The sequence below is a fragment of the Fistularia commersonii genome, chromosome 1 (genome assembly GCF_037954325.1).
Source record: "Fistularia commersonii isolate RoL2024-O1a breed Wild chromosome 1, RoL_Fcom_v1.0, whole genome shotgun sequence".
In the NCBI taxonomy this organism is placed as follows: Eukaryota; Metazoa; Chordata; class Actinopteri; order Syngnathiformes; family Fistulariidae; genus Fistularia; species Fistularia commersonii.
This window is the reverse complement of record NC_141284.1, coordinates 21,643,328-21,926,873: the sequence shown is the minus strand read 5'-3', so window position 1 is coordinate 21,926,873 and position 283,546 is coordinate 21,643,328. Positions and strand designations below refer to the sequence as shown.

At 40.8% G+C, this 283,546-nt stretch overlaps 2 protein-coding genes across 10 annotated transcripts; both read left to right on the top strand.

Moving 5' to 3' along the window:
* The first annotated feature begins 40,714 nt into the window (after window positions 1–40,714).
* pacrg (PARK2 co-regulated) lies at window positions 40,715–199,764 on the top strand. The gene is made up of 5 exons (XM_086154719.1): window positions 40,715–40,927; window positions 64,151–64,285; window positions 122,498–122,669; window positions 129,621–129,770; window positions 198,962–199,764. Exons 1-5 carry the CDS (start codon window positions 40,856–40,858, stop codon window positions 199,120–199,122), a joined length of 690 nt encoding a protein of 229 aa, XP_086010845.1. The 5' UTR covers window positions 40,715–40,855; the 3' UTR covers window positions 199,123–199,764.
* A 10,269-nt stretch (window positions 199,765–210,033) lies between these two features.
* Window positions 210,034–278,345, top strand: qkia (QKI, KH domain containing, RNA binding a). 9 transcript variants are annotated; one of them, XM_086154703.1, is made up of 8 exons: window positions 210,034–210,462; window positions 233,537–233,679; window positions 245,834–245,950; window positions 253,436–253,579; window positions 270,140–270,227; window positions 271,595–271,870; window positions 273,951–274,025; window positions 275,925–278,345. In XM_086154703.1, exons 1-8 carry the CDS (start codon window positions 210,318–210,320, stop codon window positions 275,939–275,941), a joined length of 1,005 nt encoding a protein of 334 aa, XP_086010829.1. In that variant the 5' UTR covers window positions 210,034–210,317; the 3' UTR covers window positions 275,942–278,345. The 9 variants fall into 9 exon arrangements, with proteins under 9 accessions (XP_086010829.1, XP_086010818.1, XP_086010777.1 ...); XM_086154692.1 differs by having other exon boundaries at window positions 271,571–271,870; XM_086154651.1 differs by having other exon boundaries at window positions 271,571–272,011.
* The last annotated feature ends 5,201 nt before the right edge of the window (window positions 278,346–283,546 follow it).

Below are 283,546 nucleotides of genomic sequence, written 5' to 3'. Positions count from 1 at the left end.
ATACTCCAACGAACTGCCACAGAGACACACAGAAACACTTTCAAAAACAATCCGAACTTGAAGAAAAAGGCTGTTAAATAACAAAACAATTGCTCGACTGTGAGAAAAAATAGATAAAAATTTGCCCGAGTTTATTTGTTGCATTGATTACTTATGCTGTTTTATTTACATTGCGGATCTATTCATTCAAAACATCTTAAAATCCTGAAACTCAAGTCCAGTTGCCACAGAAATATTCATTCAATCAGAATGCAGATTCAAATACTAAATATTCAATGGACCCAAGATATTGTTGAAATATTAACTACCAGATGATGATGTACAATTCACAACATACTTCCTAAATATGCGTTTCATGTTGTTATTCTATTCTCACACTTGGTTCAGCCCAGCGATGTGAAGGATCCTTTGGAAATCCATAATTATTCGGCCCAACTTCACTGGAAACTCATAAGACCATATTAAAACACCTGCTTATTTGTATTTGAACCATTCAAAATGTTTTGTCATTTCTCCTGCGGCACAATGTGCTCCGATTCCGGGTTACATCAGATTCGCCTCACACAGTATATGTAATGCCATTTCCTTTCTGGATGAAATGGCAGATAACACTGTTTTGTTAAAAATGTCTCATTTTCCGCCTCAGGCTATTAACTAGCCACTCGCTCACCGCTGAGTCTGCACAGAGCACCCTTTGTAACCGGTCAGAAACATCGTCGGCTTTGAATATTTGACCACGATGATCCTATTTAGCTCCGTTATCGGTTCCTGTTTGATCACACTTGACACGAGCGATTGATTTTACAACTGTATCTGCAACGTGTCCGAGGCTCCCAAAGTTGATGTCTGACGGTTTATTTTTAGCGGTTGCAGGGGTTTGAAAAATCAAGGCAAATATGTGCATACTAAGCAAGGTAAGGAAAGAAAGATAATAATGCCGAAAGCTGTTTTCCTCCTTTTCTAATCAGCAGGCAAATGCAACAGCCAATTATAGCCACGTTCGCCACAATCACATCCCGCAGAAGCAATCTGGATAAGCTCATCGTGGTCAGGAAGAGTATATTTTAAAGAACCTTGCTCAGAGAACTGTTAGCTTTACGCACCCTATCACTGAAAACACATCAACTTCCCAGACACCCCATCACAGTGATATCCTTTATTTCTCTCCGCCTCCCTCACCCAGTTACCTTCCCTCCAATCTCTGCCTCTCCCTTTCCTCAGAGCACAAACACCGTCACCCTCACACTCTCATCATCTTCACATACACACACACACACACACACACACGCAAACACACAAGCACACGATACTCATTACTGCCATTCTCTTCGTCCAGGAGGTGGAAGTTATAGGTTTTTATTTCCATCACCCCTGTGCTTTGCCAGCTATCGGCCTCTTCTAAGATAATACCCATTTATCCCACAGGTGTTTACACAAGTGATTCGGGTTAAGTGACTCGGTGAGACGGATGGCAGACAGAAGCTTTCTTTTATTCAAACAAAATTGGATTCATCAACCAAGAGCTAATGGTTGCATTCAGGCTGTTGACTACACTCCATCTGACACATTAGCGGGTGTTTGCCGGGTATTTATCCATGCGTTTGCTTACAACTTTGCTGGAATAGATGGCTGAACCCCAGGATCTTTGTCTGGGGGAGGCCTCTGGAAGGTTTCTCATTGCTTTGTGGTATCAGTGTTGAGGATCCATATAGCCTGAAGGCGTGACATCTCTGCAGCTCCCAAAGCTCTGGCCGGCTACTCATCACAAACTACAGCAATTTATAGACACCTATTTGCTGTACTAACACAGAGGCTTTTTTATTTTCCCACCTCTTTGCATGAGCTGCTTTTTGTGTGGTGCTTTGCTGAAGAAATTGATGAATAGGTGCAGCTCCAAGGTCATCGTAATGGATTATTTTATGTTAGCTACCCAAAGAGTCGCAAACATATTTTATTGCCCTTTTTTTTTTTTTTTTATCCTTGTTCCTTAATTAATCTTTCACTCTCGGAACCCCAGGCCTGACTCAATTTCAGCCAAAATGCCCCAGCACTGCTTCATGATAACCTGTGATTAAAATGGAAGGGTAATCACTCTCCCTCACAATCAGTCTGTTCAACAGGAGGTCAGAATAAACAGGGAAAGAGAGCCGGTGTGTGTGTGTGTGTGTGTGTGTTAGTTTATATGTGATGGATATGAGTGGAGGCATCAAGGCATGATGTGAAGCTAAATTGAAAGCCCTTTTTGGTCTATTACGCTTCTGTGCCATTCCAGCCGTCCCTTCATCTTTTTGTGAGATATGAGCGTGGCACAGAGGCAGAATGATGAAATATTCTAATCAGCGTTTACAATACAATGTTGTGTTGGAAAAGTCAAGCAAAAAGAAATATAGAGTATAATTAGCACCTGTTCTAAACCAGGATAAGCTTTATTTTGCGCTAATGCAAGCTGTCGGTGAGAGCAGTGACATACCCTGTTGTTTGCCAGTGTTTTTCGTGCTTGAACAACGAAGCACTCGTGAGATATCGATCCCGGGGTTTGAATTAACGAAGGTTTTGAGATGTTTTCTATTACTTTTACCTCTAATTTCACGTAGCTGCACACAAGCAGGTCAGCCTGAAGTCGATTTTCCCAAATTCCCTATTTGACCTGAACGTTGTAAACGCAAATAACTTAACCGGCTTAATTCAGCTAACATCCTATTTGCTTCAGTCTAATCCCACAGCACACCAGACAACCAAAACTACTGACATTATCTTCTCAGCCTCGGCTTCAGGTGGTGTTTTTGATCTATCGGTGAAGCAGGGCATTAGTGTTGAACACTAAAGCATGTAATCTGTTTGTCTGGGGCAATTTGTGACAACATTACGGGGAAACAAATGTTTGGTGCACATTTCGCCTTCCGTGTCTGGCATTTTTCATCTGTTTTGATTCGTTTTGAAGTTTGAACTTTTAAGCTGTACTGCTATGTTGTTTGCGACAGCTATCACGCATCACTTATAAGTGTACCTTGTTGTGATTTCTGCACGATATTTGTTCCTTCCTCTTGATTTGAATGACGGTGCAGGGGACAGTTTGCTACTCTTTTAATAAAAAGCCTGTTTTGCTGGTAGCAGAGGTGTCACAACCGGGGCTGAAGACCCTCCCCTGCATAAACTCACTTCCTGACATGTTGTGCTCTGTCTGTTCCACAAGCCAACAAAAGATAAATAGATCCATTTGAAAGTAACAGGGAGGGGCATCTAGAAGATTTTTGAATCTTTTGGTTTTACTCCTCAACCTGTCACCTAATCTAATGGATGTTGGATGTTAAATCATTTCATCTGAGAGCTCATGCATTGAAATTACTTTTTGCAGGACAACAAAAGGTTGGACGTGTGTGTGTGTGTGTTTGTGTGTGTGTGTGTGTGTGTGTGTGTGTGTGTCTGTGTCTGTCTGTCTGTCTGTTTTCAAGCCTTGTCTCTGATTTATAAGGCATTTAAAAGGTTTGAAGAACCAAAACAACTTAAAGGTTTCAAGCAAAAATCAGCAGATATCAGCTAAAAGTCTATAGATTTAGAAAGTGGAAGAGGATTCTTTATTAACTTTATTTTTGCGTGTCTTAGCATTTGTTTCCTCAGTAAAAATCTGGATAAGTGGTTGAATCCTCCAAAACTGGCTGCTTTTGCACACCTGATCTTCAGGAGTAGTTAGAGCTGCACTGCTCAGTTTATCACCGAGAATTCACTGCAGACAAGCTACCAAGACAGTGTTAATTTAGCTTGTGCGTGTGTGTGTGTGTGTGTGTGTGTGTGTGTGTGTGTGTGTGTGTGTGTCAAAAGAAGTAGACCCAGTCAGTCTAATATTTATACTGCAGATAAAGATGATGACATATTGTTTGTTTGTCTTTGTGTGTTGACCTGTGTGTGTGTGTGTATGTCTGTTAGTGTGTGTGTGTGTGTGAGAGGGCACAGCGGCCCCGGATGCGTTTGCACACGTGTTGGGATGCACGTGTGTTTCGGTAATGGTTTACATAAGGGGATCAATATAATTGAAAGCATGAATCACACTGCCTTTTAATCGCTCTCTCCTCAGCCAATTTCTAGACGGACACGTAGATAAGTAGATATTGATGTCACAGCTCAACCATAAATCCTGCTCATAATTCATGGCAGTGGAAAAGGCCGACCCTCCATCGACTGCCGTGACAATAGTCTCTCACTGTTTTTTAGCCAACGGGTAATTACCACTTCCCTATCTTCTCGTTTTTTTTTTTTTTTTGACAACTCAGATGAACTTACTCTAATGTTTTGAAGCTCATGTCTACAATTTGATGTAAAAACTTTTGGTTTTATGAAAGAATTACCGTGAGCTATTAGGATCCCTCTGTCCTGTCGATAGACAGCAATGCACATGGGCCGTTAAAAGGATAGGATACTTGTGTTCACCGACCCACAAACCTGGTCAGAAAGACAGTTAACAGGACTTCCAGATTGCTGTATATCAGCTGTAATGGTTCCGGCGGTCTCAGCGGTCCAGGATTATAATTCGGTCCAATTCTTATGTCTAATTATTGCATTGTCCTTGATCGTAATGGTGTTGGGCTTTGGAGGTCTCACACGCACATTGTGAACAGCTTGTTGAAAAGGAGGAGACGTTTCCTGAAAAAGGCCGGAAGTCTTCAATAAAATATCGCAGACGTTAACACCTCACGCTGTACAATCCTCCCCCTGTTCCTTTGTAACAGTTTCAGGACATTTTAGTTGCATTAGTTGAGCATGGGGGCACATTTGCGAGGATGCGTCGTCTCAGAAAAACGCCGCAATTCGAAGATGTGAAAAGCCTCTCTTTATCCATTTCTATTGAAGGGAGGGAACAAAATGTTTGGCTTAGAAACTGTTATCAAACTGTGATACAAGGTAGGAAACATTCAATGATTATATTATCGTCCTGACGTCACTTACTATTGTTACACTTACGTTGGTCTGTTCTTTTGACTTGGTTTTAACCATCTGTGGGGGAAAAACACACACAAATATGGAATCAGCCTTTAATTTATTCACCCATCTGCCATTGTGAGCTTTCAAAGCTAAAGCCGAGTCTTTTCTATTCATTCATTCATTCATTCATTCATTCATTCATTCATTCATTCATTTAAATGCTTGGTGAGCTCTTAAGGACCTGCCAGGTCTTTAGAAATATAAACATAATGCTGAATGTGAGTTGTCTGAGCAGTGATCAGGCTTGTTAACAGTAATTGTGTAAGCACAGTTTACCACAATCAATGTAACGTGTTGTTTTTCCTTATTTGTGTAACTTTAGGAACCACGATTCACATTAAATTGGGAATCCATCTAACAATGTGAGCGGCACAATGTAGATGCCATGAGGAGCCCTCTTTGGATTTTTGGAACCGGACAGTTACACGACTCAATGGTGGTTGATATTCATGATGCCCGAGCCATTTGCCCACGGTCTGTGCCAGCGATGATACATCCACCAGTTACGAAAATTTATGGGCATGTTTGGAGACCACGGAGACTCATTATAATATCAAGGGGAACCAGAAGACTAAGTGTGTGACTGCCGTCATTTTTGAAATATCTCTCCTGCTTCCCCCCTCCCCGGCACATACACAATTTGGCCCGAGTATACAATCACAGCGCGGTGAGAGGACAAAGCTAGTCAAAATAACACACACTTCAATCACATTTGCGAAAAAACACTCTGCTTGGCATTATGTCTATGTGATTGCAGGTATACTGTATGCAATCAGTGCTACTGTTGTACCTTTACATACTGTAAAAAAAAAAAAAAGATTGGCACAGCAACAATGGACCCGTGAAAATAGAAAAAGTCCTCATTAAACATTTGTTGTTGTCCGTATTTTCCACAAAGCCGGCATCCGATGAAATGTATACTTCAATGGCCTGTTCATAAAAAACAATGCGCAAACATCAAATCATGATGCTGTGCCATCGAAATTAACCATAAAACTGTGGAGTATCCGCATAAAGTGGGTATTTCCGTCTTCCAGTCCACAGGGGCTGGACCCTGTCATGCTGTGCTTGAATAGCTGCCAGGCTGTCTGTTTGTCTTCTACGTGCGTATATGATCGAGTAAAGGTATGTGATTTGCATGATGTGCGGCGGAAAGATCCCTGTGCGGTGGTACAGATGCGTGTTTGCTTGTGTCCCTGCTGCTATAATTGTTATAAGACTAACAGCAAGGTTTCAGCATCTCCTTGTGTTCCTGTCTTTGACTTACCGCGCCTGCCATTTTGATCATAAAGGTGAACTGCGGGTGTATTTACTTGAGCATGAGAAATGCCTCGTGTGTGGGTGTGTCTGTGTGTATGTGCATGCCAACGGATGCAAAAGCACTGGAAGCAGAGTACTGTTATGGACAGACCAGAGAATTAAGGCCTTAAAAGGGTGTATCTTATTCTCCGGGATATTAGCCTTTTTTCTGTGTTTTGTCTACTGTCTAATGTTAGATGCACGGTCAATAGTTAATTAAAGCCTGATATAGGAGAAGTGCCCTTAGACTGCAGGGGTGCAGCCCCTCACTCATTTATGTCAATGGACATCAAGCATTATTCTCCTCTGCCTGTTTTAAATTGTATTAATGTATTTCTTCCACATGTTTATATATATATATTTTTTTTTTTTGATTTTTTTATTTTAACTTTCAAATTTTAACTTTTTAACGTCTATTTTTTCATTGAATTGATGTTGCACTTAACGAGAGAAGCTGTGAAGTTTCTGCTCAATTTAAATTCACATACCTTCATGATTGAAAAGACATAAAGGCACAAGGCAACATTTTTATACAACAAAGGACACACAGAATTACAAAAATCCTTTAAAAAAAACATGAACCCGACAAGTAATACACGAGAAGGCAATTCATGTATTTTATACGAGAAAACTAATTAAAATCAACATTGAAATATTTGTCTCCAGTTTAATGTCAAAATCAGCTGTCAGGTCTGCGGAGGACAGGTTTAATCTGTGGAACTTCACATTGTCAAAATCTCGAGCCGGGAGATTGACAAGCAAACCTTCCCTTCCCTCTGCATATGAGGCGTCAGGCTGCAACGGTTGACTCCAATATGATGATAATCAAAAAAATATATACCTTACAGGCATAATGCCAGGAAAGAAGTGGCTACCAAAGGAGCAGGACGACATTTAATCTGATACTGCATCACATTTGCAAAAGCGCAAATGGAAAAAATGGGACAATCAGGTTGGAGGAGAGGAGGGGGAGTGAGACCTGTGAACCTGATGCTGTGACCTTGAGTGCTCTCTGTATTCCAATACCATGGAGGCTGCTGAGCTGTCCAGTAGGATGGAGCGTGTTTTATCCACAGCTGAGTGGATACAGAGAGTCTTTCGGAGCACGAAGCCTGATTTGACTTCTGGGCATCAAATCAATGCTGGAGATGAAGGTTGATGTGAAGCTTTTTAAAAAGGAGATTCAGTATTTATTAGCTTTTGCAATCCCCAGCATTTCACTTGTGGCATTTAAAAACGTAAGTCCCCCTACCAGCCAGTTTTCCGTTGGTCAAATTGTGGTAGCGGCAGCACGGCGGTGCAGCGGTTAGCGCTTCCTCCTCAAGACGTTTCTGTGATGGTTGTATGTCTCCATATGTGACCCCCTGATCAATTGGCCGCTGGTTCAGGGTGAACTCCTCTGCTGCGACCTTGAGTGCAGGAGAAGCCGTGTGGATAATGAATGAATAAACGTCCTGGCCGCACACATTCACAGCACTGTTGGTCTGATGGTGCTAACGGCTATGTCTTTCACTGATTCCTCCGGCCCTTTTTTTTCCTAAAGTTTTGGCCAAGTTTTCTACACATCGATAGATAGTCTCCATTTCACACTGACAGAAAAATCGCAAGAAATCAAAAGGACGGCTGTTGGACTCATTAACTCATCGCCATTGCGGGGCGCTATAACACCCTGGAGCCCGGTGTCGACTAGTTTTGTACCGGTCCAGGAGATCAGACGGATTTTTGACCAAAACTGTTCAATGATTTATGGATGATCGATTCAGAAGTAGTTTCTTTTTCTTCGTTTTCATGTAGCTGGTTGTATTTTGCTATCTGAGAAATCAAACGATGGGTGACGTGATTTTTAGCTGATGTTTCAACCCTGGAAGCAGCATTCCGGATCGGTCATAGCTGTGTGATGGCTCCGTCAGACAGACTAGGAGACAGAGCACGACAATAAATCTATCGGCTGCAGATAAAGGCACCGGTTTCTCCAGCACATGCTGTGACATCAAGTCTATGATCTCTCTGATATTTTTTAGGCGGTACTGGAAAAAGGGGATTTTCTCATGTGACAAGTGAAATTCAGGTCTGAAGTGACGGATGGCATGAAGGTTTTCAAGTTTGATTTCTGCTATTAAGTGTCAAACTCCAAAAGTTTCAGGGCCAACCTGTAACTGCTTTATTGAATTCACTTTAATGGGAATTCAACTGTGCCATAATTGGTTACAAAGTTATACGCTACAGATTTTTTTGACGAAATGCCGGGAGCATTTCAAGGACTCTGCATGTTGTAACACCAGATGCACTATTAGAATCCGTGTCATAAAGCTATACTTTTCTTAACTGCGGTACTCGGATCTGTTTCCGACCAACATAAATTCAGTCTCTCTATAAAGTCATCACAGTAAATCACACAAAATGTCGAAAGCTCCCCGCCATCAATCTTGTGTAAAAGATACGGTATCACGTTCGTCTGCCTGTATGAAGAATCCCGGATAGAGGTTGTCATCCGCCTACATTTCCATTTAAATTCCCCTTTTTTACCTGTCCGCAATACTGTGTTGAACACAAAAAGTAATGCAAACATCTGTGATTACTCCCAAAGAGCCGACCTACTGTTTTGCCGCATTTGTGTTATCGGGCCGTATCTCAGTCGGTTTGTTTGGAACCACTCCAGCACACAACCATGCAAAACCTTTCTTTTAGGAATGCCTATTTAATACTGTAAATAGACGTGCCGAGGAAGTGAATCGCAGTGAGCGCAACGCCTTATTCGGATAAACACAAACACAATGACGAGCCGGCAGCCCAATAAAACGGTCAATGTCTTCAATTATACCTTTGGTTTTCCTGCGGAGATGCGTCACGATGCCCGCTGTAAAACAAAGGTTCATCAAATGGTTCAATTCCTTTATCTTGACAAGTTTTCTCTGATTGTTTTTTTTCTTCTTCCACTGTTCCCAGCGCCCTCCCTCCTGTGCTCAAGTTTATTTATCTACGGCGCTTGGAAAGGCCTCGTGGGAAATAACAGCAATTAGACCTCTGGCTGTGAGATCCTTTGATATTTACTTTTGATGATCTGCCCTCTATATGTACTTTGTTTGATCTCCTCGCAGCCTGCTGCCCGCCGCGGTTTGATGGAAATTAAACTGTTGTTTGCCTTTTTGGAATCTAGAAGAAGAATGCCTTTTTTTTTTTTTTTTCATCGTTTTTTTTTTTTTTTATTCCTGATGGACAGCGGACTTGTTTCCGACCGCGGGTCAAGCCTTCTTGGCCTTTCCTTTCTGCTGCCCACCCGAGCAGATCCCCTTCCGGCGAAGAACAAACGCCTTTCGTCCGACGATCTATTTTACATTTGTTTTAATTGGCTTTATTTAAATAGCTCTGAGCAATAATTAGCTTGCGTTGTGTTGCAGTTGCTTCTGCCGCAACCAGCATCCACCACGGTGCTCTGCCAAAACTGCATTAAAGGAAAGACTTGTTCTTCCTCCCTTCCTCGTTTCTTCTCCCTCCAGAGGGCGTACCCCTTGGTCGCTCGCAAGACAACAAACAACCCACTGTGGGACAGGTGCATAATTAAAGAGTACAAATAGACAAAGTCTAAGGAAAACACATTTGAGTAGGGAGAGGGAAAAAACAGACCCAAATGCGGGGAGGGAGATTCTGAGAGTGGAAGGACGAGAGAGGAGCGGAGGCAGGGGGAAGCTGGGGTTTCCAGGGCAAATTCAAGATGGTGTTTGAAGTTCACCAAGGTTTCTCTGCTTTATTGTCTCTCTTAATGAGCTTTTTATGTTCTTGTGTATTTGCCACACCGTGTGACGCTTGCTGAACGTCTCCTTCATCGCCTCCTGATGGATCTGTTCTTTTTGATCCGGCTATTCACTGCTGCATGTTAATTTAATTCCAAGCATCTGGTTAGTGAAAAGGACTAATTAACAGAGAGAGCGAGAACATCAGGTCGGGGCCCACCTCTCCCTTCCGCCCCGGTTTCTCCACCCGCTCTTGCTTTCGTCCCTTAGGCAGTGATTATGGTGCTTTTTGGAATCATGTCTTGGCTGCGCTCAGCCTTCTAGTTCCTGATTTTCCAGGACGTGATATTTACAGATATACCAATTTGCGAGAAGCAACACGAGGTTAGTTGCATTGAAATGCATTTAAAAAAAACAAGGGTCTGCACTATCATGAAAATTAAACTGATGTTCCTGGCAGAATAACATTCGAAATCCCCCCCGGGCCCATTCCTGTTCGTAGAAAAACAAGCGCGAGAGCGAATTCGGATTGGCGAGGTGAGTCAGCTCCTGAAGGGAAGAGAAGCCTCTGTAACTCCAAAGAAACACACTAAAAGTTTGCTTTCAAAGATTCCGTGTGATTACAAACGCTGTTCTCTCGAAGCCAGGAGCCGCTCCCTGAGCATGATTTCCAACGAAATAGCGCCTGTAAGGATGCAGCCAGCTGGGTGTTGATTTGGTGCCCATGGACTTTAAAATTAAAGCCTGCGCTGTGCTCGGAGCGTTCCGACTCCTGACAGAAACTGACGTGCAGGCACTTCTATCGCGCACGTGGAGTGGACCCGACACAATTTTCAGTTCGTTACGAAGAAGAGGGGAAACCAACTGTGGCTACGCGTGTCCTCCAACCTCGACTGGGGGTGAAAAACGAATATCGATTCGTCCATTTGTTGTCCAAGCTCATCGGAAGAGCAAACACACTCTCGGTTTCTGCGGCCCCTGCAATGATTTGCCGCTGGACGTTCCCGCTATCGCTTACTTTTCTATGATGGAAGGCATCTCGCAATCACGACTGATATGGCATAACTTATTGTCGACCGATATTTTGCTCCCGGTCAGGATGTCTAAGAGTCGCTGAACTTCTGACCTCAGTTTTATCAGCATAAAATCAGCATTGAGTACATTAGCTGCAGTCCGTCCTCTCCACCTCCAGGAGGCCTTGAAACGTAATAGCCTGAGCCGAACAATAACACACAGCTGTGCAATATGTCAAGAATTCGCTAAATGGATGTGATGTTTTAATGAGGAGCAAAGAGATGCCATCGAGGTAAAGGTGATGAGGGGAAGCACAAATGCTCCCTTACCTTGGAGGAGGACACGACTCATTTAACTGCGGCATAATGGAGGCCGGCACTCACGCCGTCTCCGGGTAGTCCCCAACCATCGGTCCCCGACCGGGGGACCGGTGGTTGTCTGATGTCTGTTGGGGAGATGAAGAGTGATGGCAGAGGAAGATGAATCAGAAGACAACATGGAGGAGCTTTAAGGCCCCATTTCATTTAGTCCTCCGGTCACAAGGGGAAGTGGTGACTGACAGTAGAGGTGACTTGGCTGTCTGCTCGGCTGATTGCAGCACTGACTGACTCTCTCTCTCCTGCTGCGCTTCTCTTTCCATCTACGTCTCTTGCACTTCTTTCTCTGGCTTACTGCCCTTTTCTCTCTTCTCATCCTCCTCAAACCCTCCTCTTCTCTCTCTCTCTCTCTCTCTCTCTCTCTCTCTCTCTCTCTCTCTCACTCTCCAGTGGGTATCTGTCATCTAGGAGGAATGTTTTGTTTTAAGAATAAACGGCGAGTGAATAACAAAAAAAAAAAAAAGGAAAGAAAAACAAAAAAACAAAAAAACAAAACCCATTCCCTGTCTCGTCTTTGACATTGCTTGGATAGAGCGCAGACTTCCCGGTGTTATTTCTTCAAATAGTTCAAGGCTGCACTGCTGTATTCTGGCAGTGATACGGTTGCTGTTGGAATGACATCTGAGGGTGGATTTCCACAAGTTAGCTCCAACCGCAGGCTGAGGATGGACTGCGTTATCCTCCACGGCAGGCGGGAAGCATAGCAGCTTGGCTCGAACGCGCCATTGGAGACGCATTAGCAAAAGTATTTCTCTGATTTCATTTTTTTTTCTTTAAATCACAAGTAGTAGTTTAACAGTGCACCTTGGCTTCAGTGTGAAGCAGTCCCTGCCATACTCGCAATTTCCCCCCAGGGGTCAAATTAAGTTCTTTGAATTTTAATTTGAATATCATGGTTCACCTTTTGCCGTCACACTGTATTGTGGTATATTTAATTCTTTTAAATCTAATTTTATACTGCAGATTTTTTGCTATGCCATCGGTGTTTGCGGTATATAAATATTTTTATATTATTATTCTCATTATTATTATTAATATTTCATATTTCAATTGTTATATTCTGGTAAAATAAGTATTTTCTATTGATGGCGACCAACCAGAGCCTGTTTACTTGGCTCTCATTGGCTCAGCAACTGTACCATCATTCTCTGCATCTCCTGTGCACAGCATGCATTCAGCATCTCGCCTCATCCAATTCACATCAACGTGCAATTGCTACCTGTTACTAGTGTTACCCTGCCGTGTTTTTTGTGTGAATAAAATTTTTTATTTACTTATATATATATATATATAATAAATATAAACATATATAAAATAAATATAAATACATAAATATATATATAATAGAATAAGAATATGGTCGCTACTTTACCGATTTTCACTTATTGCTGCCAGTCTTGTAATATAACCCCAATGATAAATGAGACTGCTGTCTTGTGATTCAACGATTTGATGATATGCATGTACCTAAAAATACTCAAATCGTGTTCACTGCTTTGTATTGCGAGGGAGGAACAAAATATGGTTGAATGGTGTCCTGTCTCTGTGTAACATCCGTGTGAGAAGGCGAATAGTTGCATCTCTATATGTAGCCCAGAGACCCATCCGGGGTGAACCCTGCTTCCCGCCCCATGACAGTTGGGACGGGCCGATGACCCTCCGACACGACTCTGAACGCAGGATGCGGTGCAGATGATGGATTCCACCTCGAATCGGAAATCGATTTATGACTTTATTTCTGAAAAAATAGTTGAAATATGATTAAAAAAAAATCAAAACGGGTTTTCAAACAAAGAGGTGGTTTTTCGAGTGCTTTGGATTTAAATTTCCGGATGAATGAAAACTATGACTCTCCAAATGTCTTCTCTGAATGTGGCGTGGGGCGAGTATTCACTTCAAACACTTTGTACTACATCTTTGCTGGGGTGTCTCAGCGGGTCGTGAACGGCTTTGTGTTCTGGAAGTACTTTGCAGTGCAGTTATTTCCATTTTTACTGTGGTTGAAGAACCCACACCAAACATTCATTCGCTCATTTTCTAAACTGCGGGGAGATTATAAGATTTAAACTTTATCAAATGAAATCTCTTGTCATCACGTGAAAGTATATCACACATTCATAAAATCATTACATGAACATCACAACTGTCTTGAAACACTAAATTCCTGCGCTCAGACAGGACGTCTGGAGTGCTTGTGATGAAGGTCAGCTGTTATTCTGAGTAGTTTGCAAGATTTGAAATTGGAAGGGAAAGAAAGAAATCCCATCCAAGTAGTAAATCAGAATGGCGCACGGAGGCTTAAACTGTAAAAACAGCCCATTAAATGCTTTCCACGCCCACCTGAGCTGAGAGTCACCGCACCAGAAGGAGCGAAAGGGTTTGACAGGATCCATCCAAAAGCGCTTGCTTTTTTTTATTTTTTTTATTTTTAAAGCCCTGTCCTCATAAAATGGATGATTAAAATGTTTTTGTGCAATGAGATGTAACATCACTTAGGAAGCCGGGAAACGTTTTGATATCGTCAAAACAACTCACCTTAGCCAGCAGTCTATCTTCTAAATGGCTAATAAAAGAGGCATTTGTAGCGTTTGATTTGGTTTATTGAGGAGAAATTGAGAAACATTAAGCCTTTTTTTTTTTTTTTCCTTTGGTAAACAAAACATAAGCAGGGCCCTCAGAAGGCTGGAACAGGGGGCAGACTGGGAGAATAGGGGGACGGGAGGAGCATAAACAAGCCGGGTCTGGCTGAGTGAGCAAGCTAATTAACTTGAAAAACTATAAACATGTAAATTGCAATTTGCTACCGTGAGAATCTAATTAAAGCCACTGGAATGTTAAGGACCAAATTGAATTTGCTTAAGAATGAGAAGAAATATATGATATTGCCATATTGTCATGTACCGATTGCTGACAGTGGCTTCTCTCGCAGCTGTAGACACAGAGAGAGAGAGGGAGAGGAGGAGATAGTGCAGGTGCAAACCAAGCAAAACATACAGACAGCGAGAATGGAGGCGGTGTTTATTTTTTCGAGGTATCGTTTCAAGATTTCTTTCTCGTTTATCGGCCTGATTTTCAAGGAACGTCACGTCAACGATAACCTTGGGATGACCTCTAGATTCACACACACACACACACACACACACACACACACGCGACGTCGCAGCGGTTAGTGCTCTGTGAATGGTTGTATCGCTGGCATTAGCAAGTCTTAGAGAGACACAACAATTCACACATCATATGGATTGAATGGTCATATGTCTATGTGGTGTGTGAATGAGGCAGTGGTGGTGTGTCTTTTATAAGACGTGAATGAGAGGGTAAATGGCTGTCTCTATATGATTGACCGGCAGCAGAATGACAGCTGTGATAAACATCTAGCATCCCTGCAACCCCCAGTGCAGGATAAGCAGTTTAGATAGTGAATGAATGAATGAATGAATGAATGACCTCTAAATATTTCATAAAAGTAATTCCGTAATTGAAATTTCATTGAGATTTTTTTCATGCAGTCATAATCACTACATTGCCAGTTGTTTATTTAGAACATATTCACAACTCTTTTAGCTATTTGACAGATATAACACATACTGTAAACATCTAGCCGTGGTCTGCCGGCTACTCACTGAACAAATGTGTGTGTATCGTCATGACCAGATGACAACACATCGTCTCCACAAGGAGAGCGAGCGGAGCCAAACAGCCATCTTTGACACCGCACCGGTAACACAATGCCCGATAAAATTAGAAATAACTGAGACAGATCTGCGCATGCGCTCATGGTCCTCAGCGACTCTGCAGTTACTAATTGTGTTTGCTTAATTGATGCAGTGTTTGCATGATGCTTTGGTGTAATTGTCGTGCATGCAAAATTATTTCATTTTGTCTTTTTGTATCGTGTCCTGCGGGTATGTGATTATTAGCGTTCACTGGCATGTTGGTGTGGGTGTGAGCGCGCAGGTGTGACTTTGTTGGAGTGTGTGTGGTTGTGAGCAGGTAAATACAGATACAACCTTCGTGCATCTTTGTTGAAGAGCCAAGCTTCTTGTTTTTGAATGCCGCTCGATTTCTCAATCCAAGTCTGGAGGTGTATGAAAATAGGAAACCCTAGAGGGAGAAGTGGGCTAGCTACAACACACACTTTAATTTTTATCTCATTCTGTTTTTATTTTATGGTTGCACAGCTCTGAATATTTAAGCGATCATTATACAAGACGGGCGCAGGAAGGCTGAGGATTGTACGTTTTTTACGGAGGTAATAAACAATAATCGCATTCTTGCCCGACAAACAGATCAGGCCGGCTGAGAACTCTGGCTTTCTCCGGGGTTGATGTTAAATTCAACAAGCTAATGAGCAGGATTCTGCTGCGACAGAAAGGTGAGGTTTTTGTGGCTTTGCATAAATTCTCGTCTCTAAAGCTCCCCCATTGACGCTCCTTATTCTCTGCCGATGTGTGAAACAGGATCTATCTGCCGATGAAATGTGTTTAGCCGCTCGAGAAAAAATGTTTCACTCCCTCCCAAATGAAACACCACTTTATTCTCAGTTGTGCTTCGAGGGGTAGATTTAATTTCATTTGGAGTGGATTCCAGAGAGCAAATGTGGCTGATAAGAAAGAGAGCTCTGATGGACAAATTTACAAGCGGCAATAAATACTTAATTTTCTCCCCTCTCTCCATTTTCTGGCTCCTCTCACTCTTCCCCTCCAACGTCTCGGTGTACGGCAGCAGTTTGTTAGCCCAGTAAAAGTTTTATATGCGCACACGAGACGCATGGTCTGTCTGTTGCTGGCATGAGTTACGAGCCGCAGTAAACAAACTTGAAAACGCGGATAAATAGACTGAATCGGGATGGCAGCTCCAATAATGCATTAACAAGACTGGCTTGGCTGCCACGTGAACAGAGTGTTGGGATGCGAGCGAGCAATCGGTCGGGAGAGCTCACTTCTCGCTTTCGGTCTCAGCTGGCTCCTCATTTTAGGTATAAACAAATATTCTTTTAAATGATTTCTTTACCCTGACAGTTGGGACTGAAAGTTTGCAGTTGTTTTCAGATGTAGAGCCTGACTTTTCTTCATTCCTATCATGGACCATAACAACCCCAGATGCAGTTTCACATCATTACACTAATTGATTACAATACTGATGTGACCTGAAAATATATCAAGATTAACCTGATCATTGATTAGGCGTCCATTGAAGAGAAATATAAATTCCCTAAAAATATTCCAAAGGATGGGAATATTGAAATAGATATTTTGAACAAAATAAATGGAAATTTCTGACATTTGATGAAAAATCTGGACCAGAATAATGCAATATTCCTTCAGCATTTTGAAAAAAATAAAATAAAATATTGAATGGAACATAAAATGACTGTCTGGATCTAAATTCATTGATTGAGATCATCTCTTTGTTTTATCACACATATACAGCATTAGTCATCCATCCATGCATCATCTGCCACAGTCTATCCCAGCTGTCGAGACAGGTTACATCTTGGACTGGTGGCCAGTCAATGGCTGTTTGCAATCGCACAGAGAGGTCCACTTGTCGGAATCGAACAAGGGTCGCAAGCCACAGCGCCACATTTTAGAAAGGATTTGTACCTGAGTGTTGATCTCTAGTCCGAGTTGGTGCACACACAAACACAAACACACACTAAAATACACAATGGTTAGATGAGAATGTTAGAAACATTAATAAAAATCTAATTAAGACACTCATATTTTTCTCCACCTCAAGCTGTTCCACCTGGGACAATTTTTTCATTGGGTCGACAGCGTCACTCAAAATTCATGTATTCACTGCTTGAGGACAAAACAAACAACCTATTAATGAGAAATCATTCTGACTAGCCCAGAAAGTTTGTCATGTGTAATGTGACAACAGAAAGTCTGTTGGTGAGGAAACTGGGTCTTTCGTGTGTGTATGTGTGTGCGTGTGTGCGTGTGTGTGTGTGTGTGTGTGTGTGTGTGTGTGTGTGTGTGTGTGTGTGTGTGTGTGTGTGTGTGTGTATGTGTGTGTGTGTGCGTGCGTGTTTGTGCGTGTTTGTGCAAACACACACACACAAGGGTGGGGGCTTGGGTTGAAGTGGGTATGAAAAGAGGGTGTGTGGAAAAAAAATGATGGCTTCTCCTGGAGCAACAAGGCCATTAAACCATGTATTTATTGCTCCCCACATATCATTTTAATTTACATTTATGGGGTCATTGATATCTGTTTAACATATATTGATGCATCGCCGGTTTGTGTTTCATATTGCCGGGCTCATTTCCTTTTATTTGACCTCCATGTGCCTTTTGGTTGTTCCTCGCGACGAATCAGAATAAATATTTAAGTGCATTTGTTTTGCCCCCTGCTGTTTTCAGAAGAAGCACACTTTTACTGTTTCCATAAATGTACTTTATAATACATATATTTATTCTGATGTGACAGGGATGTATCACATTGCACGGAAGGTGATTAACCTGACTTTCACTGTAAATTGCATTAAAACATGTTCTATTAATCGCTTCTTCTGACTGGTGTTCTGACATTTTTCATCACTCTTTAAGATTTGGTGTTTTGCAGCATAACAAATCCAGAGCACGGCAGAGAATCCTTCGCCTATTTGTTTCTGTTTTTTCTGTTAAAGAGCTGGTCTTTAATGCTCACATTGACAAATTTGATCTAGTTTTGTGGCTGAGCCATTAAGTTGAACAAACACATACGGAAGCCTTTGAAAGAACACACAGAACAGAGAGGACTGTGAGTCAGATGAAGCTGCCTCTGCAAAATCTCTTTGTTTGTACTGCAGGGCATCAGGCTCCATGCAGCCCGCCTGTCGCGGCGGAGCCCGAGCCGGCCCTCTCTGCCTCCCTCTCTGCTCGCAGGAACACCAAACAGCGTCTTGGTACAGAAGGACACATCGAGGTGGCAGCTCCGCTTGGCTGGCCAGGCATAGCCGGAACAGGAAAGAAAGATTACCTCCCAGAGGGTCTCTGTGGGTGGGACTGTGTGTGAGTGCATGCATATGTGTGTGTGACATCCCTCTTCCAATTAGGAGCGCGTTCACCTCTTCGCCACCGGGGTCACTGGAACATTGTTTTTCCTTTGGAAAAACTGCTTCGTCTCTGCACAGCTTCTAAACTTTGGAGGCAAACACATGGCAGATGGTATCGCAGTATGTTAAATACTTGTCAGTATTTTATGAGTAGAGGTGTGTCAGTTAGCAGCGGCTCAGAGAACAAAAGCCCTGATGCGAGAGGTACTGTATTAAGGAGATTTGCAAACCACTGAAAATACTGTCGCATTTTCCCCCGGTTTTAAACGGATTTTATCAAGCCTAATTACTTATATAGCATTTTTAATACAAAAGGCCAATCCCCTTTGAGTGTGGTTGAAGCAGAGTAATTAAAGCAGTGCAAGTGCATAAAAAAATCAATAAAAACAGAATAATAGGTGCCATAAAAGGAAATACATAAAATACTGTAAAACATTGTCACTTCCCCTCCAGGACCGACCAGGGGTCTGAATTCGGGGGCAGTAGGGAAAAGGGCTTTGTCGTAAAACACATTTTGACAACAGAACAGACATCTGGTCTCAGTCATTCAAGTCAAAGCCATTGGTTGAAGAGCAAAATATGGCTCCGCTCACTGTTCATTCTCTTTTGCTTATTTTCTATAATTGTCTCACACCACAAACCTTTTATAGCCAAACATTACCTGCCTAATTACCCCCGATTCCCCATCAGCCCCTTTTAAAATTTTCTATAAATACTTGGCTCTGTTTCCGCATCATCTGTTGCACCATGTGGAACCAGCCTTCCAGCCTGTCTGCTCTTGTTTTTTTTTCATCATTTCTGACTACCTACCTGTTGCTCCTTGATCAAACTGATCATTTACCTCATGTGCTTTGCCTTTGAGGCACAGTTTCGTGAAATCTCGATGAGATTTTCAGGACGTATTCATCTTAAAAGCCTTTTGGGTTTTTTTTTTGGAAACCCAATTTAATGCAAAGACAAGTGCAGGGCAACGGTGGGCATGTACCGCGCAGTACTTTCTCTTTCATGGGGGATAATCGCTATTCTTTGGATGACTGTCGCTTTCAAGGCCCCTGGAGGCAAGATATCATGCTACCAACTAGATTTCCATGATCCTGAATGTACACGGACGAGAAGCATGTAGACAAACAGACAGAGAGGCAGAAAAACAGGCAGACAGACAGGACATGTATCCGGAGAGTGGTATTCTGTGAGGATTGATAGACTCCATATCGTGGGCTAATGATCTCCCCAGGGTGCAGGGGAGAAACGATGAAACCAGTCTGCATGACACTGTCACACTCCCTATGTCACGCTGCCACCTTCATCTCTCAGTCTTTTCTTTCCCTCTCTCTCTGTCACTTTCTGTCTTCCTCTCATCTTCTCTTTGTCTCTTCCTGGGGGAAATGCATTGATTCACCTTTGTTTGTACTGTCACCCACACATATTCAACTGTCACAGAGGAACGGCATCGCAAAACTGATGGAGCTGATTTAGAGCAAGAGGCATGTGCTGTCCCCGTTTTGCAAAAAATAAAACTCCACAATGTTCATTCTCATTTAGCTTAATCTGCCACAAAATGCCAGAAATGTTGGCAGGAGGTGCTTAAAAGCCACTGGAAAGATGGCTGGGAACAGAAAAGGAAGATGACTGTATGGCAGGCGTTGAAGGCACAGCTGTGAAAAAGAAAAATCAATTTAAAACCGATTGACTTACAGTTGTGGCGTTGATGAATTCATTCACTTGAGATGCCAGGACAAGGCTGAGATATGGCAATGGGGGAAGAAAATCACAAATGTCTATCTAGGTTTTATGATGAAATTTGGTACAAATGTATAAAGAGCAAACACTTTGGAATGCGTTCCATATTGCGCATTCAAAGATATATGAGTTCAATGTAACAAAAGAAGAACAGGTTGAGATAAAAATATCTTTATCCCTGTGCCACGGCATCATCTCTCCAGTTCTTCACTTGTGTCTCACGCATCTGCCCTCCTCTGGTGCTGAAAAGAAATAATCTCCCTTTGTTGCCGATGTCAAGCCATTTTCATTTCATTTCCACCATTCTTGAGAGAGAAACCCTTTGTAGTTTAGGCGAAGTTTTTTTCTCAGCCTCACCTCCTTGCACCTCTCTTCAGTTCTCAATCAAATGTACACAGCCGGGTCTTCGTTTTGATTACTTTTCTGCCTTCTTATTGTTGACTTTCTGTTTTTTTTTTTTTTTTTTTTTTAGAGTGATGCTGAGGGGGAGAGATGTGATAGGTGAGCCACAGCTGGTGAATGGACTGCGAAGGGGTTAGAAGTTGCCTGAACTATGTGTTGGTTCACTTTGAAATAGCTCATACTCATCAGCCTGAATTCCAGCGCTATTTCAGCCGTATCCAGACTACGCCAGAGTGTGGGCAGAGAGCAACTCTTCAAGTGATCTGAGCACCTGGGCTTCACACATCACACACAGACCTCCCACTTCATAAGGACCGTTCAATTTCTTTATTATTGTTTTTACAGCACCTATGTTTTCACGCTTATGGAAGGTGACATACAATATAACAAAATCTGTATATTTTTTAATTTCTTCCTCAGTGAATTGGCTTTCTAGAATGTTGAGGAGGAAAAATATTTTCTATTTCTTTTTCAAAGTGCTTTCTTAGATTTCTCTTGATTTGCAAATTGTTGTTTCAGCGCAGTTTTACATGTTGCACAGGTGCATGGCCAATCCACATTTCAAGGCAAGGAGCAGGGACTATATTTATGAAACTCTCAGATAAGATTAAGGTGAAATCTCAAGGCAAGAAATCTCAAATGTGTTGTTGTGTGCACGTCCACGAGCCGAACATCCACACTTCAAACATTTTAATAGCTTTTCCGGCTCATTTATCTTGCAAAAACAGTGATAAAAAGGAAGTGGTGGGAAAGAAACCACAACAAGCAAATGAAATGATGGTCAGAAAAGTTAAGAGGTGGAGCAATACTGTGGTTTGCGCCTCAGTACCAACACAAACATGGCCACCACACTTAACGCTTTCACACTTAGTGGTTTGAAAGAGCTTTACACTAGTTTGCATTCACCCATTCACACACACTTACACATGGATTGCGGCAGAGCGACCATGCCAGCCGCTAACCGGCCCATCGGGAGCATCTTGGGGTTCGGTGTCTTGCCCAAGGTCACTTCGGCATACAGACAGAGAATCAAGTGCGGGAATCAAACCACCAACCCAGCTGCAGTAGTGCTAGCACTATATTCAACGTTTTCATTGTTTCACATGTTGAATGATAAAACAAACAAGGAACAACAACAGTTTGAAATCTCAGTCAAGACCAACCAAAAAAGCTCCAGAAATAGTTTAAAATCAGAGTGCAGCTGCGATTGTAATATTTGGACCACCATCTGATTCAGTGCTGACAGCATTACACTCCAACCAGACACTCACCACTAAACTGGATTATAAGGACAGAGGTTTATAATGCTCTTCGATTACCGCTTGAAAGTTATTTTCCGACATTTGTCTTCTGACCCGCAGCCAAGAACTCCGAGGACACGGGATCCAGGTGTGGAGGTAAGCACAATTTCATCTCTTCCAGCTCTTGAGATTGAAGTGCCCATTCTTCGGTCTTAAATAGTGTTTACATGTCTCCATTCAAGTCTAAACTGCCAACTTTGTTACATTAACAGAAGCCCTCCAAGTGAAAAACAACTTGTTGAAAGTGGAAAAAGAAAACAACTCCCTCGGAAAAGAACTGAATTCGAGGTGGGTGGTTACCTACCCCGACCACTCTTCTTCTGATCTGGCATTGCAAGTTATTTTTCCTTTTCTATTTGTTGTTGTAATTTATTGTCCAAAGCCAATGCTAATTAGACATTCCTGCCAGAAGCAACTGCCAGGATCACATTATGCATATATGCCCTTTGAATTTTCTGCTTATGGTACTGTAGGTATCCTGATTGCAGGACCTTTCCACCTGCTGACTGGTATAAACCAAGATTGGGCTTGCCTATAAAAACAAAAGAGCAATTTTATGTGGCGCTTCAGGAGACTGAAATACCCTCTTTGCCGAGACTAGCTCCATCCTGCTCGGTGACTTGTGGCAAAATGAATGACAACGGGCAACATCTCTTTCAGGTCTGTGCATACTACAACTCATAAAACACAAACTCATACTTTCAGGCTAAACAACAGCACAAAGACCATCATAATGAGCAACAGCAACCTTAGAGGTGTCCTTCAAACCTTCAGCTATCACTGTGCTGACTGTGATACGGATCATGCATTACATTACATTACATGACAGTCATTTGGCAGACGCTTTTATCCTATGCGACTTACAAAATGCGCTTGTAGGCCACAAGCAGCTCCTAGTGTAGATAACAGCAAAACATTTGATCAAGATACAGCTCCCAAAACTGCCCCAACTCTGCTCTGCTTGGCGTTATTGTTGGGCTTTGCGGGACGCCATCTAAAAAAGGCACTCAGACCATCTCCCCAAATCACTGGCCCGCTGAAATCAGCCACAGGGTGGATTCAGGGTCTATCCTTTCAGTAAAGATCTGAAGATCTGGGGCCTGTTCAACAGGAGACTGCTCCAGAAGAAGCACGGAGAGCAAACAAAGTTTTCTTAGCTTTCATTGACATGACCGATGCGTTTTACCATGTATGTGAGTAGGAGTGTCCATCCATCCTTCCATCTTCCCCCCGCTTAGGAGTCGGGTCGTGGGGGCAGCAGCTGGAGCAGTGAAGCCCAGACCTCCCTCTCCCCTGCTACATGGTCCAGCTCCTGTGGGGAAGAGCAATGCTATCTCCACTGGCTTGGACACGTTCAGTGGTTGGATGATGGAAGAATTCCCGAGCACATCCTTTATTTTGAACTTGCATTTGGCAAAAGATTTACTGCCTGACCTCAGCTTTGCTGTAAAGACACCTGCAAGCGAGACCTCAAGTCCTTCAACATCAATCTTGCCACCTGGGAAGATGCCACCCAGCACCAAACCCGGTGGCAATGAGCACTCTGCAGTGGAGTGCACATACATGAAGCCTTCCTCACCTGCCCAACACCACAAAACCAAGAGAGCACAGAGAAAGCAACAGCAACGACATTGGGACACAACTCATCCACTCTGTCTGAGCAAACCTTCTCTCGTGAAACCTGTGGCCTTGTCTGCCTCTCATGGATTAAACTCCACAGTAGGCATTCTGCTATATCCTGATCTCCAAGCACAAGGATTCCATGGTCTTTCGAGCATGCGATGCCGATGCATCACCATCACGGAAACAAAAACAAGATTGCAGGCTTTTTTAACTCTACCTTAAGGGGTACACAACAACACATAAAGCAAATGTGCAAGTACTTCATATATCCAGCACTCAAGTAGGTGCGTTTTCATATGATAGCTGGCATACAAAATGATTAATTTTGTGACAATAACATGATAAAAAATAACTTTCTGCAGCCATAAACAAATGGGAAACCCCACATAAACTTAAATCATACATGCAAAAGTGTGAACGTTAGTCCCTGCAGTCGATTGCCAGAGAATTTGGTTAGAATACATATGATCCATATGAAAAAATCGTTCTATACTCAAAGTACAAAATATCTACAGCTACATTTCTGTTCCTATAACGACATATGTCTACATCTCTAATGCTTATCTATCCATGGGCACCAGGAGGTTAAGTGCGCCACAGAATTAGGCGAGCGGGAAGTTAGAAAGATTGTGGGGTTCCGCTGGCTAGAGGAAGCTACCTCCCATATGGAGTTGTTGTATTTTGTCAACAGGTTTAACAACCGCAACCTCCTGAATGCAACAACTTTGTTGCGATGTGATCCGCTTTCCTTCAGCTCAACAAATATACTCACTTATTCGGTTGTTTTCCGTTGGAGGACATACCATTACAAATCTCTTGGGAAAAATAACATTGATTGAAAGGCCAGAGGGCTGTGACTCACTTACACAGCAGATTCATCTTAGCAACTTAATTTTGACTCTCCACAGCATGTTGTCTTGTTTGAGCCAAAACACTAATGGAATTTTTGAGTGCCTCGAACATTTTTGTCTCACTTGATGTTCTGTACTGCCGGGGAAAATAACAATAAATAATTTCTGTTCAAAAAAGGGGTTTATAAGAACCGTAACATCCATTACATTTTAGCCTTCATAAGCACTATTGAACAAACAATATCTTTTTTTTTTAATTGTTGAACCACAATAATCATTCCACCTCTTAACTGCAGCAATTTTTCTGCGTTTGTCGATCAATATCAGTTCACTCAGTTTCCAACATGTTCACATTCTCCCTGGCTTATTAAATCTACGTCTAATAAATCTCCATTTTTGTGCTGTCATCAGCCTTTGAGGCCAATAAATTGCTGAAGCAAATGAAAGCAATTTCATTATTACATCACTGGCAGTATCTCCTTCCAGTAAGTTCTCTCCATAAAACTATGAGATATCAGAACTCCATGGGTCTCTATATTTATACTTGATTTGGCTAATGGCTCAGGAAAAAAAAAACAAAAAAAAAACAATGGAGAGGATCTATCCTGCAGGTGAGATATCCCGTCTTAATAACTAATTTACTCTAATCGCTCATTTCTTTACAGCGTCATACGAGAAGCCGCTTCAAGCAATGATGGATCATGTAGATTTGTCTTATTTGCAAAGAGATGCACAATTTACATAGGTGTGAGGTTTTCAGGGCATAAAAGTAAACACGTGTAACCGTGCGATGGGATGTTACTGCATCTGTGACTGATTTATGTGTTGTAGGCGTATCATAGTATGTTTCACCGTCAGTGGATAAAATGGATAAAACGTATTCAGCTTCGTATTTGCACCCAGACCACAGACATTACTTTTGAATTAACTTCCCATGAGGACTTCTGATCAAGATGAGTCGTCCGTTCCAGAGGGGGGAAGACCAAACGCCCCCACCACCCCCGCCCCAGAAAGCATGCACCTACAAACACATTGGTCAATTTGTACAACTATTGTAGCTATTACTGAAGCTGGTTTTCACATAGAGAGGTGCCCACACACACACACACACACACACACACACACACACACAAATAATTACAGGTGGTTTCACTCGGTGAACTGGTGAGTGAGCAATGCACATCCCACCGCATTGCCCCAAACCACCATGTCTGCCTGAGCCACTTTGTTCAATGGATGGAAGGTCACACTGTGTGGTCTGTGCTGGATGAGACCATTATATTTAAAACGCAGCAGGGTGTTTTGACACAATGGGGACACTCCATTCTTTTGTTCTAATTTTCACTCCCCCTCTGGTTTTGACATAAGCATTCTAGTCATTGCCGTGTGTGTGTGATGACACCTGCTCCTTTTTCTCAGTTTATTTCCCACCCCTTACCAGTCTTTTAATATCTCCCCCCTCCAATCTTTGTGGATCACATCCTTTCAGACACCATTTTCCATGCTGGCTCTGGGTATCCCCACTGCAGAGAACTCTGCTGGTTTCATCTTGGTATGGTAACTGTGTGCTAATATTGCCTGCTTATACCCATTGGGTGCGATAATGGCAGTCATCACTCACTGATGTATCACAAAAACTGACATTTTGCCCCTCTTGTGCTGACAAACAGTGTATAACTCCCTCTGAGTTGTCATTCCCTTTTTGTTTATACTTCAATTTTTTCTCTCTGACTGTTTCTTTGTCATTTATGTCTCCCGCTCCGTTGTCACCCAACCCTCAGCTTTGTCAGCTGCCGTACAATAAAACAAGGGTCGGGACCCTTGTAAATGCCACAGTAAAAATGGAGACGAAGCTTTGTTTTTTTTAGAGCATTCCGACCGATCGTTTTACTCATGAGTGAGTTTTTTAAACAAGTAATGAGCCCTAAATGCATTCATGTTTTGGGGTCATTGAAACTGCAATAACAAGCTGGCCTCCTGGGAAATCTTATGCAATTCTGACTGTACAGAGGGCAGCAATTTGAGTTGCCTTCATATTTGTTTTGCTTTTTACAGCTAAACATATAAGAAGAGAGATTCAAAGTCCAATTCAAATCTAATAAAACTCTGAGTGTGACTGTATCTGAGTAACACAGCGAAGATTTGGAGAGATTTCCCCAACATAGTAATAAAAACTCTAAAAAACACAGAATGATGTCCGCCTGGGAAACCCGGTAACAACGCCATGAAAATGTGTACATTTAGCAGATTTGATGAAAAATTAGCGTTTCTGCTTGGATCCTGAAATTATAACATTGACTCTTTTTTATCTTTTCCTTTGTGCTTAACCAAAATCCAAAGGGAAATTTCCATCTCTTCATCGGCAGCCTGACTATGTTCGTTGGCACAAGGATGGAGGTACGTGCAAACATCATTCTGTTACAGGGTGCAGATTAAGAACACGCTGGCCAGAAAGCGAATGAAATAGCCGAATTGCCGACATCATGTATCTCGCATCCCATTGGTGTTTATCACAAAATGAGATGATGTAATATATTGCATATAAAGGGCGCAGTGGTTAGCGGTTTGGCCTCACAGCGCAAAGGACCTGGTTCAATTCCGACAAGGAATTACATACATCTTACATCCATCCATTCCATCCATCTTCCCCCACTTATCCAGAGTCAGGTTGCGGGGCAGCAGCTGTAGCAGTAGCTGCTGCTCCCCCCGCCACATGGTCCAGCTCCTCTGGAGACATAGTCTCTCCAGCGTGTCCTCCCCGTGGTCTCCTCCCAGATGGACATGCCCGGAATACCTGGGAGGCGTCCAGGAGGCATCCTGACCAGATGCCCGAGCCACCTCATCTGACTTCTCTCTATGTAGAGGAGCAGATGCTATACTCCGAGCTCCTCCTGGATGACCGAACTTCTCACCCTATCTCAAAGGGAGATAGGGTGTCTCCTGCAGACATCTCATTTTGGCCGCTGGTATCCACGATCTCGTTTCTTCTGTCACTACCCACAGCTCGTGACCATAGGTGAGAGTGGGAACGTAAAATTAACCAGTAAATTGAGACCGGTACAGAGTCCGCATCACAGCAGACGCCATCCTCCCCTCACTCGTGAACATCACCCCTACATACTTAAACTCCTCCACTTGGGGCAGGACCTTTCCCTGACCTGGAGTGGGCATTCCACCTGTTTCCAGTTGAGCACCATGGTCTCGGATTTGGAGGTGCTGATCCTCATCCTGCCCACTTCACACTTGGCCGTGTGAACTGCTCTAGTCACCTCACCAGGGAGGCCGAGGAGTGTGTTCCCCCTATAGTTGAAGCACTGCTTCCGATCCCCTCAGTCAAGCGTCACTGTCCTCTACATGCACACATCCTCGACATGCACCCATCCACCCCCGGGGCGCCAGTACTGAAGAGCTTTTTGACTGCTACAGCAACTTCAGCCCTTGATAATCGGTGTATCTGCTACAGACTCCCCGCAGATCTGCTTCCTCATTGGAAGGGGGATACTTCTGAGTCTCAGAAGTATACTCAGAAGTATCCCTGTCGTTGATCAACAACTTCTCAAATTGAGGTCAGCAGTGCCTTGCTCCCACTGTGCACAGTGTTGGCAGAGCATCGCTTCCCCCTCCTGAGCTGCTGGATGGTGGACCAGACGCCCGCCGGAAGTCCTTGACGCCCACCGGAGGTCATTCTCCATGGTCTCCCTGGACTATTCCCATGTCTATGTTTTTGCCCCAGCAACCACAAAAGCCACTGGAGCCCGACGGGCCAGAAAGGCCCGAGAGGACTCTGTCTTCACTTTGACGGCATCTCTCACTGTTGGGGTCCACCAGGGGGTTCGAGGGTTGCCGCCTCGACAGGTGCCGGCCGCCTCACGGCCACTGCTCCTGTCTGCCAACTCAACAATGGAAGCATGGAACATGGCCCATTCGGACTCGATGTCCCCCGCCTCCCTCGAGACATGGTTATAGCTCTGCTGGTGGCGGGAGTTGAAACCCCTACTGACAGGGGACTGCAAGACATTCTCAGCAGACTCACATTACGTTTGGGTCTGCCAGGTCTGTCCGGCATCCCTCCCCACCATCAGAGCCAGCTCACCACCAGGTGGTGATCAGTTGACAGCGACACCCCTCTCTTCACCTGAGTGTCCAGGACATGGGCCACAAGTCTGACAACATGACCACAAGGCCGATCAAAGAACTGCAGCCCAAGGTGTGCTGGTGCCAAGTGCACATATGGACATCTTTATGCCTGAACATGGTGTTTGTTACGGACAATCCGTGACGAGCACAGAAGTCCAATAACAAGACACCACCTGGGTTCAGATCGGGGTGGGGGGGTTGTTCCTCCCAATTTCGCCCTTCCAAGTCGCACTGTCATTGCCCATATGAGCATTGAAGTCTCCCAATGGGATGAGGGAGTCCCTGGTAGGAGCGCTCTCCAGCAGCCCCTCTAGGGAATCCAAGAAGGGTGGGTAAACTGAACTGTTGTTGGATCTGACCAGTCTGAACCCGTCCCCCCACCGGAAGGCGAGGGGAGGCTACCATCTCGTCCACCGGGTTGTCCATGGACTACTCTTATATGCCTCATTAAAGTTATGGAAATACTAAGAATCAATAGCTAAAATTACTCCTACTCTATCTGGCACATTTAGACTGAAAAGTGAATGAATATTTTGTTGGAAATGCGTGATACTACATACAGACATATGATTAATGAACATCTGGGTTCATGAGAGATGACTCACTGCCCCAACCCCTGCTATAATGTCTGAATCTAATCAGAATCGAAGCCAACTCGAACTGGATTGTTTGAAATCGCTTTATGTGTCTTTTATGGATCTGGATATGCATTCAGCTTGGAAAAGCTCCTTTCTAATAAAAGAGAAATCACAGGTCTCAGTTGCCAGCCCACAGGATAAAACCACTCAGCCCAACATATCTTCTTTACCAGCTACCTATTACTTTGGTTGATCATGAATGAATGCATTATCTAATGACCGTGGATGTTCAAATTCATCCGTTCAGTTTCGCTAACCTTAAAAACTCAAAAGCGTGTATAGAGATATAGAGAAGGATACACAGCAACAGCATAAAAAAGAAAAAGAAAATAATATAATGAGTGTGTTCTGCAAGGGAAGCCTCCAGTGAGAACCATGTTAAAGAGGTGTGAGACTACAATATGTTTCCCCCTCAATTAGAGAGACTAAGGTATCTGGCGCTTCTGCTTTCCTCACACAAGAATGAATAGACGACGTGTATTTCTGTAATTGTTGTGACTGAGATCGCAGCCTGGAGGTGAGCTCAGCGAAGCACCAGACGGACCGGTCCATTCCGCCTGAGCTAGAGCAGACAGTTATTCACTTATTTATTCATTTTCTTTTAGAAATGTGTTTATTTACCGCTCTTATTTGACATCAAACAAGAAACAATGACTCCTTCATGCTATGGATCCCAAAGGAATTGATGAAAAGTAAAGAAGTTTCTCCTGAAAACAGAACCCTCAATAATTAATTAATTCAGTATCTACACTGCCTATCCGGCACATACAGGGTCGTGGGGGTGTGGAGCCTATCCCGGCTGTCACTGGATGAGAGGTAGCATTCACCCTGGACCAGTCGATCATATATTGTCACATTTAGGGATATACAACCGTTCATCCTCGAATTCACATGTCTGGGCAATCTCAAGTTTCCAAAGAACCTCCTGCAAGTTTTTGGACTGCGGGGGGTAAACCCAAGCAGACACAGACAGAATAGGAGATCCCACACAGTAAGGCCCCCTGTGGGAATCAAACCGGGGACCTTCTTGCTGTGAGGCGATAGCGCTAACCGCCCTCCCTCAATAATGCCTTTTGAAAATTGCAAATCCAAGTTCCCCATTACCTCCTCGTTTTCCTGTGAAACTTTGCAGCATAATTAAAGTTTTCTGTCAGTAAAGTGCACCGTTTCCTGCAACTGTTTGAGGACGAAGGTTTGATTGCTACATCGCTTCAGAATCGGGTTGGCATGTTGTTAAAGCATGCTGTAATGTGTGTAGTGAGACTCCGAAACATTTAGATGTTTGCACGGACTAGCTGCTAATTAAATCAAATCACCAGCACAGTTAAATGTGTGTATATCCTTTCCATAGTTCAGAGTGAGGCAGGAGAAAGTCTGTGACGTTCTTTGTCCCGAATTCTCCAAACAGCCCCAGGGCACATTTAAATCATACATGGTCTACCCTCCAAATAATTTCAGAGTTTACCCTGTTAACCTGAAAGTGAGCAATTACCATTTTGGCGGTGGCGAATCTGCATCAGCATAACAGTGTGCTCTTCACGAAAGGCAAAAAATTAGCACAGTAAACACATGTCTGTCACTAAATGCCATGTTCCATTGTGACATCATGCACTTACCCTTTCCCATCAACCCAAGCCATCCAGAAGTGGAATCGCCTGCCCTTTAAAATCCCTGTCTCCAGGGTAACGGATGCAGTAACTCTTGCACCTGTTAAGTACTGAACAGAGACAGCAGATGATTCACCTGCAGCCAGACAGTAATCACCTCTATTCATAGAGTAATAGCCTCCCATGGCTCAAGACCTGCAGCATTGCGGTGGGTGGGTGTTGGGTAATAATGAATGGAAAAAGCACATTGTAGTGGTTAAGCAAACACTTGAAAATCAGTGCTAATTCTACTCAGACACACACACTATTTAGCTGTATTCATCCGCGGCCGCATACATAAAGATGCGCCGATACGTCTGCAATATCAGGACTGATCGGACGAGCGTGCTGGCAGGAGTTCAATATTTATGCGATGAGGTTTGGGGGATGCCAGGAGGGCTGCTGCGGGTCACAGATCTGCAGCCCAACAATCCCAGCGATGGTGGCAACAGCAAGAAAACTCCGCCTGGCTGCAGGGTCAGGGCACCAGGGACTACGGGTGTTCTCCCCTCGAATGTGACAAATACAATGTGACATCTCAGTGCATGCTCGAGAACATCAACCCCTTCCGCTCATCGTCGTGCACAATTTTTGCCTCATTTTTTCTCCAGCGCACAACACCCTCGCAGACAGGAGCCGACGCATAAATACTTCCTCAAAAAAGGGACACCAAAAGACCCTCAACCAGAAAAACGCATTTACTCATTCTTGCGTGAACGGGCACGCACACACATTGACTCCGTTGTTCCTATGGCTGTCATCAAAAGCAGCCACTCTGCCGTTCGGGCCTCAGATTTCTCTTTTCCTTCAGTTCACTCCTCCTCTGCTCTGTGGCGCCTTCCAGTCATTCCACATCATCCCACCTCTCTGACACCTATCCTACTACCGAGCAGTTAAGTGCATTTGCAGACCTTTTCAGATTGGCTGTCATATATATTTCAAAGCACATTTCAAAGCACATTCAGACAGGCTGAATGCACTTTCACTGAGAGGCCATACAGAGCATGACGTGCTGTACTCAGCTTTTGAGTCATTTTTTTTGTTTTTAAGTAAGACATTTTGGAACGTCTTGTGCTTGTCCTCGCTTAAGCATTCAAGTGCCTTCGCAGTGCTCACGGAGGGTCAGTGAAATATTTGGCGTGTCATTTGTAGTCTCACAGCAAAAAGCCAGCTATCGGAAAAATTATTGGTTTTCCTGTCATCGCTCCATCCTTAAATTTGCTTTACGGCTGTGCATACGTTTAAAAATATACAGGACTACACATACAAACACATGTACACACACACACATGTACGCACACACACACACACACACATACACTCACACATACACTCCACACACTCAATATATATATATAAAGCACTATTTTCTTTGATGGTATGGTAAATTTTACCTGCACATCTGTTCAACCTTCCAACCCCCACTTGGGATCCAAGAATGCTGCAAAGTGTTAATAATACTTAATGTTAAGCTCCATCTGTTTCCAGTGCCCAACATGAATACCAATATTGCTGGCAAACATTGCAATTAATGCAGCCAAGATGTCAGTTATGTTCGAAAGGCAGGGTTTGAGCATCCAAGAAATTAGAGGCGGAGAAGACTTTTCAGTTCCTGTGTGTGCGTGCACATGCTAGATGGTGTGTCCTTGTGAGGGTCTTCTCCAGTTACCCCTCTTTCTATACCTCTGTCTGTCCATATGTGATAGGAACCTTGGTATCACCCTTACTTGGAGGCTCTTCTTCTAAATGTAAAGTGTTTTTTAATGCATGCTCTCCCTGTGTCTGAATGTTTCTTGCACATAGCAGCAAAGCATCTGTCAGGTGAATGAAGAAACAAGCTTTCATAGGAAAACAAATTGCTTTTACCCACACTTACACAATTTTAAAGCTGCAAGGATTTTTCCTTTGCATTTGTGTGTGAAAAACAGGTGACTGGATTTCAAAAGTTTCATTAAAAAAAGATACAACCAGCAACAGATGTTCATATGGTGTGTATTACCTCCAGGCTATGACTAATGTGGCTAAATTTGCAAATGTAATTTATGGGCGAAAAGTTTTATTATCCAGACTAGCGTAAAGATTCTTATCTAATAGTTTGTTGTCAAAAATTAGACCTCTTCATTATGATAATTGCAAGCGGGGAAAACAACACATTTTAATCTTATAATCTAGAGCATCTGCGGATAGCTTGAGAAAACTCAACAATTTATTATTGTCACAAAAGTTATAATGATGCAGATATTTCAGTCCTCATATTATTGCTTATTGTTTGATCCTGTGCTCTGAATCTAATAATAGATGCATGAGAAAGCTAGCCTTATTTCAGTCACAGCCCTGAATCAGGTCAGAAAGTGTGAAGGGACTGCTCCTGCTGATTAGTTACTCAGACCCGATCAAGGTTTTCTTGATTATATATCACATCAACAAGCACGCACACACCCACGGACAACATGTTTGGGAACCTGAAAATGGAAAGATAGTTGTTAGTTTTGAAATGACAGGATTCCAGTCAGTATTAGTTTGTTGAGACTTGCAGGGGCACACAGAAAAATTACTTAACACAACATTCCTGTGCCATTTATTTGCAGATTTTTTTTGTCAGAGAAAACACCCTATTTACCCGCAGTACAAAACCTGATGTGTTTTGTGAGATGCCGATTGAGTTTTTCATACGCAATTTTTATTTAATTAACGAATCATTCGATTTCAAATAAAAACATTAAAAAATGTTGACTATGAGCTATGTTGAAATTCTTCAGGTTTGTCATCTGATGCTGTAGCTATGAAATAAGTTGGGAGGCTCTGAAAGTTTTTTTTTTTCTCTCAATTGCTTGATTTGGTTTCAAAATTGGTGTCCTTTTGAAAAAAAATGACCTCTGAAATAACCCTCTAAAAGACATTTCACTTGTCTCTACGGTTCTCTTTCACTTTTATGTTCATGACACCATTCCAAAGTGAAGCTGTGTGCAGAAGTCAGCTTTTGTACGGCCTGCTGGGATCACTGGTGTCACTGTTCACACATTTAAGTGTATGTGACATTGACCTGTGGGTGACAGGAAAGCTCAATTCTCTGTAGGGTTAGGTGTTGCCAAGGCTACTGAAAGCTCCACCAGTGAGGTCATACTGTGATGTGTGCGGCATTCAGTGGATTTACCCTGATGATTCAGACTGAATCACTGACACAATGGCCTGTAATCTGTATACGATTAAAGTCTGTCTGCTCTCCTTTCAAAGAGACATACAGCACCTATACACTTGGAGGGGCTAGAACAGTGTATTCACAAATTTGATCATGCAGGCAATCATCAACCATAGCCCAGCCACACTATGATAGATGTACTATCCATATGTTCATCACCTTGGCCTGTGTCTGATTATTGTTGCCATGCTCCAGTGGGCATGTTATGTGGGTGCTCTGGGGGAGAGATATGTCTTCCAATATGAGCTGGCCTCAAAACTGCTGCTATAATGCATGAAGATCAATAATCTGTGGCTTTGTGATTGAGGCCTTGCAACTCCATGCCCATATCAAGTAATCCTGCCAACTACCCTGCCTTGTGAAAAGATCTATGCTTTCGGATCTGTCCGGGGCTTCGGGGAATGCAGTCTAAAGACTGAATACCCAAACTCTTATTGTTTGGAGGCATTGCTTAGGGGGCTGTGTTTTGGGTATTTCTGACATTTAGTTTATGATAGGGATTTGATGGTGACTTCTTTTTTGGAGACAAGCGTTTTATCACAATCAAAGTAAAAAACCTAACACCAAAACCTACCAGTTCTACTTTCTCTTGGCTAAAGCATGTACACTTAATGTTTTTTTTTTTTGTGTGTGTGTTTATTATTATAAAGACTTTTTCTTGTTTTTTTGTATCTTTCTTTTCATCACTTTGGGGTTTCGCACCGTCGAGACTGGCACTAATGTCTCTAAACATAAACGTAAATATTAGTACAGTCTCATAAAACATGGCACAGTTAGCAGTTCTAACTGCTAACTATTCAATCAAATCAACTTGTCCCACTTTCCATCAACAGTTCTACCCCACTCTGTAGCAGTAAATCGGCACCGTGTAAGGTCCGGCCGGACTGAATCCTGATTTTTGAATACCACAAATAACCACTAATGTGACTGTATGTCCAAACGTACATCGAACATCCATTATTTGTTTGTATTCTCAAATCTACTTCTTGTTTTGTTTTTCCCTTCTCCTTTTCCCTTTGTGTTGCACTACCTTTGCGACAGCTGCAGTGACATCATAATGTTCATAATACTCCACGGGGTGTCTTTGACGGATAAAAAATTAATATTGATTTAGTCGTCGCTGTGTATCCACATCCGTTTGAGGAAGGAGAACGAGGACAAGATGGCTGTGCGATAACTGATGGCCTTGTGCATATATCTTGTCTTCCAAATTTCAGTGTTTGGCATATCAACAAGGATGAGAGGCAGTAAGAAAGCACAGACGCCTCCCAGACTCCAGGAGCCGACACTGATCCCCCCCCAAAGGACCATCAGAAGGACAGGGCAGAGGGGGGGGCGAGTGAGGGAGCAGCACATGCAATGTACTGTGGGAGAAACCGAGTGGAAAAGCGGGTTATTCTTTGAGGATCGTCTGTGACAATGGCAGCCTGTCAACAGACACGTGAGGACGGCTGAATGTTGGTGCGGTGAAAGATGAAACACAAAGAAACCAGAGTGGCTGTTATTGACATGCACTCGTTCAGAATGGAGAAGGGTTTTGGCTGTAGAAAACTTTAAGCTGGATTTTTCTCTTTTTTTCTGCAGTTAGGGCTTTCCGTCAAACAATGGAGAGAGAGTGGCGAGAGGGACAACTCAATAAGCAATCTCTAGATCCACACAAATAGCTTTTGTTACTGTACGAATGATGTAGCTCTGTTTGAGGAATAAGGAGCGAGTCAGTGGGGGAAAGAGAAATAGTATAAAATATGTGCAAACTGTGATGTTGTTTCTTGAATAATTTTATTTTGAAAGTGAAAGTCCATGATTTGAACGTCTGCATCCACACATCGGATAAAGGTCTTGGTCCTTTATCATTATCATTTATCATTTTGTTGGTTCTGTTTTGCTACAGTTATCTCTTTCTGTCTGCGAATTCACTTTACTCTTTTCAAAATCATAGGGAAAACACTGTGGGTGAGAAAGACATTTGTCACCTCTCTTATTAGGAAGAAAAAGACTGCACCAGCAGCCAATCATTTGAAATTACAAGGAAATTATTTACGATTTGTGGGGACTTACCTGAAAACCAGCAAGATATGGCAAGTAATCACCTAAAAATGAGCAAGACACTACAGTGAAATGTCAAATTAGTGATGCTGTGTCAGTCTTTCACCGAATCACTTACCGAACACTGCATTCAGGGACCTCTCACAAACACAGGTGACACACTACGTTCTTTTGTTTATTAAATGAATTATATATCACTATTTTGGAAGTAAAACTACAGCAGAGTCAATAAAATATAAGTCAACAGGGGGCGTGATGTAAATTTCAAAAACAAATCACTTTGTCAGTGTGCAAGACTATACAGTGTATGTTAAATGTCCATTGTTTCCCGTTTTTTAGATTCATTTGTTTTTTATAGTTAGCTCTAAATGCGTGCACTTGTTCTGCCATAAATTGGCCAAGCAACATTTTGATCGCACACTGCATTATATATGGGACTCAGTAGTGCAGTTACAGAGAGTTAAATGAAGTTTATGGGTTTCCTGGCCTTTAATGTTTTGTCTGGTCTATAGGGCCTCAGGAGGACAATAAATATATTAAAGCATACATTTTGCTGTTCTGGTTCACGGGTGAAATAGTAAGAGTGGTAGCATTTTATCCTCACAATATTCCTTGTTCACCTTATGATGTTCACAACCTGATGAACTGTTCAACCCTACAAGCTCCTGGCTACTCTTCCCACATCCTAATGGCTGACTCTAATAGCTGTTTGCCTTGTTTCATGATAATTAGGGGGCAACTGACACTGTTGCTAAGCTTCTTCTGTTCTTTTCTTTAGGAGATTCTTCTGCTGCCCCCCTTAGGCTCCTCCGTTTAGTAGGTACATGTTCCAACCCTAATGATATCGAGACTGTTTTTTCCTCACAGTTGAGGCGGAGTGAATCCTGAAGTTGGTCCAGCAAATGAGGTGGAAAGACAACCAGGGACACAGTGATGAAGGCAATGTGGATCGAGATAAAAATAACACCAGTATAACAAACCATTTTTTGTGGTCCCTTTTTAATGGGCGCCCCCCCCCCCCAACCCTCCTCCACCATTCCTACATTGTAAACAGAAGATGTAGATTTGACTTCACTACCCAAAGCGTATGTATCCTTTTTTTAACCAATAGGTTCAAGATCATTAGACACTGCCCCTCCCATATTGATCTATAATCCACACTGGAGCCAGCGCAAGATGCAGGGACTCTATTCATTTCCCTGAAATGCTGCTTTGTGCATTTAAGGCAATGAGACAGGATTTTCCAGTGCTGCCTCGCATGTTGTGGGGGGGGGCACAGAACATTTGCACTAATATTGCAGCTCCTTCAGATGGCCAAAATGTTATCAAACCAAACTAATCAACTCAGGATAATTAAATATTTTGCAGGAGATGAGATTCTAATAAAATTTCCGGGCTGCTTATTGCTTCTTAGTTTTCAGTGGAACACCGATGGGAGGAAAAGTCTCCTTTTCTTCTCGAAATGATTCACACCAGATGTTCAATTGTATAGTTTGACCACTGCAGGGAATCGTGTCAGTGCCCAACACTGCTCTTATGCATTCATGACTGAACACGAGCAGTCTGACATAGAAGCACACTTCACATAGTTAATGAACTGGACCTGATTGTTCATGGCCTGGGGCTAATAAGTCTAGGAATAAAGACAACTAAGCCTTGGAATATTTTTAATATTTTAAGCGGAAAACAGGTAAACAACTGATGAAGAATAATTGAAAACTGTACTCAGAACCAAAAGAAAGAACTATATCTGTAAATTTCAATTTGATGATATATTTAGAAACAGTAGGGTCAGTGGGTCTGTGTCAGGCATGACCTGATATTCATAAAAATTATTACCTTAAATGTTGTGTTGTGTTACACAGGAAATGCAAAATAAGTGAACCCCCGCCCCTCAAATTTGAAACGAATCATTAAACAACCTCATATTTCACCTTTAGTGCAGGAGGAGAGGGTTCTTTAAGTTCAGTAGTCATGGGCACCACACTACGATAATCCAGGCCTGCACGTGAGCAAAAATGAATTTAATGATCAGCAGAAAGAAAAAAAATGTGTTTCATATTAAATCCGTGCAAGAGGTGTTTCCTGCTGGCAGCACATTCATAAGGGTGAGCAGCACGGCGCTATTTGAGCAATCATCTCTCAGTCCAGCTGTATTCCTGCTGACAGTCCAGTTTGCTCGGTGTACTTTTTGAAAACTACCCTATGCCTCTTTCCTAATCCTCTGAGGGGATGCAAAGGGGGATATGGGGGAGGGGGGAGTAGGAAGAAGAGAAACACCGGCATTGAATGCTGACAGGGACATCACTTGTCTTCCTTGCATACCTTGTTTACAGTCTCCCTCCTTGCTGCTATTCCCTCCACTCTCAATGGAGCCATAAAAAACAAATAGGGGCTTTTAGAGAAATTGCCTCTGCACTGAAGATTAATAACAGTTGCACCAGTTCACCCAAGAAAGTCTCCAGAGGAAAAAAAAAAACGATATTGGAAGATTAAAAGTGCCACATCCCTAAATTGGAATGATCCACTGCTGCTGCTGCTCTCTAACCAGCTTATTGAGAGTCAAGGTCTCCCTTATTCCTCCTATCAGACAAAGAGCATCATTAAGTATTTACTGCTGGATGGATCTGCCGCATGAATTTAATGATGAGCTCAATTTGATTGATCCTTGCGTGTCTAAGATGGCGGCGTGCTGGCTACTGCTGCAACAGTAGAGGAAAACAGAGGTCATCCTGGATGAGCTTAGATCACCTTTTTGGTGCCTGTAGCTAATGAGTTAAAGCTTGGCAGGAAGCCCTAATGTTTTCACAGTGCAGTGGCCAATAAGGTCATGCTTTCTACACACAGCGATGCAAACACAACAATTTAACGGTGATTGGACTTAACAGTGCCGCAGTAAGAATAAAATCACTAAATCAAATTGATCAAGGATATAAATCTGACATCCTGTAGTAGACACATCACGCAGAATCTGAAACATGCAAACCACAATGTGGGTAAAACAAGTCTTCATATTAGGCCAATAGAAGAAAAGTATATAAAGCTAAAATTGCATAAGCGGTCATTTTCTTCAATGGGTTGTAATTATTATGAATTTATCCAAAAAATAATTTTGTGGTTGTCTGCATTGCAATGATCTGAGGTAACCGTGGTTGGGCCAAAAGCCTGACTGAGAAAGGACAAATACCAGATATTTCTCTGTCCCTCCCTGTCCAAGGAGATGCTGTTAAAGTTTTTTATTTTAATCAAATATATAATGAGTGTTTCAAGAGAAGAGCAACCATTCTTACACTTATCTCCATTTCTGGATATCCATTGTACTTCAAGGCTATTTCTTGCTACATTTGAGTTACTTCTAGGCAATTTACAAATGGATTTTTCTTGTGACATTGAAAATCATTGAGTGGGTTGGATGACAACAAAATGGCTGGCTACTTTGTTTCAAATCAGAAAAGCATCCGAGGAAAAAGACAAAATAAAAGGGAAAATGGTTTTAGGACTACACAGCGGTGCAGTGGCTGCAGGATAGTGCTTTTGCTCACAGCAAGAAGGTCCTTGGTTTGATTCCACAGAGTTTGCAGGTTCCTCTTGTGTCCTTTGTGGGTTCCTTTAGGAGGAAACTGGAGAACTGCAGTCCAGAAACATGCAGCAGGTTAATTAAAGACCCTAAATTGTCCAAACGCATGAATGAAAGAATGAATGGTAGCATGTTCCCCCATTTTAAACTAGTCTGATATTACAATCTTTGATGGAATCGTGGAAGGTCCCTTTTTAGAATATTTTTTGCAGCCTCTTCATTTTTACTTTTGCTCCTTCAAAAACAAAGACCTCAAGGGTTACAATCCCATGTACTAGAATAAATGGCAAATGCCTTGATATCAGAATACTAATAGAGTCTGGTAGTTCATGTTTTGTTGATGCCAGTACCAGTACTATCTGATTCAAGATGAGTCAATTAATTTACTGCCGTTTTTGCAGTCTCCTCACCACCGTAAAACTTTCATTTTAAATCCATAAAAACAAACAGACAAAAAAATAAATAATACTATTTTGTCCCATTTTGCTAGTGCAAGTATGAATTATGACATGAAAAAAATAAGCTACAGAATTTTGCAACCAAATACTGTGAAAACATTTCAATTTTAAATTTCAAAGAAAAACTTCAGTAAATGTAAACCATTTTCAACTTCAACTTTCCTTTTTCAAACTCATTTACTCATTTATCCTTTTGGTTTTAGAAAAACCTTGATTTAATGTACGTAAAACCTTTTTGATGACGATAATTATGGCAGTATTTGAACCATGGATTGGATATAAACTTGAAAGTAAATATAAGATAAAGATTCCTTTGCCCATGAGTCTATATTAATTCAATTGAGTGATAAATTCGCCTGCAGCGGCCTGAATCAAAAGATATGAATAAGGAAATTAACAGAGCGTCTCAGACGAACATCGTTGAAACTTCACGATGTTTCAGCGCGTCTCCTCGCGAAAAAGAGTATTTGTACGGTATTCCTGGGTGTCAAATAAAATGCGTTATTATCGTTATAAATCTTATTATTATTGTTGTTATTATTGTGATTGTTATTTATCCAATCGGCGCATCGCATGCTCCCCGCACTTCCTGGTTGTGGCACCGCGGTTCCCATGGCAACAGCGAGACCCCCAGCTCGCCCTCGGCGTCTCCGCCGTTGGCGTGCGCCGGCGTCATGGCAACCACTACACAGACACAAGCGCCGTCATGTTTTGAGAGTCGCGCAAACATTAATTAGCCACACTAGCCGTTCATGTAAATTTTTTTGGGCGTCGTCTCGCCTGAGCAGACCGCGGAGATGCTGAGGAAGAGGGCCAAGCAGCTCCAAACGCAGGGCTTCACCATCAAGGCCACCATGAAGAACTCGGTGGTGAGTCGGTCACTCGACGCCGTTGACTTTTTAAGCTAGCGCGGCGGCCGCCTCCCACCTAGCCGCCGGAAGCCAAACCACCTAGTCCGTTGACTATTCCTCTCTTTACCCCCGGCGTTGACGCGACACGTCGCCTTTATGTTATTGTTTACTCACGTATTGTTTCGCAGCGACGTCGTGGAATTCACTTTTAATCCCGCTCCCGAGCTTGGCCAACTTTAAAGGGAGTTTCATTTTCCAACGTTTACTGTGTTTCCAAAGGTGCCGGCGTGTCATTGTGGCTTCGCACAAGCAGCCATCAGGATGCAGGGTGTCACCTCTCTCTCTCTCTCTCTCTCTATCACATTGCATTCATCTCACTGAAGGAACTGGATTGTTGTGGGGAAGGGCCATCTTTTTCTTTTCCTCCCCAACAATTATTGAAGCTTCTCCGCCAGACGAGATGACATTGTCATTTTGGAGCTCTTAAAAATGATACGCTCACTTATATCAACTCTCATGGCACTTTTAGAAGCCATCCCGCTGCTGTAATTCAACGATAAAACACCAGATTTAATCAGATATGACCTTTTTCTTTTACCCTCCTCTGTGTCCCAGAGTTGTCCCCTTGAATTAAAGAGGAATATTCATATACTACTATATACGAAGCAGATGATTCAAATCACAGGGAATAGTAATAATAACAATAAATAATAAATATATTTATAGAGCACCCTGGGAGAGCCAGGGAGAGAAGTTAGGAGCTTCCAATCGACCCACTGCATGTTTTAAGACTGTAACTTCCTACTGGAAGAAAGCAAAACAAAACAAAAGCTAAGAAAGAAACAAAACAAAGAAGCAAGAAAACTCTTCTTTCTCTGCAAACGTTAAGAACTTGCCGAACTTTGATATACCGGCACAGCAGTCCCCTTCTTAAACCCTTCAATATACGGCTCCACTTCCTCTCATTTGCGGCAAATGAAGATGGATCAAGAAAGTGAAACAGGTTTATACATCAGAAGACATTCGTCTTCATTGATGGATGAACTTATCGGTCAGTAAAACTCACATCATTATAGGCCCGGGCCATATAACTGAAAAACGCATGAAGATAGATTGTTTCATTTCAGCCGATATTGATGAATATTGAAGATTTTAATTACCCAGTTTTTTGTAAAGATCGAAAGAAAAAGACAAGATTGCCACTCAACTTATCAGACAGATATAAAGAAACAAAAACAAAGTACTCCCTAAGTGACCTATTTTTAAATCTACAGTTATTTAACTCGGCTTCCATTTCTTCTTTGTGGTTGTTGTAGTGTCACACTTCACCACTGCAGCCAGAATAACAACCTATTTTGTTATATGAAAAAAAAAAAAGTGCTGGTGATGTCTGTGATTTGTTACCCATGCGCTTCCAGAATAACTATTTAAAGCCAAAAGTCATCAGTGATTATTAGTTGAAGTCTTTGAAAAGATTTGAAAATCAACATACAAGGCATACAACACATTCATGTTTTGTTTTTTTCTATCGAAACTGTATTCTTTATAAATACTTTTGTGATAAACTGCATATGAAACAGATTAAAAAGCAACAATTCATTATGATACATTATCATAGCCTCAATTAAATGCAACCATTCAGTAATTAAAGATTACCATTAAAGATGAACAACAATTCTTTGAATCAATTTTTAGACGCTCTCTGCCATTTTTGTTTTGGTACCTCATTTGGATATTCTTTTGTACATTTACAAGTAAGATTTTGAACGCAACCTTCGCTTGATTTGCTTAAGATGTGGGAGACGTCAATACTTCTTCCCCTTAAGCATGTTGCCATGCTGCCCTGACTGAGGGCAGAGTTTCCCAAAATGCTAATCTAGATGAAATGGATTAATAATTTTAGATGTCGGTCCCTAATTATCCAACGACAGCAGGCAATGCAATGGTATCTGCTCCAGTAGCAGGTGCCTCCAGTCCAATTTACCTTTCTAATCACAGAGAGGACATGACCAATCATTCTCATTGAAATTGTAATTATATGAGCTCTGTTTTTTGCTTGTTAACAGCACTGGGAATTCTGATTTATACATTTCTGACATGATGGAATCATGTCCAAAATTTGAAACACACACGATAACAGCTTGTACAAATTAAAGTACTAACATAGGGAATGTTTGTCCCTTGTGATCAGGGATGCAAGATGATATATTTAAGGATTCTTCGAAAGAGATTGTGGTAAACTGATGAAGACACAAAGGAATCGAAACACCTGTACGAGGCACAATCACAAGGTGGTGAGTGGCTACTTACAGTCGTCACTCCTTCCAGCTACTTGACATGATATTTAATGATTAAAAACAAGCAACAGGGGGCAAATTTGCAAGCAACACTGGTGTGTAATTATTAGGTTTAGTGACATAGCTGCATTTTTAGAAGCAGGCAGTCTGAAGCCTGTATGCTTTTATTTTCTAAATTGGTTAGACTATTGATTTTGCATAAACAAACAGTGGTAAACATGAATCGGGGCATGAAATGGAGGCAATGGATAAAATATTTTTTTTGTTTAAGAGATGTGAGTTTGATAAGACCACTGAAAGATGCAATCGTCCTGTTGACTCCCACTGGCCTGTAGCTGCCCTGGCAGGCTGTTGGAGCAGCTGAGGACTTGGGCTATAAACATGAGATTAAAACAAGATTTATACTATAGTACATTCATACTTGCACTCATAAACAACAACTAATCAGGGCTTGTGTGTTGCACGTGGTTATGCATGGGTAAGCCGTGCCATTAAAATTTTAAACGCTGGAGGACACATCACTCTGAATGGTTTTCTGCTGCTCAGCTTTTACCGTGAAAGTTCAGTTCATTGTCTTGGCTCAGGATAATATCTTTTAAACACAGCTTGCATGCGTATGAGCAGGATTTCAAGAAAACAAACAGAACTGTAATCACAGCAATTGTAATTGTAGAGACATCTGGCAAACTGCTGGTGGACTGCATGATGCTGGACATTGTGATTGTTTTTCCTTCATGATACAAAAAGATACCAGTAAGATACACGCAGTGTGCTGTGCACAGACAGAGTTGTGCAGGGAGTTAATGCAACTGAAATAGATGATGATAAATATAATAGTTTTAATCATAATCAGCTTTGTTTTGTTCTTCTCAAATAAAACAAACTTGTTTGTTCTGCCTCTGACTCTCCTCCTTTTGCCTGATGCCCTCACTTCAAGTATGCTACTCTTTCGCAAACAATCTAATTGGGCAGCTCACTCTAAGGTAGCAGGAGTAATTCATTAGGCTGCTTTGGTTGTGTGTAAATTGATGATTTGGGGACTCATCAAACTCTGTAACTCAGAACTTATGTTAATTAATAGGAAGCATATTTCCTTGCAGATAAGTAATTGGAAATGATTTGAGTTTTTTTCTTTTTTTATTCAAGCTGGAAGATAATTGTATGCTGACATATTAGTCTTAATTTACCTTGCTTGACACTGCTTGTCTTGCAGTATGACTGTTGTTCAGTGTGATGCTTTGGTGAACTGATATATATTGGTATCGATAGATATATTGCAGCCTTTACTGCAAAAGACAGGACCATCCAGCTCTGCCTTTTGCACAGTAGCAGCAAGGCTTTGGCAATGATGGATGCTAAGTTGCTGTCAGCCACCATGATGGCATGGTTAGTGAGCTGAACAAAACAGTGTGCTGAAAAAGTTGCTTAGAGATAAGAAGACTAGAGGGAGAAATTATGCTGATGTCTCTGTTCTTCAATCAATGCAAACCTCAGTGAAGATTGACATTTTAGATTTCTCAACAGTGGGTGAAAAATAAATACACTCAAAAATCACTGTCTCAGATTGATGACAAAAAAAAAATGTATTGATACATCTCTATCACAACAAACTTTGGAAAGATAAAATTAGGATAAACTGAGATGTGTTTCACTGTTGAGATATAAAAGTTACTTACCAGCAAGTTCAGTTAAAGTTAACTTTTTATCATACAAAAGTCCACAGAACCACAGTTTGCTCGAGGAGAAGATGTTCGTGTTCGAGGTGTGAGGTATATTTAACGAACGTCAGATGTCTCACATCTTACTGGTTTTTGCTTCTAATTCTTACTTGGCACCTCTACACAGAGGCACTTGAGGCTGGTGAGCTACACAGCGTGTCAAGACAGTCATATTGTTTCAATTGGCAAATTGAGGTATTCTTATTCACTCGCTTGTCTCATCTCTCAGGCAATTATCCTTAACCTATTTTTTCAATATGTCTTCATTAGAAACACTGAAACGAAGACAGGTGACTTATAAGATTAGCGAGGTGTGTTTTGGCTTTGTAAACTAGGTCTATATGCAAATTTTGGCATTGTGTCATTGTTGTTTATTCTATATAGTAAAATCTGTCACATAGTCAGGATGTTTCGAGACTAGGTTTTTTTTTCTGTCCTGTTTTTTTGTCTTCTGCTTTTTATTTTGACACTGTAATTGTTGACAGCTTTGACTTCGTTCATGGAGAAATGAGAGCATTGCATCAGATACCGAGGCGTCCATGGTCAGCAATAATTTATACACGAATGTGAGAATAGTGCCAGTTTAATATTTCTGTCTGGAATTGCCCGCTTTTTAAAACATGTCGAGTTCCTGGTAGTTTGATGCAAGAAACTAAGTAGGATTTCTTCTCTGAGACGTGTACTGTTTTTTTCAACATTTTATGCTTTTTTACGGTCACACGCCACTTAAAACAATTTGGCCTATGTGACAAATTGAAGCTGAAATGCCGCACAGCTCAGCTGACAACCGTAAATGCATTAAATCTAAACTATGGCTCTTTTATCTGTAAAGCGGGCCTTCTTTGGGATGCAAACAAGGTAGTCAGCGCCATCATTGACTCCCCTCTCTTTTTTTTGAAGGTCATAAACAAATCTCCTGTCAAGAACCTACACGAGAAAGGCTCTGGCAAAGCCCTTTAATATTCACCATCTCCCCAAGAGGATCTGCTTTGTCTGGAACATGAATGATACTCTCACACTGCTGTACCACTGGCTAAATCCTCAACAAAAACCATTACATTTTTCAGAGGCTTGCTTGCGTCTGTTGCCTCGCGTTTTTTCCTTTACTGTGGTCACTGACATATTGCACCACAGAGGGTAGCTTTGCAGCTGTGATTTGTAGGCAGCAACAGGATCATTTCAAGCCTTGAAAGGGTATGGGCACTTGAAACATAGGCTTATTACACTTTAAAGTATTTGTGGTTATAGAAATTGAATCAATAGCATGGAGCTCTGGAATTGTCCACCATTTTTTTCTACGGATTCATCCTCCAGCATTTAAAGAGAGAAAAGAGGGACTTTACATTCTGGTGGTAGGTCATCACCTTTTGTTTGTGATGGAAGGGGTAATGAAGCTGTTATTCTCTGTGCTGGTGGCTCATGTCAGCTGGGTGACGAAAGCAATAGGGGTTTTGGGGAGGGAGTGCAAACACCGGTGCACCGTTGTCTGGTATTGAAGAACATAAAGATCCTTACTGTAAACATGTACACGTTAGCCGAGACAGAAATGTCAGATGTTGAGGAAAGGTGCATTTTCAGATACTCTGCAGTCGGACTTTGCAGTTTAGATAAAATCATCACTCTATAACCGCAAGCAATTATGCGATTATGGCCATTGCAGCAAAGTCAGACATAGCAATGAGGATAATCTGATATAATGCTATTATAAATCCAGCTGTAAAAGAGAACGTGGCGATGGAGGAATTGAAAATGTTTTTTTTTTTTTTTTTTTTTTATCAAGAGCTGAGATTTAGTGGAATTGATATGATTAAGTCTGCTACTTTAAACTTTCATTCCTTAAAATTACAGTGTCTATTGATTTGACAGACCTTTAATCGTAGGTGGCAATGGCAAAGGCAAACTAAATTTAGCTGTTTCTACACTTCTAGAGGCCACATAGCAAACTGTCAACATTTTAGCATAGAGATCATGCAATAATTGGTCTTTTATGCCATCACTCTTTGAGGCTGTAATCGAGTTTTATTTAGCATGTAGCGTTAGCCTGTGAAGAGACACCCACGGAAATGAGAGGTGTTTCTCCATGGAGAGGGTGGATGGTTTCCAGTATTAAGATATCTAATGTTGTACATATTAACAATTCAGAGTTTGCACAAGTAACTTGTAGCAGAGAATGCCAGTTGCCAACCCTCTTATGCAGTTTGTTCTCAGATGAAAATTATTTGAATCCTATTTACTTTTGCTGTTTATTTATTTATTTACTTACCTACTTACTTACTTCAAAATGTAGTTGCATAGCCTAGCTGACTGCAATTGATAATGTTGTCGACCATGGTGGAAAAAGCACATTATTTACTGAATCTGTATTAGAATTAAAGGTACTAATTAAACATATTTCCTCAAGCTACAGCACAGCACTACAGGCTCCAAAATGTAGCCCCGGTATATATTTCATTACAGAATTTCGGGCCAAATAAGTTATGCATTCTACCAACCAATATATCATAATTTCTAAATCTTGAACGCCATCAAATTGTGACTAGCAGGCAGTTCATGAGAAAACACCCAGCTTTTCCTGTGCTGCTGTTCTTGCTCAAATGGTGGCAGCTCCACATGAATGTCTACATGGAACACACGTGCCTGATTCAGTTGAAGTCACTGTTCTGCACAATTCAACTTCCAATCGATACAAACTGCGCTTGTGCCCAACATTACCTTTTGTATGACGAGGGTCTTCAGATTGCAGAGGTGATAAACTGCTTTTATAAGAGGCACACCTCATTCACTGTTTGCCTGGCCTCTAGGATAAAAAATTGAGCCGGCAAACACTATTCCCAAGTCTGCTACATCCCTCGCCCTCGCCCTGCCGTCATCCTTGGCTCACCCGACTAACCCCAGGGGACAGATGGAGACACCATGCTAGCAAACGTGACCCCCATATCTTATTCCTATCCCCCCCTGCAGCATCGTCATACCTGAGCAGATGTCTCGGCTCTGTCTATATCTGTCTTTCTCTCAATTTGTAAGTCATTCTCTCCATTCAACCAGGTAGGCTGCTCATAGAAAATGATTTTGCACAGAAAAGTGGGGCAGCCAAATTAAATACGTGCAGTAATATGTGTCTATGAAAGAGAACATAAAGAGTCTTTAAGTTAAACTGGAGTTGTGTTATTGTGGATTTTTTTTAAGCTGCATTAAGATTGTGTCAGGGCTGTGTTGGCTCGCCTCTCCACGATTTTCCTTTGATGCTCTAACCCCGTAGTGTCATCTTAATAAATTAAGCCTTCTGAGCAAATTAAACAAGTGACAGTTTAGAATTGATCCTTAATTAGGGTTTAAATTAGTCTCAAATTTCAGCGCAACCTGATTAAATGTAATCTCACTTTAAATTGAAATATAAACCTTGTTAAAAGTCTTAAATTTAATTAGGTTTTGAATTAATTCAGATTTTAAAGTTTGCCTAATAGCCTGTTGTGTATCAGTTAAAGCTTGATTGAAATAATTGAATCTTTTCCTCTATCTGCTGAAAAACCAAAGGGTAGGGAAACTGTAAGATGCAGAGCAGGAGCACAAAAAGAATGGGGGAGTCTGTCTGAGATGACAATAAGCACATTGTCAGCTAAATGGATGGCAGACCGTTGGCCAAGATTGAATCCTTGAAATTGTTTATGGACATGAATATTTGTATTTATTATTTGCACTAGCAATGGAAATCATTCTTCCCCATTGCTCCAAACACATCTCCCACATCCATAATGTGCTCGGCTTGATACATAAAGGTGTCATGAAACTGGCTGTGGTGTTTATTGTTTTGTTGTATGTTGTACACATAAATGCAAGTAAAGGCAAATGATGCTGGTTTCTATGACAGCCAAACAGATTCAAAATTTTTGGAGCTGATGCAGATAACATTACTGCTAGAAAATTAATAACCCCCAATAAGTTAATTGGTAGATATGTATCTGCAGGAATAATTCTGACACTTTATCCTGTTGCATGGCAATTACACTTGTATGATAAATTGATTTAACATAAGAAACTTGTCAAGTTCTTGTTTGAAAGATGTTAGACATTTGTGACATTTACTGTGTGTTGGAAAAACAAACGAGATTGTTCTCAAGATTCATGATGTGGCTTAACAGAATACAAATATTAGGGTAAAGGGTTCAAAAATATCATTGATCAACATAATATTCAGGGTTTATTTGAAGATGATTTTTTAATAAATAACATTTAGAAAAACACATTTGTCATCTGTTGTTAGTTTTCCAAATGCTTAATCTAAAACATCAGTTTTCTGTGTCGATTTAATGTTTACATTGAACGCAATCCCTGTATCCAACCAAATATCAATATCTAAATAGTGTGTTGTTTATAGTGTTCAGCTGGGTCCCCAAAGAAACAACTTTATCAGAGCTCTTACATACAGTATAACATATTGAGCTTTTAAAGGTTTCATATTGGCTATGATATATATTGATACATCATTTGGGCTATAGTTTCCATAGGTGGATGTCATATTTGGAGATTACCTTCCCTGTCATATATTTGGCCCACTTGCAAACTGCGAATCTGCCTTCCCTCCATCCATTCATTATCTGCTGCTTTTCCTGCACTTAAGGTGGCAGGGATGCTGGAGCCCATCCCAGTTATCACTGGCAAACAATTAACTCTCACATTCGCGCATCCGGGCAATTTTTTTCCTGTTCATTCCAATTAATCTCTTGCATGTTTTTGGACTGTGGGCGGAAACCGAAGAAACTGGAGGAACCCCATGTAGACACAGGGAGAACATGTAAACTCTACACAGAAAGGCCCCCTGTGGAAATTGGACCAGCTTCCTTCATGGAAGCCCTAACAACTGCACCACCATGCCCACCCACCTATCTACCTATCTGCCTGTTAAAAATCTAAAAGCTTCTCATCTTATCAGCAACAGTAGCTTGTAGTGTATCTCAGGAAGCTACTGAATTTCTTTTTTAGGGAGAATTAAGTCATGGTTTAAAAAAAGCCAACTTAAATTGGCAGTGGGCTCTGGAGACCTACTGGTGTTTCCATTACCATCGATCAACCATGGAGCCCAAAGGCCTTTGAGTGGTTGGAGGACTGGCTGACTTAGAAATCATACATTTTACCCCATGACTTACTCTGCTTTTATTGGCCTCTTACTTACAAAGTTGAGGAAAAATAAGGCCAATGAACTGGTTCTCACCTCTTTGAAAGATTTTTTGTTTTATCGTGAGATGTGGGTAACCGCTAGTGAACAAAAAAGGGATTTTAGGCCTTTTTGTAAAAGTAGTATAAGACTGTTGATGCTGACATACTTTTGGAAGAACTTGTGAAAAGGCATTTGTGTTCCTCATTCCTGTCTTAGCAGATATCAAGCAATAGATTAGGTTATTATTGATAGCACTGTCTTGGCTAAACGGCATGTAACCTTTTCAGCAGTCAAGGAAAACACCACCTGGAAACTTCAGTCAGATATGGAGAAATGCTTCTGCAGCATTCTATCATGACCTTATAGGCGGTGCTCAGCTGTGTATGTCCATTGTTTTCTCTCCTCAGAGCTTGGTGGACAATTACACTGGCCTCTGTGATTGTTATACTCTCCTTGAAGCCCTTGTAGCCTGCATTCTAATTAAATGTCTTTTAATGGAGAATGTTTATTGCCCCTTGCAGAGCCTCGATTTCCTTCGCTTGAGATAATTAGACCTATGTCATGTTCTAAGCAATGCAGAGGACATCTGGACCTGCGGCTTTCAAAAGAGCGTGTCCTTCTCAAATCAGAATGTAGGTTACAGGAAAGTCACTTGTGTAATGTGCTTTTTTTTGTTTTACTCATAGTCTCCTGTATAAGGGGTATGGAGACGTTTATTGACACATATGTGCTTAAACAAGGCTGCTTAAGCATAACAATAAACAAATACCATTGTTTTGTTGAGTAATCACCAAAAGGTCAATTTTGATGTTGAGAATGACATAAAAATGTATATGCCTTTCATGTGTCTTTTGTTACTTCTTTATGACTTTGCTCATAAGACTGTAAATGTAGATAACAAATCAGCCCATCCTATATAACTTCACTTTTTACACTTTCTATTAATGCATGGCTCTTTTTGAAGGAATAATAAAATGCATCGGGAATGTATTTTATAATACAGCATTCCTACAACAGATTTCATATAAAACTGCATGCTCTCATTTCAATAGTATGTAGGGCTTATTTGTCAGCTAAATGCACAAAAAATCAGTGATAATTTTTTGGAGTTTCATGCAAGTGAAAAAAAAAAACTTTTCCTAAAACAAACTGATTGATGAAATAACCTTTTTAAGTTAAAGTTTCAGTTTTTGGTCTCTTTCTTTCTGTTTGTTATACTGATAAGGTGTATATCAGTAAATTGTCAGTAAATTACAGAAGGTTCATTAAATCAGAACATAGATGAAGCTGTAGTTTAATCCTTCCACAGAATTTTCCTTATAATACTGTTATTTTCAATTTCCAATCACCTTTAATCTTTGATGAGACAATTAGTCTGTATTTTGTCACACTTTACATCTGTTCCACTTGATATAGTAAACAATTTACCACTCTCAGTCAAAATGCTGACCCACCCAAAAGTGGTTAATCCAAAGATGAAGTCAGTTTTCATCAAAGCACTGAATTTAGGTTGTTGAACGCTCTATACGCTGCTCCGCCGGTCATAGATGTCAGATTAAATTGGATTCTCAAAGGAGCACAATCAGTATTCAGGGTCATTTGGTGCAGGTAGGAATTTCAAAAACAAGGTGCCCCATTTTAGTTTGCTAAATCAGATAGTCTTTGATGTTCATTAGTGTATATCAGGATTGTTTTTGTTTTTGTTTTAGTGTTTACTCACCTCTGTCTTTCCTCTCAAGAAACTCACCTCTCTGCTCTCATGTGTTTCCCTCCTGTCTCATTATTTGCTCCACCTTGATAGTCTCCATCTGCATGCTTGTGTTCCTGCGTTCCTTTATGTTTGTAGTCCATTTGTTGTCTTTGTCTCAAGGCAGTTCATCAGGTCTCATTGTAAGCTTGTGTATATTTGTGTGACAGGTATTCACCAATGCCACCCAACGTGAGATATTTTACGTCCCTTATGCCGGACTTAATATTCATGATGTCCAGCTGTCACTAGTGCCTTGACAGCTGTAAAGCCATAGGGACATGTCTGCTTGTGTGTGTGTGCGTGTGTGACAGACACGGACAAACAGATTGACGACTATTACCTGTTTGAGAATTTCATACAGTGAATTCACATGCAAGCTCTATTGCCTGCCCTACTTGTGTTTTACACCATATATTCACAAGTATTTGATTGTCCATAGAAAACAACCATGATACCGAAATCTTTTTGTAGAGTTTTATTAGTAACCTTAAGCTCAAGAATTGAGGAAATCTCATAAAAAGAAGAGGGTGCTGCACAGCCTTTTCTTTGGGGCGCGGATTGGCTCACTCATAAAACAAAAAACAAAAAAAAAACGCTGGTGCTAAGAATAATAGCAATTCAATAGGGATCCTAAAATGCTGGTTTTCACTGCCCTTGGCCTTTACACCCTGGTTGTATTCTTTATCACATTACGATATGTCACATCTTTAGCCAAAGTTCAAATAGTGCAGTGTCAGGAGCAATTTAGTATCTTGTGTAAGGCCACTTCCAAATGGTCACCAGGAGCTGGGGATTGAGCCAGGAACCCCTGCGTTTTAAACCACCGCTTTTCCAATTAGGCTATGCCAGAGATACAGACAGTTATCTCACTGGTCTAAGAAATAAGTCCCTCAGCTGGGTAAGTTGGTCTTTTCACGCTGGGTGTATCATTAGCATTCTATTGTAAAGGGGCTTTCAGAGGAAAAGCCAGTTGTTTATGTTTAGCAAGCTAGCTATATTTAACAAGTCACTGCCAACCTGCTAAATTGCTAACATTCACAGACGGCGAATAGGTCTAAGATATATTCCACATTAGCAGCACAGTCTGGCTGATTAATAATGTAATCCAACCAAAGGTTAACATTATCTATTGCCATTGTGTTTCTCCCATTTTAAAAAAGTGGTACATAATCCTTGACAAGTCCACTTGCAGGCAACCCATTAGACTTTTTACTCGTGTAAAGTGTTTCAGAAGACTCTTATATTAGCACTCGAGCTGTCCAGTGTACAGAAACGGTTTCTGTGTTTGAACAAGTTTAAGATAAGTGACGCGCTGTGTGAATATAAGTTGGGACTACTTGAATATTATTTGAGGTCGTATAAAGCCAACTTCTTAACCATGCATGAATATACTTTACTGTTAAAAAACATTAAATGCGTAAAATGTAATAAGTCATGTTTTTAATATGTAATATGTTTTCAATTGTCCTTGATAGAAGAGAATGGACCCTTTTGAGGGTTTAAATCCATTGATGATATGATGATAATGCGCATTTTACTTCTTTGCATCAGGCTTTGTGTGGTAACTAACATGGTGGGTACAAATCACTTTATTATTTTGACCACCAAAAAATGGCAGAGTGTGGCCTTTGTTTTGCAACCCACCATTTTCAAAATCTTTTGCAATCACTTCTATTATGACAACATTGGCCTGACCTTTGGAAATGTGCTGACCATAACAAACACAGAATGGGTTCCAAGTCTGGTATAACTCAAGGACAATGACAAAGTCCACCATGCGTTAATGATGTATTACAACCGCAACCTTGTAAAACATGTTAAAAAATATACAGGTTGCAGTAGAAAATGTTTCTGTCGAAGTATTAAAGACTTATATGTCTCCTTCAGAGAGGGGAGAATGGAAGGCTGAGCACAGCAAACCAGGGCCGGCCTCCTGTACGTTACACAGATTAACCTTTACAATCTACCTCACTCAATCATATCAAGTAGAGGAGAGGTCACAACTTCATCAGAATACCGTCATGCTCATATTTACATTCACATTTGCCTGATGCTGAAGAAGAAAATCTGTTAACCCCTGGAGAATTCAAGGGAATTTGTGCATTCATTTCAAAATTCCCCTGAGGATTACTTTGCAATTTAGCTCATGTCCTGCATCCAGCTGAGTCAAAGTGCTCCCCCTCGAAGGTATGCTGCAGGCTCTGTTCCTCCTCAGCAATCTGGGGAATGCTGGAGAGGGGAAGGGCTGGACGGTAAAAGTACTCTGATACTGTCAAATATGATCCGCATCACTGTCTTGCACCCTCTTTTGCTTTAGCTACCGCCGCTCATTACCTTCTCCGTCCGGAAACACCAAGCAAATTCTACTAACGAGTGTTTGATCAGCACAGCAAGCTGTGGCAGGGGAGACAGGCAACCTGTTCGTGACTCATTTTCTTTCTCTTCGTTTGACTTTTTTCCTGTCCTCTTTTTCTCCTGCTCCCTCCCACTCCCTTAAGACAGAGGAGAACAAAGGGAGAAGCAGAAGAAAAGCAATATAACCTCTTGGCCCTGATCTGCAGAGCACACCAGAGCATGTCTGGTTTCAGACCCAGCTTTGCCTGTCCTTTGACGGCCCCTCTTCCCACTTTGATTTCAGCCAAATGGTTCAGGAAAGTGACAGATGCTCAACTTTCCATCTGTCACTTTGATACCCGTCTCTTTACTGTTGTCGAATTTAACTGACTTTGCCTGGCCTGTCTGTCTGGCTGTCTGAATTGGGTTGTGACATGGAAGCTGATGTGTGTGCCATTGTAAGCTTCTTGAATAGTGTATATGAGCGAAAAATTTGTATTTTTTTTAAGCCGGATTCTCGTTGATTTTTGTTTTTTCTTGCATTTTTTTATACCGGGTGATTTAATGTGGGCACTTTGAGGGTCATCAACTTACCATCACAGCATTCCTATGAGAGGAGCTACAAAATGACATAAGACTCATAGCCAAAGGAGTTGTAGAGAGTTGCCCTCCAACATTGAGATATCGGAGGGCAAATATTATTCTGTTTGGAGAAGATGATGATGTAACCTCTCTTAGATAGACAATAGTTCATTTACAGGTTCAATATGCAACAGACTTTGATGTTCAGATTGAACTTAAAATAAACACCATAAACACTATAACCGCTTTTCAAAAAAAAAAAAAAGCCAAACAATTTATATCGTCAAGGTTTGGTGATGAAGCTGAAAGAGCATAGTCTGTCCACAACAATGGCGAACTCCTGATTGATTCGTGCTCAATCACAAAGCCTTGATTTATGCCTGTCATTAAAAGTATGAGAGAAAAGAGGTAACACTCAACTAATACTAATAGTATAGACACCTGTTTCATAGTCAGACAATAGGCAATCTGCAGTACTGATCAAAATGTGGAGACAGGGGCGGGTTGATTGGATAGATGGATGGCTAGATGAATGAATTGAAATTACATGGATTGTTAATGCAGCAGAAACCCTTGATAAATTACTGACCTGAATAAAGCAGATCAAAAGCCATAGGTTGCTGGAACCATGTTACTCGACCACTGAATCGACTATTCAATTGTTTGTTGGTTATTGCGGTGTGTGTGCCATTTTACATAATTAAAGAATTTCTAATTGATTTAAACGATTAAAATAAATTAAAAGTGCGAATTGTCGATTTTGGCTGCCTGGTCTCCCCAGTACATTGTACTACGAATGACCATTGTATGTACCTGCTTAGGTCACAAAACAGAATTATGCGCTATCATTAGTAAAGATTGTGTGTTGATTAAATGTCCGCTGAAAAAAATAGGTGAAAATTGCCAATGTTAAGGACTCTTAACTTGAAACTTTGAGTTGGCACACTTGGGACTGGGAATGTTTTTGACTTTTCCTAAATATAAACAGTAAGTTATAATCGATTAGGCAACTTTGTGAGTTAAGATAAATTTCATATTCTATTGTAATTTTCAGAGCAGCAGTTGAACTTCAGGGTATTGATTTAATACATTTGATTACTCATAGTTTGTGCTTTGTTCTTAATAGCCTTTCTGACTGGAAGGAGATCTACACACTCTTTATTCCACGGGATTACTGTTTTTATGCATGTTTCTTGTATACTTTTCTGTAACTTTTTTAATACATTAGTATTATACTCTATACAGATATACTGTTTATACTTTTATACTAGGGTTATGCATTTCTGTGGTAATGAGAGAGTGAATGCTTGTCTGTCTTTCTATATGAAGCGCTGTTATCGACTGGCGATCGGTTCAGAGTGTACTCAGCTTGCCCAAGAGCTGGGATAGGCTCCAACATCCCTGCAACCCTGAGTGCAGGAAAAAGCAATGGATGGATGGAAAATGTATTAAGTTAAAAGCCTTTTTTGTACGTTCATATGTGAGATTCCAAATTATATGTTGGCTGACTCTCTCGCTGTTATTGTGCTTGTGAAATTTTTAAGGATTGTGTAGCTTGTGGAAGACATGGGGTCTATAAAATGTCTTTTGTTCTTAAAAGCTTGTAATACAAAAATATCAAGGATATGAAGGATATAAAGAGAATGTTGGTAACTGGCATAATCTTACAATGCTGTACAGTAATATCCTCCAGCAAAATCAATGCTATTAGCATTCTCAGGTTGTCTTGACTAAAGCTGTTCCTAAAGCTTAGTTTGCTGATCACAAAACAGTGTTGAATAAGTGCATTATTAAAAGTATTTGCTGAAAATCTTACATTGGCCTGGGGTAGGGACCATTTACAACTGTTTATCTCAGCTGTACTTAATTCTTGTTGGTTCCTGCACCACTATATATATCTATATCTATATCTATATCTATATCTATATCTATATCTATATCTATATCTATCTATCTATCTATCTATCTATCTATCTATCTATCTATCTATCTATCTATCTATCTATCTATCTATCTATATATCTATATATATATATACATATATATACACATATATATACATACACATACACACACATATATATATATGTTTCAGTATAAGTACATCAAAATTAGGTAATCAAAATGATAAAACAATGTAAAATAATGTAGTTACATATGCAGAAATACAATGACATATTTTTAATTACCTCATACTCATAACAGACCTTGCTCACATAAACTTGAATCCTGTTTTTATTTTTAATTTTTTTTCTTTTTCCTTTTTTGTTCTTGTTGATCAGAAAAATATGTGGGATGGGTTTCATAGAATTGCTTACAAATCCCCGACCACTGCTGAATTACCTGGGCAAGAAAAAACAACAAGCACTGTCTCAGCAGAGTGCGACCACTAGCTTAGGAACATTATTATTCTATCAAGTGACTGACCATAATTCATGCACTGTTATGAGTATGTTTATTGTGGAGACGATACTTTCTGAATACAATTAAGTAGACTTTAAAAAAATGTTTTTTTCTCTCTGCAGCAGTAGCGGCTACAGGAGTTCAAGGTTGTACTTTTTCCTTGTGTGTCTCATTAGTTTCATGGCTCAGCGCAGTCCTTTAATATCTGTAGGTGTTGTCACTGATTGGGCTGCAAAGACAGAGCATTTGAGCAGTGCCTTCCCTGCAAAACAACAGACTTGAGCAGACTCCAAAGTATACTCAATCTTCTATGACCACAGAAATACTATACATACACCTCAAGTTTTATGGGATGAAGGATACATGAAAGTCATCTCCATCATAAGGCTGTGCAAAAACTTGTTTGGAACACATTGAGTTGTGCTGAATTTCTGTTAATGTTTTTATCAGTGTGAGGATTAAAGCTGCATGTATGGTTGTTAGGTGCTTTTTTAAATCTATCTGGCAAAAGGTTACATTGAATGCCTCCGCCTCTTGATTTGTTCTATATATTAGATCTCAAGTACACCAGAAAATCAAGCAGAAAATTCCAATCACCAATGCTCACAGAATTCATTTGTTATACCGGGGATGAACTCGTGCAATAAAAAGTACCACATTTGTTTAATGTTTGAGAAAAACATATAAATATATAAATATATATATATATATGTAGTGACAGCATATTGTGGTGATATTAATTCACGTCAGTCGTTACAAGGTGCGACTTTGCTGAGCAGCATGACTGTAACAATGTGGATCCCTTTTTCCAACTAACTGAATGTCCTGTGTACAATCAGAACACAGGCTGTGGTCTTAAAGTAATAAGACATTATATATTCCGTCCTTGCCAATTTAAAGTGATGGCTTAAATCACTCTCTGCCATCATTTTCACTGACGTTTGGTGATAAGAATCAGCCAGTGTGGCTCTGTAAGCACAAAGCTGCCCTGCTGCTGAGCTGATAAGTGTGCAACACCGACGATGGAAAAATACTCTCGCACTCTCTCGTCCTCATGTTCTCTGTATTTGTCGCTCCTGTTTGCTCACTTATTCAGAACCTCTTTCACGAAGAATCTTCCTCCTACGTTCCCACACAAAACTCTTTCTTCCACATTCCAATAACTAAGCTGTTTTTAAAATGACGCCGTAAGAGTTGAAGAGACAGAAAATGGTGGCATATCTCAATGCTTGAACCTCCTTTTTGAAGATTTCCTTTAAAGGCAACCCCCATGCACGCAGTCAGTAGTAGGTGGCTGTCACCTTTTTCATCCTCTTCCCTTTGTAGTGACACGAGCTGTGTGGTATTGTCTTTCCAGAGCTGTGTTGTCATTTTTTTCACAGCAAACTTCTTTGCCCTTGTGCTTTTGTGCGTGATACTGTTGATGCAAAAGCCTCTGACAGGGATAGTAGTAAAGCACACCTCTATGGTCCTGTGAGCTCTAAACAAAAGACCCTGTTACCTTTTATCAGTTGGTGGTTTGAATATCCAGTAGAAGCTTTTTTTGTACTTTGCTCTCATCTGACCTAGTCTCTTACAAAAACAAAATGTTTTTGTTCGTAGTATAACTTACATCCATACTGAATGTGCCTATACCTGTTAATTGTGTGGTGCTCAAATATTGCAGAGTTAAGAGAGGGAGAGAGGGAATAAATAATCAAAATTCCCATGTTGAATCAATGCTTGGGCATCATTGTGGAGCAGAGGGTCCCTAACCGCTCAGCTATTGAGAGCTGCTCCCTTTTGAGTTTGCTGTGTTTTCTGTAACTTGTTACATTCAAATAAGATAAGATAAGATAAGATAAGATAAGATAAGATAAGATAAACATTATTGATCCCATAGGGGAAATTCCTTTGACACAGCACCGTAACAGTTATAATGTCAAAAAAAAGTAAAATAAATATAAATATAAATAGAGAGACAGAGGATAGCAAGACATTCACAAATAAATAGACGGCAGTAACAACAGCAACAGCAACAACATCAGGGATAATAATGGACAACATAGAGGAACAGTGAGGGTGAAAAATACACAACCAGAACTAAACGACAATATAAATAAAGTGACAACGGCAATTAATAAAATAAATACACAAATAAATACATTTTAAAAAATGCAATTTGAGGAGAAAGTACACGTCTCTAGCCCAGTCTATATCCCTGGTGAGGCTTGCAGCTGGGAGGGGTTCTGTGGAAAATGCCCTGTAAATAAACAGAGCTAATTTTGTTGGCTGTACAAGATGTTGTGCAAGCTGACCTTATCAGGAAAGCTTCTGCCTGTCTATTCCACCTTGTGTGACTCACATACTCTGCTCCCTCCCCGAGGAAAGGCGGCTTTCTGTACGAAGCTAGATTTCAATAACCTCTCAACCGAGAACTGCGGTGAAATGCAGAGAGAGTGAGAGAGAGCAAATGAGCAAGCAAGCGGGTGCCTACTCAGTTTGCTGCCCCAGTAAACAGGTGACGCAATGCACCCATGTGCACTGGGACCCATTTCCTCCGCAAATGCAAAGCAATGACACACATTTTTTTTTCACTGACAGATGAGGTGAGAAGAGGGAGAGGAGATGGATAGAAATGATGATAAAGATTAACATGGGTCTCATTTGAGGAAGTGCCCCAGTAATGGCAATGCAGGGCTGACAATGAATTGACAGGCCCCTGCCAGACATCTATCAGAGGTATTCACGGGTGTTTTGGGGTGATGGTAAGGACCGAAAGAGATGGAGAGATGAGAGAGCTGAAGCTTGAGGCCGTGGCAGGGTGATGGATCACCTACTTGCTGCTGCAGCTCTGCCATGCTGAACTCACCCTCAGAATTGATGAGCCACACCTCTTGTCTCTCCATCTCTCTCTTCCTTTTGTATCAACTCTTCAGTGTCCTGGATACTTTAACTCAATTTTTGGGTTACCCACACTGTTTGACTCTAATATTCTCTTGAACAGTTTCATCCCGTCTTTATGTTTCTCTGTCTCTCTATCCGACCTCTTACTGTATTTTTGTTCTGCCTCTGTCTTTCTTTTCTCCTCTTTCAGTCTTTCATTCTTTCTTCCCTTGTGGATTTTGATGGCCACACCTAGTTTATGTGTCAACACAACACAGGAGACCCATGGAAGTGCACTCCTAATGTGCTCAGAGGAAGCATCTCTGTTTCTCAGAGTGACACCTTTTATAAATGACAGAACCATGAGGCCTTGCTGGTGTTCAATCACCTCTGCAGGGACTCGCCGATGGAGAGCTGCGTGTGTGTGGTGCCGTTTTTTGCCCACAGTGAGTACATGTTTGTGTGTTATTGGCTCTTTGGGCCCTGCAGCAGCCAGGTTTACGGTGGAGCTAGTTGGAGTGGACAACAGCATTAGTGAGGAAACAGATCTGGAGGCAGAGTGAAGGTGAAGGAGAGAAATGACAGCCTAGAGCTCATCTGACCAGCTCTGCCTTGTTATGACTCCCTGATGTGTGCACCAGAGGCACACAAAACAGACTCTTCCTCCCTTTATTGCCTTACACCACCTCTATCTGTTCTGTCGCCTCACAGGCTTGCTTTATGGGTTCCACTGAGAAGCAGGATTGTATCTGCTAAGGTTTATGTTTTATGCCCCCCTTTTCAGCCTTTTTTTTTTGCTGTGTGTGTGCATTAAGAAAAGCAATCAGAACTAGCGTGAACTTTGGATCACACATGAATATTCTGCACTGCATGGAGGTTCTTTTCAAGTGGCCACAAAGATGGTTATGACCACTCTCAGCAATAGACACCATAACATAATTAGATTGTGTTCAAATTGAATATAAGCAATATTATGCAAAATATGCCATATTCATAGCTTAAACTAACAGTTCAACATCTTTGATGACACTTACTTATGAACTCGAATAGCACCGCTTTTCTTGCCTCTCCAGGCTCTGAACATTAGCTCATACATATCATTTGAACTAACAGTGTCTTCTTCAGCAGCTTGAGTGCTGCTTCCAGGTGCCAAAGGCCGGCTCACAAAGTATAGATCAGTACATGATATCTATAGAGGAGGGTAAAAATTTAAATTGAAAAAAATACAATCTTATCTACTGCTAGTCGTGCTCTCAGTGTATTTGTCTTCATTATGCACCTGCTTAGGTTTTAGTTCATCAGTTGTTTAATAAGGTCATGTAAGCAGGCCAAAGGGCTGTTATATTGACAAATATAAAAACCAAACATGTGATATTGTAGTGCCCCTTTGTGTAACTTACAAGTGTTGTATTTCAGCAAAGAAGTAAGAACCTTGATCACAAAGTAAGAGGCATAAGGGCACATTAAAGGTTCACTTTCAATGCAATATCTGTTTTTCTCCACCAGGTCAGGAAGAACTCAGAAATGTATTTGCATTTGAGGAAATTCTTGTTGCATTTGATGCTGTAGAAGTTACAGTTTTAAGTTATAACTGTATATAACTGTACTGTTATAACTGCACTCTGGCAACACTTAAATTCAAAGCTTTGATTGTATGTACTGTGTTTTACCGCACAAAGGCACTGCTACTAATACTGCTTACTAACCCATATGATAACAGATTTGAAGACTGAAAATGAAATGCTTCTCATGATGTGTTCACAAGTTAATGTAGCTTCCATGGACACCTAAGAGGGCATACTAGTTTTTGTAAGCTATTGTAAAAATTCGCTTTGGGCTTAATCGGTCATAATGTTTTCAATGAAGTGGCAATAATGATCCAAAATGTGGTCATTTTACACTGCCAGGGCTGCCAGTCCAAAGGATGTTTTTGTTCCTGTACAGATATCAAGAATATATGACACGTTGGATGCGTGAAAATATACCTTCCTCTGTGTATGTTTGCTTTTCTTTTGACACCATAACTGTGGATAAAGCAGGGACATAGCTGTTAAGCTTGCAATGCCGTAGTCATGAACATGGGCCATAGAAGTGACTGCAGCGTCATCATTCCTGACCATAAAAGCTACTCAGCCAGTCAATGCAGTCTGAGTTCATTCTCTCCTTCCTGTCCAGTCTGAGCTATTTTTAGCTTCCCTTTTGCAGCGTGGCTCAACTGCCATTGTAGCTACCTGGATGAGGGCTTTGTCACTCCTGCAGGCTGGAGCAGCAGCACTGATCTTACAAGATTTACAGCTTCCGGTTTTCACAGCCATAGCTACAAAACAACACCTGGAGTGAAAATATATTTCAGACAGACAAAACAAGAAGGAGGACAGAAAACTGACACATTTTTTGCACAGACACTGCGTAAATTTGCCTTATATACAGGAAAATAAGGGACATTTTAGATCTGCATTTCAGTAGAAACACAGTAAAGTCGTATGATTTTTTTTTTACGGTTAAAATATTCATTGATAAAATAATAGGCTAAATGTACTAACAAATGGCATTGCGTTCCTATATCAATTTATATACTGTGGTTGACATTCACATTGTGCTCCTGTAATTGCCAAAGTAAAGTTAAAAGATGATGATGGGAATAGTTGTTCTGATTGATTAGTTTGGCTAATAGCGCAGAGTGCTTTCTCTAATGTTTTGAATGCACTGGGGAAATTTGTCCAGATAACTGTATGTATAAAAACGGAATTTCAAAAATTGTTCATCTTAATTCTGCATACTATTATTCGGTCGGCTCTCATGTGGTGAACAAAAGTTCCAAAGAAAATTGTTTGAAATGACTGAATTGACATTCATACAGTTTTAATGCAGTTGGACACTCATCCCGATTATCCAACTACATTAAAACTGCTACATAATGGTTTCTCTTCTCTTAGTGTCACTCCTGAGCTAAACTATGAAGGCACAGACTACATGTTACATGTAACTTTGATCTGTCTTTCATCATTCTGGTAGCGGTGTTGCTGAGCTATATTTGGGGTTCTTGAAATAAATATATGGATACAAAAATTTATTCTTCTATTTTTTGACTGGGTATTATTCAGCAAATGCATATCTAGTAAATTATACACATATAAAGTATTCTGGCATTAGCTTGTACCAGGGTAATAAAGGGTAATAAAACCACAAATGCTTTAAGTTATTTAGACTGTCCTACCAAATACAAGGCATTGCTTCTTGGCTCTGTTGCCACCACCGCTGCTGCTGCTGCTGCTGCTGCTGCTGCTGCTGCTCTAGCAAAATTTCTTCTCAATGGGTGGTAATCTGAAGATTAATGACAGCGACACATCTGCCAGTCATGTGGCAGCATGACACAGATGGCACTGGATGCACACAAGGGACGGAGACAGGGAAAAGATTGCCTTCACCGTTCTGTCATTCAGCCCCTACAACATGCTGTTTTATGTTTTCAATCATATAAATCCAAAGTCCTTAAGTATATGAGCAGCTTCTACTTGATTTGGGCTATCTCACCATTTGGTCCCAAGTGAGGTTCTAGCTTTTTTTTCATATTCACCTTATTTGAGTTTGGCTTCTTGCAGTTAATTTTGTATTATTGGTCTTGTTGAGGCTCTTGAATGAATGTCCTTTTCCCAAACACATGCCCTTGTTTTTGTATTTAACACAATACAACTTTTTTTTTAAACAGTATTTATTTTGTCACTAAAGAATGATTAAAAAGTTTCACATTTCCACAGTTTTCTTTTTCTGCCCTAATGCCTTGCCTTGACCTACATTTACAGTATGGAAATTGGGCACACATGCATGCGCACGCAAACACACACACACACACACACACACACACACACACACACACACACACACACACACACACACACACACACACACACACACACACACCACAAACCCCATACCAGTCAATTTCCTTTAATAGAGAAACAGGCATATGTCTTTTTGAATTACTCCTTCGAATAATCCGCTTCAGGTGATTCTAGTGTGAACAAAACAATCAATTCTGCTTTTAGAAAACAACGCTCTCTGTGTCTATGCCTTGCGTTTATGTCTTTATTTCAGTCATTTATCTTGTTTTTTATGTTCTCCTTTCCGTTTGTTCAGGTGATTGGGCCTCCACCTGCAGGTGCTTTCCAGGAGCGCCCTTCCAAACCAACAATGTTCCGTAAGTTTTATGAGCGCGGGGAGTTCCCTATGGCATTGGAGCATGACACCAAAGGAAATCGCATCGCTTGGAAGGTACTGTATAGTATAAAACTGTGATAAGTTTGATCAATGTTTTGTGTTGGATGCTTAACTTGCTATCAGGGGTTACAACCTTAACTGTAAACCTATCGGGGTCCAATTAAAAACTTCCAAGGAAGAATCATTAAAACTCTGGCAGAGGCACATCCAGGCACTTTTACTTTGCATAACTGTGAAGATGTACTTTTCCTTGTACAAACCGTACTGAACATCCATTCTCACAAAATTATGGTGTGTAACACCGAAGAAAGGGTTTATTTGTCAATTATTGTCATTATCAACTTTAGTGCTGCAGTTGATGACCGCATCTTTAACATTTCTGAGGTCCAGTGTGGGATGTTATCCTGTAGGAGGCAGTGTAGATTAGCTCACTTGAAAGCTTCACCTCAGTAACATTACAAATATCAGAATCCATCACAAACTCAATAGGAACTCATTGCAGGCACAGCAAAAACACAGGGAGTCATTTCATATGCATTTGTGTCTACTGTTTGTGCAGTTCAAAGCACAGGCCTCCACTGAACCATTAGGCTTCAGAATGGTACAGTGTGTGTGGATTCACTCTCCTAATCACCATATTGCTTTATTTCATCTTCAGCTATGCTGACAGCTATTCCATAACTTCTTAACTGCCGTGCAGCACCACCGTTAATGATATTTATTCATCGTAAGCCACGATAAATGAATCAAACAAATTATAACCTTTTTCCACCCATTTTCATACTTCAAAGAGAGGAGGAAAAGGTGGGAGCGTGACTTTCTCACTAGCCGTCTGAAAACACTGTAAAACCATCTCGCTTTGCATGAATTATTTATGTAGAATGTTGAAATGATATTTGCATTAAAAACAGAAAAAAAATATATTTTCTGCATCACACGTGAAAAATAACTCAGCAAATAGAATCCGGTGTATAAAATTGCTGCTGTCATATCCAGAATGGCTCTTTTACTTATCGATTTCCACCAACATACATGTTAGGTTATTCAAATTTTTCCCAAAAGGACTTTACTACATCAGTTATTTTTGCGGGTTTTCACCTTGAACAACTGTTGAATGTTTTTAAAGCATTTTTGCTGATCTCTTGATCGGTATCTCCCTTCTAAGATTCGTTTTTCCTTCAAATAAATATCAACTGTTTGTATAAAGGAGCCCAGGTAGAGGTGCCTCATACTTGCGCTGTGCATCTTGTGTGTGGCAATCTATGTCGTCATGGTGTAACAGAAAGTGTAGACATGATTGCAGTAAGTTGAGAGGGGCTGCTGTGTGTTTGTACTGAGCTGCCCTTGGGGCATGGGTTCAAGACAGCAGCTCTGGATCAATCCCAGTCTGAGAGCTCAGCCCCTTAGCAAATAAAGTCTAGAGAAAGTGAGACGGAGAGATTCTTTTAGAAAAAAAAAAATAGTGTGTTGATTTAGTTTGTGGGCTGAGTACTCAAGCATACGGAGTGTGTTTTGCGTGCGTATCAGTGTCAGTATCAGTTTAATGTCTGTATTGATTGATATGAGGTCAGGTAAAGAGTTCAGCTGCCCTCTTCCAAAGATGCTGCCTGCATGTTTGCGTTAACTCTGCAGCAAGCGACCAATATGGCCCCCAAATTGACCATGAAATAGAAAAACAAGCTGCATATTTTGGTAAACAAGTCAGTCAAATTACTATTCGCATTTCCTCTACAGGTGTATTTTCTTTGTACCTCATTCAACTTCCATGGCCTTTCCCCCTCGTCACAACAGGGAGCTGCTACATGAGTTCATGGGTACTCATTGAATCACGTTCTCTATGTCATTAACATTTGTTTTCTCCACAGCCTTGGCACATCGTTGCCTAGACTGGGATAAAATATGTTTTAATCATGGCAGCGATGACTTTCCTGTAAAGAACAACATAGGTTCAGTTTAAGCAAGCCACATGCTCGAGCTTGTCGCTCAACCTACATTAGCTGAGATTGGCTTGCATTGATGACATCCAAATGTTTCTGTCCCCACACTGAATTGACTCAGCCCTACTCTAAGGTTGGTCTAAGTTTAACTGACACTCCAACTTCCTTAAACCAATACTTCCTGCTTTAGCTCGGATCAAGGATGCATATTAGTGTGAAGAATAATAGCAGTATCAACCTACTGTAGTTTAACCTGAAGAAGACGCGGTTTCTGTGTTCCTTAACATTGGGTTAGGTTAACATTGACCAGCTTGTCTGTAGGCTTCTAATTACTAAATATGAATTTTATGCCAAAGAATAAATGAGATTTTTTTTTTGGGAGGGGGCCTTGGGCTGACTGTGGAGTGGCAATAACTGCTACATTTATGATCAAGTCTTGAATACTTCATGATAGGAGTTTGCCATCAATTCACAAATCCGCTTACAGTTGCAAAACAAAACAGGACAAAATCTATTTTACTCAAACAGCACACTGTACATTACTGTACATCCAAACTGTCGTGCAGCATTAATCCGTCTGACCTTACTCTTTCTTTTCTTACTCTGATGGACTTGCATGGTCTTAGGGCCGTCGATGGAACGACAATATTCGAATCCATGAAACACTTTGCTCTCCTGAAAAATAATAAGAATGGCCAGAAAATCTGCACACATGATTTTAGTGTAACATGAAAGCAAAGGCCAGCTTTACCTGATGCTGAGCCAGCAGGTCATTCTTTTCAGTATCTGTTGTTGTTTGTTTTGTTTTACTTGCTATTATTGCCTAGCACAAAAGCACTTTTGGATGGCCATTACGCTGTGTTCTCCTGTGAGCAAATGGCAGTTTTGGAGTTGTTGTGGGAATGTTGATTTAAGCTGCCCTTTTCCCCACATTTTCTTTCAGCATTTTTCCATGCTGTCTGAGCCCTTTAAATATTGATGAAGCATCCTATAACCATAATTACAGGGGGCATTTTTTTTGTGCATTCATTGTCCTTGTGCTGCCATCCCTCCTGAAGGTTTTTCATGTATACTGACAGTATAGAAACTGGATCGGATACTGCCCCTTCTGCCATTGCTCACACTTAATTAGTATCAGTTATTTACCATTTACCATACATTAGTTCCAAACTAAGTTGTCCTTACCCATTTGTTGTTATTTCTAAAATTCTGTGTTTGCAGCACTTAATCCATATACCAGCAAAGTCAAGATCAAATATTTATTTAACATCAGTATAAGAAAATCGGTATTTTATTGACTAAAAATTCCAAGTGTTGTTACCCTCTGACCAAAACTGGCATTACAATTGGGTGCAGTCAGAACTTCGATGTAGTCTGCTGCACCCATTGCAAACAACATGGTGTTATACGGCGTGTGTACAATTCAAGTACTGAACTAAATTGATTAGTTTGAGTGCAAGACAGCAGAAAGTATATTTGAACTTCGCAACAATGTTTAGTTTCTAAATACAGAGTGCAGAAAATATGTCAGCAGACATAGTATCCTTGTTATTATTTATCTTGAGATGCAATCTTTACTTGGGTTTTAGTTTTGGATTTGTCAATATATAAAAGAAATAAGATATCATGGATATCTTAATACATTCTTTGAAGAGCAAGACAATATTCCTGACCATTGAATGTGAAACTTGCATTTAACTGCAACCTTGACCAGTTTCTCTTTGGGATTTGCTGATCTTCAAATAATCCTTTTTATGTGAAAATATTACATACTGATGTGTTTTATGTATATTTCCTAAACACTGCATTTCTAAAATGATGTTACCTTAAAAATATATCTGTCATAATTTAAAAGCATCTTCCCTCATTAAACTCCCTGAGCTATATTTTTAATATTCATGGCCATTAGTATATTTTTGAGCCAGTCTGAGATGCATATTTTGCAAATAATAATAAAAAAGAGAAATAAAATAAAACCAGAAACACTGTTGCTTATATGCTATTTAGTCTTACCAAGATAATTTGCATTTCAACTCTGATCAGGTTATCATTGCGTTTCAGCTCTTTTTGGATCCTTGTCAGCTGTTGCCTTCTCTTTAAGTCCAATTTGTAGCTGACAGTTTCTTCACAAGTGTCTCAGAAACACCAACTTATAAATAATTGCTGGATGTTTAAATCTATGAATTCCAGGACATACGTTGGATCTAAAGAAAAACCACGCGGATTCTAATTTTAGATGAAAAAATAAACACTTTTTTCACTGTGTTTTGTTACATTTTTTAAAACATACTTGAGCTTCATGAAATTACTAATCAAAAAACATCCTTTTCAGACCCTCTTTCTTATTTAGACGGCCTCCTTTGATAGCTAATTCATGGCATCCACCCTCAGGGGAATTAATCACTAAATCAGTGTTTGGCAGAAAATCTTGGTCATTAGTTGGAGACGATCACGCCATAAAAAAATGGAAATGTTGAGGATGAGCAGCTATTGCTCGTGTAGTGCTGGGATGTCCACCCCTGTTGCAAAAGATAATCAAACCCTTACTTCCTTTTCAAAGGTATGTATGCTCCCTCCATATATACTATAGTAAGAAAACCAGTGGGGGCCATTTATCATCTCAAGTCTTTCTCCAGTGCAGGGTGAAGAGCTCCAAGTTAAGATAGAATGGATGAAAGCTCTGGTATAGCTCCATCGTGCTACTGTGATTCACTATCCCTGTTGGTCTGGAGAGAGATCAGTTCAGAGCTGTACAGTAACTCACAGTTGCCTCTTAAGAAACTAAGATGCATTACAAGACGAGGCTTCCTGATAGCTTCTCTCAAAAAATGATCCTCTTACAAATCACACCCTGACACTAACAATAGTATGAAAGAGGAAAGACCTGAATAAATATGTAATTAATACAAAATTTGGATTAGTATCATGAAACTGTTGATTTACTTTGTTACTGAAAGGTTACTTTTACCTATGTCTGAATTGTGGCGTTTTTTTTTTGCACTACGTGTGCATCCGTAGTAAGTGTTTAAGTCTATATGTTCAGTGGGAATGCAAGTGAACTAAATGCCAAGGGCAAGTGGAAAAAGGGAAGGTTGTATCTGAGAGGTAATTTGGCTCTCCAGAGGTAAAAGCCTCAGCTGTAATGGCGTGCTCAGGTAAAAGCTTTATATGTATGGGGAACATGTGCGGCAGATAGATAAGAGAGACGAGCGAGTTCCTATGTGTATTTGTATGTCTGTGTATCTCCGAGTCTTTGTGTCAGTGTATATGTCTGTGTGTATGCACATTTGGCCCTGCTATAATGTAGAAGCCAAAGCCCTGGAACTGTACTGTCATCTACTGCGGTCCCCAGTGCAAAAAAGTTAGACAGGCAGAAGAATACAGATAGATAGATGGATAGATATGGAGCGAGACAGACAGACTAACAGACAGAGTGAAATCCACAGGGACTCAGCAATCAGGAGACATGGCAGTCGCTTGGTTCTCAGTTATAATGGATGAGTTGAGGTCTTCCCCTGTTCCGTGTGAGGCTTGGTCCGTCTCCCCTCTACATTTTGTTCCGTTGTACTATTCAGGCTAACAGACAAGCATCACCAAAACCCGTATAGAAGCGCACACACATTCAACTCACATACGCACCTTCTGAACGGTCTTGTTTATTTCATTTCATTGATCGCCTATCTGCTTTATCTTGTCGCTTGATCTCCTGTTCGTCCCGGTGTCTCCTGTACGCTCCAGGTTGTTGTTTTGTCAGCTTTATAAATCCTGATTGTCTGCTTCTGCGGGCATTCTTGCTGTCATGTCGCCCCTCCTCTATGCTCCTGGTTTATGTTCTTTATCTACTCCCTGTTGTCCTTTAAAGGGGTCTGTCTGGGGGCAGAAGGCAAACGACATTTTATAAAAATATCAATGCAAACCTGATTTCTGCACACCCTCCACCGTCCCACCAGCCTCAGTTGGCAGAAGGGGTGCAGAGGTGGGGGGAGTGGAGGGCAATCAATTAATCTGATCAAGCGCTTTAGGAAATGGAGAGCGTAAGCGCTCCTAGGGGATGGATATCCATCTCCTTGGGATGATTGAATTACGCACAGAGTAAGAGTTGGAGAGGAGGGAGGGCTAGAGAAATGAGGTGGTTAGGGTGACAAAGGATGAGGGAGCATGTGCTTTGGAAACACAGCAAGAGTGCATGTGCTTGATGTGGGTGAGTGAAATATAGAAAGAAAGCAAATGAAAAAGACTGGGGTAAAAGAGAGATGGGGTCATTGCAAAAGCAGCGGTGGAGAAGAGTCTTATTTCTCTCCCTCGTTTCCCCATCAGACAATTTACATTTTTATGTGTCATACCTTGTGGCTGATAACCCCTTCTTTTGACAGCTATATTACAAGGCATGGGTACATCATTTGGCTATGGTGTCACTTCACAGCTGAGTGCATCTCTGAATGAATTTATCACTTATTTAGAGGAACAGTTTTTTGTCTACTGCAAGGTTGTAGATCTCAAACTCTCACCTGAGCTCATAATCCAAGTGCCTACATGACCAGGAATCAGTTTGATCGGAATATGAATTGTGGAAAGCATCGGTAATGTAGTGATGTACATGGCAGCTCCTCGAACAGTGAGACAAGATGATAGATGTGGCAGAATTGGGAAAAATGTCTGTAACATTCATTTTTATGTAAATTATCTTGCCTGTAAACACAGTGAGCAATATATGATTATTAGAATGATGGAGTGCCATCACATAAGCAAAATAAATGATAGAATGAGACCAAAAAGCATGATTTCAGCCATTCTAGTGCTGTGCAGATACTTTGTAGTTGAAGATCTACTTGCTGTGTGGATATTAAGCGCTTGTTCACGGTCATAAAACATAGTTCTATGCATATTGCAATTAGTTGCCACCAAAATAGGAGTTCTGAATTCTATGCCCATACATTGTCGTACAGTAAGAACAAATGCCGCTAAAATAGTGTGCATTTTAGACAGCTCTTTCACAGAAGTGCCTCATCAAGTGAATTATTTTGTTTTGAAAGCTTTATGCTATAATGCATTATTCAGCTAAGAACCACACTTTTGCTTTTGAATACTAGACTTGCAGAAAATGACCTTCTCCTCTACTTCTGTTGAATGCATACCACAGCTTCTCTCCTACTCCATGTGAATGATTTCTTATCTGCTGTGAGCACTAGAGCTTTGTCAGGGAACCTTTGAATAGACAGAGTAAAATGGGGTTAACCATGCGTTTTCTCCAGCTCCCTGGCTGAAAGCTGGATACTCCGGGGTTTGGGGTGGGGGTGGGGGGTAGTTCTGTGTCATCAGGAAAAAGATGAAACACAATAAGAGGAGAGAATATGAACAAGCCCCCCTGGGATTTGGCTGAGGAGAGAGAAGAGAAAAAGAGGGAGTTTAGGTTAGAGTAGTGGAAAAAACACCAGGCATCCTCACTGAAAAAAGAAGGAAGTCGAAAGAACGGCCTCCAACACTGGCTTACCATCGTGGCCTGTATAGGCCACCTCCCTGGAGGGAGTGAATTGTCGGCTGACTGCTGGGAACAAGACCGATGAGCTGCGCCACTGTCCATGCTGCCGTTGTAATGGCAGAAATGGAGGGATTGTTGGAACGGAGGCACCCAGCAGAGAGAGCTTGTCAACAGATCTTGAACCGCTACACCGCCTGCTGCCCTCAGCAGTTATTCATAGCAGACGAACACCGCATGAGGCTAATGATGGTTGTTTAGCCTGTGGGCCTTCCACTCTTGCTGTGGCATGAAACAATAGCAAAAAAAAAAAAAAAAAGATTGTTTGGAGATAATGGAGTATTATTGAAGAAACTTTTATTTCAAAAGACAACTTTCAACCTGGATCAATATATGATTGTTCACTATTTTAGTCTTGTCTTTTGGAACAAAGTGATTCAACTATAATATGCAGCTCACATGTCCAGCAATTGCTATATTTATCTTGAAAGTTTCCATACTCAATGCAGTCTTCCATGACAAGTGTTCTGCAGCACTATAGCACCTCCCCCTCTGGTCTCCAATCTTGAATCACCCCTCTGGACACCCTGTTAATCTCAGCTGCCGCTCCAGGCATACGCGTGTCCAAACTCAGCTAGGACCCCACACAGTTGGCTACCTTGCAGATGGAAACACGGGACTCTGGGTAGCTGGAGGTAAAAGAGGGAGAGCAAAGTGATAAATGACATCACATTGAAGAGAAGGAAGGGGACTGTGAAAGGAGCAGGGTGGCCACCAAATTAGACAGAGACAGAGGACAGACAGACAGGGACATGGGTTGTCTGCCAAAGCTACAAATCAGCTGCACCCCTTCCACCCACAAAATAAGCCAGAGATCTATTGATTGGCACTCGAATTTGCTAGCGGGCTCCAACTCAAAATGGAGCCTTTAATTAACTTAATGGACCTGCTGCAGCTGTGTGTGAGCCAGTGAAAGAGGAATAGAAATAGATAGACGGCAGTTGCAGTGCTAGAGCCAGCATAACGAATAAGTGGGGTTAACTGCGGACCACTTCCACTATCAGTCAGAATGGACGGTGGTGACACAAGAAGAGAGACTGAGGTGAGAGAGAGAGATAGCTAATGTGTTTTGAGCTCTTTGCTACATTCAGCTGCTGTTTGCTATGATAAACAAACAGCACACTGATGTGTGTTCTTTCCACTGATCTTGCAGCAACAGAATCAAATTGACACCAAATGCTTGTTCGGCTTGCCTGTTTTGTTGATTTGAATGTTCATTTCTTAAAGGGCAGTCAAACTTTGTTCTACTAAAAGATCAGTCGCCAGCACACACAAAATGGCAAAGTCCCTATAAACCAGACCTGGTTCCGAGCACTGAAGTCTACACTTTTCCTCTCAGCTTACTCTTCCCTCTCCAATTCACCATTCTCATTCTTGTCCACTCATCCATTCTGTCAAAGGTTAATTGGATTGGAAATGATTCGATTCATTCTGGATGTTAATGCCGTTATCATGCTTTTGTTTGAAAAAAGGAAAGAAAAGCTACCACCCCTGCACATACACATGCACTTAAGCCTAATTTGAAATAAAGGAAAAAAGAAAAAAATGCAATTTAATCTTTTTTTTTTTACTCTTGCTCAGGCTTGTCCCCACAAGTCTTTTACTTTAAATTATGGCAGAATTTCATTACCTTGAAAGCTTTTCTGCCTCCTCCCCCTGCTCCCCTTCCTGTCTCCAATACTTTGAATGGATCAGGACTAATGTCTTTCTTGTAACCTCAAGGTCGGAATATTTGGATCCATAGAAGTGCTCAAGGGTCCCTGTGATTAATGCACTGTACAAAGAACCATGGAATAATGTGGTGGCTGATGGCTGCAGATGCCCTAACCCCCCCCCCCCCCCCCCCCCCCACACACACACACACACACACACACGCACAGACACACCACACACACACACAGACATACACACACATCCACAGGAGGCAAATGAAGGTGGGGGCCGCTCTCCTGATTCTCCCAAGTATTGCAAAACCATGCTCACTGGTGCAAAGGGCTTTACGGTATTCTCTCTGCCATAGGTTACGTGCTTACATGCACTGGGTTGGTTGGACAAAAATACCCATCCAGCTCCATATAGAATGACGGATTTACATTAGAGTGCCATCATTCTCTGTTGAATTCTTTCAAATAAAAAAGGTTTACTAGTTTGTCTGCACAAGTATTTTCCGTGTATTCATACCTGTTAGTGTTCCTTCTCACATATCTGTTCATATAACTCTAGATGCCAAAGAGAACTGTTTTCCCAGTTCTGGTATCTACAATGAAACAGCGAGTGCCTAATTATGGCCATTGCTTGATGTTTTTGCTCAAAATAATCCAAAATGTCTGGTAAACGTGTAAAGGTCTATGTTTTTGTGATTGTCTTTCGGAGGTCCCTGCTATAGCTGCTATTTAAACTTTACAGGCCTCCATTGATCATGGAGACAAGGCCTTTATCCTGAAAGTGTTTGTTGAGCTGCAGATGCTGTCTCCACATTTGTTAATTTTTTACATTTGTTTCAATGAACCTAATCAATAGTTAATTGAGTTTGAAGTGTAGTCAGAGAGAAGAGAAACTTCACAAAGTTTTCAGAATTTGATTTGTTCCCAGGATTTTTTTCATTATCCCTCATGCTCTTAAAGGTTTATTTGACATACATTATAAAGATTCAATATTATTCAATATCATTCTCCAAAATAAAAAACTTTTTTTCCCTACTTTTGGAAGTAATATCCTTTTGTCATCCTTTCCTTACCCTTTGTCTCTATCAAGCTTTCATAAAGGGTTATCCCCTACTGCTACTTGCATCCTGCCTGGATTTTAAATTGGTTGGCTTTTCATAGCAACCCATTAGCTTCCAGGCTAATAGCAGAGCAGAAGCGTATTGCCTTTCTTTTCCAGTGATGTGCAGCACCAGCACAGAATGGATAATCTTCCGCAGTTTATTCAAAAAATCACACCTGGCTAAGCTGCTGGGTTCAGTGGCCACCACTTCCACCTCCTCAGCTGTCTGAGGTGAGCCCTACTGTGGTGAGAATTGTGCAAGCTACTAAATGAACTATGACTGCAGTGGAACTTTGCTGTGATTGGCTTTTGACGAGGTCGTCTTGAGCAAGACACTGAGCCTGCAGCTGCTCACAATGATCTGGTTGGGGTCTTGCATGGTCACTCTGCCATTCTCATGTGGGAAAATTTGATCCAGTTTTTAGTTTTGAATCCGAGATGTAAGTGCTATAAAAGTGGAGACCATTTACCATGATTGATCCAGCCACTGAATTTAGAACCTGGAATTTTAGAAAATGCCCAGATACTGTATCTCTCTTTCAGCAGAGGAGGGTCTCAGCCTTCAATTGACAAACACAGCTCTGATAAAAAAGCACATAGACTAAGGAAAGGGAAAGCTAAGAAAAGATGGCCTTTTTTTTCAAGATGGCGCTGGAAAATGGCAGCCTGTCGCAGCAGCTCCTAGTATCATTTATTATATCTCTTTATTTTCTTGAGTTATTTATTTACCTGGCCACTCATCTTTTGCGGTTTGGACTATATTCCATTTCTCCGTTGCACTGTGTTGTTTGCCACAGTGTTACCCCTGTCAATACTGAGGAAAATTATAAAATACACCTGGGAGGAACTTCTCCAAATACTCAGGTATCAATCACAGTCCATGGTGAAGAGGTGGAGATAGTGGACTCCTACAAGTACCTTGGAGTCCAAATCAACAACAAACTGGACTGGTCACACAACACTGATGCACTCGTAAGGAAGGGTTAGAGCAGAATCTTCTTCCTGAGGAGACTGAGGTTGTTTGGCGTCTGTAGCGGGCTCCTCAAGATCTTTGACCAGTCTTTGGTAGATAGCGGACTCTTCTTCGGTATAGTGTACTGGTGGGGGGGGGGTGCCAGGACTGGTGAGGTCAATAGGCACATTAAGATAGTGAGCAAAGCCTGCTCGCTGGTGGAACTGAACCTGGACCATCTTCCATCGGTGGCATTTAGGGGGATGAAGGACAAACTGGGAGCTATCCTGGACAATCTCTCCTAACCCCTGTGGCGGATGTGCAGCTCCTTCAGCCAATGGTTCATCCCACCCCGGTGCAGAATCGAATGCTCCAGATACTCCTTTGTGCTCACGGCCATCGGACTGTACAACAGCAGTCTGGAAGACACACACCTCAGACCGGCCTGAGTGCATCTGTGCTGCTTCTGCAGTTTCACTACCTTACCCCCTTCACTATCTCACCCATTCACATCATGCCTGAATTCTGTTGTCTTTCTTATCCTTGTTTGTCCCAGCCTGCACACATCCTGCCTATTTTTGTTTATTCATTTTACTCGTTGCTATTGTCACCCTATTTTTGTTGTCATTTAGTTCTGGTTGTGCATTTTTCACCCCCACTGTTCCTTTATGTTGTCGATCTTTATCCTGGATGTTGTTGCTGTTGTTGTTGTTGTTGCTGCTGTTTATTTATTGGTGTATGTCTTGCTATTTCATTTATATTCATAGTTATTTGACTTTTTTGACGTTTTTTTTAACATAGCTGTTACGCTGCTGTGACAAAAGAATTTCCTCTATAAGGATCAATAAAGCTTATCTTATCTTATCGTATCTTATCTTATCTTTCAGTATCAAAATATTTAAGTGGGCTATGTGTGATACATCAGAGAAGGAGAGCTTAAAAGATATATCCCATAGGTTACTGCTCAGTGTTTTAGTTTTATCTACACACATAAAGTAACAATGGTTCTGAGCAGCAGTGAACTCATGGCCATTTTCTGACTCAAAGTTGTTGACTAGAATGCACTCCTATTGGTTGTCTCTGGAAGGCAGATTCAAAAGAGTTCTCTGAAGTCCAGTAACTTTATTTTGCAATGCACATTAATAGAAAATCTATTTGCATAAAATTATCGAACCAAAACTGTCTGTTTTGTTTGTGCTGAAACTGTTGAAAAGAGACAGACAACTGTTATCGATATCATGCCGACTGCATTTCTTTAAAAAAAGTGATTCCTATGCATATTTTTTCTTATCTCAGTTGACTAATTTATTTTACTGGTTGCTTATGAAATTTAATTTAGCCCCTTTAAGGGGACTTATATTAGATGCTATTGAACTAGTAAGCTAGCCTACTTAGCTCTTGGTCTATTTATATGGCAGGGATTATCAAGATTGCTTGTACAAAGAAGACCATTTTTTATTGAGACTCTGTAACTGTCTGTTGTCATTCTCCTGTTGGTGAGTGTTTAATTCAGGTAGCTTAATTGAATTTTAAGTATTAATTCATAATCAATGCAAGTTTACATTTAGTGTGTTCTTATTGATTGATTCTCCAAATTATGTCAAAGTGATTTGCACCAGAAAGAGAGGCTCTTTTTATCTGTTCTCAGGATAATATCTACTTTCACACTCAGGTTCTTCCATTTGTTTGAACTGCCTTTTTTTAATGTATGCCCGTCTGGTTTCTACCTGTCATCCCATATGTGCTCTCTGCATGCTAAATTGAGCCCCCAATGTACCTTACAGACAGCCAAGGAAGATTTCAAGGTCAGTAAAATCTCTAATTGTGAAAGCTCACAAGCGAATGCTTCTGCATAAAAAAAAAAAAAAAACAAAACAACGTGCCATTGTTAGATTTATGGAGAACTGATGACAATCACTCTTTGTATTATGGACTAAATCGAAAAAGCATATTGTACTTTTGCCATTTTTGGCACTTTTATTTCGACAGTTAATTATATCAAACCATATATGGTGCCTGAAATTTAAAACAAGAAGTGTTTGGGGATTGAATTACTTAGTTTTTTGAGAAAGAATCTGAACAGCACCAGTTGTAATTTCTTTCAGAAAATTCCTTTAAGGGGAGAAAGTGTCACTGTGAGAACTCTTTGGTTGCAACATGAGATTCAGTGTAATGAGTTATGTCTTTCAAAAGCCTTTTCTCACGAAATAGTTTGCATACATTCATATAAAAAGACATATAATAAATATTGGAAGTTAATGGATCCTCCTATTAATTGTTATGCTTTGCTATCTATATGTGGAAGTCTTGAGTGAAGGAAAAGTATGTTGGAGTGGTGCAGGACATGTATGACAGCTGTGAGACAGTGGTGAGGTGTCCTGTAGGTGTAACAGAGGAGTTCAAGGTGAATGTGGTACTCCATCAAGGATCAGTTCCGGGCCCCTTCTTATTTGCTATGGCTATGGACAGGCTGAGAGATCAGGTAAGACAGGAATCATCATGGACTATGATGTTTGCAGATTAAATTGTGAGTGTAGTGAAAGCGGAGAACAGGTGGAGGAGAGATGGAAGTATGTCCTGGAAAGGAATGTTTAGCCCTGGCAAGAAAGAATATATGAACGTGAATGAGAGGGACCTAACTCGATTGGTGAGGTCACAGGGAGCAGAGACAAAGAAGGTGGAGGTTTTTAAATACAGAAGGTCAATGGAGCAATTGGGGCTGTGGGAAAGAAGTGAGGAAACTTGAGAAAGCTGATTGGGGCAGATGGTGAAAAAATCAACAGCTCACTATGTACATTTGAACAAAATAAAAGTCGATCCCCATAAACCAGAATATTTGAACAGCTTTGCTATATATATGTATATATGTATATACACACACACACACACACACAGTATATATGAATGGGGGTCATTACAGTATACCCACCACTGTAATGGTGCCATCAGTGCAAGGTATTCTAATCATTGATGGTCTTGCCTTTCATACATAAACACTGTCAATACCTGAGGCATCGGGTCCAGCTTAAGACCTGTGTTGCATTGTACAAGTAGTTGTTCACCATGGGAGTTTTTCTGTTTCTGACATTGGGGGGCAAATTGTGCAGAAGGCAGGACATGGGCTGACTGCTGAGATGCAGAGATCTCAGGGTTTTGTGTACAGAAACCAGATCCAAAGTTCCCTAATCCCATTTTTCCTTCATTCAGCTATTTTTGCCATCACAAGTTGCTCATGGTTGATGTATCTCGTAATAGTGAAGCTTCTTGAGCAAGTTTTAATTTTACTCAAGTCACATGATAAACACATCAGTGCACAGACAATCAGTGAAAATCCTCTTTTTGCTAGTCGATTGGAGTTAATGCAGACATAGGACAAGGGAAAATGGCTGGCTTATGAATGTCTGTCTGATTTTTGATCTGACATTTGCTTCCAGGCATACAGATCCACCAGCTAAAGCCTTGTTAATGTCAGATTTCTTGTGCATTTCTAAAAGAGGAGCTTATGAAACTTACCTCCAAAGCAGCAGTTCACCTTAAAGAAAACCAGTGCTTGACTGTTCCTCAAGACTCACTTCTGATATTGCTTGACAAATATATATTTACTGTAGTGTATCATTTTTGTACATGTGTGTAAATGTGTTTGAATGATTATATAGAAGCCCCACCTGAGGACTCTGTCCAGTCTTTCTTGCTTCAAAGGGAGAATCCACCTCCTCAATTTTGTTCTGATTTTCTACTTTAACCTGTATGCGTGCCATTGTTAACTGACAGATGTGTCAATGACTAATCTGCCTCGGTATTTGACCACCACAACTTGTATTGGCTTTGGTGTTTCCTTATCGCACCTCTGTCTCCAGCCTGTCACTGATAACAGGGAGGGAGTAGAAGAAGGTGTATGTGTGGGGAAGCTAGTGGTGAAAAAAGGTAAGAAAAAGAGAAGGGTGAGAAAAATAGAGGAAGAGAAACCTTGTTGTCTTATTTCTGGCATACGCTGGGCAGCATTGGAGCATTCATCGATCCCACTTAAGATATGTCCCTGTTTTGTTTGTTTTATACATGACGTATAGTGCAGACACGCGCACACACACAGAAGCATCTTGCCAGTATTTCTCAGTGTAAGGAGGAAGGTTTTGTAATTTGTGTTCAGATGGATGAGCAATAGAAATGGCAAGCAGCGTGGTGCCAGTTGTGACTCCAATTTCAATCTAGGCCTGACCTGACCTAGCAGTATTGCTAAATCTGCCTTGTTACATGACGGGTGCTCTGGCTCACCTCGCCTCACTGAGACAACCTCTGGCTGCAATCTGGGTGTCTTTGTCAGCTCAGAGCAGTCTGGCCCACAGAATTGCTGAGGTTGTGGATTTTCTTCTCCTCCCTCACTCAATCTCTACCCCCTCCTTTCCTTCCCTACATCCACAGATCAGCATTTTTTTATTTGCTGTCACCTATTAACACTTCCATGTATCAGATTTTTTTCACCCGTGGGATTAGAGAGGAACAGGAAACCCCTCGGATCATTCCTTACTGGCAATTAGAAGCCCACAGATGTTTCACTGTATCCCACTCAATGACCGGCTACAAATTAATAGAGGACATACAAGAAATGAAAGAAATCAACAACATGTTCAAGGGGACTGACGAGAACAAGGAGAGTATGACATACAGTACATACAAGGCTTTTATTAAGTGAGCTTTTAAATGTATGAGTGGGTGGTAATTCAGCTGCTCTTTAGTCTTATGAGGATCTTTCTCAATTACCCTAATGAGGCAGAGTGACCGTCTTTCTAGAAAGGCTAAGGGAGGCCAGGAATCCTGTGAGGCAACACAAGACAGGTGGGAAAGCAAGGTCCTCATTTTGTGTGTGAGTGTGTGTGTATGGCGGGGGGGGGCAATCTACGTGTGGATGTCATGTGAAGTTAAATAGAGCATGCCGGCTTCCCATGAGCCACTGTTAGCTAGCTGTCTGACACATAGTGACCTACAATACTACAGTGCACATCACTTTCTCATCTGAGCTGTCCGGAAATGGCAGTTAACCCCAACCTGCCCTGAACCTTGACCCTCCCATAACTAATACATAGATTCAATAAAGACTAGCATGGAGAATGTCACTATATGTAAGCCCATGCCTCCCTGTGAACCCTGGCTGGTAGAGACCGTAAATGAAGCGTGTGAGCTGGAAAGTCTTATGGTTGTAACAACATACAGTATATAATGGTGGAATGTGGTTGTTGAAAACTTCATTATTTCTCCTCTGCAATACCATGGGCTTGCTGATTTCTGACATGGTGTAATTGAGCCCATCTCTATTCTTGATATTACTATTATGCTTAGCAGACTGTACCACTGTGAAAGCTATCGGCACAGTGTCATCATCACCATTACCCTCATGTATCCAGCATTCCCCTTCACATGACATTTCATTAGCAATTCAATACACAGCTACTCAACACCCTCTGGCCTCTTAGGAATACATGTCAGTTAAAGAGCAATGGGCCTCACAATTATTGTGTTATTCATATAAACCTTTCCTATAATGTATTTACCTCCCCTGAAACATTGTATTCTCTTAACTGTATTATTTTCTCTTGTATCAATTATTATTACTGATGTTATGCTCTAAATGTAAGACTCAAGAATGCATTATTGATCTGTGGATGCTCAAACAGTATCACAATACACATATACCACAATACCCCATTGTGATACAGTACTAGCATGATCCAATAAAACCAAACATACTGACTGCTTGACTAGTTGGCTTGCCAGCTGCTCTTTTTTTGTTTGTTTCATACAATGCCGCTTTCATTGTGACAGAGCTAGACATGGTTCTTGAAAGCAGTAATATTCCTGACAGTCATTTATATCTTGTTGACAAAACAGACTGATTGAGTGAAATATGGCATAATATGGGTTCCATATTACTCTGAAGGCATGTCCATGGACACCGCCAAAACTATTTGAACGGCACCCCTTCCTGTGAAATAAAACATCTTGCCAAAACATGCCAAGACCAATTATAACTAATATACTGTTGTAAATGTGAAATCATCATCAAATAACATAAACTTGTGTGTAGGATTACCTCGTACAATTAAAAAGCTTCATTTGTATGGAGGGCTCGGATAAATTGCATACAGTGGTGTTTGCATTAGTTTGTGGGATAACACAACCAAACAAAACAAGGGTTAGGATGTATGTGTCATTGTCATTGTTCAAATACCAGAGAGTATCATCATTTCATGAATAAGGGTATCCAAATTGATTAACAATATAAGTAAAAATAAAGGCCTCCTGCTCTATCCATTTGACTGTTAAGTGCAATAGTTGTGGGAGATTTAAGTGTAGGTCAAAATACCATTTTGAATTCAGTATTGTTGAGCTGTAGAGATTTCCTGAATTTTCATTATATTCTGCAAAATCAGGAAAATAGTCTTGCTACCTCTATTTCCAATATTCCTATAGATAAACCCAAATCCTCACCCATTCACACGTGTCATGCCCTAAATCTGTTGTCTATTTTTATCCACATTGGTCTCACTCCATTTACATCCTGTTTATTTTTGTCAATGCTATTGTCACTCTGTTTATTTTCTTAGCCTTGTGGTTGTCATTTTAGTTGCCTATTCTCACCCTTGTTGTCTTTTTTTTCCCATTCTGTTGTCTATTCTTGTCCTTGATGTTGCTGTTGTTCACGCTGCTGTCTACTTATTTGTGGATGTCTGTTGCTATCTTTAAATTGTCTTCTAATTGCCTCTCTATATATTATATTCATATTTATTGATACTATAACTGCTACGTCGCTGTCACAAAATAAGTTTTCTTCTCTTCTCTTCTCTTATCTTATCTCATCTTTTCTTATTTCAATCCTGCTCATACAATTTTCATCAAATCCGAAACCCCAATGATGCATTCTCAGAATAATCATACTTTAAAATTCTGTCTCTTGGATCTGACCGATACCAATGTTAATTGTTGCATTAATTTCAGTCAGCTATTCAGTAAGGCATTTTCTTTGGATTGATTTGGCTAGGTCTTTCTTTTTTCCTTTTGTTTTGTTTTCTAACCGTTTTTATGTATTCACTGTTTTTTCATCCCGATCGTGTGTTATCATGAGACCAAAGCCATCATTGCAAACCACATCTCTGCTTATAAATTCAATGGCTATGGAAAAAAAAGCAGAAATCTTTTGTCTGTCTTTCTGAGCTACTGAGTGAAATATGATACATAGGCCTCACATACACTATATGGCCAAAAGTACTTGCTCACCTGCCTTGACTCGCATATGAACTTAAGTGACATCCCATTCGTGATCCGTAGAGTTTAATATGACGTCGGCCCACTCTTTGCGATTTGAACAATTTTAACTCTTCTGGGAAGGCTGTACACAAGGTTCAGGAGTGTGTTTATGGGAATTTTCGACCATTCCTCCAGAAGCGCATTTGTGAGGTCACACACTAATGTTGGACAAGAAGACCTGGCTCTGAGTCTCCGCTCTAATTCATTCCAAAAGTATTCTATCAGGTTTAGGTCAGGACGCTGTGCAGGCCAGTCAAGTTCATTCTCACCAGACTCTGTCATCCATGTCCATGAGCGAATACTTTTGGCTATACAACATATGTCTAAACTGAAAAAGCACATTGGATTTACTCAAATCTTCTCTCTCTCTCCTCACTATTTCTTTCACAATGTCAATCATACAAATTAAGAGGTCTCCAGTCGGACACTCCTAGTGGTCTCTCTGAATGACTCTTTGTAAAAAAGCAAAACAAAAACAAAAGAACAGAAAGAAAACAAAAATGATTTATCGCAGGATTCATTTCAATCTATTAGTCTCTGGGAAGTTTCTCCAGGATACGGCTTTTCTAAATGGTTGGACCCTCTTGCTGCTTACCAGAATGCTCCTCCTATTATTAGTGAGATAGAAAAAAGTTGTCTTCTCATGCCAGAGATGATTTAACTCATTGCTATTATGTTGGACTTTGAATTGAAATACAGCTGGCAGATCTTGGGTTTAGGTTTGAAAATGTCAATAGCCAGTGCCACGTCTCCCTTGTCAGCCTTGACGGAAGACCAATGAGTAGCCAGACTGCTATTTGTCTTCCTGAGTGAGTTTTCTAATAACCATAATGGCTGTGGCAATAAATTACTACCAGCCTGTCACACAGAACACAGTGCAGCATTTAAATATAACAAAAAGCCTGTATCCCCCCTCCCCCCATTTTATCCACAATTTTATTTTTGAAACTTAGTTACTCCTTCATTCCCCGAAGGAGCACTTTAAGCTAATAGTAAATTGCCCACTCCAGTGGCATAGCATAGTATCTCACTCGTAATGTACAGAGAATCCTTGACTCTCCTTTCCTCCATCACTAGAACTGGATATTTTGCACGTCTTTGGCACTTCTGCAATGTGAAGCCATCCGGACTGTATAAACGCTTAACTGTTTGAATTATGCAGCAATGTCCTAACTGGACTGGCCAACTTTGATGGATTCCCAATTAGGTGAGATAACAGATTAATCCTGAAAAATGATTGGAATAAGATGTCATCTTACCCTTGACCTCATCATCATCTGGCCATACTTGACGTGTTTTTCCATCTCCCGGTAAAGAAGTTGACTGCGGTCAGTCTGTGAGATGAGCAAGTGCTGTAGTTAGAGCAGCAGGAGAATATTTGTTCCTGTCTTGCCTTTCGGTGGCAGCAGTTTGCAAGTGGGCTGCCCACGGAGTGTTGCCATCCTGCCATTTATCAGACAGGGTGCAATTTCCCGGTCATCTGTTTCCATCTATAACTGTAGGCGAGGGAAAAATGATGAATGATGGTTCCTCAAATGTGCCCCCCACATAAAGGACATTACTGTAAGACATGACACGCAATATTCAAATTCTCACTGGAGATGCCCAGGTTTACAGGGTAAGGTAGGTGAGAGCATATTTTTAGGAGATTGTCTAAAATGTCAGCTTTGTTGTATCTTGCTGTCCTCAGCCCGTTATTGTGGCACAAACTTTTTTTTTAAACCTGAGGGAGACCCTGATGAATGCCTGGCTATGTAGTGTCTCTGTGTAGCCTATTAGGCTAGAATTATGTGAACAGGAAGTTAACTTTGAACAAACATGAACAAACTATCGGACATTTTAATACATTTTTTAATGATAGCCTTTTATGTAAATATAACCTTGTACTAAAGTGATGTATTCTCCGTTATAATAAAATGCCAAAGGATGCATTTTTGGTGGGAACCCTCCAAGGAGGTTGGCTGTTATTCCACAAATATTTCTGTGTGTCTAAGAAACAAACGCAGTGGCGACACCCATGTTAGCAAGACATCCGTTTAGAGGTTTCAACCTGAAGAAGAAGAAGGCAAGTTGTGTACATGCCAAACTTAAATTCAGATCACAGACAGATAATCTACTGTTAATACTATCAAGCACTCAACCAGAACCTTGGCAAAAAATGGTAAAGCTAACAAGCAAACCTGTCATAATGGACTGTATTTGATGTAAAGTCTGACATTAGGTCTTGGGTTTTATTGATTTCTTTCACAAAGGCCTTGGATAATAGATGACATGTGACACATTGCTATTCATTTTCAGTTTGATTTCCTTTGTAACACTAAGGACGTCATTTGTCGATTTTGTTTTTTTGACGTGTGAAGCTTATGAAAAGTTTTTTTAATGAAAGGAATATTTCAAACATAATTTGTTTATGCTCTGTATTTGGCTGTAGTTGTGGGGAAGACAGAATATTCATGTGATTGGAGAATAATGCATCTCTTTATCCATGTTTTCTTCCTGTGAGTTATTTCACAGCAGGTTCAGCAAACTCTTACAATGACATTTAATACCCATAAGTAAATGCAATAGGAGCAGGGCCCACTAAAACCTGGTTGTTCCCAGCTCCCACCCTTGTGAAAAATACCACAGCGGAGTGCTTTTCGTCTTCAGATGCCCTCTATTTACAATTGACGCACTTCTCAGTCATGTGGGGTTCTGGTGAACTTTTTGATAACGGACCTGTGGTGTAAAGATGGATGGAGTATGGTGTGCCTCAGGGAAGTTGTGTCATGCAAAAAAAGGCTGCACTGCATGAAAGATTTGCCTGTTAGCAAGAAGCGTGAAATTCCAGTCATTTTTACCTTGTGTCCTTATTGCATGATTGTGTGAAAGAGAGGCATAGAAAGATGTTATTACAGATTGAAATTCTACTTTGAAACAGGTCTGCTTCGGCAATGTGCAATTTATAATGCGCTCTTAATTCACTGCTATTCTAGCAGTTGCTATCAAGGCCCATCCCAGCAAAGCACCACAATAAAAGAATACCAGCAATGCACAGCTGTGGTGCATGATAAGCATGCAAGTCTGCTTCCAAAACTTGGCATATCAAACTCTCCCATCTATTCATTTACCAAAACCAATTATTTTTTCAATCCAAAGTTGCACCTGATACCTCCCCCATCTGACTGATGCAGCAGGGACAGAGGAAAGAGGAGCAGTGACTTGTATGGCCATTGTTCCTCTGAAAGTGGGAGAAGAGCTCTGTTATTTGTAATCATAAATTGACATGCTTTACTGTAATGGGATGGTGCATTTTGCATGTAAGGAGAGGTAGGTATTATGGTGTTATTACTGGTACTGAGACAATGCAGCAGCTCTGTCTTTCTATGCTGTTTCTGTGACAGTGAGGTGTTTCCTTTCAAAAGAGTCAAATGTATCCTCTTTCTGTTCGTCTAAATGGAGCCACAGTTGTTCATTTGAGTCCTTAGATCTGATTTGACATACGATTGATTATGATATCAAAGCTTCACACCAATATCTTGTAGACAATCATCACCAGGAGTAAAGATATAAACAAACTGATACCCCCTCCTTTTTTTCCACTATGTTTTCCATCATAGACACTGCTTGGCACTGGACCTACTTATTATCTCTGTAGAAGTTCCAAGTGAGCTTAAACGCTGACCCTTCTATAACAGATGAAGAGATTTGTCATTTCTAAAATAATAACCCATTTGTTCTCTGACATCTCCTGATATCATATGGAACTATAAAAAGTCCTCGTTCCCAGTTGCATTAGACTATACTTCTACTTCTCCTTAAGTTGATTTAAGTGCAAAGAGAAAATGCTTTTAAACCAATTGGCCTTTGATATGTATTGACAGAGAAACCTTCCATGTTTTAAATATGCCACAATTTTACAAGGTCTGGCTGTAAGGCCCACTCAGCAATACAAAGCCATATTTTCACCATGGTCAGCATGCAGATGCTCACACACTCAATGTCCTGTGCTATTTTGATTAAATATATATGGTTATGTAGGTTGTGCCAGTGATACATCTGTCCCTCATGTTGCTGAACAACTGCAAGGTCAAACACACAAGTTTCACCATTGAAACATGGTTAAACAAGAAATCAGCAAAGAATAAATCATTGTATCATCTTGAAGATATCTTGAGAAATATGTTTGTTATCAGGAGTGAAATACTGGCACTACACTTAAAAGGGGCATTAAGAAATTAAGACAATTTCAGGGTATCTGATCCAGGCATGGGATCCTGGCGTCAGCATAAATGTAACTTTCTTAACATGTGGCATTTAATGTCACCAGTCTAAATAACAGCCACTATCTATCGTCCATTACAACATTTTCTTTACAGCATTTACAATGTCTGCATTGGTCTGAATATTGCATTTTTAGGCAGATTAATGACACAAATGGACAAATCAACCCCATTTGTATAGTTAATTGGATGCTGGTGCAGAAAAATATGTGGGTCTCTTTTTGGCAGTAACCTACAGATCAGGGAGGCAAGATTGAATTAATTAGTTTTTCCTATCAAGTGTGTTGTTACTTTTTACCTGCATAGACAGTTGCCATTACTACTTACCGATATGAGTATTGAAACAAGTCTCGATCGGTGAGGGTGGTATTCAATAGAATTAATGACTGACCCTCTTGAAAACAAAAAATTCAAAAGTAATTCCTCCTTTTGGCCTTTGCTGTTGGTATCATCATTTGGTTTCAAAGGAGATCGCGGGGACATTTTTATTTAAAAAGTAACAGGTTCGTGTCCAAGCAGTTGAAACACTGATGTTAAGTTTTTTGATCAAAATGAGCATAGTGAACAATTAGCGATAAGGAACTCTGGTGGACTGCACCGAAAAGGAATGGCAGCTCCTGCTACTACGGGAGCTATAATGATGCACTGTTTGCGACCCCCAAACGAGACTGATCAATAAGTCACTCCAATGAAGTGGCACATCGATTACGCCAATGACAGGGCATTTACAGGTTTAATCTGTATAATGAGTGTAACCTTTTTCTTTTAACCACCTGCCTCTGCGTGCCGTAGACCTTTCCAAGGCCAACGGGAATCAGAAATAGAGCAGGGGCAAAAGAATATGAATGTCCATATGCGACTGTGTCGTGGGAGGTTGTTGTACTAGATAAGAAAGAGGCTAGGGGGTGAAAGGACATAAGATAATTCAGAAAAGGCAATGAATGGAAATGTGAAGGCCGGACGTGGTGAGGAGCGCAGACAGGTGCATGTGACACCTGGGCCTCTGTTTGTGATCTCAGCTGTGGCTGAGATGGAAGATAGTGGAGAATTCATCATCTACTACTCATTTGTATTCAGTGTAGAAAGGCCATCAGTGATTAATGTGTGTCATGGATAAGGTGAAGCTCCACAATGTCTTCAGCATTTACAGCCTATCCTCCTGGTTTTGCTTTTACACTCCTAACTAAGCCCAGACAGCTCCTTCTGCCTGAACAGCTTCCCTTCTCTTCCATTCTTCCCATATGCCTGCTCAAGCCCATAGTGATACTGCGATTAATGAGGTTTCTCTGTATTTCTTGGAATAAACAGAGTTATTGAAAGTCTTACAACCAACTGAAATTAATTAACTAAAATGATTAGAAATTAACTGAAATGCTGCCCTTTAAGTCCTTTCCCATGGCAGTAATTCAGGCTATATCTCACCCATCATCCTTTATTTGGCGTGTTTTGCAAAATGACACAACCCCCAATCAGACAAATGTTATGAATGCCAATTAACCTAACTTTATATCTGCGTTTCGCCAGCTAAATACTGTGTTGCAAATTGGACTGTAAAATTATCGATTTTCACATGAATTTGCTTGCTTTCTGGGCACGGAAGTTATTTTTGCTCCAGCAGCGCGCCAGACTCAGAATATTCTCAGTACCACTTGTTATACAGTGAATTACTGATAATTATTTATATTTTAGTCAGCCAATGTCTCACCCCTTCACAGAGATACAGAACCTGAACTATCCTGTTACATTGTGGGATGAACTTGGGGTTGCATGGCAAAAATAACCACTTAATTATCATCTAACCTCTTGGCCTTGCTGTTCCAGATTGTCCTCTCAATTTGATCTATTTGCACCTGCCACTGGCTTTCCCTCTTTCCCCTCAGCCTTCACTTCCTGCTTCTGTTATCGTTTATATGCTTCTGTTACTGCAGAGTGTATGCGCGCTTGTGAGCAACTCCCTGTCAGCATTTCTGCTCTTGTCACAGCCCCTTATGAAGAGCATCCACCCAGGAATTTGTCACAGAAGTGATTTTACCTTGTCCCCATATCATCAACATGAGATATTGCGTTCCATACTAGTACAATTCTTTGTATTTTATTTTACTTGGGCATCTACTGGTAGTATCAACTGTACTGAGTCTTGCCTGTGTGTGTGTGTGTGTGTGTGTGTGCGTGTGTGCGTGTGTGCGTGTGTGCGTGTGTGTGTGTGTGTGTGTGTGTGTGTGCGTTTGCGTGTGTGTGTGTTGCGTGTGAATTTTTCTCCTTGTGTATTGTGGCCTAGTTACCTGAGATTTGGCCTTTGACTTTGTGCACCGCATTCTTGCATTGTACACAGTTGTGGTCAACATGTGTTGTGTTGTTGGTTTACCATTGGCAGGTAGACAAGAATTTTAATTTCCAATTTAACAGTGCGAAACTGTTTAGATAAGGCAGGTTAGAGTAAAAGGGTAAACAAGCATGTAAAAGAAAAAAATCTTTGCACCAGCAGCCAAATTAAATAAATGCCTTTATGTGTTTGGAATATTCCTCTGGGTCTGTTTGATTCAGATATTAGGACATTGTTTGTAAGCTAAGGGGAAAATTAATCTAAACCATTGGTGCGTTTATGTCTGGTCTCTGTCTTGAGTTTTGTTTAGAAGTCAGTCTGTTCCTGTGTTGCCTTGTTTCCACTTTGCTGGCCTTTTGCAACTAATCACTGTTTCTCACTCTCCTTAATACCCTGATTCACACCCACGCATCCTCACATCGTCATTTTTAACTCCTTGTACCTTGCTCTCCTGTGGTTTCTTAATTGTTGTTTATTAATTTAATTATTTATTTCTTTATTTATCATTATTTTTTTTATCATTCGGATCTTGTTTGAAAACCTCTATGACCTTGCGGTTGGGTCTGAGTCTCCCTTCCAAGCTGGAGCATGTGTCTTTTCATGTGCCACCGGGTAACCGTATTGTTTCACTTCAGGGATGGTTTCTATCAGAAACAGGAATCAAAAACAATTTTCCCCTCCATGTTATTGATTACCAGGAGAGCACAAGAGGGGATTTTGGATAGAGCTAGCAGTAGATTTCAAAAATTGACCGCCTTATCTACGGTAAACCTATGAGACACTTTAAGTTGACTCTTTCGGGATGGGCATTTAGAGGTGTCCTACAAAGCTGTTGCACTAAATTTCATTGCAGTAGATGTATTAACCTCTTCACGCACAGGTTTGGCAGTTTGAGCAAAGTCACTGTTTGCTCTTGACAGAACAAACTGCGGATGGACTCTCAATTTTCCTGTAATGCATCTGCTGGCACGGCCCATCTGTTTCAAAATATATGACTGAATATCTGCAAACTAAAAAAAAGAAAGAAATCGTCATGCAACCTCTGCATTCATATTTTGAGATGACACTGCCATTACTAGCCACTACATTATTATGCAAGCCGAGAGAACAGGGCTTGGCTCCTGGTGCCACGAGGCTAGGTTATCAAGGAGGCAGGCTCTTCAAAGGAAAACTCTTCACAGTCCATGTGAAGTGACAACAATGTTTCAGGAAGGGTATCCATTTATATTCATCTATCAATAAATCACATAGTTACGTTATTTAGTGTAAATGCTAATTGGATACATGAGAAAAAGAGCCTTTTAATACACTCTCGTGAGTTGTTACATATATGTTAATCCAACCCAATCAGATGAAAGACAACCATTTTGAAATGGAACTGTAATTGTGAAGATTTCTGAGTGATCAGGTCAGATAATAAAACTGTCTGCTGAAGATGTCACAGCATGGTAAATGCTCTTCCCTGCGGATGGCGCCAAAAATGTCTCTAGGGCGCAAAGTGCTCTGAGCATGTTGTCAAGTGAATATTACTGCAGTGTTATGATGTGTTTTTATTCTGTCAGCTTTATCCCCAAGGGCAGAAGCCCCACACACAACTGTGCTGCCTGCTGGTTTACTTTGCCAGAAATGCTTCGACATCGCACAGACGTGTAGACACAAACAAGGACAGACACAGATGTGCACTTCCTCAAAGACAATAACAGACGCAATACACAGACACGTGCACACGTATGCCATCCCCCCCACAAAGATGACTGCTTGCTGCCAGAGCCAAGGTAAATGCTGCTTTGCTAGTCCATCTCTGTGTCCCCTCCCTCCTCCGCTCTCCTCCCCTCTCCTCATCTCTTTGACTCCCAAGGACAAGGAGACCCACTGTACATTGGAACATCATTTATCACAGCGGGAACAATTACTGGAGACATTTCATTGTCTGAAAATTTCAAGCCAATTCTTTGCCCCATCCCTCCCTTTATCTCCCTCTCTTCTTCTCTCACCCTGTCTTCCTATGGTGTCCTCCTGCATTTCCTGTTGCCATCCCCTCTTTTTACTTCTCTCCAAGGCTCTTCATTTGCATGGGTCCCAATGAGCTCTATTGCAGGTCAGACTCCCATTAGTTCAGGCCCATCACTATAGATTACAGCATGAAGGCGGGGGAGTACTGTATTATATCTCATCTAAAGGCCCTGACAGACCTTTCTCCCCGTGTTGCTCACAATGGGATCTTCTTTTTCCCAAGAAAAAGCATGGAGAATTGCCTCTGATACTATATCTGCAGCCTTGTGCTTTAATGAAGCCTTTCAACATGGTGCACAGTGAAGGAAAGGAAGGGAGTCAGTTGTTCAATCTCTGTTTGATCACACATACCAGTCGAGTCTCAGTTAAGCACAGCAGGGCGAAGCGGGGGTGGATTTGAATGCCAAATGTGAATGAGAAGTGCAATGTGTAGCTTTTGCGTGGCCCTTTTTCTTTTAGGTTTTGGATGACAGTGCATCTCTACTTTGCAGGCCTTTAACATAGGCCTTATTTAAATGATGTAATCTTCACTGTGAAATCTAAAGTTGAGTTCTTTTCAAGGAAAGAAAATGTGACTGTTGCTTGTGTGGCTATTGTTTGCGTCTGGGGCCGAGCGATATTACAAAAGACTATTGAGAAACCGTTGTTGACAATTAGATTTGAAATGCAGTTCCTTTCTTTGTGTTATTTTTGTTAATTTAAGAGCCAAGTTAGCTGTATTAAGTTTACATTTTACTGCTTGATGGCATTGTCCATTTATAATTACATTTAGCAATTGCATTTAGTGTTTTTTCATGGCAGTGAATTACATTTTCTTTGTACTCAGGGCTGCTTCCATGAAATCTTTGCCATCCTTTAGTACGGAGCAGCAATATGTCAGCTGGATTGACCATTAAATGCTGATATGACCGTAAATGTTTTGATGACAAATGACTTTTGAAAAATACTGAAGTCTCTATTGAGCGATGGAGGGCGAATGACCTCTTCTCAGGGCAATGCAGCGTCTCCCTGTAGTGACAGCAGCAGGCCTTTTATTGAAAATACTGTACTGTATATCTGTGCATTCGTGTCACTGAGCGAGCAAGTAGGGGGCCCCCTGGGCAGTGCCTGAGGCTGTGGTAGATTTTAACTGTCATTGAAAGCCTCATCGACAGCATCTGTGGGTACCCTGCCGCAGCCACAGGTTGATCTACAGGTCAAAACACACAGAATTGCACATGTGGGTTTTAATGACTGTGCTTTTATCTTTAACAACAATTACAAATGATAAAATGGGAAGGGTATCTCCAATACAATCCTGGTGCATGGCCACAGACATTGGATTTAACCTTGAACTGTTGGGTAAATGCATAGTTTCCTATTTTTATTTTGATTTGGACAGTAGGAAGGATTGCCCCATGAGCATGTTTCAGTGTTAAAAGAATGTTCCATGGGTTCCTTTTCTCAATATTTTGTTGCATATAAGGTACAAAAAATGTAAAATATTTTCAGCTTGCATTTTACTGAATACTACAGTAAAAGAAGACATTTAAGTAAAAAATAAAACTGTAGAGGAGGAACAGGGAGAAGAGGGTAGGCGTGAAAAATCTTTTTGAGACAGAATGAAATGTGCAATCCAGCTGAGAGGTAGTGAATAGAATATTCTGCATTTGTTGCCATGGACTGTCTCCTAGATTTAGAGGGGGTTGCTTAGGAGCCGCAGCTGGTTGCAGCAGCAGCCAGCCACCCTGGGGAACTCTTAAACATTCCAAGGGTCTGTCTTTGTAGCACTTCTGCACTGACTAGGCTGAAAAGAACCTGGCAGATGAAGAGGGTTATAGATCTGGCATGGTTATACTTGGTACAAGTGAATGGACAAAAGACCAGAAGAACAAGAATGATTGTCAAGGGTCTAGCACGAATAATGAGAAGAAAAAGGATTGAAATATTGGCTCTACCTTCAGCATTACATGTATTACTTTAAGCACACGTCCCAGAGTGCCCCAACAGAAGTGGAACTTTCCATTTCTATTTAATGAGACTACCTTAACCTTTAGGCAGCTTTAATATCAAAGTTGCCAGACGGAGGAGACTTTAGGCATTTTCAGTCTTCCTTTCACCTCTTTTAATTTCATTCCGCAAACTAAGTTCACATACACAGAAGCTGTACGGAGTTTTATATCGCTGAGAAGACTAGAACAATGATTTAGAAGCATTAAATAGATGCTCCACATAATCAACTTTGCATATTTGATGTGAGGCACTCCAGAGCAGCATGGCTTTCAAATGTAAATTTTGCCTGCAAACTTAAATCATTTAGTGCATTTTACTTGAAGCGTATCTTGGACAACAATAAATCACAAGGTTACTGCATCCATTAGCAAATTGGCTCTGCAGTAGATCGTAGAATAAAGAGAGAGAGCGGGAGATGGATAGAAAGAAAGAAAGAAAGAAAGAAAGAAAGAAAGAAAGAAAGAAAGAAAGAAAGACTGAGGGAGCTAGAGAGACTGTGTGTGCAGCAGCAGTCTTTTATAATCAACGGTAGTGGTATCTGAGCCATGGTAGCCAGACACTGCGGCACATGGACAGTCATAAACCTCTGGACACATATATCACAATGCTGGGTGCATTGATAGGCTGGCTGAGACAGAGAGAAGGAGGTCTGGCTGTAAGTGATGCATGCCACAATCAGCTATGAAGAGCCTCTTGTTTTTTCCCTGGCCCCATCACACTCATAACCCTCCCTGGGTGTCCGTGAGACTGCAGGGACAGATTTTTCTGTGGGTGTCCTTCATACATTGCAGTTTGCAGCCAGTACTTGCTATGTGATGTTCTCCAAATCAACCCCATTCTGTCAGTCTCACACACACTCACTCCAAGACACCGGCCTTGTCTGTTCTCTTTGATTTTATTTGGAGAATTTTCGTTGTGTTTGGATAAGTGTCGACAACAGTGTGTCTGTCCTATTCTGAAATATGAATTAGATAGTATAGTCAGTATTTTATGAGCACAAAGAGCGAGACAAGAGGAGGAGAAATGGGGCCAATTAGGGGCCTGCAGCCAGTGCTGTCTTCTGATACCGCTGGTCTTGGCCAAAGCACCGTAGTATGAATGTGAGTGTGTAGATGGACTGTCGGCAGGTTCCGAATGGGAAGCATAAAAAGAAAGAGCTGGAAATCCATTTTTTCTATTTTGGTGTCTAACATTAAGTGGTTGAAATATGAATTATGAAAATGACTGTAGGGTCTCTCTAGCCCAAAGGCTTTCCCTCAGAGCCTTTCTCTCCTTCAGTGATCATATATAAAAACCAAAAACGTGGGTACGGTGGTAAATTTTACACTCTGTCAGTTTATTTTCTTGTCTTCGTGCTAAAAGGGCTACTCAAAATGAGCCCTCATTTTTATTTTTAGTTCTATTTCATGTTAAATTTGCGAAGAATATTGAGTTAGTTTTTCCTGCTTTAAACCGTTGCATTCACCTCTTTCCTTTGTAACAGAAGCAGCATTATACCAGTTCTTTGATGGAGTCACAGAGAATGCAAAGGAGAAGAAAGGAAAATACTATAGAAAATCATATTTTTAGTTTTTTTTTTTCTCACTGTGGTATGCATTCAGATTGAGTCACCCGACTCTACATTCTGTATGATCAAAGTTAGTAGATCAAACAACTCAACTGGCAGACAAGCCAGTTCCCTATCCTAGGGCTTCAAGAAGTGTTTCAAACCTTGCAATTATTTTGCCGTTATGCAGGGGAAATTCCAGGCCACGTGCTAAAGAGTTGTTAAAGGAGTTGGCCAACAACATTTGTTGTTATTGTTTGAGTAGAGGAGCTGGTGTGCTTTCGTGTCTCTTTGATTAGTAGTTTTTGCGTCCTCCTGAAATTCACAAACTGTGTATCTTTCCGGACCCAACCGCATCACTGTTTATTAACAGGACAACAAACATTCTGCCTCCCATCAACTGTGGCAGCCTCCGCACATCTCCCCAGACAGTGTCTGACTGGAAGATAAGTTCTTCCAAAGCACAATATGCTAATCGGACCCCCTCATCTCAACCTCTCCATTTTCTCTCCATGGCTTCAAAGTCAAGTAGAAGACCCTCTTAACTCCTTTCTCCAGGCCTATCTCCATCTGCAGGTAGCCTAATCTATCGTTGCTGGAAAATCTCTGACATTACTCGGCTTCTCATCAAACCCATTGCTTTCCATTTCAAGTGAGTAGCTCATCAGGTTGGTGTTGCTCTGTGAAGATGGCTGCATCCTCTTGACCTTTTCATCGTACTGATGCATCAGTTTCCAAGCCAAACAAGGGGGATTTTCAGTAAATCTTTCAGACTAAGGGTAATTGACCTGTCATTATCAAGTAAAGAGTTTGAAAATGAAGTCATCCTTAAAATCTTTCTTGAAAGTTCAAGGGAGTGTGGCTCATCTCAAAAAAACACTTTGTGCTTTATGTGGTGTGGAACCTCTTTATTTCAGAGGGGAGTGTATGGCAGTAATCCAAACTGCAGATAATAAGACGCAATGTCATAAATCCGTCCAGAAAATGAAGGCAATAAGGCGCGTATTTGCTTTTCTGCTAGGCCAAGCATTGTTTGCTGCTCAGAGGACATAGTCTCCACTCCTTTCCATATTTGTCAAAAGACTCGGGGCACTATTTTTAATTACACACTGATTCAGAGTTATTCACTGGCACAATGTAGATATTTCTGTATTTGTTGGGTGTGTTGGTCATTTACATGACCAAGACTTGAAGTCACAGCTCGACCCTTCCAGGTTGGGCTTCAGTTTTGACTTAAATTTCTCTGCCATGGAAATCCTGAACCAGTAAGTAGGCTTATGTTATCGTCAAAACAATAATGATAATGATTAAAATATTAAAAGAAACAATTACATGGACACATTTTTACAATGTTATAAGTCTCCAAGACTAAAAAGTATTTTTCAAAGAGTAAAAGGCGAGTAAAGCAAAGCACTTTGAACCCAATCACATCACTTTGTGTTTACTACTTAATAGATTCTGTTTCAGTCACAATTCTTTTATCAACTCTCATCTCATCTCAACCTCTTATCATTCAGTGCATGATTTGAAACCAAATCCTGAAATACCAGTTTGTTTCAAAGAGAGCTGTAAATATGGCCCACCAAATCGACAGCCAACGTAAACAGGCTGTAATGGCTGACCGCCATGTTGTGAGTCCAGGTGTGTGTGATTATTTCATAGCAGGCTGGTGACATTTTTCAGGTGACTTATTGAAGTTGAACACAATGAACAGCCAGCCATCTGCAAAGTCACTGTTTACTGAGGTGGCACTTCCTTCAAAGATTTTCCTTGAACACTGATGTTTTGCTACCATCAAAGGGTCTCATCCGGTAATAAAGTGGCTTTGGGCAACATTTAAAATTAAGACTGAATTAATTTAAATATATTTTTTGTTTGTTTTATATTTGATTTACAGGTTTTTGCTGCTGATAGGTCTTTCGTTCATATTTTTTTCAAATTTGAACCCAAACACAGACAAGTAACTAATTCTGCTGTTTTCATAAATTGATTGTGCAGCTTATTATCTTGGAATTCTGAATAAATGGGAGAGTCCAGGTGAGTCTGTTGTCAGGATTGTCTGGTGGCTGAGTGACAGAGAGGGGGAAATCCAGAGATTGAGCTGAGTATGAACAGATGGTATAAAGAAGTCCTGGAGAGTGAATGTGCAGAGGTTTAAGTGGAATGTTGGAACCCTGACATACCAGACTGTCTGTGGCACAAGATACCGAAATCTGGATGAAAAACATTTGGAGCATAAGAAACCTAACTAAAATTTCAAAACACTCACATGTCTGAAACTGAGCAACATCTGATATTGAAATAACCCTCAGAAGAATACAAGATGCAAACTACTGCCACTTGATGGGGAATGGTCTTGCCAGGAGCCAGAGCAGCAGTGGGACATGCCTACCTGAATCAAAGACAAATGGAGAAGGAAGGCAAATCTTAGAGAAGTCAAGAACATAGAAAGAAAAATAGGATCTATCATAGCATGAACAGCAGGAAAGTCTTTACATTACATTACATTTTAGTCATTTGGCAGACGCTTTTATCCAAAGCGACTTACAAAAAGTGGAGTTCAGTCACCGAAGATCCGATGTACCAGTTGTCGGAAGTCAGAAGTGACCACTCTACCAAATAGCCATCTCAAAACCATACATATACATATGTTCCTTTCTTGTTTGGGGGTTGGGGCACAATTGCAATTAGTGGGGTATTGCTTGGTGAAGAGGTATGTTTTCAGCGATGGGCAGCGACCCCGCTGTTCTGACCTTTTTTGGGAAGTCACCCAATTTGTCCCCAAATGCCTTCACATGTGCATGAAAACTGAACAAGACAAGTATGACAATAGTTGTATAAGTGGCAGGCTTCTGGAATAGAGACTTTAATCCTTTCACAGATGGGTTGATCGTAAATGCTATTGCAGCGTTTTGGCTTTGAATCTGTGGCTCAAATTTTTGTTGTTTATTGAAGTGTTACACGTTCGGGACACAAGGAATATCACGGCAGCAGTCATAGATTCTGATTCTTCTTAAGTATCAGTTTGGAGTTAGATTGCCCTTAATGCATCTCCAAATGATCCTCATGAGCCTAAAGGGTATACGGGCGTTTTCCGTTCAACAAATTATTTTCATGCTTAAGGGGTACATTTTATGTCATTCAAAATACAAAAACTGTATGCAAACCTCATATTAATAATACAGATCCCCAGCATCATCTAACGCAACAGACAAATTTGTTCCTTTTGTTTCTGCATTTTGAAGCAGAGGGGGAAAAAAAGCAGACCGCAATTCAATTAAAGCTAGACTGAGGGTACATGAGTAATAAGATCGTAAAGCGACTAAAAAGGATGGTAGATCATAAAGCAGCACAGTGAAGTGTGTGTACGTGCTTATGCATGTGTTGTGACAGTCGGGGCGGTTGCTGAATTAATATTTCACCTTAAGGCTCTTACAGCGGTGGTGGACTGTGTGGGTGCCCAGCTGCCGGTCTGAGACAGGCAGCAGTCAGGCATGCCATTTCTGTGGCCTCTTTCAGCCTGCCAGTCTGCCCAGATCTGCAGGGCTCCCCACTAGCACCCTTTGCTTCGCGGTTCTCTGGCAGACGGGCTAATTAAAATGGGGCTAAATTAACAGCACATTCACGAAGTAGCATGCCTTGCCTGTTTAGCCCTCTGTACATCACAACACACACACACTGAAAGAGAGACACATTTTTCCTTTTCCTCATCATCCTATATTGAGCTGAGGCCACACAGCAGGAACATGTGTTTACCTTTAGGGTTTTTATGGCAATTAGACTCCTGTGCTCCCTTTGCCAGTTTTCTTTTCCATTTATGTGTTTATTTAATTGGCATTCAGTGTGCTGTAATTCTATTAGTTGTTGAAAAGGTCAGGGTCAAAGGGGAGTGGTTTCTGGCAGGCTTGCATGTGAAAAACATAACTCACAAACTGTTCCATATATACCAAGAGATAATTAAACGGACTGTAGTAGAAATCATTTCATGACCTTTGAAGAAGATGAACTAATAGAAATTTAAATCAATTTTTCAATGTAGTTGTTATATCACTATTAGTGTGTATTGACAACACAACATAGAGGATCCAAGTTTCCCTTTTATCCTTGATTTTCCCATCAGATGGCTGTAAGGTTAAATTAAAGATCTGATATTTTTCATAGAAGACAGTGCTTGGGTTATTTTAGAGACATTTCAGTCAATTGATCTGTTTTGTACTGGGCATTCACAATTAAGACTTTCTAGTTTTAGAGCCTTGATATTAATGACAAATGACTGCAAATATAATTGCTAAATGACACGAAACCAGACATATTCTTCATCATAACCTTCATGCAGCTCATATTTGAGATTATATTTGGTGTGGCACCTTTCTGCTGTCAGTTCAATGTACAAATTAACCACGTGTTTAAATTTTAAATTCTCATAAAGTGGCCTACATGGCCCTGCCTACATTATGCAGTTAATAATGAACGAAGGCGAACAAATCGGCATTCGTAATGGGAACCTGGCTGAAGCTGCGCCGTGAGCTGACTGGACTTTTTTCAATGATCTGTCAGCATGTCTGCTGACCTCAAGAACAGCGGGAGAAAATTATGCAGGATATGATACAGACACTTGACGGTGGAGAGACTTGACAAGCCTTTCAGTTTGTCTGTATGTAATGTAGTTATGGTTGCATAAGTATGCAAAATTTAGCTTGGACAAAGACCTCTTGGCTTTGGACTCATTAAGACAAGGGCGATATTATTTTCAAGTTCATGGTCAAATTATATTAATTTTAGAGATAAGCTGTTCAGTGGCCCATGAAAAAAGGACGAGAAAATCAGGTGTTAAAAATTTATGGAAGGGGATGTTTTAATCTTAATGTTTTCAATATCTTTTAAGGTCTCAATGCAGGGGTTTTCACTGAAATGATCTCATTTTGGTTCCAAATCTTAAACCTATCTGGACGTATTTTGCTGGCTTTGAACTGAAGACACTTGAAATGTTGGTTACACAATGTGTGTGTCAATGTTTCTCATTGTTCTTATCTAACATCCCTCCAAGCCTGGTAAGATATTCTTTACAGAAATGAAAAGCAGTTATAAAATGTTGCAACCCTGTAGTTCAGGATAAGCTGCACAGAGCGTTTATGGAGTTTAATGTTCTTGAATTACTGGGGTACAAGTTTTATATTTCTAAAGTCTTGGGTTACAGATTATCAATATATTATCAATAGCCAGAAGCATTCTGTCCAAAAGGCCCGTCATTGGAAAGCAGTGTTGACCATGACTATCAGTCTGTTTTGTTGCTGACTTGGTGTCCTTTTCAGACATTGATCATTTGCAAGGTGAGATACCTTCAAACATGCCTTTTTGAGGAAAAGTTTTTCTAAAATACACAGCATGCAGGTGAGAGAGAAGTGGTAAAAATGCTGAACAGATGCAAACTCCCACTGACAATTCTTGTTTGTTTTGTTTAATGGTCAGGGTAATGAGGAGATTCTCCTGTTGGTTGTGTTAGTGGGTGATGGGTCTAAGGCTAAAAAAGTGTAACAATCATGGGCTGTAGTGTGACAAACCCAACAGGTTAGTGAGCTGAGGGTCAACTGGGTGAAAGTGGTGCCCTGTGCTTCGGAGACCTCATCGGGGGGGGGCTACAGGATAATTGTGTCTTTGAAATCCACAGAAATCACTGTTCTGAGATCAAAGTGTTGTCTACAGAGGATGACGTGTAATCTCTAGCTATTGTAAAAAGGTCATCACAAAAGGCAGATTGCATCCATTTTGTTTACTTAAATTGTTTCCCTGACTGTTACCAGGGACAGCTATGCTCACTGGAATAGTGACACAGACATGGAGTTATTATCTTTTAAAATCACTTTATCTGTTTTCCGTTTCAGCTGATTTTTGGACAACCATTTTTTTTTCATGTTTGGATTTTTCATTTTATTAAACATCTTTGCCTTTCTTAGTTGCACTGTAGTGGCAGAATGTCATTGCACTGGAAATGACTGACATGACTGTTTGTCTTCATGGGAATTGACCAGACAAGATGTATTTGCAAGAGAAATGGAATAACACAAGCAAATGTTGTTTGTTATGAGAGCATATTACTTTTGTCATTCATATCAGTAATGTAAAATAATTATGGCGAAGGCTGTGCTTCATCAACATTACTGTCATAACGGTGATGCATTCAGGAACAAGATGGTAGCACTGCCTCCTGTTTACATTTTGTAACTGGAAGGTTGTAGGAAGGTCACAGTTAAGGATGTGGAAGAGAAAGTCAGTCCCTTACTCCTGTGGCGTTGCAAGAACTGACATAATTGCGACATAATTATGAGGCTCTGCAAGGGTTAAAGTGACTCGGACAAAGAACAACACACTAGGGTTGTTTGTTTATAAAAATATCAGCTGGTCTGGATATAGCATAGGCTCATTCGGATGACCGTAAGCTACAAAACAACAAGAAATGCCCATGTGCTTTTTCCGTAAATCTAACATCTGACGGAATATGGTTTGTTTTTCATTCAATACACCAGGGTTGTGTGAACAGACAACCAGACGGCAATGACAACCATTAGCTTAATCACTGGCAGTACCTTGAATTTTCTGCAGTGCTGCCACCTTACGTGCATCCATACTAACTTGCTTGTCTTTTTCCTGCCATCATCCACCGCTCTCTCTGCGGATACTGCTGATTATGTTTAATTATGTTGATGAATGGTTGTGCTGAGGGTACTCCATCAGCGTTTCATAATCCGTCGTCTCTATACTCTATCACAGCTAAACTAAGTCAATGTGGAGAAATGTGCATGTGAATTGAATTTGTGCTTCCTGCAACTACGGCTTGTTGCCACACTTTGAAATGATACATTTCATCATATGTTAGCAACACCAGCTGTCTGGTGGTGGCAGAAATCTTTTTTCCCACAGTTCAAAATAAGCAGAAAAATATATCTGTTTTGATTTTAGTTCTTTTTGTGCAATGTTATTTAACAAAAGGTACACAAGCCATTGAGTATATGGCTAGGCTGCCATTTCACAGCAAACACCAAATTTTAGCAATCATTACAACAGTTTTGTAAATTGTTTAAAAAATATCATGTACAACATGATCATTTTTCACATCTTTGTTTTCCTTTGTGCTTCTTAGTGCAGTAATGCACTACAACGATATATATATCACCATTAAAAGTATGTCAGTATAATTGTGGAGTTGACAAATTGCTCACAATATCAGATTAATCTTACTGTGTCCCCGGAACAGGAAAGGACACAAGTTTCAAGAGTTTGCTTGACAGATAGATTTTTATTTTTGTTTTTGCACCTAGAAGTGCCACTTGCACTGTGTACCACTTTTCATTGGGTTTCTGTTTGTGTATAAAATTTGTAGGACATGACTTTTATGGCTCCACTGCTCAATGTCATACATACATTTGTATACGTAGTGGTGTAAATTACATACTTATTATGTATAACTACGCAGATTATTTTTTTGTCATTTGCCAAAAACATTTCATGGCCATCTTATGAAGCTTTCGTGTTAGTTTTTTTTTTTTTTTTTGTGAAAACAGCATTTAAAATATTTGCAACCAAACATTGCTGCTCTTGTAGAGTGGATTGGGTCCTCTTCTGGCACTGCTCTTGAATTTGCACTTTAACATTCAAGCAAGGATTATGCCCCATCCACAACTGGCCTCCCTCTTAATTGGCTTAGATGAATATCTAAAGAGCTAAAGCTTGGTTTAAGCCATGCAATTAGTAAAGTGCAGTTATTCAATGTACATGGATGCCATGGATCCTGAATGTGTGTCACAAGCAACCTTTAAATCGTAGTCTGTATATGATGGTAACATATTGTAAAATGTGAATTTTTAGAAAGGGGAGAGCAAAGATGAGGGTCCATGTGAGAATATTGCCTGGAATTCAATATGCTTTGCAATTATCATGTGTAATAGCCTGTAAAATCCTAATATCTATTCAGCCAGTTGGAAAGGTGCAAGAAATGGCCTGACCACTTAGCCCACTTTCTTTGGTCCATTCCTGGCCAAGATAGACGGCCCTGTCTGGAAAGTGGGAAGAAATAATATAAGCCATATTTCATTCAAAGCCCTCTCCATGAAGCCTCCTTTTTCTGTTTTACTGGCTTTCCTTATTCTCCAGATTACGCCGCAGCCATATAGGTGTTTACCTCTGCTGAATCAGCAGAGGTAAACTGCATCCTTGAGGCAAAGTGCAGTGTGAGGAGGTTGTTCTTGTGCCCTCTTACTGTTCAGACCTTTTCACTGTAACACTTGAGTTCAGTATAAATTGTAAAACTGGATCCAACGAGTATTTAAAGAAATGTGATTCTTTCTTGAGTATCATTCTGTCCGTCTGTCTTTTTAAGTTTTCATTCAGTCAACACTCCAAGCCTGCATTTCTTAATTCAATGTCGAGATCCCCTTTGGTGCTAAAACATCGGAAAGATGTGCTGATGCCACCATGTCCAACATGGACTAAAACCAGGTCTTGTACAACAAAAGAAAATAATTTACTAACAGAAATCAATTTCATTTTATTCAACCAAAAGATGATTTAGTATCTGTGTGGTAAATTAATACAGTGCTGCAAACAGATTATACCTAATTTTCCATTTTCCTAGCACTCAGACTTTCCGATTTTCAACCGCACCTCAGGCAGCAGTGCAGCACAGATATCTGATCATGATAAAGTTCAAGTCGTCACCAGGATTCTTCCTCACTAATTTCATGACAGTGGCATGGAAAAAAGCCAATTGCCTTCTGGTCTTTGATGTTTCTTAAAAAAAAAATCAGTAAAAAGTGAATACTACATCACGTCCCCCTTTCTTTACCAGAATTTAAAATGTGGGCATGCTGCCAACGGCAGCAGTGAGGTGCTAAACTGAATTTTGAATTGAATTCATTTAGCCCAGAAAGTATTATAATCATTGTGATAATCATAATTAAAAAAAGCATTTGTTTTATTTTATATAACTGCCAATATGGGGCACAGTGGCGCAGTGGACAGTGCTTACACCTTACAGCAATAGGGTCTCTGTCTCAATCCTGAGAAGCATATTCTCCCCGTGTCTGTATGGGTGAACTTCAGCAACTACTACAATCCCTAAACCCAAATTGCTTAGTGAATGAGAGAGTGAATGGTTGCATTTTTCTATATGTGGCGTTGTGATTAACAGTCCTGGGGTAGCCCTTCCCTGGGATAGGATACAGGCCCCCCAGTGACCCTGAGTGAAGGAAAAGCCGTATGGATAATGAGTAAATGAACGAAAGAAGGACATTTAAAAAATAAATAACATTAAAAATTAATTATGTCTAAAATGAAGAACAATAATTCCTCAGTATTATTTTTGTTTCTCACCATTGATCTCTATGGATCTGTCTTGCCTTGACCTTGTGCTTTGGAACATACTTTCTGTAGTATCTCGCATGTGAACATGTTTGGAAAAAAAAACAACACAAAAGAAATACAATACATATACACACACACTCATTATATTCTTACATTTTTACACAATGTCAGCAACAAAACTGCAGGAGCGATAGCAGCGACAGCTGCAGCAAATGCCTTCTGATGAAGGTAACTAGAGAGCGAATGTTGATGTTGATGGTACAATATTTAACAGCCTTTGAAAATCCATAAATAGTCAATGCAAGTGTGGTTTAATTGACTGTGTATTGAGTGTGCAAGGTATTCTGCAGGGGGCGATATTAATATCATAACACACAACAACACTTGATAGTTTTCAAGACAAATTACGTTCATGTAATGTATCAGGTGTGTATTTTTTGTTTTGTGGTAGTTTTTAAATTTTTTCATTTTAATGATACAAGTGTAATATTTTAATCATGTTATTGGTTGTATTTTCATTAAAACAAAAGTGGGGGTGGACAGCGATGGGCTACTGGCTGGGTTACATAAGATTGTACCGGGTGAATGCTTGGAAAAAGCAGGTTGCGTCATCTACAAGGGAACAGTAAACTTAATACAGATTCCGTGTCACCTTCATTTCAACCGTTTGATTGAGCTAAGCCTCATGTCAACTGAACTAGTGCTGTTTATCTGTCTCAAATCCGTCTTCCCGGGACAAACTGGAAATTGCCTTCTATACCAGAAATGACAGAAAGACTATTTCCTCATTGCTGTCCTCTCCAAGGCTCAACCACCACCTCCACCACAATCATCCTGCCAAAGTCGCAATTGAAAAGAGCAGGGGGCACTGGCCACCTCTGCTGGAAGATTTCACCGTTCTGCGGCACCCTGATAAGCCATGACTTACTTTCTCCGTGTGGGTTAGAGAGACTTGGAGACACACAGCTTGTATTGCCTTTTGTAATTACATCTGCTTCACTGCACTGTTTCTGTCCCCCCCACCCCCCAATTGGAAAGTAGATTTGTGAGTGTGCACATGCTTGCTTTTGTGTCCAAGTGTGTGGGCACACAAACAACAAGCATGAGCAAGCATAATCACTGTATACCATCTTTGGGCAAAAGCTATTCTCTGAAATCCGGGTAAACAATATTAAGTGAAGGGAAGGCTTTTGTCCTGCTCCGAACACACATTTTGTCTATTCTCACCATCACTTAAAATGCCTTCAGCCAACTACTGTAATGAATCCCTTGCTGGAACCTCACAGTTTTCATCTTGTTGGACGACTACTATGGGTTTATTTATTTATTTATTTTGCTCCCTTTATTCTATCCAATTTTTATTGCATATCTTTTACCTCAAGTTTGCAGACCAGTGATCGATCTATCTGTCCATCCATCCATCCATCCATCCATCCATCCATCCATCCCTTTCTCTCTCTGTCTCTCTTTCTATCTCCGGATTCAATGTCAGAGCTTGCTCCTGAAATGAGATATAAATATATATGGCTATAACACCATTTGTTAAACTGTGTTGAACTAACTTAAGTAATTAAAAATTCTTAGTGTACTTACAAATATGATGTAACTGCTAGGGGGCAAGCAAGGAAGGCACATATTTTTTTTCTCGTCATCTTTATTTTAGTGGGCTACTCTTTCCGCTGCTTTGCCTCAATTGCAACATACTTCTTGTCCAGCTGAAATAACTTTTTGTTCCAATAACTGCGGTGATGGCAAAAAAAAAAAAACATCACATGCAAAAAATTACACGTTTGTATGAGTTTATTTTGAGTTTAACGGCAGCCTCAAAAGAAGAATCTGGCATTTGACATGTTTTGCATGTCATGTTTTTTGCATGTCTGTTAGCAGCAACTACCCTAAAATGCTTGAAAATGGGCTTTAGATAATTTGTGATTATCTGGTGTCTGCGTCATGAAGCAAATGCATTCACAATTCCAAGAGAATTTTCTAGTTTGCTGCTCACAGCTATCATCTAGTAAACTCGTTCAGTCATGCTCAGTGGCTTCTGTCACTCGCAAGCATGATTACCGGGACCCACAGCGTACATAGTCGCCGCTAAGTCCATTCTCGATGAGCTTATTGGGCATTTTCAGAAATGTTTGAGTGCATATACTCACAGATCGGGAACATTGCTTTTGTCCCTCTTCCTAGTTGTTAATAATGACTGTTCCAAATATACATATTTTTTTTTCTGCACTTGCTGTCCCTTTATCATTCAACAATTCCAGACAAATGAACAAAAGACTTCTGCCTTTTGCTTCTCAAACCACAAGTTCATCGTGTGCTTCTATATTTTTTTTTTTTACACGTGTCATTTCAGTCTAACAAGCCATTTTGTGGATGAATCATCCCTCCTCAGTATTTCAAAGCAGAATAATCCAGCTGGCCTTTCTTTCTTAATGGCCTTGTAATAAGGCTGGATTATCAACCTGGGAAAGCAAAAAAGTGCGACCAAACTTCAGGGTCACTTTGAATCACAGATTTTTGATTTGAAAGACACGGTCACCTGTTCAACCGTGTCCATGTAACACAAGGACATTGTGCTAAAGACATTATTTCTTCCACAGCCTGTGTTACACTGTGCTGGCATGGTGCCCTCTCCAATCTGAGAGCAAGCTATTGTGGGTTTTCATCATAGTAACATTATTTCATCGGGGTTTGTGGCAGAGATGTTTCTTTATTTCACCTGTGAGTTATGTGTTCATGATTCATGTTTGCTTGCTGGGTTCCTTCATACCCTTTCGTTTTTTGTTGCATTATTTAGTTTGTTGCGGCACTGATCCAACGATTACTCTGAGAAAAATAGCATGAAATCATAAAATCATTGGATTTCATCGGATGCCCGCCATATAATTTGTTTTGGACACAGCAGACTGCTTTTTACTCCCCCCTTGTAATTTCTGTGATAGGAAACAAGTGTTGATGTTCCAAAAAATTAAACTTATGTTGCTGAAAATATTGTATCATAACACAGACACGATGGACCTTTTCAACATTTGCCAGAAAAGCGGTTTTCAATTTTTGCTACACCTCTTAAATCTGAGCTGTTTCTTCTTTGCAGTCTGGAATATTGAATTCAAAATGTCCAGCATGACTTTGCATTATATTGAATACAGTTCATCATGGCACTGTGATTATTTTGAGTCAAAACGGAATCAGGACATCTGCAGAAGAAATAGTAGCAAGTGAGGTTTGCTCAGGGTCATGAAGCGCTACATTTGCAATGACATTTCAAATGCTATCTTTCATCTCAGTCTTAAACCCAAGGGTGTAGCACACATTAGTCAGCTGCCCGAAACAATCCTCTTCTTGAGATTCTATCCTTTTGTCTTTGAGGCCTTGAGTGAAAGTGATGAACCGATTGAATGAAGATTCTATACACACAGAGAAAAGAAGTTTTATCCCCATAGGTGGAAAACAGAACTATGTACTGTATGTTTTTTTTTTGTTTTCTTCTTCTTTTCTTCCATTCATATACATAAGGCTAAAATGTGACCCAACCCCGACCTCCGCTTCCTTTGCTATATTTTCTTTAATGTACTGGGTGGGCGGAGTTCTCCTGGATGGCCTGTCACCTACTGACTGCCCCCACCACTGTAAGGTTTTCATCGCCCTGCAAAGAACTTTGCACTGATTTCATTACTGGATTGCTAAATTTCATATGTGCACTCACCAATGTTATGCCAGGCCATAAAGTGATGATGCCAAATTAAAGGACATTGGTCAGCCTATCAAAATGCTGCTGTCAACCAGACACACACACACACACACACACACACAAATACGCATATATATATATATATGTATATATATATATATATATATATATATATCTGACAGTGCTTGTTTTTGAAGCTGTCAATCAATCAGCATCTGTGGAGTAGGCGTACCAGAAATACGCCAGGTCCTTTTAACTCCACTAAAAGTGGCCTCCATCTCCATTTCACTGCCCCTTTTCACTCCGACCTAAATAGAAATGGATGATAAATGAAAGACTTCCCAATATTGTGCGGGTTAACTGAAGGGTACAATGCATGTTAATTGTGGTTTTGTGTCCTTTTATTTGCTTGCTCTCTTTTGTTTGTATTTCACTTCACTGTGTATATTTATTTTCTAGTGTCTACTTTCTTGTTTTCCTTCCTTTTTGTCTTCCATTCTTTTACCTTTCACCTTCCCTCTGTTCTTTCCATCCAAACAGCCTTGGTTGCTTTGTAGAGTCCAGGCACTCTTTGATCTGTAGTCCAGAACACAGGATGAGAGTTATCCACTAGCAATAACAAGAACATCCCATTAGGAGCTGGACAGAGCCCTGACAGGCACTTCTTGCCTCCACTGCTGCTGCTGTTTGGCCCCCAAAGCATACCGCCTATTGCTACTGATGCTGTTGAATCTCTGTGCGACTTTCTAGCTCAGAGCAGGCATGACTGGCTCAGCACAGTTGACACGCAAGCTCAGACTCAAGTTCACTTGTTGAATTTTGCATGATGAAAGACTCGCTCTGTGATTTACTTTTACTTAGTCACAGAGCAGGCTTGCTGATCAAAGTGCTTCAGCGAAAAACGAGATCTTTAATTTTGGAAGGCACCATAGGATGCAAAAAATGTTTTCATTCCACCTCAAGGTCAATTTCAAAGCTGCTATAGAACTTTATAATCTATCGCACACAAAGGGGCGTTTGTAGGGTTGTAGGGGTTGAATTGCATTGTCTAAATCTGCATATATTGCTACGGGATATGCAAAACATGACTGCATCGCTGTGTCTTTTACTATTTCAATTTGAGCCTCCAGCTTTCACATCCATGAAGGATACAGCTGGTGATGTCTTTCCTTAATCCCCTATCAGATAATCTCCACGATTCTGGTTACAGTGGAATAATTGGTCTCTATGAATGTGTTCACTCTCTCAAAGGATTTGTGATTGTACGTTGCCACTGAGCTGTGGATGCCAAGCTGGACTGTCGACTGTCCATCTGGCTATTATTCCCTTTGCACTTCAGTAATCTCTAGCTGTCTTGGATCATGGTGTTGTTTTTCCAATAACCCTTGTCTTACCACATAGTTTTGTTTCCAGGACTTGACATAGACCTTGTTACCCTGATGCCAGTTTCATTAAAGATGATTTATTACACTCACAAAGTAGTTACCGTGGTGTCAGTCACTGTGTCTTCATCCTGGTTGGGATGTGGTTCTCCTGGTTGGGATGTGGTTCCTGCTGTGCATCTCTGGGGCCTTACATGTACAGGAAAAAATGTTAGTAAAAGAAACCTCTCTTTCAACTTTTTAAAATGCCTTAAAATCAAAAATCAATAACGTTTGATTTGACCTCTGGAAAGGAACCAACATACCCTACTATATTTCTGCACCCTTTCACAATGGACCCCCCCCCCCCCCCCCCAACGTACACACACACACACACACACTCACTCACACACTCATACGCATACAAACACAGACAATGCGCCCAAGCCCCAATCCTTGCTTTCTCTGCTGTGCTGACACTCACACACAGGCTAATCTTCCTCCCTCTCTCTTTGTCTTTCTCATCATAAGAGCACTAGAAAATAAAAAAAGGAACTCTCTTCATGAAGGTTTGATGTTTGTGTTTATTTCTTTTAGTTGATTCTTAGGACTGCAGTTAGATGTTTGACTGTACTGGGGTTCACTGTCTGGGGCTTTTTGCCACTGATGGAGAGCTACTGTTTTTGGGAGTTTCTAAACGGTCAGCATTGCACCAAACTAATGGTTCAGCCCAACTTTTTGACACAAAAATACACAAAGCCATTTTCACATCACATTATTGTATTATTTAAAATCATTCAGCTATGTTCACAATGATACATTAAGGGGGCAAGTCTCTGTTTGGGTCTGTCCCCCACTGTTCCCTCCCTAATTTCCGCCCATGCACAGAGTCTGGTAAAGCTGCCTTGTTATTTCAAACAGGGCTAACATTTGTCTTGGTCTCTATTGTTTTGGCTTCATGCACAAAATCAATGGTGCTCATTCATCACATGCTCATTGAAAATGAGCATATTTGCTTGATCATTTGTGAGGCTTTTTCATTGCACTCTGAGTGGAAGGAGACATATTTATCACATCCGTGCAGTAGATGCTACACTTGTGATATTTGCTTGCTGAAAAAGCATTATTCTGTCTCTTCTGTCCTCCATGTCAAACATATGATATTTCAGTCACACACACACATACTTGTGCAGACAAGCACGTACATCATACAGAGTTGTTGTGGGTCTTTATTTTGTCCTCAAATATGTCAAAAACTAAATATAGAATAGTTTGAATTAAAAACCTCAGTGTTCATAGTTTGTACTAAAAAGAACAGGTTTTTAATTTACATATTTGTAAATATTCAATCTACACAACTAAATTTGGTTTCAATAGCTTTTTTTGAAACGTTTATTTTAAAGGTTTTCTTTCAAACTTTATCGCAACTTGTTGGAAATCTAGTGGGAATCCTGCCCTCGGGCTGTGTACACAGGAGCAATTGATGCATGGATAGACACATGCATGTTTACTTGCATGCTCCAACACACCCACACACAAATCCTCGCTATGGTTTCTCTTTCCGTCACAAACAGCTAGTGATGGATTGGGCCTTTCCATTTTAAACAGGGAGAAAACACATGCCCCTGGGGACCCTTGTGTGTTGAAGCACTTTGAAGTGTCCACATTTAATTCTTCTGTATGATAAATGAGTGGGGAGCTACAGTTGTAGCCTGTGAGGAAAAGCTCCGCTCGCTCAACAAGGGGAGTGGTAACAAATGTAGCAATAGCTGATAAGCTGAGTGTGTCTCTTGCTCTTGCTTGTTGTTCTGCTCCCTACAGACCCCCACAGCCAGATAACAAATCCATCCTATCAATCAAACCCATCAATGGCAGGCTGCAGATTAGAGACAGTGATTTTGGGGCTGATTGGAGGGGAAATGCTGATTACACCTCCCTCTCTCTGACTTGATTACTCTCTGCCTGTGTGTTGTCAAGCTCGGCTGCTGAGCTGTAATCACTGGAACCTAAAAGCAGGGGCTGCAGCTCCTGAATAGAGAATACCCAGCCTCAATCACACCACAGGCTCACGAGCTGTGACTTTATGGCCACAGCCAGCTCATTTAAAAGGCCTATATCTCACACTGTCTTGGGGTCTATGTATGCTTACTGCACACGGGCCCACATGTGCAGGCATGCAGAAATTACAAAGATAAGAGGAGCTCTGGCTCTGGAACCTTTTGTCTCACATTTGTTCTTGAACCCCTGTCATAGTCAATGTATCCCCCCCCCCCCCCTCCTCCCCCAGCTTCCACTCAACAGCATTGGCCTATTTCTATCTCAGTGGCAAATGGTCCTGTGCTGGACCACTCTCAATGAGCCAGAGTGAGTTGAGTCCTAATTTGAGTTTCATTTGGCTTCTCACCTTTTGAAAGTGGAGCAGGTATCAGACCGTCTTTCCCTGATCTGCCTCAGTTTCGTCGAACATTACACACCTCAGTCACGCCACACCATCATACATTTCCTTAGCCCCCCAGCACCGCTGTTTATTCATTGATCAAAGCCTCCAAGTCTGTGGTGCCACTTTGAACATGAACACCTTTGCTGTTGCGAACATGGGCCACATATGAGGTTATGCTCAATGGAAACTTCATGATTTACAAGAAGAATGTAAACAAACACAAAAGATAGAGCGCAATTTGAAATGTATGTAGGAAAGTAATTGGTTTTCTTGCTTTCTTGTTTGTGGGAAAATAATTGTGATGGATTCGCAGTGGGAGCAAAAGAACAAACCACATTTCCTCTTTGTTCCTTATTTAAACAAAGAAACTGTGGAACATATACTTAGTAATTATTTTGATGATGACAGTTTTGGTAAATAAATCCTACTTGCTTGAGAAAGCCTGCAGCAAACTCAGACCTCATATATTTTAATACTTAATTTTCTTGAGAAATTGTAACTTTCATAATGAATTCTGGAACAAAGGAGGAGTATGGTGCCGGGCCGGAGGATCCATCAGAATGTTTTGCATTTGACTCTATTAGTTCCTCTCGTCATTGCTGACATGTTTGTTTTCGACCCTCATACTTTTGCAAAATGGCAGTGTCGAGCGAATGAATCAGGAAGTAGTAGTTGCATTGAATAGCATATTTTCAACATGATCTATTCATTTTGGAAACCTTGTATTGCCAACTGATGGGCGCATCAGTTAGCAATACAAAATATACGCCGCAACATGTAAAAATCCTGTGTCTCAAAATTAATAAATGCTTGCGGGCGGTTTCTGCGGACGTATTTTTCTTTTGCCGAGAGAAACCCTGATAAAAACAGATACCTTTAAAAAACTTAATCCATTTAAGATGACAGACAGTTGCTGAGGCTTGATATTTTGCTATAGCCAGTGACTTACCCACCAGTTTCATGTCCCTGTCAGAAAATCATAATTAAGGAAACCCCTTTTCTGCCACAGCCTTTTTGAATAACGATTCCAACCTGACACTTGAAAATGTAAGCTGTGGCACATGGTGTAACACCCACCAGCTATCAACCTGGCTTGCAAGGGTATATTGAATATCTGCAGCATGGAAATATTTACAGTAGCAAAACAACAGGAGCCCATAAGCCACTTGTGATATTTGCTTCGCAAGCATCTTCCTAGGCTGTAATAACAGTGCTGTATTTAACACTGCCAACTGAATGGGGAGTATTTAGGACTTCATATTAATAGAACCAACCCCAAATTATCCTTGATCAGGAAAATCCTGAATTAAAATTATCGGAGGATATTCAAACACTTTATTTCTCTGAGTGACTTTGTACACTTAATTTTATACCCTTTTTTGTCCCTCGACACTGTTTGGACCTATAGATAATAAATCAGTCGCACTGATGATAAAACCTGTTCAGCCTTCTTTTTTTGCATCAATCAGTAAACAAATCAATAGAGAATAGGGCCGATAAGCTGAATCAATAAGGGCCTGGGAGTCAGCCAAATCTTATCATATCTTTGCCATCCTATCTTGAGCATCCATTGTGGTTGTGCTTTTTCTGTGCGATAAAGAGTTGATTAAAAAGGGGTTTTGGGGGGGATGTCTTTTTTTTGTTCCTGGCCATGTGTAGTTTATAATGGTTACATTCACATATGTGAGTCTTTGTGTTTAACAGCAGCGTCAACACTCATTTTTGTGAAGGGGAACAGTGGCTGGAGAGATCCTCTTTCCGCCACTGTGGCTAATATCAATTTTGTGTGTGTGAATCTTTCTACGAGTGTGAGGTGGGTTCACGAGGTATTCATAAATCTCTGTGACCTGATTTTGAACCACCTTTGGATTCTCAAAATTGTCTCATCCGGCATGTGTTGGGTATCATTTCAATTGACACCATGCACTCCTCTACTAGTGCTTTGAATTGAGCATACTTGCATGCTTGTTAGATGGAAACAGCTGTCAAGGGAGATATCAGGACTGACTCGCTTCTCTTTCTCGCACTTATCGTTCGCTTCCTTCATTCTCGTTCTTTCTTATTTCGACCTCCAACAAAGTCAAGATATTCATTTCCTTTCCGCCTCGTTCCCACAGTGTGAGCCCACTTGGTGTGATAACTGATTTTGGACTTTTCTTTTCCTGCTAGATGAGTACCTTGAGTCTGCGGCACAGTTGGGAACAGATTCAATTAGGATGAATAGATTATTACTGTGTGCTGTGTGTTCATGACAGTTTTCAAAAATTTCCTTCACCTTTACAAAAATGAGAAAATCTGCATAACCTATTTTTTTCTGAACACGTCCAAAAAACTCTTATTATAAGCCTGTCTTACCCACACTTTTTAACTAGTTGTTGAAAATGGGCATTTACCTGAATATGAATTTGAGAAACCAATGATAACATGTCTTAAAGGCATATTTTCATTTCATTAAATGTCATGCATAGACAAATCTATTGCCTCCCCCTACCAAAATGTTGGTCACTTGCAGTATAAGACATTGCATGTTACTATGATAGATGCACAAAACATGCTGGGATACCTGCAATATGGGTCCCATTCATGGATAGAATCTTCTTAAAAATGTTTTTCTTCTGTCAACCGTTAAGTCTATAGTGAAGTTTGTTAAATCTGATTTCTCTGTGTCAACTAAATAACTGACGTCTGACGCGTCCTAGTTTGTTCAAAGTTGTTTTTCCTCCAATGATTTGCACAAACTTGCATGTCAATTGTAAATACTCATATTGATCCAGTCCTCATTCAGAACTGCGTCTTTGTGAAGAGCTGGTTCTTTTAGTTGATTTTAAGCCATATAAATAGATGGTAACTCAGCTTGAATTCACCCCTATTCAAGAGACAGCCATTGTGGTGATTGGACTGATAATGGGGCAGTGGGTAAGGATTTAAGTCTCCTTGCAGTCAAAAATTTTCATTTACAGATGGTTGTTTGAGCACCTGTTATGCTTGCATACCACCAGGCTTATCGGCTCTTATTGTGAAATTTCAATAAAGGAAATATATTTATCCGCAAAATCAAGAAAAACTCACACAAACGATTTCTGATCATTTCTATCCCATCATACCCTAAATTTGAGCTACGATGGATGAAATGTTTTCACAGTCCTTCTTTTAAACATGTAAAAGATAAGGAAAACAGAAGCATACATGTCAAATATCCCATCATATTAGTCTCCCCTTCAAAAGATGAAATAACTACATTTTTCACACGTTTTGAAATGGCCCAAAAAATAGAGACACCTCCTTCAGCACCTCCTGCAAAGTGCCATGCTTAGTGGGAGGAGAACAGTTGACAGTGTCAGAAACAAGTATGTCGCCATGTGCTGCATTTGCAGAAATATTACATCACAACATTGAACATTACAATGCGTTGTACAAAGTCTTTAGAATGTGGTAATCTAGAATACACTGATAAGTAATTCAAAAATTTCTAGACTGCATTGTCTCTGGCGAACACTTGTGACACACAGGTCTTTATTTTTAGTGTTTCTTGGGGCTTCTGTGTCTTCCTACCGCATATACATACCCAAAATTATACTGTGGTTAGTCTTCATTAAACGTACACATGTGGATATTGTTGAGTCTTTTACCATACTTTTAACACACTGTCACATACAGTGTTTGTTTGGTCATCTAGCTTAAGTGACACATAGACCTCGTCTCCACAGTTTTAGTTTCTTCAAGTGGATACATTTGACTATACTTAACTTTTTGGGAATTTTCAATTTTTGATGCTTGTCAGGGATTTCGATGTTAGTTTCTCCATCAAGTTGTAGAAATCTTCATATACATTTTATTCCAATGTACTCCCACTCCTCTGTTAACACTTTGGTTTTTGGTTTGTGGAATCAATGAGACTCTGACCTTTTGTTGCTTCTACTAAGAAACTCACTTCTCCAGCCACTAGAAATGAAATGGAATGCATTTTGTTTGCTCTGAACAAATTCATCATTTGAGCATTCTGTTACTAATACAGTCTCATGAGACAAAGCATTTGATGGTGTTTTGCGGTCACTGGAATAGTATATCTTTTTCAGGCGACATGAACCTTGATTTTTGTTTCAATGCCAAGACTGGAGGAGAGTTTGTAAGTCTTATCATATTTAATGATGGAAGCTTTGTCTATATTTAAAAAAGAAACATGCATGGTCAGCCCTCACAATGGCAAAAGGCAACAGTCATAAATAAAGATCAAGAAATGAACCTGAAAGTAGCCTTGATTAACACACCAGATTTAGTTTTTTTTTTCACCGTTTTCACTTTTTTGTGCACAAGGGTGTTTTTTTTTTTTCTCAACTTATGAACATGGCGGCTTTTCAGGTAAGCCATAAAAGCCATATGTGTGTCAGAACAAATGCAGTAAATGCAGTGTAGTTAAAATAAGTTTGGTGTGATGTTTGTGGTTCAAAGAGAGTTCCTGGGAATTTTAGATCCTCCGTGCAGTTTAAAAACTTCCTCTATGGTCTTAAGGTGCGGCAGCAGAAACATTTGCGCTTGTCGCCAGATGAGCAGGCTCTGGTCAGGGTGTGCTTCATCTTTAAGCATCCTCTCTTTTTTTTAAACATAAGCTTGCTTTTCACCCTGTCCATCACGGTATACAAGACGGCTTTCACATCAGGTCGTGTTATTGTTATCGGAGTACACTGGGATACCCTCAAACCATAGCAAACAGGGAGAAGAGTACACATTTAAGGTATCAATCTATCATTGTTTTTTGCAGCCAGGACCTTGACACTTTACCCATGTGTACTTTGGTACACATGAATGAATGAATATTTTACGACACCTTCCAAAGTCAGAGCAGCTCACTGGTGTGTATGGTTAAGGTAAACCATTGTCCGTTATGTAAAACCCTTGTATTCTTTGGGATCGAAGGACGGTGGTTCTCCTCACAGATATCACAACTGTTCAGTGGTACAGTACTAGTGAAATATGAGCCATCTTACTGTCCAGACCCATACTGTATTGCAATTAATTTATGTTTTTCCCAGTTTGTCTTTGACAGCTGATGCACTCATAGTCACCGTGCCAAATCTTGCAATCACCAGCTCCTCTACTGGTATAGCTTAATACATCTCCAGGGTTTTTGTAACTGTTCCATTTAGTATCACCTATAATTACATAACTGAATCCCTTTTTTGTAAAATTGCCGCAGAGTCCCGCAAATCAGTAAAAGTGATGGTACTGTATATAAATAATTAGCCAGCACAAGTTTTTTAAGGATATTACAAATCGGTAACCAATTTTGAATTCTCATTTTGACTAGTTTAAGGTCACACTTCCCCAATAGACATGCACATCATCTATGTTTGTTTTTTATTATTAGTGACATATTCACAGTATGCCCAGTCCTGCACTGCTGAGTGCATCTTTGTGTCCTCAACTTTGCCAACACAAGTGACTCACACTCCCCCGGCCAAGTAGCCATCACAACTAAGCATACAAAGGACATACATGGAGTAAAATGTAAGTGTTCATCCATCCACACGTGTACACACACATAACTCCACACATAGCCACATCCAGCCATTGTGTATTTAAAGTGACATCCTGCCGTCCGTTTTCTTCATGGTCTCTTGTGCCTGTCAGGGGCCCTTTGATGCTGTTGTTTAATAGGCAGAGACTCTGCTCGGACTTGTTCTAGTCTCTAGTCTGCTTCGCTTGCTGTGTCGGCTGTTGCAGTGCTGACCAGTGGATACACGCAGGTCTTTGTCCCAGGGCTAATTGCTGCTGCTTGCCAGATAGTCTTTCTGTGCTTTGCTCTCATTGACTCCCTGGACTCCAGGGGGATTCCCACAGGCACCCAAAGACAAACAAACCTGGGCGAACAATCAATATCGGATACAAGAGTTGCCGCTCACTGCAGCTGATTAAGATTCTCTAGTAGGATGTGTGTATGTGTGTGCACTTTATAGGAGTGTGATTGTGTGAAAGTGTTTGCTGATTGTCCCCACTCCTACAGTGCTAACGTGAATCTCCAGCCAGTCCCTAAGTGGACTGTTTATGTGATTTTGATTAAGAGCATCACAGACTTCAGAGGCATCCTTGCAAAAACACAGCATTAATGCTGTCAGGTAATTATTCCCACAAGTCAGGTTCCCAATATGGTCGGTGAGAGTGTGTCGAAGTAAAAGCACTCCCCGGTATTCACAATGCAACAAACTTCTGTGCGTCTTCCTGAACAAGCATTTCCCCAACAAGGCAGAAGAAATACAACATTCAAGTGTGAGTTCATTAACTCATACAACTTTCTATCATTATTTTTACAATTCTGGGACAAAAATCATCCTTTTCAAGAATTAACGATTGTCTTATGGCGTGGGGTGTCTCTGTGCCATTGACTGCAAGTGGCTACAAAGCAATGCTGTTAATGTGCTGTCATCTCACCTCTCCTCACTCTCTCCATCCCTCCATCACCTCACCTCCTCTTCTCTCTGGGCTTATGTTTGCTTTTGTTCTCATCTCCAGCTCGCCTGACTCACAATGATGATCTTGACCAAACGCGAGGAAAGGTCAAGGTTGGCCGGCAAATTGCCTCAAAGCAATCAGCCTTGTCTCTCTGGCTAACAATGTGAGCTCTCTGTCTATGCCTCTGTCCCCATCTCTTCATCTTTTTTCCTCCCTTTCTTCATCTCTGTGCTTACCCTGGGGGGGGGACGCGTGTCAGGGAGGTTTGGCAGCTACGGGGTGAGGGTCCGTCTGGCTTTGAAGTCTCAGCGCCGACTGACGGAGGGCGAGCGCTGGGGACTTGAAAGCACAGAGCGTCATTGCCTGGGTGACATTTCAGCAAAGACCAGCGTGACCCAGCAAGAACACGTTTGTGTTTGTGTGTGTGTGTGTGGGGAATCTATGAATGTGTGAGTCTATATATTGTGTGTGTGTGTGTGTGTGTGTGTGTGTGTGTGTTGACAACTGAGTGTCTCCTTGTGGCTTCAGCTGTCAACAAGGACTGCTGGCCGCTCGGGTCTATTTGCCTTTGCACCAAAGGGATTACCTTTCATTACATGAAAAACAGTATCCTCTCTTCAACCTCTAACCTCATGCTCAACAATCGTGCCAATGGGATGCAGCACTACAGCTGATACCCCTGTTATAAATACACATTCTGTAACTAGATCCGGCATACACAGACATTGCCCTAGTCATGCACACATAGAGCATTTCACATGATTTTCTGAGCACGCGCAGACACACACACACACACACACACATACACACACACAAAAACAGACCAATGCAGAAATTGGCAAAGCTCGGGGACAGTATCCTTTGGGTCAGCTGTTCCAGCCCGGCGTGCCTGAGCAGCTTTCCCGTGATGGCTTCACACACATGAAAGACTTCACTCCACTCAGCTAAATAACATCAAAGCGGGTTTATGTCCTGCAGCCGGACGAATGTCTTCATCCCCGGCACTTGTGCCTCTCTGTTGGTGTTGTAAATGCTGCAAACAGGTGTTAACATGTCGGCCCACAGGATGCCACATGTCCCTGTGTCATGATCCTCTGAACAGCTGTCCCCAGCTATTGTCGTTTGGCCCATATGTCACAAACTTGAACATTTGTGAGCTATACACTGATGTATTTTTAAAGGTAGGAAACTATGGGCACCTTGGGATTCTGTTTGAGCTGGGCCTCACACACACACAGGGGCTTCTGATCAATTTATCCAAGTACTGTCAGTGCACCTTATATCCTCATCACTTTTCACTGGGATTTATGGAATTGCTTTTGCTTTGCATTCATGCTAACCCTTAATGTTGTTTATTTGCGATGATCCATAATTAAAGTAAGCAAAGGTACTGTCCATTGTCACCATTGAATAAATTCTGTATCATCTTTGCCAGAAGTGTGCCGGGTGCTGAGCACATTTATTACTGGGAGAAATAACCACTGACAGAAATCTACATATTGCAAGTACAGGCATTTATGGAATACAAAGTGAAAGCTTTTAACTGGTGTTGCTCTGCATACATGTCAACACTTAAACCTCATTAACAACAACTTGTGAAGTGTTTTAATTAAGTAATTCAGCAGTTCACTAATTCCTTTTATATTTTCTCATCACTGCAAATGATGCTCATCTGGTTACAGAGAACTAAACAGTGCATGGATTTTTTGCTGCTTCAAATGTTGGTTTTGGACATAGTTCCTGCATCCTGTTAATAGGATCAGTTAAACACAACATTTCCAATCTTTTAAATGAACGGTGCCGTCTTTATTGCCAGCTCAATGACAAAATTTGCCACCATTCTGTCGCTGTGTACACATCAGTGACCTAATGACCAAGATGTCATAACACTGTTTATCAACACTTATTCTTAAGTTGGTTTCAAAGAGGCTTTCCTTGTCAAAAAAAAAAATCACTCAGTAAAATGTCTTTTTTGTTAAAAGTGAATCAAACCCATTGAGTTGGAGGCCACAGTGTCATTTTGTTAACTATTACATCAGCTCACTTGTCACACTCTGAATGCCGACAAGTGAGATGCTTTGCCATGTTGCAGTTTTGAATTCTGAACGGAGATGAAACCTTCAGTCTATTATAGATGGGCTTTGTAGAATCCATCACAAACCACTCTACTCTCACTTGTGTTTAAGTTGACTTCTGACACAAGTGAAATTCCAGCTGAATTTCAAAATCAGGTTAACATTCAAATCAAGTCAGGGACATAAAACAACAAGACCAGACATTAGATCAATAAAGGAAAATCTTCAATCGTACAGTTAGGCCCAGAAATATTTGGACAGGGGCACAATCTTCTTGATTTTGGGCTCTGCATGCCACCACATTGGCTTTCAAACAACTACAAATAATTGAAGTGGAGACTTTAAGGTTTAATTCAAGGGGTTGAACAAAAATATATGTTTAAACATGTAGGAATTGTAGCTATTTTTATACAAATGCTCCTCATTTCAGGGGCTCGAAAGTAATTGGACAAATGAACATAAACCTAAGTAAAATTTTGCTTTTCGATATTTTGTTGAGAATCCTTTGCAGGCAATGACTGCCTGAAGTCTGGAATCCATGGACATCACTGGGTTTCCTCCTTTGTGATTCTTTCCTGCAGCTGTCTTCAGTTTTTGCTTGTTTGTGGGTCTTTCTGCCTTAAGTTTTGTCTTGAGCAAGTGAAATGCATGCTCTATTGGGTTGAGAGCTGGTGATGGACTTGGCCATTGCAGAATATTCTACTTCTTTGCTTTAAAAAACTCCTGGGTTCTTTTGAGTATGTTTTGAATTATTGTCCATCTGTACTGTGACGCGCCGTTCAGTAAACTTGGCCACATTTGGCTGAATCTTAGCAGAAAGTATATCCCTATACACTTCAGAATTCATCCGGCCGCTCCTGTCTTTTGTCACATCATCAATCAACACAAGTGACCCAGTACCATTGGAACCCATGCAAAGTCAATTCTGGCCTTTCTAATTTTGTGGCTGATGAATGGTTTGCACCTTGTGGTTAATTCTTTGTATTTACTCTCATGAAGTCTTCTGTTTATGGTACACTTAGATACTGATACACCTACTTCCAGGAAAGCGTTCTTCACTTGAGTGGATGTAGTGAAGGGGTTTTTCTTCACCATGGAAACAATTCCATGATCATCCACCACTGTTGTCCTCTGTTGACGTCCAGGCCTTTCTGAGTTCCCAAGCTCACCTATGCGCTCTTTTTTTCTCAACGCACCAAAATGTTGATTTGGCCCCTCCTGACATTTCTGCTATCTCTCTGATGTATTTCTTTGTTTTTTCAGCCTCAGGATGGGAGCTCCATTGAGAGATCCTTTGACCACATGTTGTGTGTTCACAGCAGCAGCTTCCAAATGCAAACGCCACACCTGGAATCAGCTCCAGACCTTTTAACTGCTTAATTGATGACAGGTTATCAAGGGAAGAGTCCATGCAGCCTTGATATTTTTTTGGAGCCTTCTGAGTCCAATTACTTTTGGTCCCTTGAATAAAAAGGCGGCTACATATTAAAGAGCTGTAATTCCTAAACCGTTGCTCCGATTTGGATGTGAATACTCTGAAATTACAGCTGAGAGTCTGCACTTTAAGCCCATATTGATCATATAATTGTATCCTGAATATGTTTTTTGTAAACAAAATAACAAAACCTGTGTCACTGTCCAAATATTTCTGGGCCCAAATGTATGTACACTGACATTATGTTCTGAGACATTGCCAGGTTAAGAACTCAAATAAAGGCTAGAATGTTAATTCCGTACATTTCTATTGATGTGATCATTAGAGGAATGAGTGATGGTGCAAATTTGGGTCTCACTTTCTTATGTTTTAGTATATTTGCCTCAACAAATAATCTTGAAATTACAGTAATGAATCCAAGAATTGACATTTGTTCAATTCAACAGTTAAAGAAGGAGGCTTTTATATGTCAAAAGAGGTTGTTGTGCAAAGTGGAGAACAAAGAAGGGATGTTGACTGGTTGCTATTTTTGTGAACATAAATGATTTTTTCTTTTCATTTATCGTTGATTTCAATTTGAATGCCTGTGTGCATTTCTTTAGTCTTACATACATGAATATAGAAAGAATCTGACTGAATTAAATGGCAATTAGTCACTATGGAAATTAAACTAATTGCAGACTAGTCTGCATCATAAGCTGGGTGGTTTAGTTTAACAAATGCCTTTGAGTGAAACACAGGAAGCTCCATCTTTCTTTTTGTCAGTCACCCTGAATTACTGTAGTAGGTAATCGTGTGAATAATGTAAATGTAAATTCTTTTCCTCAGGTAGAGATTGAGAAGCTGGACTACCACCACTACCTACCCCTGTTCTTTGATGGATTATGTGAAACCATTCATCCGTACGAATTCTTCGCCCGTCAGGGAGTCCATGACATGCTGGAGCATGGAGGCCCCAAGATCCAGCCTGTCATTCCTCAACTCATCATCCCTATCAAAAGTAAGTCCGGGAGGCAGTCCATACATGTTGATGTCGTTTCACCCGCACAATACCTTACATAATGCAACATTGAAAGAGGGGGTGCCAAATATTGATATATTATTATGTATATTATTTTTCTCTATATGGCACAACCATACTTCAGAAAATGTGATGATGTGAGGTCAGCATGCCATTCCTCTAAGCAAACACTTGTATTTCAGATTGCTCCGACGGCATGGCTCAGTTTTTTGGTACTTTTTAAGCCAGTCGCAGGGACAAAATTTGTTGGCAGGCTGCTGGAAGATTGCTATTTAAAATGAGATTGGGGCCTTCAGGGGAGTCAAAATTCTGAAATGTCAGAAAATATGTGTCCATAATGTCAAAGTTAAAAAGGGTCAGTATCAAGAAATAATAAAGCAATACTTTCATGCAAAATATCTGTGGATTATGAAACTTTAACTCCTTTTATCTACTTTAGTCAATTATGAAAAACATTTTTTGAATGAATGAATGATTCAGTATTGAGAATTTGTTTTGTTTAATCGCACGATTGACACATATTACTAGAATTAATTATTAATTGTCACTCTCCATTTTAATGGTATTTTCTAATTTTATATCAAGTATTCAAACATATAGACACAAAAGGGCGAATTTATTTGTATTGATATCTATGCAAGGTAAATTGCAGTAAAAGTTTGTCAGTCTTCTTACATCATAGATTCAGCATCACTGAGGTGTTGACATGCTCTTTAGCTATTTTTTATGTCCTTGAAGTTTTCCTGTCACAAACAGCACCGGTGCTCATCTGATCCAGACACTGAGATTGAAACTACCTGAAGAACCCAAACAGTATTGGATTATTTAGCCAGATAACGTGGTCTTTCTAGCCTGAGGTGGGACATGGACCAAAAAAATTTACCCATCCATATCTACCTTTAGATATAATAAAGTGTTATCCAATAATTACCTGGTGCTCTTTTGGTCCTTTTCACAATGTTACAGTGATTCCAAATGCTACCGAAATAGGATCACAGACTTGGCTAGAAATAGACTCACCTGTCTTACACACTCATACTCCAACAGATTCTAATATTACCATAGAACCAGGCCTGTGACAAGTCCTAATTTGGTTTAGTGGTCATGCGGGATCTATTATTATATTAACCCTAAGGGCAAAGTGTCCTTGTTTTTTGTGTTTGCCGGAAGAAGTAGGTTCTAAAAACATCCCTGATAATCTGCCATGAATGCGGTGACATGCCACATTTAACTGTGCTATCGTGTTTTGACTGTTTTCTTTTCCACACTCACACTGACACATCAACTAAACACATACAGCCATATACACTCAAGTAAGCAGATAGAGACAAGTGGAGAGGTCATATCTACTCCTGGAGTGGTCTGTGATGACAGAAATAGACATCACAAATTATAGGGATGCTCGAAGCAAAGGTTTCTCGTGTGGAGAAAAATAGGAGGACCTCGGCACGTAGAAGTTGAACTATCCAGAACCGTGTCTTTGCTTTAAAAGTTTGAGAAGACAAGGCATAAACACTGTTTCATATGCACACACACACACACACACACACACACACTCACACACACACTCACACACACACACACACACACACACACACACACACACACACACACACACACACACACACACACAACACACACACACACCGTCTTTTGTTTGCCACTGCTGCCAAGTGGAGTGTCAGTTTCAAAGTGGGAGCCTTTAAGTGGCGCCCAGTGAGCCTGGGATAGTGTTCATGTCATGGGCAGTTGGCTTGCAGTGTGTATGTGTGTTCCTTGTTTGTGTGTGGGTGTTGGACTTCTGTCGAGGCACAGGGGCATAGCGGCCAGCACTAGGCATGGCTGTTGGAGTCAGACTGACAGACTGACCCTGGCACAAAGTCTGTTACCACACCACTGGTTATGCTGAATCCACAAGGTTACACGTATCTAAAAGTCAAAACGCAAGAATGTGAATGCAGTTCAACTGCTTTATGTTAAAATTTCTATTATGCGACTCAGTACTCCAACAAAAATACACATTCATAGATTGCCTCTCTGTTTTGCAACTCATAATGTGGACAGTCCTTGGGTGAATATAAACATTCCTATCAAGGAAATAGGTGAGTGGTTAACTCCTCCCAAGGCCACTGTGTATGCTAACCCCCGATAAGCCTACTTGGCTCAAAGAAGACTCTGGATCCATCTTGGGCACTGTTCCCTTGGGGTGTTTTCTCTCTCAGAGGTGTGTTTGGCAGTACTTCATAGGGGTTTAGCAAAAAGACTGTCTTTTCCTTATTGTGTCCTCCATGAAAATATGAATTTCAGCACACAGAGGACAGAAATTAGCCTGCTACCTCCATCCTTAAAATAATTCTGCTTTACTCCTGCCCATTGCAGCAATGGGGTAATCATTAGCCGTCCCCAAATAAATGCCGTTCGAAGTAATAATCTAAGACTAAATTCAACAAACACTGATAAGCCAAGTTTCAATCTCATCATCATTTGCCAACTTTCTTTCTAAACAGCGGAAAAAGACAAGGTTTTTGTACAAGCACAGCTAGGTTCAGTTCTCACTATACATAGCAGTTTATAAAGTTTTGGTCATTTGCCTTTGGGAGTTCAGAGCAAAGGTGATGTTATGCTCCTCATGAAAATACATACTTTGCACTGATAATGGAATTTTAAATGGCCTGCTCCTTATTAACTTCTTGGTTTATTAAAAATCAGACCCGTTTGGCCATCCACAAGGCAAAACCGCCAGTCTGTGTCTCTGTTGCAGATTAATTACTTTTCTATGGATCAAGAAAAAAGAAGGGATAGTGGAAAGAGGAAGAAAGTAAAAAGGCGTCTGCAGTCTAAAATGGCAAGATATATATTTTTCTCCTCTGACGTTAATACATCTTCAATGTGGCTGGCAGGCTGTTATCTGCGGAGCGACTGAGTCACGTCAGGCCCTGGTGAATTTTGATGATGACTGCAGGTCACCCAATGAGAATACACAATGAAGGAGGCTCTGGCTTACATTATATTCCAAGGCCTTGTCCTTGGTAACTTAAAGACCAGACTTTATCCGGCTACACACCCCATTCTCCTCAACCTGAGAGAAAGACATTTAAAAAAGAAAACCATAAAAATTAGTGGTATAGTTATGCATCTTATACACACACACACACACACACACACACACCCACCCACACACACAGGTATGTATATGTCTGGTGTATAAATATATATGGATATATATTTATAATATTCAAATCTGAATATGTAGTAATTACGTAAGCATTATGATTTCATTAGACATTTTCTGATAATATTCACCTTCAGTGAAATGCTTCTCTTACATTTTTCTCAGGCTCCATTAAATAGGGAGGAGGATTCAGAGTCATACCTCCATTGAGCCTCGGCTGATTGGCACAACATTTGTTCAGCTTTGAACCAAAATTAGACTTTCATTACGAGGAGATCCTCAGTTACGGAGGGGGAACATCTTCTCCTGATCTGAAAAGTATATTTATTCACTGAGTTAGAACGATTCACCACTAAACTCTTCAGTGTGACAACTTGCCTATGACTTTTCACAGGAAGAAGAATATAAGGTCAGCAATGTTTTGTTTTCACACTGAATATGAAATAGTTCATATCATGAATACAAGATTACTTTATTCAAACTTGTTTCAACATAGGTTTTATAGAAGCATTAATACATGAGGATCTTGACTACCCCCCCCTTTAAAATTTTCCCCTCCTTTTTTCTGAAAGGCGAGAATGTCGATGAATAATTGAACAGTCCAGCGGTCAAAATGTCACAGCAGGGAAAATTGTTTGCGCTGGCTGGTAATTAGAATTTCATTGTTTGTTATGTAGGTTTGAAATTCCTGTCATTCCACATTCCACCTCTTCATGGTGATGGCACAAATCTCTACGCTTGTCTTTCTGGGGAGACAGAAAGACAAAGATGGAGAGATGACATGAAGCACAATGCATTTGCACATTCAGTTATAGCCCTACTGTTTTTCTTCCCCAACACCCCACCCACATTTAAAAATTAAACACACAAACCCCCATTTAATGTGCTACAATGCTATGGATGAGTATTTGGATTGGTCTGTCATTTTCCTGGCATTCGTTATAGATAGGCCAGCACTTATATTTTCTATGAAAGGGCAACAATTTGCTATGTTAAATGCAAAAAGTAAAATAATACAAATAAGGAATAATAAAACTAAATATAAAAAATTAAATGTGTGTGTGTGTGTGTGTGTGTGTGTGTGTGTGTGTGTGTGTGTGTGTGTGTGTGTGTGTGTGTGTGTGTATATATATATATACATTGAATTTTGATTAGTTGATTGGTGTTTGTGCTATATTTTAGGCTGATCGTAACAGATGGAACTTTTACATTGTTTGTAACAACCAGCTTAAAAAGAACATAATATCAGTGTCAGCCATAATCAGTATTATATATCAAATGGTTGGCAATAGACAGCCCTTATACTGATGTTACACAAATTCGACCAAAACACTAACGTCCAAATAACAGTGGTGTCAAGCCGGCTTGGAATGAATACACATATCAAATAATTTAAACATAATATTGTATTTTCTTGCCAAATTAATGTATTTTGTTCTTGTGAAATATGATAACTGAGACAGGCATTCATGATTTATTTCACCCATTCATCCAAAATATTCACCTCTCTCTTGCCAAATGCCTACGTTTACTGTTTGTGTTTCTCGTCCTTTGCTAGTCAAAGCTCCCCGTGCCTAACTGTGAGGGTTGTGTGTTTTGTTCTCTGCACTGTCACAACATTGGTGACCTACTCCCACAGACACCGAGGACAAAATGAAGCCTCTGCCCTGAGCGAACCAAACATTCTTGCTTGAAAGAGTATCCATATTTAAATTAGTATATTACATGAAATTGTTTTGAGATTGCAACATGAACATTTGTGGATCCATTTGTATTGATCCGTGAATCAATGAGTGGTTAAAACAACTGCTACTGCAACAACATGATAAACCTCTCACATTTCTCCTCACCACAGCCTTTTGATTACCATGCTTGTGAAATAAAAAAAATTGGCTTTTATGCATCTAACAAAACATTATCTCTTCAGCATCAATAGCGGCACATTTTTAATCTAGCAAATGTATTATCTGCGTGATATAAAATGACCTGCAATGGAAGATGAAGGGGATAACTGTGAAAGATGTATGGGAGGTGAGGACCAATGTTATCAGGGATTTCATGGTGACAGTATGGTTTTGTGCCTTTTTAAGAATAGCATTTACTATGATTGCAGCCATAAAAACGAGGCACGGAGAAACTGTTGTTATTTCAATGATATAATAGAATTACCTTGAGTGGTTGTTGTTCACAAATTGAAATTAACATTTGGATCATTATATAATTCATTAGATAACTTGTTAATGTCATGGATTAATGCCTATGAACTCTCATGGGGGTCAGCTGTGGCTCAGCTGGTTGAGCGGGCTAACATAGAATTGGAAGGTTGGCTGTTTGATTCCTGGCGTCCCCTGTCCGCAAGCTGAGTGTCCTTGGGCAAGACAGTGAACCTCAAGATGCTCCTGATGGCCTGGTTAGCTCCCTTGCATGGCAGCTCTGCCGCCATCGTTGTGTGAGTGAATGGGTGTAACACAGCATAAAGTTCTTTGAAACTCCAAGATGTGAAAACACTGAACTGAGACCATTTAACATTAGAAAGTTGCAGTTCAGCACAAAGTCTTCAAAAACTTGAAAACATTTAAACCCTTTTTTCCAGATTTGAGGGTCCCCCAGCAATGTAAAGACATCTTGTATTAGCTCAGCGGGGCATGTGTAGAATAGCCATAATAATTTATCTTTTAAAAAGGGGTAAAAACACCATTGCATTTGATTTTGTTGCTTGATGCATCTGATGGAAGCCACTTGTTCTGTGGAAGTAAATGTCACCACATCTGCTCCTCTCACGAAGAGGATTTTATTATCACATGCTATCCTTTTCTCAAATTCTTGTCTGTTTTTTGCTTATTCTTTCCAAGTTTGCCTTTTTTTTTATGTCTCACCTGTTTTTCCCCCCTCCTCCCAGAAAGCCAAGAGCTCCTCTCCTCTCCTCTCTTTGAAGCTTTTTTCTTTGTTCTGACTCTTTATTTTGAATTTTCTTTTCATACCTTTCTTTTTTTTCATAACTGCTTACTGGCAAAATAAACATTGTTGATACCATTACTGCATTCTCTTTCTGGTCCAATGACAATCCAGTGTTTTTCCAAAGAGAAACAGCTTTGGTGTGTTTGTCTCACTTTTTTGGCTGGCACGTTTTTCTTAAGGAAATTACTGGCGTGTATAAAAAGGCTTCAACAAAAATCATCATACAATCGCTGAAAAAAGATGTGTGTAAATTTGAGTACAAAAATGTCAATCTTATCTTCTAATCACAGCTCCTTTCTAACCCATTGCCCTCCACCTGTCACATCTCTTTATCTCTTTCTGACATTGTGTCTCACGTTGTTTACCCCCTTTCCTTCTCTCTTTTTCTGTGTTTGTCACTCTTGATCTTTCTAGCCCTCCATCTCTACCACCGTCGTTACTTTTTGTTCTCTTTATCAGTAGGAGATAGAGTTAAGTGCAGCTGTAGGCCAAATGGCTCTGTGATTGGCTCTCACTTACTGCTGCCTCCCCAGTGCATTCCACTGAATGCAGACAAGCCTTTCTAAATCAAAGTCCAGATATAAAAGAAATGCTTTCAAGGCAAAAGGAAAGTATGGGAATTGCTACTTTATGTATTTTTTGCCTGTGTATCTGCAAAGCCAACTCTACATTTACTTTACCTGCTACTGTTTCAAGCGTAACATCTAGAATGCCCTCAGTTATTCCTGTGGTTTATTCTGTAGCCCGACAGCTATGCTTGAGCCTTGACTTCTCACTTTTGTACTTATCTTGCCCTCTAGATGCCCTTAACACAAGGAACCGCCAGGTCATCTGCACCACCCTGAAAGTCCTACAGCATCTGGTGATATCGGGTGACATGGTGGGAGAGGCGCTGGTTCCCTACTATAGACAGATCCTCCCCATTCTCAACATCTTCAAGAACATGAACAGTGAGTTGTAGCCGTGCAAATTGTTGAGTGTGACTTTGAGAATAGATGGTGAGTCAGCATGACTTGTCAATGCTTTCATGTTTCTGCTGGTAGGTTGGTGAAATACCAGCAAATGAAGTCACTGACATGGGTTTGCGTTTGTGTGTTTTTTACATTTCGGTTCAACCTGTTTTGAGGTGATTGAAGTGCTTAATTGGACATGTTATGCTAATGTCTGGGCCAAACATTCAACCCACCCTTCTGCTTTTATGTCCTCTTGATAGAAAGAAAAAAAACCTTTTGCCAGTCAGGGTGCTTTGTGCGGGGCCATTGAGGTGACTTTTTCCTTGTATATACAGTATCCCTTCTCCGAAAACCTCTCCCTAGATGATGCAAGGACCTGGATAGATTGGCATCAGACAGACTGGGCTCTTTTGTGGCTTTGTCAAAGTGCCTCGTTCGGTGTGACATGATGGTGGCCCCATTGAAAGCTTAGAGGCACAACCGATCCCAAACACAGCTCACCTACAAAGTCAGTAGGATGTGAAGAGTGACATTTTGAATCAATCATTTAAACACAGGCTTTAACAGGAGAAAACACAAGGCTTTAGTTCTTAATCAATATCCAATTTGAATCTCTTGTCTGTTTAATTCGCTAACATAATCTATTACTATTTGTTGAGGTCTAAAAAAAGGAAGGAGAGAGCCTAAAGAGATAGCAGGGAAAGACAAAAGATGGAAAAGAACAGCCTGCCTTATTAGCGCATGGCCGTATGCAAATCCTTTCTGTAAATTAGCTGTCAAATCAATCCCCTAAACCATTTTGAAGTGTGGTTTTCTCAACCACTACGCAGGCTCAGCAGTTGGCCGGTGAACCCCACCAGGAATAGTTTATCTCTGCCCAATAGTTACAGTGCCGACCTGTCTACCTGCCTACTCACTTGTCTGTCTGCTGCTTGCAGGCATCAATTAAACCTGGGCAAACCTCTTCCCCTGGCAGGGATCCCGGATACTGACCTCTTCCAGAGAGACCCCTCTGGACCTGAGAGGGGTCCATATAGCTGCCAAAACACAGGATCCAATCTGCCAGACAAGGACAGTGCTTCCTGTTCAACCATTAATCGGTGACCAGGAGAGTTTCTGACTTTTAAAAGTTTGCCTAGAGTTGAAACAAGGAGACTGAATTTGCAGACAGACAGATGCTTCTCAAATATGTAAAGATACAAGTCAGATACAGAGAGTAGAGTCCTCTCTTTTTCAAGCCAAACCATTTGTGAAGAAGAACCCTGTGCCCTTCCCCACTAATGAAGAAATATTCTAGGGCATTCATTGAGACTCTTCCATTGAAGAACATCTATTATCTGATAGCGCTTATACACCTCCGGATCATCCCACGCTCTGACGGCTGTCTCATCTAGAGCCAGCATGATGCTTCTCGCAGACAGAAACAGTCATTGTTTAATACACTCAAAGACGGAGAGAACTCTCTGCTCGTGTGTAGCGACATCTCACCCTTGCCCTCGCACACCAACTCAGAGCTTGCATGGCATTTGTCTGATTGTACTGGACGATTGTCACAACAGAGTCACTGTCCGGTATGACCTATTTGCTAATGTGTGTGTGTGTATATTTGCGTGTGTCTGTGTTTTTGCGCCTACTTCCTTACATATAACCCCATCTGTATGAATAGATCCATTGTGTCCTATGTGCAGCTGTTGGCATCTGCATGGATGAAGCCCCCTGTATACTATGTGTCTGCCGGCTTCAGGCATGTTACACTCAAAGATGCTTGCATACACACACTTACGAAGATATACACAATTGCACATTGTTCCTCTGGCGGCTACACACCATGGCTCTGTCCCTGTCTCCCCAGTTGTTCGGGCTTTGAATCAATAGGCTGTCAGCCACTGCTGTAGGGTCATGGCTACAGTTAGATATCACCAGCATCTCATCACAGGACAGATCCCTCAGGCTGTGTTCACATACTCCTACTGTGTCGCTCCCATTCACAGACAAGGTTGTGACCTGTTAAATTGGTCTGTATACAGGCCTTATCGGAGCCATTTTTCCAGGGTCAGAGCTGGACCTCAACAGCCATCTCCAAAACAGCCCTCCCGGGCATTCTTTCACTCAAACAGAGCACTGGACCTCCGATAAGGAGAACTCAAGACCCACAAGCTCAGCCTCTCTTGGGTCTGGGCCTGTGGAAAAGGAATCGCTCTATTGTTCAAAGAGAAAAATATGCCTGTTTAACTCCCGGCAGCTGGCTGCCATTCTCACCACTGACATCGTAATGTGTCATTTTGAAGTGCACAATAATGAGCAATCACATCGTACCAGAGTCCTATATGTACCCCTTTGTCTCCTGAATCAGCTCTCTCAGCTTTTGTTTGCTTTGTGCCTTGCACATTTCTGCTGTGTTTGGTTTGTGCTTGTGTGCTTATGTTTATGAACGTGAGAGACACAATGTTGAGGACAGTGTAGGAATTGCTCCAATGTGATTTGCACAGTTCTCTTGTTTGCTTGCTGTGATGAATCTTGTCTCTAATGAAATGCAACAACATTCCTTATGAAGGAGAGATGTGCTCCCTCATCCAGCAAATTCTTCCTCTGAGCTCTGAGGAATGAGAGTACTTATCTACTGTACATCATTTCACTAGGAGAGAAAGAGAGTTTTTGCAGATTTGTAAGGCACACAGAAGCAGAGGACATAGTCCACTTTCTTGGAAAACAACAAGACTGGTGCTGTTACTAACGAGGTTAATGGCACCACTTAATGACATGAACAGTTCATTATTAGGGATAATTCTGTGTATTTTCTATGTCTGGCATAGTTGTGGGCTCAAAAAATACCACTAGGTCTGCATTCCAAAAATGGATTGCAAATAAAGAATAAAGTAAACATGACACTGGTGTCAGATTGGAGTCAAACAGTCTAATTTTTATACCATATTGGTAGCCCCTTTCATTATAACTAGGTAATAGTATCAAAGTGAAGAATTTGAAATATATGTTTTTAAATAACTTTGTCTCATTGTTGTAATTACTAAAGTAATAAGACCCTGTAGGTGATGTGTTGGTATTTAAGGACAATAAAGGAGCCAAACATAAAGCCCATTTATGACACGATCTACAAGACAATAACTGCGCAAACCATTTGATCAAAACACAGTAACATGTATAAAACTGTGAACTCATAAGGGGTTGAGCTGGATAAGGCTTCGGAAGTAGATTCTGGGGTGTTCATTATTTACTGTTTAACCAGTCTCATTTTTAATTTGCATTAGAATGGTATGTCTTTTGATATCAACATAAATAAGACAGATGATATGTCCTTTTTAACATAACTGAAAGCTCAGCACAGAAATACTCCAAACGGTAACCTTAATTAAACACTGTTACAGTCACGCTTTAGAGGTATATGAGATGTGTAGGCTGCAGGGGGCAGGGTTAGCGCTGATTTCACACTCGGGGGGCGGTAGGACTCTCTATTATTGGCTGCCAGGAAAATGTTTTGGAGTTTTTTTGTATTGGGTTGACGCTCAGGGCAATATTGTGGAATCGAAAGGCTGACAGAAAAGATGGTCTCTTCACTACATCTCCATGAACCGTTGCCCAGTTCACATCTGAAGAAAACATAAGATCTTGTCTAAGGGTGGCACGCACCAGGACCTGGTTGGAAGTTACACACCCCTTGTGAACCCTTATTACTTGCACGATAGTGATACAAAGGGTTGTCCAGGCACCACTATGTCAAATGTAACATGCTGGGAAAGGCATTGGAATGGCAACGGTTTTATCTATAATATAGCATACTGAAACTATCAGTTTTGATTTGGTCTGGGGAGAATCTTCATCTCACCAGCTACCAGTCTGTAATAAGTATACAACTGTATTTAACAACAAACAGGATGTTACACTATTTCAGCACCATGGACAACTCACAGCCTTGGTTAATGTAAAACACTAACACTATCGTCATGTAGTGATAATTAAGGGAAAGAACCAACATGAACATGTGTGGACAATAAAAATTGAATCATTATGTTATGTTTAAGCTTCTGTCATCTTTTGATCTCCGTATTACCTCCGGCTACTACATTTTTTCTACAAACTATAAACATTCTCGATTTCTATTTTCTATTTGCACAGGCAGAAACAACTCCACTTAAAAATGTTTCTAATATTCTTACCTGTGACTTATGGTCAATACCACTTTTCAATGAGAACATCCACATTACAAATCAACTCAAATTGAAATTTGAAAACATCTCACCATTATAGCTGCGTATTTAGCCACAAAGCCTTCTTTATTGACCCCTCCAGAACTCAGTCACCAAATTTAAGAAGAAAATACCTCACGACCCACTTAATTGTTAAATTACATAGTTCTACTGCACATCTTTGGAGTTTTACTGTTTTATAGGCCACTGTAGTAAAATAAAAATAGCAAATGCTGATCTACAGGGTTTGTATTCCTGTTATAATATCTGAATGTAGATGATGTCTTCCTGGGGGACTATTCTGTTCTTGGTTTGAGCCTGCATTGAAGTATTGTGTTGTGCTGATGATTTTCTCTGCTTATCTGTAAGGTGTAGGTCCTTAAACTCCCATTCATCACTGACAGACTCTCTCTCTCTCGCTTCCTTTTTCTGCTTCACATACCCTAACGTACACTCACACACACATACAAATATGAGGTGAACTGGTTCATTTGGCCTCTTTTATCTTCCTGCTAGGAATGTGGCCAGGTAAGATAAGGTCTCAACCACATGCATTGCCGGGCACACACACACACACACACACGGATTGTGATAGTGGCTCTCTGTCTTCTGTCCCTGGGCGACTGGTGAGGTTTTTCTCTTGGTGACAGATGCGGTGCTGAGGTTGGCCACTCTATCTTCCCCCTTGGGTCTGAGCTATCTGTGTATCACATGACACACACAGCTCACACACATTCCCTACTTATGTTGGACATCTTTATAAAAAAAAATGACAAAATCTTCCAGATTTACAGGCCATCCTGATCACTTGGATTGGAATAACAGGAAGTTCTGGGTGATGTCATAATCTATGCACACAATCCCTGACAAAAAAAGAACAATAGACAAGGAAGCAACATGTCATTCTTGAAATGACCATCATGAGCACACACAAACCAGTACTTTTAACCATCTGTGCTCTTGTGCACTGTACAGGCTCCAGTTAACTGCAGCACACTGGACTGCTGCATGTGTGGCAGTGAATTTGACACCTGGGGATAACTCTACACAAATATTTGCTTTATTTAATGATCTTTTCCATCTGCTGTTGTGATACATTAATTCACTAGCATGCTCTCTCTATGTGTACACAGAGACACATTTGACGGTGCCAGGCCAACGTACGCACATCCTAACACACACATAAAACTGCCCTCCCCTTTCCCCCATAATCCATCACCCTCCGCAGACACACAGAGCTCCCGGTCCCTGCGGACCACAGAACACACACCTCATCCTTAGCCCTATCTCCTCTTCCATCTACCTCTCTCCAGCAGGAGATGCCTATCTATCAAGCAATCACAGCCTGCCAAGATCACCACCAATAAAATACAGAAAGAATTGAAAAAACACAGGGAGAAAAGAGAGCAATGGATCGAATGATACCATTTGAGAGCAAGAGATGAGATCCAGGTAATACCATGCTAGTGTGTTCTTACCTGCTCCTCTGTTAGCATGCTTCACAGCACATAATGACTTTTTCCTTCTCTCCTGAAGCTTAAGAACAGACAGTTCAGGAAAATGGGGAAATATATTTTTATATAAATTCAGCCCCCACCCCACTCCACCCCCACCTCCCGATCTTCCTACCTCTCTGCCCATTCCGCCTGTGGATATGCACACCTGGCTCTGTTAATTTCTATTGTCAGCAGGTCTGATGCAGAGCGGCCAATCAGGGTATGAGCGTTAGCCCCTGGGCCTGCAGTCGCTTTGCGGCACCAATTTAAAGGTCAGTTGATAAGCAGCCAGATTTATGCATAATCTGAGCTGCTCTGCAGGCAGTCAGGCATAGGTAGTCAGGCAGACAGCTCAACAAAGACACACACATATGTGGTTTCTCTTCTCGCTCTCTTTCTCTCTCTCTCTCTCTCTTTCTCTCTCTCTCTCTCACACACACACACACACACACACACACACACACACACACACACACACACACACACACACACACACACACACACACACACACACACACACACTATAAGTGCACACTTCATGCTCTTTGTCTGTTGGCTCTCAAAAACCTTTTGGTCCACAGACTGTAGACATCTCTCTTTTATTTTTTACCAAAAAATCCATTGGTCCTGCTTTTGTCCCATCAGGTTAGGTAATGTACTTTTACAAATTGCTTTGGAGGACTGCCTTAGTAAGGCCTTGGCTTTCTGTTTGTTAATTTCTTCATTAATTTGTACATCCACTCTCATTTAAAGAATGGATTGCAAGAGAAGAAAAGAGTCCTGAGTCTGGCAGTATGCTTAGGATTAAATAGAATTTGGCATCTTTGCGCTGGCAGTTTGAAAGTCCAACAAAGCACTACTGTGATTGCTGCAGTGTGGAGGCCAGCCAGCAGCAGAATTAGATGGCCCTAAGTCACTGCAAATGGTTAACCAAATTGTGGCAGTGTTTGCTTGATAGTACTGTTGTTAATCAGTTTCTTTAATGGCATATGAAATGCTACATTTGAATATGTTTGGACAGGTTTTTGAGTTTGTTTGTTTTTAAGTATGATTTTTGAGTGTACTGGATCATTCTACAGAGACCCAAGTGTTAGACTTAAAGTCAAGGTGTACTGAAATACATTGCTTGCCAACAGCTATTTAGGGAATGATTCCTTTTTAAAATGAGCATATATTACACCCAAGATCATGCATTTTCTGACAGTTAGTCCTAAATACCCTCCTTTCTCGCTTTCATTAATCATTAGCAAGAGATGAACTGCCTCTTTGTTCTCTGGATTGGTGTTTAAAGAATGACATTTTGACCAAAGTATTTGCCTGATCAGGACTGAACTCTTTATCCAACTAACTATTAGCCGATAGTAGGAAGATGAACATATGCATAGACAAAACAGCTGAAACACTTAAAGGGAATCGGGAGACTTGGCTCAATGGTCTGTAAAATAATTCAGAATTCGATCGCTTGACATTGATAACAAGAATTAAGGACATCTATTATGGCCACAAATTATTCCGAATAACGAGCTTCAAGTGAAAGGGTGCGCTAATTTTAAACAACCTTTTTTCATAAAAATCAAAAGAAAAATAAAACAACTCCATGACTTACAGGATGTCCTTCCTGCTGTCCTACAGCTCTGGGACCAAGACAAATAAAATTGAAAGCATTTGTTTATTTTGCAAAGTGATTAGATCAGATTTATAACATTCTTCTTTCGACTTATAAATGATCATGTTTTTCGTGTGTACGACTCCATCAGAAGTCAGCATCAGTCCTAGTTCAATTCTCTGTCCCACTTATTATTGATGTCGTCAGTTATGGGAGCCCCCTTGCTTCCTTCCCAGAGACGTTTACAGACTAAAACTGATGCATTTTGGGATCATTCAAAATAATTCACTTGAGCGATACAAGTATCAGTTTTCAAAATTAACTAATAAAAAGATGATTAGAGCAAACACTTTGTCCTACTGTGATCGCTCCTTTCTCAAGATGGGCCGTGATGATGAGATAGCTTTTATCATTTTTTGCTCATTAAATGTTTGTGTCTTTGTAAACACACCCACATGCAAACATTGTGAGACCTGGGGGCATATAATTGTGCGCATGCTTGAGTATGAATTTGTGCCATTGTGTGTGTCATGACTTTTAAGTAGTGAGCAAGGAGCTCTCCCACAGCCTCTCACCACATCATTGTGTTTGACATCTCTGTGGGCAGCTAGCAACATAATGCTGGTGTGTATCTAGATATTTGTCTGCCCCGTTTTGGATCAGCATTCACACCCTACATCAGGTCCCCTGTCAGCTTTCATAAGCAACCACATCTATGCAAACTGCCCAAACACTTAACATGAGCGCTTTTCGCACAAACAAATGAATTGCATTTCTCGTCTGTCTGTAACTCATTGCTCTTGACATGGACACAAATGAAAAAGAATAAGAATAGAATAGATCTGCATTGCTTATGTCACATGTACCTTCAAGTGCATGTCAGATGGAGGCAGACAATTTGAGTCTATTCAAGGTGACATGAAGAAAAAAACATGATGTAATCTCATTTTTGAAGATGGCTTTTTCAACTATGTTGAACATAGAGAGGGTTTTACGATAATTAAATCAAAATGTTGCTGTTTTCTACATTCTTCTTCTATTTAAAATTTACAGGAGGAATATCGAAAAGATTACAGGTATATGACTGCTTTACTTTGTATTTAATAATAAATTCTTAAAGTACACAACTGGGAGTTATCAGTCAGCATGCCTCCACAAACTCATTTTAGGAGTCAGTCCTCTGTCTGAGCCCCACACCGCATTTCTAGTCCTGTCCCAATATGCTTTCCCAGCATGTTGTTCTGACAGAGGTAACCTTATCTCCTGCTTTCTAATAAAGGCGTCTCAGCAAGCGCCAGCCACATTCTTCACTATCTCTAATGGGAGTAATTGAATCCTATTCCAACATTCTAATGTGCAGTGTTTCTCAAGACACCCCCTCCCCAAAGCCTCTCACAGCATTCTACCTAATGCACACAAATCCCCTTCACGTTCCTGCCAATTCTTGCCCCACATTCAGATAAGTTTTCAGCTGGCATCCACCTCTAATACATCAATCATCTCTCTCCATACACCACATCCCCCTAGCCAATGCAAAATAGGGATATACAGTGGTGCATAGACAAAACAAAGTGATGCATGTTGGCAATTGAAAGCACTGTCCAAAGGATGTAATGGTGAGGCTGGTAAGCATAAAATATAAGTTAGCAGTGAATACAGTAGTGCAATGTAAATGTTAAACTCTATTTAAACACGGAGTCCGACATTGATCACAGAAGCAGCCGCTCCTGAGTAATTAGGGATTCAGTATGTGTCTGATTACTCGACGGCCACTCGAGACATGATGGTCCCAATGTACAGTCTTAAAGTTTGTCAGTAAATGCTCTTAGTGTGCATTAGAGATGTTTGCTGATGGAGCGGCATGTATCCCCCTTGAGTTTTTTTCACGTTTTAAAACCTTGATTACAAACCAGGGAGCTTTATTTTCTCTTCAATGCTGGGTCAGGCAAGTGCAGTTTGTCACAACATATCAAGTAAACGAAAACTACTCTGTCTGGCTCACAAGCTGCTGTCGTTCAGCTGTTACAAATTCATCTTAGCTCGTGGAATTTTCTCCTATTTTTTCAGGCCTAAATTTGTAACAAACTAGGTTGTGGGTTCTGGTTCTTAATAATTCTCTTTCGATTTCAAAATCTAAAAAAAAAAAAAGGATGACAAAAACATTGGATCTTTTGATAAATAATATCTGGATTATTTTCAAGCTTTAACTGATTTTTCACAAAGTCAGTATTTATTCTCTGCAGTATTACAAGTAAAAGAAATAATTATGCTACCTCCTTTAGCGCAATAGAAAACCACTTTTAGACATTAGCTTCATTCCAACCCATGACTTTTTGATGATACCCTAAATCTCTCTTAAAAGACAGAATTTGTCTCTTAAATTAAACACAGCATCCCCCAGTTCTGGAATGAACAGGTGAGTAAGTCAGATGATTCCAGGAGGCTGTTTATTAGCCTATTCATTCCAGATCATGATTTTATTTGCAATTACAATTTACAGGGGTTCTTTAAAACATGAGAAATGTGCACCTCTGAATCATCATCATCATCATCAACATTATTTATAGAACACCTCAAAAAAAAGAGCTAGACCACAGCGCTGTATATGGACAGGAGCGAACAAAGGACTTAAAAAACATAATACAACAACACAAGAAAAATTTGAAATCTAGCTAATCTAAAATATCAGTAAAAGTGCAGGAGGGCATTGATGACAACAACAGTCAGTAAAATAGGAAAAATAAAAAAAAAATCATAGATCAGCAGGTGATTTCTTTTTTTAATATATAATAAGAGACAAAATCAGACAAAAGGCTCATCTCAATTATAAAACAGCTGCTCTGGGGATAAGCTGTTTGCCCACAATGTTATTGTTTAGTATCACAGAGGAATGTTTTTATTTAACCAGTGACATGACACCACTATCTGCTTTTATACATAGTATCACCAGAGAAGAAACACTTCAGAAAGGAACAGGCTGGTGTTTGTGTGTGTTTATGCTGTATGCTATGTTGTATGTTGTACCCTTTGAAAGCTAGGCCTTGAAACCAGATGTTGTCATACACTCAGCCACCCCGTATGCTTGTAGGAGGACTGAGGTCACTGAGAATAAAGGATTGCGTGTCAGTTAAATAAACCGAGGGTCAAAGAGAGTTCCTCGGGTACCTTTAGGCATTGCCTTTATCTGTAGCACTTTGCAACTTTGCCTCCTATTCACCAACTCACAAACCCATGGCTGTGACCTACTATTTCAAGTAACGCACTATTGCATCGTCATCTATGTGTGTACAGGAGGGCCAGGCACTGGACCGCCAACCTTGAAATGCAAATGGCACTCTTCTCTCCTTCACCACAGCTATCCATAGTCCGATATTATTTAAACATGGATTAATGACCAAGTTGTCTCTGTTCCCTTTTCTCTACAGCAGAACAACATATCATTCCTCCTATCTTCTCCTCATATAATTACATGAGACGCATATTGCTTTTACAGCACATTGTTCCCCCGGGCCCAGATTCCTATCTGCAAAAAATTTGCCACCACAAAGAAGTGTATTTTTTAGATATAAAGTGGTTATTTGAACATTTCAGTCGGACTTAACTGATTATGTTACTGCATCAATTTAATTATGATGTCTTTATAGTCAAAGTCTATGCTGTTTTCCTTCAATGCCAGAGAAAGATTAAAATAAATATACGATAAAAAATTAAATACTATTTAATCGAAATTGAGCCATTGCTTATATTACTTAACTTGGGCTATTGCATGTTTAACTATTGTCTTGAGTTATTTGACTTGCCTTCTCCCCAGTAAGCAATAACCCTGCACCTGTGTCCTGCAAATTTAATACAGTACAACTTTATTTTACTTACAAAACCAATGCATATGCTCTTGCCTAGGGCTTTCAAAAAATCTGAGCCTCTAAATCTCTAAATAAAGATGTCTGAACACTTTACCCTGAGCTATTCCCTGAAATATACAAATGCACAGAGTGCAGACACACCAACTGACCTATACGTGTAACCAAATACAATATATAAAATGAATTAGATGTACATTAATTGAAACTGTACCTAAATCATAGATGGTTGAAAATTAATTCATTTTCAATATACTTTAAATAGTGTTAGACTTGCATGAGCAGGCCAAATTTAGGAGCTCTCTGTGCAGTCTAAACTGAGTCAGGTAGGTCAATAGAGTTCCCCGTAGGACAGTGGTGTTCATGTGAAATACAACCTTTGTTCTGGTAAATAATGATACTGAAACTGTTTAAACAAACAGCCCTTTACTGGGCTGGACTGCATCAAAGCAGGTCATCGATCCAAGTCCAGACTTTAACCAACCTTCCTTTTCTGTAGCTCTCCTCAACCTGTTTTATTCTGTTCAGGGCCATCCCTAGCCTTCCTCTGCGTGGCCATCATCTGATTGTCTGTGAATGAGAACCTTTCTGTACTTGATTCAGGGGCCTTCACCTTAAGTCACCTGTGATGAGATGTTAACTCAAAAACAAAGTTTTGACATCAACCATCAATGCCAGTTGTATGCCTCACCTTTTCCTAAATTTAGTTCATTACACTAGGCGCTGTAACTAACTAAAAAAATAGTAGGTCACCTTTAAATAGAAGTCATTAGGAACCGAGGACTTGATGACACACGTCCCTGAAAGCAATGTGTGAAATTATTTTCATTTATTTTTGTGGTCCAAATGCAAACTGGTTCTGGCCTGCTTTGTGTTGTAAAAAAAATGGGGCAATACTACTTTAGCTGGTTGTTTCATGGTCAAATATGAATAAACCTGAGTAGAAGAGCTGGCCTGCTCTGATCTATTGAGATAATATTTTGTGTGAAAGCGTGTGTGTCCCTAGTGTTGTGCTGAAGCAAATTTCAAACCTCAACTTCATTTGCTATTTTGTGCAGTGATAATATATTTACAAAATACCTGCATATGTGACTACTTTTAAAGAGTGGAATGTGCATTGACAGCAAGAAAAAAAAGTTAATTCCTTAGTCAATCCCTTGTTTATTTCACTCTATGTTCAGATAAATATTAAACCGTCAGTATGGACTCTAGACATAGACATTCATTTTGTCCTCTATTCTCCCCCTACCTCTTTTATGCTCTATGGCAGCCTACATGGTTTTCACTTTTTGTTCATGGTAGCCATGTGCTAAAAGCCATGGCCTCTTTGTTCCCCTCTGCAGGCCACCCATAATGCTGTTCTTGTGTCGACCTCAGCTGGATGAATAATTCACCTGGTGCATTGTGGCAACTCTTGTAACATCCCGACCCTCAGCCCCCTGGATACCAGGGACACTTTACACAATCCCGGAGGAGACACACCCATGATTCTTTCCCTCTCACCTTGTCTCCTCTGCACCGCGTCCTCGCATCAAATATTAAGTCTATTTGGATGGACAGGCGTGAATCCAAGGCTTCCCCTCTGAATTTCACTCTCTGTCTCACCTCATGTCTCTCTCTCATACATTCCATGTCCTGCTTGTCTTCTCAACTTTCATTTATGTGCTGAAGCACAAGGGAGACGGGATGAGGGAATGAGAGCCTGAGACATTTAGGTTTTAACCCCAAGAGTGGTCTTGTCAAACACACTGAAATCTCAGCTCTGTGCTTGAGAGAAAGCAGCACCATTGTCTGCCATTGTCTTGTGTTAAATCTGTCCCAGAGAAACGGCTTGTGGATCAGCGGGATACAGGGGTACTGGGCCCTCTTTTCCCTTTTATGATTTAACTGTCCACAGTAGCTGGTTGTTTTTAAAAGGCAGTTGTCTGTAAAGGTTGCAGGAATGATTTGGGTTTCTATCTCTGTTATTGTTGGAAAATGTCATAGTTCACGATGTTCTGCATCACATTAATATTCAAATCAAATTGTGATAACACTTCTGGGGTGTTTGCTCATGTTAAGAGGTTGTCATATGTTGAATCAAACAACGCTCACGAGTGGAAAGGGGCAACTTTACATTTTGTGAGTCACGGTCCTCAAGTGGGCACATTGAAGGACAATCTCTTTGAGTGCTCTGTACAGTATGTATTATCCTTGTGGTTTTGACAGAGGGTCTGTGTTACACAAATGCCTTTAGGGGTCAACACCGCTATAGGCTCCGAACTGAAGCTGGAGTTCACGGCATGCACTGTATGTTGGCCCCTGTGGTGTGACATGTCTCCCCTGTGTCTTTGTCATCATAGCTTTTATTCCCCAAAGCCCTACTATTCTGGGATGAGAAAGGTCAGTCTCTCCTCAGATACGGGAACCTTCGGATTCTTAGATCTTAACCAGTCCCTCTGTGGTGTGTGGTGCAGCGTCCTGTGGTAAATTATACTCAGTCTGTATTGCTCTCTCGTCTACAGATATTTTAAAGATGATATAGGAAGTAGTTCAGTTTTGTAAGCCATTCGTCTGAAGAATGGGTCGTGTTTTCTGTCTTTCTCTATATCTTTCTTTATCTCCAGCTCCCCCTCTTTGTGAGAGGACTTTAAGAGGACTTTTAATTATGGTTATCACCAGCATGAGCATGACAGTGGCATGAATACTTTGCTTGCATCAAACAAAATGTAAAATTAGAATTATATAACTTTTGTTATCTCTGCTGAAATGGGTTGACAAACATTATATGCCCGTTTTTCATTGACCTATTCTTTCTTTTTCAGTAGATAACATAGTGTTTTACAGCTGTCACTGACTGCTGGTTGAGCTAAATTTACTTTTAATGTGGTAGAGAGAGTGGGGGCCGGGGCAGTGACGCGGTTAGCATTTTTGCCTCATAGCCTAGGCTCCAGGTAAATATCTGGTGGCCAGCCAGAGCCCTTCTTGGTCGATTTTGCTCATTCTCCTCTGTCCAACATTTAAATCGAAATCTATTAGATGTCTGAGGGTTTGAATGTGTAAGTGAATGTTTTTATATGTCTGTCTGTCACACTGTGATTGGTTTGTCCCAAGGTCGGCAGGGTTTTCCTCAGCCCTTCCAGCAACACTGTGATTAGCACACGTGCTATACAATTCATGGAGAAAGAGAGTGGTGCATGCTATATGTATAATTCAAGTAAAAGCAATGCAGTCTGTGCCTACTCTGTTATTTTTTTAATGATTCACCATTCTCACCTCATTGTTAATATAAAAAAGTCTTTTTTTGTCATACATATTTCCATTTACACAGAAAGAAATTTGGCAATGTCCAGGAGACACGATGTTTACAGTTCTGTTGGAATGTGGAGACTGGCGCCAGTTGTGAAATTCATCTAGGTTATTGGATCTCAGTTCGTCCTCAAATCACCTATGACCCGATCACACAAGACACGTTTATATGGCAGGTGTAAACAGGTGCACATTTAAAGACGTACAGGCTTTTGGAGTACTCAAGTGTGAGACAGTGTAAGCAGGGTCACTTGCTTACTCTTCCTGCTATTTATGTCTTTGTGTGACGTCAAGCTGGTAGGTCGTTCATGGAAAACATTTAAAGCAGGACACCATCCCTGCCCTTCAGCCACCCAGATATGACCTACCAACCCTGTGCTCAGGCACCATTACACTTATATAGATATTGAGAGATATTAATTGTAATATTTGAAAATGCGCGGATAAATTACTCTGTATCAAAGACTAGTATGACGACTTCTACAAGCAAAATGCCTTGATTTCCTTAGTATATTATACAACTAATCAGTCCATTGTTCTGTGTCTAGGGCACTAGATTATAAATACAGCTTCCACTACACATTTACGGTACATTTTGTCAGCGGTAGTGGAGTAATATAATTCATATGGGAAAAAATACTACGTAAGATTGTTGATGTAAATATTGAACATTTAAAATTTTATTGAAAAAAAATATAAAAAGGAAAACGATGGGTATGCGTGATGATGATTCCAAATGACTGCAGTAAAGCTTATGCTTGTCTAATGATTTGTTTTACTGACTTTGTTATCACTGAGTTTTCTTTGTAGTATGTATAACAGTTTACAATGCCTGTTAACGGCTTCCTGAATTAAGATATTGCTTTATATAAAGCAATGCTAACTGTCAAGGTGTCTTAGTACGTGACAGACCAGTACCAGTTTTTTAGGGCCAATGCCAATTGCAAACTAGATATTGCTAAATATTGCAACATATCAGGTTGACATCCAGATAATAAACCAGCAAAATAACAATGTCATAAAACATGAGACTGTCATATTGAGTGACACATTCAGACATTTGGTGAATCCTGGCATTAGCATCGTGAACAAAGCAACTTCAAAGCATCACAGCGTCAAATCAGCTTCGATTGGATCTAGGTATTCTGATATTGGCATCTCAACCCGCAGTCAAGTCAATAATTTTGTCTCTTCTTTTCAGCTGCTCCCTCCCACCACAGCAACTCATCTTCCTCCATCTAATCCTATTCTCTGCAGCCTCTTCAATCACACCAACTAACTTAATGTCCTGTTTCAGTTCTTCCATAAATTTCCTCTTTGGTCTTCCTCTAGGCCTCCTGCCTGACAGTTCCAACCTCAGCATCCTTCTACCCAGATCCTCACTATCCCTCCTCTGGACATTTTCATACCATCTTAGTCTGACTTTATCTTTAGAACATCAAACATGTGCTGTCCCTCTGATGGACTGATTTCTGATCGTATCCACCTTCCTGAATCCCAAAGAGAGCCTCAACTTTTCTCTGCTACCTCCACCTACCTTCCTGCCTTTTCCTCATTGCAACAGTCTATAAACCATACAACATCGCTGGTCTCACCACCGGCAACAGTCAAGTCAATAACTATGGAAAAATAAAGCTGGTGACCACCTGGGATCCCACTGGGAATGAGAACAAAAACAAACTGACTTCACCTTTTCATATTAATTTTGAGCTTGCTGCCTGATATTTGCGGATAAAATCAGACAGCCTTTGTGTTGGCTTGCCTTTAGTTTTCTCTCTTGATTTCTGAAAAAGATCTATAGAACTTCAAATTTCAAAGGTGGTAAGTTCATTTATTTGGATGTATTTGATCCTCACCAGAAGAAAGCTCTAAATCCGCTTTTGCAGAATTGATCCCATTACATATCGTATTGCACGCAATCTCATTATGTTATGACTTTAATAACATTTAATAATACTTTCTTTACTTTTGTAATATGAAGTAAACCGTCACTGTTTCCACATTTTGTAATACACAGTTTCATATTGCAGTTGTTGAAAATAATTTGATTGCACTTTTTTAAATTGAGTTCCAGACTAATAAACTGGTCAGTCTATCGGTTGAGTAGTTTTAGTAATTTTATTTGTTTGGTAGATAGTTCTAAAGCAAAAGATGAAATTATTACAAGTCAGGGAAGGTCTCTGTCTTCCTGACCCATGTCTTCCATCTCTTTACACTGTCTTTCTCCTGCAACATGCGGGTAAATGCATTGAGTTTATTTTATTGTTAGTACTTTAGTACTAGACCTACAAATATTGATGTAATAAAATTCAAACAGTCCGAGGTTAAGAAATATTTATTGAGATTAAACATGTTGTGTGTGTGTGTGTGTGTGTGTGTGTGTGTGTGTGTGTGTGTGTGTTTGAAATTATTTCTCCTTACCTTAAATTTATGTTAGGGTACGTTACATTAAATATTCTTACAATTGCTACAAATTGTAGCAATTTGAACAGCAAAAAAATGAATAAAATCCATTTTGTGTTTCACTAAACTCCTCGGTAACACTGGTCGCATATTTTCAATTTTAGCAAAGGTATTTGAGGCTAACCATTACCAGAGTTTGTACTCATCAGAATTTTTGTAGATTACTAAAACATTGTCATTGTTCCTGCCTTAAACTTACCAGAATTGGCCAATAGGAGAACTGAAAAGATTTCAGCCAATCTGTGCTTGTGCAATCAATTCTAGTCTGTGCGTGACCTCTTGGTCCTTCAACGGTCGCATTTTAAAGAGAACAAACTTTCACAATCTTTTTCGGAACCCTTACAAACAAACTTTATCGTATGATACCTCTGCTCATAATTATCGTGTGTTTTTCCACAATCCCTGTTTTTTAATAAGCACCACAATATCTCGCCATTTTTGGGTCCAATATTGTGCAGTGTCACTTACAGGCATCGGTCCAGGCCATGGTGAGCGATGCCTGACTGTTCAGATAAAAATATTGGCATAACTGAAAGCCCTCTTGATTAATAAAAAAAAACTTTTTATTTAGTTTCGGCCCTTCTGATTATCAGTCGAGTGCATGAAACACAGAATGTGTTTATCCAGCAGGACACGCCGCTATGCTCTTGGCTGTTAACCCCTCCTCTTTGCTTCCGCTGGTATTCTCCTCCAGCCCACCAGCTGTGTATTACATGATTTGGTTTCATGCTGGGTTACTCAGTAACTAATAGTGCTTCACAGCACTGCTGACCAAACTGATAAATTAATAAGACTGTCAGATTACCAGGTCATGACTGTTTGACACATACACCAAACAGCATGTGTATATTCATTTCATTTTGGACTTTTCTTAACTTGGTATCCCATCCAAAACGAATGCACATTTTGCTTAGACCATGTTCCAGAAGTCCACTGAATAGGCAGCTTGTGAGCAGTGGTTTCGACTCATGTGGTTCCAAAAACCTCAAATGACAGACGTCATCTGCCTGTTGTCATATCATCCCCTAATCTCACTATGTTTTGTGAGTTTGTGTTAATTTTGTGTGCATAAACAGATTAATTTTCTAAAAGGCTGTTACAGGCATGCATGCCTACACGTGTGTGTGTGCGCACGCATGCAATCGCGCGCGTGTGTATGTGTTTGTGTGTGTGTGTGTGTGTGTGTGTGTGTGTGTGTGTGTGTGTGTGTGTGTGTGTGTGTGTGTGTTCGTGTATTTATACTACCCGAAGCAGCAGTCACCGCAGGGTGGGCTTTTATTAAAGAGTTGTAATGAGTGAGAGCCATCAGGAGCCAGCTCATGTATTGATTACCTATAAAGAGCACTCAGTGGAGACGAGCTGCGATCCATAGATAATGCTTTACAGAGAGGGGCGGCGCTCATCCTAGTCAGGTTGCAAGCGCCTGAATCACTATCACAACTCGAACTTTGTTCACTAATACAGAATCTGTCGCTCTGGCTGTTTTTGAGATGGAGGATATGACTCAAGCTGAGTGTCAGTGGCACTGTGAAATGGTGCTTTTTTTTTTGCAAATTAACATGTTAATGTTAACTGCTCATTGTTTTGTCCAGACCTATGGCTGACTGAAAAGGACAAAATAATAACCAGATGTGACTTTTGCTAGTGGTGATAAAAAGGGGCGAGAAAATCCCTTCATGGAAAGCAACTTAAGAAAAGGGGAAAAAAAGAAGGCAATCAACAACATAACAGGGCAGTGAGGAAATGGCCCTTTGAAACTTCATGTCAGGCTCCAGTCAACGTCATCGACAACAACATCCAAAAACAAGTCCAACAACAACAGCAAAGTTAATCTGGATTTTACTTTGATGATGCAGTATTATCTTGGGAAAAGATTTGTTGCTTTTGTCAGTTAACTAAAAGAGATGATGCAAATGACACAACTACAAAAAACCATTTAGGTCACCAAGGGAATGAAATGAGTCATTTGGCTGGAAATTTCTGTAACAAAACAAAACTATTCATGATAATAATAATAATAATAATTAGAAGAAGAAGAAGAAGAAAAAGAAAAAGAAAGCAGGACTATTGTAATCTGTTAACATTAAGTTTTCTGGCACTGTGCTGACTTCTGGGTAATATTAACTTTCCAAGGTATTTATCAACAGACAGTGAGGTAGTGTCATTAAATTTAAGTGGATTTTGCATGAATCTTAGTCTGTCTGTAGTTCGGCCGATTGTGCAGGAAAAAGTTTTTCCTCAAACAGTCTGCAGTATTTCCGTTATGTGGAGAAGCTGCATGCGGGGCTATGATGCTTAAGGCCAACAAACTGATCTTGGGCTGCAAAACTCACCTTTGTAGTCAGGTTTCAGATCATTTTCCTTTAATTCTGCTCGTGTCCAAAAGAAAGCAAAGCCAACCATGTTGATGCAGGTGTTGACAGTGATACAAATTAAGGCTGCCGCACCATTTCAAATGAGTATTGTGCTTGCTATTATTGCATAGCTTGTGAGTCAAATATTTATTGAGCAGTAGATGGTGTGGTTAATTCAAAATTTGACTCCTGCTCAAGGGCTGACTATTAATGTGGCATGTCTTGTCAGAAGGGGACCCATTGCCTGTCAAAACCAGCACTTCTTTGCTCTCTTGCTTGTTTAAGAAACCAGAAATGGCACCCTGAAACCCCAGCTAAGTAAATATCCACATATCCACTGTAATGTTATAGGGTCTGTTGCTGCTAACCATTCAGAAAATGAGCTTTTAAAGCTAAACAAGGATTGCTGGTGCTTGTTCTCAAATAGCCCTCCGATACAAACTGAATGACTTTGCAGCAAAGGAGTTCAGTATTGGCCTTTATGCTGCCAACCCAATACATCTGAAGAATCTGTGTGTGTGTGTGTGTCTGTGTGTGTATGTGTATGTGTGTGTGTGTGTGAGTGTGTGCGTGTGTGCGCGTGCGCGCAAGCGTGCATGCGCACAAGCCGCACTTGAGCAGGGGTACTTTGTCTCAAGAGAACATAGACAAGTTATTTTCTTGCATCTTCTATTAACTATGAATATACAGTTAGTCTTAACACTTCATTTTGTAGTCTAACATTAAACTTTCAATCTAAATTTGATGAAAATTTTTCGATTGGCATGTCAATTTAAATTAGTATTGAATATGTTAAATCAAGAAAGCAAGGAGAAGCACTGCTGCAAAGTAATACAGATGTACATGAAACATACAGTATGTATAAGTACAGCCAGATACCACCGGCCCCCCTGAGGCGAAGGAGCTGGTGATTGAGGAGTCACCCCATCACAAGCCATCCATGGAGGTCAATGCAGAACCCCGTGCCCCCTGACAAAACACACAACTACAGAGCTATTGAAGTGCACACAATACACACACACACACACACACACATATATATATATATATACATACACCACACTCACCTCAGACAGTTCATTTCAATGCAAATAAGTGTTTGCCCCTTTTCAGGGAAGCAGGCTTGCAGACTGCATTTTCTCTTCTCTATCATATGGAGGATCTAGATTGTATAGTGAGCTCTCAGACAAAACCAAGCAGCTTTGAGTACAAACTCGGTATTTCCTGCTTTAACTGATTTTTGAGTATTATGTTAAGAACCAGGGCATTTTTATTCTGGCTTTTTGCAGATGCACCATTTTTGTGGGGTTTACGTTACCATGCAACCACTGTCTGGAATGCATTAACAAAGTTTCAAATATTACTTTTGTCTGAATTGTTATACTATCGATGAGGCCCGATTCCTCTGGCCTCCCAGTGTGCTGTTGTCCTCAAAGAATGGTGCTGCCTCACTTCATCAGATAGATTACAGCGATTAAATTTGTCTTTTATCACCCATTAATTACCACCACCACTTCTGCTAGAAATAGGCCTGACCAAGGAACGACTCTAGATGTGAAATTGACCCAAATACATCAAGATGAGTCTCCCCCTGTTTTTTTTTTTTTTAACCATTTTAATCATCTCTCATCAGCAGAGTCCTCCTTCGCAGTGATTCCACGCAGCAAAATATGTTTTGCTGGGCTGACACGCATGGGGGAGGGCAGTATATGTTTTTTAATGAATAAGTGCACACACAGACTAAATGCACAGACATTTATAGCCTGTGTAACTATGTGGATTAGTTCATCAATATGGGCACGTCTAAACCAATGTCCGTTCCAGGTTGTAAGAGTGCCGCTGCATGTGCTGTGTGGGTATGCCGGGTTACTCGAGGTTAGAGCTGATGGAGTGGTCTCCCTCAGAGACAGGCAGCAGCCCTGAAGGACTGACACTCCGTGACACCTCTCTTCGTCAGCCTGATTACTCACCTCTTTGATGTAGCAGCCTATATTAAAGCTTTTATGTATGAGACAGTCTGACTCTTGGCAGCTGAATAGGGCTGATTGAGATAAATACAAAACCCCAAAACCATATGAACAACATAACAGTGAAACAGCTTCCCACGTAAGCTGGTCAAATTACACTTACTTCTGTTTCCTTGTATGGCTATGTGTACAAGTGTGGACACAGACACATTCCTGTCTTGCTGTTGCAGTGTCTGGAAGTGTTGTACTGGATTGTATTTGGAGTGGGAAGCGTTTCAGGCAATTATAGCCATGTCATATTTCATTCCTCCTGTATCGTTTTCCTTTCTCTGCTCGTCTCCTTTATTTCTCTCTTGTACTTTTCTGTGCTCTACAAGCTCAAGGGATTGGACATCTGCACCTTAACCCAGAAATTAGCCATTACAGAAAGAGCCTGACAATTAGTCTCCCACGGGGACTTAGTAGGAGAGTAAGGATAGAAAAGAGAGGTTAAGACTGTATTCATGAGAAGTTGCACTTAAAGATATGCATTTCAAAAACAGATTCTGTATTGCCGGAGTTGTCATGAAGTATGTCGAAGTATTTGAAATTTGCAGATGATGATATTTAATATTTTTCTTTTCTCCTCCTTACCTTCTACCATTCATCTTTTTGTATTATTAAATCCATTTGTAAAAACCTTTCACATTTGTCGAGTATGATAAAGACTTATCCATATTTACCTCCCATTCCCCAATTTCATTCATAAAACCTGTTTTTGCAATATTCAGCTGACATTATGTCTACACAAAAAACACCAGCAATTGCTCAATCATGCTTTACAGAAGGTAAAATTTCTATTTTTAAAGACATAGTATCATGTCTTTGTGTGTGTGTGTGTGCGCGTGTGTGTGTGTGTGTGTGTGTGTGTGTGTGTTTGCGTGTGTGTCAGTTGATTGTTAGTTGCTGTGACTCATCAAAATGAGTTTTAGATTTAAAATGGTATCAGTTTGTTTTTTGATGAAAGATAAAACATGTTTTACTGATGCGAGTAAGGGCAGGCTTAGGTAAATTGCCTTTCCTCTATTTCCACTCCACATAGAGAAAATGGGTGCAGCTGTGGGGTGTCATGGATTAGGTGTTAGTTATATCACTTAACTGATGTCCAGTGATCTCCTGCCAGTGCAATAAACAAAGCGTGTTCCAGCTGCTCCACTTTCATTGGCCTTTCGTGGCCATACTGTCCATTGATTCTTGTGACAATATTTCTGCTGCTAGGTGCGTTGCATTATACAGTAGGTCAGAGGAGGTGTGAGAGGCTGGAAGGCTCCTGTCTGCTGTAACGTTAACTGTCTAGACTGTTCATGGCAACCCATTTAACAACTGAAATAGTCAGCTATGTTGTTGTTGCTTCATTGAATAACTGTCCTTGCTCCGCTCTACCAGAGAATGTTATCGCAGCTAGCTTAATCATTTCTCAATCTCACCATATGCATCTTGGCTAACCTTATCCATGATGTGCAGGATGAATATTCAGACTCCTGCTTCGGTGGAAAGCGAACTCACCGCTGGAGTATGTCCACACAGCTGTGTTTTTCACCACACCGCAGCCAGCTCAGAAGATTTTTTTTTAAACTAATTTGCTTTCACTTGTCATTGTTGGCGAAATTTGCAACACCTTTCACCTCTTCACGGCTTCCCCTGAAGGCCATGCCCAAGGCAAGTTAAAGTCTGTGCTAGAGCACCACAGGGTGTTTTTATTGTCAACCGTGATATTCTGAATAATTAGCATGGGTGTCTTAACTTTCCAGGTTACCCTTAAATTTATCAGCATTTCAAGAAATCTCTAGGCATAGAAGAAAAGTGATCCCTTAGTGATGACTTAGTAGGCATAACCTTTTTAATAAATATCTTTCAAAGGCTTTTTTGTCTTTGAGAAGCTAAGTCAAAGTGGCAAACAAAATTATAGGAAATAGCTCTGTTGAAAAACCAAAGAACACAGCTCTTTAGAAACCTTTAACCACAGCCAAATGCCTATAGCGACTAAGCGATTCTGCTTTAAAAGAAATTAGAAGAAAGAATTGGATTAAATAGCAGCTAAAACTGTAAACGTGTCCATTGTGTTTGCAAGGATTAATGGAGGGCTTCTTAGATCCCCGTCGTGGCTTAATTTATATAATGTTAGAAGAGCAGGAGGGAAAAGATGAGTAAATTGATTAAATGAAAGAGGAGAAATGCCGGACCTGCTGCCATGGCTTTGAGCATCTGTGTTGTGTGTGTGTGTGTGTGTGTGTGTGTGTGTGTGTGAGTGTGTGTGTGTGTGTGTGTGTGTGTGTGTGTGTGGTTGGGGGGGGGCACAAGAGCGTAAGCAATCCAACTTGCTTGCAGCTCTTAGTTTGACAGTTGTTGAAAACATTTTTCAAGATCAAAGTGTTTAGCGCTCCCTAGGCCTGGGCACCAACCGGCTTCCTCCCTACCCATTTCTCCACACACTACCACAGACACGCATGCTAGTTCATCCAGCCACTACACCTCCAGGGATTTCACTGAAGTCACCCAAACATTCCGCCTCGTGTGGACCGCCATCAGGTTCCGAGATAAGCTCAACACAGTTGAAGCCCCTCAGCTCTCGTCTCCTGAGTAGAAGCCACGGCAGCGGAGTGGTATCAGCTCCACCACAGCAGCCACATTCCCGCCCTATCTCTCTCCCCCTCCCCCCAGGTGCTCTTTGACAGAAATAATTGAGGTAGGGAGGTGGTAGGAGGTTAATGAAGCACTCCCAACACACGGCTGACCTTTCCCCAGCCCCTGCGCAAATCATTGCAGCACACTTTTTTGGACATTTTTAAATGAAAGCCTTTAAATAATTTATCTAACTATAGTTCCCGGAAGGCCCTTCATTAGAGATTGGCCGTGACATTTCCCTCCTCCCCCTGCCTCTCATACTTAAGGCCTCACATCCAGTCCAAGAATATCACTGTCGATTTCTCTCACATTGTCTCTCTTCTGCTGACATGTCTGTCTCCCTCTCTCTGTCTCTGTGTTTTTCTCCTTCTCTTTCTACTTTCTCATACATTAGGCACATTAAAGATTGAGATCTGGCGCGTTCCTCGCATTACTTTGAAATGACAGGCGGGCATCAGGATGGCAGACGAGATTTTGCCAGCACAGAATGGAAATTGAGCTTATTTAATCTTTAAACTAGAATAACTGACAGTCAAATGGATTGGGGTGAGGCCATGTCAGAAAACACCAGAACTGTTTAATCATCTGCTCAGGTGCTAAACTGTACATCAGCAATGAGCAAATCAACCGGGTCGCTCCTGTCTCATTACCTCCGCGTCATTTGTGTTCCAATCAAGATGAAAAATGCTACATTGTTGGAGTTGTCTGAATTAGGCCTGACAGACATGTTCAACCTTTACACCCGCCTCCGCTTTACTGTACCTCAGCAGACGCCAGGATGCGCAGTATTGACTTCTTTTCCATGCCTGCTTGGTTGTGATGAAGACAGATTTGTACGGTATTAGACGAGCTTGTACTGGCAATCGCTGTCGAGGCAGCTTCACTTAGCAATTCACTTACATTATGGAGAAAACTCTGCTCACAGATGGCCATATACAGCAAAGTCACTTTGTCTGTCCATTACGGAGATGCAAAAGATGGAACCGACCCGTTCATCTGTCCATTACGGAGATGCAAAAGATGGAACCGACCCGTTCACATATACAAAAGGAAGAGTGCTTGTCATTCCAAATGAAATGCAATTCATCAGGCCTATTTTGTTGATGAAAAAGAGAGAAATGAGACATGACAACCGTTTAACTTTTACAATATTCATATTAGCTGAAATGTTATCAGATGCTGTGCATGAGGCCCTGCAGAAACAGTATTCCCCGCGGAAAGAACCACTAAGGTGATGCACTTGTCCCTAAGGGTTTCATAACTTGAAAAGCACTGCTGGTTTTGTATTTATGTGTGTTTTTGAGATTGCGTAATGTATAATGGAACCAAGTGTCCCCTTGGGGTGGATAACAAGTGCGCTACAATTTGAACAAAGTGTAAGCAACTGGCAAAATATACTGAATAATTTGACAGCCTGGATTCTGCTTTATAAAAAGAGCTGCCTATAAAGAGGAACCTTATAAAGGTTGTATTCGTATTTACAAATTTCATTTTCAAATGCAAGCGGAGGAACATTGCCTGATAATGATGACCATCTGCCAATGATAAAACATAAAAAAAGAAAAAGAGAGAGAAAAAAGAACAGGCCAACATCACACCCATTCCTCCAGGCAAAAGCTGACATTATTGCTGAAGACAAATCCAGACTGTATTTTGTTTGGTCATGCAGCTATTTAAAACACTGATTTAATAGTGATTCACAAACATCAGTTAAAAAAAAAAACTTTTATTGCTTTATTGCTTATGTGATTCACATACATCAGTAAAAAAATCTTTTCTTGTTTTATTGCTTATTTGGTATGAAAGCTTACTGTACAGTAGTATTTACACATGCTTCCCTCTTAAGACAAGCCATTCACAATGAGGCAAATTTAACCACATTGTCCAACCCAAGCAACCACGCAAATCTGAGGATCTCGGTTTCCTTTCAATCCACTCGTCCAGCCTTCCTACAACATGATCTGTTTGTGCTTCCCAACCGCTTATGAAGATCAGGTTCAGGCAGTTTAGAAACCACAAGATGACTACTGCCTATGACGTTGGATTGAATGACCAGATCGGTCTAATTGCTTTGTAAATGTAGAAAGAAACACTTTTGACAGCAACCGGCACATCCACTGAATGGTCGCAGATATACAGTATCTAATTGTGCTCGGTCTTCTGTCATAATACATACTGACAACCTGAATCAACCGAGGGAAAACGCAGCAATTCATCTTTACAATTCGGCCTGGTGTACCCGTTAAGACACCACTTGTACAGATAACAAACTGATTAAAATGTTTACATATGAAATATTCGTGAAGTATTTAGAATGAAATCTGCTTCTGTGTTTGCAAACAGACACACGTACCTGTGGAAATATTACTGAAACACATTTTACAGAATAACTACTTTGTTTCATATCTTCCATTCAGCCCATGATTTTTTTTTTAATCACTACGGTGTCGACCTCTTGTCATTTTTTTCTTAAATGATCTTGAGCTCTCACTGTCGCTGCAGCGGCAGGTGTTTGGAGCAGTTAGAGTCTCAGGAGCAATGAGTTGGTATTTGTGCAAATTAGATCGCCAGATGTACTAGAATCATTTAGACATCCACAAATCATTTGTGTCTTTTTCTCAATTTTTTTTTTTTTATATTTTCAAATGAAAAATGCATCCTTGTTTTCAATCCATCTCTAAAAGCACAGCTTACCCCAGAACGTCTGGAACAAATGATTAGAACTGCTTATCAATGCAAGATGTGGGACGAAAAAGCAACCACATTTATTTACCTCAAACTTACTGTTATTTCAAGCATCGCTATTTACAAATGTCTGGTGTGCAAAAATAGAACACTTTTCAGTCATTACAATGATTTAAGGACCCAATTTAGAAACCTCTCGTCTACAGAAGCTAATATTTATAAAAGAATATGCGGGTCTATAAAATCGGTAACAAGATACTTTTTGAATGTCATGACAAAGTACTAAAATTAATTTGCTGACTTTTCTGCCAGTTTTATCCAAGGCACCTGCTTTCACTCATGTATCATCTTATCTTGTAATTACATGGGACTGTTTTTTTCCAATGATTCACTTATCATGACAATGAAACAAAGTGGCATCAGCATCATAAATCTTTTTTCACATCATTAGTCCCTGAAATTCTCTCACTCCCTCATTAAATCAGCTACTTTACTATTGCAGTTCATCCATAGTGTCTTAGCACAACCCATTTCTTTCTCACTCTTCGTTTCTTTGTTTCTGTCTGGCTCTATCAGAAGTGCTTTATTACCTTGAAACAAGGACAGATTTATGCCTTTGTCCAGGACAGAGGCAGGTGTGGTTTACAGTGTGCTTTGTAAAAGATGAGTTATGGGCAGGATTAATTTTCAGGGCAATGGAGGGAGGAAAAGAAAGGAGAAGGGAGGAAATGTGAGAGGGGAGGAGAAGAAAGGAGAAGAGCGGAGAGGAGAGGAGAGGAGAGGAGAGGAGAGGAGAGGAGAGGAGAGGAGAGGAGAGGAGAGGAGAGGAGAGGAGAGGGATGGAGAGGTAAGGACAAGAGGAGAGGAGAAGAGAGGGGAGAGGATTTTCTGGTTGTCTCTCAGCTGTACTGTAATAAATGCAGGCTGAGATAATAGGGAAGGACTGCCTCATTAACTCTTGGGGTCCATGGCCAGGGTCTGTCTGTGCTGCTCACCCTGGAAGACTGCTGCTCTCAGTCTTTTTCTCTTTCCTAGCTCTCACATTTTGCTGGGATTTGTGTTAATACCGGGAGAAGATGCACTGGATTGATGTGCAAATCTCACTTACATAAAGACAGATGACCTAATTATCTACCACCATGAAGGCTTGGAGAAGAAATAACAGGCTGAATCACCTTTTTTTTACAAAAAAAAAAACCTAGAAAAAAATAGGGGGGGAGAGGGGGGAAGCTGAGCAATTTAAATGGAAAACTCAGGGGAAATGAGAGCAGAAAAATGCCATTGAAAATAATTCCCTATCCCGGGAAATTATCTAATCTTTTCCTTTTTTCCCTATTACAGACACCCAAAACAAACAACATCTGACAGAACCTGAATTCTGAATCCAACTGACCATTAAATGATGTCTATGGATAAGAATATTATGTACGGCTATCAAATTTTCTTTTCGGTGTGTTTTCAATTGTTCTTTCAAATAGTATTTGTTATTCTATTATTCAGTCAATCAATTTGATTAATATAAGAAAACTATTATATTATTTGGAAAACATGGCTGCCTGTCATATCAGTAAGATTACCAAAGGGCTGTATAATAAATTAATCAAAATTAGGTCCTGAGGAAATTGTCCTACAATTCTCATGATGAACTGTTGATGTTGTTTTGACACCATTTGCTTTAGGGTTGCATTTTCTGCGTGGATCCTATTTTGATTATTTCCAGTGTTGTGTGTCTTGGTGATGCACTTCTCTTATTTCTGTCTCCCAAACAGGAAAAAAGGGGATGATGCACTATTATTTTCTGTCTCAAGCACATAGCAGCAGTATGCCTGTTTTCAAGATCGGAACATTTAGAGATTTAGAGATTCCTCTTACTTTGGCAGGAGACACACAAGCGTGCATGAGCATACACACTCCTAGAAGTATCACAGTAAGTGATTGGATACTAACCAGCTTTGAATAAAATAAATGGAAGGCTTTGCTGCAGCACCAAAACACAAGAAATAGATTTATCTCATCCACCGATTTCTGTTTTCCCATAATCCTTTACCGTCCCCACTTCTATCTCTGTAACAAACAATGATCGTACTCATACCCTTATTCATCCATAGTTTTTTTTAATGAAATATCTTATCACATTTGATAGATGTCTCACAAATGCGGTTAACATTCCAGAGCTTGATCCTGGTACAGCCATTATTTATTAAAAGTTCTCCCATTTTTTTTCTCCATAACTTTCTGGGAATCATTTGCTGCTATTTTATGATAGCATCACTTCCTCATCCCTTGAGTCACCTGCTTATACAATACAAGTACAGCTACACAGCCCTCAGTAACATTGCTACCAAGTAGCTGCTTTGTTTGCTTAATTATTTATTAATTCTCAACTGTGGCTCAACTTGGTAATTTGCCCCTTTGTGAAGCAAATGATGCAAAGTGTGCTAATCCCTTTACAAGAGGCGAAGGTGTGGTTGAATATGCAGTGCACAATGTGTTATTTTGTAATGTGCATGTTGGTGACTGTGTTATGTCTGGGGGGGAACGGGGCTAATTTCCACCCTACATAGGTCCTAAAGGACTAAGCTGCTTTTGACCTGATAAGCTCATTAGAATTCCACAGTAATTACAGCTCTGTTTGGCTGTCACCGGCTGAGAGCAACAGGTCCCGGCCACAGCAGCCCCCCAAAAAGAGCACTGAAGGTGCACATAGGGAAGGGAACAATAGGAAATATGAAATGAGAGAAAAAAGAAGAAAGTAGAGGAGAGAAAAGGAAGGTGGTTTAAAAAGAACGGTTCGTGCGCAGGAACTCATATTGTGAGTGTGAATTGTTGAGATTAGAACAATTATGTCATTAACCAAAATTCAGCATTAATATTATATCACAGTCAGTACCGCATACATATGAATTTTATGCCCAGAATTACTTTCTTACAGACTTTATCTTTATTTGAATTGTAGATTTTGCTTATTTACTGATTCATTATTTATATTTGATCTTTCACTTTTTCTTTGGGGTTGAACAACAATGGTAACAAGAAAATGAAGAATTTTACTACTTGGATGCAAAGCAAAGGAGACAATGACACGTAAGAGGGAGCGAGAGAAAGACTAGAGGGAGCAAGAGAAAGCGATTGTAAATTAGCTAGGCCACACCGGAGCGTTTTCTCCGACTTGTCGAGGCTAAACTGAGGGCAGCAGGGAGTGGGGCCCAATATGTCAGAATCTCCGTGGCAACCAATCCTTCAGCCGCCCACACACACACACACACACACACACACACACACGCGCGCACACACAAACACAAACACACATATGCACGTGCATGCGTGCCCGCACACAAACACATGTGCACACACTCCACATACAGCCTCCTGTTGAGTCCAGGCCAGTGTGTAGTTTGCATTGTGGCCCAGATTAAATCAAAGCCAGTCAAAAACAATTTATGGCTGGATCTTTATTCTCCTTACACGCTGAAGCCCAGAATGTCTCTCTGCTCACACTTTTTCTCAAATGTCTTCCCTCTGATGTTCCCCACCTAACCTGTGTCTTCCTCTGTCCTCCTTTCAAGTCTGTCCATGGAGTTTCCTTCTTTGTTTCTGTGCTGTAACTCCTACTGCTGTGTCCCATCATAAGGATCACTTCTTTCTCCAGGTTTTTCTGTGTTGTGTGCACTTGTGTTACTCTGAGCGTTACTCTGATTTTTGAGGGTAAAAACACTGCCTGGGATTGTCTGCCTTGCTCTTCTATTGCCATGCTTTTTCCTCGCCCCCAATTGCTGGATATGAAAGGGAATTATTAGAGTATGTCAATTTGTTCCTTTTGTCAATATGAAGCACCCCTTTAATCTACTGAAGAGTCAGTCTGTGATTCAGCCACTTTTCTCTGCTAGAGTCCAAAGCCACTGCAAGACATAACCCTACCTGTTAGCCAGGCTGTTGTAAGAGACGTATGACCGCCCCTGGGGCTGCAGTCTGTGCGTCTGACATGAACTAGCTTGTTTATCTGGATGATTTTGTGTATACTTAAAGGTCTTATTATGCATGACTGAAATGTACGTTAATATTTTTGAGGTCTTGCTTACTCCAGGCCAGTGTGTATGCTGCTCTGGGCCGCAGCCGGTGTTTGGGTCGAGCAGAGCAGAGATGAGTGGGTTAGCCTGTGGCACACAATTGTACCTCGGGACCACTAGCTGCCGGCGCCAGCCTGCTTTGGCACCACTTTGTCTCTGGGTCCTCCAAAGGCTGAGCCCCTCAGGAAATGTGCAAGATTGCAGATAGCTTTTTTCTGCAATAATGTCAGTTTGTGTGGTTACGTTGTTAACATGTTACTTTAGTCTCTCTGCTCTGGTAAATTATTACTCCCATGAATCAATTGCCTCCGTTGAATGCAAAATGAGGTGTGTGTGTGTGAGTGTGTGTGTGTGTGTGTGTGTGTGTGTGCGCATGTGTGTGTGTGTTTGTGTGTGTGTGTGTGCGCGCGCTTGTGCGTATGTGTGTGTTCACTGCCCCCCTTGCTCTCTTGCTCTGTGGGCCCCTCCTCTCTCTATCTAGCTTTTCTTTTTTATGTCTGAATTTTCTTGCATTTCTTTCCTTTCAACTCTTCCAAACTCACTCCAATGCTCCCCCACCCCCTGTGTCTTTCTCTTTTTCTTCCCTCTCTGTTTCCCTATCTGTTTGTCCCTCACATTTATCCCTCCCTCTTAATTTGAAAAACAGCAGAGGGATCGATTGGTGGTCACAGCCTTTCATCTCCCCGCCCTCCATGTATTTATTATTCTCTCAAACACTCACACACTGATGGTCCCCTGGAGGAATGGGTTGTGCTGCTACCAACACGCACAGACACTCATATCAGGGGTTAGAGGAGTCATTAAGAGATCCAAGGCATATAAATATAGCTGTCCACTGCTGTCCTTTTTTCATCATCACACTACATGCTTGTGATCCTTACAAATATCTCACACAAAACATTAATGGGTGCACAAGTATGGTTCCTGAATATTGGTAGTTGGATTCCTTCATGAGGTGTTGGTTGAGTTTCTTATTTTAGTCCGAAGGCTTTTCGGAAAGTAGGTTAATGTGTGTGCTATGAGTCATTCATTCATTCACTCATTCACTCTCCGCTTATCCTGCAGTCGGGGTCCCAGGGGCCCATCCTAGCTGTCCCGGGATACAACAGTTGAGCGGTCACCGGTCCATCACAGGGCCACATGTAGAGACATACAACCATTCCCTCTCATTCATACATCATTGAGAGACACAATCGTTCACTCTCTCATTCACATATCTTGGAAAATTTGGGTCTCCAATGAACCTCTTGCATGTTTATGGACTTTTGGGAGAAGCAGGAGAACACGGCAGCCCCACACAGAAAGCCCCCTGTCAGAATCCAACCAGGGACCTTGTTATTGTGAAGTGCTAACCAGTGCACCACTGCCCTATGATGAGTAATACTTTAAATCAAATGTTGAAACATATGGTAATTCATGAACCATTCAATAAATGCAGCACACATTATGGCTTAGATAATGTTTCAATGTTTCACATCTCATGAACTTTTTTCAAGTCAGTATAATAGCTGCTAAATTTATTTTTGCACCGATTTTACATCTTGATCTTTTCAACTTGAATCTCCCTTTTTTTTTTAATTTTCACAATGCTTTCACAAAGTTTTGTGGCGTCTAAGTAAACATTTACATTGTGGATATTTGCCAAATAAATCCAACTATGTTGATAGAGGAGTTGGATACAAAAACAAAATGACCTGACAGAGCACCACCTTTTCCGTAACATAAACATGGATCAGAAATAGATGTCCATTGAGACGATAAAGAATAGGGTTGAATACAGATTTCAAGAAAAGTTCAGAGAAATGTTTAAAAGGTGAAACCACATGAAACATTGTCACCATCATACGTTTCTGTAACTCATTTGCTTTTAGGTATTACATATATGTACGTGTCTGTGTGAAGAGTAAGTCAAGGTTCAGATGCATCTCCTGTTTGGAACTAACATCATATAGACAGTGGTACACTGTGAGCAGCTTTAAACATACAAATTACTTGCTTTTAGGGGTTGGTTTGCCTGGAGGCCCTTTGGCTCCACAGACTGCCCTGAGGCCCCCTCTATGAAGGTGATTGAGACTGACATTTCATTAGACAGACATCTTATAACATGTTAAAAAATTGCTGGCCAGTGTGGCAGATAGCCTTGGGTGATTTACCCATAAAAATGAAAATTCCGCTGCTTTTGTCCCTGGGCAGCAGTTAATTTTGGACCCGGGCTCTAACAGTTTGAAGTTGGACCAGCCACTGTTCTTGGCCACCAGCAGCTCCATTCTTTACATTGGCACACTGATAATGTGTCACATTCTCACCAAGGTGACTCTAATCTTTTGAGCTCTTTGGCAATTAAATGCTCGCTGTTACATCTACTTAGAATGATGGTTTGTCTTTCCACTTTATCTAAATATCAAATGAGTTCTAAAACTGTTAAAAACTCATTTTTGCATATTTGCCCGGTAGAAAGCGCAAAGCTGCGGCTGGCAGCAGGGACTAGAAGGCTTTGAGAGCTGGAACCATTACTGATGTGCTCATGTCATAATGCTGAGCCCCAAAACTATTTCTGACTTGGCAAGTTGTCTGATGCTGTGTTGAAAATCATCTACAGGAGCTCATAGGAAAACTGCTGCTTCATTGATATTGTCCAATTTAAACTCCAAAGAACAAAATCTATCAACATTTTAGGTTTTATTTTTGGATTCCTGGTTCCACAAAAGACAAACCAAACAACCCAAATTTAAAAAAAATCCCTGCAATCATCAGGGATGTCAGTATTCATCTGTCATCTAAAGAACCTGTGAGAACATGTGTTCCTGCCCACATAAGTACATAGGAAAGCGAAGAGGTTATTGGTAGAGCATAGTACTACATCACTATTTACATAGCTCTTATTGTAACCTTTGATTCAATCTCTGTCATCCATCAGTGCCATCTGAGAGGTTTTGATATTTTCTATAGACATTTTTTATATTATCATTGTTTCATTTCCATCTATCCATCCATATTCTGCTGCTTATCCTGCACTCAGGATTGCAGGGGATGCTGGAGAGATGTGGGGTACACCCTGGACTGGTAACCAGTCAATCGCAAGGCCACATACAAAGACAGACAATATTCACCCACTCACTCATTCAGGGTGAGTTCCCAATTTTTTTTTCAATTAAACTGCTGCATGTTTTTGGAATGTGGGGGAAAACCCACTCAGACAGCATGCAGACTCCACACAGAAAGGTCCCCTCATCAGAATCGAACCAGGGTCCTTCGCGTGGTGAGGCAGAAGCGCTAACCTCTATTGTGGTACAACTGTTAGCGCTAGATTTTCACCGTATTTATTTTCTCAATTGACTTTTTCACAAAATAAAGAAATACACAAACAAACAAACAAATAAATATATAAAAGATAAGCAACGAGGTGCACAGTTTCCAATTGACATTTATTTTGGCATCTATATTGTGTACTAATGTGCACAAAAATATGGCCCCTTTTCAAAAGTTTAGATCAATAAAACGACAATCTTATTTCAAAAGATAAAATAGATTATAACTTTGGTATGAATATATAGATATAAATGATTATGCTGAACCCTGCACAGTCATGTACGTGTGATACTTTAATGGCTTATACTTTCATAAACGCAAATGGAAGGTGACCAATGCTGTTTCTTTATCGCATCTCAGCACAGGCACACAGAAGCGAGTTCTGCATAAACACATAATATGATGCACAGTATTAACTCATACATTATTGATTTACACAGACCAAAGAAGGATGTATGATTCACATGTGCATAATCATATGAGCAAACACAGACATTCTGACACAGGAATTCACATTTCACAAGTTTGGATAGCATTTCACCTCTTTCCAAATCAGTGGCAATGACATGCAGATACCTAAAAAATTCATGGAAAACCATGAATTAATGAACATAAGGACATGATGATTGGTTGCTCCATTATGTTTAGGGGTCTTATTCATGGCTGAAGATGGGGTCCACTTGAAGGAAGGATCACTGTGAATCACTTTTCATTTGGCTCAAGTGCACGATGAACCGACAGATCCAGGTGCAGACTTCTTTTAAGACACAAAAAGATTGAATACGTGACACACAGACGTACCCCATGGGGGCAATAAATTGCAATAAAGTTTAACATTATAATGTATCTTGTGCAGTTTTTGTTAAGAATTCTGAGCTTTGTTTAAACCAAACACAAGTAGGTACTGTTTTGTTATCCATATCTATATAGCTTCACCTTTACCTTTGACCCCATCAATTTCATTACCCTTGAACTGGATTGTTGATGTTTGGGATTTTGCCTTAATACACATATTGGAAGTCAGGATGGATGGGGGAGGGCAAAAGACTGAAGATACCTGGAAACCATTTATCTGTAAAGTTGCAGCAAGATGTACCGCCGTCTGTGCCTTAAACCTCAAAATAGCTGTTATTAGTGAAAGAAGTTCACCTCATAAATGCAGCAGTGTTAAATGTAACAGTAGCCTAAACCTCAAGTTTCCCCCTCCAGGATAGGGTTATCTGACACTTTCTCCTGAGACTGAGCAGAGCAATGCGTTCCGTGAGAAGCTATTAAGGGTACCCCACTACCACCGCCACCCCGATTTCTATTCCTAGTATTTATGACACTTCTTCGAGTCAGACCATAACTTCCAATTTCACAGTGCCACAAATCACCCACACTGGGACACTGAGGGGTCTGGTGGTGCGAGCTCGGCGACTAATAGGCTGAAAGTTGAAGATGCTGGGATGGCGTAGGTAGGTTTGTTTGATTCATAGTACTGGGGACTTAAGTAGTCGGCTGGTGATACTGGAAGTTACACGAAAAGTTTTACCACGTATTATTTAGCAACAAACACTGACACGATTGTTCACAATGTTTAAAATGTCAACAACTGAAATACTAATTAAGACATTTTTTTTACATTGGTTGCAGGGTCACAGCTTAATAGGTTTTCATTCCAACAACCTCAGGAAAACAAGAGGTACTTGTTTTTTTTTAAATACTTATTTAGTTTATTGAATGGACTTGGATGAGTCTTTTCAATACTATGTTTCCCATTATATTGAACAGATGTCTTAACCGTGGTTGGCCTAATTTTTTTCTTTGTAGTTCTGTTTTGTACACCTATAGCCGTGGCTTAGTTTCACACCCACTGTTGTTCCCTTGGCTTGATCAGTGAACAAGATGTATACAGCAGGAATGCCATTATAGGATAAGAAGAGGACTTCAGAGGATGATATTGACATTTTACTGTGTTTTGCATAAAGGCAAGAATGGAGGGAAGCCACACCTGCCACTCCATAAACTCTCCCTCGATAAGCATTCAGTGTGACAAACATAATCTGACAGATTTTGTTTTCAAAGAGAACACTTGCTGATGGCTTCCATCATCTACATTGTCTTCTCCTTTCAGCTGTTCCCCTTGAGGGTCACCACAGTGAATCATCTCCTTCCATCTAATTCGAATCTCTGCATCCTGTTCTCTCACACCACCTAACTTCATGTCCTCTTCATGTCACATCTCGTCTTGGGCCTTTTTCAAGGCCTCCTGCCTGGGAGTTCCAACCTCAGCACCCCATCATTTACAAATCAGGATTTCACTGAATTAAACTTGGCAATTCGTTGACTTGCTCAAAATGTGTTAGTTGTCTTTGAAAGATTAAATGCTTTCTCTGGTAGTTTCATCTGGGTAAATGCATTTAAAGGGCACATCAATAGGCCAAATGCCAAAATGAGTTCAAATGTCCATCATCGTTCATATTTTTCTCTCATTCCCCCTGAAGCTTTTCACCACTAGAGTGGTAAAGGATGTCATTTTTAACGTCTCCGACACATTGATACCCAATTATGTCAATTCTCTTGAAACAGATTACTGAACATTTTGTGCCTGGAGTGTGAAATTTTGTGGCTTGCAATGCAAGCCGGTGTTTAAACAAAGATCTCACCAAACCTCAACTTGACTGTTTCATGTCAAAACCAAACCAGCCCAAGTACAGCCACCCCCCATTACTCTTGACCTGACCCCAGGCACTGAGGTTGTTTAACTTCAGTTCAGTTTATGTGGATCCCATGGCTACAAGAGGTTTGCAGTACATGGGCGCTTCACTTGTTGTTGATCAGTCGCTGCAAAATTTGATCACATTTATTAATGGGATTTCTACATACTGTCATGTGTATTCATGTGAGCTGTTGAAAAGAAGTTTCCTAACTATAATGAAAGCAAACTCACATCTTTGCACACGTGAGGGTTGAATGCTGTGTAATAACAGAAGGATGTAATGCTTTGGCCACCAACCAGCCTACAAGCCATAGTTTTCAGACTTAAGACATCTTTGGTTATAACAGACCCTGGTAAAAACCACATCACTGAAACACACAGATGCACACGTACACCAACAGCTGTTTAGCTTTTTAAATATTGCAAAGTAATTTAGTTTCCATTCAAAGTTCGCGTCCTGATCCCTACCTTTTATCAGTTTACGTCTCTTGGGGATGTTGGTTTGTCTGATGTCCTGTGATTGAGAAACAGAGAGCCGAGTTGAATTAAAGATGACAGGGGAATATGCTGCCGAGTTTCTGTTTGTGCCGCCGCAACTTCTTATTTCTTCATTTGATTTTTAATCTTGCTGGACTAACTCATTTGTTTGTTAATTTAAGTAAAGGCATTAAAGTGAAACCTGCCTGTGTGCTTTAAACTCTCCTAATGTTCTGCTTACAGAGCGAAGACAAATGATTAGTAACCATGGGGATTCATCAAAGCCAGCATTTTTTTATTTTTTTTATTTTGGCTCAATAATTACTTCCTGCTGCTGGATTCCAACATGGTCTACAGTTTGTAAAATAATCATAGTAAACATTACAATCTCATTGTTGCACAAACATCTTATCAAAAAACTGCATAAAACCACATTAAAGGATACAATATGAAAAAGCATAAAAGAAGGGCCAAAATGTAACGATAAGGATAATTCTAAAACTCATTATACAAACAAGCCCTTAAAAAAGGAGTTTCAAACAATGTGTTTATTTCACCAATTTACACTTAATTCATGTCAAGGCTTCACATGACTTAGACCCAGCTATGTTTCGCTGTTAAACCCTGATAGCTCGTAAACATCAAATCTGACTTCTTATCTGAGGCTTTTATATTTCAAATTATGTTTCGCAAGGGGGGAACTGGTCTTTGTGATTTTAGGAATTTGCCTCTGAAGAAGCTGACTAGAACTCAATTGACACAATACTTACACACCAAGCCCACTGTGCACGCTCATTTAGAGACTCGCAGGCTACGGCCACAGTCACATTGTCTGAGGATGGTATTCTTTATTTCTCTTTTGAAAGACCGTCATGGAAGGCCCCTTTTCAATGCAGAGGGTTTCAACCTCAATTATATGGAGAATATATTGTACTCAAGCAGGTAATGAAAATGGAGGAGAGTGTCTACTCTAGCAAACAGCTTTCTGTGAAAGGTGGGGAAGTAATCTATTCTCTTTACGAGGAGCAGTACTTTTCCCCCTTCTGATTGCCACAGCTTTAATGAAGAGCTTACATACCTGAGGGGAATGATTCAGGAGCAAAGCATGGGCCACAAATTCGATGTGGCTTTAAAATGCGCATTGGGGAAAGGTAGTCTTTCTCTTGTATGCGGGAGATTTGTTGTGTGTGTGTGTTTGTCAAGATCTATTGATAATCCTCATCTTATGTGCTGGTCTGTGCTGCGTTCAGGCGTGATTTCACACTCAACATGCTCATCTGCATACTGACTCTCGAACACAGATGGCTGACTGGCTTGGACTTGACATAGAGAAGAATCAAATAAACATGCCAGCTATGGAATATTGGACCCCACGCCTGAAATAATGGAGGAAACGGAAAGCATACGGATTATTCACATATGAGCGCATTTGTATTGTGTCTTGAGACGTTTTTCGGTGGATTTGAATGTGTGCACGTCAGGTGTATCTCATGCTGTGGGGACACTGATTCCTTTGCCTAGTGAAAAATCACCTGCAACAAATGTCCACATAATATGAATAATAAATAACTTGCTTGTATGTATGTGTGGGGGAGGCGCCTGTCTGTCTTTTTGTGCAGCCAGTCGAGTGGAACAAAAGACTAACATCCTCCAGACAAAATGTTGACATCTTCAATGTCATGCTGCTGCCACGAAGAGTCAAACTGACCTCAGGCATAGGAAAAAAAAAAGGTTTCATCATTTATTTAGTTAACAGCAAGTATGTTTTTTTTTCTACATTTTTCACATTGTAAATTTTCCTGACTTTTTTTCTCCAACAATTTCTGTTTTTGTGAAAGTAAAATATGCCTGAAGGTAAATTGAACCATGAAATCTGTATGGCTACTACACCGCGAAATAGGTTGCGTGTAGTTCGGAACGGGGTTAGATATATTTTTTCACCATAGAATTTTTTATGGAAAGGTTCATTGACAGTCCGAACTATACCACTAAATTCCCCTAGATCCGTCAGAGATGTGTTTTGTCTTTGAATTGGCCGATGGAAGTCAGATGCTCATAGAAAATCGTGTGATTTTCGTAATAAAACACCTGGATGATTCGAGGCACGGTATACAGTATATTACATCACTTCATCACCCAAAAGCACTGTTAGCAGCAGGTCAGAAATCCACCAGCCAGAGGATCCATAGTTTTAGTGACTGGAGGTCTTAGAAATTGAACAAAACAAAGTCAATTATTTGAACTGTATTATCCTTATCTGTAGGAAGCAGCACAGTACAGCAGGAAATGGCAAAATAACCACAATTTAAAACAGACAAGAGAAACAGTTTAACTATATATAGTGCCTTTTCCGTGATAGAGGCACAAAAAACTCAAGGGAAAAATTATCAAATAAGTAAGTTTGTGCAGACGAATCACTCTGCTGGAAGGCTCCCACTGGGATTCGACGCTTTACTGAAGATGGAACAAAAACACAGTGCAGCTGGAACATGTCGCATACAGACCCAAAAGAGCCAAAGAACAACACTCCACTGGAGGCTGCTCTTAACAACAATATTCCGATTTGCTTTGCTCATGGGCGTATCAATGTTAGGAAAGAGGATAGGGCAAAACGTAATCCTATCAGTCGTGGTTTGCCGTTACCTGTTTGACACATTTGACAATGTTTCTTTTTTTCTTTTTAACAGATCATTTGATGCTAAAAATTTTGTCTGTTTTCATTCCAGCTCAAATGTTCACATCTCTGTCTGTGGTGCCGTAATGATGACCTTAGTTTGCCACAATTGAAATGTACTAACGCTGTGGAATGATTTTCTTAAATCGGTTCAATACAGTTCATTTCAGGGTGGAAGCAAATCTAGAAAATACCTAATAACCCATGTTAGAACAGCTTAATCTTAGTAGCCAGTGGGTGTATTTATTCTAATTTCTGCTTTGAATTGCTTATGAATACTTAGAGGATAACTGAAACATTAATCTCAGAAATGACTAGAATTCTTGCAAGCAATGTTCCATCAGTGTTGTTTACAATGCTGTTATCCTGCAATCGAATCCAATCAAGGAATCTATGCCTGCGTGTCTATTTTAGCTGTGGTCAAATACATAGTTTTCCTTGTAATCTTTTGTCATAAATATTGGTATTGGTTTGCAGTATTGACTGACAGAAAAAACGTTGTTTAAGCTGCTGTCTGGTAATAAACAAAAGTCAAGCGCTGCTCAGAATAGAGAGCTTGAGTAACTCACTTCTAAATGAAAAAGATCACGCCTGGATAAATACACCAAGCCACAGGGAGACAGAGAGACGGAAGCGTGGGTATGAAATAAGATTTCATTTAAGAGAGTCTGTTGGTGCCTCCGAGACAGTGCAGTGATGTGAGAGTGACCTCTAAAAGGAAAGCAGCAGCAGGGGTCACTGAGGTTGATCCAATTCTGGGCAGTCAGTGCCAACACTCTGATTAAGAGGTGATGAACAGGGCAGGCCGACCATCATCTCTGCAGGCGGATTCACTCTGGGCTGCTTGCAGGATGGGAGAGACCAGGGACTGAGGGAGTACATGCACCATAGTCAGTGAGATAATCTGTGACGGAACAAAATTTACTCCAACGTTGTGTCCAGGCATGGCGCTCAGATACAGAGACCTCGAAGGGGCAAATACATTTCAGAAAAATGCACAACACTGTTCTGTCATATTTCCTCTGAAATGTCTCTGTTTTGTAAATTTACGTCGTGTTTTACCCCCCAGGATCGCCTTACTTACATCACTTCGTATTAACTGTGACTCCCTAATTCAGAGGGATGATCAATTCCTCTGTATTGTATTGATATTGTATTAAAGTGTAACACATTAATTAGCAGATCCATATTTTCAACCCAAGATATATTTACAAAATATGACCTTTAATTGATTTTTTTTCCTTTTGTGATTACAACATACTTAAGTAGAAATTCAATGTATTTGTAATAATTAAATTATGCTTTAACCTCCACTTGCAGCCACAGTGGGCACCACTCTTTAAGACTGTTACTGACATGTATTTATTGTAAATGTCAATTATTTATGTAAGTGCACACATGCATTCCTCTTATTGCATGTGCAGTGGACAGTCAAGAATAGAAAATCGCACATTAAAGCTCCAAATTTCCGGGGTTGAAATGTTTTTAAGGCAAGTTAAAGGGTAACCTCTATAGTTTTTCATGTTATCCCCTCTAATAGGCAGGATTGAAATATCAAGAAAGTCATAAATTATGTGATTAGAATGGACTGAGAGAAAGATGGGGTAGAGCCGGAGGAAAATTAGTGGAATGACACTCATTTATCTGCTTACAAACAGCAAAACTGAGGTCAAATGAAATGCAATCACTTTCTCCTCCCATCCACTCAGTCTGTGTGTGTAACTGTGTGTGTGCACTCGTATGTGTGTGTGTTTTAAGGTGGCAGTGAGAGGGAGGTCCCCTGCTGCGTAAGAAATCTGGCAACTGCTCGGCTCTAATTAGGACCATCTCAGCAGCCTTTCCCCATCCTGAGTTGCAATATTTCTGTCTTCCTACCTGCTTGTCTCCTCTGTGTTTCAGCCGGGCCCGGGAAATTCAGCACATAAGTCCTATATAACGCATACACAGGAATTTGTTTTCTACTTTTGAATATTTGAAAGAGAGGTTGGAAAACAGATCTGAAATGAGACTGGAGCAACGGCAGGCAGCAGACTGACATCTATGACACAACGATAGAGGCAAAGCCTGTAGAGGGATGTGAGACGGTGCGTTAATCTGCACAGCATAACGTTTTCTCTATGAATATGTGTACGTCATTTGAACTTTTCAAGAATAGAATGGCAAGGAATGATCGGCCACTCTGTAAATGTCAGTGGATCTGAACAGCTGGGACTTAGACAGCCGCATCCGTCGCCCGCCACTCACACTCTTCTTTATCCATCTTTCTATTTTTTTGTGCGTCTTGGTGCTGTTTTTATTTTCATCCTTTCTTGGTCGGAGCCTACCATTAAAATGTAACATCCTGTTGTAGGCGAGGCTGATGGTTGTTTCTTTGTTTCTCTATATCTCCTTTCCTGTGTTCTCCGTGGAACCTAAATCCATTTTACGAGCAGGCTCTCTGTCTCACATTACTCAGTTTCACAGACAGTATAGAATTTTGGTGGCCCAGCTTTACCAGCTCCTAATTTATTCGCCCACCTTTCTTTATTTTGCTCTTCCAGTAATTAGTTTTTCACTTTGTAGAGCTGTTGTTTTATTTCATTCTTCAAAACCATCTTCAATTTCCCAGGGAATTATCAAGGGAGGGGTTCCTTCATTTAATTTGCTCCGAAATTAATTTGTCAATGTGAGGAATAGGATACTTGCTAATGTTGTTAGGCCAGCATTTGTCCCGTCTTTGCATTCAGCCTACTCTATTCGTCTCTGTAGTGCTCAAGAGTACAGGAATAAAAAGAAGTCAGGCAGAAGATGGGCTGGGTAAAGTAAAACCTCAAAAACAAAGGAGATAGTATTACGCCTTGTAGACAAAAACACATAAAGGGAAAGTTGGAAGGACAAAGTATTAAAATCAAAGTGGAAGGAGGCTGGGATGTCATAAAATGGTTGCCTTTATTGAGTGGATCACACTGGGCTAGTCGCTGCCTGCGGGACTTTTCATGTCTTTCTAACTGTGTTCAGGCATCTGCTGAGAACTCACTGATTATATAACTAGGCCGCTGCCCGAACCATCCAACATACCTGCATGTTTTTATGCTTGCATACTGAGGGCAGCCAGACTAAATTGATCAAAGTTGATGGTGTCCATGGCCTAGGAGACTTAAGGCTGCAGTGCCAGAGGTGAATCTCACTGAGATTGCACTGTGGGTCTGTGTGCTTAGAATAAACAGGTGTCTTTGTGTGTAAAAGTGTGTGTATGTTAATGTAACACTACACCTTGATGGAATTCATCTACCTAACAGATGTATTTGGCGTATATGGGAATTATAGTGGAGGGGATGCATTATGTACGCTTGGTGACAGGAGTTAGACTACTGAAGGGCTGTTTTTAAATTATTCATTTTTTTTTTTTTTTTGTTTTTGTCTGTTAGTTTCATAGCACAGCACGCCGACATAATTGTCAGTGTTAACACTCATAAGCTGCCTCCGCGGGATCACTGCTGATGCTGCTTTGGGCTGCCTGTGCTATTGTCTTCTAACAGAGTTTTGCCAATAACAGCCAACAGCACAAAACTCCTGAAACATTCCTTTTTGCTGAGCAGTTTCCTGTATCCGCTGAAAGGAGAAGGGTAAAAGATGGGTCAAGGGTGGAAGAATCTGTGCTGCTGTGCTCTACCATTGTTTTCATTTTATTTTTGATCATCAATTTAAAACAAGCCTGTGAAATGAAAATGAATGCTTATGTTAGTTCATAATCAAAAACAAGAGTGACCATCATCACTGACAACAAGTATACAACAGACAGATACTATAATACTAAAGCGATGGAAGTGCTGATGAGGCTGGGCAGGCTGGAGGTAGAGGTGCCATTTCTTCTGTTACGGAATATCTGTTATTTTGTGAGATCATAGGGGGAAAAAGTGGGTAGGGCAGAACAAGAAGATGAGATCAATTATGTTTTAGTGGTGGGTAAACATGGAGGGGAGTTGAACAAGTTAATGAGTTGCTGAGAGTCCATGTGGTTTATGAACTTTAAACTTGAACTTGAAATGTATGCTAAACTTGGCGTTTTGTTTGTTTGGTTGGCTGGTTGGCTGTTTTTTTTAATCTATTGTTTTTGCAGAAGTATTGATCCGTATCCTGCACATTTCAGCTGGATGGCTGAAATATGGCTTCATGCCCGATCATGCGGTGAACTGAGAAAACAAAAATCACCAACTATGTGAATATAGCATCGTGGACTGACACTGGTAAATGGACGAGAGACAGCAATATGGTTATTTAGAATGTTATTATTTGTATGTAGAATGGAAGAACTTAACTTGCCCCCGTAGTCAGTACCTCACTCCTCATCTAGCACTATGCAGTTATTTCCAGAGTTTCTTCTTAACTTTCCAAGAAGTATCATCTGTCATAACGTCACGCAAATGTTTAACAGCCATATGTAGATGAAATGTTACTCACTGATGAGCATGACGGCCGTATAAAATGTATTAAGTGGCTGTTGATAACAAGTGCAAGGAATCAGAAGTATGCGTTGATTAAAGAAATATGGAAATGTATGTGCATTATAATATCTGTCAAAACTTAGCACTGAAAGTGAAAAAAGAAGAAAAATAAATGGAGTGTGTGTTTGTGTGTGTGTGTGTGTGTGTGTGTGTGTGTGTGTGTGTGTGTGTGTGTGTGTGTGTGTGTGTGTGCATCCCGCTCCCCAGTTCTATCCCTCCTGGCGATCTTTCTCCAGACTCGGGCAGGCTCTTTGGCTGTTGTGTGTTCAGCTGAGATATGGATTTGGATGCTCACAGAGCAACCGCCTACTCTACACATTCCTCTGTAGTCCACCCACTTCTCTTGAACTTGGAACAAATTGATTGGGTGTTGATTATTCAAGGGGTGTATTTCATAACTTTTTGACTGGCTTCTTTCCACCTTAATTTGCTCCGTGGATCTACAGTTCACCCTGCCAAACTCAAACCCATATCCAGCTGCTGCACCATGGGATACTGAGCAGCCTGAAGGATGAAGGCCAGCGGCTGGTGTAGTTCTAGGATTTGTCTCAAGTCTGATTGCACATACAATTACTTTTCTCCCATGGATACTGCATACAATTACTTCTGAGGCAATACTGAGAGTCCAAGATTTAAAAGGGAAAGAAATCTTAAATGACAGTATTACTATTTTGGTTTGTTGTTTTCACATTGGACTTTTTATTTCTTGGAAAACATTTCAATAAGGTAATTATCCAGTGCAAATGCAACTTTAAAATCACACTAATGTCGCATTATCTTTGTACTGATGTTGCAGCACTCCTCTGTTGTTGAAAAGGCATAACTATAGGAATTTAAAGCTATGATTGCATAAAATCTATATGTAAACTAATAATGAATATTCAAGAAAGATTAGGGACCAACCAATGGAGCATTCATCACTGGGACAGAATCTCAGGCACAGCTGCAGGCACACTCACACTTTTTATTAAGATGAATGGTCTTGCTCACAAATTACTAATCAACTGTACTCTGGATCTTTCTTGTAGGCAGGGAAATCAGAATTTTTCCTGCTGATGATTAGTATAGCTGAAAGTAGTCATAACCTTAATAAAGGCTACATTGAGTGATTATAACTCACAACAAGATGTTAACTTACATTTCACATGATTTATATTAGCGCTACAGTTATTATATTATGTACCCATCGCAAAAGCAAGCCTGCAATTATATTCTGTCCCAAATTTCTCAGAAGTACAGTATGGCTAAATAGTTCAGTGTTATATGAAACATTCAAAGTCATAAAATCCTCAAATTTCAGAGACCAAAACATCAAATAAACAAGTAAATAAAACTAGAAAGAACAAAGCATAGGAGATCAGAATCAGCTTCATTGACCAAGTATGTTTACACATACAAGGAATTTGACCCCGGTTTACAGTCACACCTTATTCTGGTGTAAAGGTAAACAAAGACTGGAAAAAGAACATTATAAACACAGTATAAATGACAAAGTACAAAGTGCAATGTTGTTAGGTAATTCAGTAATATTCCACACAAGTGGTTAGTTAAGTCTTGCAAAGCGAAAAATAGAATATAGATAAACGTGACTATATTGTATATATGCATTATGTTTATTATTCACAGCAGGGATGTGTCTTGCAGTATATGCTCTGAACAGTGGACAGTGGCATTGTGTGTTGACACGAGGTGGGAAAAAGTCTGCCTTTTGAATAAGATGTATTCTGCATTTAGGAATCGATGATCAGTTACAGATGCTATTGTTAGGGCATTGAATGTTATGTAGACTCTTGTGCAGATTTATGTGTTTAGTATGGTGATGGTTTGTGGGTAAAAGCTGGTCCTGTGTGTGATAGTACTGGTGTACCATGGTCTATACCCCCCTGGCAGAGGGGAAAAGCGAGAATGAGTTGAGTTCCGGATGTGATGGGTGATCAGTGACGTTTCCAAATAATTTTCTCAGATGGGAGGTGAAACCACGTCCAGTTGCCATGACAAGATTTGACAAAGGTCAGCAGTGAAGTTTACTACCCGGCACCCGAGTCTAGAAGAGTATGGGTCCTAAATGGATGGCATTTTGCATGCATGATTCTCTCCACAGCCCAAATTGTCCATTCCAGTCTGTACCTGCCCTGTTTGCTGGCTGAACCAAACAAGACGATCACAGAGGTGCAGAGAATGGACGGCATCAGCTGCTCCTGAGGCAGGTTGAACTTCCTGAGTTGGCGCAGAAAGCAGCCAGCCTCCATCCTCTGTTGGGCCTTTCTGATCACGCCATCTGTGTGGGAAGACCACTTTGTGTTGTGGGAGACGATGGTTCCTGGAATCTGGCAGGTTTCCACAGTAGTCACAGTCCTGTTTAGGAAGGAGATGGGGGGGCAGCGTATGGGGGGCTCTTCCAGAGGTCCAACACCATGAAGCCCAGCTGTTGAATGTGAACTTCAGCAGTGTTACTTGCAACCTCCTGTCTGTCAGGAAGTTAGTGATCCAGTAACAGGTAGAGTCTTAGACAGTGAGATTGGACAGTTTGTTGCTGAGGACATCTGGAATGGGAGCGTTGAATGCTGAGCTTCGATCCACGAACAGAAACCTTGCTTAAGCCCCCAGGGAGTCTCAAGTGTTGACGGTTGCAGTGCAGTCCCATGTTGACTGCATCCTCCACCAACCTGTTTGCTTGATAGGCTGGGGGTCCAGCAAGGATCCTCTGATGTCCCTCAGGTGGGACAACACCAGCTTCTCAAATGGCATCATGGCCACAGAAGTCAGGGCAGCGTGTCTATTGTCATTTGTGCAAAGAGGACTTCTTTGGATCCAGGATGATTGTGGAGCCTTTTAAGCTGGGTAGGGCTTCCAACAGCTCCAGACTTCTTCTTCTTTTCCTTTCAGCCTTTATTTTATGTCCTCCTGCACTCCATCCATAAATCTACTCTTTGGTCTTCCTCAAAGCCGCATGCCTTGCAGTTCCAACTTCAGCATCCTTCTTCCAATTTATTCACGATTCTTCCTCTGTACATGTCCAAACCATCTCAGCCTCTCTAAGACATCTAATATGTCCTGTCCCTCTTATAGACTAATTCCTGAACCTATCCATCCTTGTCACTCCCAAATTGAACCTCAACATTGTCATCTCTGCTACCTCCAGCTCTGCTTCCTGTCTTTTCCCCAATGCCACTGACTCTGAGCAAACAGCATCGCTGGTTTCACCATGTCTCCTGTACCTTTCCTTTCATTCTGGCTGATACCCTTTTATCACTGTCATTTTACCTCTTATCCACACACAGCTCTTGTGATCTATTGAAAATCCATGTGGAAATGGGGGCCAGCTGTTCGGTGCCGACCTTCGACATGAGGGCGACACATCTTCTGTGCTTAGAGCCTTCTTGGTCTTCTGTGTCCCTCAGACCACACATCGTCCTCGCAGATCCTGAATGATGTTGAGGTGTTGGTTGGGAGGGATGGGGAGGGACATTGGGGTTTGGTGGTTGTATTGAGTTGGAGCAGGTGATGTATATGAATGTGTTCTCAAACCTACAATAGATGATGTCTTGCAGGCCTCCACACCGTATAACTAGTTTTCAGTTTTTCGCTGTAGCGCTCCCTTTCTTCTTTGGTCTATTTTGTTTGTGGGTTTCTGGCCCTCTGGTTTTGAAGAAATCTGTTCCCACTTCCATATGTGTCCTCCTTGGGCTGGTGCAGATGCCTAAGTTTTGACGTGAACAAGGTTTTGTGATTTTGTATGTGCATAGGGTCTTTATCTGCACACATGTCATCACAAAAACTCAGAGGACATGTCACACTATTGGTGAGCTCATCTAGGTCAGTAGCTGCAGCTACTAGGGTTGGCCAATCCTTCAGTTCTCCACGAATTGATGAGAGGGAATGATAAACAGTTGATATAACACATCGGATTTCACCCAAAGCAGTGAATCAAATTAAAGAGCAGAACAAATTCAGCCATCACACGCAATACCAGATTTCTGAGTGTAAGGCTTATTCTTTCAAATTGACCAACCTTGCATCAGAGATTATATTATCAAGCTATGGTGAACAATTTAATGCACCTACTTCACTGACACCTTCTTATGGATCAATTTGGGCAACTTGACAACCTGTGTGTTCTGAAAATAAAGGGCTGACTAACTATTACTGCTATGGAGTGCTTCGGCAATAAAAAAGTCAAATCAGGTAAGTGTGGCAAAAAACATGCCACGCTATAAATGAGAGATTCTTGTGATTAATTCACTGCTCTCCTTTTTCGTCTTCATAATGCTGAAGTGATTTTGTGACTTTATTCGTCATCCAGCAGTGCGGCATGCCCTATCAGGGTCTCATATACCCGAGTCGACACATGAAACATAGATCAAGAGAAAAGTTTCCACAAGGACAGTATGTATTATTAGTCTATGGCTGATTGCTCTGAAATCAGAGGCGAGCAAGGGGGAGGAATAACTTTTTTGAACTCATTAACTGATACATATCTCCCTCTTGAATATAACATACATGCAAATCATATGAACACATAAACTCCTTGTGTCTCCAGTCCTCACTGATCTGCACATCCTTCTTGGGCAGCGAGCTGCAGCTGCGGCTCTGCCGCACCTGTTGATTCATTGTGTTCAGACCATGTGCACTCCAGTTCATGAGTGCACATCTTTCCATTGTCTTCTGGTCCTGTGTTGAATGTGAACCCTGCCAATTCGGGAGGGGGTGTAATCTCAGACAGATACTCTAAAATATTACACAACTCCAGCACCCCTTTGGAAAAAAAAAAAAAAGATCTTTCTTCCCCTTTCTCTGTCTCCCTCCCCCTGTAAGCAGCCTCTAGATACTCCTGTATTCCTCCACTCTCCATCTCATTTCTCATCTTTCTCCTCTGGCTTTCCCTGGTGAACTTTATCAGCGTGTCACCGTCACCAGGTTTAGTCTGTGTCTGTCATCCCCTGGTTTCCTGTGACAATAAAACAGTGCTGTGTTATATGTACATAGGTATGAGTGTATTTGATGAGAGGCAGTGCCTAGTGGCGTGTTTGCCTGGTTGTACTGAAACATATCTCACTATGTGGTTTGTGTGGTTCAAGTGGTTCCTATGTACCGGTACTCTGGTCAGTGTATGCAGGAGTCAATAGTACAAGCTCTCATTCTATGGAGCAGCCTAGTAGTTGAATGATGGAATAGCGGCATCTTAATTGCAACAGACCTTAGTTGTAGAAAAAAAGGAAGAAGAAAGAGGTGTTATAGTGCCTGCTATGTAAATATTTGGAGTGATACACTACATGGCATTTGGTGCTGGTTTTGACGCATGAACAAGGTGTTGCTACACCTTTACACCTATCCCATTCTTGATGTAAGATTCACATAGTAGGACTTAAACAGTCATTTCAGCCAATATTATTTTGCGTTGGAGTGGCCTTTTGAAAAAACACCCTTTTCTTACAATAGTTATTCAAACAAATTTATACTAACTGACTGTAGAGGATTTATGGACATAGTGAGAGAGGATATGAATTTAATTGGTATGAGAGAGGAAGATACGGAGAATATGGGTTGGATGTAGAAGGTTGATTCGCTGTGGCGACCCCTAAAGAGAAATACCGAAAGAAAAGAAGATATACTGCCTGACTATACTGACATAGATTCTGACTTTTTTTTATGCCTTTAAATGCACATCATTTTCTCACCTGCTATTGTCATGCTGCTATTCTATGGCATTACTATTACTGAAAACTGCTACATTTCAGGTTTTATGCTAGGGCGGCACAGTGGCTCAGTGATTAGCACTGCGGCCTCACATCAAGAAGGATTCTCGCATCCGTTCACATCAGTACCAGTAAATTGTATCTGTGTGTGCTTTAAAATTCAATGTTTATTGTGCCCTTTTTGATATTTTTTTTGTTATTTTCATGTCACTGTGGGAAAGTGAGAAACATCTTCTTGATTCCTCTGCATGTCTAGTACACGTGCAGAAATTGACAATAAAGCTGACTTTGACTTTTTTGACATTTGAAAATCATATAGGGCCTGAAAGACACATCAATAAGTATCATCATTTTTCGGTTTGTTAATTTGTTTGGCATGATAATCCCACACAGGCATGTGGTGGGTGTATCAGCAAAACTGTTACATATTTAAATATCTAGCAATAGCCAGCTTTACTATTGAATCTTTTCAATAAGGTTAATGAAGGCATTTGTTGTCCTCAAGATTAGCTTTGAAACATCCCGCTACGCCAAGTAGAAGATGGCTGGGCTTACAGCTTGTTTACTGAGATAATCACAGTAGGCTGACTGATGAGAGCTGTGTTGCAAACAGCTAACGTTGGAAACATATGAGAAATGTCGCTAACTTTGTAGTAATAGCTCATTTTTCCTGTAGTGCTGGTAGTAGGCCTGGATCGGAAAAAAGCAAACGTCAGGACACTCACTGACTCACTCCTTCTGTCAAGGTCATTCACGAAGAAACATGCTCTGAAGGGGGCCGACATTCAGGGTACGCTTAGGGGTTAGGGGAGAAATCGAGGCCAACCATGAGTCTTACGAGCAAGGCACCGCAATATATTTGGCCGGCAACAAACATGATTTCTATCCTTGACTAGGTAAAAGTGACAGTGGCGTTGATCGTGGTTCCTTGCCAAGAGCTTTAGACATCACTGCTTTTATTATTCCATTAATTGACTTTCTGTCCTTTCCTTTTTGTAACTGGGAGCAGTACTAGGACTGTGATTGATATCAGGTTAGAAAAGAAACTCTGGGCTTTGCTTCTACCTCTCAAGTTGAATGAAGGGCAGGTTTAGCACCTCTGTTGATTTTTGTTTTCGTTAACTTTGGCACAGAACAGTAGCAGGCTTGCACACGGCAACTTTCATAAAAAGAAAGAAGTAAAGATGCAGGGTGCTCAAATTCATGAAGACAAAAGGGAATGTTGTGGTTCTGGATCTTTCAGATGTCCACGCACACTCACCCACCTCTGTCCGGTCCTTAGACTGGAAATGAAAGCCCCCAATAACAGAGTTTGCCAAGGTGTCTCCATGGTGTACAGATGATTTAGTGGGTGATGCTTTGAGGAGATTCCTCTGTGGTCTCAGCTGTGACGGAAAAAAGGAGATAGTGTGGAGAGATAAGTGGAAGAGACTACCTCAGTCATTTGATGGAGAGGTGGAGTGGGACATGAGTCTGGGTAATAAGGCTTTGCTTGTACTCAGGTACACACACACACGTGCACACAAACCAGAACACACACACACACACACACACACACACACACACACACACACAGTCAGCCAACAGATTAAATGTGCTGCAGGTTGTATGAGAGTGAAAGAGAGAGACAGGGAGAGGGTGTTGAGTCAATGTGTAAGCCGCGGGGCAGCAAAATCTTCCTCTACCACTAAGTCAGCTACTGATCTCATTTTTCCACAGATGGACTCCTAACACACTCCCATCAGGGGACAAATATATCTTCCCTCCATCTCCTTTCTTCACACATTCCTGCACCAATGCTTTTTTTCTCTCTGCATTCATTCCCTTCCATCTTTGTCTTACTTCTTCCCTTCTTCACCCCTCCTCGCTCCCTCCGTTCTCGTTACCATGAATTTATTATCCACCTCAACCCTAATCTCCTCTTGTTTTCTCGCACACTCAATTTTTCTTTGCCACTGGTTTCAAGCGTAACCGCTGCCCCCATCCCTCAGTTAAGCTTCAGACCACACACCATCACCCTCTCTCTTTTGCCTCTGATCAATCAGAACCAACAGGTGTTGTAAATTGTGTCCTCTGCTGACGGGCTACCGCAGCATCTTCCGAACGCTGCCATTTCCCGGCCTTTGCTCCAGCCTGCTGTGTGTCTTTGTTCCTCTCGCCATATCCCTCCAGCTCTTGCCCCAGTTCGTCAGCGAAGCAAGACCGGCTGTGTTTTCCACCCATCCTTCATCCCAACCCCTCCTGTCACATCGGCAGTTTTGGCCGGCCTCAGACAAATAGATTCACAGCGGATATTACAGCCTGAACCTAAAAAGAGCCGAATTAATGGCGCTTCTATAGGAAGCTAATAGTGCCTTTCTCTGCCTGACCGCCGCCAGCACTGAGCCCAAAGATTTCATGGGCATTTTAAAAAAAATTTAAAAAGAGATATGGCATACAGTACACTTTTTGAATAAAAACACATCAATTTATCCAGCAATTTAAATGTTTTATGGTGGGATATCATAGAAAGATTGAACGAAAAGATGGTTTAAAGAGAAATCAATCCCTTCATTTCAAAACAATTAATCACAATTCCATGTCGTCAAATATAATTTTACTCCACAGCTGAGAGGACATTGACTCCTGGTATGTTCTGACATTTTTCTTTTTTTACCTTTGTCATCTGTACAGGTTTTTGCATTTGTTTTTATGTTTGTTTTATTTTTTTTTGTTTTTTCAAACCACTGTAAATAGTGCTATCCTGTGGAACAATGCACATTGCAGAGGGTGACATAAATAGGCCATTGTTGCATCAGGGAAAAAAGGAAAAGAGGAGACAACTTCTCAATTTATCTCTATATCAGTCTTTAGGCCGTTTCTTTAGCGTACCAACTTTTTCATTACAGCCAAGTTTGGATTCTTGTCATGTCTGTTTAGGTGTTTGATGTGAAAATTAAAATTGGATTTACACAGTTATTGCAGTGTGTATCTTACACGTGCATGTCAGGAGATTGTAGGCATACATAATTTTGTTTACGGACACATCAGTGCCTTCAAAACCTTTACAAATTTCTCTTGTAACAATAAAACTGAGTGATCCGACACAGCTACGGTTAAGGTTTCATTAGCTATAAGGCATAAAAATGACAAGCTTGCAGTCAGGAAGAGATGTCATTTGAATTAAACTATTGCTGGAAGCAAAAGAAAATACACAGTGCACATCTATTTGGTTGAAACGTTTTTACGACACATACATTCACCCATCTTGCTTCTTCTGGTTGGATAAGAGTCGTAATTATTGGGATACCAGCGGGGTTAAACGGAAACAGTTTTACAACTTGTGCAAAATCCACCTGTGCTTTTGCCGTGCGGTCTCTAATTGGAAGTGTCATATCGTGCAGATCCAACATGATCGGAAATCACTCAAGAACAAAGAATAAGAATCCAGTAGACAGACCTCTGAAAATGTGTCTTCTCTGGATATATTTTACAGTATGACTGCAGAATTTCATGCTCTCATCACTGTAGTTCCACCAGTGTACCTGATGACTCTAACTGTCCTCTCAGTCCGTCTCCTACTGATGAGCCTCTTCCATTCTCTTTGATCATGGCTACTGTTGTCATCCCATCTCCTCCAGCGTAATGAGTCAGTGTGTAAAGTTGGATGGCTGCTGACAGTGTGTCCTATGACTCACATCAGGGTGGTACTGCTGTCCCAGCACATCTCAGTACCCCCTATCCAGCCATTCTCCCTGCCCTCCTCTCCTATTTTCCCAGAAACTTTAAGACATCAGCTTATAATAAATAAAAAAAAAATGTAGATGTGACAGACAAACTAACACAAGCAGGCATATATTCTGTGCAGTCGGGCAGCTCTACAACCAAGCCTCTTTTCAATATTATTTATTGTGCTGTCGTCTCTCTCACACCTTTTCCCCGCAGAGCAGAAGAAAAAGAAGGGAAAAACTGCTTAAAAGAAAAAGGGACAAAGTTGAGAGAAGTCAGCTGAAGTCTGGGGATGATAGGAGCCAAATTGATTTTGGAACTGAGTATTATTAACTGGTCTGAATAAATGTACCGTGAGGATTTGTGGGATCATTCTTCACATTTTTTTTTAGCCACAGGCTTAGATGTGCATTTTTAGTATTTGACATTTTGGCCCTGTTCGAGACGTTGCATGATTAAATTCCAATTCCTTTTTTCAATTTTTATTTTTTGCATGTTATAGCGTGTAGTTGAACTATTCCAAAAAACAAGTTAGAAAACTCAAAATGCCATTAAACTGGCAGAAATAACTTCATTCGTCTGCAGGAAAGATGGTTTACTAAACATGCTTTTGCTACTCACAGTCTTACATTGGAACAATTCAAATTTCTGGCTGCGTTACAGATGGTCTGTGCCTTAAAATGTAACAGACATTTTTTCTGTGGAAATCCCACGGGAGGTGGGATTTTACAGGGAGATCACTGTATGAGTATGAGTGACAGAGAATACTATTTGTGAACACATTGTAAGCACAGAGATTCAAACTAAATGTAACCGCTGATTTAAATGTAAGTTCATACTCATGCATTTCAGATGCTTACATTATACAGGGCCACAGGGACTCTCTTTTCATTGTGACTAGCTGTGCAGCACATGAATAAAAAACACTGTTCGCATCAACCATTCCATGCTTATCAGCAATTAAACATTCCTTTACCTGTTTGTGACACACTCACACATTGGCTGACTTTATGTAAATACCACACTTAAACACTTCTGCTTTAAAGGGCCTGGGATCTCATAAACCTTGACAGGCCCTCAGGCCGTGCCGCTGCTTGTAAAACACTGACTCTTTACGGATGTCTGTCCTCCCAACCATAAACACTTTTCTGTCCTTCTGGTAGAGAGTGGGCAACAAAGAGAAAAAGAGGAAGGCATTATATGTCTCACAGTGTACCCGGTATCTTTGTCTGCGATGTTGTCGATCTGTCTGTACCATAAGACCACGATGGCTTTACTGAGACTTTTGTTTACCACTTCACGGATTAAGAATAAGGTTTCCTTTAAACCTTTCAAACCACACTTGAGATCACATGAATCTGTATTGTGGCCCTAGTGTTCTCAACTTTATTCATATTGGACAGTGGCCTTTTTCAATGGCTTATAAACATGATTGTGAAAAACACTTTCAATTTCCTTGTTATTTGCATTTGGCGCTTTACTTATCTCATGTGCGCTGTCGCCTACAGCCACTGCATAGCTTCTTGCTTGCTTGTTCTTGCTCTAAATGCAGACAGACTGCCTGCGGTTTGCTTGGTGCCATTGTCATTGCTGAACAAAAGTTCTAGTAATCACACTGTCACCCCGGCCCTTGGTGATTTAATAGCTCTCCCTGCATCCATAGACATCCACTCTAACCAATTGCATTAAAGAGATAAATAACCAGGCCAATAAAAGTCTTGTGAGGGGGCCGAATAGGCACCGGAATGCTCATCGTCCATTTGGTGCAGTAAGCAGCGGGGGGTAAGGGGGGAAGGGGTGTGGCTTTTAGTGGAAGGTTTTTTAGGGGTGATATTGTGATTGGTGGTGGAGGTGATGTCATGTCATCCATCTTAGAGAGCCACTTCATTAGGCTAATGGAAAGGCTGGACCACTAACTGTTCAGTACTGTGTGTGTGTGTGTGTGTGTGTGTGTGTGTGTGTGTGTGTGTGTTTGTGAGTGAGTGTCCGTCCTTCCACTGATGGCAGCTTCCAAGGCTAAAGTGGTTATGAAGACTAAAGTGATTTTATTAGCAAGGCACATAGCCAACCTATTCCTATGGACATAACCGTATGTGCGTGTGCGTATGTGTGTATGTGTCTCTATGTGTGTGCGCCCTGGGGTTTTCATGCAGTGCAATAATGACGCTGTTTTTCTGGTGAGGAATGATAATACACTATGTCAGAGGAGCTAAACCTAACATAATCCCTTTGATGGTTAAAACTACAGTCCTGTTCCCGAAATGACTTGCAATATTGTGGACTGCACATTGGCTCCTCACTACGCTTTAGGGTAATATCACTGATCGATTTTGATTTGTCGCTTACTTGAATTAGTATGTCACTTCAAATGTCCCTCTTCTGAAGAGTAAAGAGGACAAATGGAATTGCTCTTTGAGTTTGCGTCACCGCTTGACCTCTTCTCACTCACTCTTTCTCCTCTCTCCTGTTCCATCTCTCTCTCTCTCTCTGTTCGTCTCATTCTGTCTCGGTCAGTTTTTACACTTAAAAACCAACATGTATTTCAGGGACATATGCTGTCTTCACGAGGGCCTGATCTTCCGTTTTCCTTCGGAGCCCACATCATCCTGACCTCCAACCACCTGTTTTATACATTTCTCTATGCATTCAAGGTGTCATCTGGAAACCTTTGTCTGACGCTTTGTGTCTGTTTCGATCGTTACATGTATTTTATAGCAGATTTTCCTCTTATGGCTACTGTGCAGACTTTTACTATATTTCTCCAATTTCTAGAGGAATTGTTTGATACCTGACATTTGAATTTGCATATTGCTCAAGCATTTAGCTACCTTTTAATGTCGCAAGTGGTTGTTATCAGATCTTATGACCGTTGTCATATCAGTTAAATACACTGCCTTTGGGGTACCTTTGCCAATAGCAGAAAAAAATAGATACATTTTTAGCTTCAAAAGTGGAAACAACTATCTCATGTAATCGTGTAATCCCTCCTCTTTTATCATGTTATAATATAAGCAGTGTTTAAAACATCAAGGCTCACATTTTTCGAAAGTAATTTAAACACCAGAATAATAGAGGGCCTTTAGAAAACTATTTTATTTTCCTTTTCTTGCCATCATGTGACAGTAAACCCATATTACATTAATCTGATTCATAGTATTCACGTTATAATGTGAGTATGTGTGTCCAAATGCATAGTGTGGATTAATGAAACTGCAGCGTGTCCAAGCTGTGCTATGTTTTATTCAAAAGCCTCCATCTCTCAAGAAAATAAATCTCAAAAATATACACAAAGAACAAAAAAAAGCTGAGTAGTTTCCTGTAGCAGCTCTGATGTGTGCTTTCAGTACCCATTAAGATGTGTAAATGAGAGTGGAGCTTGAGCAAAGCAACCAGGAAAGCCCTACACATGACACCTGCTACCCAAGGTAAACGCACACTTCCCAAGCTGTTTTCTATGAATATTAATTTCTTCCACCAGTTGTGTCTGCAGTACGCAAAAGCATCTATTGTTTGTTGAATTATTACCCATACCTGAATGGTGAAACCCATCCTAAAGGTGCTTTTCATGTTTTACATACTGAAATTAAAACTTAATTGTGAGCTACTTCTTTTATATTCAGGTATACTTAGATGGTCTAATAAAGCGGGAATCTGATATTTTTTCAGCCAAGGGCCAGGGGTCTTGTAAAAGGGAAGGTCTGTCTGCTGGCATAGCTTGTTTATGCCATTGACAGTCTCAGAGTGAACTTTTTTGTGTCTGATAACATACCGAGGTGAACATTAACAATGACATTGATGTTTTGCTTTTCCATCCTTGCAAGTCTGTCTTTTGTTATCAGAATATGAAGCATCAAGAAAAAGATCAGGTCCTGACTTCAAATTTCAAACTCTGAATGGCTATTGATCTACCAAGTTAGTAGTCCCTTACACTTTTTTTATTTATTTTATTTTTTCCAGCAAAAACTGCTATACTGAGGTGTTCATTAATTATTAGACTGGCAGTGAACTCAGCAGTCTACAAGATGTCCCAGCTGAATGGAATGTTTATCCATGTGATGCTAGGAAGTTAGCATCACCATGGCTCTGACAAAATGTAGTCTTGATTTAAGTGTTATCAAATGCAACCTTCAACCTTCTCCATCTAACCTTATTCTTTGTATCCTCCTCTCTCACACCAACTTCATATCCTCTCTCCCCACATCCATAAATCTTCTCTTTGGTCTTCCTCTAGACCTCCTGCCTGACAGTTCCAATTCCAGCATCTGTCTACCAATATATTCACTATCCCTCCTCTGTACATGACTGAACCATCTCAGTCTAGCTTCTCCGAGCTTCTCCCCAAAACATCTAACATGAGCTGTTCCTCTGATAGACTCATTCCTGATCCTATCCATCCTCGTCACTCCCAAAGAGAACCTTAGCATCTTCATCTCTGCGATGATGGCTGATAGTCTTCTATCGCATAGTACCCCTGACACTTTTCTCCACCCATTCCAACCTGCTTGAGCCTGTCTCTTCAACTCTTTTCCACACTCTCCGCTAGTCTGGACTGTTGACCCCAAGTATCTGAAGTCCTCAAACTTCTTGATCTCAACTCCCTGTAGCCTCACCATTCCCCCCAGGTTCCTCTCATTCATACACATATACTCTATCTTGCTGCGACTAACCTTCATTCCTCTCCTTTCCAGAGCATACCTCCACTTCTCTAGATTTTCCTCAACCTGTTCTCTGCTGTCACAACAGATCACAATGTCATCTGCAAACATCATAGTCCATGGAGATTCCTGTCTCACGTCATCTGTCAGCCTGTCCGTTCACCACTATAAACAAGAAGGGACTCAGAGCTGATCCCTGATGGAGTCCCAACTCCACCTTCAACTTCTCTGTTACCCCTACATCACACCTCACCACTGTCTCACAACTAGCATACATGTTCTGCGCCAGTCTAACATACTTCTCTGCTACTCCAGACTTCCTCATACAATATCAGAGTTCCTCTCTGGGCACCATATCATATGCTTTTTCTAGGTCTACAAAAATGCAATGCAGCTCCCTCTGGCCTTCTCTGCACTTCTCTATTAACACTCCCGAAGCAAATTCTGCATCTGCAGTATTCTTTCCAGGCATTAAGCCATACTACTGTTCACAAATACTGACTTCTGCTCTCAGTCTAGTTTCCACTACTCTTTCCCATAACTTCATTGTATGGCTCATCAACTTTATCCCTCTATAGGTGCTGCAATTCTGCACATCCCCCCTTATTCTTAAAAATGGGCACCGTCACACTCCGTCTCTATTCGTCAAGCATCTTCTCATTCTCCAAGCCTGTTGAATAATCTAGCCTGAAACTCCTCCGGTGCCTCTCCTACACACTTCCATACCTCCACAGGTATAGCATCAGGACCAACTACCTTTCCACTCTCCATCCTCTTCAATGCCTTCCTCATTTCACTTTTACTAATCTCTGCTACTGTGTGTTCTACAATAGTCACCTCTTCTACCTTTGCCTCATTCATTTTCCTCATTCAGCAGCTCTTCAAAGTACTCTTTCCATCTTCCCTTCACTCTTCTAGCATCTGTCAATACATTTCCCTCTCTATCCTTAATCACCCTGACCTGGTGTAAATCCTTTGCATCTTTATCTCTCTGTTTTGCAAACCTGTATGGATCATTCTCTCCCTCCTTACTGTCTAACTGACCATACAAGTCATCGTACACCCTTTGTTTTGCCTTTGTTACCTCTATCTTTACCTTACACTGTGTCTAACTGTACTCCTGTCTGTTCTCTTCAGTCCTCTCAGTGTCCCACTTCTCCTTTGCTAATCATTTTCTCTGTATATACTCCTGCATTTCCCCATTCCACCACCAAGTCTCCTTATCTACTTTCCTTTCAGATGACACACCAAGTACTCTCCTACCTGTCTCCCTGATAACACTAGCTGTCGTTGTCCAATCATCTGGAAGCTCTCCCTGACCACCCAGAGCCTCTCTCAACTCCTCCCTGAAAACCATTCACACACTCCTCCCTTTTCAGCTCCCACCACTTTGTCCTCTGCTCTGCCTTCGTCCTCCTGGTCTTCCTTGTCACCATAGTCATCCTACAGACCAACATTCTATGCTGTCTGGCTACGCTTTCAACTACAACTACTTTGCAGTCACTGATCTCTTTCAGATTACCTTGTCTATACAAGATTCAACCTGCCTGCGTACCCCTACCTCCGCTCTTATAAGTTACCCTATGTTCCTGTCTTTTCTGGAAAAAAACTGTTCACTGCAGTCATTTCTATCCTTTTTCAAAGTCTACCACCATCTGTCCCTCTGCATTCCTATCATGTATAGCAAATCTGCCCATCACTTCTTCATCCCCTCTGTTGCTTGCACAAACATGCCCGTTGAAGTCCGCACCAATTACCACTTTCTCATCTCTAGGGATATTCTGCTTCTAATTCATTCCAGAACTTCTCCTTCACCTCAAACTCACCCCCCCCCCTGCAGGGCATAGCCTTCAATAGCCTTCATACCTTCAATTTCCAGTTTCAGACTATCTGAAACTGGAAGTCTATCTGACATTATTTTTACCTCCATAACATTCCAAACAGACTCCTCCTTCAAGAGATCTCCAACTCAATTTTTCCTCCTACCAGTACCATGATAGTACAACTTAAAGCCTGCTCCGAAGCTTCTAGCCTTACTACCTTTCCACCCGGTGTCCTGGACACACAGTATATCCAACTTCTTTCTCTGCATCATGTTGACCAACTCTACCTTTCCTGTTATGGTCCAAATATTCAAAGTCCCTACTCTTAGTCCCAGACCTTTGCCTTTCCTCTTCTCTCTCTGCTACTGAACATGCCTTCCTCCTCTCCTTCTTCAAGCCTACAGTTGCATAATTTCCACGGGTACCCTGTATGTCATTGGTACCAGTGGCGGTTGTAGTTAACCCGGGCCTTGACCGATCCTATATGAGATTATTTGGTTTGATTCGCATGTTTGGTTTTGGCAAAAGTTTTATGCCGCATGCCCTTCCTGACTCAACCTTCTGCATTTATGCGGGCTTGGGACCGGCTAAGGGAGACACTGGCCCATGCCCCCCTGAGGCTGGATCAGGGAAACACTGACCCGTGCCGCCCGGAGGCTGCATTGATAAGCAGTATAGAGAATGAATGACTGAATAAACGGATTGCAGTGTTACATTGTTTCATCAAAGTTCACCATGAGGTTGACCTAGTTTCAAATTCTGCGCTTTGATTGTTTTCCTTGGTTGAAGTGGTTGAAGTGTTGTCTTATCTGATGTTATGATGCCAGTTACTAAAAGAACAGCTCAGTGATTATCTGTTAACATAAAGCAAAAAATACAAATAAATCATTGTAATTTGAATGGCCAGATATGACAAACCATACATCCACTGAAATGCTTTCTGTATTCTTGGTATTTATTTTGTGTTGTCAGTTCACTCCACATGTTAACATATCCTTCTGCAGTCTTTTCCAATGGTGCAATTTTCTTTCAGAGCTCTCTGTATACATGTTACGTGCATACGCCTTTATTAGTGGCCTTTGCATTTCAAAGCACGGCACTTGTTTGGCTTGTGTCCGGCTGTGCGCACAACACACCGCGGTGGCCTTTAATGCCTGTCCCTGGTGCAGATCGATTTTGTGCCTAGCTTGCAGCCCACTGCTAACCTTGAGGTAAGCTGGCGTAATGAGATCGCTTCTGATGGCATTGACTCACACCTGACAGCACTGACGCTCTCCTCCCGGCCAGAGAGAGGCGCAGACAGGCGGAGTGGGAAAGACAAAGTCCTCTGCTGTGTAATGAACCTGGCTTTGATCATTTTCTGTTAATATCACATTTAAATATTTTTCCCTTTAAACTTGGGTGGGACTTCAAAATAACAGCAATAAAAAAACTGTCTGAAAGTGACAAAAGTGCCGGAACCTTTTAAGTGCCTGAATCTTCAATGAACTTTTCAGTAGCACTGTGTATTTTGCACCCGTCTGCCACAGTTCCCTTTGTTTGAAACCCATAATCATATGCGATCTAAAAGATCCCTTGGTAGGTAAAGAAGTATACATCATACGCATTTTTTTGTGTCGCAATTGTGTATTCTATCTGTTTTCTTGCAAGATTCATTACTCTTAGTTGTACCTGAAACATCAGCAGCTACAACTTCAATCCAACGAATCCAGATGCACTGTGTAGATATGCAGACGGCTGATGGTGTGGGTCTTTTGGAATGCCAAGTAGTGGTGGGTTCTCCATGACTCCCTTTCCACTAACGCTGTTATCAAATATAATCTTGCCAAGATTAAGACCTTTTACCCCTTGGATCATTTATTATCCCCAACACATGGAGTTTTGAGCCCGGACAATGCCAAGCATAATTTGAAAATAATTAAAAAGTTGTTGTCCAGTCAGCCATCAGATAGCTTCCGAGCACATGAGATGACTGTTTTCCTCTGACCAGCATACGAAGGCTGAGTCGCAAAAAAAAAAAAAAAGATAATGAAAAAAAATGTGTATCAGCCGACAAATGGACAAGATGAGTCTGTGATAAGTATTATCTGAAAGGTGGTAAGTAATTCAAACATAATCGAAATAGTAACAGCTTGGAAAATAGCATTGATCCATCAACTAAGATGAGCCCTCTCTGCATTAATACCATGACTAAGTGTGGTGAACTGATATCGCTCACTGTCATGGCTATGTCTAGTTTGCAAATTGGAAAAGAAATGAGCAAGTAAAACAGTGGTTCCTCTGGCTTGTTCCAGTTGGGCTCTGGATTGATTAGCTAAATAAATGGCACAATTTTAGTTTGGTATGGTTTGGTTTGGTATGCAGATATGTGGACCTAAGCTATTGGCAACCAGATCAATAGAAAGCTAAAAGCCTTAGCTCACATGAAGCTCAGAGGCTTCTTCAGCAGGTTATGTCTTTTTGTTTTTGGTGTGATTCCTTCAGTCGTACTTTCTGCTGTGCAATCTGACCTTGACAGATTTTTGTCCACCTGGCATGTTGCTTTGCTGCTGCGCTGTCCAACTTTCACTGGGTTAAAATGGCACAGAGTTGCAGCTATCTTATAGACCCAACACTGCTGTGCTGGATGAACACATGGAAAATGAGATCACTGACCTACAGCAAAGGTTAGACTTCAGTAAGCATGAGTAGTCAGGTGATGGTTGGTATAGGGGTTATGGGTTTAATAAACTGCTGCTGACCATAAGCCTATTGTTTCACTTCTCTGCTCACAAAATTCATGTGGGAAACCGTGCGTGTGTGTGTGTGTGTGTGTGTGTGTGTGTGTGTGAGAGTGTGTCTGTGTAGTTCCTGAATCAGCCGCACTCATTGCAGCTAGCTGTGTTAAGCTGAAATGCTGTTATTGATTACACACAAAGGTTGAGATGGAAAAGCAACAGTGGCAATGGGCTCAGCTCCAGGTGTTTGTGTTTGTGTGTGCGTGATTGTGTTTGTGAGCCACAGCTGTGCTGTCTGTCAGCCTCTGGCTTATCCATTATATGGTAAGGGGGCTGGGGAAATACTGGTGTGAGAGAATGAACTAAGTTTTAGGGTGAAGTGCAAAGTAACAAAGGAGTTGTACCATGCTACACTGTAATTTCACAGAACCATTTCTTCTTCTTCGTCTTGACATTTCTGGGTGAGGATTTATACTAATTCCCTGCATACTACACTACTACTACTACTACCACTCCTTTTTCCTCTCTCTCTGTCTTTTCCAGCCAAAGATATTACTTAATGTCATTATTGTTAGGTAAATATCTCATGAGCTTTGTCATGCAATGAATTGCCTCAACTTAATTTTGTTTGTGGTCTAAAGATATTTTACTGGAAATATTTGTGCACTTTGTAACTTTAGAAGTCTTGTGTCAGTGATGGAACACTGTGAAAGGTGCTGTCAGTTTGATTGACTGCTTGCGGCCCTGTGCATTTACTAGTTTTTACTGGATGCAGGAGTCTTGCTTATGTTTCTGTTCGAGATTGGAACACTTGGGCTGCTGTAAAAAATCCCTGCACAATACGCTCTCCCTCCCTCTCTCTCTCTTGCCCTACAAGCCCTTTCTGTCCTTGTCACATTAGGTTACATAGGTTTGTGTATCTCCTAGCATACCTCTATGCAGAATTCCATCAAGAACATAATTACCTCTGTGTGTGCCAGTGTAACCTCTTCGGATGCTATCATTTGCTTTTCCTGCAACTTTTCTTTCTCTGACACCTGTGGTTAGATGCACACATAATAACCCACTCTACACACACTCTGACTCTCCCACCTCTCTGCTAGTGTGTGTCTCTTTATGAGAGGTCTGCCTGCTAACCAACTGTGAGACCCTTTTAATTAGAGCCCTGCTGTTAAGCACATGTCTTTTCCAGCAGTACCTTCCACTCCACAACACCTCCCCACACCTACACACCCTCTGCCACTCATGCATCACCACTGTTTCCCTTCCCCTGTGCTTATGGCCTGACTCATACGTCCACTGCATTTACATGCACTTAATTAACTAGGCTACTCGTATAAGCGGTAAACAAGTTTACAAGCACTGTGGCAACCTGGTGGCAGTAAATCTGTAGTGTGCATGTAGGAGATCACTAACCCATTTTCTCCTCTACCCTGACTATATATTAGACCGAGGCCTTGCTGATTTTCACTGTATTGACAAGAACGGTTGCATGCTGAGTTTTTATGGTCATACCGGAGCAAAAATGGCAGACAGATATACGGCTTGAAGGTTTTTTTGTTCATTATGAACATTTTTTATTGTGAGAGGCACTTTTAAAAAGCTCCAACGGCTTTTTTGTTGATAATTCTATGTAACTGCTTGAAAAACTCCTGTCCACAATGAACTTAAAATGTACTCTTACCTCTCACCATTTCAACAAAGAGGGGAAAATACTGTGTTGATATGCTAATAAATGAACAAACATGGTGGACAATACACATTCCAAATGACATCAATATAACTAAGTCAGTCTGACTCCTTTGGCTGTATAAAAGTAAAAATGTCTGTTGAAGTTGTGCAAAGTTGCAAACATGGAGACCTTTAAAATGTTTTAGGACTGAAGAACAGGTTGTGTTTCCACTGAAGAACAGTGCGGGCATGGACTCTCCTCCTGGGTGGTGACAAAAATCAACACCCACGCCGGTCTCAGATCTCAGCTGCAGAGCCATGCACAACTTTTCCACAAATTATTCCTGGAACTTGACCCAGTCCATCGCATTCTACCATATCCGTCTTCAAACAAGGCAAAAGAAAATAAAGACCATGAGTCTCATAGCTATTGATTCTTTTCTGTATCTAGCTGCCATGACCAAAGAGCTATTGTACTGTTGGTCTCCGTAAGCTCCTTTCTTAAAGACCTTCCACAATCAGGGGTAAGTTGATTAGAAACAATGGTAAGTTGGTTAATGTTATGTCGAATCAGCTCTGGAATTTTGGGCTCAACTTCTCAAATCCACTGCGGTGTGTGTCACACGATTTCAGCTGGATGTGTGGCAGGCACAGTCTATAAGAGGGGATTGTAGCAACACAACATACGCAACTTGAGTTAGAAAGCCTCGGCCTGAAAAAAAAAACAAAAAAACAAAGCACTATAGTTGTTTCACTAGACAAAAGTCAAACACTCATGGGGTATGATAACCATCAAGTAATTCTGCCTGTTTATGTAAATTTATACGTTTGGAAGCAGTTTGTAGGCACAGCAAAGTGTTCCCGCATCTGTGACTGCTTGTCCTGGTCTTGATGTGGGAAGACAGGTTGTATAGGGCTGTGGGGAATGAGGGAGGAGATTTTGCAGGAATGGAGGAGGAGGACAAGGCCTGCAGCTGTCGTGGTGTCGGCCTGGTGTGGTTTTCTGCTGAATGAGTTTCAGCAGATACAAAGAGATACACGGCATAGTGAGTTAAATCCCCATCATTTAGCCGAGCGCTCTCTGCCTTCAGCGGAGCCACAGTGGAGTTTGTAGTTTTAAGAAGCTCGACCAAATAATTATACAAAGCTTTTTATACATTGCCAAAAACCTGCCACCTTCCATGCAAAGATGCAACTTGACAGCTCAGCTGCACAGAGGGGTGTGCCATAGTGGCCGCTAGTTGAGCATTGATCTCCTCGCTTCCAGCAGAGATAAAGAGATGATTGCTTTAGTCGGATAGCTCGCTTCAATTCAACACCACACTGTATACGGTGTAGGAGATGCAGAGAAATGGCATCAAATGACAAACCAAAGTTAAGAAACTTTAATCTGAAACACTCTCCATAAGCTTTGAGTCTGAACCAATGAAAGGCAACAGCTCCGGCCACCAACACTGCTGTTCGGGTTTCTCTGTATTGATTAGTACAAATTAGCATAAATTACTTTGACATCTGAAGGGATTTTTTTTCTTTGAAGACCCGAACGCAAAATTGAGACCTGTGTGTGTGTGTGTGTGTGTGTGTGTGTGTGTGTGTGTGTGTCTGTGTGTGTGTGTGTGTGTGTGTGTGTGTGTGTGTCTGTGTCTGTGTCTGTGTGTGTCTGTGTCTGTGTGTGTGTGTGTGTGTGTGTGTGTGTGTGTGTGTTTGTGTGTATGTGTGTGTGTGTGTTGGTGCACACGCACATGCGCTCACTGGCACAGCGGTGTCAACTTAAAACGACAGCATCTTCACAGTGGTGTCTTGTGATTGGTTAGGAAAATCAAATCTCCTGTCTCAGTGAGGCAATATGACGCAATACAAGGTCAGAGATGGTGTGGAACCAGTTTCAGAATTCAGAAAGATAGATTGATCGATAGATGTTATGTGACATTTTTCTTTTATCTCCCTCTGACATGGTCTGTGTGCTAAAGACCTTGCGATCCCGGGGATTTATCATGAAAGGCAGAAACAAAGCACAGCTTCTGTTGCACATTTTTTTCTTCCTCAAGCTTCTGTGCAGCAATTGTCACTGCACTGAGAATCCTCCTCTGTCTGTGCCTGTATCGACCCTCCCTACACCTCAGAGGAAGGAACAGCCAGCCGGCCCCTGCCAGGGCCCTTCCTTCTGTTCACAGGGCAGGAGTTTTTATTACGATTTTAAAGATTTTTTTTTCTCTCTCCCTGCCCAGGGTTGCGGATATTGCTCAAAGCAGAGAGGGAAAAAGAGACAGAGAGTGGAGAAAAAAGAATAAGCGTGAGACAGAGAAGTTGTTTTGCTGAAGGACATTCACGGAGGCAGTTTTAACACTCTTGCCCCTCCCTTCCTTCCCTTCCCTTTATCCATCCATGAACGCATTTCTTCAATTTCTGCTCTTTAAAAGCTGGGAATCATCTTAAATTTTGCCTGCCTCTTCCTTTTGATGCTTCTGGCCTCAGAACAGCTTAGCAATTGAAATGTAGTTAGACTGGTTGAAACACCCGGTGCTGCAACAATTCCCCCTTGCAGGGCCCCCCTCTCCCTCCACCCACACCCATCCCACCCACCACACCCCCTTGCAACCCCCGTCTCCCCGTGATCTTAGTCTGAAGGCCAAACTCTCCCTCCGGGCTGGCTCTGGCTGCTCATTTCCACGCTAACGGGGGGTGGTGGCTGTGTGCTTTTAGCCTCGACCAACATGCAAAACACACGCCACGCCTCAGAACCAGGCCGTCGGGATGTACGAGACCCATGCCAGTCGCTCCTTATTTTGTACTGCATTCTGACCCCACACACATTCCACAGAGATTGCTTTTCCTCCCACTCTTTTTTTTTTTATTCGATTGCGCAGACGATTTCTGCATTTTTGATTCTTTTCCAGATTCTGAAGTACTTGGGTGCGCATGATGCTTGTGTTGTTGGCAGCATACGAACACAACTTTGTGTAGATTTTCACCGTTTTTCCTGAAAGACGCATTCCTCAGTGTGCAAGGCTCTTGTTATTGTCTCTCAGAGAAAAGAAAACATCTCCTCCAGTCAAGCCTGTTTAAGTTATATTGTATCGAACCTCACATCAGAGGATGCACAGATGGAGAGCTCTCCCCCTGTCACTTTCATGTAAAACAGGAAATGGAATCCCGAGCAGAAACAAGCGCAGCAGACTGAAATCATAGATGTGTTGCTGCTCAACAGCCCAATTTATGGGACCAGCTCACTGTGTGTTTTAATGAGGAGACCATGGATGGTTGAGAAAGCAAAGGAAGAGAGAGAGAGAAGGAAGAGAGATGGAGAGAGGGAGAGAGGGAATACGAGAGGGGGGATATTGAGTCTGTCAAAGGAGATGAGAGATTGAAAGAAGATAAAAAATAAAACTGTTCGAAAGAAATGGGAGAGAGGTTTTATATCCCATTCTCTCCAGGTCTAATTAGGAGAGAGAAAACGGGCTGTTAATTTTTCTCATTTCATCCGCACACTTCTTGATGGTCCTCTTTTCTCTCAGAGGAAGGATGTACTTGAAGCTACAAAAAAAAGCAACAGCGCTGGATGTAACAAATGCTTCTAGTCAAATGACCAAGGTGTTTTTTATTTCTTTGTTTCACTTCCTTGAGGAATAAAATCTCCGGCAGATATTTTAGCAACTTCTATGGGTTTTTCTGTACCTCTTTCTCTCTCTCACTCTCTTTATTTACCTCCCTGTGTAAAATGTTTGGACGGCCGATACAGTGGCATGACATTGGCACTCTACTGCTTTACTGCAAGCTGATAAAGTCACAGCGTGCATGCATGCATGCGTGTGTGTGTATGTGTGTTTGTATGTATTTGTATGAAGGCCTACCAGTGCTAGCGTAACGGAGGAAAGAGTGGAGGCTGGACACACCTCAGGAATGTTTTTTCGATAACAAGTTCCCTCAGCGCACTACAGTTCGCACTCCCTGTCTGTGTTTGTGTGTATGTGCACATAGACTTGCATGTGCGTGTGTGTCCCAGGGGAGGGGAAGTCTGCAACTCTCTGGCTGTATTGTGATTGGCCACGAGTGTATCATGTTCCCAGAGACTATTTGCCATTACACCCTCACGCACAAAAACATCTGGAGAATGCACAAACTTTACACGCACAACCAGCAAGTTTCTTGGTATTATCGAACATCTCCATCACATTGGGGTTGTTGTCCATCTCAGACATCAAACAGGACATCACCAACTGTGGAGCACAACTCCAGGTCATCGCTTGTGCCTTGTTTGCATCAGTGCAATGTTGTGCAACAGCGGAGCCGTCACTAACTCATGCCCTTTATGCCGCTCTACTCTCTGCAGGCTGCCTCATTAAACTTTCAGCTGAACTCCTCTGCCGTTGAATCCCAGCTGACATAGGAGGAGTAAATTAAATTCTGTCTGTCCATTGGGTTTGAAGTCAGATGGAAAGATGGCATTTGCCGATGTAGTTTGCAGGAAAGCAGTGCGGCGTGGCCACAGGTGGTGCTTTGTGAGCCTTGATATCACCCTTAGCAATGACCCGGAGTGAGCAAAATCCCAACTATTTTTTCACAATATGACTCTCTCTCTCTCTCCCTCTCTCCCTCTCTATCGCTGTCACTTTGCCCCTAGTCAACTCAGGAGATGGCATCGACTACAGCCAGCAGAAGAGGGAAAATGTCGGCGACCTGATTCAGGAGACCCTGGAGGTGTTCGAGCGCTATGGAGGGGAAGACGCTTTCATAAATATCAAATACATGGTGCCCACCTATGAGTCCTGCATGATCAGCTGAGAGGGCGAGGACACAGATTTAGACACTTTTTTTCGTTTTTCCTCCCACACACCCGACTCAGACACTTCCTTTATTTGTGTCTCCTTTTTTAAACCTGACATATTTAATCTATTGCCACACAAGCGAATACTTTCTTTGTTGACAGTGTATAGATTTTGTCATTGTTGTAGTTGTTGGCTTATCAGTTACTGATTTTAGCAACCTTACAACAAGTCTTTGATGCATGATGATGCAGATTCATTCAACATTTGATTTAAACAGGGCCCCCTCTTTGACCAAATCTAAGTAATCTAAGAATTTTAAGTGCTGATGATTCACTATTGATTGATCATGATGATATGTTTCATCTTGATTTCACAGTGATAAATCTATCGATGACAACTTACAATTAGGTTACATTTATTAACATCATCAAACACTTGATCAGCAGAAATTTAAAGTTCAAAAACATTTCTAGTAAGTCTTAACTTACAGTGTATATTTTGGCTGAGGTCTGAAGCGTCATTTGTGTTACTGATTCAACTGATTCAATCGCAAAGCTGTAGCTGACAGTTGGCAGATCCTTAATATTTATTAAGGGTTTATGTGATAATTATGTTAATCTCAAAGAACGTTCATTAAATGTAGTATGTAAGCAGTAAAGCTTATTCAGTTCTCTGTTGAGTTTGTGAACCGTTACTTAAGGAAAACATCTTTTCAGTTTTACAAAAAGAATGATGATTTATCATTTATATGTATCACAACCTCAGCCCTTAACAAGTACCTTGCTGGAACAAAGAGCAGATATTCAAAAATTGTTCATAATTGTTATCTAACGATGAATCAAAGCATTATTTCCACACAAAGATTCAGCTTTGCGGCCTTTTAGAGCCTCGTAGAGCTCTGAGGGTTTTTTTTTTTCTCGAAAGACATTAGTCTTACTTAACACCTCGACAGGTGACTTCTTCCTTGAATTATAAATGATAATTGCTCAACGGCAAACATAATAGCATACATAACTAAGACTACACAAAATAATAAGTTCTAGAACTTCAGTGTCATCATTTTGAAATTAACTGATAGTTAATGGTGTAATTATTACTCTGTGATTCTAATTATGTAACTGAATTACTCTAAATTCATTCTGATCACTAGTCCTACTAACGTTGGTTAATCTGCATCTGAGTTATGAAGTGTTACCAATCTATATTTTAACGGGAATCTACGGAGAACCCGGTTTACCTACGTACATATCGACAGTGGATATGACAGATGACAGGTTCCTAAAAAGGGAACAAAAAATTGACTCATTAAACTACTGCTTCCACAGTTAGTAGTTCAGAAAACAAACCAAAAAAAGGTTTCTGTTCCTATGATTGGGGGCAGATGAATCGGGGCCTCGTTGCTGCGGCTCCTGTCCCCCTGTGTCCAACCCTGTCCGGTGCCTTAAATGTGCAAATCTGTGCCTTATTGCTGGCCTGTTTTGCACTGTATCCTGCCTCTGTTCCCATTCTGTCACAAACTCAGCATGAGACAGAGCCTGTCTAAGCATGCAGGCGAAGACACGTAGGAATGATGGCCCGCAACATTCCTCCATACAAACAGATATTTGTTTAACATCCTATGAACTTCATGCTCCACAGTTATTATACTTGCAGCTTCTTCTCTGAGTGTCCATGACGACATACATGCATTCCTTCTTTATCGAGGACGATCTTCGGGTGGCTCGGCAGGTATCTTTAACCCACTTTTTCACCCTGCACGCTGAAGGGCCTGCCCCTCCTTCAGTCTCCTCCTGCTTGAAAGCTAGAATGGATTCTTTGCTGTGACACAATAGACTTTTTTGAAGACCCACAAATTTGTGCATATACATATTCAGCCCTATGGCCCACCGGGGAAACGTGGCGTAATTGATTTCTGACACTCACAAGGACACTTGCGGCCTCTCATTGTAAGTCATGTCTCCGGTAAATGCAGCTTTACAGGCCTGAGGAGGAATCCATTCTCAACCAGGAGACAGGTTCATAATGCTCGTATTTTAACCTCAGCTCGTCTTGAAAAGAATGTCACCGCGTAGGTGTTCCGCGCTGCTCAACCTGACCGAGCCGCTCTCCGCCTGCTTCTTGATCTGTGCAGTGAAAAATTGAAAAGCCGAGCGGAGTGGTCCTCGTGTGACAAAAAAAAACAAATTTTTCACCCTAATAAGTAAGGCTGCATAACAAAACAAATACTGCCCGGGCATAAGCATATGGGCTACTTTTAAAAGCGGGATAGAATTTTCTCTGTGTTCTCATCGAAGGGCTGGATCGAACTGAATAGCCTGCAGTTCAGCCAGACTGTATCAGTGACGCCCTGCTGTCCTGCTTCACCTGTCCAATTTTACCGGGCCACAGGCTAGTTGCCGGTGTGCCAGTGAAAGAGAGCTTAGAAAAAGAGAGGACAGCTGGGAATAAAAAGGACACAGCGAAACGCGGTGAACATTTAAGTGTTTTCAAAGAGAGGCCCTCCGAAATGTTACAAGCGGCGTCTCGTCTGCAGCGCTTTGCTTCGAGCCAGTGTGCAATGTCATATGAGCTATAATGCACAGAAAGCGCCTTGAGTGTACTTCAGTTCTCTGTACTTAAAGACCCAGGCAATCTGATGGCTCAGTTAGGTCACATCACACCAACTAATGGGCATTAAATGCTAAATGGTGTCCATTTCAACCTCCTCAGGAAGCCTCTGACACTCATTAGAGGAGGTGTTAGTGTAGATGGAGACACAGGAGAATATGCTCTCCTGTGTCAAGAGCCATGCAGGGACACACACACACATCCTAAACATTGGGCATACACACAAATGACAGGAGAAAACCCTGTCAGCAAGCAGCAGAGATAAGCGTGAGCAGGGGTGGGGGCAGCAGATGCATCAGTGTGTGTCACATGCAGACCTATAGGCATCACCGCCCCCGACATGCCTTGACTCGACTCGGCCCCTTAATCTCCCTTATCTTTTCTCTTACTCAGGGAAAACTGACTCAAAAATAAATTTAACAGAGGGCATAACTTGTTCGGGTCATAATTTTCCGACCCCCTTTCCCTTAGTCAAAATGAGCAATTGATCATTCCGTGACTGCCGGTGCCCCAACATGTACCAGGAAATAAATGGCTTCCCATTCAGTGTGTTTCCTCCAGTCATAGAGCTCAGGTTATAACATCATGCTCCACTTCCCTGCAGCAGATATCTGTTGCAGATAAACCCACATTATTACTATTTCACTTGAGATGATTTCCCGGTCTTTTTTTTTAATTCTTTTTCTTTTGTGAAAGATCTGCCCGATAGCATATGGAGCCAATACTATTGATCTAGCATTTTATTCAGCCATTTTTTTCTTACAACCACAACCTCACAACCTGCGCTACAACCACAACTCCTACTACTGCTATTAATAATGATGATAATAGTTTCACATGGTGAACAGTTTTTTTTTCCTATTCTTAATTGTAAATGACCTTGAGCTTTTGAGACCTTCCTGAGATCTAACTGATCCTCTTTTTAATGTGCTTATAGGACCCTATCTGTGTTTGTTTGTAATCATTGCTAAGTGCATCCCCAATGCATTTCAGAAAAATGTTAAGTATCACGTATCACTCCTGTTTCCCAGGAGTGTCATGACCCTGACATCAGCCACAAGCCTGCAGCACTGCTGCACACCTATTTCTCCTCAGGGGGGTGAAATAGTATCCTCTAATCCACAACTTGGCCTAATCCCCACCCTCCACGGCAACGGGACTCTGAGGGGTCGACCCTGGATGATGTGGGGTCCGCGGGGTCTCGTACTTATTAGCTCGGTCCTCCCAGCTGCCCCCCCGCCCCCACCCGCAGAGTGAAATAATGTACCCACTTCACTGATGAGATGCGACGCCGCAGCAAAACAGGGCATTTCTGCAGCAGCACAGACGAGGCACAGAGTGGTGTTTACATGTCTCACATGTCACCAGTTACTCCAGCTTTCAGGATGAACCGTTATCGCTGAATGAACAGTGACTTTCTGAAAGCTAGCTCTGCCGAGCTCAAGTTTGTCCTTGTGCATCTTCGTCTCACCAAATCACAGTGGTGGCAGGCCAACAAAAGCTTTTGTATTGCAGTGAGCTGTGCGACAAAAGCTATACAAACATGCCGATAGCTTTCTGTTGACGGAGGGAAAAAATGAGATTGTGAAAAGTACAGAGAAGAACTTAGGGCTGAGGAAGAAAGGAGAAAGACAATTATGGAGGGGGAAAGCAGTGTGAAAATATTTGTGGCCTGTGTGTGTGTGTGTGGGTGGGTGGGTTGTTGGGTGGGAGTATGTGTTCAAGAGAGAACAAGTTGAATGAAAAGGAGGGCGGGCTCGGAGACAGAACAGCAAACTGAAACGAATCCAGTGCAGGGAGGAATTAAAGAGGGGAAACTGTGTGGGCCCCGTCGATAGTGGAGGAAGGATGTCGAACCTCCCGGTGTTGAGAATTTGCTATCGAGACCTGAGAATTAGAGGCATGAGAGAAGGGGGGCTTCTCAGATTAGACCTCAGTCCCTCGTCTGAACAAACAAGCCAAGCGTGAATACCCCGCTTTGTTCCAGGACATGCTCTGCTGAAATCAAACAATTTATTTTCGCAGGGAAATAACTTCATGTATTATTTTGTCTATGTGTTGCCTGTCGCAAACCTTTGAGATGTTTTTCAAGCTTTCAGGAAGTCTCGTCAGCATTTATATCTTCCTCTTTTTCACTTCCTTCTCTTTTTCTTCTTGCCGTGCTGTCCATCTTATTCCGATGTTAGATTTTTGAAAGTCAGATTGATCAGAGTGAGGGGAGTGTGCTGCACCACGGAAATATGTTCTCATGGGAGTGATTTGTCTTGTTCTTGCTGGTGGTGTCTGCCCGCAGGATTCAGTGCTCACCCAGGGAACCACTGAGCATGTGCGGCACAGCACAGCGGAGGCATCTATCCACCTGGTGTCTCATTCAAAGTCCTAATTCCATATAAACAAACACTCACACTTGAGCCCATCTAGACTTCCTTCTGCCCCATTAGATATTAGTATTAATAAAGGCTGACAAATCTCACATCCTGATACGTGCTGCGCGGTTTATGTGTGAACACCAATATAATAAGACCCTGACGTCCACACAGTTCCACTTCTAAAAGTCTAATCGCCTTCTCGGTCCACAAGTCAAGACATTTTAGTGTCTCAGCAGAAGCTCTATTTATAGTGTTAGATCTTCGGGGTGTGTGAGTAGATTCTCCAGAGAATCTAGTTGTTGACTTGCAAATCAACACCAGTAGACAATGTAGAAAGCATGGCATTTTACCATTCACCCGAGAATAGAAAATTTAATTCTTATTTCTACCACATTAAATCAAAATTGTGTTTTTATGTGTTTTTATTAAACCGTTTGTGGTTTTCTACCAGTGTTCATCTACGCAATTGCAATGAAAGACTTTCACGTCTCCTAAAAACTGTCATAACTGACAAACTACAGCCCATATGCTCTTCAGCCAAGATAGTGATATGAAAAAGAGGAATCATTTCCTACAAATGCCGTCAATATTTTTATTTATGCAATATGAAAATGAAGGCATAATTGCCATTTTCTCTTTTCCTCAGAAGACCGCATGACAGTCGCCTGACAAAGACGCCGGCCAAGAGAAAGTATCGGTTCCCTAAAAGAGGAGGCATTTGACAATTTCAGAGTCATTGGTGTGAAAGCAACGTATTTCATGACAGTACACCAGCAATGCTACAATGCATTTTGGGATGAGACTTGCCAGGGTCCACCATTCCACAGGATCAATCTCTCCATCTCTGAACAGATGTGATCAATGACAACTCTCTCTCTTTCCCTTTGTCACTCTCCTTCCTCCTCTCTCTGTGAGCTTTTCTTACTCGTCTTTCCTTCCTACAGGTCTTATCACTGACAAACACTCGTCTTTCCCCCTGTTATTGGCTTGGGAGGTGTGCAGGTGAATGAGCGGTAAACAAAAGGCAGGTATTTTTATTCGGGGCAGAAATGGATTCGCACTTGTAACAACTGGCTGGAGTTCTTAAAGTCGTGTTGACACTGCCTCTCCTCGTGGGACGTACCGAGGGGCGAGAGATGGCTAGAGTGTGTTTATGCTGTTTATCCTCTTCCCAACACTGTAAAGTGTATCAATTGTGTCCCTTCCTGCTGGTGAGTGTAGGTTTAAGTTGAGTTTATATGGCAGATATGTTTGCTCTCATCAGGGAGTTCTATCACAAGTGGCCCCAGCTGTCACCCCCTGGTCCCCCTCCCCCTCCTGTGGGCAACAACAGGCAGCTCAACAGGCATCTCTGTCACCAGATTGCCAAACCACTGGACCATCTAGATTGCAGCATGGAAGGTGACCTTTAAGAAAATAGAGAGTGGTGAATAGCTGTAGCGACATTAGAAGAAAGGCTTATTGGACATGCAACGGTATTGACGCGTCGCAGCATCACGCTGGCATTATAAAATTACATTAAATCAGAAGATGCAGACCGTGAGAAGTGTACAGCACTTTAACCTGGACACACGGTAAATATGAAGTAAAACATTTTTCCTGCCTCGACCACCATCCTTTATTATATAATTCATGGGGTTTTAAATCCGTCTCGCCATCATCCTTTGAATAGCGGTGTTTTAATCGGCTGTTAAAAGATCACCAGGATAAAATATAAATCATTTGCATAAAAGTGTGATCCTCCAGAGCCTCAAGTTCTCCAAGGAACCTGCAGATCCTGCTCGTAATAGTTGCCTCGCAGGTTAACACAATCGTGAAAAGGAAACATCTGATCTGGATTGAGCTGGGATGGATGAAACAAAACCATTTATTTGTGTTAAATTAGCTTACGCTTTTTTTAATATACACCATGTTCACTGTAAGCAGAGGTGGGGGAAAAAGTGATATTCTGTTCTGTCGCCAAACTCCAAATAACTCAACAACCACTTATGAGACAGAAATACACAGGTACAGATGGTCCTTTGGCCAAACCAAAACCGTCCAAGGACATGAGCTTTGTGGCCTTCCATGAGGCTGTAATCCAGTCAACACGTGGGTGTCAGATTTAACATGATGGGAAGAAGCCTCCCTGCCCCCCGACACCTTGTAGGTCCCAGAGTCGGACGGCACCGATTTTTTTCCCACTCTTACTCACATCAGGACTTAGATTCCCTCCACTAGTCCTCAAAAGTAAAACATACATATATTTACTGTAAATATTCACTGTATATAATTCACCTTGAATGAGGAGGGAGACAGGAAATGGCTCATGAATGAGACGTAGTGGTTGGACTTTTAACAAAATAGAGAGGGGTGCTGCTCTGGTGTATTGCGAGCCCACCAGGCCATTTTTCTGCCTTTAGAAAGGCCAGAAATGTGTTTGCGTGTGATGACCATTCAGTCTCCCCTGCATGAAAACATTCACAACTTTTTAGTTACGTGTTAAAAACCATTATGTGCTCCCGAAGTGGGGCAGAGGTCCTTAACTTTATTGAATTTTACCACTACAGCATCTCAGAATTAATTTTAGACAGTCCTCCTGACATACCCACATCTACACTTACTGCGATTTTAAAAAGCCAGGCGACTTAAGATAAATAGCATCTATTCTTTGACCTAAAATAACAAACATGCTTTATTTATTACAAAACGTGCCTTGTAATGCAGAACAGCCTATAAACATTGTCATACCTGCATGAATATGCTATTTGATATTGTTATGGATATCAGCTACAATTCTTAATTGGTACATGATGCATCGCTGTATATTTTCTGTACATGCTGTGCTTGCGAGACGGACTGTTATTTCCGTAGTGCTGCGCTCAGACCTTCCTCAAAACGAAAATGACCCAGATTCTGCCTCCTCCTTTTCCCCTTAGTCCCCAAACTTCCAAGTTAAAAGAAAGAAGGGAAGATGCTATTGTCTTTGCATATGAGCATGTTATCGGAGCTGCGGGCCTCTGTTTGCCTCCTTCAGAGCATCAGCAGTCATCACAGACAGCTCCGCCTCGGCACTCACCAGCTTGCGCTCGCTTTCCTGAGGCGACGGCCCCCGGGGCGCTCTGCCGCTACAGGGCCTCAACCCAGGGCCCCGTCATCTCTTGTCAGGAAGCTTTCAGCTAGAAACCCAAGGCGCTCTTCAAACTCATTGTGAGACAGTGAACAGCCTCTCTTCAAAAGGGGCTAAACGCATGTTCATTAATTATCTGGATCCTTGTTAATTGGATTAATTGTTGAATAGAAACCGTGTTATTAAAAATGACGAAAACACAAAGGCACAGGGAGCAAAAGGGGGGATTAATATCGTTCCTGTTTACTTTCGGGCTGTCTGTCTCTCTCTCTCTCTCTCTCTCTCTCTCTTGCGTGCGCGCACACACACTCACACTCACACACACACACACACACACACACACACACACGTTTAGGTGTGCTCTGTCTGTCTCTCTCTTCCACACTGTCTCTCTATTTTGCTCACATATCAAGCTGTATAGACCAAACTCAGACGCAAAGGTACAAATTACCATGCGCACTGTTAAAGATAAGAACTAAACCCATTTTCAAAGCCCAGAGTAAATGCCAGATTCCATTTGATGCGAGATGTCTGTGACTTTTTCCACTGCCTATATATTCAAAGAATAAGGAAGGGGGAAAAAGCAACACACAGTCACCACCATGAACAATTTAGCTGTCTCTGTGTCACATGAAAAATTGGGTTCCTCATCCCGTCTTTGACAATCTACTTACTCTTATCTGCCAAAATCACTTATCAGTGTTTGACTTCAAGGGAAATGTTATTATTCTGGCCTTGAGATGTGCACTGATATTATGGACCGCTGGAACAATGAGGCCGTTATTGCATACGGTGGTGCCAATGAAAAGCGCAGTCGAACTATTCTTCAGGCTTAACAAGTTCGCTTTTGATTATTTTCTCTCACCTGAATCAGGCTTGATTTGACAGTAGCTCAAACAATACCCAGCCGTAATTATTACAAGCAGCACAATCCTGTATTTGTTGCAGGAGTCGTTGAGGCAACTGTAAAGTATCCGTCCTCCTGCTTTGATAAGGGGATCCTGTTGCCCTCTGTATTTCCAAAGGTCTGTGATTTTCTGCTTGCGCAAATATGTTTTTGGTTCAGTTCCCCCTCTTCAAGTAAATAGCCACAACTTTTTCTCTCTGCTCTTGCAGTAACTCTTGTGAGCTGATATTGTGGAGAAAACTGAAGCCGCATAGGTTAAAGTACATCTGTTTGAGCAGTCATACCTGGTGAGAAGGCTACTTTTACAAAGACAACAGTGGGTGAGCAGCAAGCGGACAAATTGAACGGGGGGCCAAGATCAGGACTCCAATTTAACTAAGGCCCTCTCAGTCAACAGCTGTTAAAACGAAACGGGCCGGTACCACCACTAAACAGGATGTGAGAAAGCAGAGGTTGCCAGTTTGTGTGTCTCATTGATCAGGGATGTTAATCTTCAGAGGATATGTAGAAAGGTCCTCTCAAGGACAGGACAATGAAAAGGCTCTATTGATTACTGCAGCATTGATCAATCGGCCCCAAGACAGATAACACGATGTACAAGTCTTGAGTAACAATAGGCGTCATGTAGGATATGGCCTGGACATGTTGCTCATCTTTTTTCATAACACACTGACGCGAAATGACAATTTTGCATCAACCTCTTTGGAACAATGCATTTGACCTAGCAGGGTATTTCAAACCATGCAAGGCATCGGAAAAAAAACAGAATGACATAAGACATCGTGACACCAACAGACCGGTGCTGATGACACTGTCTTAAGCAACAATTAATGCAACAAAGTAATCCTTTTCATTACATCATTTCCATCCAGGGGACTTTAGAACAGCTGGGAAAGGCAGCTCCTCAGACGGGTGTGCCAAAACAACTAATCGCATGAAAAGAAAAGAAACAAAAGTTCTGAATCTTGCCCCGAAAGAAATCTGCACAAGAACTATTGTCAAACTTTTGCTCATATTACATTTTACGACCTATATTGAAAATTCACAAAATTCACCTTTTTAATTTTCATGATTGCTGTTCAGCGTTTTGGAGTTCTACCCTGTTGAGATGCGGCCTTCATTTACCTTTTTGTTTTAAAAATCCACCTCGCGCAGCATGCGAAATCGCCTGCATGTGAGACGACTTCTTTTACTTTCAGCTGTTCCCCTCGGGGGCCACAACAAATCCTATTGCTCCATCCAACCCTCTGCAGCCGTTTCTCTCACGCCAACCGACTTCGTGTTCTTTTTCACTGCACCCATGCATCTCCTCTCTGGTCTTCCTGTAGGCCTCCTGCCTGGCGCAACAGCACGAGTCTTCTACCCAGATCTTCACTAACCCTCCGGTGTCCTTGCCCAAACTATCTCAGTCTGACTTGAACTGCAGAACATTTAACATGTGCTGTCCCTCTGATGCACTCATTAAATTAACGGAATAAAATGTAATGATTGATTCCATACAATTATTGGACAAGGTTGGTCATCATTTGTGACCCAGTACATTTCCTGACGTCCCTTGAAAACGAACGATGGTTCCTAATAGCAAGGGCTTTAAATCGCTCCAAGTCACAAACCTCTGAAGAAAACATATCAAGGAACTGCAAGTCCCTTTCAACGTGAAAGTATTAGAAAGAATCTATGCTCTCTCAACGAAATGGAGAAGTATTCAAAATGTGTTGACAACGCTTCACAAGTGTTGTGTGGAGTTCTGCGCGCGGCACCTCATTGGTCCCAGCACCTGTAAATCATCTCTCTCGTCCTTAAACTCCACCCCTTTTCGGCGAGATCTGAGCGTTCATTGGCCGAGCGCTTATCCTCGTCGAACGAACACCGGCCAATAGGAGGTGAGGAGGGCGGGCGCGTTCTGGCGGAGCAGTCCCTTGCGCCTACAGTGTCGGAATCGAATGTCCCCGAGCTCACACGGTGTTGAGGAGCCTCCGGACGGGAGATAACGGTTTCTTTTCCGCCCTCACCGCTCAGCCAGAGCCGCCTCCAGGGGCCCGCAGTCTGCCGAGCCCAGGAGGAGGGAAGCGAGGGATCGGAGCAGCAAGTTTTTTTTTTTTTTTTAATTTTTATTTTTTTTCTTCTTGTTTTACTCGTGATTTAAAAAAAAAAACAACAACAACAACAGAGGATTCTGTGTTCCCGCGGTGGTTTGTTTCTCCGCTCTCGCCGCAAAGATGATGGTCGGAGAGGTCGAAGTGAAGGAGCGACCGAGGCCGAGTCCCGACTACTTGATGCAATTGTTAAATGAGAAGAAGCTCATGACCAGTCTGCCGAACCTCTGCGGCATCTTCACGCATCTTGAGAGGCTTCTCGATGAAGGTAAGGCGCCCCTCGGAGCGACTGTGGTGGTGTTGGGGGAGGGGAACCGGGGCGCATGATCCGGAGTCGACCCGACTCCGCCGGCGAACCGTGCCGTTTTCACGTTAGCGATCCTCCCGGGGAGGGGGGGGGCGCGTTTGCGGCGGGTACTCCCGATGTTGCGCACGGTGCCAGGCGGGTTTAGTACCCCGCTCATCGGTCGTTCGCACATCCCGAAAACACAAACAAACGGACCCGCAATCACTGGGGGTGCCTCGGTCCGAAAAGCGGCGTGATGTAACCCGAGAGTTGCTCGGCTGGCGCTCGGAGTTCGTCATCGCTCGCCCGACTTTTGTGACACGACGAAAACTTTTGCCCCCTCACGTAGTTTAAAATAACGGGCTGTTAGCCAGTCGCGTCGATGCGGTAGCTCAAAGAACCGCAAGATTCGCCTCGGAGTGGACTTTGATACTATCAAAGCCGAATATCGGCACATTTAACGGGGCCTGACTCCACATGTTCCCCACTAGTGTAGCTTGGGCTAGCCACATTCTAAGCTAGCGAGCCTGGCTGAGCGTTCCTTTGAACTCGCCTGGAACCACAACCCTAGCTTTGAAGAAACTGCTGATAAATAAAATAATAATATAAAGAAATAGTTGTCGTGTTAAGTAAAAACGAAGGGGTAAAAATAAAGTCACAATTGTGTACTTTTGCTCTCCTTGCTTTACTCCGAGTAGTTGTTGCCCAACGGCCGGACTCCAAACCGCGGAGGAATGTGTGTGCTTGTCGCCCAAACAATGGCCGGTGAGTTGAGGCGAAGGGAAGGGGGCGGGTACACCGAGACGCCCGGACTCCTCCAACTTTTCCACGAAAAAAAGGGAAAAAAGGCTTTTATTTATCAGCGTCAGCGAGACGACCGGGGTATTTTTTTATAGCGAGAGACTCAAGCGGGGGGTTCTTTACCCTTCCCGTCGCATCCGTCGTGTTTTACCAATTGAGCTCATTCCGTCGAACCGTCGCCTTCCGTCGGAGGCGCCGGCCAGACGGGACTTCCCCGGCCGGATCCCCCGGCAGAGGCCGACTCTTCGCCTCTGTTTACGGTATCAATAACCTAAGTCGGCCTGAGCGGGCGGTTGAACCCGCGATAGAAACCACTGATTAGGGGACACTAGAGAGCGCCACAGCCTCCTGGTGGACGGTTCCCGGGCCGAACGGCATGCCACGACACTCAGGATCCTTGCGACTAACGTTCAGACGCGGTGGCGCGGTCACTCCGTAAACAAACGCCGTTCACGCCGAATAGTTGCACGCCTCGCCCCGCGGAATGCGGCCGCCCAACCGGTCCTTCCGGCCAGGAGGCGTTTGGGCTGCAGCCTCCAGAATTTGGCTGGCATTCACAGATGCACAGTGCACCGACACCGTTCCCGTCAGTGGTACAGCGCTTGCTCACCCTAGTGCGAAGGCAAATGCGGTATTATAGGGCCAAGGAAGAAATCATGTTTTCTCTGTTTTCTACAAATTATCTTTGCAAGTAGATTTTACCATCTTATACAGAAAGTTCACTCCACACACCTTTATTTTTTTTTACCTGGATGCATTTTCATCTTGACGGTCCACCTAATATTTCACCGTATTCTAAACACGATGTGATTTAAAACAATTATTATTCTTAGGCTAGAGATTTGAGTCCTTAAATAGGTTATCATATCTCCCTCCCTCTCACCCCTCTGCCGTGTTCCAACCCACATAGTTGTAGATCCTATTGATTCAGATCGGTGAGGGACCATGTACAGTCTCAACTCAGCAGTTTCACACTCCCACACAGGCAACTGAGTTTTCTTTCTTCCCAACTTAAACCAGCCTTTTTTCGTTGTTTGTGGAGCTGTGGTCGCTCCAAATGCAGAATGAGCCGGACATGCACCAGGGGAGTGTTGGCCATTGCACAGATGAAAATTTTCCACAGAAATAACCGAAAATGCCCCCAATTTTCACCTAAATGTATTCATTATTTTTCTCAGCCTCATTAAAACTTTCCAGGTTGTCTGTGTGTAGTAAACACTGTCAGTCAGGAAGACTGTAAAACAATGAAACGGGAATAGGTGCTTAACTTCCTTTGGAGAGGAACAGAGCAAATAATCCACCATTCTATTCAGTCAATTAATAGTGGAAAAGATGAGATATGTATTTGTGGACTCATTTCTCACCCTGTTTTAGAAATGTATTCAATTCATGACCCTCTTTATTTCTATAAAATAATTAAAATGTAAAAATTTAGTAGAATTTAATTTTTAAGAAGTAGATTAACAGAGTCAAAATACAACATCTCTCAACTTCATACTCCTTGGCTCATGTATTTAAATCTTGACTTGGAACTACTGGTAGTTCTTCATTTTTAACACCAAAAGGGATGTTATGAAATGTTGAAATACAGCTAAAGAAAAGTGGGATCACAGTTTTCTTCAGAAGGGAAAAAACACCCTGTAGTTGAATGTTTTGCAGCATAGGGATTCATAGGTTTTGAGTTTTCGCATTTACAGGTTCAGAAATAGATTCTTGTTAATGTGTTTAATTTGCGTTTGGCCCTTTGAAAGGGAGAGCGTTTTCCGCTTTTTGGTTTCAGGTCTCATTGTCGGGACACTTGTGAGTGACTCTGTAGACTTACTTTTACTCCCCTCAAGCCACACAAGCTTTAAGGTTTACGAGAGTTTCCACAGCAGCAGCCCAAACAGTACGCCATTGCCAGAAATTGCATGTGTGTGTGATGAAAGCAGAAGAGGCCAGTCTGACTGTCTGGTTCCCGTTAAGGGCTGTTTGGTTTTTTTTCGACCCATGGTGTTCTAACTTTGGTGTGATATTTAGGGCCCGGTGCCCCCCAGTTCACCATTTCTTGATAGAGTAAACTGACTCCATCCAGGGCACAACTATAAGCACATTCTTATTTAAAAAAACAACCCAAATCAATCTGTAAAATGTTTTGTGAGCGTGCTTGATACATATTTTATCCTGATAATCTTTGACCCACGCAACATTTTTTTTTTCTCTTTCAGTATGTGGCATGCAGACTTCTAAATCAGACTTGTCCGATTGAAAGCTGTAGCCACAGAGGGAACAGTTGTTTTTTGAAAAGCTGAACGTGCTAGGGCAGAGGTGTCTGTTTTGTGAAATGGCGCTCATGAAAACAGAAAAGATAAGCTAAGCAAGTTCTCGGTGAAAATAGATATTTTTTTTTTTATATGAATGTACATCTTAAATTTCCACATCTGTTGACCTCTGCTCATCTAAAAATGGTAAACCCCTCATAAGTCCGAGCTGAATACTTCAACCTCTTTCCTTGGCGGCAGCTGCATGCCTTCCCCACACGCTCACTTTTTGTGCATGTCTAAACAGCTGTTTCCATAGTGGGAGAAAGCCAACACCGCCCCTCTGTGTTGCCCCCACCCTGCCTCGGCGGATGTCCATTCATGCACACCCATTAAGTTCCCAATATGTATGTTGTTCCTCAAGGTCATTCCAGCTGATTGACTAGCCCCCTTTGAAATCCCTCTGCGTTGCAGTTGTTCATCTCCCCGAGGTGACACCTGCTATGGAGTTTTTTTTTATTTCTCTTTACGATCTGCCAGCCAACAAGCAGCTTTAAATTGCTATATTTTCTCTTGGCAGGAGCAGACAGCCGATATAACATCTCTGGATGTAGCCTGCTAGTGATGTGAAGGTGCAGTTGTAAGTTAGTGGAGCACAGGAGGAGGGGAGGAAATGTTATGGTTGTTGTGACGTTAGCCCTCTGGCAAGTTTTCTCAATGAGAAACAAAATAGTCAGATTTGATTTTACAGCTTTTATTCATAGCTTTAGTTACCTTTCCCTACAGTGTTTTTTTGTAATCTTTATTTCTCTCATAAATTACCCAACTCCCTTGTCCCACAATGTACTGAAGAACGCATTGAAGGGCGTCCTTGCATGTATAGTTCTGTGTCTGTTTGTTTTTCTTTGTGTGCAGCATTTTAACATGACATTCCCAAGAGAGCTGTCAATGCTTGCAGGACAAACTGTCTGCTATCCATTGTGCAGCCTTTGTATGAATCTCATCCTGTGGGAGAACATTTTTAGGGAGCTGATTTTGATAAATGGGAAATTGGTCCAAGTCTGTGGTTGGTTTTCTACTATTCCCACCTGTCACAAGTCTGTCAACTGCCCATATGCTTCTCCTCGCTGCGCTTCTCTGTCGCGGCTGTTGCAGCACCTCCAACTCCTACTGGAGGTTGACCCCAGTCAGTTTTGGTACAAGATGAACTTACTAACCTCTGACATGCAATCTATTTAGAATCAAGCAGGACAAAGTGCTGTTTGCAAAGGAGGTCCTGCTTATCCCAGTGAGATCTCACAGATTGAGATGGACAGAAACTGAACGGCAGATTTTTTTTCTCAGATCCGTTGCTGGAAGTTCAAATGTTTTGTAACCCCACAATGTCCTTTTGTTCATCCCATATTTGTCCGGAAAGCTTAACTAATAAGGTATTTAATTTACAAAGCTCTATACTTTTGATGAGGTTCACAGAGCCATTTTCAATATTTAAAAAAAAACAGAATTACTGGCCTTATCCTTTTGCTCAGCATTTCAGTCCCTCTTTATAATAAATTAGGTTGCCGTTTAAGTCTGACAGGGTGGCGTATAGAGTACGAGGCAGGACCCAACATAACCTTGCCTGTTCATCATCTGACATGCCTCTGCTCGGCAGCCTGAACTCCACCACAGTGTCTGGGTGATCTGCACTGCCTGTTGTGACTCCAAACATTAGTCCCATCAGCTGTGGGCTCTTATCTCATGCCCCAATCCCACAAGTGCTGAGGCCTCCTTATCACTCACCCTCCAGTCTCTGTGCCCTACCCTGACTGCTGGCTGACTATCTGGCATGCTGTCGCCAAAACTGTCTTCCCGTCTATTACCGCTGGCTTTGAGACAACACATTGCTTCAGGTCTCAAAGTGAAGCAAGGCAGTTAAATTTACCAGTTTAGCAGGTTCATGTGTGGAGGAATGGCCAGATGAGTTTCAGCCATGGTTTACTGTGCATGTTTAATGCAAGAGAATGAGCAGTGTGACTCAGGTTTTAAATACATGGTTGATTTCCTCTAACCCCAGGGAATTTATCCTTCTATTTTTTTCAAATCAGTGTCCCATGTAAAAACAGAATCGGCACATGCTTAAGACAGTAAAATGTTGCGGATGGAGAACTCTAGTCACCGGTTTATTTTTTCTCCCCAGACAGTCACAGTGCAGGAGAGGGAGGTCCTCTTGCTGCAATGACACAATAAGCCTTCTCTGCTTTTACCCTCTCCCACAGAGGTGGGTCTGTCTTTTGGCTGATTTATGCTGCATATTGAATCATCTCTCATCCATTTCCTCTGGCACTGGTTTCTGTGGATAGGCAGCACACACAATTTTTCTTATTTCAGAGAACTGTGAGCCCCACCCTAAGACATTCTTTGAGTTCTTCAAATAGCCAGCCCCCTGCCCCCTCAACCATAGTGTTCCCACTCATTTCCAACTTTCAGCTTCTTTTTTTGTCTCAAGGAACTTAAGAACACATTGTCAAATAATTGAGTATCTCGGGAATCTTATCAGCAACATTTATCATCATTTCCTCTCCGTCCACATTTTATCACAGACGGAGGTGGAAAAAAATGCACTGAATGCTAACTCTGTTTTATTCCATTTAGCCAACCTTCTGCATTCATTTTCTCTCCCTTTTTAAAGGAGGAATGGCAAGCAAGCAAGCGTTGGCAGTCGGCTCAGGAATTTTACCGGGAGCACAGTCAGAGCACTTAGCCTCCAGCCTGGTGTTTGTTTTCACCATACACACTCTAACAGTGTTATTTTTTTTTTGGTTTTCTTAAGCTCAACTTGATGTAAATGGAATCTGGAGAGATGCACCGTAGCACTTGCCTTTTGAAATTTAACATTTGAATGAATTTATTGTTTGTAACCAAAATGTTTTTATGGCACTGATGGTCACGTGAAGCTCGTTCCTTCCAAACATCCAAGTCCAATGATGTTTTATGAACCCTTTGGTTCTTTTCTTTTTCTTTTCCTCCACTCTTTTCTCTTTGTTCCATTAACAATATTAGCAAATTGTTAACCTTATTCGTATTCCAAACCGTTCAAACATCTGCCCTGCTTTAAATTGAATCTGTTCAAATAGAAACACTTACATTTCTTAATTTTTGACTTTCAAAACATTTTTAAAATTGTATTAATTTATCAATCAGCACTTGCGCTATTTACCTTTTTCATCATAGTTTGAGATTGGATTATTTCATGATTACAGTTCAAAGCATCGGAAAAGTGTGGGCTCTTTTTTTTATATTGAGTATAAAAAAACATTTAATTTAAATATTTTTCTTGTCCATAGTAACTGAATTATAAATATGCTAATTGTTTCTTTGTTGTTCACTTGTTTTTTACTGAATATTATTAATGCATATTAAAATTTAACCTGTGTGGTTTGTGAGGACATGGCCAGAGGCGAATATGATATTGAATAATTGAATAAACTTAAGCGTTTAATACTTTGGTGCACAATACCTGCTTGATATTTAACATGGAGGTATTACATTCCCTGATACACTGATCATTTGGGAGGTTTGAGGAGGTGCTGGAGGTCCTACTGTTAAAGTCTCCTTTGAATCAGCCTGCACATGATTTCCTTTTTTTCCTTGTATTCATACAGACCTATAAATCAAAAACTAATAATTGCTATCTTCTCAGCCAACTAAAACTAGCAGCCAGTGCAATAACCTTTCATAAGAGCCACAAAAAGTCAAGTGTTGTGAGGTAGTCCAGTTCGCCATTGTTTTTTACCATTACATTTGAAAAGGTGGGTCCTTAAACTTTTAGTGCAGCCCATCTTAATCTTCCAATCAAAGTCATGCTGCACTGCTCACCTGCCTTCATTGCTTGGGTTTAAAGCAATTTAGAGACTCCCTTTTCCGTGCACAAAAGGCACCTGGACAATTCCTTAACATGCTGTTGGTTTTATACAGGCCTGCACTACGTGGCCCTATATACACCACTGCACTGCAGTCTTTGGTAAATCGCAACATCTATTTGATACGAGTGACATTTATTATATTCCTGCTGTTTTCAATAATACTAATGCATGGCACAAATGGTTTTTGTTTCCTTTTGCTTTGCTATTTTACCTAGGGCAGTCTCTGTTCAACAGGCTTTTTCTATTGAATGCAGAAGATGCCTCTATGTCCCTTGAGATTAACCCGGTGTTTCTTTGAATCAAATTGACATAGTGGGTGAAATTCTTTCGAGCATGTGGTTGGACTGCCACCTTAGGATAGCTTTTCAGCACTGAGAAGAACAGACTGGTGCCAAATCAGTTATCGTCACTGTTGTAAGTAAAGTAAATCTTTTTCTTCAGATACTTGTTGTTCCATAATAAGGTACTCATGGTAATTTCAAATAGTTAATGAAAAGTTTTTTTGCAAAGGGGAAAAGGCACAGTGAAGAGAGAGAAGAACAGCCTACGACTTCCAAGAAAAAGAAAGCTTTTAATAGACAATACCAGGAGTCCTATTTTAAATATGGACTTATCGCAACAGGTGATTCCCACGCACCAAGCCCGCTCTGCAGAATATGTGATGACCATCTCTAATGAGGCAATGAAGCCTTCAAAACTGCTTTGCCACTTAGAAACCAATGTTAATGATAATAATAAAAGGGATGTGTCAGTATATTCAGATCGAGAAAGAAATGTGGAATTGCCAGTTCTTGTCATTTATTTATTTTCCCACATGATTTTTTTTATTATTATTATTTATTTAATGGGCAGAGAGGATGTTACCAGAGACTTTGATGTTATACTCATGTTATGTTGTTGGCGCAATTTTATGAGGAAACTCCTAATAAAGTTGCATACGAGTGCACAGTGGATTCACGTTTATTTTTATGTTATAACAATCTACCCCCCACCCCCACCCACCCCGTGGTCCACTGTAAAATTGTCAAAAATTGACTGGTCCGCTGTTACAAAAAGGTTGGGGACCACTGCTGTAAATTATAGTAGCTCATGTTAAAAATGAAAATTGACCTCTTTCATACTGCAGTATTTTGGATTGATGGCTGCGCTAACTCTTGTATCAGGCCTCTCGTCAACTCCTCTGCTCCCTGCTGTCTGGAAGAGTCTGTGCACTGATTTCTCTGTCACCTTTTCCCCTTACATATTTAATAATTTGTTACTCTCCCCCTGTTTGCTATACTGTTTGCTTCATCAGCGTCTTTTGTGTCTCCATAGTAGCCGCACATTACAATGCAGGCCTGCCTAGAGGGCTACATGAGTAGTGGACCAATCACAAAATTGACTGATTTTTAAGTAGACTGGGGATATCAGGCATTCGAAGCAAACTCTGTATAGTAATATAATATGGTATCAAAAAATTATCAAAAATCCAATGTTTAAATCAGGTTCAATCCTTGTGCACTGAGCTAAACCCAACATGTGCAGTGACACGTAAATGAACACAAGTGAGGCGTTTTGCGTCTGTATTGTTTGTCACTGGTTATGCATTTGTGTGGAGGCTATGGTGCAGTCTTATCAGTGCACTGGCTCAGAGGAGATTACAGAGAAGACACAATGTGTAGCTTTGTATTATTAAGCATAATTATTGAAACAAAGAGCCTGCTTACCACTATGTGTAACATAGAATGGAGGCATCAAAACCTAAAGTGAACTGGTGAGAAGAAAGTGCCATTATACTGGAGGGCTGCACCTCATCCTGCTTGGCTGATGGATCGTTGTTGCTGAGGGGGAAAAAGGCGAGTCAGGGAACAGAAGGATGGCAAGCATGATAAAGAACTGTTGGGGGAGACAGAGAATTCCTATGTTCTGTGAATGAGGTCATCTGGTTGGCCATGAGGAAGGTCGTCGACCCCTCCCTCAGCTCCACACGCCACTCCTCTGTCTCTGTCATCCTCCCCTCAGCTAATGATACACAATGGCTTTTTGTCCTTTAATAGGCCAGGCACACACTGCAGGTCATCCTTAGCACCAGTTCACATAAGTATGCACACAAGCGCTGTCCGTCAAACCAATTCAGGGCATCACATTCCACTTTGGTTCATTTGTTCAAAATACATAAGAAGATTTGAATTGCGTGCAATCTTGACACGTGGAGCAGGCGCGATGATTCATAATTGGTTTATTCACTTTATGGCTGGAGCCATTGGTTCTGTGCTGCAAACCTAGTCAGTAATAATGTTTGCATGCTGTTTTTCTTTGGACTTAAAGCAAACTAGGTAGTAGCATGTTGCAGATTTTTTGCACAGAAACTTAATAGTGGCTAGGAAAGAAAACAATCATTTTGCACCTGCGTAATTTATTTTTTTGGTTGACTTCTCATTGAATGAGGGTGTGATATGATTCAAAGATTGTCTCTACTTACCTGTCATTATCCTTGTGTCTCAGCTTACATTTTATCACCTTATCATTACAGAGGAATGTACCCCAAAGTGTTGGTTTTTGGAGTTGATTTGGACTATGACAACTCTCAAGTTGTATATTTTTATGCAGGGGCTAGATTGATGTAGATTCTCATGATAAAATTCAGTTGAGACACATCCTTTTTCCTGGATGCTTGAGGTGGATGTATGTTTATCATATTTTCTCCTGGGGGAGATAATCAGAATTAATAGTCATTTGGGGAAAGTGTTACAGTAGCTAGGCATTGACCCTGTGTACAGCAGGGACATCTGTGAGGAAAGAGTCAAACCAACTATTTACACCTAAGGGTAAAGAATAGTCTGAGGACTTCTCTCTCGACCTACCTCTTTCTGTACCCTCTGATCCTCCCTCCCCCCTTACCGACTCCTGGAGTGCATTTGACTGACGGGAATTTTGGCTGGTGTTGATGGGCGATCTTCCTGCAACCTTATTTATGTTGAGCATCTGACACTTTTGATGAACCAGACATGAGCGTTATCTCTACTACTCCTCCCACATCACAATGACTAAAATCCTTCCCATTGCCACCTGTGACACATGAATTTGCAGTGTTCTCCTCATCCTCCCTTGAATTGCACATTTAGAACTTTAACATGCATTCCTTTAATTTGTTTATCTTTCATTTTGTCGACGAAGTGCTCTATTTTGTACGACTTGACATGGAGAGTGTTCTGTTATTGTCATAATGTTTTCCAAAGTAGAGAATCAGTATTCATTCTCCTAGGGGAATGACTCATTTTTCCTGGCATTGTCTTTTTCCCCTATTTATTTTGGTGGAATGACTCTCGAGCTCCTGTCATCCTCTTTCCCCCCTCTGTCTGTTCATCCTCTCAACTCCTACGTCTCTGTAATTTTATTACCACTTGCTATGTTACATTCTACTCTCTACTCTCTTCCCCTGTTTGTTTTGTCACAGCTTTCTTTTGCTTTTGGCAAACATTCTTCCTCGTGGCTCCATTGCATCTTTTTTGTGAATTTGAATGTGAAGACCAGCCTTTACATCAAAGGCCTGAAATGTTGTCTACTGGTTTGCATTAGCCCAACTATTTTGTCTTTGTCTTATTACCTGCATGCTCCTAGACCTTGACACTCGGCTCTAGTCATAATGGGTACTAGAGAATGACATTGCTGCACCAACAGGCTGCAGTCCTTTGAGCATGTGCATTTTAGATTGGTGCATCTAAGTGCTTAAGGGCAGGTCAATTTTTAAAGGCTTATATGTAGTGCAAGCTTGTTAATGAGTCAGCAAGTGGACTTTTTTCGATGTCTCCTTCCTCTGATATAGTCTGACCCTGTACTGCTCTCAAGAATCCACATTAGCCAAAGTTTGGTTTATGGGAGGAAAACCTCAGAATGGCCACAATGTGGATGTAAACACAAATGATTTTATGCAAGCAGCTGTTCAGCCACATTTATGATGTACTGTACCATGGTCCATGGAGGTTACTCATCTGTCTCTTAACAATTTTATTGTAGCTATTATTTTAGACAAATGATAGAACAGATTAGTAAGTTAAGAAACACTGTATGTCTGATGCTGAAGTTATTTTAGAAATTTTAGTGTTCACTTCTGTCAAAAATATCCATGGATGTGGTGATATTTTATCACCAATGAATATCAGCGGAAAATTACCTGGGCTTTATCTACCTTTTCAGGTATGATGTGCCTTTTCAGTTTGCTCTCTGGAAACACTACAACATTTGACCACAAACGCTTGAGTGCTTCGAAGAACTGGATAAGTATCTTTTGTCTATAAAAAGTAAAACTGCAGTGCAGAGGAAACTGAGGCAGTAAACAAAATGTATACTTCCACCACTCCACTGGAAATGTGAAAATAGATGCCAGCAGATGAAACCATTTTAGTTTGCCAATTTTTGAAAATTCCATTTAACATGGGATGCACTGGGATGGAAATACTACTGTGTACTTCCTGCAAGTCAATGTATCAATATCAGTGAAACCGCTGTAGATCCCCATGTTAGAATGCAGCAAATGAGCTTTAGAAATACACTCCGTGTCAACTTTACATGCAACACACAAATCCACAAGCAAGCTGCACCTGCTACAACCAGTTGGCATGTTGAAGTCGGTTCTCATGACGATCCCTCACTGTCTTCCATTTAATGGTCCGACTGATACATTTGACATTACTTGGCAGACAAAACAGGTGCGCCAGATGATTTCTGGGACAAGACAAAACAAATACACCTTCTCATCATAGTAACAAGAAAGAGTAGATAGCAAAGCTTTTTGTGTGCTTTAACAAAACTAGTACTTCCTTGTAGTCAGTCTGTCTGTATATACTTTGTATATGAGTCTCATCTGACTATTTGTGTGGTGCTTTGCTGGATTTCATGTCACATAACTGGACTCAATCCAGTATCAACTTATTCTCTGTTTATTTGAATATACGTGAATAATATTTTAAACTGGTTCAGTGTAGTTGCTGTTATTGTGTCAGGAGAGCAGACAAGGATACATGCGTGTGAGTTTGTTTCACAACCAGCAACAGCTAGTGGTAGACTGGAACTCAAGATATGAGCTACAAGATTTAGCAGGCCATGTGAGAAAGAATGAAATAGCAGCTGCGACACACACACACACACACACACACACACACACACACACACACACACACACACAATCTAAATCAACTTCTTTCTCTCTGTTTAGAACTTATTCTTAAAAAAAATAGGTCAAAACATTCCGGGTTGAACATTATTAAAGGTTTTGATTTTTTTCCTTTTTTTCTTTTTTAATTCATCTTGTCATGCAGGAAATTTCTCTTTATTTACACAGTACAGTTTTAATTATATTCCATAAGGCTGATGAAGAAACTGGAAGTCTGTCATGGAAAACAGGATTAAAGATTCCCCTTTGCTTGGAAAGCATACATGCATATCACTTGTTACTCTGGTTTTTCCTCCGTCAGTTTTGTGGCGTCAAAGCCTCCATTTTCTAATCAAGTGACCTCATTCTCTGATAATGAGAGGCAAAGGAATGTGGTTGCTCTTCATTCTTTCAGTCCCGCACCTACCAAACACATTAATAAAGAGGTTTTGTTTTCAATGTGTCTGTTGACATTCTCAATGCTGCTCTTCTGGCAGGCTCCTGCTGCACCCATCTGTTCTTCCCCTACGGTGCCAGGAGTTACTTTTGATGTAAGGATTTACTGGAAGTTTACAGTTAAAATGTAGCTAATTTTGCATCTTCTGTCCCACGGAAATGATCACCTGAGTAAACTCTTTTTCAGCCTGATCAGGGTTTCCCTGCCTATCTGATTTTAAGATAGGCAACTTGTGTAAGATAGCCCACTGCCTGGCTTGAACCACGGGCATATATGTTTTCCTGTGTAAGCTTTCCAAAGATAACACTATAAATGTACCCCCAAACCCAGTCTTGCTAATCTCTTGCTTAAAAACCCAGAGAAAGCCACCCCTGAATGTACAGTCCTTTTCTTAGTTGTTCAATAGACTTAACAGTGCCATCACAAATGCTACTCCATATCTATCCTGCATTCAAGTAAAGGAAAATTGTCCCTTTTGGATAAGCTTTTGAATTACTTGATACTGTATCAAAGATGAATGAAGTCAGATTTTGTTTTTAAAGAGTATCCATCCTGTTTCCCCATTGGTTGTGATTACTGTGGTCTCTTGAGTTTCAGGGGTGGGAACAGGAAACGCAGCCCTTGTTATCTTTAGAAGTCACATTGACAGTTGAAGCCTTTCCTTCCCCCTCTCCTTCCCCTGTTTCCTCCTCCGACAGCTGGACCTTTCCGGTCATTGTTACATGACGAAAAGCCCAGCTGTGTGTAAGGTCCCATACAATGGAGGTGCTTGAAATAGATAAATAGCGGTCAGTCTCTTTAAGTATTCCACACATTTTGCTTACTATTTCAGGTACCAGCACAATCGCTTGGCTCAATGTTTGATGGTGTCTTACCTTAGATCCCTCACACCAGTCACTGCTTACTGAAAGACAATGTCCCTGCTCTCGGGCTCCTCTAGGTTGTGGGTTCAACCTTTCTTGCCGCAGGCTGAAAAAACATTGTTTTAGGGTGTCAGCCTGCACCCCCACACAACAGAGACATTCCATGAGCATGCATCCTGACTCTTCATCCTGTTATTCTTCCTACCTCTTATCACACGTTCGCACATCTTTTTGGCCCCACAGTATGCATCCTGTACTTCCTTTGGCTCTGTGTCCCTAACATTTTTTTTGGTGTGTGAAAGGATGTGTCATTGCAGGGTTGGGTGTGTGGTTGGGGTTACAATGTGCACTATATTTTCTTTCATGGTGCATTTGCTCATCAGCTGAAGCTGTATCAACTAAAAAGCTATGAAAGTAAAATTGTTTGTAGTTTGACAAAAATCAGACTCAGATGTTTCATTGCTTATCTCAGTCTGGCCTTTTTTTGTTCATCTGATTTTCTAGCAGGTAAAGTCTAAAATGAGGTCCCATGTGAAGTAGACGCCAGCTGTTTTTCTTCTTTTTATGTTTTCACACGTTTTTTTTTTCTCTGAGTTGATCAGTAAGAAGCTGCTGTTTATTTTATTGCTCCTGTCATGATTCCATGTCATTTCATTGTACAAGTATAAAGCCACTAAACTGGTCCAATGTCTTAAACAAAATGGCATCACATTAAGTGAGACCTACTCGGAAAATGTATTGCAGCTTGGGAAGAAACGTGAGACACTGTTTAAAAAAGGTTTGATTTCATTTTGAATTACAATCAGCATACTCTGCCCCCCCACTCCAATCCAATAGAGTGTGGGGGGGGGGGGGGGGGGGAATTATGGCATGCAAACAATATTAGAGGTTATAAACAATAATTTAGAGAATATCAGATTTGATATTAATGAAATGAAAATCTTGAAAATGCAACCTGTATTTTTTTAGCTTACATTAAATACTATCAAATGTGTACAAATCACCTGTTAACCCCTTCGTTTTTTTTTTTAAGTAAAAATACAAAACTGTCGGCCAAGTCTTATTAGTATGCATGAAAGTGCACACATGGAAATAAAAGGTGGCCTCCTCCTGTTATGGTAGCTTTGTTGAAGAAAGCAACTAAGTTATTTCCTTTTCCCTTCCAGAGTATATTCTTTCATATACGTGAAACCATTTTCACCTTATGGGGCCTCACTCTTAAAGTCAGCATGTTAAATGACTACTGTGGCGGCCTCCAATTTAACGCTACATATCAGTCTCCTTTTAGGGTGGCAGAAGCAGCAGTAAAATAGTCTATCTTTGCCCGGTATTTTAGGACTGCATTTGTGTGCATTTGGCTGGCAGTTTGAGCTCAGCCAAGGAAGTAGGCTACTTTGAAAAGGTGAACTGAGGAGACGTGAAGCATTAACAGGAAACTTTAGCTTTTCCGCCGCATTTAAATTCTTTTTGGAGAATTATTAGTACTATGAAACTACTCTTGAGGGAACACGTTTTGTACTTTGAAATAGCAATTTTTGTCATATCTGGAAGGGGCATGTTTGTGTCTGTAAAGGAAAGAAAACCGTTTTTGTCCTTGCTCACTCGCCCTGGGGTGGCTCCTGTAAGTGGAAGTGTGTGTGAGTGTGCATTCACTTACAAGTTTCACCCCAGGATCCTGTCGAAAGTCCTCCCACGTGGAGAGTAATGAACATTGCCTCTTGCGGCAACCATTAAGACAATGCCATTATGGTTCAGCATTGAGCTAGCACTCCCTGCCAGTTTCACCTCACTATGGTAGACCCCACTGAGTGCACAAAACTGGCGCTTCTACAGCTCATTGAGCTGCCAGCATCTCCCCCCGCCAGCACACAACCCCATAAAGCAGTTCCACATCATCAAATGTGATGATCTCTTGTTCTAATTTTAGTCTGAGGTCTTAATAGCTCTGCAGATAATGTCTAAAAACACTCATTTCCCTACTGAGCTTCAATGGGGATAGTGATCATGTAAATTATTTACTTTATTAGTAGTGCAAGATAGGACTGATACAAAGCAATTAGAATTTCTGTCCCTTTGTCTAACAAATCCAAAGTAGTAATCCATTGTTAACTATATGTGTGCTTAATTTTTGATTTAGATGTGACTAATGATGCTTTGACTTTACATTGATTCTACCGCACTGCAAGAAAAATAACCCTGCCATTCTGACCCTTTCCTTGTTTATGCAAAATCAGAGATACACAGGACTTTATGCAGCCCTCTGCTGGTCCCAAACAGACGAGCTGCCCTTCTGTTCTGGCTGTTCATTTTACATAAATGTCAAAGCAGTGCTATGAGTCCGTGCAAGGTTCAAAACTTTTATGCAGTGTGGTGAAACACAAGCAATGCTCTTGACTCCAAGCTGTTCAAAACAGAATACTCTCATTTGGTCAGTTCTGAAACTTCACATTTTTAAAAACGAACATCTGGATGAAAACGGTCTGTCTGTACTTTGTCAATAATCCTAGAACTCTCCCTGTTGCAGAACCTAGATTATTTTACTCGTAACAGTGCTTTGAATACTGTAGAAGAATATAATGAATCTTTTTTTAAAAAATTAGTCACTTCCCATCATATAATATAGTAAAAGCCATATAAAGATGTATTTCTTTCTGCCTCTTTATTGGAGTCCAATTTAATCAAGTAACATTTTTATTTCTTGTTCAATGCGCTTATTCTCTGCACAAAAGTGTCCATCTTCTTAATTGATTCACAATTTTGAATATTTATTTATTCATTTCCTTCTGTTCGCTACAATTGCCAAATTCTAGCCTACAGAAATAATTGTCAGTCGATGCACCCAGTATGACAGAGAATGGAGCTGTCAAGGGAATGTCTATCTAGATTGATGTTAACACTCAAGTTCTGTGCAGAAAGGGGTAATCTAGTACATTTGTCAGCCTATTACTATTTCAATTGCAAACATACAGTGTTACAAGTATAGTGGAAGAAAATGAATATCATAGATTGAAATAGCTGTGTCAATACTCAGTTTACCATTAAATTATGTAGCCGTGAATTTGATTTGAAAGAGGGGCTGGCTGCAGTCGTCCAGCCGAGCATTTTTGCGCCACTGCTTTATACTTGCGACTCTTCAGCTTGGTTTCTCTGTGTGTCTGTGTGTCTGTCTGTCTGTCTGTCTGTCTGTCTGTCTGTCTGTCTGTCTGTCTGTCTGTTTTTGTTAAATCATCTCACCAACATGCTATGACATGCTCCTGTAACACAGCTATCGTTGCTGCCAAGCAGCCCAAGAGAGCCACATTAAGCCTGGCACTTCTTTCTACTGCTGATGGCGTCACACCAACAGCCACAGAAAAAAAAACTGCCTTTGCCACCGATTATGATAAATGGCTTTGCTGATTGCTGTTCTCGGCCCTCACCACACCTACACAGTCTGCATTTAGAATACATATTCTCTTGGGCTTTGGGAGAAAAGAAAAAGACGTAAATTGCGACCTTATGTCAGTGTTTCTAATAGAGGGAATGTAATTGTTAAAATGATGTCGCAATAAACTCGTTTTTGATATTGCGTGTTCAATTTTAGTGTTTCTTCATTTTTAATAGGTCAGTAGTAGACCGCTTTGTTTTAAGGGGTCTATGCATCTTCTTGTTACAAGCTGGACATGAGATTTTAGATTGTTTTGGATTATCTGTATCTTAGTATGTATTTACTTGTGTGTATATACAACTAAATAGAATAGAAAAATACCTTTCCAGGGAGACTGTTCTCATCATTGAGTTTGTATCACGTACAAGGGGACAGCCCTGATCTGAGTGTGTACACTTGTACTCATCTTATTATTAATACAGGGGTCCATTTGACAGTTAGAGTAGGGAGGTCCTGTAGAAATTGGTGAATAGCCATAAACAGAAAATAAAATTAGAAATAAGAGGGAATAATATAGGTTTATTTGCCTCACTTACATCTATATAAAGAAAATACCAAGATTCCTTAATTTGGGTGTTTTATTGTGAAAAAAATTCCCACTGAGTTGCTCTGTGGCAGATGCTGTATGAACAGGATACAAGTCTTTTCGATGTCAATTCTAAATCGATATTTACTGCTTTGTGTTTGTTTGAATGAATGGTGTTTTCCTCACGTTTCTGTTGCAGTATTCACAATGAGACATTGACTAGCGACGTTTGTTTGAATGGAAGGAGGAGAAAAAGTCTTGGTAAAAACAAAGTGTTTGTATGTGGGTTCACTCTCTCGGGAGCCTTGTCTACAAACACACAAAAGCTCATTAGCTTCAGTATGTGGGTGTTTTAGTGTTGAGTTCAAGGTTTGCCTTTTATATATGTAGTTTACATCAGCGCACACATCTTTGTGCGCAGAGCTGAGTGTGGTTTGTTTTCAGGCAGCCTTAGCCACATTATTAAACACGGAGACTGAAACACGTTTTGTTCAATGGTTAGCTGGCATGGGTAAATGTGCACGTGTTCATCCAAGTGGTTTGTACATACTTGCTAAAATATCTGCCCCATAGTGGTTATCACTCCACACAGTGATTATACAGATAAAAGTAATTGTATAGCTAATTATTTTCCTTTTTAAAATGAAAATAAATGTCCTTTCCCAAAATTAGTGGATAAGAACTGATATCTTTCTGCTGTTGGAGGAGAGGGCACAGTAGTACACTTGTAATTTGTTTATTGGCCTATCTAGTGAAAGAACTTATGCCCCAGCTTATTACCCAGCATGCTTTAAGAGAGTCCCTGACAAACAAAATAAACCTCACTCTGTAGCTGTGAGCAAACCCTACCATCATATCTGTCTAAAGCCAGTTAGAGCTCTTCATCAGGGAGGCGAGCAGTGCCATACCATATCAGGGCACACTGGCTGTGCAGATAGGCAATGCGATGTCCTCCCACCTGAATTTTACAATAGAGACACGGGAAGGAAGGAGCTGGTTAAACAACAATTTTTTTTCTTGGTCTGCAAACATATTGAAATAGTTGTTGTTTGTTTAAATTATTCTGTCTTGATCATAGTTTAAGGCTTAGCCAAGATTAAAACTGACACAGCAATTCTTAGACTGTTTCTTTTTTCCATTATTTCATTTGGATTCATGACCTTTCAAGGATTGTATGGTCATTAAAAGTAGCTTCAAATCAAGTATGAGTCATGGAAATGCATTGATTTGTCTATTTTCTTCTCAATTGCTCACCCCCTGCAACACATCATGTTGAAAGGGAATGGAATTCAGGACATATTTTCAGTACCATTAAGTTCTGCGGGAAGGCCCTGTCTCATTAAAGTGACATTGACTTAAACATTTTCTTATTGTTGTCCAATTGACGCCTAACTGTCTTTATTCAGCAGAAGATTTTTCTTGAATGTTGTGAGTTTTATTTATTTTAAGATAACATTTTAGCCCTACTTGACCACTGAACCATGACTCCAGACCCAAAGTACAAGCCATCATGGGACTATTTTGTTACCCCCCTCACCCCTCAAAGTTCACTAACTTTTAAGTTCAAAATTACCAGGCCTGATATTTGAAGCCAAATGTGGATTCTCTTTTGTAAGAACCAAAATACATGTGCTGTTTTTAAACTGTGCTGATAGTACATCGCACTCATTACTGGCACAGAAATAGTTTGTGCATGAACATCAAAGGAATGTGCAGCGTAGGCCTACTGTTAAATCAAAGATTAGGAAGTAAAAATAAGACAGAAGCATGAGGAAAGTATTCTCATGAAGGAGGAAGGGAAGAGCGAGGCAGCTGTGAGTTGATGATAAGACTCAGAAATGCATGCGTTTTCATGGCTCAGTCGCCCCCCAACACACGCTGTACTTTAGCTCCCTGCTTTTAAAGAAACTTCTGTCTCTTTTCTTCTCGGCCTTCACAGGCCGCTATACTTCTCAAGTTGAATGTTGTCTTCAATAATGTCATATGTATGATGAATAAAGGGCAGGAATGCATTAAATGGACATATCCCTGTCACATTCAACAAAACCTACAGTCAGTTCTCGCTATGGATCATGGTTTAAAGTGAAAAGGCTTGTTCCTCACTGCAGACCTATTTCAGCACTTTTCTTTCTTTTTTCTAATAATAATTCAGTGCTTTGAATATCATTCAGGGGAGAATCTTCTTGTCACACAAATATATTATTTGCATGAGGGTATTTGCTAGCTGGAGATAGTCTTTTTTTTTATTATTATCTGACTTTATTGTCATAAACTACAGAGCATGTCAAGTTTATTTGTATAATCATTTGTAATTCTTATAGATTTACCTTTAAACCATTGCATCACCCCCTGTCTTCATTGTTCTTTAATTTTTCTCAGCACTTGTCTGTCTTTCCCGTTGCACATTTCTGAATTGTTTCTTTGATCTCTCCTTCATCCCATTCCCAAAGTTTGTCCTAATGCTCTGTTTACATTCATTAGATCTAGTTAGATCAGAAGGGCTCATGCATCTAAAACTCTTCTGACCCCATTTAGCTATTATTTTCCCCTGTGCATTCTCCATCCTCATTTCAACCTCTCTTGAACTGTGTTTTAATTTGCCCTGCGTTGTTTGTTAGTGATCATTCTTCAGGCAGCAAGCTTGCTAAATAAATAGAGCCCCAGCACTCATTTTCCTAGGTCTCCCTCTCAGATTAAATAAGTACTTTCAATGCTCTCTTCTCATTCTTTTTAACACAAGGACTGGAAATTTCATTGTGGATCTTAAAAATACCCAATTTTACAAAATACAGTTCAAAAATAATTGAAATCATGCCATCAAAGCATGACAAACAGATGAGTGATCTTATCTCCAAAAATAGAGCTACATTTGTCAAGAGGTTGCAAACAAACTTCAACCATCATCCTTGTAGAAGCCTCAAATTTCAATTTGACTTTGCAATCTCAGTTGAGCCATTTTCCCCTCCCCATTAGTCTGCTTCTGTCTAAGTTGCTGTACTTGCGGTTCTTTGCTCCCAAATCCTCTGACTCAGCCAGTCATCCTTCCCCATTTCAAGGGTCCTAGACAAGGTGATGAAATTTCCTCTCTTGTGGTTCTATGGTTCAATTGATCTGAATGTCATTTTTTTTCTCCAATAATCATTCAAGAAGTCAATAATAGAATCATAATTTAAAAAAAATTAAATAACTTAAATGTTCTGACATTATAGTAATGGAGCAGCATGTGTATGGCTTCAAGTGTGGTTCCCCCCATTTCTCTACCCTTGTCTTCTACACCCTCCACCCGATTTCATCATCATTGTACTTTCTTGTCATTGTTCTTCTCTTAACGGAAAACTTATGCGGAGACTTCAGTAACTTCTTATCTGTGCATCTGCTCCCAACTTGCACTCCTCTGATGGAATAGCTGCGTAAGGCTTGCTGAGTCAGGTTGCAGATGACATGCTGTGTTGAAAGATAGTCCGAGAGGAGTAAGAGTAGGAGTCACTCCCTGGACATTCCTCATACAGCCCTTTAAACAAATAGTCCACATTTGTACCACCTAATGTTAAAGCTCTTGCCTGGTGATCTGTCCTTGTCTTTCTCGAGCTGGAAGTCCTCTTTCTTTTTTTCCCTCCCCATTATCTACTTTCAATGTAAAGATTTCATTCCCCATTATGGTTTTTCAGACAAAATCAGCCTTTTTGTTGGGTTTGACAGCTAAACAAATGATTCTGGGAGTTGTGCAAAGCATGGGGTAATTTTTAGGTGAGCGCTGTGCTTTAGAAAAGACTAGCTGCACAGAAATTAGAGGTTGTCAAACGCTGCATGTCTCAGCTGATGGCCCAGCACGCCCTCCCTTATGTTAATGTGGCATTTCAGTGAGAGGAAATGGAATTCTAAAGGGAGGGGGTGCCGCTAGTAGCTGTTGGGGAGCATTGTCACGAATGAACTTTAAAATACTCCTTTCCTTTGTGAAAGACACATGCTTTTGGGTGAATTGCATACAGTTTATGGCTCATTCCTCCTCCTTCCTCACCCGAAAACATTTGTTTCCCCTCTTACTATTTCACCATTCATAAAACCTCCACCATCCACCAAGAGTCTGCGAAATAACTTGGTTTGCTTGAAAAGATGCGATGGGTATCAGATTATTCAAATAAGCATTGTGGAAAGCAGTATGCCATTTAGTTTGTATTCTTCAAGACAGATTACACACAAAAGTCCTATTTTCCAATATTTTTGACCCTGTGTAGATTATTCATGCCTGGTCATGTCCTCAAGTGCCCAGGGTTTGTTACGCCTGAAGTGGACCTTTGAGTGATGAGCTCATAGGTCCTGGAAGGAATAGCCACAGGCTAAGACCTCAGTCCTGTTTGTACAATTCCAATGTGTCCCACAGGTGTTCTTCACACAGCTGCAGGCCAGATGTTTTTCTGCATGCTCCAATGTGTCCACAAGCCCATCAATAACACATCTGTCACTCTGCCATCAGTAGTATCCAGAGAAAACTATTTTTCAGCTCAACAAGCAATCACACACACTGATTCTTGTAGAGTGTGGTCTTTTCAAATTTGTACACATGTATAACAGGACAAGCCAATGGGTTTATTAAAGACTGTTTCAGATACTGGTCATTGGTATGTCAGGGAGGCAGATATCTGATAAATTGCAAATCTTAAGCTGCAGAATTCCAACATAAATAAATAAATAAATAAATAAACCAACCAACCAACCAGCAGAAGCCGAACTGACAGCATGGGTAAGAATCTCACAATTGCCTATTTAGATACATTTTTACTTCCATTCCATGTCGTGTGTCAGAATCCATAAAGAGAAAAAACAGATGGAATTGGTCTTTAACAGTCTCCACACCCTACACAGGTCATTCCTTTTAGGTGTGTACAGGTATGACTTTTTTTCCCTCTTCTCCTTTGCTTACCCTTATCAAGGGGTAGCATAACATTTCGTGTTGTAGCTTCTCTTATTACGTGAAAAAGTGCATCAGAATGCGTATTTTCAATACATGTCCTACAACACTCGAGACTTGTCGGATGAGAATGTGGATTCAGTGAATATTTTCACAACCCCTATCTTTTAATGTGTGAATTTATGTGCGCTATGGAAACAGTCAGTGTGTGCTATAGGGTGTGTGATTTAAAGGTTAACCTGCATAAGAGAGTTGGAGCAGAAGTTGTTTGTGCGCAAATGCAGGTGTGGGCACGTGCGTGCTTGCCTATGTGGGTGCAAAAGAGTGGTCCATTATTTATATCTGACAGAGGGATCAGATCTGATGGCATACACCTGAGCCTAAGAGATATGCTCATTTCCCCACCGTCCCCCTAGCTGCGCGCAAAGGCCACTCTATTAAGATTCAACCCACCGGGGAGAACGAGGCAGAGGCGAGGCGGCAGCCGTGATCCCCTACTAGTATAGAGCTGAACTTTTATAACACGGGAGAAAGTCAGACACATAGTCCCTTTTTAGTTTCCGCATTTTCTTTCCAGTTCACTTGTTGCTGTCATCATCATTACTCAGAAGAGAATGATTTTTTGTTTTGTGAGAAAGCCAATACTTAAATCCAATGACAAATGCCTCATTAGCAGATATTTATATGCCACATGGAGTCTTCACCTAAAAGTTCAAAATCAATATTTGATATATCATATAGTCTGAGGTTCTACTATTTTTTTATCTAACGACTGTACATCTTCCTGTGTGTTTCAGAGATTAACAGAGTGCGCAAACACATGTACAGTGACACAGTGAATGGCCTTGTGGACAGACACCCGCTGGAGCTGCCTGAGCCTATTGGACCCATCGTCCACTTGCAGGAAAAACTGTTTGTGCCTGTAAAAGAGTACCCTGACGTAAGTAGCCACCATTTGCATGGTGCACTGTAGCACCTCTATCGTCATGTAAAATACATTGTGCTTTTAAGTGACAATAATCTGCCATCATCAGAGAAATTATAAATATTATGGATGAATATAACATAGAATGTGATTCGCCCTAGAAAAATATGTTTTATATCTTTCCTTCCTTTTGAGTGCTGCTAATCTTTCTGCACTGACAGCTTTTCTCTGTCTCATGAGCTTTATCAGCAGCTATAATGGATTATTTCTCATCTGTGGCCGCTTACATACTTAGACACACTTGTCTCCTTGCTTTAGACCATGTGTCAGGTGGTGAATCATTACTGGAATGACAACTGCCTATAGTTCACTCGTATGTCAGTGCCAAGAACAAAACCATTTTTCCCCTCACTCCTAATATCTTGATTGCTCTTGATAATAAACATATTGTCAGCTGGTTTGTTCGCACATGCTGTCCTGGACCCATACTAATTGTGTAAAAATATTTTCAAGTGCTACCACTTCATCATGTGTCTATGATAGCTGGTCCCTGGAATGTTGGGTTGTTTACAGGCCAACTCAAAAGTAATTTGTTGTGAAGAAAGAGGAAATAGAGTTGAAAAGGAAATTTAGGATCAATTCCATTGATTTTTTTCTTTTCTTTTTTTTTTTGATTAACTGGTTGGGCAATCTGTTGGATTTTCAAAATTCCCTGATTTGTAAGTTCATGATGTATTTCATTGTAAAATGAATGTGGTTGAAAGCAGTGTTTTGACTGTTAATGTCTGAATGACAAATTCAATCATTAATTATTTGGTATGTACAGAAATATTATTTGTGTTCTGTGATAATCCTGTCCTAATCATATTTTTATGTACATTAAGCTTTTGTTTTTTTCTTGAGGAGCAAGATTTCTCTTCTTTTTCATGAGGTAGCAATGAGAAAATGAACAAAGGGAGGTGACTAAGGTGGTAGTAGGGGCTTACTTGGATGAGCAGGGTCTCCCTGACCATTAGCTCAGTCTTCAGCATAAGCTTCAATCAAACCATAGTGTGCACTTTTGCTCTAGTTTTGTTAAGTGAAAAAAAATACACATTTCTACATATGGCAATTACTAATAGAATCTTTAATATGCACAGAGCCTTACAAGACTTTTAGGATTTTTGGACATTGATCTCACACTTTCATCCAATTTTGTACCTAAATATTAAGAAAGTAATTTGTGGAAATTATTTAGAAATTCTCTGACCACAGATGTTCATAGAAAATATGACATCTAATTAGGGACTTTTAGCTGTTGTTTATTTAATGTGGCTTGAAGGCACATATTAAATCATCCTAAGTATATAAATGCCAGACAATCTAATCAGACACTTTATTTTTATTACTTTGAAAGCTTAGGGCAAAAACAGTTTGACAAGGACATTGTATTTTTAATCACTGGACTTTTCGTTACTGGACTCACTTTTCCATTTGTAAATCCAGTACTTGAAGAGGCAACACTTAAAAGTGCTTGCGACAATTGTGGTTTTCTTCATAACTCGCCTCACTGCATCCAACATGTAAGCGGGTAAAGGGATATTTCATGGGAGTCTTCTGAGAATGAGTTGCCTCAGAAGAGCACCGGACACCTGTTGTTTTATAGAGGCAAGCTCAGTGACTCTCTCAGAGACACCCGAACACAAACTATTAAAGGTCTGGCATCCTCAGCTGACCCCTATGTTCCCTTTGCAATGTGTGTAATGCTGCTATGAGCAGACCCAGGCTGTAACTCAGTCTTGTGTTTATGAGCTGCCAGGAAAACCACTAAATTAATTAGGCCTCCCCCTGGTGGCTGAGATGATTCAGTGATGGCCTGAGCAGACACCGATTTATATTCTTGACTCACAGACATACACAAACGATCTGGAAGCACAGATAAATGTAGGAACAAGGTAATGCTGAAATTGCACATCGTTCGGTTAGACATGCTTTTAGTTTAGTTTGGTCTTTGCTCACACACTCGTGCCACAGAGAGCAGGAATAAAGTCTACAGGCAAAGAGAAAATGCCAAATAGCTTTGTTATATATAGATGTGATGATTAGGTCCAAGGGAAATCAGCAGCAGGTCAAAGTTGAATTATTTTCTCTGCTCCAACCTCCTCTATTCTTGGAAAATAAACGGTTCCCAGTGGTCGGCTTAGAGTATTTTTGCAAAACTGGGTAACTTGTTCTCCTTTTAGCAAGAGGCAATGTTCCTTTGGAGGTCAATCACAGATAAATCTTGACATCAAATGCAATTTTTCAGGCTTGAAAGAACGACCGTCATTTTTAATGGAAAAAAAAATATGGTCAGTGTTGTGAATGTGTGGGGTAACAGACTTTTTTCCTTTTGTAAAAAGAATATGGTGTTGAGAACCACAATATTTGATGACAATTTTGTTTTCATACACAATTTCTCACCCAACAAAATATTCACTGTCCTGTAATTAGAAAATTAAAAATGCCCATATTTCAATTTTGGTTATATTTTGATTAACTATGCTTCGATTAACTTTCTTCGAGCTTTCAGCATTGTAAATATCTTTAATGCTTGAATAAATGTAACCCAGTGAAGTCTTGAATAAGTAGGCTTAATTGAGATTGAAATAGCTGCTGAGCAAATATTGTCCCATTGCATTGTTTTAGTTATGTACTAGATTTGAAAATTTTCAAATATCAGAGATTAAATTGGTTACAAGTCAGAAATATCAGTACTGTTAACCATGCAAACATTAACCCCCATCTTTGTCGTGTGGGTACGAAGAGACGTGGGACGGAGGGTCTCTTTTAGCTGAGAGGGGCGATAACTTAGTGTCAGTGCTCAAATGGGCTGGGAATGAAGAAACCTGTCATGTCCTGTCCCAGTCCAACCAATGCTGAGATTTAATTTACAGTAATGATTTAAGGGCTGGGGAATATCTTCCCTCTTCTCTCGTTTTTGCCTAGTTTCCCAGATATTCCCTGTCTTTAAAAGAGTGTGTTTCTGTGCTTCAAATCAGGAAAAGGATGGCCCAGTTCTTAGTTCCCTTTTTGGGCATCATCGTAACTGTCCCCTATTGTAATTAGTTGTATTCTGGTTTCAGTAATGTTTTGTCTCCTCACACATATTTATAAATCATATATTTCACTCCTTTCAAATATTGAATGCCTGTGTGTTAACACCTAGTGTCTATCTATCATGTCTCCTGCATGTTCACTGCTCTGATTTTACAAGTATTTAATTAGAATTTGTGTCACGCTGGGTCGCGAAAAAAATACAGTTGCCATCCTTTGTATACTTAATTAATTTGAATTAAGACGATCTCTTCTCTGGCCTGTGTGTTAAGTTTTTAGCTCCAGATCTGCTCTGTAAATGTGTTTGTGTCTCAGCCTGTGTCTCTGTCATGGTGTCTGGTGACCAAACCCCTCGCAGTTCTTCAAAGTCAGCCATTTACTGATGTCGTAAGCGGTGCAGAGCGCTGTGAAGAGTCACAGCGGTGACTGGGTCTTGACTGACGGCTGAGTCGCAGGCTATCTGATAACTTCAACCTTCAATTAAACGCTATCTGTGGCCCAGCTTCTCTTCCAAGTCTACACTCACACACACATTGATGGAAAACTGAATGACAGCTCAGCATGTCATTTCCGTTGACCTTCAGGCATCTGATAGGATTTGTGACATGTCTTCTAAGGGTGTCTCTGTCGCCGCCTTATTCCTTGCATACTGTTTTGGCCAACATGTAAATTCTCAGGTTGGTTGTTGGCCGGCTGCTGAAGAGGGTAACCAAATGACTCGGACAAATGTGCTGAGACACAACATTTACTGAATGGAACAGGATACTCAGCTGGTGACAAACCGGTGAACTCCTCATCAGGTCAATGTCTCAGAAAAGTCTTTCATAAACAGGTGCTATAAAGCTCTGCTGCTGGTTTTTCTCTGATATTCGTGCTTTTCTGGTCTTCAAGTTATTCTTCAAAGCCCTTGTTTACATCAGTAACGCTTTTAAATCCCCACTAGCACCCAATTCCCCTTGGTTTACTCAACCTGCTTTCTCCTAACTGATGATTCTCAGAGGAACTTGTGTTTGATCCCTCACTGTTTTATATTTGTGCTTTACTTTCTGATGTTTTGAAGTTAAAATCTTCCAAGAGAATAATGTGAATGACTTCAAAAAAAAACAAAAGCTGTGAAAAACAATTTGCAAGGAATCAGAGATTGGTGTCTTTCGTTGTTTTTCTTTGGTGTATTTAAGTTAGGTCCAAATAGACTTCTTACTTTTTAGCATGAAGTTATTTTCTACAACATGCAAATAATTAAAACTAGTAAAAGATTAAAATAATTCAGTTTATCAGAGTGAGTCAAGTAGGATTTCTTCTCTGCTTCTGACTCAAAACATTTACAACACGTGTACATTGCATAGCCCGATGAAACCTTGCTTTGACACTCCTGTCTGTCAGCCTCACGTTCAGGCCTTGGGCCTGACGTTTCACGCTTGCTCACTGCTCATTCTGCAGGGCTAGTGAGCCTATAATGAGTACGGCAAAATAAACTGTGAATGATGGGGAAAGCTATCACAGCTGAATTTGATCTTCGTCTTTACTTTTTTGTCAGTGTATTTGTCCTGAGTCAGAATACATTAATTTGGGAAGCCCTAAATGACTATTTTTCTAGTATTATTTATGTAAATAGGTTTATATATTTACAAATTAGGGTTTTATTCATGCAAAGTACTTCAAGTGTATTAATGATACCTTGATTTTTACAAAACTGGATTTGAAGGGGGAAAAAATGAATATTTATATCCTTGATCAAGAAGACCAGTGTCCCTTCTGGGTAACATCTCTAACTTGAGATGATTCAACATATGCTTGGTAAAACTTTCAGTAGATTGGCTTTGTGGACGGAAGGTTCCTGGAAAGTTGGTTTGCATCCAGATGTTTTGTGACCCTCTGCCCAATTTTTTCATTTTTCTTTTGTTTACAACTTAAATATTTTTACAGGCAAAACTCACTTCAGACCCATTTACCAGACTGGGCAGAGACAATAAAAAAGTATTCATTGAATCCTGCCATAAAATATTATTAGCTTTGGTGCAATTTATTTGCATTTCAGTGATCCTGAGAGATTTACAGCATTATAGTTAATTTAATCAACATGTTCAGTATCTGCTGTCATTTTTTCTAAAAAGCAACAGAATTAATAACTGCTTCATGATGCGTCACTATCACTGTGGGTCCCCAAAAATTAACCACCACAACTACTACTACTTTATTATTATTTTTTTTTTTTTTTTACACAGACTACATGTTTCTGGTATTACTGTTTGTTTCAGTGCAGTAAAGGTCACTCGCCAGCCATTGTTCAGCCATATACAGTCCTAGCCAAAAGTTTTTAGAATGACAAGTCTGTCAAGTCTGTTCCTTTAGGGGTTTTAGGTGTTTGCTAGATATTTCTTTGGTTGTGTCATTCTCCTAACTTTTGGCCATGACTGTGTAGCTCCTTGAGTTATCTATGGCTGCCATCCCTTACAATGGCAGCTCCGGATTTCTTTTGAGCCCGCCGAATGCACTACCCAACGCCTTATCCCTGTGAGCTGGAGAGTAGTAGATTTTGAAATCTCTTTCTGGCCATCCCCGCATGATATGTCAGTTTGCTGAACAGGTGGTCTTTCAGTCAGCCATTTATTGAGAAAAGTAATTACAGTGATAATATAAACAGAGAGAACTAGTTGATACAGTCACTTAATGCGTAAGAGGGCAACAGTGCAAAATTTGTATATATAACTGCAGTAATATCAGTGGTTGCTTGAATATAGCCCACTTCCACTCTGTGCTCTAAGTGGAGGGTGTCCATTATCCATGGCATATCTGTCTCCTGATATAATGCAGAGGTTGGTGAAAACAGAATGAAGGACAGTGAATGCAGGCCAACCACAGAGACTCTGCTTAATGTATGTCTCTAACCACCAGATTGTGTGTGTGTGTGTGTGTGTGTGTGTGTGTGTGTGTGTGTGTGTGTGTGTGTGTGTGTGTGTGTGTGTGTGTGTGTGTGTGTGTGTGTGTGTGTGTGTGTGTGTGTGTGTGTGTGTGTGATATTTCCTCTAGAGGAAATACGTGTAAAAATGAAATGTTTCACACTTTTCTTTCTTCCTTCAAAGGCTCTCTTTACATGGTGTACCATAAAGCCATATTTTCTCAATGTGTTGTCTGACAGTTAAAACTAATGGCCGATCATCTTATCTAATTATAACTTCAGGGTTCTGCCTGAAGTCCTGCTTTGCCTTATTAAGATAATTGTGTTGACAAGATACCGTCAATCATAATTACATACAAGTGTGTTCTTTCTGCAATAATATTGCAGTTATGGTTGTGCAGCACGGCCAGCCATCTGCAGTTTTCCACTGACTGGCACTGATTACACAGTGCCTAAATGAACAGTGCAGAAAAGACTAATGGCCTCCTCATTATTTTACTCTTCTTCGTTTGTCTAAAAGTTGAATGAACTCTGGTCTGTGTTTCTTTCATTCAGACTTCAAGCTTGCATCCATCTTTATGCTGTCCATATCCATCTTTCGTCCTCTTTATTTTCTCTGCCTGCAACCCCAAAATAAGCCCAGACAAAATGATCAAAGGAGCCATGGATTAGGTGCTAAATGCCGGATATGCTAAAATAGGCTTTGAAGTCTATAGGGCCTTCAAGTGAAAACGTCACCCATAGAATCGAACTTATATTTTAAATGTTGCATCCTCCAGATCAAGTTTGCATATTGTTAAAAGTTTGAAGCACCTCCGCACTCATATTCATGTTCTGCCTGTTTTGCTCTTTCACCGGATGAAAAATGTGGAACTCCTGGATGTGTGAGAGTGAGGGGGCATCGGCCAAAGATGAATGAGCAACCGGAGGCGAGCACACAGCAGGGAGCCTGTCTGTTGTCAGACAGAGAGAAATATGGTTTTGTGCTGTGATTGACCCATTCACATGAGAGATAATCACAAGAGGGAGTCCAGCATCCCATGTATAAAGACAAGTCAGAGACAGAAGTTTTTCCCAAGGGTGTGAATGTATACAGACAGGACTGGACAATAATGCCTTGATGTGATGCATCGAGTAAGGAGAGGGCATTAGGAAATCCCGAACAGTGCGACTCTGCACACATGCTCCGTTGTAAGGCGTTCACAGATTGTGCTATAGCACCTTTGCATGGTGCCTAAAATGTTGAAAGTATTGAAAACGTTGAAAGTTTTAGAATGCAGTTGGTGAAGGAAACATGAAGAGACAGTGGTCAGAGAGCACGGTAGTGCCTGGTGTAACTTCACAATTCACCTTACTTTTGATACATTGCACAGAATGTGCTTTTCATTTCCATAAGCCCAGCAAGGCTGGCTAATACGTGATTGGTATTCTCCTCCCGGCCCGGCCTTACTGTTCCATAAACCATACGCGAAAACAGCCAGAAACCTCGGCATGATCTCATTTCCTGTCTCCTTACCACCACAAACAAACATTGTCACAGGAACAATTGCACTGTCTCTCAGCACATTGTGTTCGAACTGCTGTTTCAGATCACACACAAAAAGAACCGCAGTGCACACACAGAAGCCATGTGGCAATCAGCTTGGGGTGCGCCTTGGGTGTCTGCAAGAGTTCACTCCATACATCGTGATTTCATACACACATGCTCACAAACACACAGTGTCCGGGACAACAGAACCCTCCCTGTAGAGTAGTGATAACTGTGGCTAAACAAAGTCCCTTTAATTTCATTGTAAGCCCCGATCCTGTGTGTGTGTGTGTGTGTGTGTGTGTGTGTGTGTGTGTGTGTGTGTGTGTGTGTGTGTGTGTGTGTGTGTGTGTGTGTGTGTGTGTGTGTGTGTGTGTGTGTGTGTGTGTGTGTGTGTGTGTGTGTGTGTGTGTGTGTGACACAGATTACGTAAATATATACTGCATGTGGATGGCAGCTGAATCAAGCTACAGGGTGTAATTTCATTTTTTGATGAGTTTGGATATATATTTTTTTTTTCATCAAAATAACGCATTGTGGGCAGCACAGTGGCGCAGTGGTTCGCGCTTCAGCCTCACAGCATGAAAGACCTTGGTTCGATTCTGACAAGGGGACCATTCTGTGTGGAGTCTGCATGTTCTCCTCGTATCTGCGTGGGTTTGCTCCAGGTTCACTGCTTTCCTCCCACAGTCCAAAAACATGCAGCAGGTTAATTGGAAAATACTGGGAAAATTGCCCTGAATTACTGAGTGAATGGTTGTCTGTTTGTATATGTGGCCCTGCGATTGACTTGCAACCAGTCCAGGTTGTATCCCGCCTCCCCCCTGATGATAGCTGTGATAGGGTTGCGGGGGATTCATGAGCCTGAGTACAGGAAAACCGTCAGACGATGGATGGATGATATATCGTAGCCCAAAAAGGTTGAAGAAAAAGCCTGTCCTGGGGACATTCCATTTGTTTTTCACCATGCTGTTGGATTCTATTCTCTAAAGGGACGTTTAACGTAGGTTCATTTTCAGAGACTGTCAGAGTTCTTAAAATGATCTGCTTTGAGTGTAATTCCAGTTGTAAATTCCATTTCTCTATTCAAGAATCCCTCCAGAAAATGGCAGGTTTTATTGCAGAAGTGTCTCGCCAGTCAGTCTGCTCAGACCCATGTCTAGGACTCGTGTCTCTCCAGTCATCCTGAAAGTGAGACCCGGGCAAACTATTAGTGTGTCATTGCAAGTTCTGTCCTTTCGCTACAGTTGGATGCGTCTGTGTTCAATGCCAAGACAAGGCTTTGTACAACATGTACTGACACAGCAGTAAGGGGGAATTCTCCTTGTGTTTGGAGGTTGACAGGACCTACAGGACCTATTGCTTGTGTGTTTGCTATAGAAGCCAGATCAGGGTTTCTAAATCAAATTAGCTGTACGAAGAAGTTAATAAAAGATTGTTTAGCCAATGACCTTGTTTTAGATGGTGTTTTTTTTTGTCTCACAAGAGCATCAGGCTACAGTGGAAAAATCTGATCTTCAATTATATTCCAATATTAGTGTCCACCTTTTTTTCTGCGGTAGCAAAAGCAGGGCTTGTGGAAGATGTCAGGATTTGGAAAGCAAGCTATAAATCCATGATGGGACCCAGACGTTAAAAGACCTCAGTCTGGCGGGGTAGTAGGTTTTTCAAATGAGCTTTTTATTATGTTAAGAGGGGACCAGATTGTTTTGCAAGGCGAGGTCAAGAGCAGATGTATTTAACGAAAAAGGGCCATGTATCCATCCTATTTGCAGGCAGCCGCAACAACTCTGGGCTGATATGAATACGCTTAGCTGTTGGGCACCCCATTGTCTCTCCAATCTGGCTGTTGAAAATAAATTTCACCTTTTGTAACCGCTGACCAAGAAGAATTCAAAACCCTCTTTGCAGAGCAGGAAGCCAGGGAGCAGAGTCTCATTCAAAACAGTTAATGTATTGAGGCTTTATTTTCCCCATTTGAGGATTTTTAAAGGTGGTTATAAAACAAGGTTTCTTTTTATGACAAATGCAGATGTCTAGACCAGAGGCAGCCATCAGATGCGGTTTTGCCTAGCTCTCCTTGTCCCCAACACTCAGGCAAGACTGTCTCTCAATCTTGGAGAGACAACAACATTGAGGACAGGACAGAAGATGCCAAACAAACTTAAGGTACTAAAGGATTATTAGTTCAATCCGTCAGCATGTGCTGTTTAAGCAGAATGAACTGCTGCAAGCTAAAATGATTGCCTTCTCCACAAGATTTCACCATGAAACCACCCTGAAGGGATTCTTCAAGATGCTGCCTGTCTCTCTGTCTGTACATCTAGAATACAAGGCCAGAGTGGAGGAAATGTAGAGCTAAAAAGACTAGGTCTGTCATTCCTACTTAAAGGCCTATTTCTCAAATGAACCTTTTTTTTATCCACATGCACCCTCTTTAATTAAAAAGGGTAAATAGATAAATTGTTAAATGCTCTTGCACATCATGGTTCTTAAGCAGTTGGGAAAAGAAGACATTCTGCTATTGTCGTCATCTCAACATTTTCTCTTTTCTACAGTGTTTCTCTGTCATAATTATGTCAACGATTGCCACATGCCAGCTGGGTGGCTGCAGTGTTGATCTGCAAACTGTTTCCAGAAAATCCCTGGTTGTAAGTGGAAGAGTAGTTTCAGCAGAAACATGAGAAGGCAAAAAAAAGTCTTCCTGCATTACATAGTCGGTCTTCACACCTTAAATCCAAGTCCATACATTTCTATTTCCTTTCTAGTAACTTTGATATTTACTGCATGTCTTGCATTTATGTATTTATGCTCCCTCCTGCCACATTGGTACAAGTATTGGTAGAGAACTTTTGAAATATCTGTGTGCGTGCGTGCGCGACGCTAATTGTGGTCGATACTATTAATTGTTTTTTAAGGATTCTGTAAAATGAGATGATGAAATGTATTTCAATGATCCCGTCCTTGGGAAATTGTTTTGCGGCAGTAGCAAGACATGCAAGGACAAGACAAGTTAAAACATACACTTAAAAAATAAAATAAGTAAAACTCTGAGGTGTAAAAGAATAAAATCTAAAAGATAGTCTATAATCTAAAAAAAGGCTCTCATATTTACTAATGCAAGTCAGGTTGCTCTATTTATTTGTGTATTTATTTATTCAAAGGCATTATGATTAGTTTTCACACAAATGTTAATATGTGTTTTAAATACATACTGCCCTAAGCTTGGGCCTCACTCTTGTCAGCAGCAGGCACTTGATGCAGACAGACAGCTCTCTCCTGCATTCCTTAAGGCTGTATGTGCTTGCTGGTCTATCTGGCAGTGGATTTATGTGTGTTCATGCAGCCCTAAAGGAGGGCACCGCATATTGTTGGTGGTTGACTTCTGAACACAAGTTCCCTTACATCCTCCAGTAGGCCCACACAAAGGCACAAATAGCCCCTTCACCAGTTCACAAGATTAGACTTCACTTAACAGTCACCTTGTGAGAGAGGACACATGCATGAAGCATGTAAAATCACATGCGGCGTTCATCCACAGGGAATCAAGCATTTCTTAAGCTATATGGTGTGTCTTTCCTGCCAGGGACAGGCCTCTGAGACATGCAAGCCCAGTGACAGGGACAAGGGAAATAACAGCCCCCAGTTTCACTGTCCCCAGTCCTTGACTTTGTTTGGGCTGTTAAGGGGAAATCCTTCTACCATATTAAATTTGAAACTGTGCTGTAATTAAATGTGACTTCTTTGATGGCCTTTTTTAAATTTTTGCAGAGGCAATGTGGCAGTGGCAGTCTGCTTAAGCAGATGTGACTGTGTTAAATAATCTAATTCTAAGTCCAGGGCTCATTGTAACAATAAAAGATGAATGTTTGAGGTCGTAATTGTCAAGGAAAATTTCTGCCACTGATTTGTCAGTAGTGGAAATTTTGAGCACTTGAATGCTTTATGCTGGGGACGCACTGCAAAGCTCTGTCATTTCCGATTTTGAAAAGACTTGGAGTACCAACTATTTTCTGCATTTATTTCTTTCTTTATTTTTTTTATGACTACTGAAAGACTGGGGATCACACAGTCAACAACTGCACCCGATGACAGATCACAGACTACATGATTTGTCATACCAACTGTCGCCAAATGAACGCATCAAACACTCATGCAAAGTCTCGTGAGAGCACCATGCATACGAGAGCTACAAATCTCTCCGGTTGCGGTGTGCACAGCAACCAATATTATTATTCAGGAACTTGGGCTCTTGCCACAGCTTTGTCAATCTTTCGTCTATTAGTGTAGTCCAGTTTCTGTTCATCAGCCCTCTCCCTCCTTTCACTGTTTACCATAATTTTTTATTTTTTATTTTTATTATTTTATGCAAAATTGGAAATTGTGTCTTCTGATATTATTTCCTGTGTCCCACCTATGCTTTTTTTTAAATATTTTTTATGGGGATGAACCCCATTTATACCAAAGTAGTAATGGCTAATGTTGAACATTTTACTCCTACACTGAATTCCAGTTCACAAAATATTAACAGATACATGTCATAATCCACAAGCCACTGTGACAGGTTGACAGTTTCCTGTCCCGCTGATTTGAAATGTGTTCATCAAGAGGATTTTAAGATACAATATTCCTATCTAACCATGACCCTTTATTTTCTGTATTTACAGTATAACTTTGTGGGTAGAATCCTTGGCCCTCGGGGACTCACAGCTAAGCAGTTGGAAGCAGAAACTGGATGCAAAATCATGGTGCGAGGCAAGAGCTCGATGAGAGACAAAAAGAAGGTAAACAGTGTTATAAATGTTTATTTTTCCTTGTCATTAAACACTATTTAAACGTTAAAACATTTGAATTTTAACCAATGTAAATGAAGAAATGAAAATGTATTTTGGACAATTTAATAGACTTCCAGAGTCACCTTAAGCATATTCACTTTCACTTTAAGCATATTCACTTTTCAAATTTCTTATTACAGCATTGCTCAGATAATTTCAAACTTTCTTTGACTACTGTTGCATAATGCCTCCTATTCGCATTGCAGAAATATGTGGCAGGCACAAGTTAAGTGACACGCAATGGCTGTATTCTGAAATCTGATCTGTATGTGTAATGCTGTCCAGTGAAAAGTAAAGAGAGCAATAGTACGGCAGATGGCCAAGTCCTGGATGAGTCTCTATTTCTGGACCCACTGAGCTGAGGCTTGGGACATATAAGGTTAACTCTGTTTCTCTGTTTGTGCTGAGTCCCGAGGTGAACTTTATAAAATAATTTAAAAAAATTCAATTAAAATAAGCATTCCAAGATTTTATTTGAAGGTCATCACAAGTTTCCTTTGCCTGTATTGCAGAGTTCTATGGCTCTGTCTTTAAACTTTTTTAAAGCCCTTTTAATGGCTGTAATTATTGTTAAGAAATAATATAATTATCAGGCAAGTGATTCAGGTTTTTCGGAAGCTTATTTCCCTACTACATTTGTAGCTCTGACAGTTCGGAAAACTTTTTAGTCCTCATCATTTTCATGCTTTATTTTTTTCACCTTTTTTTCCCCTTTCCCTGCTAGTCACTACGTTACTTCTTGCGAGGGATTATCACAGTCAGTTTACATAGCAAAGGAAAAAGAATTAGTCTTTTTTTGGTACGGAAATTATCCTCTATTTTTAAAATTGCATTATATTCTCAAACTCACCAATATGCATTGTTAACAGTCACAGAAACAAACATCTTCAGCTGAGTCATAATCTTAGACGTTCCAGATTGCTGCATGGCTAACATTTTGTTCCTCCCAGTTTTAGAAAGGGATCAACAATGCACATGTAATTTAGTTTTTGTTTGTTATTGTTTTTTTTTTTCTTTTTATCATTTCCGATAGAAAGACGTTAATTGTCACAGAGCCAAATACAGACATTTTGCACAGCTAGAAGTACCTGAATGCAGAAATGATTAAGGCAACACACAAACAAAAATGTCCTTTCTTTTTGATGCAATCACAAGTGGTGGTCCACTACATGTCTCTCAGATACCCCAATAAATAACACCAGAGTCACTAACTTATTTATAGTAATATTTCACCCATTGATCAATATTGTTTTCATAGTTGTGTTACTTTGGCAAACATCGACATCCTCCAATTCAATTTTTAGTCCAAAACACATTATTAAACCAATGGAATTACACATCTAGCATGTTACATTTTTGATACATCACCTGCATCCCACGAGAAGCCAGCAAACAATTGTGAAGTAGCAGGTATGGTGAATGAATACTTCATGTGTTTTGTCAAGAAAATGTTTCATATTGTCCTTCTATATTTCAAGACGTTGCTCTTTCTGCTTTTTTTTTATTTGATTACTGAGTGTTGCACGTCATCCTGCCACTCATTAATAACCTCAGTATTGAAATTTGTCATAACTTGCAGACTCACTTGTGTGTGTTGATCTGCTAAAGTTAGTGCAAAAAAGCAAACTTATTTCAAAAGTCATCAAATGTAACTTTTCGGAGGTGTCTGATGTCTGGACCCGGTTGCATAGCAATCTATTTAATATTTGTTTTAATATTAATCTTGACTAAATGGTGCTGTAGCAGCCTGGCATGCTTCAACATCCTTTTCTGTGACAAAAATCTCTTGCAGGTAAGCTTGCAGTGCCCCAAAAGCTTTTCTGGGGCCCAGGTGTGTCATAATAGTGGCTCAAGCACAAAACCACCCCTGCAGACGCCAATCTCTGCATTCTAAACCTCAGTATTTTCAGCTTCATGCCCTGTGGCAGCAGAGGAAGCCACGACAGCAGCTTAGCGAGTGTGTTTATTCAGGATCCATTAGCAGCAGCGTTTTTATGCTCTCAATAATTCAGCTGGTTGCTCCTGGGCCACGCTGCCTGACAGGGAGTCTGCACTCTGAATCTACGTATTGTGAGAAAAGGGAGAGAAAAGCAGGAGAAAATAGAGAACAATGGCGAGCGGGGGCAAAAAGCAGCTCAAGTAGAAAATAAGGTGGAAGAAAGCAAGCAAAGGGAGAATTGTGGTAATACTTGCGATCAGGGATTTTCCAATTATAATAAATTCTCCCGCTCCCAATTAAAATCCTTTAATAATGAACATGTAAGATGGCTCACATCTTCAGCCAAGTGGTCTTCCATACCCTGTTTTGTGAAATATCATTCAAGATATGTTCATTTCATTTCTAATTCATTTGTGTATTCTGTTGTTTTACCCAAAGAAAATGGAAATGTCTTTCATTGAAGTTTTACTGTCCACCCTCTCTTTAGGTCAGCTTCAGTTCCCACCATTCCAGACCAGACCATTTTTAACCAAATTTTTTTAAATGTTTGAAATGTGTAGTCCTCCATGGTTCAAAATAATAAGTTAAGCCTTATGAAATTATCTTTACTTTTCTCTTACTATATAACCAACTAAAACACCTATAAATGGTACATTGAAATGTATTTATTATTCCTTTCCTGGCAGTTAAAATCACAACAAACACAGAGAATCTGTCAGTCAACTCATGCAAAGGGTCGAAGTTAATGTTCTCATCTAGGAGGAGAGTTTGAGGATAGCCTCCTGTACCCAGATTGTACTTATCGCGGTCGCTCATTATCCCTCCTAGTTGTTTTGTATTCAGAGAAGTTTTTACACTTAATTTGACAGAGTACTTATTTTTCCACAATTGCGCTCTTGTGCTCCCTTATTTATAGTTATTCATAGTTTGTTAAATCTTCTTATGTTTCTGGTTGCTGCCCAGAGGATGAAGCTTGCGTGCCACGCAGTTCTTGATCATTGCTAGATAAACAGCAGAGACAAAAAGAACCCTTCCTCAAACCTTATTAGGTTTCATCTAATGTGGCAGCCGAGGTCTCTGGTTTTTCTGCTTAATGCAAGAACTGCCAGAATAGAAGCAATTGAATTACAGGTATTTGCGATCGACCACTGCACAAGGAGATGACAGCTTTTTCTATCTTATTTTCTATCTTTTTTTCTATCTTTTTTCTATCTTTTACCAATTCCTCCACTGTCTATTGGCACCGCAGTGTGCGATTTCAGATAATATTGAAAACAGCTGTTTTACTCTGAGCCAAACTGAAAGTTTGCTCAGATTTTAGCTGTTTTTATTGACAGATAAGCCAGCTGCAGTTGGGACATTGGCTGCTCTTGTTTTTGCGCCCAAGATTTGGAGATTTCAATCCAATTTATAATGCTCTATGAGATACTTCTATTTTATTGCTTATGAAGTGATTTTTTTTTTCCCCATTGTTTATCATGACTACTTTAGGGCTGGGAATCACATTTAAGCATGTTTCACATCTGCAAATATCACTAGCCATTGGTATCTTCAATGCTATTTAATGTAATTGTCTCTGGTTTTTTCAAATCAGAAAGTATTTTTCAGTGTGCTATACAAAAAACTGTTATACAAACTAATTTACTAAAAGGTTGGTACATCTTGAGAATTTCAGAGATTTCACATTACTTTTATTATTGCTGGAGGCTCTTCCATTACATGCAAACATGAAAGTCCCCAAAATTACATGAAAGCTCCTCAATTTCCTGTTCTCCCTGCTGCCATTTAGCCTCAGTTCCACTGGCCTCAGTCAGAGGTGTAATTTTGGATCAAAGCACGGGATACCTGAAGCCAAAAAGACTCATGACCCCAAGCAGGTTCACAAATGTTCTCCATTTTAATGTGCCCTTGAGCACTGCACTAAAACTCAGGAGAGGTCTAACCCCCTGTGTAAGAGTGTAGACCGACAGCAGGAATTGACAGGACCAGTATGCCAGCTTCGGAGTAAGACCGAAGTATAAGGGCACAAAAGGTTAATCGTGCATTTTTTTGTGCCTCATTTGCTTTCGATGCCTATCTTAAAAATTTGTGATAAAATTTGACCGGGCTCAAGCAAAGAGGTACAACATCTGACAGAGAAACAGGTGATGGAAGTCATGTAACATAACTGACTCTGTGCCTCGCTGCCTGATCCTATTTTTAGAGGGTGTCCATGCCATTCATTCATGCCGCATGTTTTGCCTAAACTGATTAAACTCTGGTATGTGGTTATAGCCATGCCATTTGATATCCGCCAGTGTTGGGTCTTCTCTTCAAAGGCCTTCCAAGCATTCCTTTCAGTGCTTGCCACAACTCCTCCCTTTTCTCACCCATCCATCCTGCCTCCTCTGCTCCCCTTCCTTCTGTTTGTCATGTTGTCAGTTTCCCTCAGAGGGCATATAGTGACCTTGTTCACGGGCAGTCATGCTGGTACGAGGTGTGCGGGTATATGCTGTTGTGTGCCCGTGAACAGTCGGTTCTGTTTTCCAGCCTTACCTTGTTTATAATGCTAACAGAATGGGAATAAGCCTCTGTCGGCATACTGTATATGTACTGTACACACCTAAACTTAACCACTCTGGCAGTAGGCATTCACTGTGTGAGCGACTGACTGTTGTTGGCCAATGACAATTATCATGGGCAGTGTTATTAAAGTTCAAAATAGACACGACCTGACCGGCAATGCAATAGTGCGTGGTGATTTATATTCATTGTCCAAAGTATGAGGTATTTCTTACCCTCCATTCAATGGAGCCCCTTACACACTGCAGCTCTGTCCCCTCTAAAATATGCTGAGTCACCATCCAGTCCCCCATTTCCCCTAAGAGAACATAAGCAAACAGCCATGTTGAAATAATGGCCTGAGTGCTGAAACTAGGCCCTCCCTCTGTGTGGAAGAGGGGGGAAACGAGAGTAGAATATTGAACTTGTGTGTGTGTGTGTGTGTGTGTGTGTGTGTGTGTGTGTGTGTGTGTGTGTGTGTGTGTGTGTGTGTGTGTGTGTGTGTGTGTGTGTGCTTGTGTGTGTGTGTGTGTGTGTGTGTGTGTGTGTGTGTGTGTGTGTGTGTGTGTGTGTGTGTGTGTTGTGTTGTAAAGAGCAGTGCCATGGCAACAGCTCTCTGTGGAGTAGAAAGCAGGTGGGTGGCACTCGGCTCAAGCGCTAAGCTGTGTGTCTGTGTGCATGTGTGCATGTCAGTTCATGAGCACCCGCCCCTTTTTCTTTATTGTACAGAAATCGTTCGAGGGAGACCCCCTGCAGAGATTTTTTGCAATTAGACACCCTCACAATGGCACTAAACAGCAATGATCTGAAGTTTAGGTGGAATGTCTGGGTGGAGACAAACGGTAGAGTTCAACAACAGTCTTCCCAAGTGCTTGGTCTACTTGTTTTTTAGCCTCAGTTTCAGTCTACCCATTCTGCTGTTTTTAATGCAGTAACTAAGATTCTGCCTTTTTATTGACAACCTCAACCTCAACTCCTCACCTTGAGAAGAAGTAGTCTGCTTTCAAACCACTTGCTTTCATGGCTATAAAGAGACATGAGATTCATCAAAAGCTTTTTGGGGCACTTTGTGTCTGCTTGCCGCATTAACTGTCGGTAAGCAAAAGAAGGGTGGGATAATCCTTATTTTTCTCCACAGATTTCAAGTATGAGTTGGCTTTTCAGCAAAGCACCTGAGAAATGTTAACATTGTGCATAATTTCCAATTTCAGCCTTTACAATGCAAGTCTTGACACGCCTTCCTATTTAACTGTATTGAAGCGCTATCAACAAGTGAAGACTGCTTTTGAATACCATCTATTTTGCGTTTTCAGGACCACTAGTGCTGCAAGTCAGTTCCCTGCATGCCTTTATACTGGTCTTTCAGTAAACATCTACTTAGAAAGTTATCGTTACCTTAAATAGAATTGCAACAGAACCATCTACTAAATAAGGGCCACATGGATTTGGGGGATTCTCACCCATCATTTCATGCATTTCATCTTGCACAAAGGGTTGCAAGAGGATCGAATTTATCCCAGGGGATATTTTGTAAAAAAAAAAAAAAAAAAAGGAGGGGGGGTTGCCCTATGGAGACATTGCCAGTCAGTCACTGGGATGACATGAAGGACAATAAAGATATATGACCTCTCTGTTCATGCAGAGTCACCATACCGCTTGTCTTTTGACTGTATGAGGAAGCTTGAGCCCCAAAATATTGTCGAAAGGCATCTGGAAGCCACACGGAAATACTCTGCCTGGCATTGCATTATCTTTTCTAAATGTAACTATGGCTATTGCAAAATTATGTTTGTGGGTCCTGCAAATGCATATAACATGACTTTCTTAGATGACCATTTATACCCACAAATTAATTTTTCTGAATAATTTTTGTGAAGCTTACAGGTCTTAGGAATACATTTTCAATATACATGTTTCCAATTATGTATATGTTTGAATGTAATGTGACTTGGTTTGACCTTAGTCTCTAAATGTAGGCCGTCCCGTTCATTGAATTTTCTGTAAAATATGAATAATTGATAATTTTTTGGATGTAAACTGTCAGTTAATAGTCACACTGTTGGGAGAGCAGCAGCAGGAGCAGTTGAGGTGTTCCTGCAAATTGAGAAGAAGGTTAAGGGTCACATTTTGTGCAGTAATCTTCAGTAACGAATGAACAAAATAAAAATGCTACTTAGACTTTGAGTAAAAGGATTCTCATTTATGAGCTTATCAACAGCGCTATAATTATTTGGCATACAATCAATGACAAAAGTAATAAAGCAATTCTAGTTTAATTTGAGGTTATTTATAATGTTAATCTTATTTTGCTGTGCAATTATATGTACGAGGAGAGTTGTAATGAAAGAAAAGTGCAGTTGTACAAAAAAGTCCGTCAACAGGGCGGATGAGTATACACACACATACGGAGACGCACCAGTGAAGCGCTTTTGCACCCTCCTCTAAAAGACGGAGGAAACACCAACGATGCACATCTACTTCAAAGAAAATATATATATTATTTACATACATATTACTGATCTGTAAAAGACTTGTATCCATGCAAAAACATTTGCAAATGGTGATTTGACTTTCACCCCACACTGTAACTATCTCTTGTAGTTGTAGTCTTAGTAGTCATTTAGCTTGGTATGGTCAAAAAAAATCCCCATCCATCTCTCTGGTCCCTTAATCCATCTTTCAATGATATTAGTTGCTGCAGGGCAATCTGTCCTCTCCTCATCTTTGAAACAAGGGATCAATCAGAAAAGGTTGTCATTTCAAAGTTAGAGCTAAATGGCTGACAAGAGGACCATGCTTGTCATCCTGCTTTTCTTCACAGGCCCTGTGGTCTTCTGTATATGCTTGCTTCTCGCCTCCACTTCCTCTGATTTGCAGTGTTCCTGCACTTGTGCTCCAACACTCCCACACTGTCACATTCACTCAGCATTTCTTGCACTCTTATTTCTTTCTAGGAGGAGCAGAACAGAGGAAAGCCAAACTGGGAGCACCTAAACGAAGACCTTCATGTCCTAATCACAGTGGAAGATACACAGGCCAGAGCTGAGATCAAGATGAGGAGAGCCGTAGAGGAGGTCAAGAAGCTCCTTGTTCCTGCTGTGAGTAGGGCTCATATACACAAATGCACCGGGATAACCAGTAATCAATGGTAATCACATATTTAATGTTCTGCCCATATCCTTGATTTGGGTTCTGAAAGACGTTAACAAAATCAATAATACTTTCTTTGTTTAAACCAAACAAATGGAGGTTGGAAGAGCAGCACAGTATTAGAGCACTGAGAATTGGTGCTACATACGGCACACCGCTTCTATTCCACTATCAGCATCCTGTTTATTACTATGTATAGACCTTGGTAACAGGTGGGATATACCCCCAGTAGGGTGGTGAAAAGCAGCTTGATTCAGCTAGCTGCATTTTCTTTCCCCTCTGCCCAACTTCCTCATATTGTGCCTTGCCCGATGACTGCCTGCGGGCTTCTGGCATGTAACGTGTATTTTCCCGGATAACTGTGGTGACCAGGTGGGCAGGGCAGCTGAAAACCCAGATTTTCCATCAGGTGGCAACACGTGTGGTGTGTAGAACTAGAGCCAACCAGAGCCAGGCATGCAAGGTTGATGAGATGGAGAGACGTGGTGCAGCTTAAAACTTGGGTCGTAATGTTGTTGTTACCTCATAAATCTTTGACACAAATTTATGCTGTTTACATTTTTCACTTGGATATATATCAGCTGTGGCAAGGTCAGCCCACATATAACTGTACATATGAAATTTTTCAGTTAAATATTTATTCCTAAGAAACACAGCTGGATTATAGCGGCCCCTACATAATGGGGAAAAGGAGAGTGCGGAACTCTCTAGTTGGACATGTGATGCATAACGCATTTAGTTTTGGTGCTTATTGTCTTCAGTCACACACTGCCAAGAAGACCAAAATATATATATTGTATCTGATCACACAGGAAATATAGTCTTACTCTATTATTGACATTTCTACATGCTTAAGACAAAGAGTACCCTGTCCAGAATGATAGTTTATCCCTTTCGGCATCAATGAGACCTTAGCCTTGCCTTACACTATGGAAATCCCTTTGATTTGTTTCCTTTGATTAAGGAGTGTCCATCTCTCCAGCTTGCCAGTTTCTTGAGGCAGCTGTTTGTGTGTTTATGTTGAGGTACATAGATAAATCTATGGAAGTACTAAAATAATTGCAGGCGTGGAGACACAATCATGTAGCTATCTTTGGAATCCAAAATATCATAAACAGTGATGCAGAGTGCGTCCCTACTAATAGGCACATGGACATGTTTAACAAAACCCATTTTGATGTTCTTTCAAATCAGTGGCAGCTTTCAGCAACACTTGAAAAACAATGGAGTGCCACAAAAATAGCTTTCTCAAAAGATCCTCCTGCATTTTTTAGCTAGACAAGTGCACTGAAGGTGGTCTGGTCGCTCAGTTTTTTTCCTGAAACGCCCAGTGTGTTAAGGATATGCTACTTACCCCATTATTCCTAAAGCACAAGAGAATCATTTCTAAGTCTTTGAAAACAACAATGAACTCATACTTGTGAAAACTTTCACATCGCCCATTTTTTAAAAAGGGCGATAAAGAATTAATTAATGACGAATTGCAGTTCACCAGAGCTCATATTTCCTAATGGGTAGCATTTTTCTTCAATTATCTCATGAAAGGGCCCATCCATTAGATGAAAAGCATTTCTGTGTTTGTCTTTTAATTCTATGTAATAGTTACACACACACACACACACGTGTGTGTGATTGTCTGATGTGAATTTATGTATATGCATATGTGTGTGTGTGTGTATGCATGTGTTTGTATATATATAAATATATGTATGTTTGTATGTATTTATTTATATACAAATGTCATTCGACTAAAATGTCATTACCGCAATTTTCTGGAACTCTGTCCAGGATAAGGCAGATTTCAAATTCAAAGAAGTATCAGTTGTACAGTGTTGGATTAACTTCCAGTGCCCTTTCACTGAAAGTGAGGCTGGTCTATAATGTACCAAAAAGCCCCTCGGGCCCTTTATTTAATGTCATTTCTTATATGCACACATGTCATGACTGGACGGGCAAGCCAATGGGCTCACCACCAGTAATGCCTTTAAATTTAATTTAGCCTATCATGATAAACTGTGGCCTGGCTAGATAGACATTGTTTAAATGGAGGGCACTCTTTTTGAAGCTCATCTGGCTGCAGAAATGAAGACAAGATAGAATAGTCTCTAAGTACACACACAGTCTCACTGTTGACTGATTTCAGGTTTTATTCCAGTCTTTCAATGAAAAACCTGCATTCAGTTAAAAAAAATCACACATAAATAATAGATTCATATAGACTATGTCAGTGGCCATCAATGTCACTGGGATTGGCAATGATTTCAGAAAGTAACAAGCATTCCAAAGTGCATACGTAAGTATCAACATATTGTAAGTGACTGCATACTTGAAGACAAATACTGAATGAGGGCAGTGATGGGATTTCGCTCCACCATGCCTGCAGTGACATACTTATGCACCTTACACCCATGAACTTTTAAACTCTTTATGAACTGGAAAGAAACAGAGCACTGGTGAGATGAGAGACACAGAAGGAGGGAGAGAGAAATGGGTGGGAGAGCTCGATAGAGCCACGCTTTCAAGTATGGATTTACTCCACTGATCCTGGCCTAGTACACACACACACCCTTGCACACTCGTATGCCCAGAACACTGCTTCGACATGTAAGCGTGCACAAATATTGACAACACACTGACTAAAATGCTCCGTTCATGACTTGTGTCTGGCTCAGATGCCAGGAGAAGAGCCCCGCTGCCCTTTAGGTAACCCTCAAACAGACACCGCTGTGCACCTCCGCCAACAGAACCTCACTTACTCTGCCATATTTCGCCCTCGTGACTTATAGAAATACATTTAAATAACATTATGTTTATATTTTGCCTGTCCTATAACAACATCTTCAGACGCAATGAGGTTTATGGTGTTCTCATGAATTTCAAATGTATTTATTGTTAATGTTTTTCATTTGCCCTTTGTTCAAGCAGAAACCAAACTGGGATGTAAAATCTTGTTCAACTTTGTCCTGGCCAAGATCAGCAGTAGCACAGTTAATGTTACAACAATTGTCAGACAACCAGCAGCCATGTATTTTTTAAACATAAAATCATTAAATTACATTATTTCACTATCTGGAACCCACAGAATCACAAAGAAAGCAAATCCAGGTAAAGATTTAGAAATGGATGTGTATGCCTCACAGTTGTCTAGGATTCTCTAAACAGCCAGTGAAACCACGCCTTTCGATTTTTCTCTAAATGAAGCACTAATTTGTGACTGATTTTAGATGAAGAACATTATCACTCTTCGTCACAACAATTCTGAAAAATAAACATCTCACTCAGCACGACTGGACTGGACTGGGTTCCTTCTGCCTTTCCATCAGAGATAGTATTTAGTACTTGGTGCTGTCTTAGTACAGCCTCTGGTGAGGTTTCAAGCTTGCAGAGCCGGATCTTGTCGAATCTAATGTCTCAACATTGGTCCCCATTGATTGGCCAGAGAAGGTCATCACTGAGTGTGGCGCTCAACACGAGAATTGAGTCCGCCACCTGTTTAAAAGTTTGCTACAATTTTGCATAGCTGCTCCATGGCTGTCTTTTCTTCCTTTGTATGTGACAAAAACTAACAAGTAATAAGTATGTCACCTCAATGTTCTATTTGAGATTAGTGTCTCATTGACACCCCCCCCCACCCCACCAACACACATTTAAGAGGTACTATGAAGAAATGGGAAAACCCCTAAGTCGAGTTGTGATGAAGCTTTGTAGTGGAAAAGTACCAATACCGATTCATGGTCAATTTGGCGTGTTCTGCCTAGGATTTATTGAGGAACTTCTGCTTGATACAACATAACTAAATGACCGGGGACTGTTCACAGCTAGGAAGGGGGAGTGGATAGGGGGGCTACGAATGGATGGGCTGGTGTATGTCTTTCTCTTGGACTCATGGTATTCAATTTCATTTAAGTAATTTGCTTGGATGCAATTGCTTCATAATGAAGTATTTCTACTTGTGACTTAATGTTTGATGAGCACTGTTGCTTGAGCAAATCACATCTTATTCTTATTCAATCCAACCTCCCCGACTGCATGCTGATCCTCCCACATGCACTTGGTCCTTTCCTTGTTGCATGGTGGCACAAACAGGCAGAAGAGTCTTAGACTGCACATGAATTGATCCTGTTTTGGATCAATTAATTGATATTAAAATTATGGCATTATGGTGCCATAATTTCAGGTACATGAAATCAAATTCAACCACATGGATGATCTTTTGGTCGTAAATGTGGGGAAACCCTGCAAGATTTGGCTCATTTATTCAATTCTATGCAATCTAGGCCAACACTAACTTTCTCTTTTTAGAAAAACTGCATGCCCCTTTCTTCTTGGCTCTGTCGCTTTCTCTCCCGAGCCTTTGTGTTCTTATCTTTGAATGTTTCTTCTCTGCCGTGGACCATTTTTAAGGAAGAACATAGAATTGATGATTTCTTAAAAAAAGGCACACAGATGGACTCGAATATACGCCAAGTTTTACACACTGTGGGGTGTTGTGTCAGTACTCGCCAGCATGCATCTGACTTGGCAGAGAGCTAGAATGGTAACTCCACCCAAACCACTCAAACAGAAGAGACATGCACACAGAGCGGAGGATCCAGAACAAGCAGAACTGGATTCAAATAGTGGAAGACTTTCCTAGACTGCTTTGTACCAAGTTTTAACAATTGATAAACACAATTTTCTTTTTTGACCCCCCTTTTCTCACTTCTCACTTTCTTACTTCCTTTCTGTCAGTAATGTCTTACAAATGAGTACAAAACACCATCTGGCTGCATCCATCCATGTCGGGCACCAGTTTTGGTTTATTTCCGTTATATCTACCTTTTGTTACACTTTTAATATATTTGCTGTCATTAAGTACCTCACCTTCTTCAGTATTCTGTAACAACCATTGTAGTGTGTTTCATAAAAGGCTTCTCAGAGACCCTTTCCTTGACTGTAACTGCCGTGCAGACATGGTAAAACCTGAAACATTTTAGAAGCTGAAGTTATAAGTTCAACAACTTGACAGTTGGTGATCCCTGGTTTCATGCCTGGGCAGCATGAAAACAAATGCTGCCTAGCTGACTGTAATGTAATAGTAAAAAGGTCATAATAGCCAGATGACTTCAAGAGTAACCGAGTTTCCGAATTTGTAGAACATGGGCTTGGACTCTGTTCAGGTTTAGAGGCTTCCATACCAGTGGCAGTAAAGGTTTTAACCATTGTGGCACCCCTCTCTCCTTGTAGGCTGTTAATACCGTCATCACACTAATGAAGGAGTTGGACTGGACCATATTAACCCACTGATCTCTATATCCCAGGATACGAGTCTTGCAAGCGGCCAGACTGCGCCGCTCTGTTTGTGTGCGCAAGCAAATGTGCAAGAGAGAGAGAATTGTGAGGCTATCCCATCCCAAGAATGCTCTGCCTCTCCCCAGTGAATGTTAATCATTATTTTAAATGGCTTCCCTGACTTGATGACCTCTACTTCTGATGGCAAGATATGCACATTTTTCTCCCCCTTCATTGCCATTGTGTTGTTTTATTTGCCTCTATAGTGCACATTTCCATGTATTTAATCGTAAAGTCTAATCTGATCCCTTCGCTGTTGTGATTTGAGCAAGTTTGCCGTATGACCATGCATTTAACCGCAACCCTCTTGTTCCCGACTTTTTTTTTTCTATAATTATCCTCACATAATTGCACTCTTACAGGTAACTCTGCCAACCTCCACATTTGACACAGGTGCACTCCTATGTCCTTTAGCAAAGAGAATTTCAAGTGAACACCACAACACACACGTCATGTAAAAAATCACTTGTGATTAATAAGCTACAGGCAGTAAGTAGATAACTAAAGGGCCATTTGAGCGTTTTTACTTTGGGAATGCATAAAATGCCAGTCTTCTTGGTTTCAGAGAAAAATCTTGTTTTGTTCGTCATTCATACTTGAAGTCAAACAAGCTGTTTAAGTCCCCAATTATACTTTAAGTAACGAACAAACATATAGAAACAGGCTTCGCAAACGTAACCCTTTTTGTCAGTTTACATCATTTCTCACCGCACATTTCCTTTCAAACATCTGTCCTCCCCAACCTTTCATCTCTCAGTAGATATATAGAATTTTTGTGTCTGGGTGTATTTTCAAGTTGCCATGCCTAATATTTTGCATACTAGTGAGCACATCAGTTATGTACAGCACAGGATCATTGTCACGTCATCAAGCTAATATCTTCTAGGGTACTCACCTAAGACAATAATTAGCACTGGGTTTTGGGTCAATTTTCTAAATGTAAACAGGAATCAGATTCGTCAGGTTGGCAGGTATATGAAATCTCTGCATTGCAGTCCTGTCAATACAACCACAATGCAGAAAAACAATTTGAAAGTTTTCTCAAAATTGTTATGTTGCCAAATGTAATCTAAGAAATGCAAAAGCTCATCGTTGTTTCATCATTTTATTCTTTTTTTTTTAATGGTAAATGTGTTGAATATTTGTGGCAAGTATGACATTTTGAATTCACACTTGACTGCATCCACAAGATGTGAATATTTGCAGTATGATTTTATGGCAAGTCAAAGATCACAAAAACAATAAAAACGGAGTTTCAATTCTGAAGCGTCCTTTTTTGTATTCGGTTTCATAGCAGATTCAGGGAAACCCCAACTTGCATCTCTGTGTTAAAAAGAAATAGTCACACATACTACCCTGATCCCCTCACAATACACATCATTATTCATCGTCAAAAACAAGCGTATTTTGTTTTTCAATAATGAAGAAAGAAGTAGTTGTCTTTGTGCTGTGCAGCTTATAACCCTGGCATCCAAACTTTGGTAAAAAAAAAAATATCTGAAAAAGCATTTATAAAAAGCATTTATTCCATGTATTTTTAGGAATATAAATCTTTTGTGAACTTTGATTTGTGCACTAGCAGATGTTTGAGAGAAAGATGTTAACTATGTTAGTATGCTAGTGCTGTCTAGTAACATATTTCATGTTCCCTTTTTAGGTTTTTGCTTTCCCCATTTGCTGTCATGAACCATGAACAGTCGTGATTATAAACAGACAGTGGGCCACATACATGCTTGAACATTCTAACCCAATTCATTTCTAAATAAGAAATACTATTTTGTTCTGAGATTTTTATATCTGAATTGTAACAGTAAATACTGAATATGCCAAGTCCACCCAGATCTGACAGAAGGCATTTGGTCTTGTCTTGGCCCAAGGGTTTCTTCCTGCCATCCCTCCCCTACATATCTCCATCTGCCCTTCTCCCCTCATTTCCAGCTTTATGGCTCTCCTGAGGGGTAGACAGGTGGTTCTGACCCTCAAGAAACACTACCCCTGTAGGGGCAAAACCTGCCTTAAGCCGGCCACCTTCTAACATTTGTCTTTTTAGCCAGTTTCACTCTGGTATGGTTTGGCTATTGGGGAACAAAACAAAAACAAAACACACAGAGAAACATCTATTACAGGCATGATTGCATAAAGGCGCATTCCACCAAAGGAAAGGTTAAGATGAGCAGCTGTTTGGTCATTGCCATAATTGTTGTATTGTAGATCAACAGAATTATGTGTGCATACTTTAAATGCACATTGTGATGTAAGCATTTACAATTCAAGGTTTCCCTCTTTTTTACTGCTGTTTTGTCCTACCCCATCCGCCATGAGTCTGTTCTAAGAGCTAGGGAGGAGAAGTGACCTGACTTTGAAAAGTAGTTGTTCAGAATTTTACATCTGTATCCCTTCATTATTCATTACGGTATAAATTAAGATAAAGTGGTGGATTAGCATTTCTGTGGCTAATGCAGATTTTTTTGTATTGAATTATAAGAATATAGGTCATAACAAAAATGTTGTTTGTAGTAGCATAAGGTCCTTGTTAAGTTCATGTCTTATTGAGTCCCCAACTCATAGCCATTGCACTTGTTTGTTTTTAATGTCTTGAGTTTCTCCCTTTCTTAAATATCAAGGGGAGGAATTAGTTCTGTCTTCTAGGTGTGTAACAGTATAGTGAACTTACATTACATAAGTCAGTTTTAGGGTCCATATGTAATAATTTTGTATATTATACATTGTTCCACCTCCTTTTTATTTAATGTCATTCACAATCCTCAGTTTAGGGCGCATTCAGTGCACTCAAGGTCGCTGTACCACTGATAAAATTGCCTTGCCAGCTTGTTGTGTCCTTTTCATTTTTGTTCTCTCGCGCTCTCTCTCTCTCACACACACACACACACACACACACACACACACACACACACACACACATGAGGCCCCCGCCCAAGTAGTTCCCTTCCATCATTGTAAAATAACCTACTTCTTAATCCACCTGGTTTTGCTTGGTTCCTCCAGGGGGGTTTTCAAGTGTCCTAATACAAGACACAGGAAGAGGAGGCTGGTAACAAGGCAGGCTGAGAGGCCCGGGCAGTTTTAATCTGCCCTGGTCGGTCCACCATTGGTGAGGAGAGGGACCCTGCAGACCCCTGGCCAATCTCTCTGCCTCACTTTGAAGGTCCCCTTAATCCCCTTACTGAGTCAAGGAAATTGTCTGTGTGTGTGGAGGTGGGTGGGTGGCTAAGGAAATCACAGTTAGTTAGGATTCTGGTTTTTTTTTTGTTTTTTTGTTTTTTTAAGACTCAATGATGACTCAGTCTCGCACATTGTCTCTCTAGTACACGTGCCACTTTTTACATTGTCCACCCACAATAATTTCTGAGCTTGCCCAGGGCTAAGGCCAAGCCCCAACATCTGCAAAGTAGGAATAGGCACACACACATATACACACACCAGACACTTTCATCTCTGCCTCTCCAGTGGCCATGTTTCCCAGTGTTTAGGCAGGGAAATAGGATTGTGTAGGGCTCAGCGTTTTGGGAGCCCAAAGGCTGCCTGTCTAATTCAGCTCATACAGTCTGTGAATCCACTCTTGGCGCCCGTTTCTCAAGTCATTTCAAACTCTATACTCGAAGTCCCATCAGCCAACTGTAAACTGATGGCTCCTTTTACCTCTGTGATGTCGGTACTTTATTATTATATATTAATCTTACAAGAGTTCAATTGCTTTGTTAATCCAATTACTTTCCATTTAATTGTTTCAACACTGACACCAACAGCTCAGTTTGGATTCCTGTCAATAGTTGCCAATAAAGTTAAAATAGGCATTTCATGCTCTGTTACTTAAATTGTATATAAATCTACAATGATTCCTTTATTATTTGAGAATTGCAAGTGGTAACGTATTTGTTGAAAGAAAAGTCAAATGGAATGTTTCGTATAAATTTGAAAATTTTACATTCTTTTTGTGACACAGTTGTACAAGCTTAAGAGTTCCAAAATCATTGCATAATCTAGAGATGTACACATTAAGCACACCACTTAACCATCGAATAATGGTTGCAGTTAATTAGTCAATTCACAATGGATATAGATACAGATAATATGAATTTTAGCAAAATATTTAAACATTAAAAAGAATATCATTATTAATATTATTTTTTGTTGGTAATTTAGGTAAAAAAATGCTTACTTTATCTTCAGTCCTGGAAATTATAACCCAAGACTAGTATTAGGAACACAGTCAGTGAAACTTCTATAGGAGAAACGCTTTAGGTGGACTACAGAACAATCTGCTGAGCTTCGTGTTCTGGTACCTTCAAAGTAGCATCAGTGAGCCAAAGCTCACTGCAGCTGTTTAAGATAGAATTTTAGCATGAGCATGATCGTCAGACATGTAACACTAACTTAACAGATGCCAGTGTGCAAAACATGTTTTAGTCAATATTTACAAATTTATGCTACAAGCCTCATCAGCATTCAAGAAGTTCCTCAGACTAAGCAGTTACAAGAATGGTTTACTGGACTGGTTGACACAACAGATACATCCACAAGATTCAGATTTGAATCTCACATCTTGCCAGAAGTATTCAGATGATTCCAGTTCTATGAAAGGCTTCAGTGATCAGCTCTGAGTCAGGATCTCTGAATCTAATGCAAATCCCCTAGCAGTATTTAAACCTCCTAAATCATCCTAGGCCAAATCCCTTAAAGATATTCCTCGCTCAATTGGAGGGCATTAAAGGATCGCTAGCGGCAGAACAATACACCGTCTGGCAGCCAGGTCGAACAAGGGATAGAGAGAGGAAACTAAAGGAAAAGTTGATGGAGAAAAGGAGTACGAATTCCTGAATGAAGTTGAGATTGAGGGTACTATTGGGTTCAGGAGGGAGCAACAGAGGACAAAGATGATGATGATGAGGGGGAGCAGAGGAATCGCAAAGCTGTTTTTAGGCTATGACAACATGGTTTTATTGTAGTATACTGTCTGTTTTAAGCCCTCAACATCATGTGCCTGTCAAAGCTGGACCAGTCCCTCAGATTTTAATAATACATCTAAATCACTTGTTAAATCTGTATATGTTTGTCTAGGTTATTTAGATGAAGTGTAATCCCCTCTTAATGCTGTTATGTTGCATGGAATACCACCCCAGTCTCTCAGGATAAAGATCCCTCAGAATATTCTGCAACACATTTTCCCGCACACACTTCGAAATGGTTTGATGGTAAAGGAGCAAACTGATTTTTGTTTTCTTTGGAGCTTTAAGAACGTGTATGAGACATATTTTTTCTTTTCTCAACCTTCCCCCGATAGTGGCATTGAGTGTTCAACCCCATCAATATCAACTGATATACACACAGTTCCAGTGCTGCCAACTTTACTCCTCTTTTACACTTTTAAAAGACAGCTCTAAGCTCTATAGATCAGGGAGCCAGTGTCAATGCCAGTTCCCAGTCTGCTCTGCCACCCGTACTTATATTGTGTAGCATGGATACATTCTGAAAGGCCGTGGGAGTAGACTATTCTTAACAATTAAGATAATGTGACAGCAATATATTTTAACATCCTCAGCTCCTGCCAATGATACATCCATCAGAGCAGGGTTAAGCCTTGTACTCTGAGCAGCAGGTACTGCGAGCCCTGTTATGATGTAGAAAGTGAAAAATTAGAAGAGTTAGTTTCTGACTTTGAAATGTGCCACTTTAAACTGTACCTCAGTAAGCCCCGTGAGTGACTGTAATGGGGTGGAGCAGGCATGATGTGTTTGTAATAATCTGACTGGAGTCAGGTTCACTTCTATGCTAATGAACTAGTGTGTTGGTGGTTTAGCATGACTAATGGTGCACATCCCTAACAGAGCTGTCTGGTATTGAGGAAGAGAGTGGGGAAAAAATAAAGAGGCTTTGCAAGAACTTTTGAGGGTTTAAGACTCAGTCGCAGAGAGTTGCTGGAGATTGCGATTTCAGTCTTTGAGGGAAAGGAATATACAATTGATGCCTGGTTGTCTGTGCAGATGAGTCCAAGGAAACTGCGTAAGATTGAGACAGGATAACTTACTTTGGAAGCGCAGCAGTGAATTTGAGAAACACCTACTAGAGCGCACTCTTTAAAGGAATTCTCAGTCAGAAAATAAAGAAAAAGATTGTTTATTTTGCGTTATGTTGTGGCTCTGGGTGTTGAGTGAGTCTGAGTGGAAGAGCTGGGCTGGCGGTTCACATCCTGGCTTTTCCTGTTTCCAAAAGTGTTTGAAAAACACATCAAGATAGCCTTTTTGTTTTTTAAATTGAGCATCAACACTTTCAAATAATCTTTGTCTAAAAATAATCACATTTAAATATCTGTGCTGTGTATTGCCAATTGTTCATACAGGGCTGAATTTCTCTCAGTACTTCACTTATTCTGTTGTCCGACAATTGTCAATGTCCTTTTGTTTGAGAGAGGAGGTATTGAAAAAGTGCCCTGAGCAACATTATGGTCTTACAATCCCTTCTAAATGCTGCCCATCGATTCCCATTTTTGTCGAATTTGCCACAGTATATCCATAAGGCCTAAGGTTATCTTTGGTGTGACATTATTAAACTCATATTTTTGCTCACTATTATGTTACTCCATAACATAATGATAAAATTACTCAATATATTTTCTTTCCATTCTTTTAACATATAAACAACATTTTGGATAAAAATAAGTTATCCAAAAAATGTCAACTGGGCATTGTGCACCACAAACTTATTTACTTTATGCATATTAGTTGTCTCATTTTGATTTTCATGTCTGTCATAAACAAGTAAACTTGGTGTTACATGTTTCCTCATTACTTACTGTAATTCCGCTTGTAAGTTTACTTGATGTGAAATCATTACTCATTTCCTACGTTGAAGCTTATTGCAGTCACGTACCACCTCGTCACCCTCAGCCCTTCCAGTAAAGCAGGAATTGTTGATGGGTCATCCTGGCAGCAAGGGGGAGGAATGAATTTCCCCCAGAATTCCGTTTTGTAAGAAATCAAAAGGGAGAGAGGGAGGGGAACCGGAGAAAAGGCAGCTGCTGCATCTACGAGTTCCACCCTTCTACATTACATGAAGTCATCTACTCCTCCTACCCCCTGGCTCCCAACACCACCTCCTCCACTCCAATCTGCTGAATTCTCAGTTCTATACTTTCTACCTCTCTGTATCCCAGGAGGCAGTCAGGGCAGACTGTGTTTACTGCTGAGGTAATTGGAGTAGTTTGGAGAGAGCCTGACCCTAGCCCTGTTAAGACCCAAAGAAAAGGGAGAGGGAGTGAGCGAGGGTGAGAGTGAGTGAGAGTGAGCGCATGTGCGCACGCCTGTTTGCAATGACTGGCAGCGAGGCCAGGAAAGGAAAGCAAGCCTTGGTCAGTGTCAGCTCACCAGGGAACAGACAAATTGGTTTTCACTATGCTGTCTGTCTTTTCCTGTCTCATACTATACAACTATTCCTTTCTTCTTCCTTTGTATCTCTGCCTATCCGGCAACTCAAAGACAATCACATATACTTTCTCTTGTACTTCAGCTACAGCGCTTATCATCATCCTGGTACTTTTGTTGCTTCCTCTTTTTCTCCTCATCATTTTATCTCTCCAAGCCTTGCTGCGTGGAAGGCAACTCGCTCGATAAGCAAAAACCCCCCTTCAGTTAACGCCAGGAGCAAAGGTTTGTCTGTTGGTCAGAGGCAGGGAACGGGATTAGGGTCACAATGTCATGTCGAGAGTCAATGGACACTCATCGTTTTCTTATTGTTTTGTGCACAGTAAATAAACTGGACTGGAAGCAATCTTTATTGTCTCTAGCAGACAATTCCTGTAGGTAAGAGTTCGAAGAGATGGAGCACAACACAATTTAGCGTGCATCCAGTTGACCTCATTGCAAACTTGTCAGGTAGGCAACAGGACATGGCTAACCTATTTTACCTAATCACTCTCCCGTCTCCCGTCTTTCCTCCTCCTCCTGTTTCCTCCCACCCTCATCCCTCTGTCTTGCTCCATCCTGATAGCTTTTACCGCTCTGCTGATCTCACAAATAGGACTCATTGATTGAATCTGATTCTTGTGGATAGAGCAGCTTTATTGAGTGGGGTTTTTCACCGATGGATAGGTGTGTGTGCATGCATGTGTGCATGAGCGCATGTTTGTACACATGGCGATGTGCATGTTGTGCATTATGAAGGAAAACGTCCTCTCCTCGTTTCTCTTCTTCAGTAATCCAGCAGCTTTCTCTCTTGGGAAGAATTGTAGCTGCCAGATCATCAGCTCACAGACAAACACATTTTCAGATGCAACCAGTCTTCAGTTGACCAAAGGTTGTAGTAGGTGGTGTCTATCATTTCTACATCACTAGAAATGTGATAAATAGAAACGTATGGAAATCAGGCTTGAACTGAAAACCTTCAGATTACATTATAGCTCAACTATTTTTTTTGAAGGAGGATTTATAGCTTGTCAGATTTGATTTTACAAGAGTGACTTATCGTTTCATTTTATAAAGTTGTCAAAAAAAACATGAACAGAAGACTTTGAAGTCCTTCCATTGTACGAAAATCCAAGGAAGATCACCCCAATGTAAAGGTCAATCTGTAAAATTTTACACATCGATACTTAATTCTTTCAGTGCTGTCAACTTGTGATTGGATTACTGAGGATATGTTTTAATACTAAATGACCCATAAAAGTAGTTGCAGCAATCAAAGTAATAAGAGTTTTAACAAATGCGCCATACATAGACGTGTCATGCACCTGGTCTCCACCCTCATTTATTCATGTGTGTTTTTCTTTTGTTATACTTCTCTCCTGGAATCAAGCACAGAGCTAGACTTTGGGAACTGTGCTCATTCAACATATGTTTATTGTTGGCGAGGCAAGTTACATTGATCTCCTCTGTTTAAATTCTGCACCTTCTATCACAAACTTTTACACCCAGTTTGTGCTGGTTGACACGAAACTGCTAGTCAAGTGTATGTTGGCAAGATTTTTCTTCCACTATAAAGAGACTGTATACGGAAGTGAAGTTCAGTCCTGAAATGAGCCGAGCCATAATGGTGTTAGTTTTTGAGCTAACAGCAATGTTCCTTTTTGTATTGGAAAAATCAGGGCACTTCCTCTGGCAGGTTTACATTCCAGACAGTCACAAAGTGCTACAGCAAACAAAAGCGAAAAGAAAATGTAGGGAAATATTTTGAAGGGGGACTTTGTATCTTGATGGAGAAAAATGAGCTTGTTTCAGATGTAAAACAGAAATGATCTGTCTGTGTTTATGGGCTAACAAACTGCGTTAGTTAGAAGATGGAGTTCTATCAGTAACACCTCTGGGGATACATGCATTTTACACACAGCAGTGCACACCTTATCCAGGCATCACCATCTGTGCTCTTCCCTCTTATTGCCCTCTATTTTGAGTGTCTTGCACCCCTCAGAGGGCAGTGTACCTCCTACTGTGCTGCAACAAAGCATTTGCCCACAAATGTCATTTATTTAAAAAAAGAAAAATCTTTTCATATTTATTCAGGCTGCCTTTATCTGATGTTACCTTCGTTTGATGATCTGGAACATGAAAGCATGACAGAAAAAAGCAAAATGGAAGAAATCTTTCAGGGGGCAAATAGTTTTTTCACAGCACTACACCATTGGATTGATGGTGCCATCCTCTTCCCCTGCACTCATTTAACCTACATATACATATTTAACCCCACAACTCTGCTGATCCTCATCTTTAATGAAACACAAACACACACACACACACACACAAGAAAGATACAATTCACACAGTCATTTACTTCAATTAGTTATTTCTTTAAACTGCAGCCTTCAAGGCAATTGTCCTACCCTTTTTAAGCCCCCCATCCAGTGTCACCATGCCCTTTTGAGACCAAACCACCTCTTAAAAACTTCTTAAAATTGCAAATCTTCCAAAGTGATCACAATTATCAAGTTAGGTACTTTAGTCTTTAGTGATGCCGCTGGGACAAACAGTGGGCCAGAGGATTACCCCTGATAGATCTCAGAAGAAGCAAATTAGGTGTTTAAATCAGTGTCGAGAGGCAGCTGTGTACTGTTGGTTGGGGAAGCTTGAGACCGGCGCTCTAGCAGAACGCAGCTGAAAACTGACTGCAGCGAAGCCACAAGCTGTTTTTTTAGTCAAGGGAGACCAGTGTGTCACTTTGTCTCTTTCTGCCTGAGCTTACGCTCTTTCCTTCCTCCTTACTTCCTGGCTGCGTCTGAGGGGAGTCTCATGGGATGGCTTAACTCTTGGCCCTCTTTCTTTTCTCGCATTTCTTTCCTTATTGTCCTCTGACTACAAGAACAGACTGCTATTAAGCTGTACATCAAGGTGACGGGCAGGGTTCAATATAACTATCTCGTCTTCCTTTTACTCCCATTGGCCGGTTTAAGTCAAAATCCACACGCTTTCTGTATTTTGACAATGAACTATTCTATCTCGGGCCAATCGATATTTCCACTAAAGTGAATCCAAGGTCAATGAAGTACCTGTCTATGCACCTTTTAGCTAGGAGAGTAATCCTCATTGGACACTGCTTAAATTAAAATGTAACCTGGAGAATCATAGGAGGTTTCTGTTGACATGGGTATGGCGTGTGTGATTGCTTCAGGGGAAAGGGAATACGGGTGGGGGAATACACAGGGCTGGTGTTGGGTGGGGTGGGGCGCTGACAGAGTAAAGTGTGGTCGGGAGGCGAATGAGTGGGAGTGGTACTATCTTAATTGCTTTCTGCGAATAATTTCAGTCCCCTAATTTTGCAATAATGACAGTGGCTGCTGTTTTGTATTTATTTACCCAAACATTAATTGACAGGAATGACATCAGCCAGGGTGGTTATTGTGTATATGATTGTGCACACGGGAGCAAAGAAAATTACAGTAATTATCATTTTGATATGGATTATGAATATGCTTTCCCACACTTAACGTCTCTATCAGCACTTTAGTGACAACAAGGCACTCTGCCATGACAACAGCACTTTAGCTTATCCCCCATCTAACCCATTCCAACCATTTCTTAATGGACAACAGATGACATGCTGTGCCTGGATGATTTAACACAAATGTTTTTTTTTTTTTTTTTTAATTTTTATTTTTGCAGTGCAATGTGGTTAATTTCCATTATTTTGGTGTGGTATAATGAACGGATACTAAATGTTTGTGTTTCACACAGGCGGAGGGAGAAGACAATTTGAAGAAAATTCAACTGATGGAGTTAGCAATTCTAAACGGGACGTACAGAGACAACAATGTCAAAACACGTAAGTGAGCTGCCATAAACACATTAATGTCCTTCATCCCATTTTCACCAAACAGAACAAATCTTTTAACTTGGTCGATGACAGTTAATTACATCAGAAAAATACGGTACTTCTCATGAACTAATACTGTTTACTTCCATCAAATTAATGTGTTGTCAGCTCTCTTGTGTACAAGTCATCATATTATCTCTGACCATGAGGATACCTTTCAAACTGTCCAAACAGTTCCTGTTTGCCTACTCAACCATGAGCAGGAGAACTTCCATTTTGTATTTTTTCTCTGTGTTTCTTTCCTCTTCATCCATTCCCCCACCCATTCCTTTCCCTTGCAATCCAGATGTGAGTGCTCTGTATTACTTGCTCTCTGCAGACCCTCAACTTGCGGCACACCGCTGAAGTCCACTCGCTCAATTCTGCATGATAGTTGCTAGTTCACACAGCTACAATGTTTGTGGTTGAATCACCTCATATTTTACCTTCAAATGCAAAAATCAATAAATTGTTTTTCCATTTATCCATTCAAAATCATGTTTACCTTCAGCTGTTCTTGAGTATTGACATTGTTCTGCAATATCATCTATTATGCTTATGTTCTGGTCCGTAACAGAAATTCCAAAGTGACTCATTTCACTGTAAAATTGTATCCGCTAAGATGGACATAAGTACCATCTCCTCTTTGGGGAAGCTTGTCACATGGCTCATAGCACGTGCTAATGCAGAACTTCATGTAAAACAATTTTTGCAATGAATTTGTGTGCAATCCACCTTTTTAAATGGAGTGTTGGCTGTGTAGAGAATTGGTGCGTCTTATAAACTGAAATGCATTGTGCTTGAGACATCTTGACATCTCATTCTTTACATCCAAAAAGGCCTTTGAGAAATCCACGGTCCGTTGTCAGTCTCTTCTACTCAGAGTCAACAGCTTCATTTTTGGGTGGATTTTTATTTATTTATTTTTAACCTCACTTATGCCATTTCCTTTACATGAATGTGATGCTGCCATGGTGATTGGTATGCTTTGAATGCACTGGGATGAAAGCAGGATTATGTGCTTCTTGTGTTTTGGTGTCAGGGTATATTTTCATTTTGTTTTGCTGTGTTTATTTTTCCTTTGCAACAGATTGTGGCTTATGTGGTTCACCACCATGATCATTGCATGGACTAATTTTCCCTTTTGCCCCTTTCCTCTCCCCTCCTCTCCTGCCATCTTCTGTCCCCCCTCTTCTTTTCCTCCTTTTGTATTTTCATCCTTTACTGCTCACCTGTGATTATGATCGGCACTATACTTTATCCCTTGTCTTCTTTCTTTCTTCTTCTTTCCTTCACTCTCTTGCTTATGGCAGCCACCCTTGCGTTCTCTCTTGCAGCAGCGGCAGCAGCCGCTCAGGGACCCCGTCTAATAGCGGCCCCTACAGGTCAGGTGTTGCCTCCCCCGGCACTCCGACCCCCTACACCAGCTGGGGCCCCAATCATGAACCTCATCAGGCCCACTCAGATGGCTGCCATGCTACCCAATGGCACCCCCACTCTGGTGCCTCCAACACCGGATGGCGGGCTTATCTACACTACCCCGTATGAGTACCCGTACGCCCTGGCACCCACCTCCCTGTTGGAGTACCCCATCGAGCACAGTGGGGTTCTAGGTAAGAGAGCCTGGGGGAGCATGGGTGCGACAGGTACAGCAGCCAACTTTAGCCAGCCCGGACAGGAGGGCAGCTTGTTTTACCCCGGAGCTGGGGTGCTGGACACGGCTACCATGAGCCACAGTCACGACTTGTTGAAAGGTAAATATGTCGTGTCCACCTGAGGATCAAAACAGACAAACTCACTGGGTGGATGTGCTGGTGAAGCTCTTGATAATGGGATGGCCAGCTGTGTGCTGACATGGACAGTTTGATTAAATGGCAGACGCGGAAAAGAAATTACCTTGCAAGGGCCAAGCTCTTGAAAAGTTCTTTATCATTTAGACTGTAAGGTTACTTTACAGTTTTCACTGGTGCCACCACGTTTACACCAACCTCTGTCTGCGAAATGTTTATGTAGGCGGAATCGCCTCAATCTGAAATGAGGCACACCGACAGAAACACGCTCACATACGCGCAGCCCGCTCTCTTACCCTTTCACGCACTGGCCTGGAGGCATAGTCAGTCTGGCGGTAGATCCCCTCGGATTTCTGCGGCTTCTGAAATCATTTCTCTGTGCTTCAGGCAGGCCTCGATGCCTGTAGATAGTCACCCTGTCACTCCCAATGGGGATGTTCATTAAATTCCTCAATTCTTTGTTGTTTTTTTTTTTGTATCCCTTCCCTTACCCTTGTTGTCTTAGCATCACCCCTCTTGAACTTAGGCTTTGCGCAAATACCTGGCGCCTCCCCTCCCCCGTCACTTTCATTGTCAGTGCCTGGAGAAGAGCTCAGAATGTGCCCATACATATTATATATTCCTTAATGGTGCTTAAAGCTTGCAACATCTGCTGCCAAAGAAACATCTACAGAAGAGTTTGATAAGAACCCCACATGTTGTGTTGAGGCTGTAGTTAAGGAAAGCAAAAGCTGTTGAACATCCCAAATTTGATGGCACCTTTTGCATTTTGCTGTCCAGCTTTTAGTTGACACAAGTCTTCTCTGTTGCTCGCTGAAAACATCTAGCGGCAGCAGACACAAGTGTGATCTTAGCTAACTTGTGTATTTCGGGCGCTTCTGGGAGTCGTGTGTAGAACACACAGGGGCAGCCGACTGGCTTTTCTGTCTTTAACTCGCAGGGTTACACCAGCTTAGTGCATTTTATTTACTCACTCTATCGATCGGTGCCTTCAGCAACACAGGCCCCTGTGGAACATGCGCTCTCATCCTCGCACATATTCATGCGTTCGGCTGCCAATACCTCTATATCTTGCTGCGTTTGGCTTCATTGACAATAAGAAAGTAGGCCATCTGCTGCTTCAGAGCTGTGTAGGTGGAATTGCAGTTATCAGCCAAAACTCGCTGTTAGCGCCACAATCCGAAGTAAACTTCACATGTCCTCTATACCTTTGAGGAGCACTTGATTTTTTTTTTTCTTAATCCCCTTACATATCCTGGTTTTATATTCGACGTGATGTTAGTATCACCTAAGCTTATTCGAGGTGGCATCAAACAATACAGCAGGCGGAATCAGTTGTAACACATACAGGAGGAAAATGCCTGCTTCCACTGCCACTGAGCAGATTGGCCTAGATAGAAATGGCAAAAAAGCAAAATGAAAAAGGGATGAGATAGGCAGGTGGTGTCTGGCACTATTCAATTACCATCAGAGCTCCATTAGATTTCTCCACCTTTTGAAATAGAGGCAAATTTCACCAAATTCCTCTCTTGAAACACACAGGGGAGAATCACAATATTTTTTCTGGGCAGCCTAGGAACTGTTATTCTTTCCTTACTCCATATAACTTTAAGCACTGTGGAATTTAATGACTTAAGTTATGCGTTTTTGTTACATACAAAGCAGAGCTCCAAAAAATGCGAATTATGTTTTTCTATTGCTTTTTTATATACATTTAAAAAAAAAAGATGGGTGTGTATATGTAGTATAATCTGTATTATGTTGCAATTCTGTGTATTGTTGTATTATCCAAGCATTATAATGATAAAAGTATAAAATGTGAATGTTATTACTGTAATATATGACTGTTTTTCCACTGATCAAAATGAATGGTTTCTAACCTTGTGGACCTGTTACAATCTAGGTGCAATGGCTACTAAAGTGAGACGGCATGACACGCGGGTCCATCCTTACCAAAGGATTGTGACCGCTGACAGAGGTCAGTTTAGTCTCTTAGCTACACTCTGCTATGAACTGATGCATTTCAATGATTATTATGCCTATTATGCCTCAATGCCTTAGTTGGGATTTTGTATAATATCTGTATTGTTTTCCTTTCCCCCTACAACCTTTCCTACCCCGTATTCACACACCAGCTAAATGGTTGTGTGGGATGCACATTTTGTTTACATTTAGTACTCAACGTGTAGAAAGTTCATATACAAAAACAGCCTTTGTTATAATACATGAACAACAATCGCTAATACTCTATTTGGTTAATATGTCAGTCATCAGTTAGCTGTAATGTTGTGTTGTTCCTTCAGTTTTTAAAGCATTGTTCTTAGTCATCAGTTTATGTAATGAGAAAAATTGCCATTTGGATATTTTCTAAAAAAAAAGATGGACAATTAGCAAGGGGAAATGAAAAAATAACCCATACAAAATTGTATCAAAATGAGGAGGAGAAAACAACAATTTTGCACAAATGACCTGGAAATATCCATGAGATTACCTAAAAATTGGCTAAAAACAATTATAATGTTCGAAGATTATGAACCAAGTTCAGTCACTAACTGATGTTTAAGGTTCAGTTTAGTGATCATTTGTCAGATGTCTCACCTGAGAGGCTTTTCACTGCGACTACAAATGTTTTGCAAGCATTCAAATAAATGTGAAGACAACTAATAATTTTCCCAAAGTTGAATTTGGTGAGGAATTTGCATGATTTTTCGCATGTAGGAGGCATATGAAAATATAGTCCTCTTGACGATAATCAAATTTTCCATACTGTCCAGTCCAAATTTTACACTAACCTGATTCGACATTATTCGTTTTTTAAAAATAAGATTAAAGTAACTCTCAATTCAATATGCCCGGTTTAAGAGTGGCAGAAATCTGTTTTTGTAAATGAACTTATTCAAACAGGATGTACACTGTGTATTTTTTGAAAAGCTCAGGCAAAAAGTGATCATGACAGTGATCCTGGTTAATGCAGCTGTGAACCCAGGGCAGACTGAAGATGTAAGACATTCTTTAGAAATGACATTCGAGCCCTAAAATGGGAAAAGTTTGTTCACATTTCCTCACAAGGAGCAAAGAAATAGGAAAAGCATTTCTATACTGTATCTGAGAGACTTAAAGAGCAGAGGAGAAGTAGCCGTGCTGCTACCAGGCACCATTTCACCTTGAGATTTAAATTTATTTTGGATTTTATTTTTCTATTGAAGATTGACACGCACAGACATAAGCTTAGGTAGCTTGCATTCCTTCCAGTGTATTGCAAATATTGAATTAAAGCTAAAAAAAATTACAATTTTAATATTTCAGTTGTACATGAGGTACTGTCATTTTATATTTGAGCATTTTATATCAAATGTATTTATGGTTCTTGTGTATATTTATATTATATAAAACAAAACTGCTAAATAAAGAGAAAGAATCCGAAAACAGCGATTCATCTATTCATTGCACATTTTAACACTAGTCAGTTATTGCTCACTTCCCCGTAGTTACCGGAAGTCTCCTTACCACTAATCACACTGTTTTGTAACTTGCACTTTAAAGACACTAAAACACTAGATATTTGTTATTTTGTTTGTCTGTTCGACCTCTCTTTGCTTCGGTTTGGGGAGCAGTGGGCTCATTGAATAATAATCTTAAAAAAAAAAACCAACAGGCTACTTGAATCAGGGTGGGGGCTTAGCAGTTGCTATCATGGCGTGAACGCGTCATGATTCTAATGAGATAAGCTGGGTTCATCTCATATTGGCAGGGGGCAACATAGGAGATTGCATTCATTTTATTGTCAAAATGATGTCATTCCAGTCTCTTCTTGCTGACACTAATATCCTTTCTATCTTTTTTTTCTGTTTGTTTTGTTTTTGTTCTAACCACCTAGCCGCCACCGGCAACTAACACATGACCTTCTGACCTCTGAACTCTTCACCCAATGACGAGCCGCCCCAAGCCTGCCTGCTGATCAGTTAACTGGTAATTGCCTTTTGCTAGCCTCTCGGACGCAAGTGAGAGCGAGCGAGAGAGAGAGCGAGCGAGAGAGAGAGAAAGCGAGAGAGAGGCGCCTGCCCATACAGTTACCCTAACACGTTCTGACAAAAACAAATAGAAACCAACGCAGAATCTTCAGAGATAAAACGAAAACCCAGCAAAGTTGTGTAATATTCATTTTTTTTCCCCTCTGTTCATTGAGTTTAATTCCCATTCTTTCTCTTTCTTTTTCTTCATGAAGTCATACTAGGTGGATGTGTTTTTTGGTATCACTCAAAATCTGCACTGATTTTTTTATAGCAATAAGAACCCCCCCCAACCGCTCTGATTCGGCTGAGTCAAACCCAGGTCAAATTCTTCGACGCAAAACCATTTGGTTTCAGAAAAATCCCCCCCCACCACCACCTCTCAAAAAAAAAATGAAGAAAAAATAAAACAAAAAGCCTCCACCCTGTTCCAACACCCACCTACTGGGAGAGAAAAAGAAATGGAAGGAAAGAGAACGTACACTCACCTTAACTTGTTTAATTTCTGTCATTTGTCACATGTAGCGCAGTTGTTGAGCTCTGAGATGTAATTATGAGCTGACACATTCTGGGTGTGCCCCCTCCCCCGTACAGCTTACCTGTCTGTTTATAAAAGCATGGCTGTAATGATTGCAAAACAAGCTTTTTTTATGATTTATGTGTTTCTCTTTATGTTTGAATCATTTTCTCCTTTTTTTTTTTAATTTTTATTTTTATTTCCAAGTTGCTTTGTTGTTGATGTTTGACTAATTTAGCGTAGCATAAATTGACTAGCCAAGAGAAGGCAGGTGGTTATCTCTGGAACATGCAACTTTTTGTCAGAAAGCTGGCTGCAGAGACTGAACAATAATGAAGGGCGAGATGGGAAGGCCACAATTTGGGATGTTGAGTTTGTGTGTGTGCGTGTGTGTGCGTGTGTGTGCGTGTGTTTCTTTTTTTTTTTTTTTTTTTTTTCTTTTTTTTAATCTTTTTTTTTTATTAATACTACAATGAAAGTAGGGTGTGCTGAGGCTTTGGGGACGGCGATGCAGTGCTTATGAGCTACTGGCCGTCGCTACGCTCCCATCCACACTACATCTAATTACAGTGCCTGATGTATCTAGAGAAAATATCTCAATGAGTTAGCTGAGCTGTGATCAAAAAGACAAAAAAAAAAAAAGAAGTATTAAGCGTGCATATTTAGCCAAAGGGTTTTCCAATGAATTATGCATCTGTCTCACAGAGGGCTCTCTTTGTGATTTTTAGAGTTTGGAAAGGTGTGATTTTTGTGGTGCCTGCCTTCAGCTGGAACAGACAGCCATGAGTTTTGACCCGTCAGTTCTCCTTTGTTTTGATTCCAACCCCTCTCCCCCCTCAAACATTTTCCTCTTTGTCTGTGGAAAAGAACACGTGAAAGTTACACTAAAACCGTTCTCAGTGACAGTACTTTGCTAGGGAGAAGGGCACTGTGAAGTTCTGTACACAAATTTGACTTTTTTAAATTTTTTATTTAGTTGTGTCTGCAACCACGTCGCCAAAAGAGGGTTTGTTAAGTTCATTTTTGCATCTCAAACATGTGGTCAATATCACATATTTTTAATTTTTTTCTGTTTTTTCTTTTGATCCCTGTTTAAACGAGGACACCAGTCGGGATGTGAGGTGGGTGAAATCTGAGCCCCCACCCCCCCGCAGAGTTTTTTTTTCTCCCTTATCATTTTTTATTATTATTGTGAAACTTTTGGTTTCAGTGAAACATCAAAAGCGCATCCACAATGTGTCACACCTCCCTGTGATGGTAGTCCAGCTGAGCCCATATTTTTTTTGAACTCTCTCAAGAAAAAAATAGGATGTGAAAGCCATGCCTGCCTGTTCAAATTGCTTTATACATAAGTCTTATATATAATATATATACACATATATATATAGATATGTATATATATATATACATATGTGTGTATATGTATGTATATATATATGAAAATGTAGATATGTCATTGCATATATAAATACCGAAAGAACAAAATCGATAATTTTACAGGGTGCTGGAGAAGAGAAGAAAATAATCTATTTTTGCCAATTTTAGCTTTTGATACTTTACTTGCAGATACAAAATCTGAAAAAAAAGTAAAAAAAAAAAAGTTAAATTTAAAAAAAAAGGGTTCAAAACAGTAAAACGGGGAAAATGGAATAACGGAGACGTGCTGTAAACCTGGATATGACTGGAAAGGAGGGTGAAAACAAAAACAGTCATATACGGCGGAGAGCGAGACAGACACCCAGAGAATTAAAAAAGGAAAAGAAAAAAAAAAGGATCAATTCAAAGTGCCTTATCAACAGATTTTGTGTTTCCTGAGTATTCCAGTTGTGTTCAGTGATATCCAGCACCCACCAGACGGCGCAGAGAGGAAACGGCTAGTGTTACAAGCTCTGAATAGTTGAGCAGGGTAGCTCCCACCGCATCGTGGCGTTACCGAAGTTATTCTATGCAAAAGAATAGCAGTCGTTCTGACCAGCTAAATATGTGCCATGGTTTTGTCTTCCTGAATTAATTTTCTTTTACTTGACGACCCTTTACTCTGCTGTACAAGCAGGTTCTGTTTTTTTTTTTTTTTTTTTTTTTTAATTTTATTTTTTTATTTTGTGTTTCTTTTATTTTCTTTCATTTTGGGATTTCAACAATCATGAAATATTGTCTATTTATTTTATTTTATTTTATTTTTATTTTTTATTTTTTGGTGTCGGACTTCCTTGAACATATTGAACTGCCAACAGCAATGCAGTAGTCTGCCAGAACATGTTTGATCATGAGCTGAGAAAAATACATAATATACACACACGGACAAAATTGTTGGTACCTCTGGATTAATGAAAGACAAACCCACAATGGTCACTGAGACAACTTGAAATGGACAAAAATAATTGTAAATAAAAATTGACTGAAAATTAACCAATGAAAATCATACATTGCTTTTGAATTGTTGTTCAACAGAATCATAAAAAAATAAACTGATGAAACTGGCCTCGGACAGAAATGATGGTACCCTTAACCTTTGTTTCACAAATTGGGTTGCACAACTGCTCAAGGCGATCACTGCAGTCAAATGATTTCTGTAACTGTCAGTGAGACTTCGGCGACCATTGTAGGTTTTTCTTCGACAGACACAAGGGTTACCGTCAATTTTTTCCACGTGCGTATACAAGGGGACGGATGTTGAAGGGTGTGATTCCCGGCGGCTCCGAGCCCGTTTGTTTCAACAGCTGCAAACCGAAAGCATCCAGTCCTCGTCTATCTCTCCATGTCAGTTTGACAGTAAAACCAATCGTAATCAGGATCGTCTCACGGACTCGAAACGTGGGACAGCGAGACGAGCAGCTCTTTTTCACAGCCAGATAGTTTTCAGTTATTGAAACAAGGGCTTGCCGCTGGAAGGGAAAAGTCATAGTCTAAAACCAAGAAAATCATAGATCACAATGTTACCCTTGGCAGTTTGTTTCTCTATTCATAGCTCGATCATCAAGCTGTTACGCTGAAAAGGTCAATGATTTTTTCTTCTTCAGTGTTATTATTTTGAATTGAAATGCAATATTAAAGTGGAGCAAGTGATGGCTGTTCAGCATTTGACAGTATTAAGAAAATTCCCTCTGCAATGTTACAACTTGCTGTGTCATTGTGAAAGGCTGGATAAGTCCATCAGGTGCAAGGTGAACTCTATACCTACCGAATTCTCTCTGGCCTGCCTACTACATGTATGATAATGTAATTAACAGCCATTGTTACAGGTTTATAATGTATTTTTCTAATCTCATTTTATATGTATATTAATCATGTTTCTGAGTGCTTTTTTTATGAAACCCACTGCGACTTTTCCCCCCTAAACAGCCCTCTCTTCCTCCCCTCTTTTCTTTTACATCTTGAAAAACTGTCTCTTGTGGGGAGTGTTGCCTTTTCCCTGTTATATTTTGTTTTTTGTTTTCTTGCCAATTCCCAGCTTGTTTAACTCATTAGCAACTTTATTAGTTTTCTTGTCATAAGTATTTTTACATGCTTGCATTTAGTTTTCATGGTGTATGCTGTTATTTTTTCTTATTAACCTCTTGGCATTTATTTTAATAAAACATTCTTAGTAAGAATTTTACTAACTTGCTGATATTTTTGTCTTGTGTTTTTAACCAGTTTCATGAATGTATTACCTTGGTCTGGTTCACGGACTAACACAATTAAAACTGGTGTCTGGCCACCACTTACACTGACTGATTGACATGCACACTACATGAACGCACACACTAAGCTCCCCGCGTGCTGCACACACCATCACCCGACACACCAAGTCTAACTGGAAAGTGCACGAGTTTATAAGCGTCCCTCACTCCCTCTCACGCATTCTCACCTTTTTTTGCTGGAAGAAATCTGCTGACACTCTTCATCCCTACCCTACCCGCTCGATTCCAGCACCGCTGCTGTGTCTCACCGTTTCTGCTCAGGACGACTCTCCCCGTTAACGTGTCCTGTCCTTTTGTGTCACTGACCTCCCCCTCCCCCCTCGTGAGACAGCGAAAGGTAACGCCGTCGTCCGAGTTCCGCGTCGCACATTTCCTAACTGGAGCTCACTGGTTCATTTCTGGGACAAACGTCCTCTCTCGTTTAAAGCACGCTCTGATTAAAGTGCGAGCCGTCTGCGCACAAAATGTTACTCTAAACAAGCCGAGTCCCAGAAGATCAAGCACTGCGTGCAGGACTAGTTCTAAGCCGTGCGAAAAATACTGCATCTTAGTCATCTCAGAAGGATTACTGTGAATTTTATAGAGCATAGAGCATTGCTGCACATTGTTTAGGTTGTGGCTTATTCACAACTGACACCAGGGGCGAAGATATAAAATGGCCTGTTGTGTCTGGATAGCAGAAATCCAGCCATCGCCGGCCGTCTGGTGAAAACTTCCCTCGGCTCATCTTTTTCATGTTATGTTTAATATTTGGCCATTTGGGAGCGTTTATAATGCTTCGACACAACGCCAGAACGCAGCGCCAACGTGATGTACTTTGGGATCAAAATGACCGAACTATTCCTTCCAGTGTAAAATGCTGATATGGCTCCCAGCTAGCTAGTATTTATTTTTCGGGGACTTTTTTTTTGTCGTCGTCGTCTGAAACACTGCCAGTGTGTTCATCCTACTGCCACGCCAGAGGTAACACTCGGTCCTGGGTTCATTCAGCTTCCCCTCCCTCCACCAGTTCAAGGTATTGACACTGACACATGAGCAAAAGATTAACTTCATTAATCCCGATTACTACTTTAACCCACTGAGTGATGCCTACAGTTATGTTTCGTTTGTTTTTATATATTTCCTTTTTTTTTTTTTCTTTAATCTGCACAACAACAACTGTTTCCATGCTCTCCAGCAAACAAACACCATGGATTAAAAGTATTTTAACATCCGACTTAACACTCCTGTCCTCTGAAATTAACTGAAACATTAACACTTCATTCAGCCTCCTCATTCAGTGGTATTACTATTATTGTCATTTTTATTATCATTGATCGTGTAGATCTGGCCTTCCATGTGGTTCTGGGCGGTTCCTGTGTGGTGAGAAGCACTGTCAGCTAAAGTCCGTCCAAGAGCAGCAGATATTCTTGTGCCGTCACAGGCCTCACCTTAAAAAAAGCTGATGAAAACTGGCATTAAATGGCAGAAGCGCAGCGGAGCACATTACATTGCAAGCACTGCCAAAAGTGCTGTGTCTCACAGGTGCCTTTTTTTAAACAAAATTGAAAAATTACATACGTTTTTGTTGCGAATCACCCAAGTGCCAATTTTCTGTCATCCCTTTGTCGACAGACGAAGCTTCTCATGAGCACAATAAAACTACAAGCGGCACTCTATTGGGGGGGAAAAGATTCTTTGAAACAGAAAATGGGAAAGATCAACCAAAAATGACACACTTGGTTGCCGTTTTCCCTGCCGTTATTTAGCTGAGAGCAGATTTCTGATTGGTCCGCAGCTGTTTTCAGTGCCTTTCCCAGTGTGTCTCAGGGCATTCAATGTATTTTACCAACTAACATTTCAGCTGTCAATCTCTAATTTTTCTTCTGTTTAACAAACATTCCTTCAATGAGTTAAACGGCAGGTTTCGGGTTTGGTCTCAGTGACGTAGCACTCAGGTGGTCAAAGGGAAAATGCTACCAAATAAAAAAAACACAGAAAGGATATTTTTTGCCCCACTGGATTTTTTCTTTATTTTTGCTTGTGATAATTATGAATTAAAAATATAAAAGTTTTTTAATACAATTCTTAGTTTGGTATACTGTAAGTTTCTCGTCCATTTAGTGGTGCACTAAAATCTGTGATTTTTTTTTTTTTTTTTTTGTGGAGTTGTAAGTTTCTGTGTAAAGTAGCCTTTATTTCATTTGGTGTTATCTTGTTTTTATAGTTAGTCTGACAATTTTGAAATAGGGTGTCAAACATGTAATGCCAGTTTTGTTGCTCACACCAAAAAAAAAAAAAAAACATCAAATAAAGAAATATCATGTGTGCAATAAAGAACCATACAAGCTTCCTCCTGACTGATCTACATGGACTGGTCCTTGCGTCTCGGCTCTGCTTCTTTTCCTGTGACATCCTTTCTCTGGATTTGCTGTGACTTTGGCCAGAAAAAGGTAGGTGCATCTCCGGGGAGAGAAAAGGTAAAAACCCTGCAGTAAAAGCCAGATCAAGGTCTTGACTGGATTCAAGTTGCTTGGTGAAATGATGACCTTCTGTTAGTGCTGTTGCTTAAACGCTGGCTCCGGAGATGGTATTTAACGTTGACATCTATTTCTGCTTCAAATGGCCAGCTTGCAAACTGGTTTTAAGCATCAGGGCTGGAAAACAACCACCTCAGAATTCTGGTTTCTTGATGCCTGCCTCTGGTTTCTTCAGAAATGTCAGCTAGACTTGCCAGATGACTGTTACTGTGGCGTTTCGTAAGAGGTGAGCACCGTTACCATTTAAAGGCCCATCTGTTTTCATCGTTTCTGGGTGTTGGCCTGCAATAGCTGGCCTTTACAATGAATGCTTACATGCGTCTTCATATCAGTCGTTGCGTAATCACCTTTGGATCGAAACACTTGGAGCTGATTCATCTGCAAACGATTTGGGGGCTTAATAACCCGAGAGGAAATCAGGTCATCCCAATGGACGCTGCGCTCGGGAATGAATCCGTCAGAGGGATCACACATTAGATGTTCTGGAGATACAGTCAGTCTGAGATGGTTTGGAAACGGACAGAGAAGGGATAGTGAAGATTAGGGTTGAAGGGTGCTGAGGTTGAGATGGAGATGTGAGGCATTGCTGACACCGAGTTGCAAAATTGTCAACCAGAAATCTGGTGAAAGAGCTGACCGACTGGCTGGTTTAAGGTTTTGGATTAGAATAAAATAAAAATGAACATATTTTGATCTTTAAATCCTGTGTTAGAGAAATATTCAACTATTTTAATGTTTTTAGCTTTAACCGGAATTAAACCGTCCTCACA

What these genes read in the sequence shown, in the direction of transcription:
- pacrg (XM_086154719.1), top strand. Translation starts at nt 40,856, where the DNA reads ATGCTGAGGAAGAGGGCCAAGCAGCTCCAAACGCAGGGCTTCACCATC. An exon ending in CCACCATGAAGAACTCGGTG is followed by an intron (nt 40,928 to 64,150) that starts GTGAGTCGGTCA and finishes CCGTTTGTTCAG; the next exon opens with GTGATTGGGCCTCCACCTGC. An exon ending in CATCTTCAAGAACATGAACA is followed by an intron (nt 129,771 to 198,961) that starts GTGAGTTGTAGC and finishes CTTTGCCCCTAG; the next exon opens with TCAACTCAGGAGATGGCATC.
- qkia (XM_086154633.1), top strand. Translation starts at nt 210,318, where the DNA reads ATGATGGTCGGAGAGGTCGAAGTGAAGGAGCGACCGAGGCCGAGTCCC. An exon ending in CTGTAAAAGAGTACCCTGAC is followed by an intron (nt 233,680 to 245,833) that starts GTAAGTAGCCAC and finishes CTGTATTTACAG; the next exon opens with TATAACTTTGTGGGTAGAAT. An exon ending in CGATGAGAGACAAAAAGAAG is followed by an intron (nt 245,951 to 253,435) that starts GTAAACAGTGTT and finishes ATTTCTTTCTAG; the next exon opens with GAGGAGCAGAACAGAGGAAA.